The following is a 288,358-nucleotide window of genomic DNA, read 5'->3' on the forward strand; positions in this document are numbered from 1 at the left end:
GATTTATGGTGAAATAAAAAAAAACATGTTTTCCATAAGAAATACATTCAAAACGATGTTTTTCACACTTTTTATTTTGGGGCGACTTTTGGCTGTCTTTTTTTTAGTATTTCCAAGAAGTTCATGGTATCAATTTGTGGGAAATTTTATTCTCTTTCAGAATATTACCTTCCACTTTGGACGATTTCCTCACCATTTAAAAGTTATTTGCAAAAAAGCTAAGCAACCTCCGAATTTATAGTAATGTCAATTTGAGTTGGGGATATTTTTGTTAAACTTTGTACAACTAAATCTAGACTAACCATTGGAAAGCCTAATTCATGTAGATTTGGAAATAATTATGAAAGTTTGATTTTATTAAATATTTGTGGTGAAAAAGTAAAAATATCAAAAATACATAAAAAACTGCTTTTTCAAGTTTCTGTTTTCAATAAGTCATTTATTTAACCAAAATAAACATACACATGCATTATGTCATTTAACAAAACATACAGTTTCTTGACTTCAATAAGAAATAATAACTGTTTTTTTTTTTTTAACTTACACTAAGAATACCTATAATCAAACAAGTTTGATAGTTTTTTAGCCGTCAGCCAGGAACTTACGGACGCTGTAATAAGCTTTTTTTAAAGACAAGATTTTAGGGTTGTTTTAAATTTCAGATGGTTTGATACTGCTTTGAGGTGAGAGGGAAGATAGTTGAACATTTTTATTGCATTATATCGGAGATGGTTTCGAAAGAAGGAAGTGTGGTGTCTAGGAACTGGGAGGGTATTTGGGGATCTCAAACTATAATGATGGTCTGTTGGAGTGTTAAACTTGCCAGTGTTTTGGTGCAGAAAGGATAATGTCTTGTAGATGTAGAGACATGGGAATGTTAATATTTCGGATGATAGAAAAACTGGTTTACAAGTCTGACGTCTATTCATTGAAAAGATGGCTCTAATTGCCCTCTTTTGAAGGCGGAATAAAAACAGAGTTCTTTTGTTCTCACACCCCCAGAGGCAAGGCGTACACGATTCAATTTTATATTTTAGCCAGCTTTTGGCTGCCTTTATTAAGTATTTTCAAGAAATGCAGAGTAGTTATTTGTAGTAAATCTTATTCTCTATCAGAATATCACCTTCCACTTTGGTCGATTTCCTCACCATTTCAAAATTTTGCAAAAACGTAAAGCAACCTCCCAATTTATAGTGGTGAGAAAACACTGAATGTTGTTAAACTTTGTACAATTAAATCTACAGTTCTACTGAACCGATTTTATTAATTAATAGGTCATTGGAAAATCTAATTCATGTAGATTTGCAAATGATTATGAAAGTTAGATAAAATTTTTTTAAAGATTTACTAGGTGGAACCCATCAAAATCGACAGTTACTGTTGAGGTTGCAAGCAAGATCATTTGACTATAAATCGATGATAAATAACTCAATTTTTTAACAATTTGGGGTTTTCGTGATTTGGAAATGTGCTTTAGGTACGTCCGATCTTAATAATCAATAATTCAAATGAAAGCTGGTATTTCACTGAAGGTTCTTAGGTCAAAACCAACAGAATAACTTAATTAGAATTGAGTAAATATATCTATAACTAAATTCCCAATCAAATTTATGTTTTCTGATTGAGCGATATATACAGTATCTTTAACTTAACTTATTAAAACGATCAATATTTCAAGTGAAAGCCTTTGAATCATTTAAAGACCAAAACATATAAAATAACTGTAATAAAAATATAGTTACGTATCATTGATTGCAGATAAGTAGTAAAATGATTATAATTACCGTTGATTCGTGATTCAGCAGCAGTGTGCTTTAGGTAGAATTTTTAAGAACGGAATCTTAATAATCAATAGCTCAAATTAAAGCTGGTATTTTACTAAAGGTTTTTAGACCAAAACATAGCTTAGGGTAATGTAACTAGAACTGCTGGAATACATCTTTAATTGAAGTAAAAATATAAAAAAATATAATTTATATTATTTGTTGAGTAATACATTAATTTGATAAATTAATGACGATGCTTGATGACAAATATGTGCTTGCATAGCTTTATTTTAAGACCAAAATTACAAAAATCCCAAACGAAATCGAAAAGAAAAAACAAATTTAACTCCCATAAGAAATGTACAGGGGACGCATTTTGTACATAACTCGAAATATAAATGAAAATGAATGCCGATGCTTGATGGTAAATCTGTGTTGCGTCCATACCTTTAGTTTAAGGCCAAAATTATAAAAATTGGTCGGGTAGAAGAGCTAACCCAACTCGGAAAAGAAAACCAATAATTTTTATAGATGGAAAAAATTATTGGTTTACCAAGTACCGCATAATCTAATCATACGAAACGTGTGTTATTAATTAATTAAACAGCTTATTGTTATATTGTTATATTTTTTAATCAATTTTTCTTTGATTGAATGATTTTTTTAACAATTTGCACATGTGTTTAAAGGAGTGTGTTTCTTATGTTGTTATGTTCTTAATCTGTACCATTAATATTAGTGAGTAAAGTGGTGTATGGATTTCATAACCATTATTTTAATAGAGACCGTTGTATTTAACCCCAACGCTATTGCTAGTGATATAAATAAACTGGGAATTGAGATACCCAAAAACATGCTATGCAATACATGCTAGAGTACCGGTATAGCAAATTTAAGTGACATAACCTCTGTATCAACACACAGCTTAATGTAACCAACATACTCACCTTGTTCATGTGGAGACCATGTCCCGAGTAGTGGAATAAGGTTGTATTATAAAATTCTAACCCTCAATCGAATCTACCGACACACGCACACTGGCATGTCGCACGCATATGCACTCGCATCCGCACGCACTCACGAATAGCACGCTCACGCACAACTTACTCACGCACAAGCTTATATCACCAGCATGGACTTAAGCGCAACAAATCAACTGAACTGATAGCTTCCAAAATCATTCTCCTGAAACCGTATCTTCAATTGGAACGACACGCGGATAACCGCTTCAGTGGTGAACTGCATTGTTCGATAGGTTTTTCTAATAATAAGACAAACTAAGTAAACACATGTCCAACGGTTACAGCAATTTCGTGATCAAGACGTTTTGACAGCCTACAATAGTTGTCACTCAGCTGTGCTCAAATGATTTTACAATCTCTAACCCATACCATACCTTAATTAAAATTATATGCTCAGGATAACCAATTCAACAGTAAACTGCATTCATTTATCATAGGTTTTTATGTGTAATAATTTGCAAGTTGTAGTCATTTTTTACTCCCCCCCCCCTATAAATAGTATATGGAGAAAGTATTGTTTTCGTAAAAATTTTCGAGTTAGATTTTTGAGTGGGTATATCTATTTTGGGCCCCCTGAATCCAAAAAAAGTGGTTTTCGAAGTGATGTCTGTCCTTGTGTGTGTCTGTCCTGTATGTGTGGATGTGTACAGAACTTGACTTTGTATATAGGCATTAATCCAAGGTATCTCCATGTTTTTTAATTTTTTGGAAATTTTGATTTCTAATGGCGATTCCCCCATTAAACACACCATAAAATAACGGAAAATTAGATTTTCTCGAAAATGTCCAGAATGATTTTGGTAAACATTTAGTATGTTATAGTCCTTTATATTCTGAACAAAATTGTACCGGTACCATAGTCCCATTTCCATAAAAAATACAGTTCAAAATTCATTGTAACTTATGTTATTTTCCCATAAAATAACTAAACACGTAAGATTTGAGAAAAAAATCTGGTTTTGATCAAATTAGTGTGTTATGGTCCTTGTAATTAATTCTAAAAAAATAGTGGAACCCCCTATTGCCGTAAAAATTGCGATTTTCCCTAAAATATCATAGTTACTCCCACCGCTTACCCATGACAAAGGTTGTCAACAAGCTAATGGGAGAAAGTATGTGGTAACCATGTGGTCAATAAATTGTTGCTGATAGGTAAGTTTTTATTTATTTATTCCCAAGACATCCCAATCTGTTCTTTTTTTGTGAAGGAGCGATTCAATCTCTAGTCTTTTTTATATTGAATAACAATTACAGTACAGAAAAGAATAAATTAACATAGGCTACTTCGTATTATTTATGTTTTATTTTATTTTTTATTTTTATTTTATTTGCATTCCAACGGCAAAGACCATTACAAAAATGATTACGATACTTAAATCTTAAATTATAATTAAATATGCATTTATGTTCTAACTAGTGGCTTGTAGAGACATAAGTCCCTAAAATGCTCAATAATATAAAACAAATTATTCTAAACAAAGAAATATATTATCTATGTGTCAGAATAGATATCCCTGTATATATGCCATATCTTTTGTGTAAAAAACAGTTTGTTGTTTGTCTTTGTTGATGCTATTTTCAATAAATCATTCGAATCACTACATAGATTTAACTCTGCTAAAGCAAGGCCACAGTATAAAGGCAGCAAACATTTACCTAATTGGTTGTGAATAAATACTGGTTTATTATACTGGTAAATAGCTGGGTAGCTCGTTAATTATTTATTCAATGTGGTTATTTCTTGTTAAACACAAGTTTGAAAAGTTTCACAGTAAAATAATATATTTCCATATTCTATATAATGTAACTAAAAAGTCTTATTATAGGTAACGTTATCCCTGGTTTTTAGTACATTGCTGAACTTACTGGCAAATAAGTATAATCCAAATGTTAACATTGCGTACTGACTTGATGATAAATCACGATCAGCTGTATGAAGTAAACAAAAATTAGCAGAAAATGGCTTCTAATGCTATTCTTATGGAGAACATTTTACGTTATATCTCGTTTTCTGGTAACTTTATGGAAATTCTGCTATTTTTCCCGAGTCCCTGGGGTCAAGACCTTTAATTTAAGACCCCTCCCACTTTTCTGCGAATTACCAGACGTCCAAAATTTTCTGGTAAAGATTTTGTCTTACAGAATTATATATAAGGATGTTCTTAAGAACAATATTTTACCGAACGTTCAAAACGTCCAAAAATATTCCCATTCACAATCACAGGCGGTTCGCGCCAACTCCAACCAACGCCCACAACGCCAGCAGAACATATGATAGTCAGTCAGCTGACATTCCAAACTTCTGACATGATCGTTATTTTGCCAAGCATAGAGGTACAACCTAAAGTAGCAGACGAAAATCAATGTTTTTGTTTGGGCTTATATTTTAAACTGTCTGTGTTTAAGGTTAATTCATAACATACTATGATACTACCTAAACAATAAAAATATAATTTCAACCATAGATAAAACATACTCAACTTACGTTAAATTCAAACAAAAGAAATCTGTCTTCATCTAGGAATGCTTTTGTTGTTGTAAAAACAGACTTTTGGATTCGTCCTGAGTCTGAGCTGAGTGGTCTCAATACAAAGTCTAAAATTAATACATTCGGATAGATTACCCTTTTGCGTCGGTTGTAAATTATAATATTACTGCTTTCCAAGCCAGTCGCGTAATTTATTTTCATATTTTCATTAGGAACAGTTTCTATCTGCATTGCAGAAAATTCAAGTAAGTTAATTCCAAATTCCAACTTGTTGGTACTGCGGTTTATTGACATCCATGAGCCAATCAAATTACGGGAAAATGCAAAGAGGTAAGTCATTCTATTTTAGTGTATCATGCAATGACCTAGTAGCAATGTTGAGGTTTCCAATGAATTTTATGTTTCTATTTTGTTTGACAGCATAACATCATATTTTGATGTTAGTTTAGAGCAAGTGTTTCAGGTCAGTGTCTAAAAGTGGGATCTTTTCATAGTGTTTTGCTTACAAAAAGATAACACCTTTATGCAACAGTTTGGTAGCCTTTTAGGACTAGGATAACCCATATCTGGTAGACCTTGATAATGATATCAGACTGTCACACGCAATTATACATAGGATTTTTATTTTGATTATGTTTTAGTTTGAAGAAAGTGCATTGTGGCGCGGGTAATCCTAGCTGTGGTTCATAAGATGACCACAGGACTCCGTCACATCGCAACTGAACCTGCAAATCTTAATCAGAAACCCTTTACCGCCATGGATAGAAAGAGAAGCCCTCAACTGCGTAATAAGATGAAATCAGTGGCCGGTACTGCATCTGATTCGGTAAGTCACCAAGAACTCATTTGGTTTAGCTTAAAGTTTTTCATGGCCTGGGGTACTGAGGCCGGTATATAGGCATATTTGTTTTTTATCCGTTGGGGTACAATGCCCTGGCTTGATTAAGAGTTAACTCGCTCTTGGAAGGTTAAAAGACACCTAAGGTATCTCTTTAACACTGATACATAGGAATCTGTCTTTTGTCCATTTAAATTAATACATATAAGTTACCTATAGGATTCAACCTACAGGCTGCATTTTAGTAAGTATCTGACCTACAATCATTCAAATGAAAAATATCGATAGGCCTATATAGAATATTCGATATATTGATTATTTCATTTGGTTAATCTAACTAACCAAACTTGGTACCGTATATCGAATGAAATAATCGATAGGCTATATCGAAAGATATATTCATTTGAATGAGTGTAGGGCGGATACTAAAGTGCAGCCAACCTACAAAAGAAAATAACTTAACTTAGTAGAAAAGAAGCCAAGATTGCTTTGAGAATCCAACCTACAAAAGAAAATAACTTAACTTAGTAGAAAAGAAGCCAAGATTGCTTTGAGAATCTTGCAGAGTGAATTGACAAAAGGAGGCTTGGCACAAACATGTATTCAAATGTCTTTATGTATTTGAATAAGTTAGAACTAACTTAAGTCATAGACCTGTAGTAAAGTCTAGTTAACATGAATTAACTTAATGTGCTGGAGTCCAGTTCTAAATAGGTACAGTACCTATAGAACCTCGCTAACTTAATCAAATTACAGCTAGGAAAGACAATATATTTCGAATCATGGGAAGTTTGAGTTATATAGGTCAGAACAAATAAAATTTGAATAGGCTAATGGAGACGTCCTAGTTTTTAGTGTAGAGTTTGAATTATAAGGGTCAAAATAAATAAAGTTTGAACTATAGATGTACCTACTAGTTTATTTTTTAAAAGCTTACCGGTACCTAACAGAATACCGGTAACTTACTGTAGTTCAAACACATCTCTTGGTCAAAATACTGTAAATATCTATGTATTACCGTACCGGACATATTGAATAGGCTACTGTACACACAAAATAACATAATAGACTATAACTTAAAATAAAATAATATTTAAGCAAAACAAATTAATGGCAAAATTTAATTGTTATGCATTAGGTATTCAACAGTACTTTATTTACAAACATTGTTCATTCAGTATTAAAAAAGCCTGTAATTCTTTACTTTTAACGCTCTTTTGTATTGAATAGTCAATACTGTTTTCAATAGTTACAATACAATGGCTGAAAATATGTTATCACCAATATCACTCAATTGTTCAATAAAAGTGTGAATGGTTTTGAGTGCACGCCGCGCTTCCTTTATTGTAATGAAGTGAAGGTTGTCTCGTCTGCTCTAGTCTCATCGTCTGCACCTGACCCATCGCCATAACATCAATAAGAGCGTCAGTTAATGTTTCAATCAACAGGCATATTTTTTGTCCTAAATTTGAATTAGGCCTACAGAGGTTTACGGTAATGGAGTTTGAATTGTAGAGGTTGCCTCCAAATTTAGAGTCTAACAGTTCGAATTACGGCAACTAAATTTGAATTGTAGAGGCTCGAGTAAGTACAAATTTGAATTGTAGAGGCTGCATTAAGCGTAAAAATCACTTTGAATCATCAGTCAATTTTTTTTTCAAATTTTAGAGGTTTTCTGAGGGGAACAGACGATTAAAACTAATTATAGAGGTTTTAGATTTGTTGAGGTCCGAATTAGCGAAGTTCTACTGTATCAGGATAATCTGTTGTGATACATCTACACAGAGTAGTAAGATATATCTTACTTCTCCGTTGAAATCTCTTAGACCCTAGTCGTTAATGACGCTTGTAATATTAGCAACTAAGGCTACTGCAAACTGCGAGTAGCTTACGCAGCTTAGAATACTTTAGCCTATTACATAACAGAATAGATCCAGGAATATTGCAATACGGTAACCCAATATATTTTAATGTTTAACAGTTATAATAGCCTAAAGTTTATAAAAACAAGCCTAAGCCTACTGTACTTTTAGTAAGTTAGTTTTAAGTAGACCCACAAAATAAAACACTTTAATTCAAAACTACTTATTGTTAAAATAGTTCCCTTAAAACTAACTACTAGGCCTAAATTATAATCTCAATAGGCCCTATGCGAAAAGCTGCGTTTTCACAAACTAAAATGCATGAAGTGATAACAAATTTAAAATATTGGCATTTAAAACAAATTTATGAATCTGAGCACATTTTGGCTTTAGAGTTCACATGTGAATGTGAGATAATCAGAATCAAAATCAATAATCTTTATTCGGTCTGTATGTACATACATGAATAGAGTCAATACATTAATAAATAGGCTCCAAAAGTTTACAGAAATCTTTACATAGGCTATCTTAATTAATAATATTAGTTTTATAAAAAAAAAAAACTTTCATTTTCAATAGAAACAAATTTATACATTAAGAACAGTAAGCATAAGCAAAAATTCAAATATGAAAAAAGATATACGTTACAAACTGATAAATTTAAAACTAAGAAATGTAGGCATCCCACTTCATTCACTACAGAACACAGAAGAAAACACAAACAAAATAAACACTGGATATTTCAAGGCCACTGGCCCCTTTCTCAACATGGAGAGTCATATTAGATATTATGAATATTATATGAATATTGCTATATTATGAAATATCTAATATGACTCTCCATGTTGAGAAAGGGGCCAGTGGCCTCGAAATATCCAGTGTTCATTTTGTTTGTATTTTCTTCTGTGTTCTGTAGTGAATGAAGTGGGATGCCTACATTTCTTAAGGTAAGCCTGCTTATCCTATTCTTTCTCACACCTATTCTCAGGCAATTAGCCCTTTCTCTCCAAACCTAAATTTAAAACTAAGATTGTTTTTAGATTTATAGTGCAAACAGCCGTGGCACCTGAGGGATTAGGAGGCCCCAAGGGTCTCCATGGGTTCTCCTAATCCGTCAGGTGCCACGGCTGTTTGAACGGAGTATAAAAGGTGATTCAAATAAAAACTTTTTTAAAAAAAGCTAAATTTATGTTGGGGAATGTTAATTAATTGTAATTCTATTTATAGTATAGTAAATGTATATCTCTAAGAAAGATGTGATTGTGGAGCTGACTTCTTGACAAATTATGCACTTCAAAATATATTGGTCGTACACCGTTAGTATGTTTAAATTGCAAAACAAATTTTTACCGATGCGTCATGCTGTAGATTTAGCATTATTCGCAAAGATCTTTTTTGAAGTTTTAAGATTTTGTATTTAAGTTTTGCTTTGTAGTGCCCCCATAAATTGCCAGCCCGTAGGATAAATGTGAATGAATATGAGCATATAATATATTGATTTTAAGGTAACAAAATTACATAAAAATGACATCCTGTATAAAATATATAGTCCTGTAGAAATTGTAGTTACTTTTTGAACATGGGCATCCCAACTCAAATTATTATCAACCTCTATCCCTAAAAATTTGGTGACTTTATAGTAGGTATTTATTTCACTATTATTACTGGTTATACTTATGGTAGGTTTTTCTTGATAAGTTATGGTGTCATCAATAACCGGTCTTAATCCTTGGTTAGATTTAAAAGAATATCAGAAGAAAATTTAAAACATTTTCAAGCAATTAAGATGTTTAGTTAAGTTGATGACTTTTTCACTTTAAGGATAAAAAGAGCTAGATCTGCAATTTACAAAGCATGTTTTGAAAACAGCGTTTTTGCTACTGTCTGAAAAGAATAACTCCAACTCCCGTAGTAGCTATACCTAGGGTCCTTTTAAATCCATATGATTTAGATATTAATAACGTTTTGATATAAAGAACTTTCACTTAAATTTTTAATGTTTAAAATATTATTTAAATTGAAAACATTCCTTAGATTTTTAGTAGGTACAAGTACAAACCTTGGCAATGAAAAATAAACAGTTAAAATCTGTAGGTTGCTATTGAAAGGTAATCAAATATCCTCCTAATTAGACTAGGTAGTAGCCTACAACGTTAGCAAGGTTTCCTCAATGTGTTTTTCTTAACTAAATGTTGTCACTTGGCTACAGGCTACAAAGTCGTTACTGGATAACTTTAACATTCTCTGCCAACACTCTGTTTTCTTCCGTCTTGTGAACTCTGTTCCTTAATGTTGAAACCGGCCGATTCATCTAATAATGCTTTATGATTACTCTAATCACTCGGACTTTTATAAACAACATTTCATCTCTAATTAATGTGAGATTTCTCCGGTTCAATTAGTGTGTTTGTGACATTGATAACTCTGATAAAACATGACCTGATCAGAATGGTTGCTGGAAAAGGTTCTTTCTCTTTGAAAATGGTGGAGTCGGTGAGTTAATTGCATTACAAACTATATTTAGATCACTTATATTGCATTCAAATTTTTAAAATCTTAAATTTGCAATTCTTCGTATTGCACTCCTTTTATTGATTTTTTATCAAATAAAATGGTATTTCGATTCGAAAGTGAAGTAGGTCAAAAAAATAATATGCTTTTATTCAGTAGTCGCTTCTAAAAGGCATTACTAAAATATACCATGATTAATTTAGCGTAATAAGTAAATCAAGGGGATTCGTGCGTGTATTGCGCATTTTAATTGTGTTCAAAACTGGTTTCCAATGCAAAGCCAAATAATGCAGTTACCTTTTTTAATGTTCAAAGATTATGATTTGTGTTGTTTACTGTAAGAAAGTCATTAGGTGAATAAAATTACTGATTTACAATTATTAATCGAATTATTTTTCCTACAGTTACCGTACCTGACAAAGTTGGCTTCCTTGCACTGATTATAGTACGCCAAGTAGCTATTGATGCATTTACTTACTTTTGCCATACTTATTTTTTGCCACACTCTCCAGTATTCCAAACCAAACAACACAAAACAGTTTACTTTTACTAGACACGTCTACGCTTGTAAATAAGTTGGCAGCACTTAAAGATACTGCGGTACGACTACGATCAGCTGATGCAGTGTTTCTCATTTCGTTCAACGCTTTGGTTTAAACCTAACCTAAAAACGTGTTGTGTGTTTAAAAGACTTATTATTTCTATGCTTTATAGTAACTGTAGGAAAAATATAATATGTAACACAAGCGCAAATTGCCTTTTCTGCACTCGAGAAACTTTCCACATTTCTCTCATATGCCACACCTGCCACTTTACACACTAGTTATACAAATAACTATTTTAGATTCACACCATAAAGAGTTTTACTTACCTCATTCAGGTTACAATTTATCAAGAAAAGTAGCCTATTTAAAATCCTTTTTTATGAACTGTTTTGTCTCTTGTTTAAATTCTAACTATGTTAAACATTCAATTGAACTAATTTCACGATTCATCTACTCTACAATTCACATTTTAAACCTATATGAAGAAAGTTGGACAGCATCACTGGATCTTTGAAAGAGAAGTCTAGAAATAAATCAAACGCTATCCTGCGAGATCATAAACTTTAAAATGACCCATCAATATTAAAAATGGGTTTAGTAGGACGGCTGGAAAAGGCATGTGACAGAGAAAACTCTTTTAGCGAATTTCCCATATAGGGAATAAGCTATTACCGTAGGTCTAATGGTAAGATCTAGACCTGGGACTGATTTACTTTTTCGTTTTGAGGTCCCCAGAGGCCAAAAACACCATCATTTCAAATTTATATATTTATACAGTAGAACCCCAGTTAACCGAAATAAAGAGGGGAGAGCCATTTTGGATAACCAATTTTTCGGTCCAACCCATCATACAATTTTTCGGACCAGCAGAATCAGACTAAAGAAACGGGGGTTTATGGGGGGTTTTATGGGGTAAAATTGATTTTTCCCATTTTGACCCTAAAAACACAAACTTTCATAATTTCTCTCCAAACAGTTTAGTAGAGTTTAAAAAATAAACAATTTTGTATATTGAAGCATTGTTGTATGCCCAACGGGTACGGAGATAGTTTTAAAAATTGTAAATTTAAAATTACCATACGTTTAAACATTTCACATTAAAAAAAAAAACACACCTCAATATCTTCCCTGTAGCAGCAAACCTAAGTAATCACTAATATTAATTTGATTTAAATAGGAAATAAATCTGACAATTTTTAGGTAATATTATAGTAGAAATCCAGCCAGGTAATTGGAAATTTGCTTAGTCTGCAGGTTTGCTGCGGTGGGGGTATTTGTAATTAATATGTGTACATAGATAACAGCTACACCTTGGTAAACAGCAGAAGCAAACGCTACAACCAATAGAATAAGCCGTCATTGATATTGAAGATGGGTTTCTCTCTTTAAATAACTGTTGGGTTTTAAGTTTTTGGGTGTCACTAAAAAAAGTTAATTTGTGGTTTGATCAAATTTAATATGAACTATACTCTGTTTACAGCTTTTAAAAAATATAAGTGAATATACAAAAGAATATTTTTTTATAACTAAATTTGGAATCCAAGCAATGGATCTTTTGACCATCTTCCAAGGTTTACTGAAATCAGGGATCGCAAAAACAGTTGGATTGATATACATTTTGGGATTCTGATTTTGAAACACTCTTGATTTTGTTTCAGTTGATTCACCATTATTTGATCAATTGAATACATTCGGTTTAGCGTTTTCTAATATTATTTTTTAAATCTTTTTAATAACACAAGTAATATTAAATTTATTTTCCTACAGTTACCTAACAATGTACATGTTCTCTCACTGATTTGAGAAAGCAAAGTGGCCAATTCGCTCATCAGTGAGACAATGTTAACATTGTCTCACTCTAATTACTTTGTCTCACTCCAGATTTGCAACGTGAAGGCACGAAATAGTGAGCGCGTAACATGCAGGCAACGTCGTATGCGCGCAAAATACGTTGGCAGCACTGACTGTAAATCAGCTGGTCAGCTGTTGTACTGTTGTATTTGTCACTTCACATTAAATGTTATATTAAAAGTTCACTTCTGTGTAAAAATAGGTTATGTTTTTTCACAAATTTATTTGTTTTATGGTAACTGTAGGAAAAGAATAATGTGCAACTCGAGTTCAAAGTACAATTGCCTCACTCGAGAAACCATTCCTCACTCGCCTACGGCTCGTGAGTAAGGATTTCTCTCGAGTGAGTCAATTGCTCACTTTTCTCACTAGTTGCACAAATAACTATTTCTCCTAATTAGTGGTTTTGATCTATTAGCCAAACTAATAACTGTTAGGCCTACGCAATATTTTATTTAATAATTTCTTATGTACGTTTTGAAGTTGTACCTTAAGTGTTAACCAAAAATATTGCATTTTCATTTTCTTAAGAGAATGAGAAATCAAAGTAGTTATCATTTGCTATTAATAATAACAGTTTGATATTTTAATGAATCTAAAATATGATTATGCATTATTTTTTAAGGGTAAATAAAACTTATGATTACTTAAGATTGACATAAGTGGAACCTTGATTAAACTTCTCTTCATTGTTTTAATTTACTGATTCATGGTTTCATGTCAGTGTGACAGTAAAAATGACTTATCTCAACTGAAGACACGCCTTGAGATTTTATCTTTTGTTTTATGTGCAACATTTTCTTTTAGTAACAATCCAATAGTCAATGGTAATAGCTACTCATTGTTTCTGCAGCTAATGTAATCAACAGCTATGGTAGGTAACCTTTATCTAACTTTTGTAATATACAGCTATGGTAGTGTAATGAAATACAGTGTAATATGTGGCTGTGGTAGCAAATTAACAGATCACTTTGTTCTATCTTTCTCATGTAATATATTAAAGGGCAAAGACATGTGACCGATTTTGTTGTTCTTTGGCTTTGAAAGGAATAGAATTTAGCTTTCCTGAGAAGATTAGAGCCCAGGGGCTAATAGATACATAACAAAAGGTTACAAAACATAATCGAGTTTTTGTACTAGTGCAGGCCTTCTTTAGATAGTAGATTGAAGAGAACAAAAAATAGAACTTATGGCTCTTTTCCATCTATTCTCCAAAGAAGTCCTATATTATGACAAAATATCTGTAATTTTTAGCGAATTTCCCATATAGGGAATAAGCTAATACCGTAGTAATTGTGGTAAAATCTGGACCCGGGACCGATTTACTTTTTTGTTTTGAGGTCCCTAGATTCCAAAAACACCATCCGTTTAAATTCATATAAATGTATATATGTGTCCGTTAGCGCGAAAACTCGAGCAAAAATTATCCGATTTGGATGAAATTTGGTACAAACGTGTAAACCTACGTTTATTCGAACGAGTTCGCGAACCAGCATAATCTGACAATGGGAACAGGGGTTTACAGGAGGTTTTACGGGGTAAAAATTGATTTTCCCCATTTTTGACCCTAAAAACACAAAATATCTTAATTTCTCTTCAAACCATTTTGTTTTGCTTAAAAAAGAAATAATTTTGTATATTGAAGCGTTGTTGTATGCCTAACGGTTACGGAGATAATTAAAAAAATTGTAAATTAAAAATTCCCATGCTATTCTTATGGAGAATAAATGAACTGTTGTATTTTGCTTGTTTATGAACATATTTTGATTAAATTTGGAAAATGTTTTCATTTCATACTAAACTATTAACATTTCACAAAAAACAAAAAAAACACTCTTTTACCCTCCCTGTTGCAGCAAACATAAGTACTCGTTAAACCGATGCTATTTAAATGTGGAATAAATGTAATATTTTTAAGGAGATAATTAGTAAACCCAATCAGGCAAATGGAAATTCGCTTAGTCTGCAGGTTTGCTGCGCCGGGGGTATTCTCAGGTAGGATAGCTGAATTCCATCCCTTTACAGTTACGGCAGGTATACAGTTTAGGCAATTTATTTTTCTGCAGTAAATGCTATATCTACAGCTAGTAGACAATATTTTTGCAGCCAATGCATTTTACTGCTACGACTGTAGGCCTATATTTATTTAGGTGGATAGCATTTAAAGTAGGTAGGTTTTGCAGATTTTTTCATGATACTTGAAGTAGTCAAAATAGACTTAGCGTTCTTTAACATAGTTATAGTAAGGCTAATAAAAGTAGTTCTGTAGTTTGTAAAACATATTGTTCTGAGAAAATAACAGAATAAATTTAGTTGTTTGGATAGTGCAATTGTAAATATTTATCATCTTTCATTACATTAGAGAGACTATTGTGTGTTGTCAAAGAATTGAAAATGTCCTACATGTGATAGAAAAATAAATGAAAGTCTAGCAGCTGACGCTAACATTCTAGAATAGCTTTTGATATACAGTGGAACCTTGATAAGAAGACCCTTGATGACAAGTCGTTCTTGATAACAAGTGTCATTTTCTAATCCCCTTAAAATTATTTTACCCCTAATCACATGTTATTACAAACCTCGATAAGAATTTAACCTTGATAACAAGTCTTATTTCACAATCCCCATGAGAGTCCTTGTTTTAAAGGTTCTACTGTAGTACCATTACCATTTGCTTAACGCAACAGCTGTAAACATTCAGCATTTGTGACACAAATTCAGTATTTAAAATCAAATGACATACTACCATAGACTAACCAACACAAGTAGACTTCTCATCCCATTGTAAATTTTGAAGCACGTTTTTCGTGTCTAGTTCATGTACGTGACACAAAGGCGCTAGTGTCGATGAAACTTTGTTTCCATTATTTTAGGGTTAATTTCTTGATTTGTGCTTTACTGTTTGGTTATATAACTGGGGGACAAGTTATTGTTTATGATTAGATCGTATTATTTGTTTAAACGAGGTTTTAAATGGCTGTAATAACGGGAAACAAATTGTAAACAAAACACGACCTCTACATAAACCGTACATGAACTAACAATAAAATTGACTTCAGCTGTTCCATAAGGATGAGAAATCTACTAAGGGAGTATGTTTTATCTATGATACTACGTAGGGTTGATTTATTTATACTATTTGTAATACTATAATCATTGATACGTTAATTTATTCAGTAAGAGGATGACAGATGATTTAAATATACATGGTAAAATATTAGCTGTTCTAATTTAATTTTTATAGCAGTCCTTAAGATCTTAGGTTTGTTTTAGTGCAATATAATTTGTTCGGACTAACAGCTGGATGGATATAAAAAAATCTGTAGAACTATGAGGTAATTTTATTTAGTCTATGATTTTGTCCTTGATTATAGGAAATAAGTAAGATTAGTAGAAATGAGTAGATCACAGAGATAAGTAAGACCATAGATAAAACATACTTGTTAATTATAAAAATAGGCTGTACATTTATACAATTATACAACCTAAATACAATACAATTAAAATACCCTCGCCTCAGCAAACCTGCAGATTAAGCGAATTGCTATTTGCCTAATTTTATTATCACTAAAATATCCCCGTAAAAATGTCAGATTGATTCATTATTAAAATAACTTTAATTTCACAATTACATAGGTTTGCTGTTACAAGGAAGTTAATAGAGTGTTTTTTGGTGAGGCTGAAATAAATAAATTTTCCAAATTTGATCAAAATATTTTCATAAACAAACAAACTATAACAGACACAGAATGAAGTTAACTTTTGGCCCTTTTTCCCGTTACACTGTCATTTCTCTAACTATGTACTCTTCCAGTCCATATTACACTGAGTTTGTAGGAGTGATGCTGTATTACTATGATTTGAAATAAACCTATAAATTGCATTCTCTGTTTGTTTCAGGATGGAAGTGTTGAAAGTAACAGTCTCTCTGTTGATTCCAACAATGACCAGGTGTCAAAGATACCCCCGTCAAAAGAACCAGGTTTGTTCAGTGTTAACATTCAGATATTGGAGTTATTGCAGTAAGCTGCAGCTAAGGTTGTGTATTAGATGCTAATCTTGACCTGTGGCCTACTCTACTGGAATTAATAGAATCAGCTGATCTGAATTAACAGCTGTTATGCAACCTATATCATTGAGTTTGAAATGTGCATGTCTTCTAATTCTTCCTGTAAAATATGAAGTTTGTTTTGATGTTCCTATCACATATATTGTTATATTTGAGTATAGAACCAACGGATCGACAGTTATGAGTGGGCGTCAGCCATAGGCAAATTGTGATTATTTTAAAATTAAAAATTCCTGGTACTATTCAACAATTAAATAAAATCGCTACATTTTTCCTGGTTTTCTACAATTGTTGTAATTGAAAATTTAATAATTTGGAAGCTACAATACAGGCGAATAATTAATCTGTTATTTAAATTTAGTTGTTGTTGTTAAAATTAAAGTGGTTGATTTGGTTTTGGGGTTGCTTATAAATTAGGAGATTTTCCTGAAGTTTAGACTATCTCCCATGGACAATTTCCAACCCATGTTTTTTAAATTGTGCTCCTTTCTAAATTCCAATTACAAACACATTCATAATTTAAACAATTAGACACATACTTATATGTAACCAATATATTATGAATAGGCCTATGTTGCACAATTAAAAAGTGTCAATACGACTTACTTTAAAATATGAGTAGCCTATACTATTCATTCAGATACCAACTGTACTGATATAAAAACCTAGGCTACAATTTATTTTGACCAGGTAAGCCTACCGGTACTGACTCTAGTACTATAACTAATGTTTGTTTACCATTATGTAGAACCTTCCTTAACTCGTGGCTTGGGTACTTGGAAAACAAAGGATAGCTCTTAAAATAAACAGCAACGTTCAAGTTTTTTTTACCTAGATTTAATGCTTAGTTGACTGTTTTGACTGCATTCCAAATGCATACTAGGTTGTAGCTTACTCAGTTGTTCTCAGACAATTATCTCCTTTGCATTGTGTAACAGACTTATAAAACACATGACAGTCTTCTGTCTTTCTTACTTTCACGTCATATTGTTCTTCTTATTGTTTTGTCACTTCATTTGTCATAGCTAAATTCAAATGGTTGAATCACATAAAATTCTAAATAGAATTGAGTTTTTGGGATGAATAATATATTTTTGTCATCATTGTAGAGTGCACTGATAAGTGAGAAAAATGAATTGTAATGATGATCCTGATCCTTATAAAATAGTAGGTGCCTACCCTTTGCTGATTCTGTATAAGAGTTGTATTAATGTAAAACGAGTGCAAAGGGTTAAAAGACTTTGAATTGAAAAATAAATAACAGCAATTAAATTATACAGCTGATCAAAATGTAAACAACTAAGTTCTCCATAAGGATAACATGGGAACTTTCAAAGCCACTGGGGCAGAGCCCAAGGGACTTTTTCAAAAATGTAAGGCCAGTTTGCAAATCTACGCGACACGCTCTTTCCAATGAGACGTCAATGGATAAAATCGGTTAAGAAATGGCGGAGGAGTTCAACCGACAAAGTTTCATGTAGCGTATTAATTATATGTGTAACAGACTTATAAAACACATGACAGTCTTCTGTCTCTCTTACTTTCACGTCATATAGTTTTTCTTATGGTTTTGTCACTACATTTGTCATAGCTAAATTCAAATGGTTGAATCACATTCAAATTCTAAATAGAACTGAGTGTTTGGGATGAATAATATATTTTTGTCATTATTGTAGAGTGCACTGATAAGTGAGAAAAATAAATTGTAATCATGATCCTGATCCTTATAAAATAGTAGGTCCCTACCCTTTGCTGATTCTGTATAAGAAATGTATTAATGTAAAATTTTGAATTATTTACTTGATTAGATATTTAGTAAACACAACTTGTTTTTAAATAATAGAATATATGTGATACATTTGGCTACTTTTTGGCTGTGTCATAATTTTATGAGTTACAAAATTTAGATTAAACTTTTTAATTTCTGTTCTAAAATATTTAATGGATTTCCAATCAATATGCGTGAAAGATAATTTTCTCACTGAATACACTCTCAAGTAAATACCCCCGCCGCAGCAAACCTGCCGACTAAGCGAATTTCCATTTGTCTGAATTGATTTTCAGTTAAATATATTTAAATAACATTAGGTTTAACGAGTACCTAGGTTTGCTGCTACAAGGAAACTAATAAAGTGTGTTTTTGAGTAAAATATTGATAGCTTAGTACAAAATAAATAAATTTGCCAAGTTTGATCAAAATATATCCATAAACAAGCAAACTACAACATTTGACAATATTCTCCATAAGAATAACATGGGAATTTTAAATTTACAATTTTTTTAATTTTCTCCGTTACTAATAATCGAACAAAAATACTTTTATATACTAAATTATTTGTTTTTTTAAGCTCTTTAAAAAGGTTTAAAGAGAAATCGGGAAATTTTGTGTTTTGAGGGTCAAAAGTGAGAAAAACAAATTTTTACCTCATAAAACCCCCCGTAAAGCCCCGTTCCCATGGTCCGATCGTGCTGGTTCGCGAACTCATTCAAGTTTATCCCGCTTTACACCTTTAAACCAAATTTCATCAAAATCGGACACAAATTACTCAAGTTATCGCGTTCACGGACGTATATATATATATATAAGTCTATATACATATATATATATATATATATAAATTTGAACGAATGGTGTTTTTGGCCTCTGGGGACATCAAAATGAAAAAGTAAATCGGTCCCGGGTCTAGGTCTTACCGTGCCACCTACGGTAATAGCTACTTCCCTATAGGGAAATTCGCTAAAACAAGCTTACTCTTTCTTTATTATATAGTCCTATATTCATATCGATGTGTTAATTTTGACATGTAACAAGAGGTCGTCCTTGGGTTGAAACCTCGACCAAAAATATGTAATGTACAGACTTCTCTATTTTGACCAAACGCTGTAAATAAAACATGCGATTAGAATTTCTTCAATTTGTTTTGATTTTCTGTTTGTATTGCGTTGTTATTTCGTCACTAGCATGCAATCCTTAAGGTCCAAAATATTTTTATTTATTTTAAATTAATTTTTTGTGTTTATTTTTGAGTATTTAAATTTATGAAGGGATTCTGCACATCTACAGAAAAATATCTTTCCAACAGTATTCGTAGATTTTCCCTGTGATGCACATGAGCTGAGAAAAAAGGTTTTAAAGAAACATGCTTGCCTATTAATATATAGAGATAGGTACAGGTGTTTTTCAAAGTAAAAAAAGCAATTTTTAATTTAGGCAAAAGGTTTTATCTTTGGGTTTTTTCATATACTAGTGTACATACTGCTCGAATTCAAGCAATTGCAAAGTATTACAGAAATTATTTCAAAACGAATAACAGTCATATTTACAATGAGTTTAAAAGAGTCAACTCAAAGATTACCGGTCTGTAACTCATGGAAATACTCACGATGTACATAACAGTTCGATATAATCAACATTTCATGTAAATATTTTATCATGTTTCATAAGCTGATATTGGTTTTTAATGAAAATTAGTCAATTGTCAATTAATTGGTTTAAATTAATTTCTACCAACTATTTCTACCAATTATTTACTTGTTGGATGTATTTTATATCAAAAATAAACCAACATCCAAACCTATACACATTTTTAATACAACATAGATAATTGACTGTTTTCATATATGTTCTTCTTCTCACTTTTAATTTCTGACAACAGCTGGAGTTTCATAACAATGTTTGTTTCCCTTGTTAATCCCCTTAAATACGAAACTTTAAAGGCTCCCAGGGCCTAACTCTCTAATTATTTCCCTAAAAAGAAAGTTTCCTGCACAACTTCATGCTACGCTCTTTCCAATGACACCAAAAACATGTCAATCGGTTGAGTAGCTTCGGGGAAGCAAGACATTTGTGAAAACTGCAGCAAGTGTGTCTATATTTTTGGAATAGTATATAATTGATGTTTCTTAATTCAAAATAAAAATCGGCACCGTAGTGTTAGTTTAAGTTGCTTTGTTATGATTTGATGGATTTGGCACCCATCCTTCACTGTTATTTGCCTGGTGTATCAGTCACAAAGTAACATTAGATGAATCTTAGATATTAATGAAAATCTATATTTTTTCCTTCGTCCTTCACTTTCATTAAAATTTAAATAAGCCTTATCTGCATTTACCTTTAATTAAAGGACCAAAGTATTCTCATTGTGTCAATTTGCTTGTTTTATTATGCCACATTGAAAGCCATGCAAGAGTTAAATGAGTCTCTGTATGTTATGTTACGTTGTGTCAACTGTAAACCACTTTGTCGCCCACAACAGGTCTGCTCTAGCTTAATTAAATGTGTGTAGCTGTGACTGGATCATCATGTAACGAATCATATTATTTTGTAGGCTTAAAGTTTAAGACCCAGTAAAAAAATCTTTTACTGTCAGAAAACAATTTCCACCGTCCAGCACAGCTGAGGTAGCTAGGGAGATTGGCAAGAAGTACAACTTACTTATTTTAAAACATTTTTGTCAATCGTAAATAGTTACATCACCAAGATACTCCTGAATATTGTTATAGGTTTTATTGCAATCTCTTTGTCCTCGCTTTTAAAGACTTTTCTCATGTGAAAAATTCACACCTTGACCCCATTACAATTTTAAGCTTGTTTCTTTGGTTAAAAATCATTTACATATTAGTACAAAGTGTTGTTTTATTATTCTAAAGTTTATTTTGGTAGGTATTATAAATATTTATACAATCAAACATTGGATTATATGAGAAATTGTTGTAATATGAGTGTTTATTTACAGTTCTCAAGAGAATCAATAGAAGGGGCTCAGAGTGGGAGATTGTCGAAGGTCTGAAAGATGGACAGAGATTTGAAAAAAAGCCTGAAGTTTTCACTGGGTACTTGCACAAAAAACGGAAATGGCCCCTCAAAGGATGGCACAAGGTGGGATGAGAATTGTAAATTTATTTTTATCTGTGTTTTTACATTTCTTTCAAATCAAATCAAATAATTATTCACCTAGAAGTTAAATAGTTTAGTTTAAATGACCAATATATCCTGGTGGTAACTTCCACATTGGACATTTTCCAGAGGTACTTTGTCTTAGACAAAGGTATCCTTGTGTACGGAAAGAGCCCAGGAGACGTGGCGAGAGGCAAGATACACGGATCCGTGGATATCGGACTCTCTGTGATCTCCACCAAGAGCAAACGCAAACGGCTTGACATCGATGCTGAGGAATTCATACATCATCTCAAGGTATGAATAGAATCAGCTAACTTTCTCCTGTTGTTTTGTGTAAGGTTTGATTCATTGAAAGAAATCAAAACGAAAACAGGTATACATTGTTTTCTGGTTTTGGCTAGGAAATTGTTGAGAAAACTATTTTTATGTATTTGAACTTAGCTATAGGTTTAGTCATTACATGTTATTTCTACCTGATATCTTTTAACTACCGTACTGGAAAACTCCTCAATATTCCTGTTGGGTCTCTGATGTCCTTGGACACCCTCACGATAAGTGTGTTTAGTGGTAGTTGAGGGTGTGATATTAACTACATTCAATTTACTGCAAACTGTGGCCAGCAAAGACTACCAAACAAACTGGTTAACTGACAAATTGTGTCTTTTGATTTACATATCTGATTATGCCTAGACCTTACTGTGTTATAGCTAAACAAACCTTTTTTCGCTGCAGTAATGTTGCATAATGTAATATTTTACACAAAAAGTAACCCTAAAAATTGCTTGGTAAGGTCTACAAAAAACACCCGAAAACATGATTTTGGTATGGCAGTTACATTTTATTATAATAGATACAGGAGGTGTCATAATTGTATTTACATTGGACGTCATTTGAAGTGTTAGTTTCCTTTTTTTTACCTTTTTCGATGGAAATTCGATGGAAGCAGTAGAACTTGAAATTTTCTTCGTAAATACAAGTATTCTGAGCAGGATTATTGCATTGTTTAAAAACTTATGTTTTGCTTGTAAAAACCGAGACAGGCCAGAATAAAGATTTAAGTATATTTTAATATCTGTATAGCAGTTCTGGTATGCAAGTGACCAAGATCTCCAACAATGTTTGTGTACAGGCCAAGCAGTACGAAGTGTTCCAACAGTGGGTGCAGCAGCTGAAGCAGCACAGGCTGTATCGGCAACATCTGCTCACCTACGGGACAAGAGATGCTATACTGTCCGACGACAACAAGAACACTCCCAACAACGTCCACCGCACCAGTGAGTAGCATCGGACACTGAATTAGACATCTCATCTATATATTAGCTGTGATAGTTATTGTAACCAAACAGATGCTACAGTTTACAATTAGTCAAGGGCGGTCCTAGACATATATTTTGGGGGGGGGTCACCGGGGGGCCTGGGGGGTATGGAATACCCCCCAGCAAAGGAGGGGGGTCCGGAAAAAATTTGGAAATAACTTGCTAACATGAGTGGGTTTTAAGCTATTTTGAGGACCTAGTTTAATGTCTTCAAGCTTTTCAGTTTATTTAAAGGTCAAAGAAATTTCTAAAAATAAACTTGTATAATGTCATGTTTTTGCATTATTGAGACTTGTGGTTTTAATATCAAAGGAATACCGCAACATTACAACACATTCAAGCACTATTGATTTAAAACACCCTTTCAACTGGTGCCGATGTGCATGCTAAACAGAAAATGTCCAAAATCAGACCAAGATTTCGAACCAGAGAACTTATTTTATCTAAGAAGTGTTTAAGAACTTGCACCCAACACGACTGCATTATACCTGCCCAGTAAGCAACAGTTAACCTACACAAAGTACACTACCCAACTAACGTTGCCGTCGGCGTCCCGTCACTGCTACCATCTGAAGAATTGGTTCTCATTGCTCTAATTTTTTTCTACGCCAGTGCCAGTGGCATTTTACAAGGGGTCAATGTGATAATAAAGTTTTTGTGCAACGTTTTTGTGGTTGTGTGGGGAATTAAATCCGTCCCTTCCGCATAAGTCTAAGATACTACCATTTTGTTGTTGTTTTGTGGCTAGCAATATGCCAATTGGGTTGTGGTATTCTTAAATATGATATCAGGTGCTCTAAATATAAATACTATTTAATATTGAAAGTTTTGAAATTTGCTACGGTAATCATTGAATTACATTACTGTAATTATAAATTCCTAACGCTGAACTCTGATAAATTAATATTCAACTACCTTTCAAGCTTTGACTATTGACACAATTTCTTTTCTTTATCCAATACCCAATTCAAGTTTTCAATCATCTAGGTTAAAATGAATGATAACTTTAAATGCCGAAAAATTAAATAAGAAGAATGCGGCCGAACGTCGATCACCAGCATCGGACACTGCCGTTGCTGTATAGGCTGAAAGCGTCCGTCGTCTGCCGATCTTCCCTACTTTTCATAACGTACGAAAAATAGTCAGACTCGAACGATCCCGAGTTTTAGGTTAGAGTTTGTAATTAGAGTTTCGTTTGCCACAAGTGTTAAGAGTACAATGAATTTCAAATTGGTAGATCGATTTGCAATAACAATTGTTAAAGTTGCCCTGGTATAATAGTTTATGTAGGCTATATAAAAAATATTTTGGGGGGGTCATAACCCCCCTGACCCCCCCCCCCCCCGGGACCGCCCTTGCAATTAGTTTCCTTTCAATTTACTTGTCATAAAATGTGTATAAAATGTCTTGGTATTCAATACAAAGTACAGCAGAACTCCTATCGTAAGAGCACCTATTATTAGGATAGCATAAAAAATTAATAAAATCAACCTGAAAAATTAAGTTTATTGTTGTTTTTTATGATTTATGGCAATTAGTTATACATTATAATGTGTGCTTAATTGTATCCATCATTAGTTGAGTCCATTATTGTAGTGTCTTGTTATATAGATCGGGGATGATGAGTTCTGCCTATTGCCACTGTCTTGTGGTAAGAGGTGTTTTTTTTCCAGAAAAATCCAAATATTTTTATATTCCAAATGGGGTCCGCTGGTACCAATAGGTCCAGATAATTGGAGTAGGTCTACTTCTGTAGTAGAACGATGCTTTCTACTACTTCCTGATAAAAGCCTTTTTGTAGGGACAAAATATCAATTTAATTGTGTTTTGACCCTTTTGTATGGTAAATGTCTGGAACTCTTTTCATCTGTAAGATTTAAGTTGTGAATTCTTTCTTTTTTCCCCATTGCATCCCTAAGCCAAAAGCTCTTGACATACATGTATGCAGGATGGGTCGAGTTTATCAAATTTGGTAATGTGTGTAGAGCTGTCGCCAGAGGTGGGGAGGGAAGTGCCCCGCCTGGCCGCTTGGCTGCTAGAGGCCAACCCCCCGCTGGACATGGCGGCACGAGATCTCACCCAGGCTCAGCAGTCACTGGCTCAACTGGCGCGACTCGTCGAACAATTGGAGACATCATCACAAGCCGATACTGAGGTACCATTGCAGCGTGTTAACTGACTTGTTGTATTGGATTATATTTTGTCATTAAGGATTAGTAAAAACCAGTTTTCACATCGTTTCAAGATCCATAATATCATCTTGTTCTCAGGTAAAAAAGTACCTAAAACATTGATGACGGTACTGCAAAACCCAGCCAAAGCTGGTAAATTACCAAAGAAAAACCAAAATCTTTTGGTACTTTTATACCTGAAGGAGAGAATAAGATTGTAGATCCCAAACACTCTGAACACTGCGTTATTTACAATTTGTAGGCCAATTTAAAATTTGTGTAGTGCAAGTAATTTCTAGGTCAAATGAAAACTACTAAGTTTAGTAAGTTGAATATTCTCTAGAATTTTCCAAGTAAACAAATTAAAGCACTGTACTTGTTGGTTTGCATATTTCCACTATGCCTACTTTCAACACTTCTATTAAGACTATTAACTCTCCTTCATTTTTATTTTTTTCACAGAAAAAAAAATATTAAAATACATACAGAACCAAGGAACTTTCCTAAATTGCTTTTGTCAGTTACAATTTAACAATTTACTATAATCTAAAAAAAAACCAAATAACAATTTTTTATGTAAATTTTAAGTAGGCCTATCAGATATGCATTGAAACAAATGGAATCTGTTCTATATAATCTTACCAATAAACTGAAAAACTACAAATACTATACCTATTGTAAAAATACTTTTAGATCCTCTTGTATACAATAGTGAGGGATTCGATTGGTCTTTTCTTTTAGTCATTACAGTAGGACTATTTTAACCCCTATACTAGGGACCACGAGAGTCTGCAGTTGGCGGCAGCCAATAAAAAGACTGGACTAGTGCGACGTTGCAACATCACCCATTCCCTACTTTTTGACACTAATTAAAATATACTAAACAATATTTTCAAATCAGCTGTTGTTATTAGATTTTGCAATACCGTACTGTCCTCATTGGCTCCTTCAAAGTCACGTGGTAAATAGGCTTCTCCCTCAACTGCAGACTATCGTGGACCATACTGTAGTTCCTTATCAAATCATCTGAAATTTAAAATGATCATAAAAAAAGATCATCTGAGATTTAAAATGGTCTTCAAAATTCCAACGTATTAATACCATGAAATTAATAATAATAATTACTTGTTTCATACAGTAAATGGTCAAAGTCTGTTCATTTTTACTACCAGTAACACATTTACTATTCTATTAAATAATCTAGAACTATTTTTTAATGTCTCATAAGGTTTAAGTTTTTTTTTTTGTTTTGGTGCACAGTTATTTAGAGTGCCTTTGACGAGAAATTTCAACAGTTTCCGAGCAGAGGCGTGGCATAGGGTGTCGGGTGGGTTCAGGACCACCAAGCGTAAGGCATGCACTTCAGTTACGGGTGGACCCGGTAGTTTGGTTTTATGTACTACACACATTGACTATAGATACTGGAGAAGATGTTCCATTTACCTGGCTCAGCTGTGCATGAAGGGAATTTAGGTTAGGGCTGTTAAATTAATTCACTTAACTTTCAGAGCACTGGATATTTTCTCAGTCAGAGTATACAATAGTTGATTGGACAATAGACATTGATTGGACTCTCAGATGGTGATTCATTATGTATGTTCACGTTTACAGTTGAGGAAATTGGGTGTATTACTCACTTGTATACAGCTTGGATCTAATAAGCCGAGGCATTAAATGCTACATGGAGGAGAAAAGTAGTGTTGCTCACCATCCTGGTTTCTCCAAACCTGTCTAAGTTTTTAAAAGTAGTGACTCCAAAAAAGGATGCAAATTGTATCTCAGTACTTGCATAATCACAAATCACTCTCAGTGGGTATTTAACATAAACAGGGTCTTACTTTTTCAACAGTAACTGTCCATCCACTGCACTCATGGTACGTGTCACATTCCTATGAGTATCTTCTGAGCCACTGCCATGGTGGCTTTTCATTATTCTAGTTTCAACGTTGATCTTTACTATTTCCACTACCTAGCAGACATGACAACAAAAAATATTTTATTAAAAAAATGTGTTCCCAACAGGCACAGCCTATTGATGTATTTGGAATGTGTTTTTCAGTATATCAGCCCAATAAGACGGACGCGTTGCAGAAAGTCAACAGTCCCGGAAGGTCAAATAATTTATACCTGTGCCGCTAGGTCAAAAACTACAATGTTTGCAGTGTCTGTAGATCAAAAATCCCAGTAAGTCAAATAGTACAGTCCGGGCTAAAAACGTAGTCTATGTTAAAGCAATTGACTTATTGGGAATTTGACCTAATGCAACAGCAGTTTTAATATAACGAAATAAGATAAAATATAAGTTCAGTTTCGCTGAGTCAACAGTGCCGGAAGGTCAAAAGTATAATCTGTTAAAAAGAGCGATAGTCCTCTCGACGCATGACTTCAATAATTTCGTGTTTTGGTGTACTTAAAGTTGTGCTAAAATTTTGAAAATTGGCACAGAGCTTCTTGGTTAGTCCTACTCGATGACAGTTTTGTTGGAACTTTAATTATTTACCAATCTAATTAATAAAAATTGATATGTATGGTGAAATATTTTTAAATCGTGATTTCTAACATGAAAAAGTTAGCATGCGAGATTTTTATTTGTTTTTGGGTTAGAGATGTTTTGTCTGTGGCAAAGTTGTAGCTAAAAGTGCGATGCGTAAAATATATTTTTTTAAAAATTTTTTACAATAAGTGGTTCAATAGATAACTTTGGTTGAAGAGGACGGCAAATTTAGCATTTCGCAACGCATGGAAAGAACTACATCGTACGATGCGACTGCTGAGTGGACTTTTAATTTACAGTTCTAAGGACAAGAAAAAGATGAATATACAGATTACCAGTACATTCATATCTATATAAATAAAATTAGAGTTTTGTCTGTACATTGCTTAGAATAATGAACTTTTTGGTTATTTTTACATTTCATAGGTCAGAGAAACCGAATCAAACCTTATCTCAATTTCTGTCTGTCTGTCTGTCTGTCTGTCTGTCTGTCTATCTGTCATTCTCTTGGTAACGCTAAAATACGCACTTTATTACAACTACTCCTCAATAACTATAGCACTGTCCCGCCTGAAACTTATTTTCCAAATACTATACATATATGAGATGGTTTTAGACGTATTTCATCGAATATGAGACAGTTAGATATTTAACAGTAAACCCTTGAAAATCAAGTTTTTGTCGATTTTTGACGTGGAATTTCTGGAAGCCCATGTTAACCTTATGAGAAATGAAATTATTGAATCTTAACAGCTGTTTCAATTAAACAAGTTGGTTCTGTTCTGTGATGTTCAATAGCATTAAAGTTACAAGGATTACCAACAGGGTGCAGCACTAGCACTATTATTTCTTTTACATTTATGACAACAGCTAATTTGCAACCTGGAGGCGAGTGAGCGTAGCGAACGAGCTAACCTGAAGGCAAGTGAGCGTAGCGAACGAGCTAACCTGAAGGAAAGTGAGCGCAGCGAACGAGCTCCAACATACAGGTGAGTGAGCGTAGCGAACGAACTTCAACCAGGACGTGATTGAGCCATGCAAACGAGATCAGATAGTAAAAATAAAAGTAAGCCTACCGTTATAGGATCGACCGGCAGACACAGAGGTAATTTAACCTTTTATTGATTGTCATACCGATCCGGAACAACAAAAAACAACATAAAATGAAGCTATGTATAATAGTTTGGCCAGCATATCTTAAAATATGCAAACCAACTGCTGTTCTTTATATAAGAAGGTTTCAACTGAATATTATAAGATCCCCGTGCGTAGAACGGGTACACAGCTAGTTATATATAAAACATCTTTCTGTATTACCAGCTTACATTTTTCACTTACATTAATAAGAATACATCATAAACAGGGTGTTAAAAATAAGCGGAGAGATACTTTACCTAGTTAGTAATTCCTTGGGTCAAAATAAACAGAAAATGAAGGATAAGATTTTTTCCAAAATCGTTTCGTTAACCAGATATCCGCCATTTTGTATTTTTTACATACCGTATTTATCTTTACACTTTTTCAACCGATGTCTATGAAACTTGGTATGTATGTTAAGGTAGGAGAGACCCATGTTATAAAAAAAGATTCATCTCGATTCACCCTAAAATTTCTACATTTAACACTTAACTACAATATAATATACTTTACTACACCACAATATTTACGTATCACCATAAATCTTTAATAAAATAAAACGTTAACATTTTTAAAATTCAAAGTAAATCAATATAATCTTTCTTTTTTGAAAAATATAGTAAAAAAATAAGGCGAAAATAACGACAGGCGAGTTTCGATCTGGGTGTTTACGGTTTGAACCTAGGAGGATTTAACATTAATTAACATTAATGTTTAATCCCCCTAGGTTTGAACTAATTGAGAGGAATACATGAAACCGAAGGGGGGAAGTAGCAAAAAGTGCACTAGTACTTACTAGTGTCCAATTACAATTTGATGGATTTAACCAAAACCTTTTCTATTTCACTTATTTTCAGCTGTTAAATTTCAAACGATACGTTTTAGCTACATCATTAACATTATTATCATCATCATCGTTTGAGTTTGGGTTTGCGGCAATGTATTTTTATGTATAAACCCTTTAATTTGATACCTACCAAACTTGACCTCTGCTGCTATTAATTGACTGCTGTGTCTAAGGATTACGTCGGCCTTAAGTCACTAACAGGACAACAAGATCGCTCCACTCATCACACACTCATCTCCATTCATACTTGGCTTAAAATGCATACATTTGTATGGTCGCCATTTCAAAAACAAGTAAAATAGTATTACAATTATATAAGAATTTTGTCTTAGTCTTTGTGGTCCATCCCTCTTAAGGGATAAAAAAGTGATAATAACTTTTCAACCATACTGTATAACGCCAACACGAAATTTTTCCGTTGAACTCCTTCGCATTTCTTAGGCGATTTTGACCATTCATGTCTCATTAGAGAGAGCGTGTCACGTAAATTTGCAGACCAACCTTACATTTTTAAATCCCTTGGGCTCAGCCCCAGCGGCTCATGTTATGAACCCATGCTATGCCTATGAAGAACATATTGATTTATTTATATTAGGATCAGCCCAATTAATTGCTGTTATGCAATTCAAGGAAATAATGTAGGCTACATTATTAACATGTTACTGATTTGTTTGAAATACTATATTTACTATTTCAATTTGGGTTTGCTGGATAATTTAATCCATTTTACCAAACAATAAAAATTAATGGACAAAGTACTATACTTCATGAGCAATCATTGAAAGGACCGATTGAAGTCCTCATCAACCAAAAGAATGCCTACTAAAGCAAATAAAATTGAGACGAACATGTAATGCACAAAATCAGATGGTTCTTAAGTATGTGAAAAAATGTATCGCTATTCAAAAACAGACGGAAAACTTGTAAACATATTCGTGACAATGGGTGTAACCATGTTACATGGCTACATTATCAATGACAAACGTGGACAACCTTATACGAGTGTGAGTAAGTCCGAAAAACTCTAAAAAACAATAAGCAATAAATTGCAAGAACCGTTGCGCCGTTGCTTATATCATTGGGTATACACGTATCCACTGACTTGTATACTCAATGCTTATATCGAACTGTTATATGTACATCGTGAGTTGTTCCATTAGTTGTTCCATTTAGTTGTGTGTCCATTAGTATAATATTTTAGTTGACTCTTTTAAAGTCGGCGGAAATTGTGACTGTTATTACCCTTGAAATAATGTTTGTGTAGTACTTTGCAATCCTACCAATGCTTATAGAATCATACGATTACAATTTTCTGGTTAGAATATGTCGCATAGAGTGGTGACTACTGTATATTTTTGGTTTGCTTGTAAAACAAGATCAACAAAGATTTTCCATCGACTTAAACAATACGATACTCCCAAATTGTTCATTGCAATAACAAAATATCACACAGTTTGATGAATATTTGTGTGTAAACCACATACAGTACACCTGTATTCTATCTATTTTACCTTTTATTTTTCCAACACTTTATAGAAAATCACACATTACGTGATCGGTGAAGAAAGGCTGTATCCCATGTGTTTTATAGGTAAAGAAGACAAGGGCGGTCCTAGACATATATTTTGGGGGGGTCACCGGGGGCCTGGGGGGTATGGAATACCCCCCAAAAAGGAGGGGGGTCCTGGGGTTCCCCCCGGGAAAAATATATAAATAAATAAATATAGGCTATACAGGGTGATCAACTCAAGGAGGCCACCATTGGGATATCGGAAACGGTAAGAATTAGAGAAAACTCAAAATGGAAGACATTCCTTTATTTTTTGTGGCAGTTAAAAATATGATTTTAGTTTTTTGAAATTCAGCCACCATTTTCCAAAATGGCGGCCAATTTTGAAATTTCTTATCGAACCCTATATTTTATCATGTTTTCGGATAGAATAGGCAATTTAAAAACTTTTTTATCCTTGAAATTTTTTCGATAAACCCACTCGTCTAGGAGTTACCGCCTATGGAAAAATGACTTCCGGTGTACATATTACATCATGTAGCTCCTAAACAAGTAAGTTTATAGCAAAAATGCGAGGAGTAAAAAAGTCTTACAATTGCATCCACATTCAAAAAAGACCATAAAATTCATAAAAAATATGAATTATATTATTTAAGAAATGGCAGCAAACTTGAAAAGTGGAAAACTTTTTATTTTATAGTCTTTAAGGAATGTAGATGCAATTCTAAGACTAATTTACTTTTTGCAATTTTGCTCTAAACTTACTCGTTTAGGAGCTACATGATGTAAAATGTACACCGGAAGTCATTTTCCCATAGGCTGTACTCCTAAACGAGTGGGTTAATCGAAAAGGGTCAAGGCTAAAAAAGTTTTGAAATTGCATATTCTATCCGAAAACATGATAAAAAAACTAAAATCATATTTTTAACTGACACAAAAAATAAAGGAATGTTCCCCATTTAATGTTTTCTCTAATTCTTACCGTTTCCGATTTCTCAATGGTGGCCTCCTTGAGTTGATCACCCTGTATATATGAATTTGAACGGATGATGTTTTTGGCCTCTAGGGAGCTCAAAACGAAAAATGAAATCGGTCCCGGGTCCAGGTGTTACCATAAGTACTACGGTAATAGCTTATTCCCTATATGGGAAATTCTCCAAAAACCTAATAGTTATAAAGAACAATATTACATTCAACCAGCTGTTAGTTAAAACAAATTATATGGGACTAAAACAAATCGATGATTACAAAGATTCCTTTAAAAAATAATTTGAACATCCTTTTATTTTACTATGCATATTTAATTAATCTGCCATCCTCATACCTAAGAATTGAATGTATCAATGGTCAGCATTACACATAGTATAAACAAGTCAACTCTAATTATATCTTTAAATTTGTTTCCAAATGCTGAATTTGTGTCACAGATGGAATGTTTACAGCTGTTATGTTAAGCAAATTATATTGTACTAAAAGCTGGCTTAGAAGGTTAGCGTCGGCTGCTAGACTTTTTAAAAATAAAACTTAATTTCTAAAAAACTGGGACCCTTAATTATAATTATGGCTTTGACATTCCCTAGTTCTCAAAATTATCTTTCTTTCAACACAAAACTAATGAAAATCCATCGTCTGGTTGATTCAGAATCGTGAAAAAATCCCATTTACGTTTTAATAATATATATGATAGTTTGGACAGGTTTCAACCCTTCCGAGGCGTAATACATTTACACAGTTTATATGTAGACTACATTATAACTCATAAAATAGTTCTACAATTAAATGGATCTCCTTTTACAAACGTATATAATAACCAGAAATTTTCAGATCGTCCTTGCGTGTATTTTATGCCACAAATTTTGACGAAAGGCTTTTCATTACATAAACTATACCTATTTACAGTGTTGACCAAACAGTTGGCAAGAAGCATTAATAGATAAGCTATGTACCAAATATGATAATTTTAGCTCTATTCTAATTATGACAAAACACGAAGTAACTAAAAGCGAGTTTTGTTGGTGTAGTAAGCGTTGCAGGAGGTCTACTTTACACTGAATCGAATCGACGTTTTGTTTTATTGCTTTTGATCTTCCGGCACTGTTGACTCAGCGAAACTGAACTTGTATTTTACCTTATTTCGTTATATTAAAACTGCTGTTGCATTAGGTCAAATTCCCAATAAGTCAATTGCTTTAACATAGACTACGTTTTTAGCTCGGGCTGTACTATTTGACTTACTGGAACTTTTGATCTACAGACACTGCAAACATTGTAGTTTTTGACCTAGCGGCACAGGTATAAATTATTTGATCTTCCGGGACTGTTGACTTTCAGCAACATTCCCCAATAAGACAGTTTGAGTCACGTTTTATTTTGTTGAGTATAGTAGAAGTGTGGTATTTATCGAAAGACCCATCCACCACATGGTTGACTACTGCATTTGTTTTCTTTTCTACCTGTTTTGGTTTTGTGTGGTAATTATTTTGAACTAGATTCAGTGTATAGGATTCATAAATGATCTGAGCTTTTTTTATACAATGTAAAGTTTGTTTGGATTACTCAGTCAAACATTTTAGAGACAACAAATCTTAAAGAGTATTCATTGCTAATTTAGAATGGAATTGTAAAGTGATAAAGGAATGCATGGTCATACAGTTTAAAATTTATAATTTAATTAATTTTCTATTCATAAAACGATAACACTAACAAGTCAAATGGGCCTACTGGTACTTTAATTGATTGATGGTGAGTCAGGCAATGCAGTATTTCGTGTACTATTCTGTTCCATGTTTGTTAAAGGTTAAATATTGATTTTATATGAAGGAGGCATTTAAAATTTGTTTAAAATCTTTGGACAAGAGCTTGAATTAGTACAACATAATAAATACTAAAAAGTAAACGTTAAGTAAACATTTTGATGGGCCGTAGAAACAAAGATATTTCATTCAACTACGTGATCTTGGTAGATGTGCAGAGTTAAGTTTTGCAACTATATATGTGTAGTGTAAGCTATAAATAAGTTAGGAAGTGACTTGACTTCCCTGAAATACAAAACCAATTCCTCATTCATTGCCGGATCTCTGATTGTCCAAAGCAACAATATGAGTGATCTTAAAATTGACCTGTAGATGTCTCACTACAATTTTACATGTGCTATTTTATAATCGCTTCTGAGTTTAAAATAATGCTGTGTTTGTTTTGATTAAAAACCAATTTTAGTTCTTTGGTATTTTAGTCTTAGTATTTTAATTCAAATTAAAAGCCAAACTTACATAAACAACCAAAGTTCTACAAACATTTCAATCTAGTTGAAACTTGCATAAACAGTTTTTGCTGACTGAAAGGTATATGCTCTCATGAATGGCACTTATTTCAAAATTTATTACCTAAATAAATTGGTCTTATCTTTGAAAGGTTTTAAGTGTCACTGTTTTAATATTAAGAGTAGGCATGTTATTTAGTTATTATCCCCTATATGGAAGGTTTGTGATAAAGCATTCTGTCTCACAGATGAGTGCGTCCGACGGCCTCTCACCCAATGTCAAGAAAGACAGGCGCAAGTTTGGTTTGAGGAAGAAGAAGAGTGGGAAAGGCAGCTCTGTGGATCTTAATGCAGGTTCTAGTCCCAACAAGACCACTGTAGAAAATGAGTCGTCTTCTCCACTCTCGGTAAGTTGGGTTGGGAACTCGATGCAATTTGAATTTTCATCTATTCACATATTTGGCGTTGCTTGATGGGCCATTTTAAAAAGGTTATGAAAGGAATTCAAGAAATGTTTGGCTGATGTTAATTATTTACTTGCTAATATTTAAAAGACTAAAGATTTCTAACTTTTCTGTTAGTTAGGACAATCACAATTATGACACCAGACACAAAGACTAACTTACTCAACATACCCTAGAAACAAAAAATTTTCTTTAGACTGAATGAAAAATATAATGTGTAACGCGAGTGCTAAGTGTCTTTGCTGCACTCGAGAAACTTTCCACACTCACCTGTGGCTTGTGCGTAAACATTTCTGTCATGTGCAACAAACAGTGTTTCCACACGACCAAAAAAATAATCCCGCTTACTGGGTTGAGAAATCCCGTTTTATCCCGCATGATTTTTTTGGTACAATTCCTTGTATTAAACTTTACGTATCATTTTTATAAGTTGTTTAAACATCACTATTATATTTTGCTACAGTATTTAAACAATTTGAGTTAGTTTTTCTCTAAAATTGAGTAGAAAAAAATATAAATACTCGTCACAGCCGAAAATCCCGTTTTATCCCGCATCCCGTTTTAATCCCGCTCAAGGTCTAAAAATCCCGTTTTCGGGATAATAATCCCGCGAATGGAAACACTGGCAACAAAGTGCCACTTCGCAAACTAGCTACACAAATAACTCTTTCAGCTGGTTCTTCTAAAGTTAATTACAAACCATTCTTGTTCGTCTGGTTCTTGTTAATATTTTTGTTTTGTTATACTAACACTATTCATGTATATTGTGTATGTGTACTCAGATTCTGGTTCTGATTCTTAATAAGTATTCAATATATCAGATTTGATGATGATTGGTTTGGAATTTTTACTTACAAACTTAATTACTGACATTCTCGAATGGCGGAGTTGATCCAATGGTTAGAGCACAGTACTTCTGCTCGAGTTCTAATCTCATTAATCAGCAATGAATGACTGTGTGATGATGCCATCACCTGATGGTTTGTTCCACCTTTTTAGGAAAAAAATTTGAAAACATTATTTGTTTAGAAACATTTGGTCAATTAGGCCAGAATTTTGTATTTGAGCTCCAATCAATTACTACAACTACCACTACAATAAAAAAATTCCATGCAATAAAAAAAATAATACCTTTGTGTACATTTACTGTCTCTTTGTGCTAAAGGAAAAATGACTAAGCCATCCATAGTTCAACTTGTTCGTTCACTCGTTCGTCTTACATGACACACGTTTGTTTGATCCACAGACTTGTTCGTGCAGTGGTGGTCTCTCCATCTCAGCAGTAGGGGCAGTGCTTAGTAGCAGCAACCCCTCTCTGACCACGGCGGGGGTGGGGGTGACTCGGCCACAGTCACTCCCTGCCGGGGATCACTTGTTCCCTCCCCTTCCCCCCACCACTGGACTTCCTGCCATGCAGGCCCCTGACAACCAGCTGCATAGCGACTACCTCGTGCTGGCCAAAGAACGTGAGTTTTAATTAGTTTTATGGAATTTATTTAGCATAATAGATGTGTGATTAACCTAACTATTCCTAATTGTGATTGGGTAGTTAACAGAATTTGTGTTTACTTGATAATCTCGTGGACAATTTTTTGGCAATGTTGTGATTATCTCCCTGATCACAGCAATATTGTGCATTTTTGATGATTCATCTTTACAGACGCTCTCTGTGAACATGGTAATATTGCAAGATTTTTTTCCTAGAAAATTTCAAAATCATTCTATTCCCACTATGAAAACTGGACAAAGAAACATCTATGTTTTCATGCATTGACCCTAAAATTTTGAAATCAATGTGTATTAAAACAATCTTGGAGTAAATTAATAATTAATAATTTTTGGATGGCTCAGACTAAAATGGGTAGGATGGGTGATTTTTTTGTGAGTTGCACATAAAATCTGACATTTTGTTACTTTTTGCTTACCACTAATATGTCTCCTATATGTACAAAAATGTTCTTAAATAATTTTGATTTTTAAAAAACCTAAGATACTTTATTAATACTTATATTAATTCTTGATTTTGAAATGGCGACCATACGAATGTAAGTATTTTAATCCAAGTTTGAATGAAGTTGAGTGTAGAGGAAAACCATAACAGAAAATGCTCAATGGAATCAGTGAATAATCCACAGTCTTCAAAGTGTTATTGCAAACTTTGGTGTTGGTTGTTCCAGTCCACTCCAGTCTGAAGTCCGTCCTGTACACGCTCAGCACGGAGCGGGAGAGGTTGAAGAGTGCCCTGGAAGCTGAAGGCAGTGCAGGCAACAGCGGAGTTATTGCTACGCTGCGCAACACGCTGCACCAGACCATCCAGCAGAACAGCGAGCTGCGCGCACGACTCAACCGCATACACGAGAGCTCCGACCTGAGTGACCTCTCGGAAACTGTGAGTCCACAGCACCCGGCGCCAGTAGTGAGTCACTCGCACTTTGCTTCTAGCAATAAGTTAGGTTAAGAAATGTTACCCGTGACAAAATATTGTTGTAAAAAAATCCATAGTTCACAGTTATAGGTTAAGGATGTAACACAAAGCACAAGGATGTTGGTTTTAGAAACTGTTTGTAAGGGTCTTTGGGCTAGTTTTACAATGTTCAGGTCAAATATTTTGGCATGGATCTCGGGCCAAAATTTAGGGTAGGTACTTTGGAAAGTATGTTTTTAAAATATTATTTTAATTATAATACTGCATTAGCTTAAACAATATTGTACATTATCTCACGCAACCTCTTTTGCTGTCACGGCGGAATCGGGATCATCTTCCACGGTCAGTGAAAATGTGAACATTTACCACTGTCGCAGAGACATTATAATTGTCTTCTGCGATTTTAGCAAAATTGTCAATTTGTTATCGTATACCTTCGAAAATTAAAGCTCACACACATCTATGACCTGGCCTGAGCTTGGCCCAAAAACTATTACAGCTATAAATGCTCCCTCAGCCCAACTATTTACCCAACCCGAAAATATAGCAGATTTACTTTTTGGGTTGATGGCTTACTTCAGTAGACTCTATGCTTTCACAGAAACAATTATCACTTAATATATCATAAATTTTTTTACACATTTACCTCCTCTATTTCGCTTCTCTCACCATCTATATAATAAAGACAAAATTGAACACTTGTGTAGTTCAGAACTGGTTTTAGCAGCACAATCACATTAAAAGACTTGCTTTTGTAGATTTTATTCACCTACACACTTTATTATAGTTGCTTGCTTTGTTAGACTTATTCTTACACATCATGAGTATGTAAACTTTGAGTATGACAAATTTTTTTATTAAACTACAAAAAGACTACATACTGTTTTAGGGCCCCTTATATCTTCTAGATGATAATAATTTAAAATATTTTATCTTATAGATTAGGTATCATCTGTTTTTTTATGTAAAAAAAAGAAGAAAACTGATAAGATTTAAAAAAATTCAGATGAATGAGTCTACTGAATGTTCTATTAATTAAAATTTCATTTAATTTCTTAGTTTTCTTTCCATGATAGTTAATGTGTCGAGAAGAGGTTGTAGTTAACTTGTCCTTTGAATTGAGTAAACATAATAGTGACACATTATGTTAGCAGTTTTATCCAGCTACCTCTAAATTTTTAATAAAGTATTTTACCTTTAATTAAGGAATAAATGAATGATAATCATATTAATGTATAATATTGCTTATACAGTACATCACTGCCTAATTCCAGGTGTACGACTGCTTCCAAAAACCTCTGCATCAGTCGCTTTCGTACAGTTCCTCGTGTCTCAGCGCGTCAGAGTTCTTCGACGCAGAGAGTGGCGAGGGAGAAGGTGCTGGTGGGGAGGGTAGAGGAGGAGGAGGGGGAGGCAGTGATACGTCGTCTGAGGCCGGCTCTCTCACCAGTGAGGAGGGCAGTGTGAGCAGCGAGAACAGTGAGATGGGCGGCTCAGAGTACAACCCCATGCAGCCTTGTAAGTGTCGTGATTTAAGCAGTGATTATATATTATTTATTAAAGAGTGTTTGTCTTAGAAGGCTGCTAGTTCGGTTTGGAGAAAAATATGTAAAATTTTGTTAAGTTTAAAACTGGACCAAGTTGTAATTTTGATCATCGAGCTTTTAGAAATCAGAAATCAGAAAACATTTTTTACATTTTTTACATACTGTACATTTTTTAGTTAAGGGTTACAGTTAGTTCTAGATAAAAAATTAAGTAGGTGGTTTTGGTCAAAACCCAACTTGGTTTCCATTAATCTAAGGTTTGAATAAGTAAGGTGGTTTTAGCCGGTACGAAATACAAACATTGCCTACTCCTTTGTATACCCTCTTAAGATGGCAATTCGAGAATATGAAAGAACACCAGAGAACTGCAAAAATCAAGAATCGCACAATAAACCAGACATTACAGGAATAGTCAATTAGCCCTTACAGCTAATGGCAACTAAGGAACCTACAGTTTATAGTGGAATCCGAACCAAATTTTTGCCTTGGTATATAGGAATTGGTTTAATTATCAGGATAGTACTGTGGATAGTCGTAGTACTCACTCATGCAGACTTTAATCCACACCAGGGAGTATTGCATCCACAGTGCATGTCTATAAATATCCACAATTCGGACCTTCTATAGTCCTCGCCACCCTAACTTGAGGCAGCCCAAGGCCGCACGCCGTATATCTAGTGCGGCCTTGGGCTGCCTCAAGTTAAGGTGGCGAGGACTATAGTAGCTGGATTACAGGACGACGCCACCCGTCCCAGTCTAGCTTCTATTCGTTTAGCCTCTAGGACGACCCACAATGCCCTGGAATGACAAAGTAAAGGATGTTAGCTTAGTTTGGCTTCAGAAATGGAAGTAGACCAAAGAATGTTGAGGCAGTATGCTGGTGAGGCAATTAATAAACTTGATTTAAAATGGCCACAGGAGTAAGTGAAAGTGGGCAAGATGATTCTAGCCAGTAACACCAATGAACATTATTAACTAGCTAACTTCATTCAACACTCACTCAGAATTCATATTTAGACAAAAAACCCCACCCACAAGTGTTTGTTGCTCCCTAGTCATCGTTTGAATTAAATTAAGGATTTATACAAAGTGGACACGACAGGGTGAAATTTTGTAATGTAAGCCTATTTTTAAGTTGAACAAACTAACAGGTATTAATATTCACAATTAGAGAATCATAAGTCACTGTTAACATTTTCTGCTATTTTCCTTCACCGTGTATTAATTAAAAATATCCATCTTAATGGTGTTAATGATGTGTGCCTTAGAACTGTAAGAAATGCTAATAAACTTGGATTAGTCCCTAAACAAATAACACTGAAATTTTGGTAGACCATACTTATTTTATAGTATAGGCCTACATTGAGAAAAACAAAAAAAATTCAATGCCCAAAAACTTAAAATTGTTTACTCACAGTTGGATTGGAGATTTAGATCATCTGATTTTTTGTAAAACTAACATCATATGTTATTTAAACAAAAAAGGTTTTGTTTTCAAACCTGTTGTTGTCATAATTTGTTTACAAATATAAAGATCTTTTATAAAGTAACCTATGTTAATAATTTATTTGATAGGATTTTTAACTACAGTTATTTTCCTTGTGATTATTGTTTTTCTAAATGTGCTATCAAAGCCTTGTGGATTTTATTAGAAATATATATACTACAATTTTTGGAGTGCCAACCTTAGAAGGAGGTAGGTGTGAAGTAAGTTTTTAAACCTGAGCTTTTATTAAACAAAACTTTGGAATTATTTTACTTAATAAAATATTGTAACTAAACAATATTTCAAGTGTAAAATGTGTTATACATATTCTAAAATGCATATTACATAAATTAAATTAGTATGTTGCTTTGTAAGTTCAAGGGACCTTTGTACTATACCCCCAAATAATGACAACTGAGGCATTGGGTTCAAAATTATTGAGAAAATGTCACAAAGTAGCAAAATATTTAAAACAATGCGGTGGAAACATTGGTTTAGTTACTCATACTCTGTAGCTGTGCACTACTAACTTGTTTCAAAGCATTTTTTAGAAACAGTTTTAATTTAATTGACCAAATACATGGCACAATGAAACAAATCTCGTCCTAATAGGCTAATACTAAACACTTTCTTGTTTCATTTCAGATCTCTTAAAAATAAGTTTAAAGGAAATACCATAATTTGTAACTTCAAACAATTAGTTCAATTGACTTTTGAAATTTGGTTTAGAGATCTCTCGATTAATGAAATTTGCAGTATCTGTAGTTTTGCTGAGATTTGCAGTGCCAGAAGATAAGCAGGACTAAAATTAGCTAGTTAGACTTTGATAGTTTAAGTTTATATTTAGTAGTACTTAGGGGTGTGCGATGCATCGAAAATGCATCGAAATTTCGATTCGATTCGATTCGATGCATCGAATCGCGATTCGATTCAGTGGTGGTCAAAAAACGATTCGATTCATGAGGGAGTCAGTATCCATATACGAAAAACGCCTGCAGAAAGTCAATGCAATACCCGCAATACAGGAGCGCGTTGCGGTTGCGTTTCCTTTACGAAGGCGTTCTTATTTAATACATTCTTTGCATTAAATATAGCTTTAATTGTTTTATAATTTTTTTTTTTGACATTGCAAATGATGAGAGGTTTTGTTTTTTGTCTTAATGTAAGCAGTGTGAGACATGTTTTACTACTGTTTAAACCTTACCAAAACAAGATAGGCTACTCCAAAATCATTCTAAAAATAAGTCTGAAAAATTTTTACTTAATACTTAACTAGCAAGATTGATGTTTTAGTCTGATAAATTTGGTATTTTTGTTAGGGGTCTGTGGGTCCCCGAATTTTTCAGGTCAGGTCAAAGATTTGTTTAAAAAAAAGAATAATTTATTTCTAAAGAAACACTCTTATATTAGGCCTATTATATCTATTATTACAGAGGAATTAAAATGTTCAAATGAGAATTAAAGTTTAAGTTTGGCTCACGACCTTTAAGAATAAAGACACAACAGAGCAATTGCCGCACTGCCACTAGCCAGAGCCAGTCTAGTCGTCTACTGACAAGAGTGACAAGACAAAAGCCGTGACGCAACACTAACAGTGCAAAGAAAACAAAGTAAAAAAAAGACTATTTATACAGACATACTAGTTTAATCATTTATTCCATACCTAATTAAAAATATATTTTAGTATTTTACATAATATAAACAAAAGAAATATCTGATATAGTAAACAGATCTGTATCTTGGTTAGATGGGGTTTAAAAAATATATTTTTCTAAAATCCAATACAATATTTACAACTCACAAATTACAATGAATTAATTTCTTTGAAAATGATCTGTTATAGTTTTGTGTTTTTGAATAAAGAAATATATTTTTTTGTCTCTACTTCCTTGTTTCATCACTTGCATTTGTCAGCAATTGGAGCAACCGGGTGGTGTAAGAGGGGAGGAGGAGGGTCTATGACCTTGAATGCACACATCGTTGCCCGGGCCTGGCTGGTGAGAGTGGTTCATTGTTTTTGTTGACATACTACTACCCGTCCTTCAGAGAAAAAGACCCTGCTGTTCCAAAAACATTGAGGGTAGTTTAAAAACATTGACCTGTGTTGCTAAGGGCACTAGAAGTTAGCATTTAACTTTCTTATCTCTTGATTTAATATTATTTTAATCTTCTATATATATTATTTAAGTAAGAGTTACTTTTCGGGTACCTAATTAATTGTGATATTGTTTGGCTTTATTTTATGGATTTTTAATTCTTTTCATTCATTAGCTATCAAAATCAGTTGTTTTAGGATTTTAATCTCTTGCAGTAGGTCTATACTACTGTATGACATGATATGCATTTTTTAGTCCTTACTAATTATACCATAAACAATGTTTGTATGTTATTTACTGTTTTTGAGTTTTATAGGAAATTAGTTTACACAATATCTTTTCTTCAATGAGTTCTCCACTTGTCATGTTGCTTCTAGACTATTACTATTTTAGGCCCTATAAAAAATAATGCCTATGTAAAGCTGTAGGCCTACTGATGCCAATAATAGATAATTCTTTATTTATTATGATGTAACAAATAATGTAAGTGTGAGGTTATTATACTAAGGAGGTTAGGAGGCAGGGAATGAATGATACATGTTGCATGGTGGAAACATATTATTTTTATTTTCTTCTTGCTTGCAGTCCTGAAGCCGTTCCACAGGCCCTAAACTTGTGATATGTTAATTGATTTGTTAATGGTCTTTTTTATATTAAGTTCTATTCAAATTTGTTGTAATTTAGCTACCTATTTAGTTGTTTAAACAGTTATTAAAATGAGAATGAATGTCTTGATAAAAAAAATGATTCTCTTCTTTCTTGCAGTTGAGCCAATTCCAAGTAAAAATTATGAAATAGGCAAGTAAAGCAGCTCACTGGTATTTCCAGCAATACAGGTTATTCTAATATATGATTTAAAATAAATATTTGTTCACCTAAAATTCATATGTTAAGTATGAATAGGCCTAATACCACATCAACAAAAATTTGTCTTACACAAATGTGGTAAATTTTAATTTATTGTTAATCCACTCAATTGACAATTATGAATAGAAAAATACCGTATTGCTTCGAATCGAATTGCATCGAATCGAATCGAAAATCTTTTGAATCGAATCGTTGCTTCGAATCGAAAATTTTTTGCTGCTTCGCACACCCCTAGACTCTCCTTGTCCTAATTAATCCTAAGTTTCAAGTTAGATAGTTAAAATCAAACATTTTTCAGAGCAGAACCAAAATGAGGGTGAACAGATTGTTGCCGATATCCTCATGTCCATTATTTACTGTTCACTGCCTTCACCCTCGGAACTATATTGTGCTGAATCTTCCTCAGTGAAATCCCTTCCAGAATCTCCCTCAGGAACCCTTCTAGCCTTGCCAGGACCCTCTACCTCTCCTAGTCTCAGTGGTAAATGTAAAAGGAAATTCTTTAGGCGAAGTCGCCCTCTGAAAAATGTTCACATGGAAAGAAATAAGGAAGATTGTGAGTCGTACATCCAACTGTTTACTTTGTAGTGGCCATGTTAGGTCTGAATCAAACTGCTACTCTCTGGAAACCTTACTCCTTTTTAATAACATTTGATTATAAAAGAATACTAAACACAATATAGACGACCTAGTGTTGTCAATTGTCCTGCTGAAAATAGAAAACCATCAAAAAGCACTTAAATAAGGATGTAACATTTAAAATTCATCTCTAGGTTTTGAGGAGTTTTGTTAGGATCACAGTACCTGAATGAAAGAGTCCACTCTGGCAAAAGAAATGATTTATATTTAAATGATTGATTGAATAACTTCTTGATCAGCATTGTACGTGTTATTAAATTTACGGAAAGTAAATATAAGATATGTCTTATACAGGGAGCGGCAGAAATATCTGACGGTTTTCAAGCGAGTACCGTCCGGCAGCCAAGTGGAGGAGGGTGGTGGGGAGCGGCTCATTCTCAAGGCCAAGTGAGACAATTTTAGTCGCCATAGAGCAGTGGACCGGTATACATCGCGCGTTTGTCGTTGAGGCGTATTTTAAAAATGGCGATTTTGTTGTTGATAGCAACGTAAGTTTCGTAGGCATTTTAATGTGGCTCGTGGGAAACCTATCCCATCCCGAAACACAATCGGATACCTTTAGATCCACAGGATCAACTGCAAAACGTAGGCCTACAGGCCGTCCAAGGTCAGTGAGGACGCCGGAGAACGTGGAGCGAGTGCGACAAACTGTGCTAACGAGCCCGCATCGCCCGGCGCGTGGACAAGCTGCTGCTCATGGCATGTCTGAGCGCTCTACTCGACGAATTTTGCACTCAGACCTTCACTTTCACCCATATAAAGTAGCAATCGTCCAACAACTTCAGCAAAATTGGACGGCCTGTAGGCCTACGTTTTGCAGTTGATCCTGTGGATCTAAAGGTATCCGATTGTGTTTTGGGATGGGATAGGTTCCCCACGAGCCACATTAAAATGCCTACGAAACTTACGTTGCTATCAACAACAAAATCGCCATTTTTAAAATACGCCTCAACGACAAACGCGCGATGTATACCGGTCCACTGCTCAATGGCGACTAAAATTGTCTCACTTGGCCTTGAGAATGAGCCGCTCCCCACCACCCTCCTCCACTTGGCTGCCGGACGGTACTCGCTTGAAAACCGTCAGATATTTCTGCCGCTCCCTGTATCACTTAAAACATATATTTACGCTTATACTGTTACTCACAAGACGGTAAATATACAAAAAAGATGGTAAGTGGTGATCGATTTTGATAGGACACTCCAATCATCATCAGACCCAATAGGTGAATGTTTTTTGATAATATTAGAATGTTTTTTGCCTATTGGGTCTGATGATGATTGGAGTTTCCCATCAAAATCGATCACCACTTACCATCTTTTTTGTATAGTTACCGTCTTGTGAGTAACAGTATAAGAGTAAATAAATATTTTAAGTGTTAAAAGACGTATCTTTTATTTACTTTCCGTAAATGATTGATTGTCTGATGATCAGTGATGACTTGTACTAAGGGACTTTGGTCAAACTGCTACTCTTTGAAAACCTCTCTCCTGATAGATTACTTGTATGTTCAATTTTGATTAAAAGCTCATACTGTACGTGACATTATGTTTTTTAACTAGCCCAATAATAATAGAGAGGCCTACCGTTATTAGTGGATACATCTATCTACGAGCATTTATCACATAATTTTTACCTATTCCTTTTTACCTTCCTCCTTTTGCTCTTCTCTTTTTTATTGTCTTTTGTCAATTTAATGTTGTTTTATCAAATTGTGATGGAAACTTATCACAAGCATTGTGAAGTAAAGTGGGGAATTGTCAATTGTTACAGTGGACGTATGTAACAGTGGTGCTAACATGACAGGTCGTAGGACCAAACTGCCTGCGACACGACCCAACACCGAGGGCTTGTCTCTGTGGAACCTCCTGTGTAAAAACATCGGCAAGGATCTCTCTCAGGTGTCCATGCCTGTCGCGCTCAATGAACCTCTCAACATGCTGCAGGTCTGTGTTGTGCAAACTGTCCTAGAAACTGTTTATTTTATATAGGAAGTAAATACATCCCTAAGATTACGAGAGTATAGTTTACAACATCATCAAAGCTGAAACTGTTAGGTTATGTCTTTTGGTTTTCTTATCTACACTTGGTCGATGGGTGGCCCATCTTACTTGAACCCCAAATGGTCGGCTCAATCAGCGGTTTTAAAATTTGATTTTCTTTACTAGGCAAAAAGTATTACTTAATGACCAATATGTATTTACAATACCTGCCAGAAGTTCCAATTGTAACAATCGTTACATGCTGCGGGGTGCCATTTTCCACCCAGAAAGAAAGTTAAATCCCTACGAGTAACATTGATAATGGTTTACACACACAGCAAATTAGACAAGTTTGATTATCTTAAGACAATTGGCACATTAGAGAAGACATTACTCCGTCCACAAGTAGGAACAGACGAATGACTTACCTTTGGCCGAAACAACACAGGCAGATCTTACATTTCTGCCAACTTATCTGTTTGTCGTGTTTCAGAGGCTGTGTGAGGAGTTGGAGTACAGTGAGTTGCTAGACAAGGCCAGTGAGATGTCTGACCCTTACGACAGGATGGTGTACGTCGCGGCGTTTGCAGTCTCTAGCTACGGGTCCTCCTACTTCCGAGCAGGCTCCAAACCCTTCAACCCTCTACTGGGCGAGACCTACGAGTGCATCAGGGAAGACAAGGGCTTCAGATTTGTTGCTGAACAGGTGAATATTGCTATAATTGTGAAATGTGGGGTTTAAAATAAGTCGTGCTAAACTTGTTTTTGTAGAAAAGAGCACTTGACTTACGAATATATCAGGAGAATGTAATGGAAACACAACTAACTTACCCAAGAATGGAGTAGCAGACAGCTGATAGAACAGAATAAGTTTGCAACAAAATTAATTTAATATTTCACCTTTAAGACTTCTTGAACGGAGAGGGAAATGATGGAATAGCAATTACAAAACTGAAACGTCTAAAACTTTTTTTGGAAAGCTTAGTTGTGTGCTCATAACTTCTTCCTTAATGTAAATGTGTTAATGTTCTTCTTACTCGTCATGCAAAATGTAAAAATATTAGTGGCGAATTAATGGAGTTATTCCACAAACTACAGTTTAGTATAGTTTAACACATTTTTCTAAAACCATAATGAAACAATAAAATAACTGTTTGTACTGTAAAAAATGGAAAACCTACATGGGCTTTGGATGTCTTTGTGTAGGTATTGAAAGTAATATAAAAAAACAAAAACAAAAAAAAATCACATTAGGTTGTACCAATTGTACAATTGTGCTATAATTAGGCGTGGTCAGATTAGTTTGTAAAACGTCGAATCACTAAATAGTTATTACTAGATCTACAACCTAACAAAATTGTTAATTTCTCTGTGTTCTTTGTCTAAATTATTCATTGCTGTCATAATTGATTTTGACAAAACATTCTGTTCAGTTTGATGATTCTTTTGTGAATCAAGACTCTCTTAAAGGAGGTTAAAATGTTGTTCAGTATGAACTTGGTCCTTTTGTCATCGACTGTATATTGTTTATTGAATCTTTTTGTGATATCACTGGCTGGTATAGAGTGAATCACAAAGCGATTAATTTGTATCCCCCTACAGGTACAAGTGAAACTATTTATACCTTATGTGAGGTGGAATTGAATTAGAACAAATCAATTTTGTACTAATTAAAATGTGTTCGTGATATTTACTGGACGTTCAAGGCTTCACACTAAATATTTTACAATTTTGCAGGTGAGCCATCACCCGCCTGTCAGCGTCTGCTACGCGGAAAGTAGGAACTTTATCTTTTGGCAAGACGCCAGAATAAAAACTAAATTCTGGGGGAAGTCCATGGAATTCCAGCCAACAGGTAGGGTAAACTGTTTCTACACTTTTTTAATACTTTAATACCTTTCAATAAAATGAAGATAATCAATGAGTAGAGGTGTGCAGATATCCGAAAAATTGGGTCGAATTCGGTTCGGTTTGGATATCCGTATCCGAACCAAGCCCAAATTTGATATCCGACACTACCCGTTACATATCCGATTTTTTCAGATATATTTTGACGTTTTGGTATCACACGTTCTGATATCACGATTATCAGGCATTCACTTAAACATTGCCTTGCCATATAAATTGTTGGCATAAACATACAAGGTATACACTAAAACATTGCCTTGCCATATAAATTGTTGGCATAAACATACAAGGTATACACTAAAACATTGCCTTGCCATATAAATTGTTGGCATTTAAATACAAGGTACACACTAAGGCATTGCCTGACCATATAAATTGTTTGCATCAAGATATACGGTATACTTTTTTGTTAAGTTTGAGTAGGCTGGGAATTTAAAATTCAGTTTTTATAACCGAACCAAGATTATTGACTTAAAATATCAAAATTGTACAGTAAGTACTTATTAAGTACTTGAACGTCAAACTATCCGAATCCCGAAAATATCTGAATCCGAACCTCTAATTATCCGGTCCGATCCGAACCGAGCCTTAAATATCCGATCCGAACTGAAATTTCACTATCTATATACCTCTAACAATAAACAATGGATTTAAAAATTATAACAACAAACAATTTTGAAATTATGATCATTTTGTCAGAACAACTTTTTTAGTGTTGCATTGTTCCTGATATTGACACAGCTAGTCTCGTCTTTAATAACCTCTGATCGTCTGATTTTCTAAAATTATAAAAGAGTATATGTTGATGGTATTTGTTGATTATAGACTTAAATCTCAACATTTAGGATAAAAACTCTTAAAGTGTGGCACTCAGAACCGCTTCAGCAGGCACCCCCTAGTTTAAAAGAATTTAGACCCCCTGTAATTTATTTTTGACAAATTACAATCAAATCTCATCTTCTGAGTTTAAAGAATATTAAAAGAGAGAACATAAAATTTTAGACTTAATGTAAATGGTTACAAAAACTAAGAGTACAATAACATGAGGTAATCGTCACTGTGTAGGCTACGTCCATGTGAAGCTGATGAGGCCGGGGGGTGAAGGCTACGACCTGTACAAGTACAACAAGGTGACAACCTGTGTACACAACCTGTTCAACGCCCAGCGCTGGGTCGACCAGTACGGGGAACTCAAGATAACCTCTGGCAAGATCACTTGCAAACTCACATTTGTCAAGGTCAGTGACAACTGCTGTGTTTTGGAAATTAGTAGTATATTTTTGGATAAATCATATATGATGGCTGGTGAATACTTTTTTTCTTTCGGAAGAAATTAAAAGTTTTGTCTTGGAATGGTTCTCGGTCCCAACGACAAAATGTCAGTGATGTTATTACAAGATTGCATTTATGTTTTAATTCAGGTGTGTTCAGGGAATAGGGCTGCTGATATGTTAGAGTACTTAGAGTATTAATATACTTACTGAGTTTTGCTTTATCTACTACTTAAATACAAGATTTCAATATGGAAGATGTCTAGGCACCAGACAAGACCCCAATATTTCAGTTGGCATTAAATTTTCCCCAAAACACGTAAAGTTTTATAATGCATGCTCAATTTTATTACACAAGTTTATACACTAATAGCTTAGTACTAATTTAGAAAATCCCTGAACAATTCTTATTTTATTCTATAAACCAAATAAAAAAAAAATATATAAAACGGGCGATTCAAAAGTTGTACTATGGATTTTACCAAACCCATTTGTTAAAAGATGTTGAATAACTTCTCAAAAGGTTAGGGATATTTTGAAATATTAACACATTCACTACTAACTTACACAAAGCCATCTATTGTTTTTGATTTTCATTACAAGGACTATTAAATAATCTTGCATTAAAGTCCTGGAATTTAGTCACACTGTGCCTGTCCTGCTAATATTATTCAATGTTTACTTCTGAAATGTTATATGATTTTTGTCATAGTACTGCTTTAAGGCTTTACATTTAGTATTTCAAGTTTAAAACAAGCTTTTGTCATATCACCCATTCTATTACATATGTGACATATGGTGTTGGTGTGTTATGCAGGCGAGCTATTGGTCGGCCAAGAGGCACGAGATCCACGGGTCGGTGGTAGACGAAGACGAAGGCAAGGTGGTGAGGAACTTGTTTGGCAAGTGGAGTGAAGCGTTGTATTGTGGCGTCGCACCTACAGCCAAGTGTGTCTGGCGGCCAGGTCAGTGTCTCGAGTAGCTTTGCAACGGGGCACGAGTCTAACATAACAAAACATATACTTACAAGATGCTAAAAAACAGCTAGAATCACCCTCTTGTAGCGTTGTTCGTTGTGGAGAATGTAGAGTAACTGTGGTTTACTTATGGTGACAACAGGAGGTTTGTATTCATCCGACGTTCAATTGCCATATTACAAGGAGTGTGGCTACATATCGGCCAATAGTGTGTAGATATTCAACGATGTTCACTCATTTTATTTGAAATTTATAAAAACAACTGCTCAAATAGTAAACCATTTTGTTAGTTGGTGTCTCATTTCTGCAACCCAAAATGTATCAATACTGGTCATTCCTGTATTCCACTATCTTATCCCTTGCTTTACTTGATACAATTTAAGCACAGGTTGGACAACTTCCCAACCAGTACTAATACTCGGGTGGGGGGTTGTTAATGATATTAGATGTGTGATATTCGATTACACGTTTTGACACTCTTATGTTGTACCGTTTAATTTTAAGATAAAATTTTATTAATATATAGATAATCTTCTCCAACTAGTACAAACTGTAAAGTATCTTTTAAAGGTTTGTAAAAAACAGTATTTAAAATATATTGATAGTTGGTAATCTTCAAAATAAGTCTCTTGATTTCAATTCCATTTACTCCATTAATCCTCACTAGTTCATGAGCTCTAAAACCAAAAGATATTTTTTAGTTGCCTGAAGGGCCAAATTATAGAGCTATATGAAATAAAATGATTAACTAAAAAGATTACTTTCTGTACCCTCCATATTTCTGACATTAAATAGAGTTAAGTTTTAACCAAGACTTACCCACAACACAACGGAGAAAAGGTGCACTAATCAATCTCACATTATAATACAGTACATGAAACTTCTAACAAAATGAGATTGGGCCACATGGTCCGAGCCTTTTTATAACCTCTTTTGTGACGTATGCACTCTGACTTGGTTCGAACAAGGAACAGCAAATCAGAGGACTCATGGTGGTTACAGGCTTACAACATGATCAAAAAAACTGTTAGACCTCCTTCTTTACTTTTGAATAAATGACAAAATTTTAAAATTCAAAATTCATAAAATTGTTACAACGCTTCTACCTCCAAATTAGTACAATTTGTTAGTACCCTATTCTATGTATATATATTTTAAATGTGCTTGTGTTATTTGTTTTCATCACCTTCTGTTTCACAGGTGCAATGCCAGAGGACTACGAGCTTTACTATGGCTTTACAAGGTTCGCAATGGAGCTCAACGAGTTGAACCCTGACCATGCGAAATATCTGCCCAACACTGACACTAGGTTCCGTCCTGATCAAAGGTGAGAATGTTAATTGTTGTGAAAACTAGTAGAACAGACATATAACCATTGTGCACAAACCTTACTACAGTACGGTCCACGAGAGTCTGCAGTTGAGGGAGGAGCCTATTTACCACAGGACTTTGAAGGAGCCAATGAGGATAAAGCGGTGTTGCCAAATCTGATAACCAGCTGAATACCAGATGATTTGAAAATATTGTTTAGTATATTTTAATTAGTGTCGAGAATTAGTGAACGGGTGATGTTGCAACGTCGCGCTAGTCCAGTCTTGCTATTGGCTGCCGCCAACTGCATACTCTCGTGGTCCCTAGTATGGATGTGATACCAACCTAATGCATTGGTTGTTCACTTTGAGGAAATTGTAGCGGCATGCACAACTACAATAGAAGCAATAAAATCTATTACTACACTAGCTGTTGCAATAATGTAACTTGTTCTCCACAGACTCCTGGAAGAAGGTAATCTGAATGGAGCTGAAGCGATGAAGTTGCAGCTGGAGCAAGCGCAACGAGAGCGACGCAAGAGCTACGAGCAGTCGGGGGCCGCTCACGAACCTCGGTGGTTCACGTATGTGTTGTGAGTTATAGTCACTCTTACCCTGTGAAACACCCCCTGTCCAACATTAATGTGCAGTTAAGAGACCAGATGAATAATGTCAATGTTTCTCTATGTGATTTGAAAACAGAAAATGCTCTAAAATTTAACTACGAAAACACAATTATTTAGTAATAAATGATAATTGTGTGTAGATTTTGTCACAAGATAATAACCAATTAATTGACCATTGACCATGGTGTTAAAAACCTAACTGCACACTAATGTAAGACATTTATGGCAGAGTGCTCTTTGGGATATTTTTGGAGTTGATTAATACTTTGTTGAATAATTATTGAGGAGAAAGGAAGGATACACGACCAACCCACCTGAATAAAGAGTCAAAGGAGGTCAATAGAACACATCAAAAGTACACATTAAACTGTTATTTCGTCCCTTTCAGAGCTTCTTCAGAGGTAGAAAGTAGAATGGCAGTTACAGTTCTGGCACTGTTTTAAATGTCTGGCAGGCTTGCCAACACTTTTGTCTACACAAAAAATTATAAACTGTATATACACATATATATTTACACCATTGATTTTACTGTACTACTGTTGTTAGTTGTGTGGGTAAGGAATATTTTGGAAGGAATTTGGGTTTATCTTATGTTTAAGTTGGGTGGATTTTGTGAATTTTTAACAAATTGATAGGCCAATTCCAATCTTCTAAGCATGGAGCTATTGCATTGGTTCTTTGGTAGGGATTTTACAGCTTTTGTGGTGTAGCAACTGTCAAATTGGAGGTTGTGGTTTAGGGCATGTTGTGCTATGGGTTGTTCTTTGTTGGTTTTAACATCATGACTGTGTCCATGCATCCTTTTTCGTAAAGTTTCTGTTGTTAGGCCAATGTATTGGACAGGGCATTGGGTGCATTCCAATTGGTAAATCAGGTTTTCTGAGTTGCTGGTGAGGTGTCCTTTGATTTTGTATTGTCTATTGTGGAAAGAGCTGTAGAATGTTTCTGCTGGCTTGCGAATGTTGCAAGATTTGCACCTTTTCTCATTACAGGGGTAAGAGCTGGGGTTAGGTTTTTCTGAAGTGTCTGGTAGTTTGGGATGTACAAGTAAGTTGTTCAGATTTTGAGGGTTGTCTGTATACTTGAGATGGAGATTTTGGAGAAGATTCTTGGTTAGGCTCGATATATTATAAATATAGGCTATGTATATTTTAAATATCAAAGAAATCGATCACCACTTACCATCTTTTTTGTATATTTACCGTCTTGTGAGTAACAGTGTAAGCGTAAATATGTTTTAAGTGTTATAAGACGTTTCTTTTATTTTCTGCTGTATTGCCTTATGTTTTTTATGAAGTTAGAATCATGTAATAGTAGGGGTGTGCGATGCATCGAAAATGCATCGAAATTTCGATTCGATTCGATTCGATGCATCGAATCGCGATTCGATTCAGTGGTGGTCAAAAAACGATTCGATTCACGAGGGAGTCAGTATCCATATACGAAAAACGCCTGCAGAAAGTCAATGCAATACCCGCAATACAGGAGCGCGTTGCTGTTGCGTTTCCTTTACGAAGGCGTTCTTATTTAATACATTCTTTGCATTAAATAATATAGCTTTAATTGTTTTATATTTTTTTGTTTTGACATTGCAAATGATTAGAGGTTTGTTTTTTGTCTTGATGTAAGCAGTGTGTGAAATATTTTACTACTGTGAACCTAGCCAAAACAAGGTAGGTTACTCCAAAATCATTTTAAAAATAAGTCTGAAAAATTGTTACTTAATACTTAACTAGTAAGATTAATGTTATAGACTGATTCATTTGGTATTTTTGTTAGGTGTCTGCCGGTCCCCGTCCCCGAATTTTTGTTGGGGCAAAAGAAAAAAAAGAATAATTTATTTCCAAAGAAACACTCTTATATTATTATATCTATTATTACAGAGGAATTAAAATGTTCAAATGAGAATTAAAAATTAAGTTGGCTCACGACCTTTAAGAATAAAGACACAACAGAGCAATTGCCGCACTGCCACTAGCCAGAGCCAGGTCTAGTCGTCTACTGATAAGAGTAAGAAGACAAAAGCCGTGACGCAACACTAACAGTGCAAAGAAAACAAAGTCAAAAGAATAGAAAGACTATTTATCCAGACATACTAGTATAATCATTTATTGTTTATTCAATACCTAATTAAAAATATATTTTATTATTTTACATAATAAATTATAAACAAAAGAAATATCTGATATAGTGAACAGATCTGTATCTTGGTTAGATGGGGTTAAAAAAATATATTTCTAAGATCCAATAAATTACATTGAATTAATTTCTTTGAAAATAATCTCTAACAGTTTTGTGTTTTTGAATAAAGAAATATATTTCTTTGTCTCTACTCCCTTGTTTCATCACTTGCATTTTGTCAGCAATTGAAGCAACTGGGTGGTGTAAGAGGGGAGGGGGAGGGTCTATGACCTTGAATTCACACATCGTTGCCCGGGCCTGGCTGGTGAGACTGATTCATTGTTTTTGTTGACATACTACTACCCTTCCTTAAGAGAAAAAGGCCCTGCTGTTCCAAAAACATTGAGGGTAGTTTAAAAACATTGACCTGTGTTGCCAAGGGCACTAGGCTAGAAGATAGCATTTAACTTTCTTGTCTCTTGATTTAATATTATTTTAATCTTCTATATATTATTTAAGAGTTACTTTTCGGGTACCTAATTAGTTGTGATATTGTTTGGCTTTATTTTATGGATTTTTAATTCTTTTCATTCATTAGCTATCAAAATCAGTTGTTTTAGGATTTTAATCTCTTGCAGTAGGTCTATACTACTGTATGACATGATATGCATTTTTTAGTCCTTATTAATTATACCATAAACAATGTTTGTATGTTATTTACTGTTTTTGAGTTTTATAGGAAATTAGTTTACACAATATCTTTTCTTCAATGAGTTCTCCACTTGACATGTTGCTTCTAGCCTATTACTATTTTAGGCCCTATAAAAATAATGCCTAGGTAAAGCTGTAGGCCTACTGATGCCAATAATAATTCTTTATTTATGATGATGTAACAAATAATGTAAGTGTGAGGTTATTATACTAAGGAGGTTAGGAGGCAGGGAATGAATGATACATATTGCATGGTGGAAACATATTATTTTTATTTTCTTCTTGCTTGCAGTCCTGAAGCCGGTCCACAGGCCCTAAACTTGTGATATGTAAATTTATTTCTTAATGGTCTTTTTATATTAAGTTCCATTCAAATTTGTTGTAATTTAGCTACCGGCACCTATTTAGTTATTTAAACAGTTATTAAAATGAGAATGAATGTCTTGATAAAAAAAATATTTTCTTCTTTCTTGCAGTTGAGCCAATTCAAGTAAAAATTATGAAATAGGCAAGTAAAGCAGCTCACTGGCATTTCCAGCAGTTATTCTAATACATATGATTGAAAATAAATATTTTTTCACCTAAAATTCATATGTTAAGTATGAAATAGGCCTAATACCACATCAACAAAAATTTGTATTACACAAATGTGATACATTTTAATTATTGTTAATCCACTCAATTGACAATTATGAATAGAAAAATACCGTATTGCTTCGAATCGAGTTGCATCGAATCGAATCGAAAATCTTTTGAATCGAATCGTTGCTTCGAATCGAAAATTTTTTGCTGCTTCGCACACCCCTATGTAATAGTATATTACGTTACTAGTCCTGAAAATAAGTGTTTGCCGGACAAGTGTGGTCATTCCCGTGCGAGACGAAGTCGAGTAAGGGATTACCATACGAGTCCGGTAAACACATTTTGGACGAGTGTCTTACGGTAGTTTACGCCACACTACTAAATCTGTACAAATCCTTATATATTACCACCAACTAAAGGACTAAAAATCACTAGTCATAACCTCTAAGAGAGGTTATGTTTTTGTTTATAACTACTCATTGCCACCCAAATACAGTATAATCAGCTGATTGGTGTCCGGTAAAACTCATTACAGTACAGTAGTACGCAATGAAACCCCATTTGATTAAGCTGACAGCAAACCATTTGATTAAGCTGTTTTCTGGACTAAATCCTTGCGTGGGAAGTTCATCAAAATAGTGTAGTGTGGCGTAAAAACATTTCTTTTAGTTTGTCATTTAATTGTGTTTGTGGCATGTTTATGAGTCCATTGGGGCAACATGCGTTGAAATGTCAATTTGTGGCCTCCTCTGTGAAGTGAAATGCGCCTAAATACATGCAAGTGCTGTTAAAAGGACCTAGATTGTGAGAAACAACACTCAACTCATTTTCCAGCGTTCTTCTGAAGGCAGGTTGTAAACCAGCTTGTGGATTTCTTTCATATTTAGGCCTTACATGACGTTCTCTTTCTGCATTTCTTGTGTTAGTTGAATTCCTCGATACTCTTCCACGTCTTGCAGGTCCTTCCCTACCCTGATAAGTTACTTCATCACTCATTATAAAAACAAAAAAACTCCTGGATACTCTTTCACGTTTTGCAGGCCAATAAACCCCCCCCCCTGCCCTACCCTGTCTAGTTACTTCACTCATTATAAAAACGGAAAACCAAAAAAATTAAACAAATACATTTCATTTTGAAACATTATTTAACAACATTGACTTTCGGAATAAATGTAAACATTGCAAATAAATAAGTAACAGCTGATTAGAATGCAGACATTTTTCAGTCCCCATGCTTATCTTATGCTGGATATTTTACGTTATATCTCGTTTTCTGGTAACTTTATGGGAATTCTGGTATTTTTCCCGAGTCCCTGGGGTCAAGACCTTTAATTTAAGACCCCTCCCACTTTTCTGCGACTTACCAGACGTCCACAGTTTCCATTCTTACAGTTACCAGACGGTGCCATTCTAGTCCCCATGGCGGCCCCCTTAATCTGTAGGTAGTGCTTATCAAGAAACTGGAAATTGTTTTTTCCCAAATTAATTTAATCAGCTGCATGATAAAGGAAGTTGTAGGGAGTAAACCTTTAGGTCTGTTTTGTAGATACTGTTCTGATGTTGTTAGGCCATGGATATGGGGGATGTTGGTATAGAGGGAGGTTACATCTATCGTTGCAAGGAGTGTGCCATCTGGTAGAGATTGGGGTATACTGTTGAGTTTGATGAGGAAGTCATTAGAATCTTTTATGTATGAGGCTAGGTTTTGGACCAGTGGTTGTAAAAAAGAATCAACGCAAGAGGATATCCTCTCTGTTGGGGAGCCGCAGCCTGAGACTATGGGTCTACCGGGTGGGGGATCGTGCCTTTGTGGATTTTAGGTAGGATGTATATTTTGGGTGTGATGGGTTCTGTTGGAGTTAATAAACTTGCAGTTTTAGGGGAAATGTTGTTGGATTTATTTGGAGCCTTTTAGTTGTTGGAGCCTTTGTCTGCTGGGAGGATCATGATCGATTGATTTGATTTCAGGGTTGAGATGGCTTTTCTTTCATCAGCTGTTAGGTTGTGTTGGGCAGTGGAAGTCAGCTTATCCTCAAAAGATGGGTCTGACACATCTAGTTCAAATTCTGCCCTTACTTGAAGGGCATGTATGAGTCTTAATGAAATTATATATATAATGTTACTTCACCCAAGGAACAACAAATACCTAACTAAATTAACAGACAGATCACATAAAATTAAATTAATGTTGGATAAAGTTATTTTGTAAAATGCAATATCCATTGGTGTTATTAGTGTATTTCTATACTTATGTCATTTAAAAGAATCCAAATATGTAAATTGATACTTTCAGTTATAGTTTTACTTTACGATTTTACTACACCATAAAAATTACAGGTCTTGTCCATATCGGGAATTAGAAATGTTGGATGAGTGAGTTATTAAAAAAAATGTTTAACATTATCCTTGTATGCTGAATGGCAGGAGCTTAGTTAGCCTAATTCCAAAAGCTTATCAATGTTGCCAAAGTCCACTGTCAGATATAGTGTGTGCTTGCTAAACTGCGTTGTTGCATTTTAAAGTGTCGTAATTAAAAACAGAATTTAAAAAAAATACTCCATATCCCCTAAGTTAAGCAAGTGTTTCTAACTTGTTAAGGTTGTTAACACGTTCGCTGCGGGCCATCAAATGGCAGGCGTAGCCCCAGTGCGGCGCAGCCCGCAGCGTCGAACAAACCCGATTGCCGGGTGTTTGGCTCTCATATTTCGGTATGACGAATAGCAAATAACGTGCGGTGATGTCCTGTTTTATAACAAGAGTCGACGTAGTTCGCTAAACTCTCACATATAGCAGCACTGCTTGGAACGTAGCCGGCCCCATCGTATTGCCAATTGGAGGGAGAAAGACGGGACAACAAGTTGATTTTTAAGTTTGCCAGACGGGGATTTTATAGAGAAATTTTACTACCAACCTACAACACAACAAAAAGCAAGTCACCCACTACACGCTAACGTGGAATAGGTCTGCCTTCGCTTCGACCGACGCTAGAGCAAAAACCATGATATACGAAAGGCATTGCCGAGCGTATCCGATCGGTTACGGCAGCGTCTGAACAGCGCTCGGCCCATATCCGATCGGATACGCCCGCAGTGAACGTGTTAAAGCTTTGCTATGATTAACAATTAATACTTAGTTAGTTAGTGTTAGATTTAACTGTATTATATAGGAAAACAAAAAAGTTATCATGCATGTGTAGGATAAAAAATAGTCTGATGAAATATTAAAAATTAATCCCACTTGAAAGTAAATTTTACTGACAACACTTTTTTCAAGGATCATAAACAGACAACTCAGTAGATTGGTGCTTTGCTCAAAACTCACTGCCTTTTAAAAATGTCTAAAATGGCTTCCTAGCTTTGAGATGTATGTAGGTTTGTACTTACCAATTATATGTTTTTGGCTGAAGTGTATAACACTGATGAATTCAATAAGACAATAAACCTCAAGGTACCAATAGGGGAAATACCGTTCACAAGTTTAGATTTGGCATGTATTATTAGATCAGCTTCACAGTAAGCTACTTTAAAAATCTTGTTATTGAAAAAACACTTTTAGCACATCTTTAAGCATGACATCAACTTTGACTGTGAACACTGAAATATACATCCTGTCAGTACGGACCAGCTTGAGCCGATCACCTACCTCAACAATACGGACGTGCGAACACAAAACAAAATCTTAACCTCCTAGCAAAAATGCTCTTTGCAACAGGAATACTGCAGTGGACTTAAACTTCGCAGGGTTAACTTCATCTGTTACTGATCAGTTACCACGCACATGATTGAAGCATGTGTCTAACCTTTTTAAATGTTTACTTTTGTGTTATTTAAATTTGACGATTGTCATGTGAAGAAAAATAAAAAAAAACATCCTTGTGCCACCTGATTATGAAGGTGCATGACGGAACTAGTTGCTTTTACAATTTAAATTGATAGCCTTTTGGCAGTTATTTAAACAGTTTTAAATATTATTTGGCAATCAAAAGCCTGTTAATTTGTTTTAATTAAGTTTAAGTGTCAAGATTACAACTACTCCTAATATGATAACATTGATAACTGATGCCAAATCGTTTATTGACAGGAAAAGCGCGACAGACAATGGCGAGGAGACGTGGGAGTTCAACCACAAGTACTGGGAGGTTCGCAAGAGTCCGGGATTTGTCAACATGAACATAGAGCCACTGTGGTGACTGCTCTCTCTTCTAGTGACTACGCTTGTAAAATATGTTCCAGTATTGTTAGGATGTAAATAAATATGCGTAAAACATGTTATAGATTACAAATTCTTTTTCATCTGTCTTCAATCAGCAGTATTGTAAATGAACTCACATATCTTTTCTGTAATTACATAAATGTTTTCACGGTAGCTGCACTGTTTACGAGATATTTTGCCTTAATGTTTGAAGAAGGAGTTGGAAATATTTCATAAATATACCCAGCTCGGTTTGGTTCTCGTCCCCGCCCGGTGATGGTATCAACTAGTAAAGTTTGGCTCAAGATTACGTATTGGTGTGGTTTCTGGGCTATTAGTAGTATTCATTGAAAGTCATGTGTGTGTTTTTGTTTAGAAAAAAATTTCTTAAAAAATATTTGATCAGTTTAGTAGTTTCTATTAAGTGCAATGATTCATATTGGGGGTTCGAACATATCCTGAAGAAAATAAAAATTTGTAAATTAAACTAGTTAAATCCTTCATTCAATTTACCTGATTTCTCAGTTAAAAATTGGCGCAACCATGAAGTTTATTTCATATAGACTTGTAAATAATGGTCTAAAAACAATGTGAAAATGAAACATTGGAGAAATAATTGGAAATCAGGTTAAGAAATTACAGTATTTTACAATTTTTTATTATTTTATCCATGGAGGACAATCATAAATAATTAGCATAGAAAACAGCATATATAATCCTTGAAATTGCTCTTCTTTAATCATAATCACGTGAAAAAGATAGGATTTGATTATTTAGATTAGATATATTACAGTAAATGTAGTTTAATTTACACCATGCAACAATGTGAATTAATTGATCCACTTTCTAAATCCCTAAAAAGTTGACAGAGGATTGTTAAATTGTATATATCTTGTGAGAGTTAGATTTAGGAAACTTCTTGTCTTCTTTGGCTTGTGAATGTGTGCTATTCATAGCAGACAGCTTCTAATAGAATAACTAATTGTAATGTAATACGACACTTTTGGTATATATCAATTTATGGTTTTTGTATACTTTGAAAGAAAAAAAACGACTGCAATTGGCTTGCTTTTTTATGCTAATCTACCTAAAAATAAAAATACACAAAGAACTTCACCCTTATTTAGTTTTTTTAATGGCTTTTACTTCAACTGGAACAATACTTAACTAATGTTTTAAATGTGATATTCTTAAACGTTAGGCCTATTTTCTTGTAAATATTTGTGTTTTGATAATCATTTGCTTTTTGTCGTTGTGTTCACAAAACAGCTTTGTGAGACTGTAATTTTGGTGTTCATGAAATTTGTGCTTTGTATTATACTTTCAAACTGCTTAAACCTTAGGTTAATCATAATTACGCCTAAGTATAATTTTATAGTTCGTTTTGTCAAAAGAAATTCTGTTGTTTGTAGCAACAGAATTTCAACCAAAATTAAACACATTCTAGTCCTTTTAAAAATTGGTAACTTACTGTGACTTTTTTATTCTTGTTGTATGTTCTAAAGTTTTTTTTTATATCTGTTATGGTGCTTTAGTATTAAGTGTGAAAAAGTTATTGTTAATATTGAAAACTAAATTTGTTCATGTATGGTAAGCTGTTAAATTTATTTTTACAGATAAATTCTGTCATCAAATATATATATAAAGATGTTTCACCATCTAAAAAAATGTATAGATTATAAAACCAACCAGAGCTTAACTGCTAAAATTAGTCTTTTTCTATTTACTCAAATTTCTGTCTTCCTTCATTTTTTTACTCTTAAAGACATACATGTTAGAATATTAATTAATTGATATTTAATTTGTTTGTCTCTTACATTTTCTCTTATTCATGACACTCATTTCATGACATCTAAGATAGCCCAGCATGATAATTATAACAAAGACGTTTTCGTTGAAAATCACACATACCTAGTTTTTAAGTTATTTATCGTCCAACTTAAATAGTTCATTTAGTGAACAAAATCTTGTAACAAACCAAATAGTTAATCAACAAAGCATTTTTGAATAGGTTTTCTAAAGACAATTTTTTAAATAATTGGCTCCAAAGCTTTTCCATTATGATGGAGTCCTCTGTAAATACAACACTAGATTCAGGCTCAATATTTTTTCTTCGAGAGTTTGTAATATTTCATTGTATTTATTGTGTATATTAATTTTATAAACTTTTTTATCACTTAATGCCATGCTTAAATTAAATTAGTGGCCATTTATATGAACATATTAGTATGTTTTATGTTGTTAATATATTAATTAATTGATCCTTGTAATCTAATAAAATAATGAATATATTCTCTATAAGTTAAGTAACACTCTAAAAGAAGTTGTTGATGTTATATATTAAAAACCTATTAGGTTCGCTTTAAGTGTAAGTTTGTCAGTTTCAACCAGAAAACTTTTGAGTTTTTAAAGATACAAATAAAACGAGAATTCCGTCTGAAGAATTGATTGCTTTGTGCATACAATGTGTTACTAAATCAGCCCCACCTGTCAGGAATGTTGTGTTAAACATATACAAAAAGTTCCTAAAAATTCTTTTATGTCAATAGAACTCGGCCTTGGTTGTAGATATTTTAGTAAGGAGTTTTTTTTTTCAGGCATGTTTCTTGTACATGGACGGTAGGAAAGAAATTATTGATTTAATTGTGTCAGAGTTTATCGCAGTATTTAATACTCGCTTGTTACATAAAGGAAATATACACATCCCGCGGATAATGCCTGTACAACGTTGAAACTAATTTACTAAACATGTTAAATATATTCTTCAAGCAGGATTGATCAATCCAAGCCTATCTTAGATTGCTTTCATACATGTTTTAAGTGTTTTGTCAACTAAAAAGTAAAAACAAAATAGGCTATTCAACAAACAAATTTCATGTTAAACAGTACACTCAATTAACTTTTGTGTTTCTATCTCAAATTCCCCTTGTACTGTAAAATGAAGGGCCTAACAAGGTGTGAAGATTACAGTCGGTAAAGCCTTCCTTCAAAATGAAAAAAACAGTAGGTAATTCACATTACTTTCAAAGAAAGATTTTCTACCGACTATTACACTTGCAATATATTATAATTCAATCATAAGGCTAAAAAATATACGAATTTCTTTGGAACTTGTAATTGAGTGTACTCAACAAAATTTTCTTAATAGCTCAATTATAGACTTTATATTTAGCAAAAGAGATTTTTGTAACCACAATCAATGATCTGGTTGATATAACAGTCCAGTCAAAAAAGGTTTAACCTCCGAAAAAATCTGAACGTTTTGAAACTTTGCAAACTTATTTCTAGGTACCTAGGGAAGATTATATCAAATGTCCCCATAAATATAAGACGAGCTCTATCGGCAATTAGCAGAAACAGGGCTTTTTGGTTTTTGGCAAAAATCTCTATAACCGTTGGTCGGAGTTAAAAGTGGCCACATATGAAATGAAAGTTCATTAAATATTAAACAAAAATGTCATTTACTTTTTTTTATTCCTAATGGTTACAGAGTCATAGGGCTTTAAATTATGGCGTTTTTTCTTAAACTGTTGGGGTGCGAACACTGGTGCAAAGTTAAGTACAGACAGTTTGAGAAAGAAAAAAAAAACGCCATAATTTACCACCTTATAACTCGGTAACCATTAGGTAAAATTAAAGTGTAAATTTCATTTTTGTAGAAAATTTAATGGGCTTTCATTTGCTATGTAGCCACTTTTAACCCCGACTAACAGTTCTCGAGATTCGGTTCTTGAGATTTAGATTTTAGCTAAAAACAAAAAAAGTTGCCCAGTTTTTGCTAATTGCCGCTAGAGCTCGCCTCATATGTATGGGAACTTTTGGTATAATATTCCCTAGGTACCTAGAAATATTTGTGCAAAGTTTCAAAACTTTCAGATTTTTTCAGAGGTTGGGTCATTAATTTATATATTTTGACTGGACTGTAAAATATAAATTCTTTTTCTTCCAGCAGTGTTATCCACAAGGTTTTACATTTTTCTTGCTTGATTGTACGTACAGCAGGAGACTACTTCCAAAGCATAAGTCACTTGTCCGTACTTTAGTAATTTTATTGCTTGTTATTTTTTCTCTAACTTAAAGGTTTAGGGGCTGGATTGAAAATATATGTAAAAACTTGATACAGTTTGTTTTATTTTCCTTATAACAATTTTTGCACTGTGGTTTCAGTTTGGATTTATTTCGGAATGATAGATAGCCTACATTTTGTTAGGTAAAAAATAGAACAAGGGAAGGAATGAGGTTAACATATATATTTGTCTGCCGCCCTGGAGAATACTCAAGATCATTGGCATTATTCATATTTTGTAATATAATCTCTAAGGGTGGCAGACCGATATATCCGTCGACCTTACGTTTTTTTAGCCCAAGATATAACTTATTTGTCAAATAAAATTGTATTATCTTCATAACTTTTGTACAGTAATTAGTTCACCTCTAAGGAATAGTTATTTGTGCAACTAGTGAGAAAAGTGAGCAATTGACTCACTCGAGAGAAATCCTTACTCACGAGCCGTAGGCGAGTGAGGAATGGTTTCTCGAGTGAGGCAATTGTACTTTGAACTCGAGTTGCACATTATACTTTTCCTACAGTTACCATAAAACAAATAAATTGGTGAAGAAACATAACCTATTTTTACACAGAAGTGAACTTTTAATATAACATTTAATGTGCAGTGACAAATACAACAGTATAACAGCTGACCAGCTGATTTACAGCCAGTGCTGCCAACGTATTTCGCGCGCATCCGACGTTGCCTGCATGTTACGCGCTCACTATTTCGTGCCTTCACATTGCAATTCTGGAGTGAGACAACGTTAACATTGTCTCACTGATGAGCGAAATGGCCACTTTGCTTTCTCAAATCAGTGAGAGAACATGTACATTGTTAGGTAACTGTAGGGAAAATCTATTAATAACCCATGAATTACTTAATGCAAATTAAATACAAAACATAACCAACCAGTTTTTAAATTTTGGCAAAAAATAATTAAGCTCCAGTCCTTTATTTAATTTAGCCATGGAAGGGTTAAAATGAACTTACACCTTTATCAAAAAAGATAAAAGTATTTATTTGTTAGCTGAGACAGAAAAAGATTGAATATTGGATCTTATTTACAGCATATATTATTTAAGTTTATAACAAATTGCAGCTAACCTATAACACATTTTTACATTTTTGTTGTTGGATGATACATATTCATAATAAATGCATTTAATTTGGTAATGGAAGATTTGATTTAGTTGGAGATCTGTAGGAACAAACGCAGCATGTAAAAGTAATTTTGGAGTCAACAACAAAGATTATTTTCAAATACAAACCAGGGATCTCCAACATGAATAGGTCACCAAAATAAACATCCTATACTAAAAATATAATTGTAAACACACACAAAAATACTTAAATGACAGTACAAACAAATTATTGCCAAGGAATAGACCAACAGTTGGACAGCCCTGATTTAGGCTTATATCATATTATAATTGATTAATGATTTAGTTTTACTCGTAGACTCATAAAATACTTAGAAAACAAAAATAAGACGTAAACAATGTATATAACACGTACCCTAAAAGAAAATGCTCAACTATACATAATAAAACAGTGAAGTATATGTCAATTCCCTTGGTAATTCAGATTTCATTGAAGCTATGTGGATAGCAAAAATTATTCTTTTACAAAAAAAGCAACTGGCTGCGATGCTGATTTTGCCATGACAGGAAATTACATTTACTCAACACTACACGTGGCATACAAATGTCTCTTGGGGACATGTCAGACAAAATTACATTTCATGCATCTTACGAATGTGATATGCAGTTACCAAGTTATGAAATGTGGACAACATTAATTCACAAAGAACACGTCTAGATCCTAGATGAGCACCTGAGTTCAGCATTACATACTATGGAATTTAAATTGAATGCAGAGGTGAATCTCTCAGCCAGTGCTCGATTTGAGGGGGAATGTAGTCTGGTACCTCTCTTTAAGGATAAAAATATTGGCGTAAATAGGTAGGTACTAATTGCGTTAAATAGGTTACAGTTCCGGCACCTCAATTGTTTACAAATTGAGCACTGCTCTCACCTATTCATAACAGATAAAAAACGTTATCATTCCTAGTGTAAAACTGATACAAAAGCATGATTGTAATTTCTACGAGGTTTTTAAGCAACCCGTGTTATTTACTCATGTATAAAAGACAGTTTAGTTGGCTTTTGATGAGAGAGATCTCTGAAACTGAATATTATTATAGACTTTGACACAACATAGTACATACTTTGAAGCAAAGGTGGAGGTTAAATTATGTTATATTATTTAATTGGACTTTTCCAACATGTCTTGTGTTTTAAACTACATGTTTCTGGAGGTGGATAAACTCCTCCCACCAAGTGAAAATATACTAATGCTACATTGGAAATTTGGAAATTGACCCTCAAAAGGTGTTCAGTCACAAAAACTTGCTGAAAAAACAACTATTTACAACATATATATATAACAATAAAAAGATCAAGTAGGTAAAAGTAAGTAAGTAGGCAAAAGTAGAAAAATATAAACACACTGAAAAGAAGAACTGTTAATATATTGCTTTACTTACAACCTTACAGCTAAACAAAGACACAATCAAAACACTAAACTGACGCTACACTCCGCCACCAAGCTAGCCGGCCAGAAACCAGGTAACAACTTCACATCACAGAGGCAAGGCCAGTAATGTAGCATTAGTATACTTTCACTTGATAACAGGAGGAGTTTAATTTTGAATTAACATGCAACCTTCAGTTTACTAAGCAAGTTCAGCAACCCAATAAACTACTAACAAATTCCTCCTCATATACTAGGTCTATCGATAAATTAAGAAATGCTTAAATAAAACATAGTAAAATCCATTAGTAATTGGCATTTGAACCTAGGAGCCTGAAACTTAAGACCTGCACTTAACCTGTAGACCAGCCACACTACGTGCAGATAATTACCTTTGGAAAACAAATGGCAGCTTCACACACAATTGTAGCTACTTGATAAGTACATGTTTTATACTTCTAAGGAAGCATGTTCACTTTTAATGAAGTTGTGGCAACAAGCAACAAATGCAATTGACATGACATTTGTTGAGTAGGCTTAGTGAGAAATACACATTGTGTAGAAAAAGAATAGAAACACAAATAGTTAACACTATTGTGATCCAGCCTAACAATAACCAACTCTGCCACAGTAATCAAGCTTGATTGGTGAAATGGTTTCAACAATTGATTAATCAACTTGTAGTTATTTCTATTCCATTCTAAAAGTTTAGGTAATTAATTATACATTTAAATATGTATTTAAACTGTTTGTTACTTCACTAAAACTGAAAAGTATTATAAATCTTAAAACATGCGTTGTAACCATTAACCAATACCTGTTGCATCATCACAATTGAGGCAGTTATTCAAACGAAGGTAAACTACGTTCCATGAGTTAAAACATTTAACGATTTAACACAACCTGAAGGGAACAGTATAATGCAATCAAGATTTTGTAAGATTTCAAAACAAATATAATAATATATTATAGATTGATATTGTAATTCTATAAAATGACGTTACATACTACAGAATGTTTCACTTAACTAACATAAGTGTTAACTCTAACAAACCAACTTGTTTGGCAAGTTTAAAAGAAACTATGGGGTTGGAAATGCACATATTATTTTTATAAATAGACTAGAGTGCAGGAGTAGCCAACTGTACAAGTCAACACTATTAACAATAAAGTTTTAATTGCTTTTAGCAATAAAGAAAGATGGAAGTTAACTTTTTAAGATTTATGAAATTTACACTTGCAAATCATACTCTTCAGGATCGTATTATACAATTTTTCAAAATAATTTAGAGTACTAGTTGCATACAAATATTTTTTATATCTGTTTACTTCATCATCTTTCACTATATACATTAACAGCAGTACTAAAGGAAAGTTCGACAGTGGTTTCAGGAGAAACTGCTAAGTCTCCTGTGATTTATTACAGTTGCTGGCAAGACAAGTGTTTACCGCTAGGGCTGGGACTGTGGCGGGTAGGAGATCTCTCTCAGGCACGGATAATCGACAAACTCACGGCCGTAGTAGAGGATTGTCGCACCCGTGGCAGTGATCATAGAGCCCCAGAACAGCAAACATAACAGAGTGCCTGTACTGTATTCTAAAACCAGAAAGATCCTAGTTTTAGGATGTAAAGAATCACAGTACAACTTAACCTCATATCACCCTTATACTCTTTCACATTCACAACATTTATTTTGTTTATTCACCACCATTTAAAATGTTGGTACTTTTTGGTCCCACCTTCACATCCTAGGATGTTAGGCTCTAACTTGGAATCATTTTACACATTACTGTACTTCAGGCTAGGCCTAGATGGTCGTAGCATTATCGCTTGGATAAAATCCATTAGTGACTGGCGGGATTTGAACCTGGGGCCTCAGAGAAAAAAGACCTGCCCTTTCCACTGGCCAGCTTGCTCCCTACCTTATACCACATATTACTGCAATATTATTTTATATTCCAATGACTTAGTATTTTTTCACTCCCAGTAACATTTAAAATTAGGTAGATACTTTATAGTAATTTATTCTTCTAGAACTTCCAGTATATTTCAATTATTGATTGGTAATGACTGGGCAGTGTGCTACACCAGCAGCCAAATTAAAAGAAGCAAAAACAGTCAAGAAAATTTATCTGTCACAAGATGTTAAACACATTGGACAGTTTATTATGTAAAAACAATAAGTATTATCTTTGTCTATTAATACAACGTATTATTCAGGTTTTAGAAAGAGAGTGGGTTTTTTTTCCAAATGAGTCAAACTAATAGATTAGGTACCGTACCTAAACTATAGACAAATAGAATAAATATAGACTGTCAAAGGAAGGTTCCGGCACCCACCACTAGGGTTTGCCGTGTAGTTACGGCGCACACCGCTGCAGGCTGGGAGCGCAGGAGCCGTATGCGACCAGCTGACGCTGCAGCAGTGTGCGCCGTAACTACACGGCAAACCTAGCGGTGGACGCCAAAACTTCTGCTAACCACAGCACAGCAGACAGTCTATATTTATTCTATTTGCCTATGCCTAAACTAACCTAGTTCCATCGCAGGCCTAATGCTGAATTAACAGAAAAGGACCAATCAGAACAGTTTATATCATTAAGTCTATGTATTGTGATCTTAAACTCAAAAGGAATCAAAAGTGTTAAAATTTTAATCAAGTATCAACTCGCTATTTATTTTCATTTACATTACAAACTATTTAACATATTATTATTTGACTATACCTTAAAATATATATCAACATATTAACATATTATTATTTGACTATACCTTAAAATATAATATTTTAAGGTACAGTCAAATAATAATATGTTGAATTATGCCATTTTTAAGACATTTTCAGAAAACCAACATTGTTTCTTTTGCATTCTGACCCGTTGCAAGGCACGGGTATAGCTGCTAGTGTTGAATAAATGAGAGCAAGTTAAAAATAGCCATTGTAGAGAGCCAGGCTCATGCATCAATAACCATAAAACTATCATTTTGTAGACAAAATTTGTATTATAAAAATACATGGACACATGTTACACTATTAACAAGATAAGCATATAATTTACCTGTCGGAGTGATTACATTTGCGAAGAACATTGCAACAGCAACGCAGAAAATCATTGGGAACTGTAAAAGAAAACGAAAAGATAAAAGAAATAGAAATATTTTTATGAGATTTAAATATGCCTAATTTGTACTAGTGGGCCACTAGGGCTGATACATTTTTAAGTTGACAATAAATAGTGTTTAAATAACTTTTCTATATGCAATTTTTACATTTTTTGCGATCCTGCAACAAAAATAGCCCTTTCCAATTTGGGTTGTTGGGCGCAAGTAGTTCTTTGAAGCCCTTAAGTAATAATGGAGCCAAGGACATCCGAAATAGATGATTGTATCTTCTTAATTTGTGAAATCCCAGGGATTTAAATATTTCATTACCGTGTTTTGATTGACATTATGTTTAATTTATTTTAATGTTTGTTTCATCTTAAATTTCTTACAACCATAACATGGCAAACCATATATATATATAAGCTTTTATATGCTTAATTATTATAGAAAATAAAAGTTTAATACAAAAATTAATTAACTACCCTGAAAAACGCACAGTGTGGCCAAAATATAGTTAATCAAACAAGCTAAAAGTATTTTTTTTCAACCCCTTATTTACCTCTAGTAATCAAGAGCTGTAAATAGAGTCACTCGGCCCTTGTGATGAGTTATACTACATTTTCTATTCTTATCCAAGGTTTTTGCAAGACATCACATTCTAGATTCTAATTAAGTAAATAAGCTAATCCGAAGCTAGAGTTTGGTATGAAATACAGATACTGACTGTTATATACTTCCATCCTCTGTTGACTGTCAGAGGACACTGAACAGTGACACATTCCTTGGAGCTGACCTGGTAGTAGCCCAGAAACACGTCAATAGAGTCCTGCAAAACAACTCATCTTTAGGAAAAACTTTGACTTACAATATTGTCAAGCTTGAACCGTTATAGTTATGCATATGAAGAACATTGTGAGTTGATATAGTGCTCGTCTAGTAATTAGAAGGTCAACGGTTAAATTTTTGTTGCATACCAGACTTGGCCGAAACAGGATTTGAGCTCTTGATCAACAGTGATGCCTTCTGGACTGAAACATGAAGCCTTTGATTTTTCGGCTATTAATTAGACATAATGCTCAACCGAACTGACGACACTGGTCATGAAAAAGCCTAAGCTTAGTTCTAAAATGGACTCCCAGTTTGCAGCACTCATTTAAAGCTTTCAGCAATTTTTCGGATCTGTACTACAGCAGTCCCTAAACTTTTTAATCTGGCGACCCACCGACACATTGGAACTTACACAGCTAGCAGTCACGTTAAACTGTGAATTTCTGAAAATATTTTAATGTACAGCTGTGGCCCTTGCTACCCACTCAGTACTGTTATTATACTGCATTATGATCACTAGACATTTCTGATTATGAAATAATGAGTCCCGGTAAAAATAAAAAATAAACATTTCTAATGTTTGGTCTCTTCCTTCGACTCACTAAAATTGCTCTCGTAACCCACCAGTAGGTTGTAACCCATAGTTTGGGAACCGCTGCTGTACTATCATAGACAGGTGTAAGTGGAAGTTTGGTTATGTTTCTTGTGCGTCCGTTTGATATGTAAACTAATCTCAACAAGTTTTACAAATTTGAAAAAACAAAAAATTTTCTTTATCAATGAATAAGAAGATAATTATCAGCAATGCAAGAGAAAAATCCACACCTCGACCACAATTTAATACACACAGCCATGGGCTTATAGGCGATGCCACTCTCATGACCGCTTGAAGAGCGAGATGTAGTAGAGCACACGACTTTGGTCCCTGAGGTCCCAGGTTCAAATCCCACCAGATTACCAATGGATTTATTTGATGCAAGGAATAATTCTACTACGCCTAGATTTAGACTAAAAAGGTGTGAAAAACGACCCCAGGCTAGAGCCTACCATCCTAGGACAAAAAAACACTCTAATGACCCGATTGATGTAGAGAGGAGGTTTGTACCTTACCTCTGCAAACACCGTCTCTGACCACTACAAGCTCAACTAACCGGTCACTTAAATCTAATTAATAAATTGACAACCTTAGAACACAACAGTCAAAGCAAAACTTCATCTCACCTGTCTGAAACCGTCCATGAAGTTATTCTTGTAATACCGTGTGACAGAGTTGCTGAGGTCTTGCAGAGCGCCGAGGTAAGTTCGTTTCCCAGTTCGGGTAAAGTCAGTTTTGAGCGCGCCCGTGCCACTGTACTGAGTACTGATCACATCCGCGTTGTCTGCCCAGACGTTCTTGAATAGCCATTCAAACTGGTCCTGCTTCTCCACCGTCTGACCAGGCCGCAGGATTGCCAACCTCTGGAACAGGAAATAAGTTTGGGATTTTTGTGAAAAAGAGTAGAGTTCAGGTATCTTATTTTTGGGGAAATTATAGTCCAGCAGCTAATAGATTAGGTCAAAAACATAGCCCAGATATGTTGTCATATCATAGGACTTCTCCAGCAAAAGATAAAAACAAAAACAGTTTCAAGCCCAAATATTGAGTATTCTTGAGTGTTGCTGACTGTGGTCATAACAGAAAAAAGTCTAGTCACTGATTCCATTACAACATAATTTGAATGCAAAAAGACGTTCTCTGTATTTAAACGTTACGTTCTCTGTTTTGATCTAATACAATAGGCCTTCTGATATTTTAAGAAGAATTTTGTCAAATAGCGAGAAGTATAAAATATATAATGAGAGAAAACAATAATAAGTTTGGCATGGTTGAATTAATAAACAATGTTAATTAATGGAATAAAAGTAACAGAAAGGACCAATCACTTTACCTGCAGTACAGTGGTCAAGCTGCGTCGGGCGAGCATGCTCTGAACGACGTTAGTGCGGTCCAGACAGTCTATGCAGTTTGTCCGGAACACGCCTGTCTGTTGTGACGAAAGCGTGCCGTCACGCAGCAGTAGGAAATAGCCAAACTCATCCTGCTCGTGAGCCAAACGGTCAATCAAGACAGCCAGCCGATCCCACCGCATCTTGCGGCACTCGTGGTGGAAATCAAACGACTCGTATCTGAAGGAAAAACTATCATTAAATAAATAATTCATTCTTAACTGTCACATAAAGTTTTGAATCATAGCATAGCTAAAAAAACAGATGACATTGTTAAGATTATAACGTAAAATATACAACAATATGTCTTATGCAATAAAATAGTTTTAAACAAGTAAGAAAAATTTGTAAAACAATGAAAGTAAAAAATGAGTCTCTATGAATTAGTCATGATAGATTTGTAGCAAGTTAATATATTAAGGAGATGTTCTGGAAGTACATCATATAACGTGCATCTATGAATTAAGTACGGTAAGAGTATAAGTTTAAGTCAAATAAGAACTTTGTGCTCCCCAACTGGGCGAGGACACAGAAAAGATTGATGAGGTTCTTTAAATCTATTGCAGAAAATAATATTATACCCACTAATGACTATTGAAACAAAACTCATACCATTTACACACCCTTTTGTATCCCAAAAAACTTTGATACTTTGGTTGTTTAAGTTTAAAGTAACATCACCCACCTTATTTCTGGGTTTGCAACTCTGTTAACCATATTTTTGTAAGCCTCTTCAATTTCTCCTTCACTACCTCGATGGTCCACCTGAAAAATTGGTATTTACTGTTAGGAACTAAAGAAAAGCAACATTACAAAATCATCACACAGCAAAAGATCGTCAACACATCTATGGAAATTACGATTTTTGCCAGAAAGGATGTGTTCATTTTCAAACTTGTTTAGAGAGATTTCGGCTAAAATTCCGGATAGGAGGGATCCCATTGCTAGACCTTCATGCTGAATGTAGTAATCGCCATTATCCATAGATAACGGGAGAGGAGCGAGGACACCTCAGTCATGACCACACATCTACCTGTGCCACGTCGTAGTGTCCTGTACGGGCCAGTTACCAATATTTGTACAATGTCCATCCGTGTTTAATGTTTATGTGTGTGTTTTTGTGTTTACCGACGATCTCAATTTTAGTGAAATGATATTTTTAACAGCCTGATAATGGGATTTGTATCCCAAAACCGGTCGCCTAAGACGACAATAGGATCACTGATGGACAGGTAATATAAACCATTTAATTCAAAGATTTTAGTAGAAAATGCAGATACAAGCGGCGGTATCAACTTACATTTAATCAAAACACTAACACAGGTACTCATTGATATACACTATTCTGGTTTGTGCTATTTTGCAACAAAGCTATTTTTTTAACCAAAATTTAGTTGTATGCATATACAATTCTATATTCTATATTGGGTAAAAATTAAAATTACTTTACTTCAAACGGTTCATTCATTAACAATGTCAAAATAATGAATCTAAAAAGCTTAGAAAAGGATTAGAAAAGGATGCAAAATGACAGCTGAAATCTATAAATGGTCCTCACTTCATGTTCCCCTTATGTGGCACTGAGATTATACAAAGCAGTAGCACATAACTACAACAATAATTACAAAAAAACTACAGACAAATAGGGTACTCACAAGATTGACAAGTACTTGACGCTCATAGTCCATGATTTGAGCCTCAAAATGTTTTATGAAGGCCTCCGTATGATTTTCCGTCCCTATCAAAGTTGGTCTTGGTTTATATTTGAGGTTTGGTAGCTGCTGCCAATACAGAGGGATTGAACCTCGCGTCTGTAAACAAGACATTGCCAGAGGGATTAGGAGCTAACTTTACTACATTGGTGCTTGAAAATGACAAGTTGTAAACAAACTTATACCGTTTCAAGTGAATGTTTCTGAAAAATATAAATATTTTTACCTTGCTTTAAAACACTGACAAATTAAGAAAACCACTCTGAATTCCCAACCTGATAAAAGAGAAAGGATTATAGTACATGAGTCACAAATAGTATATTTCTTGAAAATAATTATTTATTATTGTATTTCAGAACAGTCGGGATTTCTAGAAGTATTCCACAATCTATCTTTTTTTCTGTACTTCTATAATTCATAGTTTTCTCACAACCTTAGGATATGGAAAATATTTCTAACTGTAGACATACATTGCTGAACAAACTCACTACCTCTCTACTTAAGAATTAAATATCCTAAGTTAGATGGTCAGGGGAAATTGAAAACACTCTAAAGGCTTACCTGAACAAATGAACTTCTATCCCCAGATGATTCGACGATCTGCTCTGTTTCTACAAAGTTGGCAACATTGCCGTTCTTGTCAATGCCGCGCATAAACAGACGAGTTCCGGCTCTATGACAGCTACGGCGCGAAACGATGCTCCAGGTAAATGGTTTACCGTTGATTGAACATGAATTGATTGAGATGACTAAATATGGTTAAGGGAAAATTTAATTTTTCAATGTGGCAGTAAACTAAACTAACCCTAGGCCTAGAGGGTATAAGTAGTATCAAAAAGATGAAATACATTGGTGATTAACCAATGGGGGAGTCCATATTTGAACCCAGGACCTCGGGAACCAAAGTCCCACACTCTACCACTAGACCAGCTAGCTCCCCATTAACTAACCTTGATGACCCAAAGGTAAGTTAGTTTTAATAAGTCAAATCTTGGTCTTTGAAATACAACTGTTTTTTTGAACACATGAAAATACTAGCATACGTTTCAGATGAGTTGCAAATCTTCTGAGCAAGCTAGAACTCAACTTAATATGATTGCTCGATTGCTGCAATGCATCTAAAACATCAAGCAATGTTTTAGCCAAGGTTCTAAAAGTTTGGTCATCTCTAAAGACCAAAATTGAACAGTGCAATTGGACGCTTCTAATTCATTTTACTAGGTACAGCAAAAGAAAAAGGAAATACATTATATTTTGATGTCGTCAAAGTGATAGTAGACAAATGGTTCAAATCCAACATTTTCCAACAATATATGGGAATTTCCTTACTATCAAAAAAGAATAATGGAAATAGTAAAGGATACACCCATGCATGATGGGGAGTAGAAACTTGTCCAGGCTTGGATTCTCCGGGAGTTGTCGTAACAGATGGCCGTTCCACAGAAACCTTGGGTCTGCTCTACTGTGAAGTGGCATCTGTAAAACACACAACACTTTGTAAATAGGGATCTTCTCAATCAACATTTTAGGTGTTGACAAATTAGCAATACAACTAAACTAGTATTGTAAAAAAAATGTTTAAGTTAAAATACAAGTCAGTATTTAGATTTTTAAGTCAGTCTCTGAATGGACCTGATTATAACCGGTGTGATAACAATAGGCTATATTTAAATTAAATATTAAAATAAATTACACAAGTATAAAATGATACCAAATATGGATCCTTAAAATTTTTACTGTTACTAAACTGTTTAAAGCTTGAAAATTAAGATTACAGCTTGTTGGTTACATCATACAACACGTTTGAAAGGTGAAATTAGGAGAAAAATACTTTTACTGTCAATATGTAGGTAAACTCATAGGCTACTTCCCTGGAACAAATATATATTTCCCTACAGTTACATAACAAAGTGGGCTTCCTTACACTGATTATATAGCACCCCAAGTAGCTAATTACTGCTTTTACTTATTTTGACACACTCATATTTTTGACGCTCTTTTTTTCCCACTCCAGTATTCCCACCAAACAACACAAAACTGTGTGCTTTTATTAGGGACATAATAGTTGGTAACACAAAAAGATACTACGCATCGATCAGCTGTTAAGCGTTTCCCAATTTATTCAACACTTGGATCTAACCTAACCTAAAAAGTGTTGTATAGTGTTTGAAAGACAATATTTATATGCTTTATAGTTACTGTACCTATGAGAGAAATGTTTACTCGAGTGCAACAAAGGCACTTTGCACTCGTGTTACACATTATATTTTTCATACAATGAATAGTCAATGAATAAATTCATTCAATGAATAATTCATTGTAAGACAAATATAATGTGTGACGAAAGCGCAAAGTGCCTTTGCTGCACTCGAGTAAACATTTCTCTCATGTGCAGCAAAGGGCCACTTTGCACACTAGTTTCACAAATAACTATTGTATATTTATTATATAAGTTATTGGTGAACAAATATTCTTAGATTGATAAATAAACGTGGCTATGATTTTTTTGGAAGCAGTAAAATGTACTATTTGACCGCTTAATTTGTCATAAGATTACATTCTCAACAGTGTGGTTATAGAAATTATTTCACTTTTACAAAAGAGGAGTTCAATTCCAGGCGTTATCTAGCATGACCTTGGTTATTGAACATCTGAACTCCAGATAACCTTCAGATATGAATCAATCCTAATTACCATTGTTTTCTGAGGACAGCTTTAGAAAATTATCTATTTGAATCCTGTGCATTAAAAACACAATTAACAAATTGTGTTCTTAACAACAGTTAAGAATCCCAGTGCATTTTAACTACATTAAGTTAAAGTTATAATATCCCACATCAAATACACACACAAAGAAATAATTAAAAAAAAAATCAAAATAGTCAATGAACAACATTAATTTTAGAAATCAAGTTTAACCCAAATGACCAATACTGTGTAAACATATTTGAGGTATCAGTGACAATTAACCTATCTGGGCTGACACACAAGTAGTTCAAATTCTGTCACTGTATGCAATACTAGCTGTACCCGCGGGCTTTGCCCCGTTCAACTTCACAAGTGAGCTCGTTCGCATGGCTCAATCACGTCCTAGTTGATGTTCGTTCGCTACGCTCACTCACCTTTAGGTTGGAGCTCGTTCGCTCCGCTCACTTACCTTCAGGTTAGCTCGTTCGCTACGCTCACTCGCTTCCAGGTTGAAGTTCGTTCGCTACGCTCACTCACCTTTTGGTTGCAAATTGGCTGTAGTCATAAATTTAAAAAAATAATAGTGCTGCACCCTGTTGGTAATCCTTGTAACTTTAATGCTATTGAACATCATAGAACAGAACCAACTTGTTTAATTGAAACAGCTGTTAAGAAATTCCTTTTAAATATGAAAATCATAAGATTAACATGGGAAACTCCAGAGCCACTGGGGCGGAGCCCGAAACTCCGATCAGAATAAAAACTACTTAGTTTTCCTATTTAATGCCCAAAGAATCGGTGTACCGAATTTCAGCCTCCTAGGTAAATGGGAAGTGGGAGAATTAGTGATGAGTGAGTGAGTCAGTCAGTCAGTCAGTCAGTGAGGGCTTTGCCTTTTATACAGTGTGTAAATTAAGTATGGAAACAAATCTGTATTTTTAAAACCGAAATAGATAGAAATATTCTATTTGTGGCAATAATAGTTAACAAAGATTCCGCAATTTTTCACATGAAAAATATTTTTTTACCCCCCTAACAGGGTAGGTGGTAGGGGGTGACTTATTTTTTTCAAATAGCAACCCCTATTGAGTGACCCCTCATTTTGAAGGGTTTGTCAAAAGAAACACAATGACGAAAATCCGAGGTGAATATCTCACTCCTAGCTAACATGGCGGATATTCCAAAATGGGCTTTTTTTACAAAAATTAAATTTTTCATTACCCACCATTTAGGCTAGGGGTGAAATATCTACCTCGGGTTTGCGTAATTCTTTTTCTTTTAACAAACCCTTCAAAATGAGGGGTCACTCAATAGGGGTTGTTGTTCAAAAAAATAAGTCACTCCCACCCCCTACCCTGTTAAAGGGGTTGAAAAAATATTGTTGATTAAAAAAATTGCGGAACCTATGTCAACAATCAATTCCACAAACAGAATATTTCTATCTATTTCGGTTTTAAAAATACAGATTTCTTTCCATTATTTGTGAAATTGGTGCTTTTCACGTACAATAAATCAAATTTTGGAATATCCGCCATTTGGGCTAGGAGTGAGATATTCACCTCGGATTTGCGTCATTGTGTTTCTTTTGACAAACTCTTCAAAATGAGGGGTCACTCAATAGGGGTTGCTATTTGAAAAAAATAAGTCACCCCCTTCCACCTACCCTGTTAGGGGGGTAAAAAAATATTTTTCATGTGAAAAATTGCGGAATCTTTGTTAACTATTATTGCCACAAATAGAATATTTCTATCTATTTCGGTTTTAAAAATACAGATTTGTTTCCATACTTAATTTACACACTGTATATTTAGATGACAACAGGACAGATTTATATTTAAACTAGCTGACCTGGCAAACGTGTTGCCGTGTAAAGGATTTCTAGTTAATATTTTTGTAGTCAAATTACAAAACAAATTATATACGGTCGTCTGTATCTGCACACAAAAGTCATAGCATCCTGGAAGTATTCTAGAATGTGACGTGGACTGCCTATGTATGATGGTGATAAAATAATATGGTTACCGATTTCAGCAGTTTTGGGGTTGCTCGCAATAGCGTCTTGCAAGTGAATGTACTCTTCAGGTAATTATTATTATTACCAGCTGATAAACTGTTTAATTAAATTACAATCTCCTTTTAGCCAATTTCCCATATAGGGAATGAATAAGCTATTACCGTAGTACTCATGGTAAGACCTGGACACAGGACCGATTTACTTTTTTTTGAGGTCCCTAGAAGCCAAAAACACCATTTGTTCAAATTCATATATATATAAATGTGTCCGTTAGCACGTTAACTTAAGCAAAAAGGATCCGATTTTGATGAAATTCGGTATAAACGTGTAAACCTACATTTATTCTAACGAGATTGCGAACCGGCATGATTGGACTATGGGAACGGGGGTTAATGGGGGGTTTTATGGGATAAAAATAGGTTTTTCCCATTTTATACCCTAAAAACACAAAATTACAAAATTTCTTTCCAACCCATTTTGTAGAGCTTAAAAAAACAAATAATTTAGTATATTGAAAAGTTATTGTGCGCCTAATGGTTACGGAGAAAATTCCAACAAATTTTTAATTTAAAATTCCCATGCTATTCTTATGGAGAATAAGTCAACTGGTGTAGTTTGCTTGTTTATGAACATATTTTGATCGAATTTGGAAAATACATTAATTTCTTACTAAACTATTAACATTTTACAAAAAAAACTTTTTTACCCTCCCTGTTGCAGCAAATCTAAGTAGGCTACTCGTTAAAGTATACCTTTAGCAATTCGGGAGTGTCCCTGAACGCCAGGTAGAATCACGCACACACACTCAGTCCTCACATACACAAGGACTGGGGATTAATAAGACTGGCCACATTCTGTCCCGCGCTCTGTTAATTAGTCACAAGTGGCATTTCCTTTATCAAATGTAAAAATTGTTAACTTAAAGATTGAACTTAAAAAAACTTAGTTAGCAGTAATTGATTTTGCTCATCAACACGAGAAAATAGATACCAAACACAAAGTAGCAGTGGGAATACTGTACCAAGAAATACAAATGAATAAACCATATTGTCATACTATTTACTAAGTATACATTATTTACATGTTTATAGGCACGATTATAATACAAAAATATTAACAGATGCCAAAGTCAAATAATTACTTGTTAATTTTATACGCTGTATGTACATAATTTTAGTTTATAAATGGTAAATAAGGTAAGTTACAAAACCGTGTGGAAATAAATCAGTAAATAATTTGTAACATTCTGTGAAGACGATTTAATAAAATACATACATTAAAACCGACATTTACAGATAAAAACGATGATAAAAGTGTGAAAATAAACAATGGGTTAATTGGTAACATTGTATTATGACTATACCTGGTTATAAATACACGAAAACTAATATTTACAAATGCAAATAAACAACTATAGTGAAAGCCTTAAAACAAAAATGGATTAATATGGTAACATTGTCGTACTATAACTGGTTAAAAAAAAAAAAAAATACACGAAAACTAATATTTACAAATGCAAATAAACAACTATGGAGGAAGTGTTAAAAAATAATGGAACAACAGGTCATCGGCGACCTGAAATATATTGCAGTTATGTTTTGTGAAGTAATATTTAAGTAAATTATGGGTTGTTTGGTATCATTTTATTGTAATTTTCAGGGGAATTAAAATGTGTTAACCGTTTCTATTTAAAATTACAACTTTAAAAAGAGACATTTTTATTACATGCGGTATCTAAAAAAAGTAATTGGCGGCCGGTTTAGGGTGGCGAGGGTTGGTCCTAATCCTCTCTGCTCGTAAGGGTAAGTGTGCGTACGTGTGAAGGGAACTGACCTGGCGTCCAGGGACATTGCCAAATTGCTAAGACTATAATTCTATTTAAATAGGAAATAAGTGGGATATTTTTAAGGAGGCATTTTAGTGTAAATCAAATCAGGCTATTGGAAATATGCTTAGTCTACAGGTTTGCTGCGGCAGGGGGAATTTAAATACATTTCAGGTATGTTTGTACATAACTGTTGTTAACAGCTGTTTAACTTTGATAAAAGCAATGGCAACCTTTTATAGAGAGCCCTAGTATAGAAATTTTATGAAGAATTGTCTACATTCCATCGTTATACCTACTGAATATACACACAAGATTCCATAATAATTGGACAAGTATTTTTGAAGGAGTTTCTGACAAACACTGAGACACGAGAAGTTATAAGTCTGTGATTGACAAAAAACTTAATACTTTTCAATGAAATGGCGACCATACAAAGTAGGTATTTTAAGCCAAGTATGAATGGAGATGAGTGTAAACAAGGTTGTGTAATCTGTTTTATTTAGTGGTACCCTACTTTAATCAATTTTTCTTAAGCCACCTTTATCCTACTCTACACTGCATCATTTGCTTACATAGGTTTATGTGCTCAACATAGACAATCAATAACTCCTTTTCAAATGGGCAACTAAACTTTACTCTATCTCAATTTTTTGTTAAGCACACTAATTTTAAAAAGAAGATAAAAAATTGTACAATACCTTGAGAAATTCAGGAGAAGTATTGTGAAGACGTTGTTGGGAGTGAGTGAGGTCGTAAGTGTATGAGAAGAAGAAGTAAGGAGTAGCCAGCACTGACTCCACCATGGAAATGTACACTTTGTTCATTTGTTCCTAAAACAATATGAGGAACATATTCAGTAGGCCTAAGCTAAATTTTTATAGATGTTTAAGTACGGTAAACTATTTCATCATCTTTTAATGCTTCTACTAAAAATAAGGCTTTTGAGAGACCTTGCTGACAAAAATCCATTCCTGAGACTGTGATTAGGCCTACTAGGATGTGTTAAAGTCACACAGTTAGGCCTATAGTTGAACCATTGACCTTGGATACTGTAAGCATTTTCATCAATATATCGCACACTATCAAAGTACAGTAATTAGATATATCAATACGGATTGAAGCTAAATCATCCATACTTTATACTGTAGGCTTAAAAATGATGTATTGCCAATTTCAAGTGTTTTAAAGAGGGTTAGTCAATGGGTCTGACAAAAAAAGGCCTAACCCAGAACTCTCACTGAACCATGAAAAACGTTGCATTTGAATCTGCTAGAGTCTACATCTCATCTATGAGCACTGTTGTCGTCGCTGGTGGACTAGGAGTGGGGGCGGTAGAAGAGAGAACTAATGTCACTACACTGTTGCTATCAGTTGATCATAATTCAAATGAACCTAAAGTATACTTTTATAAAATCACAGCGACAGCAGCGCACCTACACTCTAGGGAAGAAACTAACATAGCATATTAAAAAAATATGTTTTCATTGGCTCAATGGGGCTTCTGTGTAAGGTCTCTATTCTGTGATCTGACTCTTGTCATCATATAGATAAATAAACACTATATATTTTCCTACCTTTTTTAAGGCGTAGCTATAATGCATCTCCAGTGTTGGTTGCTGTTTTACACAGCCAGAGGATAAACCATGAGTAGGCCCTAATATGTCCAAAAATAGGGTATATCTTCTCTCTTAAAACAAAAACTAACCTGAGTATCCGTCAGATGAGTCAAGGTCCGCTGAAAGCATATTAGTTCTGCCGAGTCTAGTTTCCAAATCTCTTGTCCTGCGATAGTGCCAACCCGAGACTTCCCAGTGACAACAACGAGGTAGGGTCCAGCCAGTAGGGATATTACACCTAACACACCATAAATGTGCTTTGGCGAAGCACCAGTGGGAATTTGGCCTGTATTGTCTGAAAAATAGCGGTTAAAGAAAGATTAGATCCTTACGACGCTGACACGCCAGGGTAAAAGCAGACAAAGATGGCCTATGGCTATGGCAATTAGCCAGGAAATCAGACTAGATTCTGCCAAGCTTTTAGGATTTCATATTGATTCAAAATTAAGTTGGTTAATTAATTCACATTGAGAAGGTTTGCAAAAAGTTATCAAGAGTAGATTGCTTATTATGGAAATTTAAAAAAAATTATTAACCAAGAATATTTGAGACTATCGTATTTTGGCTTGTTTCAGTCCCACATACTCTTATGCCATTCTAGTTTGGGGACATTCCCCTCATGTAGCTGATATTCTGTCGATTCAAAAAAAGGCAGAACGTAATATTGCTAATTCTAGATCCCTAGCTCATTGTAAACCTCTTTTCATAGAGTTAAAAATTCCAACATTATTTAATTTGTACATTAATCAAGTATTACTCTACACCAAGTCAAACTTGCAATCTTTCCCCCTTAAATCTGACACTCATGAGTACTAGGGGTGGAGGTAAGCTCAGCATGAAGCCTCAAAGACTGGCTTAAACAGGTGACTCCTTCAAAATCAACTCAATTTGCTTTTCTAATAAACTACCTGACAGTGCAAAATTAGTTGATTATAATATTTTTTAAGAGAATTTATAATTTAGTTTTTTACAGCCTAAGTGACTTTATCAAGTACAATTTTGATGTTAAATTTTAATTAAAATAAGTAATTAGACTATGCCTAATTGTATTTTAGGTAATATTTTGATGTAGGTATCAGAAATTTGATTGTATTAAGATGATTATTTTGTATTGTATGTATTGTATGACGTGTCCTATTTCTTTGTAAAAAGATCAATGGAATAAATTATTCTTATTCTTTCTATGTTTCCACATAGGCTACTAAGTAATAGGCCTATATAAAAATATACATTTCTATATTAATTGTATTTATAAAAAATACATGACATTTAGAAACTCTAGAGATTGTCCTGGTATAGTTTTGATTAGGCCTACTGTAGAATTGTTTGGCTTCATTACAACATCAAGGGGTTGCATTGGATCTTTGTTTCTTCATTTTTTATGCTTCGTGACATTGAACCTTACCATAGAAATCTGTTTTGGTACTACAAAATGCAGATTTTCATTTTCTCAACTGCTACTGCCTTTTTACAGGTGTGTAACATTTTTCATATTATTTTTGTTTCAGTTTTATTTTCAGATACTTGGTGGAGTATTTTCAGATACTTTCAGAAAGTATGGTGGAGTTTTTTTGTCTAATTATAATGATATTACGGGCCTCCACCTATTTTGATGACGACCTATTTTTGTATTATTTGAGACCCAACGTAACCTATAGGTTACATAGGGTTTTCATAAAAATATTCAAAATTAAAAAATCTGTTTTTAGTACTTTTTAACCTAAAGTTTAAAATTTGTAATAAAAAAGATTTAAGGATAACCCTTGGGTCTGAAAAAAAGAGTTGGTTATTTTTGGGAACTAGCACAAATTTATTGCTAGGGCATAATGAGTTTATTTTACCTTGAACAGTGACATCATGAGACACTCTGTCAATTACAATTAATTTGGTGTTTGGTGAGACGGGCTCAATAAATATTCTATCTCCTGTCACATATCTAGAAAAACAAACAAGCATCATTAGTAATGTACGGTAATGTAGTGTCATACTTTGTGCAATACAGCATTATTAATTTAAATCTAAATACATATAACACAAAGTTTGGTTGGTAGCATAATTGAAAATAACTCTTGTGAAAGGATCCGTTACAAAATTTACAGGCAAGTTCAAGTTAATCATAGACAAAAAGAATTTAATATAGACCCTCAGCCGGGCTGCTGTTACCATAGGTTCAGGCGCACACTGCTGGGGGCACAATGTAGTTGCGGCGTACACGCTACGTAACTACACGGCGCTCCCAGCGGTGTGTGCCAGAACCTATGGTAACCGCAGCACAGCTGACATTCAATATATTTAATTCTTTTTGTCTATGGTTTAATTTGCCATCACTTTATTAATAAAATCATTGAAGGAAGTGCCTTAGGCTTACAGCCCTATTGTGCATGTGGTTTCATAAGGATATTTGTTTCTCAATCATAATATTTTTGTTCTATTGAGCACATAGCTAATTTACTGATGGAAGCTAAGTTGGCAGAAGACATTGAATTAGATCAGCAATGTAGCTGTTTGAAAGCATAACAACAATCAAGTATAACAACAATCAGCAATGTTCGAAAGAGACGTAAGCTGGGATGGTGGATATCTTTGTGACAGATATCTTGCTCCTAAAACCAATGTATTAGAATGGGTAAATTGATATTATAGGTTCAGTCCTCAACCCAGATTGGTAATTCTGAGCAATTACTTGGTCAACCCCAATTTTTTTCATATTTTACTACGGTCATAAGGATGTTCTCAGAAAGCAAGAAACATATAATTCAAGCCCCGCAAGGTTAAGTTAGGTTAGGTTAGGTTATTAATTAACCGGCCAAACTTGTAACCAGAGTGCAGGATGCTTTTGAATCTTCAGACAAGTTGTCATTGACACTTTGCGACCTGAGCAAAGCATTCAATTGTATCTCCCACAAAATCCTAATTGACAAACTCAAACGTTATGGTGTGGGTGGCGTCGCCCTACACACATTAAAATCCTATCTTGGAAATAGAAGGCAAGTGGTTTCTTTGAGTGGTGCAAAATCCCAGGCCATGACTGTAGCCTATGGAGTCTCCCAAGGTTCGATTAAGGGGCCGGTACTGTTCCTTGTTGCCATAAATGACCTTGAGTTAAATGGTATGGCCCTTAGATTTGCGGATGACACTACCATTTTCTCGTCTGGTGCAAATCCTACTCTTGCAATTGAGACAGCTGACATCCAATTTGAGGAAGCGAAACACTGGTTTGCGTTCAACAAATTAAAACTGAACGAAGACAAGACGCAGAGACTTACTTGTACTCTAAGTCACCACGTACAAGATGTACCCAACGTAAATCTTCTTGGTTTTGCAATTGATCCAAAACTTGCTTGGGATAAACACATTCAATCAGTTGGTAAAAGACTGTCCAGGGTGATCCATCTACTTCGGAAGTTGACTAGGCTTGTCAGTAAACCTTATTTGATTATAGTGTACCACACTCTGTTCCATAGTATTTTAAGCTATGGTCTCCTTCTCTGGGGCCATGCACCTTCATGTCATGAAATTCTCAAATTGCAGAAGAAAGCAGTAAGTATTTTAACTTCTAGTAAAATAAATTACCATTGCAAACCTCTGATTGTCAGCACTGGTATTTTAACTATTGTCAGTCATTACATTTTTTTGTCAGCCGACCATGTGAAGGCAAACCTACATAAATTCCCTACAAGAAATACTGTTCATAGCCATGGTACAAGACATCGCTCCATGTTACCTGGACATACCTTTCTGCCGGCTGTCTAAAACCAAAAACTCTTTCCCAACGCTTGTCCTGAAGATTTACAACAACCTGCCTACGTCAATCAAAAACCAAGGGGAAACGGCCTTTCGTACAGCCCTGAAAAACTTGTTGAGGGAGAAACCATACTACAGCCTACAAGACTATTTTAATGAGAAACTTTAAGTCAAGTCAATAAGCCTGCGGCAAAATCATCCACCACCAAAGTACTTTTAATATAGGCTAGTTCATACTTCAATCTATGGAAGTTTTTATGTATATAGTGTAAATAGAAAATTGACGCAACCTATCCGGCTCTGCTGGTCTCGGTCAAGGAGGAGGTAATTAAACATAACGGTTCTGTCACAATTGGCCTTAGATGTATGTGAAACTAAAAAAACATACCGGTAATTCTATTCCAACTCAACAGTTAAACGTGTGTTTTTCTTCATTTAACGTCATCGACCCACATTGTGGGCACACTTGAGGTACCTAGGGTACGTTGCAAAACGCTGTGTTCGTACAAAAAACGTGTTAACTTTCCCTGATCTTCACTTAAAACCGTGAAACTAAGTAACGTGTTCTCTCACACCCGTCACATAGAAAAGGATTATCGGAGGAACCACTAGCCATAGCCATAACGGTACTGTCACAACTGGCCTTCCGCGCGTGTCCCGCAAGCCACTGTTATCGCTTGGACTTTGAACCTTCTTATCGCCCGACAACCTGTGCGATGGCCTTGCGGGACTTGAATTATATGTTCCTTGCTTTCTGAGAACATCCTGATGGCCATAGTAAAATATGAAAAAATTGGGGTTGACCAAGTAATTGCTCAGAATTACCCCCAGAATATTTGCTAAGCCAGAGGATTATGTACCAGTAGCTTGGAGGATTGAAACAAACGGCTCTACGAATAACTTATGAGATTGATCAGGACTTGATATTCAGTCTTGTTACAAATATTCAAATCATTCACTTTCAAGAATATTGTGAATTACAGTTAGGGTGGCAGTGTGATCATGGGCTAACTTATATAGCAAACCTTTTTGTTGTTACGAATGGAAGAAGTGTTTGGTAGATACATCTCTCAATACCAGATTCCTAATCCAGAAATATCCTAAACTTACAAAATGGTTCTTCACTAGGCTAGCCTAGGTAATTAAAAGGACTAGATTTAATTTCAGAAGTTAGGACTTGAATTTAATTACTCTTGGTGTCAGCAGATGGAACTAGAAAATACTAGAAAATATACATTAGTTGTGTAGGCCTATTAGGCCTAAAACAAAACTGTTAACCTAAACTTACAATTGCATGTCATCATAAACGGCTTGCATCTTGATAATAATCTAAATTTGCAATAAGAACAATTTTCAATGAAAATCTGTATTTACTCTGAAGAAACAAAATTTTGCCACTGATTATTTAAAATCCAAAAACTAACAAACATTTGTGTAAAATTAAATTGATACTAGAATTTTATATGAATTTTCGGTAGATTGAAGGTGCAGAACCAGAAAGTAGTGTTGCGATGCAGATCAGACAGCAGACAGCGTTGAGGAAAATGACAGTTCTTCAGTGTAGCCAACATAACACAATTAATTGAAGAGTCTAATTCTTCAACTAAAGCATCGAGTGTGGTTTACTATTTTCTGTTTCTACAAGAGGTTCTACCCGCGGATTCACGGGTGTACAATTCAGAAGCCACAATTTAATTAATTTCGACTTAATATTTGATGTAAAGAGCCAAAGTTCAAGAAATTCTCATCAGAAGGAATGTTAAAAAACAGCGGGACCTTCATACCTTACGTCCTGAGGCACGGCCACCTCTGACTACAGGCCGCGGCCTGGTAGAATTGGCAACGTCGCAAGTTGTGTTGTCTAGCGCCTGACGTCCCATAAGATAACAAGGCCGACAGGTGACACCAGCTCATTATTTTGCGTTTTATTCATTAAAATTAAAAATTATTGACATAAATTTATTGAAAGATTAAAAATAAAACATAAGATTTAAAACAAAAACAATATTTAGGCCTAAATAGAAAATCAATTTTTGTACCCTTAAAGTGGAGTCAATATTGTCATAGTCCAGTAACCAAGCTTTCGTTAATACACAAATACCATTAGCTGCTACCAAAATAAACAGCTGTTACAACACCACTTGCAACGTTGCCAGTTCGAAAGCCGCGGCCTGGTGTTAAAGGTGGCCGTGCCTGAGGTGGCCGACGTGGGTACGGTTCGGCCAAAAATGTTGTGCACGCGGACGGGTGGCTACTATCCGAATTAAAACATACAGGTACCGGTTATTGGCAGTGCTGACAAAAATGTTTTAACAAAAGTACCCCCGCCGACTACCCCCGCCGACCCCCTCGCCTGAAACCCAACCACATCTTGTCGCGCGCATAGAGACTTTGGCCGAACAGTCCGATTGACGTTTTAGAATTGACAACGCCGTAAGTAAGTGTTGTATGGTGTTGTTAAGTGCCATACGTCCCATTATCAATGTGCGTATTTTAACCCAAATATGAGTGAAGGATGAGTTAGGATGAGTGGCACGATCTTGTAGTCTTGTTAGTGACTAAGGCCGACATGTTCCTTAGACACAGCTGTTAATTAATAGCCCATACAGCTAATGCCAACTAAGGGACCTACAATTTAGAGTGGAATCCGAACCACATTTTTTCCTTGGTATATTTAACGAATTGGTCTAATTTTCAGGATAGTACTGATGTAGCGTAATCAAAAGGTTATTGTAGAAATAATAAAGTGGACTGTATATGGGTTATTAATTTAATTTTGACAACAGAAAATAATGGACTTTTGGTATAATTTTTAACACTGAACTATAGTTATGTTACCACTTTGACGTTATTAAGGTCTTGAAAGAAGATCTGGTCGAATGTTGTCTCTAGTTGAGAAGATATGTTTCATGAATGTCCAAATGTTCTCACGGTACACAGAATTTAGTCAAATTAAAAAAAGGTTTATTTGATGAACACAAAAGGAAAAGGTAAATGAAATAAGTCAAAATAAAAGGAGAGAGAAATGAATTATGTAACACAAAGAAACGATATTACAAGAGAGAGAAATTGCACTTTTTGAACCAGAATGTTTACCTTGGAATGTTTACATTTTCAAATTTTTTTATTATTGTATTGTTGTTGACATGTGGGGATTATGCTCATATGGTCAGCTGGCCTTTTACTGAACATACCGGCCTCCATAAAACGATAGTTTTATAACAAATGAACACAAAATTGTGTAAAAAACGGAGCACTGAAGAATATTCTGAATATTATTTACAGCTATTTACAGGTCTTTCTAAGTTGTATGGCTTAGTTTTGAGGGAGAGGGAACACTTTAACAACTGGTCTAGTAAGGTAACCGTGTTGAGTCTTCAGATCAACAACCCTGACTTGTCCATCTGTGCCAGGATGCAACTGTGTGACACGGGCAAGGGGCCAGGACAAAGGAGGCGATGAAGAGTGGATCAAGACTAGATCTCCAACTTTTATGTTTTCTGTCTTATGAGTCCACTTGGATCGTTGCTGGAGTGTATGAAGGTACTCTAGTTGCCAGCGCTTCCAAATCCTTTGGTGGAGAGCTTGTACTAGATGCCATCTTTTGAGCCGAGTTAGTGGAATATCAGCATGGTCTTCTTCTGGAATTGATGCCAGCGGAGATCCTATGAGGAAATGTCCTGGAGTTAGTGCTGAACAGTCATTAGGGTCGTTAGATAATGGCGTCAAAGGACGGGAATTGAGGATTGCCTCTATTTGTGTAGTCAGAGTCATGAATTCTAGGAGAGTAAGAATGTGTTCACCCATGACACGGCGCAGATGGTATTTGACACTTTTCACTGCTGCTTCCCATAGACCACCTTGATGGGGCGAAGCAGGAGGATTGAAATGGAAATTTATTTTCCTGGATGAAGTGAAATGCAATAGTTGTTCTTCAGATTCCTTAAAGCGCAGGGTGTTTTTGATTGTTCGACGCAGTGCAGAATCGGCGCCTACGAAGTTCGTGCCACAGTCGGAATAGATATCTTTACAGAATCCTCTTCGGGAGATGAATCGTGTGAGTGCAGCGATGAATCCCTCAGTTGTTAAATCTTCTACAACTTCTAAGTGCACTGCCTTTGTCACAAAACAAACAAAAACACAGATGTAGGTTTTGATATGACACATTCCGCGGAGATTGACAACTTTCATGTCAAAAGGGCCACAATAGTCAACGCCACTGGTAGTGAATGGTCGAGCTGGAGTTACTCTTGCGGTAGGAAGATCTCCCATGAGTGGAGTGATGTTCTTTAGTTTCACTTTGAAACATTTTACACATTTATGAATACGTGTCCGTATGACTCGACGAGCCGAAAGAATCCAATAGTTTTGGCAAAGGATTGCTTGGGTCAGTTGTGGTCCGGAATGTAAGTGAGTAGTGTGGACAAAGTCTATGAGAAGATCAACGATATGGTGCTTCTTTGGAAGTACTATTGGGTGTTTGACGTTGAATTTCAGCGATAGCTTCTTAAGCCGGCCTCCCAAACGAATTATGCCGGAAGCATCCAGAAAAGGGTCTAAACGTTGAAGATTAGAGGTACTGGGTTTGTTTTTGTGAAGTAGAGTCAATTCGTTCGTAAAACATGTAGCTTGTACACACTTGATGATCGTACGCTCTGAGTTCTTAAGTTCAGAGACGGTGAGATGCCCATGTCTTCGGTCAGAGCTACGTGCATTGTGGATAAACCGCAAGACATAGCTTGTTACTCTAAGTAGTTTAGACCACGATGAGTACTTGGAGAGAAGATCCCATTCTGGAGGTTGGGTTGAAACTAGGACATTTAGAGGAGTTGTTTTACATTCTTGAGTGTCTTGCAAGTTGATGGGAACGAAGCGATTAGATGGCCAATGATCATCTGAAAGAGTTAACCATAGAGGGCCATTCCACCATAGAGGATGATCAATGAGTTGAGCGGGAAGCAAACCACGTGACAATCAGCGGGGTTGTCTGTTGAGGGAACGTAGCGCCAGGAGTGAGAGGGGATCAATTCTTGGACTTGAGCAACTCTGATGGCAACATACGTTTTAAGTCGATATGAGGGGGTGTGTAACCAAGTGAGGGTTACTGATGAATCACACCACAATGTAGTTTGAGAAAGGTCAATCTTTTCTTTGAAAATTGTACAACAGTAAGTTGTGAGTTTACTGAGTTTTGCAAGTAAGTGTGCACCACATAGTTCCAAGCGGGGTAGAGTAACACGTTTCAAAGGAGCTACACGTGTTTTTGCGAGAATCTGACGAGTGATGATTTCTCCAGTTGAAAACTCACAGCGGAAGTATAAGACTGCTGAGTATCTTACTTCGGAGGCATCTGAAAATCCATGGAGTTGTAAGGAACATGTGGTAGTGAAATGGAACGAGCGAGGGATCTTAATACTTGAAAGGAGAGAGGTTTCATCAACGAAAATGTGCCATTTTTCGGCGAGTTCATTTGGAAGAGTGTCATCCCATTGGATACCCTGTGACCAGAGTATTTGCATGAGGGTTTTTGCCCACATGGTCACGGGTGACAAAAATCCGGTAGGGTCGAAAATGCGTGCTATATAATGCTCAGCACTGATCGTTTTGTAGGAGGACCATCAGGGATACTTAAGTTGTAAGTGAAACAATCTGAAATGGGTGACCAATGTAGTCCAAGAATGGCAAAATGAGGGTGATTAGTGGCTTCCAAAAAGACTGGTGCTTCTAGATGATCTTGAGGCAAATCTTGGAGTATTTCTGGGCAATTGGATGTCCATTTTCTTAGCTCAAAACCACCACGTGCAAGAAGTTCAATCAGCTGATCTCGTAGTTCTTTCGCTTCGTTGAGAGTATGAGCTCCACAGATGACGTCATCCACATACGTATTATCCCGTAGAACTTTGGCTGCTGCTGGGAAGGACCCTCCTTCGTCGTCAGCAAGTTGATGTAACGTTCTGATGGCATGGAAAGGTGAACTGCTTAGACCTAACTGTCGTTAATTTGTATGTGGAGATTTCTCGAATAAGTCCTCCGTCAAGGCCAGGGGTACTTGTCGGCTCCATTCGCATTTCTTTTGAGCAGATGTCACACTTGAATTTCTTCAAACACGATTTTACCCCGTATCCGGCAAAGTAACTGTGAAAACAAAACATGTGTACAATTATTTAATGTTCTCTATATTTTTATACGACCAGAAATGTAATGTTTCACAGTGTCATGTAAAGCTGCGTGCCCACTGGGTCGGTACGGGATTTTCCCAAAAGTTAAAAACATTGAATCAAATAAGCTTGCGCTCACTGTGTCAACACGGCCGTCAACGGCGTTCCGCATCTTCGGCATGTCCGATAGAAAGTCTGGAGCTACGAACTCCAGTACACTTCCGTGACGGTGGATCCGTCCGACCGATCCAGTGTTACACACCCCGCACACATGATACACCCAGTAGCCTAATCAATAATAAAAAAAACAGTATTATTAATATATGTTTTATATTTGAAATATGCTTTTGTTATTGATATCACCATCAAATTATTGATGTAAATGTGAAGTGAATAAGTTTAGTTTAGTTTGCATTCTGTAAACTGTCAACTAAATGGTTTTTGTTTTTAACTTTGAAGGATTGATTCTTATGTTGTTGTAATATAGTTAATACAGTTTAGTTAGATATTGTCCTATGTATATAATTTATTTATTTATTTATCTAAACATCCTCAAATGCCCGTCCCCATTGTCCGAAAACACTGTGTGGTGACCTAAAGACATCGAGTGTAACAATGTATCGTATGTCCTATGTTTAATTACCTTACTGAACACACCTCCAGAGTTCGTTGGTTGTCGGAAGTGACAGAGGACAAACAGTCGATAGCTTCATCATCGCTTATCTCACTGTCGTCAAAACTAATGTCACCATCATAAACCATGGTGGAAGGAAAAAATCATAAACAACCCCATCCACTCCAGGCAACGGTGTAAGCGTTCCAGCACTCTATCCACCCACATGTCACCGAGGCCGATGACGGCAATCTGTATCGTTCCGATAATGGTGTTCCCTCAGCCAATCAGAAGCCTATACAAATGACACTGTTGGCAAAATTAATCCTGAAATAAAAACTCCGCTGTCGGTCGGTTGTCTGGGGCTGGTTCGCTCTGGTTGTCTGTCTGTCGTCCTCGGCGAACGGCGTTGTCCTTGTTTGTTGCTGTTGCTGCTGCTTGTGTTTTGCATTTGATCATTTCATTTCTATTTTCATACTAACTTAGTTAGTTGTCAATAAGTTACGTCGTTTTTTCAACGAAGCCTAATTGTAACCTAGTTAATATTTTAATCGAATTCTTTTTTGTACATAATGTCAGAAGAACCTTTACCCTCTGGGTGGGAAAAAAGGATGAGCCGGTCTACTGGTGTGTTTAAAAATGAACTATTAGGATAAATTAGCATATTTTATCATGGTTTGAATGTAGAATGAAAGATATGTTACTAATTTGACTGAGGTTACAAATTTTGGTCAACAATTTAGGCCTATCTTTTCAATTCCAAGGCCTAGGCCTTTATTTATTTAGGCTAGCCTATTCTGATGGAAACACTTTTTTAAAGGTTTTAGGCCTAGTTCGGGTACAGTTTCTTAACTGGGCTATGCCTGGCCTAATATCGATTGAAACTATTGAATTGAAAATATCGATTGATAATCAATATTTTTAACTTTATCAATTATTAAACTAAACCATTATAATAACCTAACCTAACTTAACTAACCAAACTTGCTGATATTGGAAAAAAATCTAATGAAGGTTCATTAATCAAATGGGTACACTTCCATATCTGTTGGCACAAAAAACCGAATGAAAATATCGATTGATGTATCGATTATTCGATATACAGTATATCGTTTGGTTAGTTAGGTAAGGTTAACCTAAACAAATTACCCAAATTAAACAATCGACTACCTAATCAATATTACTCATTCGGTTGTTTATGCCAACAGATATGGAAGTATATTTGCAATCGTTATTAGCATTTAGCCCAGTTAGGGTACACTTCCATATCTGTTGGCACAAACAACCGAATGAGTAATATCGATCGATAAATCGTTTGGTTAGTTAGGTAGGGTTAACCTAACCTAACTAACCAAACGATATATCGAATTAAACAATCAATAATCAATATTACTCATTTGGTTGTTTGTGCCAACAGATATGGAAGTGTACCCCCAGTTAAAAAACTGTACCTTTAACTTAGTTTGAACTTAATTTATTAGTCATGTAACAAGTACTCTTAAGCTACCGTTGGCTCAAGAATACCTTGAAGTCTAGTCTGACTTAGACCGATCGCAGCTGGTTCCAAGTTTGTGTACATTCGGCTTCTCCATCTGGGATCGTGGTGTAACGAACTGCAAGATGAGTCAGACTCAACTCTTAACAGAATGAGTCAATCGTCTCGCTTTTGGTCAAGGGTGTTAATTTTGTGAGTCAGCCTACACCCCACTTCACTTGGTCACTTGGTTTCAGCCTAGCCTAAGTAATAACTTATAATGTTTTAGTCGAGTCAACAGTTATAGCTAAGTCATACCATGTATCCGGATAGAGTGACTAGGGCATTTCAGATTTACTCATGTCCGTCTTGACAAAGATGGTTTAACTTAGCTTACTCAAGTTGAATTCAAACTGACTTGATTTTGTTCTCAATTGGAGTTTACATCAGCAATAGCTGTTTTCCTATGATATGATTGATTGTCCATGGAAAGTAAATAAAGATACGTCTTGTGGTTAACCTTACCATCTTTTGTATATTTACCGTCTTGTGAGTAACAGTATAAGCGTAAATATATGTTTTTAAGTGTTAAGACGTATCTTTATTTACTTTCCGTAAATTTAATAACACGTACAATGCTGATCAAGAAGTTATTTTTTTTATTGTTCATGTCAGTGTAAACCTACTTAAGTACTGTAAGGCTTAGTAGGCTCAAATTGTTGCAGTGCTTAACTTATTACCCGAGTAACCTTACTTACCTCTTACCCTCAATGAGGACTGGAGACGTAAACTCATTTAAGTAAATAGAAATTTTTTATTTAAGGTTGTCTAATAAAGTCAACCTAGATACCTAGGCCTATATCAGATTTCTGTAGGACGTAGCCTAGGCCGATTTCTTCGGAAGTAAAGAGGGAAAGCTTCTATAGGCCTACACAGAAAAAAATGTAAATGTATTTATCGAAGTTAAATCTCCATTCAGTAGAACATCGCTAATCCGACCTCGGATAGTCCAACTCTTGTTTTAATCCAACCGTGTTATCACCTATCAATTACAATGTTATCGCGGCAATATTGTAACCATTCCCCATGGTCCTGTGAACATGAGTTAATCACTGTCTCCTGCAATCACGGAAATATTCTCCGCGATTACAGAAACATCATTGTCTTTATTGGTGATCATGGAAAATAATAAAATGTCTCCCGCAATCACGGAAGCATTACCATCATCTTCCGCTATCACGACAAAATCCTGAATAACTCCTGCGGTAACATAAATATCATTATCATCTTCTGCAATCCCATAAAAATTCTATATGAATCCCGCCGCGGACTTGGAAAACGCCCCTTTTGTCTTCGGCAATCGTGGCGCCTCCTTAATAACTCCTATGGTTAACATGTAAACATTGTTAAGTTTATCGTCTCCCTTAATTGTGGCAAAATACCTACTGAATTTCCACGGTCTTGTGAATACTATTATCGCCTTCAAATTAGGCTACGGAAAAATTCTATGTCCATCCTGCGAATTTGGAAAGCATTCTCAGTGTGTCCACCAGTCAGGAATTCCGGGAAATTTAGGTTTAAGTCGAGGATTTTGAAAGGTAGGGAAAAGTCCTGAAAAAGGAATGAATTTCAGTTGAAGGCCTGGAATAATCTAACCCTTGAAAATTAGAGATGAGCGGATCCCAAAATTATAAAAAAAAATTCTGGATCGTGTATTCCCGATCATTGGGATGGGATTACATTTTAAGGGTGTGCGATGCATCGAAATTCTGATTTGTTTCAGTGATTATCAAAATATCAATTCCATTCATGGGAAATCAGTATCCATATACATTATTGAATCTATCGATATACGGTATTGAATCAGTATCTAGATACGTCTGGTTGATTTATACGACATGATTATTGCACTTGTACCTGAAGTAAATATGTTTTAAACAATCATGCTCTGTGTTTAAATGCATACAAAAATTTCTTGAACATTGATCATTGATTCATCGATTTTTGCAAACTTCCCAATAGCGAACTAGAAAAAACCTACGGTACAGTTTATTTTCACGCCGTCACTGTGACCACATGGTTTACAAGCTAGAATTGCTCCCAAACTTTACTGTATTCATCAGGCATCACTACTTATTACTTGCATAGCGGTATGTTTGGTTGTGAAGAGCTTGTGAGGGAAGATAAAATAGGTGAAAGTGAACTATAGTCTTAGAGCAACCAAAGTGAATGCAGTCTCTGAAACTTCACGATCTGATCATCAACATGAAGAGGTTTAAAACCAAGGAAGAGGGGAAAATGAAAATCCCCACAGTGGATCGAAGGCTGGAAGACAAAGAGTCACTGATACATCTGTGAATGTGGTGGGGATACATATTTTCATCAGTCAACACATTTCCAACAAAATCATCAACGTCTAGTTACCAAAAAATTGCATTCATTGAAGTATTTAATACCAAACAAGTCCCTTAAAGTAGAAAAATAAAAAAAACTATAAAAAACTGCAATCGGCCGATTATTACATAGGCCTATTGAAAATCCTTTTGTAGTCTTTGTACACTTTCAAGCCAAACAATCCAACATATAACGAAGACCTACATAAAACATGCACTTTTAGAAGTTATTACATTTCAATAATAACAAAAATATTCTTCAACTGATTGTTGTTTCATTCAACTTGGCAGTACTTTTAATAAATGAATTGGTAAAAAGTAATTAGACAACGCTGTTTTTCTATGCACATGGAATTATTTTGTATGGGGGTTGAAAAGAAAAAAGTGTCAGGTTCAGATAGGGATTTTACAAAAAATACATGCATAAAAGTAACCTATAATTTACTAATGTATCTGTAAAGTATCTATAAAAATAAAAGTAGTTGTTTCTCAAATATGATCTTTGCTTTGCCTGAGGAACATGATTTCCACGAAACTTTAACTGAGATGGTATTAGATTCTTTTTAAAATTTCATTGCCAGATTTGATAGACTTTTTTGCTAAACATATTCAATAAAAATTAGAGCAACCGTTCTGTAATAAAGCGTCTTCGTAGCGTTGTCTATGAAGTAGCAACATACTTCTGTCTGTATAAAACCTCACAGTATGACTTGACAACAAATTTTGTGTGATCAGCACAATAAAATCAAACTTGTAGTGTTCCTGTTAAAAATACTTACCTAGTTAAAAATACTTCCTGTTAGAAGTATACTTATATTATGGTAATCAAACCAATTTAAGGAAATGAAGAGGGATGAAGACGGCCACTGAAAGGGGTAAAATGCATAATCTGGTGGTGGTAATGAAGATACTGTCATTGATAAAAATATACTCCCTTGTGTTGCTTAGTCTATGATACTGTACTGAAACATATGTGAATATTAAATACCCTCGCCGCAGCAAACCTGCAGACTAAGCGAATTTCCATTTCCCTGAATGGATTTACACTAAAATGTCTCCTTAAAAATATCACATTTATTCCCTACTAGCTGTAACCCGCGGGCTTTGCCCCGTTTAATTTTTCTAAATTTTCAAGATTATCTCGTTCGCATGGCTCAATCACGTCCTGGTTGAAGTTTGTTCGCTACGCTCACTCACCTTTAGGTCGGAGCTCGTTTGCTGCGCTCACTTGCCTTCAGGTTAGCTCGTTCGCTACGCTACCTCGCCTCCAGGTTGAAGTTTGTTCGCTACGCTCACTCACCTTTTGGTTGCAAATTAGCTGTTGTCATAAATGTAAAAGAAATAATAGTGCTGCACCCTGTTGGTAATCCTTGTAACTTTAATGCTATTGAACATCATAGAACAGAACCATCTTGTTTAATTGAAACAGCTGTAAAGATTCAATAATTCCATTTCTCATAAGGTTAACATGGGAAACTCCAGAGCCACTGGGGCGGAGCCCGAAAGGATTTTTGAAATAAGAATATGCCTATATGTTAATCGGGAATGTGAGCTATCATCATGCCAAATTTCAGCCCAATTCGACCAGTATTTTTTGCGTTCACTTGTCACAAACATACATCCATACATCCATACATCCAAACTTTCTCATTTATAATATTAGTAGGATTTAAATAGAATCAGTTTAAAACATACTTAGGTTTGCTGCAACAGGGAGGGTAAAAGTGTTTTTTATGTAAAATGTTAATAGTTAGTAAGAAATAAAAACATTTTCCAAATTTGGGCAAAATATGTTTATAAACAAGCAAACTACAACAGTTTACTTATTCTCCATAAGAATAACATGGGAATTTTAAATTTACAATTTTTTGGAATTTTCTCCGTAACCATTAGGCGCATTATAACGCTTCAATATACTAAATTATTTGTTTTTTTAAGCTCTACAAAATAGTTTCGAAAGAAATTGCAAAATTTTATGTTTTTTGGGTCAAAAATGGGAAAAACCCATTTTTACCCCATAAAAGCCCCCATAAACCCCGGTTCCCATGGTCCGATCATGCTGGTTCGCGAACTCGTTCGAATAAACGTAGGTTTACACGTTTGTACCAAATTTCATCAAAATCGGATCATTTTTGCTCGAGTTATCGCGCTAACGGACACATATATATATAAATATATATATATATATATAAATATATATATGAATTTGAACGGATGGTGTTTTTGACCTCTAGGGACCTCAAAACGAAAAAAAAAATCGGTCCCGGGTCCAGGTCTTACCGTGAGTACTACGGTAATAGCTTATTCCCTATATGGGAAATTCGCTAAAAAGGAATCTGCCCCATTCAATCTTGGAAGTACGGTACACAATGTTTAATAAAAATTAGGTTATTTTTTTTTTATCCAAACATTTTATCATGGCTATGGATCTCATCAGTTAGTAAAATGTAAATTGTTGTAAATGTTTAATTTGGTGAGTACAATTTTTCACACAAAGTTAATAAAGGCTTGTCCAGAAAGTAAGTACCATTAAAAAATACCCCCGCCGCAGCAAACCTGCTGACTAAGCGAATTTCCATTCGTCTGAATTGATTTTCAGTTAAATATATTTTAATAACATTAGGTTTAACGAGTACCTAGGTTTGCTGCTACAAGGAAACTAACTTAAGTGTGTTTTTGAGTATAATATTGATAGCTTAGTAGAAAATAAATAAATTTGCCAAGTTTGATCAAAATATATTCATAAACAAGCAAACTACAACATTTGACAATATTCTCCATAAGAATAACATGGGAATTTTGAATTTACAATTTTTTAAATTTTCTCCGTTACTAATAATCGAACAAAAATACTTTTATATACTAAATTATTTGTTTTTTTAAGCTCTTTAAAAAGGTCTAAAGAGAAATTGGGAAATTTTGTGTTTTGAGGGTCAAAAGTGAGAAAAACCAATTTTTACCCCATAAAACCCCCCGTAAAGCCCCGTTCCCATGGTCCAATCGTGCTGGTTCGCGAACTCATTCAAGTTTATCCCGCTTTACACCTTTAAACCAAATTTCATCAAAATCGGACAAAAATTACTCAAGTTATCGCGTTCACGGACGTATATATATATATATATATATAAATCTATATATATATATATATATATATATACATATATAAAAATTTGAACGAATAGTGTTTTTGGCCTCTGGGGACATCAAAATGAAAAAGTAAATCGGTCTCGGGCCTAGGTCTTACCGTGCCACCTACGGTAATAGCTACTTCCCTATAGGGAAATTCGCTAAAAAGCACAAAATCTATTTCTACAAGAAAGAGGATATTCGACATAGTTTCCACTATTGTTTAGACGTTTGTCGTAGCGAGGAATCAACTTTTCTAAACCCCCTTCACAGAAAAATGCCGCCATTGAAGAGAAATATTGCCGTAAGCATTTTCGAAACCCAACGGGAACGTATCTTGTGATAATTCAAGCCACAATATCATGCAAAAGAGATTTTGAAATTTGTGGGAATTCATCAGAAAACATTCTTATTTTTCATTTACTTTTTCAACCAATTCCTGACTCAGCTGCCCGCTGCGAGCCTCATCATGAACATTGGTTCCCCCATCATTGAATTGCCGAACTCATTTTCTTAACATTCCATCACTGATAACTTTTTCTTCTGTTCAAAAATCGTATTACAGAACGCACTTCACAGTCCGCGGGATCAGAAATTGTTTCAAAAATTTTGAGTGCACACTAACTAATGTAAACACAACTCAATTTTTCCCTCATTGTGTCAGCTGTTCAACAATAAACCAAGGATACTATTGCACATGCCCGTAACATCGTTGTTAGAGCTGTGCCAGCGGTAGAACGAAACGGTACTTACTTTCTGGACAAGCCTTGTAGTTTTTTTAGTAATCAGAAAAAAACAAATTATTGCAATTTTGTTTGTAGTGAAAGTGAAGCAATCCTCAGAATACATCCCAAATACACAAAAAAAAACTGAAGAAATCAATTACGGTACTTCAAAAATGTCCAGCTCAAAGTATGAGAATATGACATAAACTATAAACTAAGTGTCCAAACATTGTATATATAATCAATATATCTTGTTAAGGCCTATTAGCTTGAACTTTAGTGAAAATTTTCATTGTAAAGGTGTATAGCCACTGACTATTGGATACTGAAGTAGACATCCCTTGGACAGAGATTAGTAATTTAGATCAGCGAAATCTGTCGGTGGCTCACACCAACTGTGACAATTTTTATTTAAAAACTGGCGACAACTTAAAAATGGGATGGAATGTCTAGTTGTATCAATAGCCAAAGGTTATGCTAAAAGAAAAGGTGGGGAGTTTATTTTTTTGTAACAAAATTAATTGTTTCAAGTTTAGTAGAAAAGACCATTTGAACAAGATGTTGAAGACATTGTGTACCACCTTTTGCTACCATTAGACTCCGTACTAGATAGCTTGATAGCATTTTATCTAGTTTGATAAAATCAGTCCACAATATACTTCACATTGCTATGCAAATCTAAGAAAACATTTACTAGGTTTTAAATAAAAGAGTTGAAAGACCCATTTCCTAGATTAATTGATATCCAGTGTCTAGACATACTTTTTATCAGAGCCTTTTATAGGTGCTGCACAGGGCCCCGCGCTTTGGGCCAAAAAACACATAAATTATTTAATTAAGTCTTGGCAAATATCTTTGGATATTCCCCAATAATCACCATTAGTCAAATTTTTGCAATGTTAGGAAAATAATTCATAAATAAAAACACTTTTTAAAATACCACGTTTTTAATTGCACTAAAAATTATTAAATAATTTATTCTCTCCACATATAGATCGTCTAGACAATTTGTTATTGTAAATATGTTGTAGCTATGAAAATACATGTAAGATTTAAAATAAAAACGTAGGTGGGGCACATGCAATAGTTGATTTACAAATCGGAAATATAGATGTAAATCATACAAACTGGATGTACTGTGTGAATGTTTGTTTCCTATCAATAGCCACCCCCTCTTTATTATTATCTATTGAATGCGCCCCACGGCATTGTAAGGGGGAGAACTTAGTAGTGAGAGACCCTGCTCTGAATCATAACACCTTAAGCTTCTTACACTGTATTATGACTTATCTATTGATAAGAATCAAAAATATTTCTGACAACCTTCAATGCTGTTACAGGCCAGCATTACTACCTGAATGTTTACACAAAGGAATCACAATGGGACAGGCCTGAGAAGCCTGCTGAGCCGGTGTCCAGCAGTGGTCCAGACCAGGTACAGTGTAGTCATCTGTTGGTCAAACACGTCAACTCAAGACGTCCGTCCTCCTGGCGAGAGGACAACATCACACGGTCTCCCGAAGAGGCACTGCAGCAAGTCAAATGTGAGTTTAGTAGCATTTCTCCTGGCCATGCAACTTGTACTTAGATTTTAGTATTACACTATTAACAACAGTGAATTTTAGTACTGGGCTTTGCAACCAGTTCAGAGAAGGTGTAGATATCTAACCAATAAACAATAGCGAGTCCTCACTGCTTTCAGTCACATCTTGTCAAATAATAAAAATACTAATCTCACTAACAAGATAGATCAGTCTGTTGACTGTCAGAGTTTACAAATAATAAAATCTCCCCTAAATTACAGTAAAAACTCGTATGCTTACGAATCATCCTGTTTCTCTTTTGTTTTAAAAAAAGGAACCTAATATAAACTGGTGTACCAATGATAGTGACTGACTAAGTTCTAAACAATCAGGTTTTTTCTGATAATTGAAATAATTGATAGGATGCCTAGATAAAAATTTATTCTTACATTTGCAGCATACAGAGAGCAAATAGTAAGCGGACGAGCGTCATTTGCCGAGCTAGCCCAGAAGTACTCGGACTGCAGTTCTGCCAAGCGCGGAGGTGATCTGGGACCCTTTGGTCATGGCGCCATGCAGAAGCCCTTTGAACAGGCGGCTTTTGCTCTGAAAATCGGCGAACTCAGTGAACCTGTCCACACTGACTCCGGTGTACATATCATCCTTCGAACAGCTTAGACCAATAGTGCAATTTCCATTCTAAAGACTCTTAAGTATTATCTCATTTCAAAATAAAATATGGATATCAGTCGCAAATATTTTGAAACTAGTCTGCTCTTCCTTTTATCTGTTGCTCGTGGCGTGTGTTGTAATATCGATTAATAGTTTTTACAAGCTTAAATAATACGTTTTGGGTACATATCCAGTACTTTCATGCATGAAATTTAACAAATGTAGCTGGTTTTTGTTAAGAATATATATTTTTTTAAACTTTTCAGGTTTTAGACTTTCTTAGCTATTTTGTATGATATAGATTGTGTTTTTTGCATGACATTCGAAATGCCAGTCTGTTCTTGAAAACAAATTTTGTTTAGAAACTATGTTATAATATTTTATATTTTTTAGATTTTTTAATATTTTGCTATTTAAATATTTTTACTTTTAAAAGTTTCTGTGTAAGCTGTATAAATAGACATTATATCAACTTTATGAGCTTGATACTTAATAAAAATAATACATAATATTAAAACAGTTGGTTTGATGTAAACTAGTGTATAGGTATTAGAATCATCGCTTACCTCCTTTATTTATTGCCTGATAAATTTATAACATTTTTTTTGAATTTGTAAATAACCTATTGAACACCAATTTGTCGTCTTGTACGAGTTAAAGTGCACATGTCCCAAGAAATGTTCTTATTATGTGTGCTTCCATTTTGTTATTTATAAAGCACAAGCATAAGAATAGTTTGAGTTACATATACAAATAGACATATTTATTGAGAAAGAAGAAGCAGTTTTATTTTTTAAATACTATGTTAATAATTGTTTTACAGATGAGCATTAGGTACGGTATGTTTTAAAAAATTGGATAATGTTTTTAAAACTTTATCCGTTTATCCATTTAAGAGGTTTCTTATAAATATAGTGATCAACATTTCAGATTAAAAAAGAATTTCATCAATGTTTGTTATTTAACTTTTGTGTCCTGTCCTTGTTATTTTGTTCAATCAACATAATTACTTAGCAACCCATAAGACCCATGTAAAAAAATTGTGACTTTCAGTTTTATTTTTCCACGTAATTAGATTTTTGTTGGCAGTTCTAACTGCAGTAAACACGTTTTTAGGCCAGAAATAAACTATTTACAACATATGAAGAAAATCGTCAAAGTTGTTTTCGAGATCTTTGTGTAAGCAAGTATTCAAGCAAACATTGCTCATATTAGAGTATAGGATAGGATATGGCTCTGATCAAGCACACTGCTTAGTGGCAGTATTGGAATTGGACATAGTTTTTACATGTCAGAATTAAAATGTTTCAGATGCTACAGGGTGTTATGGTGACGTTCTAATCATTAAACTTACCTACGGTAATTTTGTTTACCGTCGGAGAGAAAAAATAATATGCACTGGTCTATTAGACTACTATGTTTATCTGTAGATGATACATGGGTTAACTAGACTAATGACAACACTTCCCCCCTCCACCTTCCAACTAAGAGTGACAGAATTAACACCCGTGGCAGGACAAGCATGTGTAACCAATAATCAGTCTTTAATTTATTGTTGGTTAACAGAAAATAATATGACAATGTAAATATAATTTTACACTATTATATTCACACTTTAAACAATGTTACAGTTAATTGAGAGCACCAGATTCTTACTACCAATAAAAAATAGCTTATTCCCTATATGGGAAATTCGCTAATATCACAAATATCTTACATTAAAATAATATTGAAAACTAGGTACTGGTATTTACATATGAATAGTAGTACAGTAATTTCAATTTCCAAGAGAAGTGGAAAATCGTTAAAAGGAATAATATGCCAGGTTGAAGAAATAATCTTTTTATATCTTGTAAAATTTATTTTGCATATTTTTCTTTGTAGTTAATTTTGTTTTGAAAACGCTAACACTTTCAAGGACAACTAACGCTTACTTCAGTTTTTTCTGTGGTTTGATGAAATAATCGAATTAGAACAATCTACCTGGAGGTAAATATTGTTTTGTTGTTTAGTGAACAAGTGCATCATTGGTGATGCGTCTGAGGTAACACAAAAAGAGAAGAGAACTAAGAAATGACCCCTGAGGTACTCTAAATCTGAGTTGACTGGGGTGGACACAGGATGTCAGGATGTTTAGTTGAACACAGGAAGCCATAAATAACAATAACAATAGCTTGAGTGAGAAAAAGTTAGTTGGCTAATATCAAAGAAAACATACTACTATTGTATGTTTTCTGTGCTAAGATTTCCCAGACTTACATACCTCTTGTTATAAATTGCACCGTTTGAGCTTAGTTTTTCTCGGCTTAACAACGTGACACAACTCTGTATCATTAGTATTATTTATTTACTATTGGCTATTTTTTTTTTAAACTCATAACAAACATAGAGTAGGATGTGAATAGTTGACACACACGTATATTCGTTCTCAATAGAAAAATGTCAAATGACACTCCCTTGCCCATTTCCTTGATATATTTATTGGATAATATGGCCCCAAATACTAAGTTAGTTCTTCTAATTACTAATGGTAAGTTTCTTTTAATGGATTTTCAGTATTTATTAGATAGTTGGTTAGTACTCCTCTACAGTATTATTACTACTCTAAGCTTTTAACTTATCAATAACAAATCCTTATAATTACCACCAACTAAAGGAGTAAAGGACTAACAATCACTTCTCATAACCACTAAGAGAGTCTATGTTTTTTATTATAACCACTCATTGCCAATATAATCAGCTGGGTGGTGTCGGTAAAAACTCATTACAGTACAGGAATACGTAATGAAACCTTATTTGATTAAGCTGGTGACAAACAGCTGTTTTCTGTACTAAATTCTTAGGTGGGAAGTTCGTTGAAACAGTTTTATGTGGCGTAAAAATGGTTAAACAGTCATAATTGTAAAATTACAACAATGGTCTCAACTACAATAATCCTCTGGACCAAACTGCATGAGAGGCTTGAATTAGAAGGTGAATTTGAACTTTGAAAGTGAGTACTTTACAGAGAAGTGCGTGTGGTGCAGTAGCTAGCAGTGAGGATGTCCTTGTTGTATACAGGAAGGAGGGCCAGGAGAGGATTGATTGATTGCATGCTGAGGGGTCTCAATGTCAAACACATTATACAACAATGACACTGCCAAACAACATTGCATGTTCCCAACTCTAAATAACAATAGATGAAACAAACTACTGCAAACAACATTATTTTTGTTTTGTAGCTTGGACCATGGTCAGAAGACATTCGATTCTATTGCAGTTGTTGTATCCAGTTTTAGAATAAAGAAATTAATATGAATTGAGCGTACAACCAGAGCTTGCTACTGTCAAGTATGATTCATGTAAAATACCAAAACAAACTGAAAGGACATCTTCACTATAAACCACGATTACTAGAAAAATACCGGTATGGATCATAAACATAAACAAAATGACGTTGTTGGCCCGAATCCTATACTAATAGCATTGAACATATGATTTGGCAGTTCCATTTAAGCAATGTTAAATAATGTTTATTTTCGGGCCAAAAACGTCATTTGTTTATGTTAATGATCCATACCGGTATTTTTCTAGTAATCATGCTATAAACTATAGCATGTTTTATTCCTCATCAAAGTATCAAAAACTTAGAAAATATAATTTTGAAGGAAGCACACTCTGAAACCTAGCACACAATATACCTAAGCGGCTGACAGAGTGTGCTACTATGAGTCACTGGTCCCGTTATATACACTAACATTTTAATGTACATACTTTTCCAAACCCTTGAGAGGTATCCTCCAAAAAGTGTAACAAGTGTGCTTATCATCTCTCCTTTGGCTAAGGAGAGAGTTATCAATGTGGGCTTATAGCTTGAGGGAGGATATACAGACTGTCCCAAAAGTCCCGGACCGGTTTAATATTTTCCAAACGACAACAGATAAATCAATAAGATTTGGTACATCAACACCACACCTAAAAATCTACTTTTTTAAGGAAATGTCGAATTTCTGTCACATCATGGGAACGTCCCGCAAGGAGTCAGAAGGAAATCTTAAATAGAAGCATAGGTTGACATGTACATCAAATTAAAGGTCTTTACTAGCAGAATATATTGCTGCAAATTTGAACTCAAACGGACAACCAAGTCAAGAATGACAGTGGTTCAAATCAAAGATTCATTTAATTTGCATTTGGGGGCACAGCCCTAGGAATCGGAAAAAAATTGTTAACGTAAGCATAGGTCGATATGCACATCAAATTAAAGGTCTTCACTAGTAGATTACAATGCCGTAAATTCAAGCTCAAAAGAACGCCTGAGTAAAAAATGGCAGTCGTTCAAAGATTCAAAATGGCAGGTTCAGGAAATCTTTGAACGGCCGCCATTTTGTAACGGGTGGTCCTTTTGAGGCGCGGTTTCCGGCATTGAACTCTGCTATCTAAGCCCTTTAAACTGATGTGCATATTAACCTATGCTTCGATTTAAGATTTCCTTCTGACTCCTTGTGGGACGTCCCCATGATATGACAGAAAATTGATAGTTCCTTAAAAAAGTAGATTTTTAAGTCTGGTGTTGATGTGCAAAATATTATTGATTTATCTGTTGTCGTTTGGAAAATATCAAACCGGTCCGGGACTTTTGGGACAGTCTGTATATATTTCCTTGTAGAATGGTGTGCTTCAGAATAATTTGAAGCAATTGTCCTAGATTCAATAAGCAGAAAATTATTACGACTGCAACTAATGACACTGTCAGTGCTATGAGAAGTAGAAAACTTATGGCAACCCTAACAATTTATTCTGGCACTGAATACACTGATTAAGATTCACTGAAAGCACTTGAGTGTAGTTTATAGTGTTGCCTTGCTTGAGTGGACTACTACATTGACTGCTAGATGATCACTCAATCTCATTGTAAATTCTGAAGGTTATTTTTATCTTAATTAATTTGAATTTAATTTATGGTTAATTGACTTTTCAGTTTCAATTCAACATCAATTTAACTGATATTGTAGGTATCAACGTTCGTATTCCTTACTACTTTATTATATTCTAGCACCTTGACTAGAATATATTAACACAAGAACAGTTAGTCCACTGGTCACCTTACTTTTGCAACTGATTTGACTTACAATGAGCACTAACACTATCCATGTGCATATAAATATGTTCACACTTTGTACTTAGTGTGTGATAAATAGCTGACACATTAGCAGCTAGTAAATCAGAAGGTGTTCACGTGGCTCAGGAACCACATACTCTCTTTAGTAAAATCAACTTATTTTACAATCGGTCTATACCAACTTATTTTATCCATACGGTACCTACTTAAGTTTTTGTGTTCAATTAGATATAAGAATTTTGAATATATATGGTGTGACCTTTAGAAATTATTGAACCAGGTAATTTTAGTTAGCATCCACAAGTTACATCACTAAAACCATAGACAAAACTAAAACTAAAATCCTTTTGGGCTCCGCCCCAGTAGCTGAGTAGTTCCCCATGTTAACCTTATGAGTATTCATATTTAAAAGTAATTAAGAATTTAGTCAGCTGTTTCATCTAAACTTAATCAAGTTGGTTCTACGATATGCAATAGCATTAATAAGTTATAAGGTTTCCCAACAGGCAGCGCTATTTTTTTGGCATTATTTTATAGTAACAGCTAATGTGAACTAAGCAGCAACAAAACGCTGTGATACACAATGAGAACTGTCAAAAGTATGATTGTTTACAGTTATGTTTTAATTTAACAAATAATTTGTGATATTGTGCCAATGTTTGAAAATTTTTTTCTATATTGTTTGTGTGTAGTGGTAGAGCATTATGGCTAAGGTAGATGTGTTATACTATAGCATACCGTAAATTTAAAGAAGCAAATTCTATAAAACTGTGTCCTCCCCCATCGCAAACGCAAAGCTTGGGATTAACTTCAATAAGCATTTTATATTTTATGCCAATCCCGTACAAAGGACGGGTACTCTGCTAGTAAGTTAATAATAAGCTGGTAAAATAACAATTAGATACTGGTAATTAAAGCATATAATAGTTTGAACATGTATTGTATAATTGATTTGATTAGATAGTTTTAAACAGTTTTACAAATGATACTTAGAGTATAAAACAAATATTGAAAGTGCCAGGGTATAATCCATCAGTTCCTCCTTGACAGTTTACTTTTTGTCGAGGCGATGGAACTTTTTGTTACATAATATGATTTAAAATTCGTATCTTCATCACATATTAAGTTAAATACCATAAAGTGATATCAGAATGAAAATAGTTGATAAAAACATAATTACATTGTTTTTAAATTTTAAAATCAGAGTCCTTCAACTCTTCTAAAATTTGAATCCTGTGTTTACAAGGCTTATGTTTACCTATGTGTGTTTTATTATTGACAATATTAGGGTTTTATCTTGGTGATCTATGAATATTCTAATGGAAAAATCGTTCCTTTGTTATCTTAGTGTAGATTTTGTGATTTTTCTTTGCTCTTTGGAAGGAGGATGAACAATTGTTTAAATAATAATTCTTAAGTAGATTGTTTTATTTTCTTGAGATTTTTATATTTTACAAGAAAAATGTTAAAAAAAAACAAAATGCCAGGAACTAACCTTGAAATTGCCTTCAGCTGATCCACAAGTTTGATAAATCCTCAAGTGATTATTTATGTATAATCTATGACAATAATAGTATTCAGTGTACATGGTAAAGTAAACTGTTCAACTTTTTTTTATATCTGTGTAAAGAGGCAAGCAGAGTGAACTAGGGATACATTATGCAAGGGAATAATTAGGTTGTTTTTGTATACCTTAACTGGATGTTGTTGCCAGAACAAGCTGTGTTTAATTTGCATAACAAACTGGAACAATTAGAATGACTAAGAGTAAACAAGAGTTAGTTGGTTTGAACTCGTTATGTACAAGAAGCAATTTTGTAAATGTATGGTTGTACTTTTATTAAATACTAGCTGGCCCGACAGACGTTGTACTGTCCTAATGTGGTATAATGCTAAAAGCTCGTTCATTTTCAAGGTGAGCTCGTTCGCTACGCTCACTCACCTTTAAGAGAGAGCTCGTTCGCTGCGCTCACTTGCCTTCAGCTTAGCTCGTACGCTACGCTAACTCGCCTCCAGGTTGAAGTTCGTTCGCTACGCTCACTCACCTTTTGGTTGGAAATTAGCTGTTGTCATAAATTAAAAAAAATTATAGGGCTGCACCCTGTTGTTAAACCTATTAACCTTTAAATGTATTGAGCATCACAGAATCAAATTGATTAGTTAAATTAGAGCTGTTAAGATTCTTTAATTCCATTTAAATATGAGTACTCATAAGGTTTACATGGGAAACTCCAGAGCCACTGGGGCGGAGCCCTTTAGACGGATCTGCACCAAACTTCACACAAACCATCCTTGAATAATGCTTAATAAAGCCTGAAAGTTTCATTACAATCTGTCGAGCGGTTTCGGAGTCCATAAAGGACAAACAAACAAACATACATACAAAAAAACATACATTGGATTTTAGATTTTATATATATAGATTTCACATATGGTAGGTGTAAAATGGTGTGAGATTACCTGGGTGCTGGATTTTTATTTCAGGATTAGTTTTGCCAACAGTGTCATGTGGAGGCTTCTGATTGGCTGTGGGAATATCATTAACCAAACTTTGGTTAACGATACAATAATACAATATATTGCCTCCGTGGTCTAGTGGGTAGCGTGTCGGGCTGATAAACTGAAAGTAACGGGTTCGAATCCCGCTGTTAGCACTAATTTTATGTCTACAATTTTTTCATTATCAGCAAGTTTGGTTGGTTTGGTTAGGTTATGACAGTTTAATTTTATAATTAAAACATTATAAAATTAAATTTAAACCATTTTTATAGTTTTATTAATTTTATAAACAGAACTATTTTTTCAATTAAACCTTCATTCGATTTCTATTTTTTCATTATCAGCAAGTTTGGTTAGGTTATGACAAGCAGTTAAATTTTATATAAAAAAAAAAAAAATTAAAATTGTATTTGAGGCATTTATAATTTTATTTTATGAACAGAACTATTTTTTCGATTATTAAACCTTATTCATTCGATTTTTTCATTATCAGCAAGTTTGGTTAGGTTATGACAGTTTAATTTTATAATTAAAACATAATAAATTGAATTTGAGGCATATATACCTAATTATTGTATTTTATGAACAGAACTATTTTTTTGATTAGTAAACCTTCATTATAGTCAATCAGAAGCCTCCAAATGACACTGTTGGCAAAATTAATCCTGTAATAAAAATAGTGCTAACTGGGTAGCTGTAATACTGACTCTAATCAGCTGTTTCTTTATTCACTGGTTAAAAACAAAATTGTCAAGGACATTCAGGGTTTTTTATTTTGTAGGTGGGAGGAAGCAGAGGCGGCCCTACATATAGGCGAACAAGGCGGTGCCTGCTTTTCAGGGGCCCCGCACAGTTGTATTTCAGGTATTAAGAGAGGCTCGCTGTTGAACTTCGCCTTGGGCCTCTCAATCTCTAAGGCCGCCACAGGGAGGAACTATAGATAGTGATGATAGCTCTGATCCAAATTGCGTAGCATTATCAAAGAAATGCAATACAGCTAGCACAGACATTATAAATTATGATATAATATTTTACAACTTATTGTAAAGCAGTTTTACTTATAAACGTGGAGAGCTGGTGATAATGTTCTTTTGGAGGGTTGTTCTAATCAGAACATGTGATGCATTATCATAGCATGAAGTGTAAGCACACACCTCTCTATTGATAAAGTTGTAAAGAGCTGGTAATCCTCTTCAATACTCAATTGAGTCTTTAATTCTCTTCTAGAACAAACTGTGATAAAAGTTATGTGATGTCCTACAATGTCTGAACAATATAAATGTAAATGAATTACAACTTTTACTGCTCTGCTGTGTCTGTAAATCAGTGTAATTGATCAGTGTATACTCAGTGTACTTTGATGCCATGCTGAACAGTCGTGTGGGGACAAAGTTCCAGTAGGGAAATATCTCTTTTAGAATTAAATTGAATGTTGAAGGTTGTATCAACCAAATTAGATAACATTCCCTGTTTAGTCTACAGGGATGAAATTTGGAACCAAAGATCCAAACTAAAAGGTATTGAGTACTGTGTGGATTTTTACTAGGTACCTTTGAAGCAGTTCCAAAAGTAACAATCAAGTTACATGTTTCGGCGAGATAACATTGTCATTGAAAACACATCAGTTCAGGAAAAATATTTTATAAAATTTTGACACTTTTTTCAAGATGGTGGCCAAAAAACATATTTTGCGCCACAGTATTGATGTATATTTTTAGTATGTTGATTAGAAGCATACTACCTACCATTCACAGCAAAAATCATTTATGTTGCAATTAATTCCACCTTAAGCTATATTTTCAATTATTTCTACTGCACTAGTAGCATGGTTTTAGAATAAAAAAATTTAGTCAATTTGGGCCTCCTACGACAAGAGTGTTCGGAAATCAGTTTTCTTCTTTCCTTAAATAGTGAAATTGAAATACTTATAAAGTTTACAGACTCTCGGAGAGGTACCAACTGAGAAAAAAGTGCCGATAGTTATTTGCTAATAACATTTCAGAGACATTTGAATGAAACTTACAATGATAGATTGACACTTTGATACACAGATTAAGCAGCTTTCAGATAACATTATGTGCACAGTTACTAAGTTTAACACTTCATTTATTCAAAGGACTCTGGTGCCACTTCATTTATGAAGTAAAAAGATTTGAGGAGATACCTTGAAAACTGAAAAATTTAACTACGTGAATTTTGAAAGTAGCCTTTTCTTGATATAATTCATTCACACAAGTAATAATACTATTTATAGTGTGACACAGCACATGTAGGTATATATTTACTTAATTTATTACATTATTTAGTAGTATAATGGTAGTATTCAATAAAAATTATAAATTTTACAGATCATAACATATTATATTTATATTAAGTGTCATAAAATCAAACATTTCAAGTTCCTTTATAAATTTCATGTATTGTTTGATGTCTTTTTTACCCTCAGAAATAAGTTTCCATTAGTTTTTGTATAAGAATAAAAATCCGTAAACATTATACTGGGTGGCGCATAAAGAACGCATGGATTTGAGTTGAGTGGTGAGAGCGATAGGAGCGTAGTGGAGGGACTGGGCCTGGTTGTTTTGTAGGTTAGGGTGTCCAGTTTTAGTAGCAATGGTGCAGAGGTCCGTGGTACATCGGATTTTTGCGGTAGAACATTTATTCAAAAGTAATTAAATCTGTTAAAACTGTTCAACGGCTTTTCTGCACAAAGTTCAATGTTCCGCGAGTCCTGAAAAAAGTACGGTAAGGCCCAAAAATAACGAAAGTTACACCAAACGTTAAGTTTCAAATCGTGCAGTGGTTTTTGATGCAATTCTTTTGGGTCTTCTGCTGCCAAATAGTGCCAGTTTTGCTTATTGACATAACTATCCAAATGAAACTGCGCTCCATCATTAACATCACACACAAAACGCCATCAGTGGCAAGAACATCAACCATTCTCTCAAAACAGTTTCCATTTTCGTAATCACGTTCATAAATCTTCTGTTCGATCATAATTTTGTAAGGATGAAATTTTAACTCGTCTTTCAGGTTGCCCTGCAACGAGCGTCAAGACAAGCACACAGTTGGAGCGCATCGCCTAGTGTAACAGACGCCCTTACTCTGTCGACATTTTGTGGAGTTCGCGCCGTGCAAGGACAACCAAACCACTTCTGCTTCATAACTGATTCAATTGTGCGAAAAGGAGCTATCCAACAAAGTATTGTGTTGCGATGGGGTTTTGTTTTGAACCATTGAACTATGCACGGAGAAGCCATTGAACAGTTGTATAAGATTCATTATTTTTTAATAAATGTTCTACAGCAAAAACGCGATGCGTCAGGTTGATTGCACCATTACTACTAAAACTGGACGCCCTAACCTACAAAACAACCAGGCCCAGTCCCTCCACGGACGCTTTTATTGCTCTTACCACTCAACTCAAATCCATGCGTTCTTTATGCGCCACCCTGTATAAAGATAATTTATCTAAAAAATATATTATATCCTTCTTGATCAAACTGCTAAACACAAAGGATAACAAAATAAAAATATAGGCTAAACTGAAGAAAAAATTAACTTATTAAAATAACAATATTTTTGATCTTGATCAATTAGAGAATGAGTATAAATGATTTCTTAGAATTTATATTGATATCTATAAGTATAAAAGAGGATGTTTGTATATATATTTGGCAGTGATAAACTCAGACACCGCTGAACCGATTGCCACGAAACTTGGTACATACGTGTAGAATTTCATGGAATAGGTTTATATACTTATAAAAACATTAAACTATAAATAACCAAGGCTGTCTTTATTTATTTAGGGTCAACCACCTTCATTGTTGTTTTTCTTCCAAATAGATTGTAGGGGTTAACTGTGATACAGTATACGATATTAAATCCTGCGTTGTCCCTATAAAACATTTCATGTGAATCCTCTTCTCGAGTCCAATAAATTATTTTCAGACCTTAAAAAATATAAAATTATAAAATCGGTCAATTTATTTACCAACCACAATTAACATTACATATTACACATAATGTACATTATGTGACATAATTATGTTGTCTGGATGGAACAATAGCTTACCTATTAAAAGAAACATTGAAGACTTAAAAAAATGTTCAAGGAAGAAAATATTCTAGTTCTTGTGATTGCAGAAATGTATTATTTAGTAAAATAGTAGGTAGATAACATGAGGAATAAAGATAAACATGATTTATGAACAACTATAAACCTTTTGTGTTGTTTTGGAAGCTTAAAGATACTAACCTAAACCTATAACTACCGGTACATAGTTAGTTTAAGTTGTGTTTCTCCTTTTAAGAATTTCTCTGTCCAGGCAAAACTTTAGTCTGAGTAGTTGATTGGATAAAGAGCTCGCCTTCAAAACTCAAGTTTGCTAGTATGATCCCAAGTGCCAAAGCGGAGTTGACTCATTGGTCATTGGAATTGGGATTAATGATACTTAAAAATACCAAGATTCCCTTACAAAAAAAATTTAAAAATATATAGCCTACAAAAATCTTTTTTTAAGCAAAAATGGAATTTAAAATTTTTAGGTGTCGTTTTAATATTATGATGTCTCATAAAAAAATATTCATATTTATTTAACAAACCTATTTCAGTGATTCCAAATTTTGCTTAAATTGTATGGCCATTGGCTTATGCTCACTAAATTAAGATTGGTGTACACAATTGACAATGAAACCAATTCAAAAAGTAGGTAATAAAAATTCTAACCTAAAAAAACTAACTGTTTAACCTATTGCTAAATTTTGTATCATTCATTCCTATTTACAGTATAGTAATGCTGGTACTCGGGTAAGAGGAAAACTACAACTACAAAGCATACAGAGTACAAGATGGATGATCGATTCTCGGAGTTGTTAACATTGTTAGTAGCAGACGAGCTGTTAAAGCTGTTAACAATGCAGTGATAAGACACAGGTGTTATCACTAGTGGGTCGTGACTGATAACAAATACACGTGGTCGGCCTACCTGGTCACGTGATTGTAACAATCATGAGTCACGTGATTGCAACAATGTAACAGAAATGCCTTTGTCGCACATACGCTCACATCGTGTGAAATCATTGCTGTGGAAAGTGAAATGATAAAACTTACTATATTAGTCATGGTCCAGTAAAAGGTATTTGGAAGTGAAAAGTTTATAGGAATATAAGATGTAATACGATATAAGAAAAATAATCTTTAAAAATCTACAAACGTACGAAACGTCCATAAGAAATGTATGGGGGAGAGTTTTTGTTTGAATATATCTTCAAAACGAAAAAAATATATTTAATGGATTTCGGCATTGAAATCAGCGTGAAAATCTAGTTTATAATAATGTGTCACAACGCTATCATTACATAAAAAAATCATTTATATTTTGGCGACCAAAAACGCGTTCCCTATCGAAATGAAGGACTAACACCCAATAAATATCGATGGTGGTCTCAAGTCAATTTCTCAAAAAAACGTCCATAACAAATTCATGTGGTAATTTTTTTATTTGTCTAATGTTGGGAATAGCTACAATTAATTTGTAGTCGTGATTTTAGGGGGTTTCCAGTGCATCGATTTTGCCCAACTTTTAGTATAACTTGTAGTATTTCAAACATGCACACCCAACACTACAAAATAAAGCCATGACACATTTTCTTGCAATTTACTAACGACCCATGTGTCTGTTTTTTGTTTGCTTAGACTATAAAGATTTTTTTTGTATTTTCTCATATTTGCCGAAATAGATTTGTTGGACAACTTCAGATTCGTGTTCAGCACCACCAAATATATAAAGTGAGCTCTAAATAACAATTACCTGTAAACTTTCCACTTCAAACCCTTTTTAAACCCCATTTGACTGGACTATCATCCTTATGGATCGGCTGAGAACAATTCTAAGGCCAGTAAGATTATTGAGGGGGCTTATTTCCTTTTAGAAGTGCACTGAAATAAAATCGTGATACCATGATAAATTAAAGCATAGACTGAAAATGCTCCCTAACATATCAGTCGTCCTTATGGATCTGCTGGAGACAATAAATTGTCTCGGTCCTGTTTTTGTAGCGACGTTAGCGGACGTTATTGTACGTTGTATGTTTTGTTATTTAACCATTTAAAAACTACGTATTTTGGATTTTTTGAAAGTTTAGTTTAAGTTTTACTGTGACCCTAAAGTTTTTTTTTTCAAAATATCGAATTAACAATAATGTTTTAATGGCTAGTTTGTATTTTAGGGAAACAAGTCCTCTTGTTAATAATACAGGAGAAGCAAGTTAACTCAATGATTGACACACCATCTCGTTTGTTTCCTGGTTATTGTGTCGAAGATTCCTCTGTTATCACAAATTGTTATACTTTCTTCTTGTGATATATTCTAGGACTATTTTTCATATACATTTTGGCTGTTTTACTATCTATTTTTAAAGTCTGTGCCCAGTCATTGCTTTTAGTACAGTAGCTTATTATTTAGGACGACTTTCTTATGTTCCTAGTTAAAACTATTTACCATTGTTGCGAATTAATTGTAACCACTCATTTACGTGAATGTGTGATTGTCACCAAGTTAAGTGCATGACACTCAAAGTAGTGAAGGCACGAGGCGACGGACGGTGGAGTGATAAGAAGTGGTATCTGCGATGCGCGCGCATTCTATCGGCGACCAGCTGTTCTGTACATGTATGTAGGGGATTGCTTGCAGTCGATCTGAAGACACGGTACGACAACATACCTCACAGCTGATCAAAACAGGTAGGATCCCATCACTTAACATGCAAATACGATATAGTTCTATGTGACAAAGTTATTTGAATTTGTTCTGTATATGAATCTCTCTCTGGGATGCGGTGTCAAAACTTGTAATTTTACCACTTTTTATTTTTATCAATTAGATTATAGGAGTGTCGTCGTTATGTGCGATTAGGTTGGTCAATGATAAAGATTTTAGATTATTTTACTTATATTCGTAGTCATGGGTCAAATTGATTTAAAACTTTGATTTAAAATAAATGAAAACTAAAAATATATCCGATTTTTTACTATAATAGGTTCACTGAATATCCATTTTAGTTTATGAAATCTATTAATTATTCTATTATTTTGCCATATTCAGTTAAAATAATATATTGATCCCCAAGGAATACTGAACTACAATTTAACTTCAGTAGTATTATCACAGAGAGTAGCCATATTCGTGTCTGTGGTATTATTACTTTCTAGGCATTACATAAATATTCTTAAAAAAGTACTAAATTTCTAATTTACGATGAGATTTAAATTTTGAAGGGCCATACGACAAAAAACACTTACCATCGGTTCTGACAATAATTAATTGCTGTTGCGGCCAATAGATTTGTTGTTACCTATTTTTAATTTTCGATTTTGAGCAGCATCAAAGAGTTTGGAAGGTATACAATCGCGATCACGATCATTGGCATTCACGATTGCCTGTCTTCAAAACAATCACTAAGCGATCAAAATGTCAAAATAAACATTTCATCGACTTTGGATTAGCGCATGCGTGTGCTCTCAGAGTTGCATTCCAAAATAGTTGTCTGGATTTAGCTGGAGTCGCTAACTATACAAAACTTCCTCTTAAGTCGATCGTGGATCGACACTAAATGGGTGGATCAATGTTTGGTTGACAGCTCGCGATTTGACGATTGAAGTATAGATATATTCCACTATTTCCATCATGTAAAGCATTTTGTATTTCGTGAGATTTGGATTGTACTAGACTTTTGCTTCCGGAGAATAAGTAAGTACAGTAGGCTCAAAATAATCGCAAACAAGTTTAATAGTTATCAATTAAATATTGAGGCATGTTAACCTGTTTTGGTAACTGACTCATGGTTTTTCTTTGTTTAGAACACGCAATTTGATCGATGGTTTAATGTAAGACATGGAAGTGGAATATTGTCTGTGGCATTCAACTTGCTTATTTTACAAAGTAATTTAGCCAATCAACGTTTTATTGAGCCAGTTTCTACGTGACTTGTGTACTTTACATTCAGTGAACTATTGAAGATAGCTTTTCACACCATAATCGAGAAAAAAGCTGGTGCGATTTTGAAAATGGTACTTAATGGTAGTTTGGTAAAATGGTAGTTTTTTATGGTTAGAAACTCAGCTGTTTCCAATCGTTGGGTTTTTTAATGGTCCCACTTAAAAGAAACAGCTGATCTCAGTCAGTAAAAAATATACTTTAAAAAATAAAAATAAATAAGGCACTCACCTTTAATTCATTGTAGTTTTCTAAATACACCTTTAAAATAGGCTAGTTGCATTTTAATCTAGTACTAGTGATACAAAGATAATCCTTTTCGTATATTACAATATTTACAATTTGATTAACTGGAATTTTGGAGATTAAATAGGATCTTCCGACAAACAAACCAACGCTATTCAATGTAAACTTTCAAAGAAGAAATTGTTGTCATCATAGGTAGAAGAGAGAGTTGTTGAGTTTAGACTGATAATTGCCAGACGGGTTTAAACAAAGGTCCTTTCCTGTTTGGTTACTCCCAGAATAACCTGAGGAACAAATCCTATCTACCAAAGGTTATTTCTTCGAGGCGGGCAAGACTCAGTTATAATTGACTAGTGTACAATGTTTAATAACAAACAAGAATCCATATATAAATGTGAACGTGCCCATGAACTTTTGAGAAGTCACACCCCCATAAACCATATAGGCTACTTAAAATGTTCGTCATGACGAGAAACCTTGCGCAAAACTATCCATTATTTCATCCCTTTCTAAAGGGAACTTTCCATCTTTCCATGTACCTAATGTTAAAAATACCTCAGCTGTACTTATTTGTTTGTTATTTTTTCAATTTATTACCTTATTAGAACCAGGTGTGATTATTTGTTCGTATTACTTCATTCTGTAGTAACTTATTATTAGCTAGTTTATAATAAAAGTTAGCTTTTGTTTCCCTTGTCTGTGTTATAACTCACTAACCAACTACGGCTATTATTGTTATTGAAAAGAAGGAAATTTACTTTAGTTTAAGGGGAAATACCACACAGTGTTTATGAGTACGTACGCAATTAGAGTTAATTTTTGTTATTATTAGTTAGGTTGATATGTCAGTATCTTTTTTTACTGTACTAAAAGTGTTGTTTCGCTTTTCTTCACATCGTCTGGACGTTTACCAATGCTATAATAGTTACGTGCCAAAAAGGTTTATTTTCTTTCTGTTATCTGACCAAGTGCAGAACCATGGACCCCTCTTTAACAAAATTATTGATCGCATTTGCCTGTTTTAAGCCTGTTTTCTTGTTAACCAACTACTGGATAACAAACCTTCTTCTCAAACCAACTACTGGATAACAATAAGTTAATCCATTTACATTTTTTTGTAAAACGTAGACCTAAACTCGTATTGCTAAGGATGTTTTTTTTAGTAGCATAAATTATCAATCCTCACAACTAAACAAAGCATATTCAAATGAATTGTTTACCCTGATGAACAATTTGTATCTAGCACCTCTTAAGACATTGGCGCCAGCCAAATGTTACACCCCCCTTATTTATAACTAAGGAGTCATTCTTCCTTAACTGTTGGTCAATTGTCATTTTATATGCAAAGACCAACTCAAAGCGGTAGTGACAACGGGTCGCTGCGTCGTTGTATTGTTGATGTGAATGTTGTATGACAACACGCATATGTATGAATCATTAAGCCTAACCAACTCTATGTGGTCATGTTGTCGATAAGACACATAATGCATACGAACATTGTTTGTCATTGTCTTAAGAACTTTAAGTAGTTTTCTTGATTGTGAATTCGGAAGCATGTTTTGTTGTGATTCATTTGCGGTTCTCTTAAGTGCAATGCTGGCTAAATGTTTCTCAACTATTTTAGGACACATTTTACTATTTTGTAGTAAAATGAGAGTATGAGCAATATAGTATTCAAATAAAACGTTCGATTCGGTTTTACTATTTTACGTGCTAAAATCATGCAAAAATACGCTAATATTGTGCTAAAATAATTGAAATAACAAGATAAGATTGAGCTTCTACTGGTACCTCAGATATTGATTTAACAAGAATACAACAATGCAAACAGCTGTGTAGTAATATCAATGTAAATACAACGGACGCGTTGCAGAAAGTCAACAGTCCCAGAAGGTCAAATAATTTATACCTGTGCCGCTAGGTCAAAAACTACAATGTTTGCAGTGTCTGTAGATCAAAAATCCCAGTAAGTCAAATAGTACAGTCCGGGCTAAAAACGTAGTCTATGTTAATGCAATTGACTTATTGGGAATTTGACCTAATGCAACAGCAGTTTTAATATAACGAAATAAGATAAAATATAAGTTCAGTTTCGCTGAGTCAACAGTGCCGGAAGGTCAAAAGTATAATCTGTTAAAAACAACGATAGTCCTCTCGACGCATGACTTCAATAATTTCGTGTTTTGGTGTACTTAAAGCTGTGCTAAAATTTTGAAATTTGGCACAGAGCTTCTTGGTTAGTCCTACTCGATGACTATTTTGTTGGAACTTTAAACTATTTACCGATCTAATTAATAAAAATTGATTTGTACGGTGAAATAGTTTTAAATCGTGGTTTCTAACATGAAAAAGTTAGCATGCGAGATTTTTTGTTTGTTTTTGGGTTAGAGAGGTTTTGTTTGTGGCAAAGTTGTAGCCAAAAGTGTGATGCGTAAAATATATTTCTTTGAATTTTTTACAATCAGTGGTTCAGTAGATAACTTGGGTTGAAGAGGACGGCAAATTTAGCATTTCGCAACGCATGGAAAGAACTACATCGTACGATGCGACTGCTGAGTGGACTTTTAATTTATAGTTAAGGACAAGAAAAAGATGAATATACAGATCACCAGTACATTCATATTATTTATAAAACATCTTTCTTTATTACCAGCTTACATTTTTCACTTATAAGAATACATAATAAACTACAATATAATATACTTTACTACACCACAATATTTACTTATCACCATAAATCTTTAACAAAATAAAACGTTAACATTTTTAAAATCCAAAGTAAATCAATATAATATTTCTTTTTTGAAAAATATATTTTAAAAAAAGGCGATGGTAAAATAACGACAGGCGAGTTTCGATCTGGGTGTTTCAGGTTTGAATCTAGGAGGATTTAACATTAATTAACATTAATGTTTAATCCTCCTAGGTTTGAACTGATTGAGAGGAATACATGAAACCGAAGGGGGGATAGGTAGCAACAAGTTCACTAGTATTTACTAGTGTCCAATTACAATTTGATGGATTTAACCAAAACCTTTTCTATTTCACTTATTTTCAGCTGTTAAATTTCAAACTATACGTTTTAGCGACTTATCATCATCATCGTTTGAGTTTGGGTTTGCGGCAATGTATTTTTATGAATAAAACCTTTAATTTGATACCAAACTTGACCTCTGCTGCTATTAATTGACTGTATGCACTATTAATTAACAGCTGTGTCTAAGGATTATGTCGGCCTTAGTCACAAACAGGACAACAACATCGCTCCACTCACCCCACACTCATCTCCATTCATACTTGGCTTAAAATGCATCCATTTGTATGGTCACCATTTCAAAGCAACATGGCTACATTATCGATCATAGATATAATAACCATTATGAATTAGCATTATTCGGTGTAGAGTTTGAGACCATTGTCTTTAAATTTCAACACAAAAAAAGTTTTGTTAATAAATAGTTTAGTTTGTTCGTATTTTTCCGCCTACAGCCCACTCATCACACTCATCTCCATTCATACTTGGCTTAAAATGCATACATTTGTATGGTCGCCATTTCAAAAACAGGTAAAATAGTATTAAAATTATATAAGAATTTTGTCTTAGTCTTTGTGGTCCACCCCCCTTAAGGGATAAAAAAGTGATAATAGCTTAAGACAGTAGATATTTATGGCTATTATTGATATACCAAGTCTCACTACTTTATCTATATTGTTAAAAAAAATATAGCCAATCCAGGACTTTTCAACCATACTGTAACGCCAACACGAAATTTTTCCGTTGAACTCTTCCGCATTTCTTAGGCGATTTTGACCATTCATGTCTCATTAGAAAGAGCGTGTCACGTACATTTGCAAACCAACATTACGTTTTAAAATCCCTTGGGCTCAGACCCAGTGGCTCTTAAAGAACCCATGTTATGCCTATGAAGAACATATTGATTTATTTATATAAGGATCAGCTCAATTAATTGCTGTTATGCAATTCAAGGAAATAATGTAGGCTACATTATTAACATGTTACTGATTTTTTTGAAATACTATATTTACTATTTCTATTTGGGTTTGCTGGATAATTTAATCCATTTTACCAAACAATAAAAATTAATTAAGTAATATATTTCATGAGCAAAGGACCTATTGAAGTCCTCATCAACCAAAAGAATGCCTACTAAAGCAAATAAAATTGAGACGAACATGTAATGCACGAAATCAGGTGGTTCTTAAGTATGTGAAAAAATGTATCGCTATTCAAAAACAGTCGGAAAACTTGTAAACATATTCGTGACAACGGGTGTAACATGTCTACATTATCATTGACAAATGTGGACAACCTTATACGAGTGTGAGTAAGTCCGAAACAACTCTAAAAAACAATAAACAATAAATTGCAAGAACCGTTGCTTATATCATTTTCAGATAGAATAGGCAATTTAAAAACTTTTTTATCCTTGACATTTTTTCGATAAACCCACTCGTTTAGGAGTTACAGCATATGGAAAAATGACTTCCGGTGTACATTTTACATCATGTAGCTCCTAAACAAGTAAGTTTATAGCTAAAATGCGAAGAGTAAAAAAGTCTTACAATTGCATCCACATTCCAAAAAGACCATAAAATTCATTAAAAATATGAATTATATTACTGTATTAAAAAAATGGCGGCAAACTTGAAAAGTGGAAAACTTGTTGTTTTTTAGTCTTTAAGGAATGTAGATGCAATTCTAAGACTAATTTACTTTTTACAATTTTGCTCTAAACTTACTCGTTTAGGAGCTACATGATGTAAAATGTACACCGGAAGTCATTTTTCCATAGGCTGTACTCCTAAACGAGTGGGTTTATCAAAATAATGTCAAGGCTAAAAAAGTTTTTAAATTGCATATTCTATCCAAAAACATGATCAAAAAACTAAAATCACATTTTTAACTGCCACAAAAAATAAAGGAATGTCCCCCATTTAAAGTTTTCTCTAATTCTTACCGTTTCCGATTTCCCAATGGTGGCCTCCTTGAGTTGATCACCCTGTATATATGAATTTGAACGGATGGTGTTTTTGGCCTCTAGGGACCTCAAAACGAAAAATTTAATCGGTCCCGGGCCCAGGTGTTACCATAAGTACTACGGTAATAGCTTATTCCCTATATGGGAAATTCGCCAAAAACCTAATAGTTATATAGAACAATATTACATTCAACCAGCTGTTAGTTAAAACAAATTATATGGGACTAAAACAAATCAATGAGAACAAAGATTCCTTTAAAAAATCACTTGAACATACTACAATTTTACTATGCATATTTAATTAATCTGCCATCCTCATACCTAAGAATTGAATGTATCAATGGTCAGCATTACACATAGAATAAATAGGTCAACTCTAAATATGTCTTTAAATTTGTTTCCAAATGCTGAATTTGTGTCACAAATGCTGAATGTATACAGCTGTTATGTTAAGCAAATTATATTGTACTAAAAGCTAGCTTAAGGTTAGCGTCGGCTGCTAGACTTAAAAAAAATTAAAACTTAATTTCTAAAAAACTGGGACCCTTAATTATAATTATGGCTTTTTACATTCCCTAGTTCTCAAAATTATCTTTCTTTCAACACAAAAATAATGAAAATCCGTCGACTGGTTGATTCAGAATGTGAAAAACCCCCATTTACGTTTTAATAATATATATGATAGTTTGGACAGGTTTCAACCCTTCCGAGGCGTAATACATTTACACAGTTAATGTGTAGACTACATTATAACTCATAAAATAGTTCTAAAATTAAATGGGTCTCCTTTTACAAACGTATATAATAACCAGAAATTTTCAGATCGTCCTTGCGTGTATTTCATGCCACAAATTTTGACGAAAGGCTTTTCATTACATAAACTATACCTATTTACAGTGTTGACCAAACAGTTGGCAAGAAGCATTAATAGATAAGCTATGTACCAAATATGATAATTTTAGCTCTATTCTAATTATGACAAAACACGAAGTAACTAAAAGCGAGTTTTGTTGGTGTAGTAAGCGTTGCGGGAGGTCTACTTTACACTGAATCGACGTTCACTTTTATTGCTTTTGATCTTCCGGCACTGTTGACTCGGCGAAACTGAACTTGTATTTTACCGTATTTCGTTATATTAAAACTGCTGTTGCATTAGGTCAAATTCCCAATAAGTCAATTGCTTTAACATAGACCACGTTTTTAGCTCGGACTGTATTATTTGACTTACTGGGACTTTTGATCTACAGACACTGCAAACATTGTAGTTTTTGACCTAGCGGCACAGGTATAAATTAATTGATCTTCCGGGACTGTTGACTTCCAGCAACATTCCCAATACAACACTGAGATAGAAATAATGGGAATGTTGCTGGAAGTCAACAGTCCCGGAAGATCAAATAATTTATACCTGTGCCGCTAGGTCAAAAACTACAATGTTTGCAGTGTCTGTAGATCAAAAGTCCCAGTAAGTCAAATAATACAGTCCGAGCTAAAAACGTGGTCTATGTTAAAGCAATTGACTTATTGGGAATTTGACCTAATGCAACAGCAGTTTTAATATAACGAAATACGGTAAAATACAAGTTCAGTTTCGCTGAGTCAACAGTGTCGGAAGATCAAAAGCAATAAAAGTGAACGTCGATTCAGTGTAAAGTAGACCTCCTGCAACGCTTATTACACCAACAAAACTCGCTTTTAGTTACTTCGTGTTTTGTCATAATTAGAATAGAGCTAAAATTATCATATTTGGTACATAGCTTCTATTAATGCTTCTTGCCAAATGTTTGGTCAACACTGTAAATAGGTATAGCCTTTCGTCAAAATTTGTGGCATAAAATACCCGCAAGGACGATCTGAAAATTTCTGGTTATTATATACGTTTGTAAAAGGAGATCCATTTAATTGTAGAACTATTTTATGAGTTATAATGTAGTCTACATATAAACTGTGTAAATGTATTACGCCTCGGAAGGGTTGAAACCTGTCCAAACTATCATATATATTATTAAAACGTAAATGGGGTTTTTTCACGATTCTGAATCAACCAGACGATGGATTTTCATTAGTTTTGTGTTGAAAGAAAGACAATTTTGAGAACTAGGGAATTTCAAAGCTATAATTTAAAATTAGTGTCCCAGTTTTTTATAAATTAAGTTTTAGTTTTTAAAAAGTCTAGCAGCCGATGCTAACCTTCTCCAATAAGTCAATGCTTCTAGCTAGCTTTTAGTACAATATAATTTGCTTAACATAACAGCTGTAACATTCAGCATTTGTGACACAAATTCAGCATTTGGAAGAAAATTCAAATACATACTTATGGTTGGCTTATTTATACTATGTGTAATGCTGACCATTGATACATTTAATTCTTCGGTACGAGGATGGCAGATTAATTAAATATGCGTAGTAAAATACAGTAGTAGGATGTTCAAATTATTTTTTTAAAGTATTCTTTGTAATCATCGATTTGTTTTAGTCCAATATAATTTGTTTTAACTAGCAGCTGGTTGAATGTGCTATGTATACTTATAAAAGGCAAAGCCCTCACTGACACACTCACTCTCACTCACTCATCATCACTAATTCTCCCACTTCCCATTTACCTAGGAGGCTGAAATTCGATACTGTACACCGATTCTTTGGGAATTAAATAGGAAAACTGAGTAATTTTTATTATGATAGGGCATTCGAGCTTCGCCCCAGTGGCTAGTTTCCCATGTTAACCTTATGATTTTTCATATTTAAAAGGAATTAATGAATCTTAACAGCTGTGTCAATTAAACAATTTATGACAACAGCTAATTTGCAACCAAAAGGTGAGTGAGCGTAGCGAATGACCTTCAACCTAAAGGTGAGTGAGCGTAGCGAACTAACTTCAACCAGGACGTGATTGAGCCATGCGAACGAGCTCATCTTGAAAATTAATAAGTTAAACGGGGCAAAGCCAGTGGGTACAGCTAGTTATTCTACAGAACTATTAGGTTTTTAGCGGATTTCTCATATAGGGAATAAGCTATTACCGTAGTACTCATGGTAACACCTGGACCCGGGACCGATTTAATTTTTCGTTTTGAGGTCCCTAGAGGCCAAAAACACGATCCGTTCAAATTCATATATACAGGGTGATCAACTCAAGGAGGCCACCATTGGGTATCGGAAATGGTAAGTATTAGAGAAAACATTAAATGGGGGAGAAAACATTACATTCCTTTATTTTGTGTGGCAGTTAAAAATATGAATTTAGTTTTTTTGAAATCCAGCTGCCATTTTCCAAAATGGCGGCCAACTTTTGAAATTTATTCTGGAACATCCATATTTTATCATGCTTTCGGATATAATATGCAATTTAAAATTTTTTTTATCCTTGATACTTTTTCGGTAAACCCACTCGTTTAGGAGTTACAGCCTATGGAAAAATGACTTCCGGTGTACATTTTACATCATGTAGCTCCTAAACGAGTAAGTTTAGAGCAAAATTGCAAAAAGTAAATTAGTCATAGAATTACATCTACATTCCATAAAGACTATAAAATAAACAGTTTTCCACTTTTCAAGTTTGCCGCCCTTTTAGAAAATGACCGCCATTATTGAAATAATATAATTAATATTTAAAAAAAAATTAGGCTATGGTCTTTTTGGAATGTGGATGCAATTTTAAGACTTTTTTACTCCTTACATTTTCGCTATAAACCTATTTAGGCGCTACATGATGTAAAATGTACACCGGAAGTCATTTTACCATAGGCTGTAACTCCTAAACGATTGGGTTTATCGAAAAAATGTCAAGGGTAAAATTTGTTTTAAATTGCATATTCTATCCTAAAACATGATCAAATATAGGGTGTTTCACAAGAAATTTCAAAGTTGGCCGCCATTTTGGAAAATTGCGGCTGAATTTCAAAATACCAAAATCATATTTTTAACTGCCACAGAAAATAAAGGAATGTTCCCCATTTAAAGTTTTCTCTAATTCTTTTGACTGGATAGGAAATATGCTGTCAACTCTTATTATGCAGTTGGAACATATTTTGTTACATACTTCTATCTCTCGGAAACGGACAGCTGGATTGCAATATTTTAATATAGTTTAGGTTTCCAAACTCAAAACCAAGTACCTAATTAAAAATTGCCTATAATCCAGTGTTGTTGTAATATAACGTTTTAAAAGTTTTTCTTTTCAGTGATATATACATGTAAAGGTTAAACTATTTATTCTTGCGATAAACCGTTCTTGTATGAAAAAACATTTGTACAAATCTTAAATCAACAGGTTAACTTGAGTTATTTATTCATTGATTTCGCTGTTTCAACGATTACCTCATCCATTGTTGGTGACTGAAATACAATAATTTAATTAAATTGTGGAAACTAAGTCCCGAAATGGTAATAAATAATGAAGAAACCCATATTTAACGGATATTTTTCAAGGTGGCTTGGTTTGGTTAAACTGGTCAAATAATTTAGTTTAAATGTTCTTTTATATTACTATTTATAGGCTTAGATAAAATGGTGAAGTTTTTTACTGCCTGAACATTTTGAGTTTTATAAAGAAAATTGGACACCTTATTTTGTGAAACGTGATATTATGGGCAATTCTCATTCAAAAACGTACTGTTTTTCTTAATAAATTTACCATCCATTATTACCATCTATCTATCTATCTATATATATAATACGCTAAGCCGATTTTTGTAAACATAACTCCTCCCTCATTTTTAGACCGATTTTGATAATTAAAGTGTCAAAAGAATGGCCCTGATCTGTAGTTATGCAAAGTGTTTTTATTTTTTGGAAATCTTTATTAGTTCGGGCTGGATCTTCCATCACAGTTGGGTTTTCTCCTATAAGATTAACATGGGAGAATCTAAATATTTAATTGTAAACTTTGTCTCCACTAATTTAAGAGAACGACTGGGCGTAGAAACTTAGTAGTGGTGTCCAAAGAAATGTCTTGGTCTGTAGATGAGTTATCAAAAGAAAAACGAAGTAAATTGCCTTAGGGCTCTGCCCCAGAAGCCTTTGAAAGATACCTCCACAGATTTGTTTACATTTTGGCCATGGTGGTGGTAATACTTTTTAATTAATCAGCTGTTCATTTTTAATAGTATTTTAAACAACACACATTTATTGAGAGTTACTGAATTGTCCAAAAGGAAGTATTTGCAATGTTATTTTCTTGAACTCTGAGAGAGCCTTTGAATGTTATTAAGCTAACGAAAAAGCGTTGTGCATGTTTACTAGCGCTACTCAGCAACAAAAATAATTTAATTTATCTCTAAAAAACATATTCTTAAAGTGCACTGAGCAGCAGTCTAAAAAATACTATGTAACTTTCTCATATAGTTACAAAATGTTTAAACTCGCATTGTGATATTAATTTATGAATCGGTTTATATTTCTCCAACAGTTATTCATCTGCAGAAGAAGTTCAGTGTGCTCTTATCGTGTCTAATAACATCAAAACACAAAAACCTTGCCTAAAATGGTACCTATCTTAACACATTATTTGTAGTGGCCTATATTACGGACTGTGGCCCACTGGGTTGGTAACATCATTGAAAGTAACACGATATTTTGGCTGGAAGAGTAAATACTATTTAAGCAGCTACTGTCATGACAGAAAGGTCATATTTCTTTTAAACTAGATCACATTATCCTTAATAAGTTGATTAACAATGCATGTAAACGTCAATATTTACGTAACAGCCAATTTACAGTATGTTTTTCTCTTTGGAAATGCCATATTGCTATTTGATTTGCATTATTTGTTGCCAATGAAGCCACACGACCATGTATGCATTTTAAGCCAAGTATGAATGGAGATGAGTGTGTGATGAGTGGAGCGATCTTGTTGTCTTGTTAGGGACTAAGGCCGACATAATCCTTAGACACAGCTGTTAATTAATAGTCCATACAGTCAATTGATAGCAGCAGAGGTCAAGTTTGGTATCAAATTAAAGGTTTTATTCATAAAAATGCATTGCCGCAAACCCAAACTCAAACGATGATGATGATAATAACGTTAATGATGTCGCAAAAACGTATCGTTTGAAATTTAACAGCTGAAAATAAGTTAAACAGAAAAGGTTTTGGTTAAATCCATCAAATTGTAACTGGACACTAGTAAATACTAGTGCACTTGTTGCTACCTTCCCCCTTCGGTTTCATGTATTCCTCTCAATCAGTTCAAACCTAGGAGGATTAAACATTAATGTTACCTAATTAATGTTAAATCCTCCTAGATACAAACCTGAAACACCCAGATCGAAACTCGCCTGTCGTTATTTTACCATCGCTTTTTTAAAAATATATTTTTCAAAAAAGAAATATTATATTGATTTACTTTGGATTTTAAAAATGTTAACGTTTTATTTTGTTAAAGATTTATGGTGATACGTAAATATTGTGGTGTAGTAAAGTATATTATATTGTAGTTAAGTGTTAAATTTTGAAATTTTAGGGTGAATCGAGATGAATTTTTTTTTATAACATGGGTCTCTCCTACCTTAACATACATACCAAGTTTCATAAACATCGGTAGGAAAAGTGCAAAGATAAATATTTGTATGTAAAAAATACAAAATGGTGGATATCTGGTTAACGAAACGATTTCGGAAAAAAATGTTATCCTTGATTTTCTGTTTATTTTGACCCAAGGAAATACTAGGTAAAGTATCTCCCCGCTTATTTTTAACACCCTGTTTATGGTGTATTCTTATAAGTGAAAAATGTAAGCTGGTAATACAGAAAGATGTTTTATAAATAATATGAATGTACTGGTGATCTGTATATTCATCTTTTTCTTGTTCTTAGAACTGTAAATTAAAAGTCAACTCAGCAGTCGCATCGTACGATGTAGTTCTTTCCATGCGTTGCGAAATGCTAAATTTGCCGTCCTCTTCAACCCAAGTTCTATTGAACCACTGATTGTAAAAAATTCAAAAACATATCTATTTTACGCATCACACTTTTGGCTACAACTTTGCCACAGACAAAACCTCTCTAACCCAAAAACAAACAAAAATCTCGCATGCTAACTTTTTCATGTTAGAGATCACGATTTAAAACTATTTCACCATACATATAAATTTTTATTAATTAGATCGGTAAATAGTTTAAAGTTCCAACAAAACAGTCATCGAGTAGGACTAACCAAGAAGCTCTGTGCCAATTTTCAAAATTTTAGCACAACTTTAAGTACACCAAAACACGAAATTATTGAAGTCATGCGTCGAGAGGACTATCGTTGTTTTTAACAGATTATACTTTTGACCTTCCGGCACTGTTGACTCAGCGAAACTGAACTTATATTTTATCTTATTTCGTTATATTAAAACTGCTGTTGCATTAGGTCAAATTCCCAATAAGTCAATTGCTTTAACATAGACCACGTTTTTAGCTCGGACTGTACTATTTGACTTACTGGGATTTTTGATCTACAGACACTGCAAACATTGTAGTTTTTGACCTAGCGGCACAGGTATAAATTATTTGACCTTCCGGGACTGTTGACTTTCTGCAACGCGTCCGAAATAATAGCGATAATTTAATAATCAAGAATCAAGTTTTATCTGTACATAAACGAAATTTCAAAATTATTAGCGAATTTCCCTATAGGGAAGTAGCTATTACCGTAGGTCTCATGGTAAGACTTAGGCCCGGGACCGATTTACTTTTTCATTTTAATGTCCCCAGAGGCCAAAAACACCATTCGTTCAAATTTTTATATATGTATATATATATAGGTATATATATATATATAGATTTATATATATATATATATATATGTGTCCGTGAACACGATAACTTGAGTAATTTTTATCCGATTTTGATGAAATTTGGTTTGAAGGTGTAAGGCGGGATAAACTTGAATGAGTTCGCGATCCAGCATGATCGGACCATGGGAACAGGGTTTTATGGGGTAAAAATTGGTTTTTCTCACTTTTTACCCTCAAAATACAAAATTTCCCAATTTTTCTCTAAACCGTCTTAAAGAGCTTAAAAAAACAAACAATTCAGTATATCAAAGTGTTTTTGTACGGTTATTGGTTACGGAGAAAACTAAAAAAATTGTAAATTTCAAATTCCCATGTTATTCTTATGGAGAATATTGTACAATGTTGTAGTTTGCTTGTTTATGGATATATTTTGATCAAACTTGGTAAATTTATTTATTTTATAGTAAGCTATCAATATTTTACTAAAAACACACTACTTTATTAGTTTCCTTGTAGCAGCAAACCTAGGTACTCGTTAAACCTAATGTTATTTAAATAGATCAATTGAAAATCAATTCGGCCAAATGGAAATTCGCTTAGACGGCAGGTTTGCTGCGGCGGGGGTATTATTTACAAAATGGTTCACATAAATTCAACTTGGTATGTGAATCAGGGCTGAGAAATCACCCAAGCATTGCATTTGTTTAGATTTTATTTGCTACATAATAATTTCGGAGGAATAAAATATCTGAAGGTTGGAAGACATCGATATGCGTCTCGCGGTTTACGAAGGTCGACTTCTCTCTTCCATAAAATAATCAGCTGTTCAACGCCAGTCATCAGCCATCGTATTTTTTGTTGAGAATAAAAACTTGAAGAGAGCACATGGGGTTTCTCGCTGATTAATGTTTTGAGCTATAAATATATTTCGAGAAAGCAGATGTGTAAAGTTTCATAAAAATTCCAACAAAAAAGAGCCTGTAATTACAATATAGTTGGTACACAATCGTAAGGATTGAGAGCTCAAAATATCGTATTTTTAAACCTAAAACTGAATATATCTGTTAAATATTTTTACTTAGCCCGATAAAAAGTCCATTCCAACTGAAACATTATTTAGGTTTACATAACCACTCAGCTACCCAGCAATTCAATATTATTATCTGAGAAGGGGCACTCGACACGAATCTAGTTTGAAGTGTGTGTGTTTGTACTATTTATAAGAAAACTATTGTGAATGGGAGCTTTAACCTATTATCTTATCTTACTACCTTTGTTAAATTGTGTACTGTAGTAGTAATATCGGATCAAATTAAAATTACACGTTTTGTAAACTCAATACGACGGAACATAGTCATGAAGTTTTGGCATCTCACTCTCTAGTTTACACTCCCTACACTCCCTGTGTTTATATTCGACTTAAAATAGGTACAAAAGTTCATAGCTGTCTTAGGAAATAACATAGTCTGTCGTCTGTTTTATAACATTGCACTAATCTACTAATCAATCGCGAAATACAAGATCACGCTATTACGTAGTAGTGTGTGTAGTGTGTGGTCTGAGAGTGTGAGCGGGTCATCAGTATGTAGATTATAATAGCATATATGAAGTAATATCTATGATAATAGTTTATAAAGATATGATTGCCACGAGTCTGTCCCAAGACAGCTGAGCAAAAATCTCCCGCCAATTGGAACCAAGCCAGTAGTCGACGTGACTGACTCAACTTACTGACAAGGCCTTCATGAAAAGTGATAAGATGATTGAATAAAATCATAACATATTTCGTTCGTACATTTTCATGGATTTTGTATGGGAAATTCTGAAATTTAATGAAGAAAGATTGTGATTTTGCCTCACATTACAAGTGATGGTAGGCGGTGTATTGGAATGGACAAACTCTCTTGAGTCTTGACATATCTAAGAGAGCAGTTCTATAGCTGAGTAGCTACATGGTTATGAACCATCATGTTGCTGGTTCTGGTTCGATACTGAGCAAAGTAATTACTTGTTCATGGTTCGAAAATGTAATCAGCTGTCCTTGATGACTGGGACTTGGGACTAAATGTTCCTAAAACCAGCTGATCTTTCTATCTTAGTCGGTAACAAAACTAAACAAACATGAGGCATTTTGCTCATCCCACACGCATATTCATTTCATTTTGGTTTAAATGCGCATCAGTTGCTTCCTGAACTCGAATAGTGTTGATACTGTTAGTGATTTACACGAAATAGCGGTTTGATGTAACTTGTAAGCACATGTAATCCTAATTTTTCTCCTAATCTCACTATCCAAATGTTTACAGCTTGTTAAAATTGCTGTTCACTGTTAACTGTTAACATTGTTGCTATAAAATGCATTTAAACATGCACAATATGATATGTTCCAACCAATATTGGTACTTGTGCTTTAAAACCCCACAACAAAATGACGGTTGTAACAACCAAACTAATACACTTACTTTATACTTTTCAATGAAAAGTAATGAAAGTAATTTGTTCGTTAGGCTATATTTTAATTTAAAGGTACAAAGAAATGTTGAATTTGTAGGTAAAACCAATACAGTAGCCAAGTTACATATTACATGCTATAGCCTAGTTAATCAAATATTATCAATGTTACCGAAAATAGGATACATCCTCAAAATTTGCCACGGGTCATTGGACTGATGTCACTATCGCTTTCCGGGTGAAAAACGAGATGACTTTTAAACTTAGATTATTTCATTTTGGTTCTGCAAGCAAGTATAATGTTAACAGACGCACCAAATACAGCGACCCTTGAAGACAACATCAGCAAATAAAGTATTAGAATATGATCAATAATAAACTAACGTTCCATTGACGTTTGTATTATGTTTATTCGTGATAACAACTCATACGTTAAGACATATTTCCATCGCTCAGTTAAAATATTGGAGTGAATATAAAAACAGTGTATACAGTGGAATAAACAGTTTTTTAAGACAGTGTCGAATTTTTGATTCTCCGAGAATATTTTTGTTATAACTATAATTAAAAATATAGTTCTTCCCGGATTTGAAAGATCAAAACTTAAATGTTTGGAATTTGTGGGATTAAAAAAAATTGATTTGCAAAAAAGCTAGAAAAGCGAAAAAATCTTGCTAATTTTTGTTTTGGATGCAGCTTTTCGATTAATTAATCAATAACGTTAGTTAAAGTGTCTAATATAGTAATGTGTATATTAAATTCCAACGTCTGAACTCTTTGAAACAAATATTTCAATAATTTTTCTTTGCATTCTCAACATTAAATTTGGGGACGGCCCTGCCATAGCATTGAATAGCGTTAAATAGCATTATGTAATGAATAATTCAAAATGAAACGTATATGCTTTTCACTTGAAACATGTTTTACTAAATAATTACGCCGTGAATAGTTAAGATCGCGTGCAACTGTGTGAGTAGGCCTAAGTTGGTTCTAAAGTGGTTGGGAGACATTTGAAGTAGGATTTTCACTCCAAATCACTTTGATCAGCAAGTCTCTTTGAGTTTTGAGAGTTCTAGAAGCTTGTGTTATCGATAAAAATTTAAAACTGCATAACTTGTTTTTCTGATAAAATGTACATCATTATAATGGTTGGTCATTAAAGGTATTTTAAAGATCGTTTAAGTCACAGCTCGTACTAAAAATAAAAACCCTGTTATGGGTAAGATATGACCATAGCACGATAAAGATGAGTTATAGTTTATGGATAGGCTATAACCATAGATTAAAAGAATTAGACATGGTAAAGTTTCATAAAAATTCCAACAAAAAAGAGCCTGTAGTTACAATACACTGTAGTTGGTACACAATCGTAAGGATTGAGAGCTCAATATATCGTATTTTTAAACCTAAAACTGAATATATTATATATATCATGTCTCTACTCCTTTTATCAATGCTATAACGAGCAAGCACTTAGTCGAGCCAAATTTAAGAGAGGTTCGCATTATATTATTTATTTATTTTTTCTTTTGAGATATAAAATATTATCACTGAGAAAAATTGAAAAAAGCTATGTACAGTATCTGAGTCGATATTGAGATAGTCAGATGGCCTCCGGACCAATCTTGAGTAAGTGAGTCGATATTGAGATAGTCAGATGGCCTCCGGACCAATCTTGAGTAAGTGAGTCGATATTGAGATAGTCAGATGGCCACCGGATCAATCTTGAGTAAGTGAGTCGATATTGAGATAGTCAGATGGCCACCGGATCAATCTTGAGTAAGTGAGTCGATATTGAGATAGTCAGATGGCCACCGGATCAATCTTGAGTAAGTGAGTCGATATTGAGATTGTCAGATGGCCACCGGATCAATCTTGAGTAAGTGAGTCGATATTGAGATAGTCAGATGGCCACCGGATCAATCTTGAGTAAGTGAGTCGATATTGAGATAGTCAGATGGCCACCGGATCAATCTTGAGTAAGTGAGTCGATATTGAGATAGTCAGATGGCCACCGGATCAATCTTGAGTAAGTGAGTCGATATTGAGATAGTCAGATGGCCACCGGATCAATCTTGAGTAAGTGAGTCGATATTGAGATAGTCAGATGGCCACCGGATCAATCTTGAGCAAGGTCAGAAGCTCAGTGATGTCTTGAAACTGAGCATGATGAATTTTCCTTGTTTTAGAGACATCGGATCTTAGAAGGCACCAAAGTCATCATTAATTCATATAATTTAACACTCGTCCTTATCCACTTGGTTGGTTTGGTGTGTTATAGATCTAATAAAATCTAATCTAATAAGCTGATGAACTAACAATCTAATAAATAGCTCATAAGCTGAGTGGTGGAGTTTCTGAGGTAATTGACGTATCTTGTATTTATTATTTTTTGGTGATACATAAGCATAGGTAATAGCTATTTACATTACAAGTGTAGTAAGAGCGTTTTTACCTGACCCGACAATATACATGGGGTTACGTACAATATTTTTCATTATCCATTTCACTCATCGTCTAAAAACGTTCATTGTAAAACGTTTTACAAACAAAAGCTAGGTTATGAAAATACTTTAAAGCATAACAATAACATTCAAGCGCACAGCTGATTTCTAGCGTTGAACGTCGATGCCTCCATAGAGGTATATTTTTTTAAGTTAAGCACTCAATGTTATTTAAATGGGTTTCATTACATCACCGAGTGAGTTTTTTTCAACTTTACATCACTCGAGAAGTAAGGAAGTTGTATACATCACATCACGCTTGGGATAGGGAGGTTTAACATGGCGGGTTAGGTAAAAGTAATATAGACACTCTACTACTCGTTTAATCTGTGGTATAAGGCAGTAGGTAGGCTAGTTTGTTTACTGTATTTGAAACTGGAACCAGCTGTCCTTGACCAAGGGATTTTGATAAATGTTCCTGACTTACCGATAAACTTACTGATAAACAGCTGGTCTTAGTCAGTAACAAGGCTACACTCATCACTTACTTATATTCTGCCGAAATACGAAGCTATAACAAAAGTCACTGTACAAATTATGAGTATTTTAAATTCAAACTACAAAAAGATCACAGAGTCGTAACCATTCTTAACAAATGTTTAATCTATGCCTATACGCAGCCAAACACTTCTTGGCGATACTTATTTGATATGCTACTTTAAGACTTGAATGTTGATTGTTTTTGTTTCTACCTGGAACAACTTGTTTGGAAAGTTACCTAACTCGTGGGCGGCGGTAATTTGTTGCTGGCTCGGATCCCAAAATTACGCCGGCGCCCATCCGTGCCAAAGAATGTTAAAGCGTTACAGGGATAAGTGAAGTGTCCAATGGTTCACATAAACGGGTGCCTGCTGGGAGGTATTTTTCAGGGCGCGAAATCTTATGTTGTTTCGGTGGAAAAGGCCATTCCACTAAAATAATTTTGATATAAAACTATTTTCCGGCTACTAGTATCCAAACGCCGAAATTTAAGCTTAACGCAGTTAACAATGTAAGTTCTCAATACAGATTGTAAGTTAACAATCTCTATAACCGTTGTGGAGCTTCAACGTTCAACATTAATACACACAAGGGTAGTAATGAAACAATACGTTAACAATAAATTATGTAGGCCTAAGTGCAAAAATATCTGCTTCTGCTTTCGAACAGATTTTAATGTAGGCAAATCTGCGATGGCGATTGATAAACACGTGCGATCTTTTTTGGTTCTAAGTTAGTTTTTTGTCCCTCTTGCGAGGATGCGAGCGCCTGTGTGGTTTAGTTTTAAGACTATTCATCAAAACTTGTGTATCGAAAGACTTAATCCAGAATCTCCTTCACTGTCGTGTTCGTTGAGTACATGTTCTACAAGGTAAATATAAAGATGTTTGTTAGTATTTAATTTTACAATACAAGTACTCACTATATTGAGATGATGAAAAATATTTATTCTACAATAAATTGTGATTAAACTGCTTTACTAACTTCACTCGAAAGTAACTTTTCATTCATTGATTTAGTAAATGAAATAAGGTATCGTTTTTTAAAAAAATGCATAAATAAATGTCACAGTCATATTATGTGTCAACCGAATAACAATATTTTGAGATTGAAAACATTGTCACTGCTCAGCTCATTTAGTTAGGGTTAGCCCATTATACATACAGGTTTTAAGCGTTTATTGTTTACTGATGTTGCAGTACACATTAAGTGGGGGAGCGATCTAGTCTAGTGGTTAGAGTGCGGGACTTTGGTCCCAGGGGTCCCGGGTTCAAATCCCGTAAAATCACCAATGGATTTAAACTAAGGGATAATGCGCAACCCCTAGGTCTAGCCTGAAGTAATGTAACAACAATCCTGGGCTCGTGCCTAGCGAGGACAAAAAAGTACACATGAAGTAAAGTGTAACAGAGGAGATTATATTACTTGCACTCAATGGCAACTCTTTGTTGTAGTCTCAACCAGACACTCTGTTGAATTCTCAAGTTTCTCCTTCGGTCTTCATTGTCGAGGTAAATGCACAGCAACCGACGCGTGACACGGAAATATTAAACCACTTTTGGTTTTGTGGCGCCAACGATAAACAAATCGCTTTATTATTTAGAATACATCTATGACACTTATGTGTATTTTAAAGCCAAGATATAAGGACTATATTGAATGAATGAGATGACAGCTTTGTTACTGTAAGAGATGGTTCTTTAACCAGAATCGTTGATTGAAAGTCCACTGATCCATTATCCAACCAAAACAGATTTTGGCTTTTCTCAGGATCGAACAGGCAATCAGCTGATAGCTACGTGAGTATTTTATATCCACTGAGTTTGCAATTCAGCCATATCAAAAGATTACCCCACAAAAAGTATTATATCAAAAGCCATAGTAGTAGCCAAAATAGAGGATTCTTCAGGATCCAAAATTCATGTTACTGCTCGTTTACAATAAGTTCACAAAATATTGTTTCATTCTAATCCAATTGCTGGAAAATTCGGTTATTAAGGTATATTTTGACCATATTTAATGGTTCGGGTCCCACCAGTGCTCGAACTGTTTGTATTCTGTAAGTCAGGTCAGTGACCGAACTTTCTTGGCCCCCGGCGACGCAACGATCGTGTTGAAATCATCCCAACTTGACGCATTAACCTATATTCTCCAACTCATGGCAACCTAGTTTTGTCAGTCTATATATACTTAGATAGTCAAGGTTAACATAGCTACAACACTAGGTTTAGGATTTAATTGAGTGTTTTAAAATTAGATTTAAAAATCTGTCTGTTTGTATTATGCCCATAAATTTGTGTTCCCAAAAATGTTACAAACTATTTGTGCTGTTATTCCCACAAATAGGTAATGAGGTATTGATCCACAGGTAAAACCGATGTGTGTTTGATCAAATGCATGATTGAACAGAGGTGACATTCATGTAAACATAGGCTAAGTAACGTGAGGCCGTTTGTTATAATTTTCAATAGTTTTGTGATTTGATTTCTGGTAACACAAAGTGGTAACAATTAACCTAATTTTCACTTATTGTTGGAAAATTGTGTTTGTTCAAATCTAGACGCGTGGTTCGCTGAATTTAGCCAGTGATAACGGTGATGCTAACTAATTTAAATGCGCAATACAGTAATCGTAATTTATTTATTTTATTAACTAATTTTGATACAGCTATGAATAAAGATTTTCTCAAACAATACGACAGTGATTATTTATTGTTAACGATTTCATGTATGTTAGATTGGGAGAAATTACTCTAGAAACGACATCTTTTTACAGTTGGGACGTATTACTTCAAAATATATCAAATGTGTAGGATTAGACTATGACGAACTTCGATTACAAGTTACTATTAGATAACAAATTTTTGTAGAATGGGATCAGGACGAATTACTTGATAAGGTAATTTTTGTACCAACTATCAATATTCATGAGTATTTACGCATAGGATACAGTTGATAAAGACATAATTCTATAGAGCTTAGTAGCTTAGATCCCTCTTTTAAAAGTAAGAATTTTTATGTAGCGGTAACATTGATAAGTGAGTCATAGAGCTGTTTTAGATTGATAAGATACCACATTGTTATCTATGTAGCCAGGTGATTGCCCACAATCGTAAACAGGCTGGGCTTGATATGTTCCATGTAGCCTCCTCGTGATAGTTAATTTCCGTAGCGTGTCGCGACTCCGACATGACTGGCACATAAATTGTTGTTCGCAACTTCACCATCAGCACTGCTGGCAGCGTATATTATTTCACAGACAAATAAGATGTATAGATAACTGGAATAATGCAATTTTTCTGTCTACGATCCTTCAAACCTCCCATACTTTGAAACGCAGCTGTAACAATCTAGATCTATTTAGCAATTAATTGGGCCAAATCTGCTTGTTTACACAAAGGCCATGAAATGTCTTACCCATAATATTTTTACTACTGACTTGTAGCTAGCTACCGGGACCAGGATAGACGGAAAGGTTTGGGCAGGTGAATGGTTATAGTGTTCGTGACGTATAGCAAATGGTCACCAGTTCCCTTCTAAAAAATTCAGCAGCTATTCTTTGGTTAGAAACTCAAACTGGGCCCAGTTGTCTTGATCATTGGACTTTTGACGAATTACCCTGGCTAAAATATTGTTTTAGTCCCTAACAAAGCTACATGACGCATCTCACTTCATTCTGCAGTCATCCTTCATGTATATTTGGATACATAGCTTTGATCTCCTGTCACAATCTAATGAAAATTATAATGATAATAAAGGTCGCCAGACTAACGTTGACTCAACAGAATAAATGCAAATTTTACATCGTCCCGACCTCCTTTCCTAGGTCTCGAAACCTGCCTTATCAAAAAATATCAAACGCATCTTTAAGGGTGAAACATTTGTAATATTTTTATATAACCGTAGTTAAAATCACTAATGGATTCTTGTAGTAATTTTTGAGTGGGACGTATGCGCCATAATTTATCAATCTAAAACCCAGTGAATACATGAGTCAACTAAAATATTTGCCCAGCCGATTTTTACCCGGCCGGGCGAAATTGGGTAGTGTGAAATTAGCGTGTAACAATCTTGGCCTGTCAAATCCCAAACCAGCAGTAAAGTTTGGGATGGGTTGTCGTCAGGCTTCCCAGTGTTGTCAGGGAGGTTGTTTGTCGGAGTCCAGCTGATTACTCCCTCCTCCCACCAGCTGATTGTTTGATAACCTCAATTGCCTCTTTCAAGAGTCTCCCGTCGCAAGATTGCGTGCAAGGTACAGAACAGTTTTAAATATATTACGTTGGCTCGCTTTGAAAAAGTCGTCCCTATGTACGAAGTTTTACAATAATAGCAATTTACGCTCTTTCAGAAGTCTACCGCAATTGGATAGCGTGTAAGTTATAAAACAGATACTGTATTTTCACATTGGTTCTCTTTGTAAATTAGTTTGTCAACATTCACTGTCCTTGATTTGAAGAAACAACTTACGTTCTGAGTGATGTTCTGAATTAAAGATGTACAAACTCCGGTTTTACGAAAAACCAAAGGAAAAGTGAACTTTAGTGTCCACATCAGTGGCATTTTGAATTAAATTAAAGCCTCGCCCTACACCTGGCTCAGCTGTGTGTGAGTTCGGCAATGAACGAAAGAGATCATATTGCAACATCTGGTTTTATACTTTTACACAATTTTGCTGATCATTCCTAGAAACGTATAAACCAAGATCATTGACTATAGGATTCTGAAGTATACCAACTGTTTTTTTTTTTGTATAAAAAAAACTCAATTGAGTGAGCCAGTCACTGAATGCGTTAGTGGGTCAGTGTCTAAAATTATATTTTCTACCTTAATTTTAGTTGTTGATATAGTTGATGGGTCAGTTGCTATCCTTCTGTTTGATTGGGTAAAAGTTCAAGTATTCGATAGGAATCTGTAAGCTACACAACCGTCGTCTTAAACCAACTTCAAAGATTTTTATTGTAAAACTAGTGACAACGTTAACATGGGGATGGAATGTCTAGTTGTATCAATAACCAAAGCCAAGATGCAATAGAAAATATTTTTTATATTGTTTATTAGATTGAATTACGATAGAAAAAGAAAATGCGATCTTGTAAGGTGATATTGGGTCAGTTAAATGGTCAATAGTTGAGGTCAGGGTCTTGCCCGAACACAATATCAGACTTATGTAACGGTCAAGTCGGTTGAATTGATTACAGATTAGACTCAAGTGTATTAAGACAACATAACTTCTTCGAATAGTTATTTTGTAAAGTATAATGAAGTAGGACATGTACATTAATACTTTAACTTTGTATTTTGACTTATAGTTGAGGAATCTATCAACGATTTTGCATATGTTGGGAAGAATCTATGAAAGTGATGGGACGTCTCATTTATGAGAAATTTACCATATAAACACTTTGACTAAAGTTTTGACATTGACATATATACAGATTGACTAGTGTGTATGTAGTCCATGGACGTATCAAACAGACTTCCAAAAATAGCTATAGCTCAATTGCAGATTTGTCATGTTTTAGGTCTAGTAAATTTATGAGTAGTTGACTCAGGTTAATGTGAAGCACATTTTGTAACCTTTTGCTTTTCGTTATCCTACTTCAAAGAGAATTTTAATTATTTTGGTAAAAATAAAGAGGAATTCTTTTTAGCCCACTCTTAACAACATGAAACAAGCACACAACAAAAATTCAGATATTGGGCACCTCAAGAATAATTTGCGAATTCAGCACGACTGGAGAGATGAATTATTAGCGCGAGGAGAACAATTTCGCATGAATGTATAACGTAGTGTTAGCCCATTATTATCTTTTAGTCCAGAATTAACTGTGGTTGGTGGTTGGTGTTAGGCTGACAAAGTTTAGCATGTTGCATGTCATGACCTCAGGTTGGTGGCCGAGCGTCACGCGACGAAACATCAATGGTAGACCTCATGTACAACTGGCAACTTGGAAACATTGATTGTAACCAACAATATTGATTGTTGGAGGAATATGATTGAGGATGTTGCGATAGGCTTGTTAAATATCCATTGAATTGTACAACCATTGACTTGGGCTGGTGCAGTAAGTTATCTTCTCATCCTATTGTTGTAAAGTCTGAAGCATGGATTAAACATATATTCCCTTGTAGATTTATCATTCTTGTTGATTGGCACTAGCCAGGGAATGGTTTTCACATTATTTCAGGCTAGACCTAGGGGTTGCGGTTGCGGCATCATCACTTAGATTAAAATCCATTGGTGATTTGACGGGATTTGAACCCGGGACTTAATAGCATTTATTTTAGAAAAATATTGGATTAAAGTGCTAGCTCCGCTCAATATTGCAAGCAAACAACTGCATTGTACACCTAGTATGTTTCTCTACTGATTATTTATCCAACATGACTCTACATTACCACTTAATTTGCGATATTTTGTTTGGAAGCACCTCAGGGTTTTAATTTTACTACCCGAATGTAGCCCCAACTTGGACACAATAGGATTCGTGAACAAAATTGGTGGTCTCCGTTCAAACCTCACTTATGGGCACGCTAGATATAAAATGTCCCTGAGGTTAAAACCCTGGTTTCAGGACTTTTCTGCTCAAAATATCTATTCAAGAATTCAGGTTTGCCATAAACATTTTGAGCGTTATTTTCTGGAAAGGAAATTGTGACTGAAGGAAATACCACTCGAAAACCTGCATGAATACTGTACACGAATTGAGCGTTTTTTTATGAACTTAGATCTTGTAGTTCTTTCACAATTGTTTCAATGTGTTGATAATATTTCGCATTGCCGAGCAAGAGATTAGGTCCCACCTTGCGTGTTTCACTCAAACTCAACTAGGTTTGAAATTTATTTAAAACCCTTTTTGAGGAAACTGTCTAACTTTTGTACAGCGTGAATGTAGAATGATTTAATTTGGATTATTGTAGAACAGTGTTTTGTGCAACGTTATGCTTGCTTTCGTGCGGTGAAGCTGTAGATTGAGGATATTACACTAGTTTATCACCGGTAACTGAATTTGGCAGAATTTTGTGAATTTTGTGTTTGGTGTAGAATCGGTTATGAACACCTTATGGCTTAAAAAAAAAAACTACAATGTAACAATTAAATGTGGTTTTTGAACATAGTGTTTGCTGTGTTTAGTTATTGAGGTCGTTCAACTGATGAAAGAACGGATTTAGCAGATGATGCGAGCGAAGATTGGTTACATCAGCCTCTTATCAGCCAGGGTTAACTAGCCTTAAGGTCTTTGTAACCCTCTTTCATTAAGGAATAAGAATTACGGCACATAAGAAATATACCTATAATACTTGTGAAATAATGAAAAATTTTAAATAGTTCAATTGTTTTATTACATTAACCCAAAAATACTTTTGACACTAATGGGACATGGTAATTACTTTATTAAATTAAAGTTGTTTTGTCTCCGAAATAAAACTTAAGTTTTGCAAAATACCAAAACACAAGATACTGCAAATGAAATTAAAAACAAATACACCATGTTTTATGGGCTTTTATGTTTGTGACGGTATTTTCACTGCTGTAGGGGAAATTATAAGGCTAAACTAATACATTTTTTCATAAACATCTCGTCTGTTTTTTTGTTTTTTTTTTTACAAGGACAGTAGACCTAATAATTGAGCATTTAAAAATGTTTACAATACAATACAGCTAAGCACTTTTGCGAGCTATATGTCGTTATGTATCTTCTATGATGCAAATATTATGACCGAACCAGCCAACGAAGCACAAGGGCAATTTAATAACACCTTAGGCAGAAATATAGATTAACGTATTGATCTGGCGATTAAGTTGTGTTTTTAAAAGAGCGAAGAAGTTTTCATCATAGCACGCAAATGAAAGTCACGTATATTATTTACGATTCCTTTCCGTCAAACATCGTTAAGCGATTCAATCAATACACAAGAGCGACAGAAGAGAGGGTAGGCCTACACAGTACACACGCAGGTCCTTCACAGGATTGTCAAACGAGGGAGAGTTACAGACTGACAACTTTCATGTTTCGATCTTGACGGAAAGGTAAATTAATAATGGATGCAGGATGTTAGGTAGAGCACACTTTTTTTGCTATTTTATTGCTTTTGTATTTATGGCCAGTAATGTATTTCGATGTGTTGACTGTCCTAGAGCATGTCAGAATGTTATATGATGAGTAAACTTTTAGAAACCCGTACAAGCGGTTTTTACGATATGTACGTACATGTTTCTTACTTTTTAATAAAGGGAGTAGCGTTACAAAAAGGTATTTAAACAAATAAACTAAATTTGTTTTGTCAAAATATGCGCGATTGGTGTTGAAAGTGAGGAGGCAAATTTTATACGAAACTGTTATTAATGTTTGTTTTAAACTTAAACTTGACTAGTGTATCACTACGCACCCGACTATAGAGTAGTAATCTTCGAAACGTTAGTAGTGTAGTGTATAACATATGGATTGCGAATACTGTAAAGACTAAATGTATCTATATACAGATAAACGTGTACGGAAATAAAGACATTGTTTTTAAGGTTGTCTTCTTCTTAATGTGTTAATAACAATTTTATTATCCGGTCCTCCTACTGTCCAGAGTTTTCAAAGCTGGCATGTCCAAGACGATTTGATTATAATGGAGTGTTTAGAGATCCCATGACGACGGTCATTATATTGTTGATGTTGAAGGTAATTTCCCTGACGAGAGTGGCTGTTTTGCTGTTAAACTCCTACAAACAAATTTTGCGTGAGGAAGATCTTGCACGCGAAATAGATTAGCACAGGAATGTGATGATTGATTTCCCTGTTTTGAATAACACTTTTTAAGCACATGTTATTGCTTATTTCAATTGGTAAAGTTAAAGTTTTACACACCATAGTTTGAGGAAAATTTAATTTCATATGTTTGACAGAAAGGGTCATGTTTCCTTCTGGAACATTCATTTTGTTCATTTTGGAACATCTCATAGGGGTTATCAGTAGAGGCAATATACGGGTTTAACGCCACTTTAGGCACGTTTTCCCCATAAGAATAACATGGTGAGCTTTTTTTGACCACTTTTTTAAAAATCCAGCTCTCGGCCTATACAAGCCTATATAAATGTTCAATACCATTGTATAATACTATTAAAATTTCAAATCCACATCCATTCTCAAAATCATCAACTTGACAGTGCGAGGTTTGTACGCGAACTCGGGCGTGCTCCCGGCTCATGGCGCGCTCCCTTGGACATCCTTAGTGGAAATCCATGAATTCTGGCTACTTGGGAACCCAAGCCATTTGACATATAATAAATCACCTTTTCTCCTAATAACCTTTTCTATCAAATACATGTCTTTATACTTGGGTTTTAACAACTCCTCTGTATAGAAGCCTCCCCTGATTATATTACCATTTTCATCTTTCAAGATATAAGTCACGGGCTTTGTATTCTTTACTTCTGCTATTGTAAATAGCTCCCCTGTCCAATTTGGGGTATATCCTTTACTAAAAACATGTTTATACTTGGAAAGTCTCACACTATCACCTACCTTATATCTTGCCTTTTTAACTTGCACTACTTTAGAAGTCAACCTCTCATGCACATATTTACTGTTCTTAATATTCACTTGGTTAGGCTTCATTCCTATAGATCTATGCACCTTATTATTATATTTTCGAATTAACTTTGGAAGTAAATCCAACCATTTATAACTCCCCTGAGCACTAAATTCTCTATATAACCAATTCTTTAAAGTTCTCTGAAACCTCTCTACAATTGCAGCCTTAGTTGTAGAAAATGTGTGATAGTGATTAATATTTAATTTTTTCATTAGTTTGCTAAAATATTGATTAAAAAATTCTTTTCCATTGTCGGATTGAATGTTTTTAACCCCCTTGGGTAGAATGGTTTTAATGGCTTCTGTAACCACCAACCCTGTCTTATTTTTTAGCGGAGCAGAATAAGCTTTTTTAGAAAATGTATCTATTAAAGTTAAAATATATTTATTGCCAGAATTCTCTCTAGCATAGTTTTGCATATCAATTAAATCTATTTGTACAGTTTCGTTCATACCTAATACTTTAAAAGACCTTATAATGAAATTCTTTCTTGCAGGCTTATGAAGTTCGTATGCAATTTCATTCATTTTTTATAACATCATTCTTTCCTTGTACTGTAAATATATTACCATTAGCCCCAATCAATAGATTATCTTCCATTCTTTTAAATACATAGTTTTCTGGTATATATGGTCTATTATCTATATACTTAAATCCGCTCAAAGATGTAGGGTCGGCAACTAATAAATCAGGATTGTATTCCATCAAATTAAATTATCTTCCTGCATATACAAATTTTGATCCGTCATAATACATAGCTTGTGACATTAAACAAATATCATCTAAATATTCCCCCATTGGTAGATTTCTTATATATTGTTTTTTGGCATCCCAACATTTTTCTTTTTTATCAAAAGTTATAGTCTGTTCTTTTGTAACACAGTCAGTGTCATCAATGGCAGGTTTAACACATACTAACCTTTTATTATTAAAATCCCAATAGCCTGCTTCCATTTTTGGAACTTGTGAAACATTCACAGCATCTTTACTATCTGTACCTTCCATTAAATCGCTAAGTTTCTGTTTCTTAGCATTCCAAACACCATTCTCTGATTCTAAAAATTCATAATTATTATCGTCTTGTACAAATTTACCATCTTCTTTTCGTATTAAAGTCTGTTGTAAAGTGGGCACATCATCTAAACTTTCACCCTTTTCCACATTAGTAATTTTCCGTTTCTTAGCATTCCAAACACCATTCTCTGATTCTAAAAATTCATAATTATTATTGTCTTGTACAAATGTACCACCGTCTTTACGTATTAAAGTCTGTTGTAAAGTGGGCACATCATCTAAACTTTCACCCTTTTCCACATTAGTAATTTTCTGTTTTTTAGCATTCCAATTTTTATTCTTAGATTCTAAAAACTCATATTTAGTTTTACCTTGTAAAAAGACATCACCTTTTCTAGTTAATGTCTGCCCCAAAGTTGATACATCATCTACAATCTCCCCATCTTTAACATTACCAATTTTACGGTTTAAACAATTCCAACTATCGTCTTTTAAATTTAAAGTAGGTTCATGACTAGCCCTGGGTTCTGCAGGCTTATTATATGGATTATATAAACGATAAAATTTATCTATAAACATATTTTTATTTAATAAATAATACCACTTTCTCTCAATTCCTCAATAATGGAATCTATTTCATTATCCACTCCTGAGTTACCGGCTTGGCGACTTAGCCAAAGAAGTCTTAACCTATCTACAAGCTCATTAGGATCATCCCAATAAATATAGTCTATTTTATTACCAGTCACTTGTCTCAAACCTTCACCAACAGATTTAAATAGAGGTTTAATTATATTAAGATATTTAGTATGTCTATTACTTTAAATTGGTGCACCATCTTTGTAACTCTTTAAATGTCCATTTGTAGCTTCCAAAATTTCTTTATAATTTTGCAAATCAGCCGGAGTATAATCCTCAGGTTCTTTTAAAGTTAACAACTGCCACAAGCCTCTTGTCCCCTTGTAAGTCTTATTTGCAACTGTAACATCATCATTGGCAATATCAACTTCCTTATTTCCAATAAAAAATTTATTTGCTTCTCGTCTAATACCATATGTAGTGTCTGTCATACTACTTTTACTGAGGTAATTTCCTAAATAGTCTGATGCTAAAAGACCAAAATCTAATTTCTGTGGGGTGGATGGTTGTAATGGTTGTAATCTTGGTATCATTGATATTCTAGATGGAGTCATTGGGAGAATCTCCATTCGAGGTCTCTCTGTTTTGGCGATTTTTCTTAATTCTTGTAATGGCTCTATTAAAGGTTGGAATGTTTGGAACCTCTCTTCAGCCTCTAGAAACTTGCCACGTTTTAAAGCTCTATATTTCTCTCGTATTTGATTTGCAGAGTCAACCAATTCTTGTTGAATGTTTTTCATCTTTTATTTACATTTTATTTATCTCATTTGACAAAGGATTATACTCAAACACTTTATCGTGTATTATCAAACAATATGCAGATGTATTTGCTGGCACATTTTCTGCAGTTTCAATCTCTAATTTAATATCAACAATTCCTTCCTTCACTGTTTCGTTCTGTCTAGAACAGTCTATTACAATTAGTGGATATTTCTTCATAAACTCAGCCCTACTAATCATAGGATCTGGGATAGTATTATAGTAAGTCTCTCTAAACCTCATAAACATCTCATAAGCTTTAGAGACATCTCCATTTTCAAAGTCGAGATTTAAATCACTATAAGGATAATATTCAGAGTTTAGAAATACTTTGAGATTTTTTAATTTACAGTGATCAAATTCATCAGTTCTTTTTCGTGCACTATTATCCCTAGCTGTTTGGAAACCAAATATAATATACCTAGGCTTCTCCAAACTTGAAGATGTCTTTACTGACCATGTATGTCTTGTGGTATTGGGATATGATGGAAGTTCATGCAGCTCTAAACTTCTAAATGCAATTTGCAAATTTTTATTTTGCAATAACATCTTTTGTAATTGTAACTTCTCCCCATCTGATGGTATTACATGTGGCATAACCCATTGAATTGAGTTAAGTGTAATTTTGGGAATCATATCAGCAGTGCCACTGGCTGGAGCACTAGTGGTTGTTAATATACAATTTAAATCATTTTTGGATCTTTTCAATACCAATTCTTGTTTGACATTTACTAATACCTTATTAAAATCCTCGAATACACCCATTAACAGCTCTAATGGCAAACATGTACTAAACTTGCCACCTTTATGGAACTCTTTTAAATTTGTGTCAGAATCAAATGCTACATTTGACAATTTAGTTGTTTTATTGTAAGAGCTCAATATTTTCATGAGACTAGAAATTCCTGGGTTTCTTACAATGTCCATTTCTTTACCTGCGACTTCGTATCTAATTTCATCAAATAAGAACGCAAATGCATTATTTATAAAATGACCTTTATCATGATTCTCAATTTCTCCCTTAATATACATATAACTTCTACATGGGAGAGTTAGCAAATCTTGATTATTAATACATATTCGAATTTCATCAGAATTATTTATTGCTAAAGTGTTGTGGGGAACATAGGAGTGATTTGTAATTTTAACCACACTATCGTCGAATTGGGATTTCCCTGTAACGTCTAGAAAATCTTCCATTTTTATTAATAGAAAATTTTAACTTTAGTCCTATTGACTTTAGGAACCTAGCATTTTGTACACTTATAGATAAATTCTTATAAATTCTCATATCTTTTTTATATGACAAGTAATTGTAGTTTCTTCTCCATTGAAGTCAATTGCCTTGTCATGCTGATCGGCAAATGTAATACTGACAACATCTAAACTTCTCTTATTTACAGGAAAATATATAATATTTCTTGGAACTTCAATAATTTTGTAGCCAGGAGGAGCTTCTGGATAAAAGCTATGTATGGTGTGTGATTTGTTGCCATTTAAATAGGACCCGTTTGCAATATTACATTTTACTCTAATCACATTTACATTATTAATGTTTATTTTATTTGTAGATTCAAACTGAACACCAGGAGTAGAAATACCTTTAAATCCCAATAAAACAGACCCTAAACATGGTTTTGTAAAATCAAACACGTGGCTAGAAAGTAATGTCGCTTTCATAGTTTTATTATTAGCTGTAAAGTCTGGGATTTGCTTTTGAATTTCCTTTGCAAGCTCAACCACCTCATATGTTCCTTCAGAAATTTCTATTGTAACTGGAGCATTGTGGTCATAATAGAAAACATCATCACCTTCTCCAATGGTTAATTTGTTGCCTTTAAGTTGATTTAATTTTGGAATAAGCCCTTTGAATAAAAGTTTGGATTTAGTATTAATTAATGCTTCTCCATTTTTATCTATTATAACTTTAAGTTTACCATTTAATAACTGGTTTAAATCATCAACTGAGATCTCTCCCTTTGGTAATGTTTTTTCTCTACTTTGTAATATGTTAAAGTATTTAGAGGTTTTTTAACATTAAATATAGAATTATAACTTTGAAAATCTACTAATCCAATTACATAATCATCATTTAATTCTATGGGAGGAAAGAACACTGACTTTAGCTCTGGCTCTGTACCCGAAAATGTACACCAAACAAAAAAATGTGTAAATGTGTGTGTGTGTGTGGTGTTGTAAAAATGAATCCATTTTTATAAAGAAATATTTTTTATGAATGATAAACATAAAATTCCACAAATGGAACTATTTAAATCTTGTATTTGATCGGTTGTATAGAAGATTTTATATCCCTCAAAATATTTAATTACTTCTTTTGGAGGTTGGATTCCAAATGGGTCAAAATAAATTACAATATCTTTATTTTTACGATATGCTGTCCAATGTGTACCAGATGAGCTATCTAAATTAACTATTCCGCACTCTTTTACTCTTGGTTTTAGATTTTTTAGCTCGTTTTTTAGGTACACCCCCCTGAAGTGAGGCATGTCTTTTGCGGCCTCTAACAGCTGGTAGTTGTCCATCTTTTTTATTAAATTTTAATCCCATTCCCATTTTTGCTTTTGCCTTCATCAAATTTGTCACGGCATAAGCAGCTGCTCTTTCAGCAAGATTTGCGTCCTTGGCCGTTACTCTAGTCCAAGCTAAGTCTGCTAATCTCATGTCTGCTTTGTTCCGAGCAGCGGTATCAGGATTATTCATGTAGAATATGTCATGCTCTTTACAATAAGAGTCTAGTTTATTTTTTGGAGGTACATTTTTAGCTAAATTCTCACGTACATTCGTCCCAGGTCCACAGTACTGATAAGATGGTATGTGAAGTGGAAATGGAAGGTTATTTATAAGAGTATTCAATAACCCTCGACCCCTGTAAGGTTTTAAGAATAAACCTTTCCCCTTTTTACATGTTTTCTTATTATCATTTTTTACCATTTTTATTATATAAAAAATGTCTTTTATTCAACAAAAACACAAATTTAGAATAGTACATACTAAGGAAAATATACCAAAGAAGTTGGGTCTATTTCCTACCAATATTAGATGTGTTATTTGTGGTCCAAGTGGAAGTGGGAAGACGGTTGTAATTTATAACTTAATTGTAAGAAAGGAAGGATTAAAATTTACAAACTTATATTTAATATCTAAATCTTTAGAACAAGAAAAATATAAAAAAATAATTGAAATATTTAGTTTGTGTGATGAAGTGAAATTACACACGTTTACTGACTGTGAAATCACACCAAATGATGTAAAATCACAGTCAGTTGTTGTATTTGATGACATAAATAGTCCAAATATTACACAATTTTTCTCAATGGGTCGACATAAAAATATTAACTGTTTTTACTTGTGTCAATCTTACAGCAAAGTACACAAACATTTACGTGATAATGTAAATTTCCTTATATTATTTAAACAAGATGATTTAAATTTAAAACATGTATATAACAATCATGTTGGTAATGACTTTTCATTTAACCAATTTAAACATCTCTGTCATCAATGTTGGGATAAAACTAAATATGGCTTTTTCGTAATAGACAAAAAAAGGTCAAAGAATAATGGCAAATATAGATTTATGTTTGACCAATTCTATCAAGAGGATGGTAAGGGTAAATAAATAAAAGACTGGAGTTTTTTAACATTTGTATTTATTATATATCTACACATACAATTCATGTTTGATCAATTTTATAATGACCAAGAGCAAGAGTATTGATGCCATCTTCCAGAATAAACCTCTTGTCATCGTCAAAGGATAGTACTTTCTTGTTCATGGTCAAGGTTTGAAGATGATGATTTGTAGATTTAATTCTTGTCACATTCTCATAGTAATCTTGTCCAGTTGCAAGACAGTTCAAATAATGTTGATGTCTAAGGAGATGTTTAACTGTAGCACCATCAGCTCCTTTAGCTTTCTTCACCTCTAAAGCTTGTTTGTCTTCTTCATATAACCATTTTAGAGGAATGTAAGAATATAACTTTGGTCTTAAACCACAATATTCATACATAATATGACCATCTAATTCATCTTTAAACTTGCCAGTGACTTTTTTATTTTTATCAGAGTATAAGAAATGGTCTTTACTATATCCAGAGGTATCAAAATAGTGCAAGTCATTTCCTTGTAAAAATCCTGTGTAACAATAGAATACATTAAAGAATCTGTATCTGTCATTAGAAATCTTTTATTCTTAAATTTTGACATATAATTATAGTGGAAATCATACATTATTACTTTACTAATATCTAAAATGGTCATTCCCAAATATATCGGTTTATTAAACTTTACAACTAATTTATTGAGCGGAGCGAGCGAAGCGAGCGAAGCTCTTATACGTCGACTCTTATGCATTTCGTAATACGCAAACTCCTTCTAGACGGCTGAATCAATCGTTTTCAAATTTTGCATGGTGATAAAGACCATATCGGTGAGTGCCAACATCTATATGGCGTTAAAAAAGTCTCTCAGGAATCCGCCCCACTGGGTCTCAAAGTTTCAATGTAATCCTTATGGAAGCAGTATTTGACACATAAACAAAGACATATGATCAGCTGTTGACTTTTGAATGCAGTAGATAAAGAAATAGCTGATAGCATTATTCCACAGATATTAGAACAGAAACGGTATGGATATAATCAAATGACGACACTCGCTTGAGGTCCGTGACGTAGGAAGTGTCGAAGGAAGTAGTAAAGGTGAGCAGTCTGGAGTGTGGAAACTGTTTATGACGATTAGATAAAGGTATCTGCAATCCTGAAATTCTGAAAGGAAGGGAGGAAAACAGGTCCGTGACGTAGGAAGTGGTGAAGGAAGTAGTCAAGGCGAGCTGTCCAGGGTGTGGGAACTGTTTATGACGATTAGATTAAGGTATCTGCAATCCTAAAATGCTATTGGAAGGGAAGGAAACAGGTCCGCGACGTAGTAAGTGGTGAAGGAAGTAGTAAAGGCAAGCTGTTCGAAGTGTGGGATCTGTTATGACCATTAGATTAAGGTATTTGTAATCCTAAAATGCTATGGGAATGGAGGAAATCAGGCCCGCGACGTAGGAAGTAGGGAAGGAAGTAGTCAAGGCGAGCTGTCCGGAGTGTTGGATCTGTTTATGACCAATTGATTAAGGTATCTGCAATCCAATTACGCTAAGGAAAGGGAGGGAAACGGGTCCGTGACGTAGAACGTGGTGAAGGAAGTAGTAAAGGTGAGCAGTCTGGAGTGTGGAAACTGTTTATGACGATTAGATAAAGGTATCTGCAATCCTGAAATTCTATAGGAAGGGAGGAAAACAGGTCCTCAACTTAGTAAGTGGTGAAGGAAGTAGTAAATGCAAGCTGTTCGAAGTGTGGGATGTGTTATTACCAATAGATTAAGGTATCTGCAATCCAATGACGCTAAGGAAAGGGAGGGAAACGGGTCCGTGACGTAGGAAGTGGTGAAGGAAGTAGTAAAGGTGAGCAGTCTGGTGTGTGGGAACTGTTTATGACGATTAGATTAAGGTATCTGCAATCCTAAAATGATATGGGAAGGGAGGAAATCAGGCCCGCGACATAGGAAGTAGGGAAGGAAATAGTCAAGGTGAGCTGTCCGGAGTGTGGGATCTGTTTATGACCAATAGATTAAGGTATCTGCAATCCAATGATGCTAAGGAAAGGGAGGGAAACAGGTCCGCGACGTAGGAAGTGGTGAAGGAAGTAGTCAAGGCGAGCTGTCTAGAGTGTGGGAACTGTTTATGACGATTAGGTTAAGGTATCTGCAATCCAATAATGCTAAGGAAAGGGAGGGAAACAGGTCCGTGACGTAGGAAGTGGTGAAGGAAGTAGTCAAGGCGAGCTGTCTGGAGTGTGGGAACTGTTTATGACGATTAGATTAAGGTATCTGCAATCCAATAATGCTAAGGAAAGGGAGGGAAACAGGTCCGTGACGTAGGAAGTGGTGAAGGAAGTCTGTCTGTCTGTCTGGAGTGTGGGAACTGTTTATGACGATTAGATTAAGGGATCTGCAATCCTAAAATGTTATTGGAGGGGAGGAAAACAGGTCCGAGAAGTAGGAAGTGGGGAAGGAAGTAGTCAAGCCGAGCTGTCTGGAGTGTGGGAACTGTTTATGACGATTAGATTAAGGAATCTACAATCTTAAAATGCTATGGGAAGAGAGGGAAACAGTTCCGTGACTTAGGAAGAGGTGATGGAAGTAGTAAGGTGAGCAGTGTGGAGTGTGGGACCTGGAAACCTTTTGTAGCAGTTAGATTAATGTATCTGCAATGCTGAAATGCTATGAGAAGGAATGGAAGCATGCCCACGACATAGGATATAGTGAAAGAAGTAGTAAAGGCTAGTATTGCGGAGTGTGGGGCATGTTTGTGGCAATTAGATTAACGTATCTAAAATACTAAAATGCTATGGAAAGTGATGAAAACAGGTCCACGACGTAAAAAGTGGCTTAGGAAGTAGTAAAGTATAAGCATAGTGTGAGAACCGTCTATGGCAGTTAGATTAATGTATCTTCAATCCTAAAATGCTACGAGAAGTGAAGGAAATAGGCCCCACGACGTAGGAAGGGGTGAAGGAAGTAGTAAAGGCTGGCAGTGCAGAGTGGGGGACCTTTTGGGCAGTTAGATAAATGTATCTGTAATACTTAAATGCTATGAGAAGGGATGGAAACAGGTCTATGACGTAGGAAATGGTGAAGGAAGTAGTAAGGCTAGCAGGGCAGAGTGAGGAAACTGTATGTGGCAATTACATTAAAGTCAATCTATATATTTGACATTGTAAAAATACATTTGTTTTACTGAGTATATTAAGATAGTTGGCTGGTTAGTTATGTTTTAGTAGTTATGAAGGTCTCAGATTTGAGAGAATGCCAAATATTTTGTGTTTTCGCTTATATAATCACCATCACATGAAGTCCTCTTATGCAGTTACTGAATCAGCCAAAATGGTAGAATCCGAAACTGTAAGGGTTGATTTCTAGATTATCACGAGCTGGAACTGTAACACCCTATTTGAGAAAAAGCTAATGACCATCCCAGAGGTTTTAAACTTTAAATGTAAATGGAGGCCTCCGAAAAGGCCTAAAATGACATCTCTGTGTTTTTACTCCCCATTCACTACAAAACAATGTGTAGCCAAACTAATTACCCTATTATTTATGTCCACACAAATGTTGTATTCACTTAAAACTGTAGGTTAAAATTATTATGAAGCACTAATCGATACATATTTTCGATACATGCAATCGTTTACAATCGAAATTTACAACTGAGTTGACAACAGCTGATTTTTACTCCATAGAGGCTAAAAACGATTTTTACTCCCTAAAGAGTAAAAATGCTACTTTAGACCCGCAACGCATACCTTAAAACGACTATTTTTATTGCAGTATGACAAAAACAATATAATATGAACCCTTGATGACTCCGCTCAATTTTGTGGATGCCTCTGCGAACGCTACCTAGTTTAAATGTATAGCATGTAAATTGTTATCAAACTTTTTGCTAAAATCAAACCTTGGATTAGTGACATATTTTGTTAATAGTGACTCATCCTTGAGATATATATCACGAAACTTGCGTTGGTTCATGATTGTTCGACCAAAGAGACTATTATTTAGCAATTTGTAAAAGTCTTTTTCAAAATCATTTTTAGCCCATTTTCGTTTTTCAATATTAAAATTAATATAGGGTGCAAGCCATTTTGATTGCCTAAATTTTAAAATTCTATGGTATTTTGTAACAACCAAACCTAATTCCTCATATTTTTGTAATGCTTTATAATGTAAAATATATTTAGTTTGGTCATTTAAATTAGGTATTAATTTGCCATTCATTTTCTCAGGTGCTAATGGATAGTCATTATGTAAATCATGTAAGCTTTTATCATATTTTAAATCAACTTCTAAAATGTATCCAAACTCATCATTTTGATTATATTTGTAGTCTATCTCATTAGTCCAACGGAATTCGTCCACAGGCAGTGGCTCGCACATAGCTGTGGAGTATAGCGAGTTACAATCTAAATATATTAAATACACACTCTCTTGATTGGGATCATAATGTTCGCCCATATATCTATTATTGGCTTTAGCGTAACGTGTAGAAATCATACTGACTCCTCCTCTGATTGCACTTTCTATGAACAAATGCATGTCAATATCTTGAAATAATTGTAATTTTATACCAGTCATTCTAAGACAGGCCTCCCATGTAAGTCCTGGAAGTGAATACATATGTACGGGGTCAAGTTTATAATCCTTTAAACACAGGTCTCTAAATGTCTCAAACACATCAGCCAACAGCAATACATCTGTTTTAAGATATAAATCATGATATTCTTGTAAATTATTTATATTAAAATGGGACCATACATTTTTAGCATGTTCATATTCATTGGGAGAGATATGTTCTTTAGTAAGAGTACTGTAAAATGCTTCTTTTGGAGGTAGAGACTCTGCAAACTTATCTGGTCCCGTCATATATTCATAGGGATATACGCCTTTACGTTGTAGTAGTGGATTTTGTATGAATCTAAATGTGTTTAAATTGGAAGCCAATTTATATAATGGAAGGGACAGAAAGTTGTATGAATCTAAAAATACTAAATCATCTACAGAGAATGATATATATTTTTCCATATCTTTAGCTATACAATTTAATTTACGTTTATTAAACTTTCCCAAATGTTGCATTATTAAATGTCCATCATAATTTTTTAAGTTATGGAAGAATATTGGGATTTTCTTTGTTACTTTATAGTTTAAATTACAATCATTGTGGGCAGCTCCACGGTAGTGGCCATTTGAATGACAATGATCTCTCACCCTATCAAAATATAGGGGCTTTTCACAAATGTGACAATGTGTTGAGTTTTGGAAAGATGCCTCTTGTTCAGGAGTCATTACAAGAGGAATATATATCGCCATTTGACTTTTAATGAAGTCATAAGTCTCAAATAACCTTTTGAAAAACATGTCCATAACATTTTCGCCACTATACAACTCTTCAGAAATAATTGTAGAATCTTTTACTACAACAAATGCAAATCCAGATGGAGTATGGTTGTTAGAGTTTATAAAGCATTCAAAATCTGCATAAATCACAAATGGGGCTTTAAGTTGATATTTATAATTTTTAAATTGTAATGTATCTTGTTTTGACATTTCCACTCGTTGGGCATTAAAGTTTTTACAATATGTTATGTGACGTTCTAATTTATCATTAGTATAAAAATGTTGTAAACACAACTTGCAAAAATGCTTCTTATTATTATCTTTTGTAGAGTGGAACATTAACCTATTAAAATCACGAATTAAACAGTAATGTGATTTACGACCTTGTTGTAATAATAATAAATCTACATGAGTATCACTATTTAGTTTGGTTGTTCTTAATGGATATATGAATTTCTGGTCTTCAACCCCAAATACATTAACACTTATATTATTTTGTCTTTCAAATTTATCTATATCAGATATTTTTACGGGATACTTTATGTTTGTCATATTTAACTGACTTTCATGGGGTAGATAATTAGAGACTCTATTAGCATGTTCATTAGAGTTCTGTGGATATAAAGCTGCTAAAATTGACCAAAGGAAGCATTTATTATCAACATTTTTTATATTTAAAACTGCATGTTTCGATTTAATACTCTCTGGTGTGGGAATGTATGACTTTGGAGTTAATGGCTTATACTTGTAAACATGCAACTGCCAATATTTAGTACGGTCATATATCCATCCACTGCCCTGAGATTGGTATTTGTGCATGGAAGCGTCAATCTTTAAAAGAGCATTTTCAATTTGGGGTATTAAATCTCTTTTCTCAATAGTTAAGGTGGTAAGGCTTCTAAAATCTGCAATACATTCTTTTTCATTAACTAATTGTCCATTTTGATCCAGTGAATATTTTATAAATTTAATTCTCCTTACTAAAGTCCATTTTATCGGCAGAGGACAAGACTGAAGATTATTTTTAAGTTCATTTCTAATCGATTCACCAACAAATTCAATCATTGTATATGGACAATTATTACAAGAATTGACATGTCTTTTAAAATGACCAACCACATTTTTCTTACAAAAATTACAATTCTTATGACTTTGTAATATATGCGATTTTAGAACCACATTATCATCACAGATTAAATCACATACCTTGCACAGTTTCACCTTCATTTGATGTACTAGCTTGTAGTGGCGGACCAAATTGCTCTTCTTGGAGAGCGAGGCAGCGCAGTGTTGACAGGTCGGCATCACGCACGAGATGGGGATTCCCCAGTCGCATGACCGCTTCACTTGGCCCTTGTGGCAGTGCCCGTAAAACTATCTAAAAACGCTTATATCTCGAAAACGGCTTGAGATACGGCAAAACGGTTGAAATTCTGGCAAACGTAGTGGGTGTCAACTTTTGATTATAAACAATATTACAACATAAAAAAATCAAAAAGTAAGAAAAAAATTTAACATTATTTTATATGGGTACAAATAAAATTTACCATGAAAAATCGTCTAAGTCCGTAAAACTATCTAAAAACGCTTATATCTCGAAAACGGCTTGAGATACGGCAAAACGGTTGAAATTCTGGCAAACGTAGTGGGTGTCAACTTTTGATTATAAACAATATTACAACATAAAAAAATCAAAAAGTAAGAAAAAAATTTAACATTATTTTATATGGGTAGCATGCATTTTATATGGGGGAGCGTGTCCAAGTTCGCGTACAAACCTCGCACTGTCAAGTTGATGATTTTGAGAATGGATGTGGATTTGAAATTTTAATAGTATTATACAATGGTATTGAACATTTATATAGGCTTGTATAGGCCGCGAGCTGGATTTTTAAAAAAGTGGTCAAAAAAAGCTCACCATGTTATTCTTATGGGGAAAACGTGCCTAAAGTGGCGTTAAACCCGTATATTGCCTCTACTGTTATCATGTGGAAAAAATAATAAAAGTAGGATTTATTTAATTACCGAACTTAATAGTCTCTGGAAGGAATAAAGCCATATGTTAAACAAGTAGTGAAACAAGCAGATCATGTCGGAGGGTGAGGCAATTGAGGTAATCAATCAGCTGAGCTGGTGGGAGAAGGGGCAATCAGTCGACAGAACAAACAACCTCCCTGACAACACTGGGAAGCCTGACAACAACTCGTCCCAACTCTGTCGGTGATAGGTATTCGAAATGCCAGAAGTAAGGTTCGAACTTGGTTGAAGTTTCTGTTTATATTTTACTTTTAAACAGTATGCCAGTAGGGATCCATTTGAAGAGGGTACAAGGATCTGTTAAAATTAGAGAACAGAAAAAGATGACGAAATGTTCAAGCAGAATACTATTTTACAAAACTTAAACTTAATGTACAACCCGTCGATCATGCAAGAAAGACTGATGCTTTAGGTTTTCTAAGTAGGTAATATCAAGAGTGTCTGTATTTTAAGAAACAAATTTTTAGTTTTCGGCGAATATTTTGTAACACCTACAAAATTAGTCAAGACCAAGACCATTTAGATCACGATTACAAGAACAGAAACGCCATGGATCATAAACAAAAGAAATAGTATTACGTTACTAGACCCGGTAAGTGGGGTTTCAATTTTTAATCAATAATTAGTTTTTAGGTTCCAGATTATCATACAATAAATGACATTAAACAAATAATAAATTTCATATAGTTCTCATCTGCGATAATGTTTAAACAAAAATCCCCCAAAAATATTCTTCTTATACGAACTCTATGATAACTTTGACCTTCTGTGTGGCGGGCCCATTGGGAATTTTGCAAAATCGCTTCTCATTGTCTGCCTACGCTATGAGAGGAATATGTATGCAAAATCTCATGCTTCTGGCTGTTATGGTTGGGCCTGTGCGTTGATCGGGATTTCGCATTTATATATAGAGGTTATTATTATTATTTACATACTTCCAATAGCTCCATATAGGCTTAAAACTTAGCAGGCTACAGTAGGGCTTAGCAGTAAGGTTGAATACAAAACTGAATATTCCTATACAGTATGTTAATCGAAACAGAGTCGAATCCAACATCCAACGAATCAGAAATCATTAATATCGGTCCAGCCATCCTTGAGTAAGACTTTTATATATTTACATGATTCGGGTCATTTACGTTTGTTTATGTTTTTGATCCATACCGTTTCTGCTCTAAATATTCGTGATACTTATGTACTTCCTGATTGTTAGTTAAAAGGTCTTGTGTAAAACGACAAACCTGTTTGCCTTGACAACTTGATAGGGTTCACTTTCCTTCTCTTAACAAAGCTTTCTTACAAGGCAGTACAAGGCCTATTGTCTGACAGTTTGAACATAACACAGAAGTAGGTAGAGTTGTAGATACTGTAGTCTGTGTTTATAACCAATGTTACAAGGTTATCTACCGCTTAGTTCATCTGTTCACTTTTGGCCGAGCTATTTAGTTGTTTGATAGTAACATCAGTTTAATTGTGTCCAATTTAAAATGTTTCTCAATGGAAACCAAAAAGTATTTATGGGTAAATATGTGACTAAAAATATATTTAGACTTGAATATTAGGTTAGCGTATGGTCTAACATATCATGTTTATTCTTGAAATGTTTCGCATCTATTGCGTTATAAAATTACGTTGAAAAACAACAATGCGTAGGTTCAGTATACTTTCATTGTTGCTTAAATATTTTGCTTAGACACGTTTGACAGGTTAAATGGATAAAGGGTGTGAACACTGTTACTATTGTTAGAAAATGTTACCATAAAGGTTTGTGTTTCGCTCTAGTGGGAAGTAAACACAAAATAATCTTTACTGTGTTAATTACCTGAATTTTTGTATGGAAAGCCACCGAGGAAAATAATCGAAAATGTTTACCAGGTAAAACAAATACACTAATTTCTCTTCTAAAATCATTTTGCTCAACAATAATACTAACACATGGTTTGTATTTGTTTTTCAACTCCAAATTTACATATTTAATTAACAACCTAACACAAACCATCACAATTAGTATGCAACCGCATTTGTTATAAATGTGGGTAAGGAAACGTAAAACAATGTTATATTTTCAAACAGGCTGCCAGTTGCCATGTACACTATCACCATAGATAAGAATACACAAGTGTATAGTAGGTACCTATCTAATCTAATGCTAACACTGCCATGGGATTATCATAATGCACATGGTTTACCTAAGCTATATATACAGATTGTTTATTTTGAATATGGCATAACTCACCTTCACTAAAAGTGTATAATTATATATCTAATGAGCTCCTCTCATAATATGTAATTACAGTAATTAGTTTATTTAATCTTACGACTAAACACTAAGTTTTTCTATAAAGTGTAAAGTATTCTAAAATTAAAATATTATAAACTTTAAGAGTTTTAATTTATGTTTCATTTCCACTATATTTAAATGATAAAGTGTATTACATTGAGTTAATACATCTATCTCTAGTCAGTCAGCTTAATTGTATTTTTTTTAGCCTACGTTTATATTAAGCTCAAAGAAATTTAATAGCTACTGATGATATTTTGCTAACATTTGTTCTGAGGTAGATTATAGACAGGGGAGTTGAGTCAGAGTCAATTTGATTACCAGTAAAGTTTAGTAGCTTCTTGATGGTTCAAAACTGAACCCTGTCCTTGATCATAACTTGAGTGTGGCTAAATAAGTAATTGGTATTTTTCAGTAGCAAAGTCACACAACATCCCACTTTATTCTACTCCAGTCCTTCACTCAATTTCTGGCAGAAACATGTGTAGCCTTGTCACTGTTATGATAAAGAATGCAGCCAGTTATATCCTGAAAAAATTAATAAGCTATAGTAGACTTCCCATGGTTCAAAGCTGGACCCATCTGTCCTTCAAGATTGACAAACTATCTCTATAAATGCTTCAGTCATCCTTAATTACTGAACAACTCAAACTTTTAATTCTGCTTAGTTGTTGAAGGCTACATAATAGTGAATACACTGCTGTCATAATGAAATTATAAATCTCTCAATCATATAAGTACATAAAATATGTACTGGTAGCATAAATTCCCTGTCTTAAAGTACAACAGCTGTAAACAAGATGTAATAAGCTACTCATTTAGTTGATTGTATCTGCATTTGAGTCGGTGGTATAGGCAGTGTTAACCCGAAGCCTAAGACACAAATTATTTTAATTTGCAAATTAAACCTAAACATCTTTTGATGCTTTAAAGTAAAATCTTGGCACAAGTTATCTTTGTGAACAACGAAGAAAGCGAGAGTTTGCCCTTTGAAAAAATATGTAATTGCTGCTATCTTTTTGATAAACCAGCACTTAGTCTTGTGAGTCTGATTCTCAGCCACAAAAATGAATAAAGGGGTCAGAAGTCACACGAAAAATAACTGGATGCTTGCTTTGCAAGATTAGCAAGATCAGAGGTCACAGTTAATCAATACAGTTCAAACTCACAGTCAAAATTATCTCATTCTTGGAAATTCGTTTTACTACAGTGAAACTGAGTAAAATACTCAAAATACATTAAAAATAAATGTAATGTTGTATAAATTCCATTAAAAACTGTCTTCCTAGGATTTTAAAGAATGTTAGCTTTACTTGTATTTCAAACCTAAAACTAGTAAAATTTATCTCAAACTTATTGTCAGTACCTAGTAAACTGTTGTAATAGGCTATATTAATTTGAACGATGGTGTTTTTGGCCTCTGGGGACCTTAAAACGAAAAAGTAAATCGGTCCCGGATCTAGGTCTTACCATGAGACCTGCGGTAATAGCTTATTCCCTATATGGGAAATTTGCCAAAAAAATCCGATCTTCAAAAATACGGATTAATTTATTTTGATTAAAATTTAGTACCTATGGTCTTTATGATGAAAAAATGGTTAAACCCTCATTGATGTAAAAATTAAGGTTTTAAAGTTATTGCAACTTTTGTGATTTTCCCAATATCATAGTTACTCCCACTGCTTACCCTTAATAAAGGTGGTTGAAAAGCTTAAGTAATAGAAGAAAGTATGCCGTGTCAGATTGCTGAAACCATTTATTTTAAAACAACGTAGGCTTATAAGAACATAATTACTTCGATAAGACAAATAAAAACCAACTTATAGTGTACTATTTTCAGGTGAATATGGTTGCAAAGGTTTTTTTTAACTAGAGTGAGATTATCTGTGTTTCTTTGTTACTGACTAAGATCAGATGTCTCCACATCCAGAACAATTTTTTTAAAGTTCATTGATCGAGATCGGACTGAGTTAGAACCATGCAAGCATATACAGTAAGTAATTTTTCAAAGGTTATAAATTTCTTGTAACATGAAGCAACAACACAGTAGGAATATCCATAGTGCCACTAAAACTGTTTTATTAGGTACTCTAACAAATGACTGACGTAATTTTAACAAAGCACATGAAACATATAGCCTAATTTGCTCTTTAACTCTAAGTGGTCCACTTTACTTGTGGTGGTGTGGTCACTTCACACATCTAACGGGCCTGTAAACACCACTTCAAACACTTTAACTGCTCTTTTAGGAAAAAGAAACTTAAAAAAAAATATTGTGAGCTGATTATGATCAGAACAAGTTCTCAAGTGTGGTAGGAAGTACAAATAACACTGAAATGATGTGTGTTGTGTGTAGCCAAGACAACACTTGGTGTAGCTTATATCCTAATGTTTATTACAAAAATTTTATTTTAACTGGAACTTTAAACATCCTAATTGTTTAAATACTATTTTATATAGTTTATTAAGTAACAGATTTCGAAATAAAAATAATTCATACCTGATGAAGCAAAGCATTAGATGGAAAATGTGCTAAAAGTAAAAGTAAATATGACAAGAAGGCTTACTGTTACAGTGAAGAATTACTGTTATTTATATGTTTGACAAAGAGCTTAATATCAACAAACTGTTGTGTAAGTCAGTGACATTCCTTAGACACCAATATAAAAACATGTTATACTGTAACTGTGTTAATATTAAGTAACAAACACAATTATTCCAAAGTATATCTGAAGCTAAATGCTGTGTTTTACATGTTTCAGTAGCCACTGTCATTCTCGTAAACATTGCTAATGCAATTTTTGTCCACTTTGGACTTCGATTAAAATGATTAGATTTTTTTTAACGCGTAGCAAGGATTAGGGTAACGGAGACAACATACTATAATTCATCTACCAAAATAACCACACAAAAACTACTATTAAGTTTTAGTTTCATTAGTTTTTTTTTTATTTGTTGGATGATTTTAGATCATGTGTGATAAGACTAACTGTAATATTAAATATTCTAGATGAAACAATAATGCACCTATCAGCATTTATCGTCTTTATAATCAATATCCAATCGTCAATGTAGGATTGATATTTACAGTATATCTGTTCGTAGATATATAGTACTGAATATATGTACAATATTTTTAGGATATTGCATCTAAACATTATGTAAATATCTACTTTTATATCTATTACATATCTATAGAATATCTTAACAGATATTTTACAGATTTCTTAGATAAGATATTTTAAAAATATATTTAATTACATTTTGAGATCTTTAGACATATTTCAACCACTTTGAATATTCAATGGATATCTGGTGCTGTTAGGGGATAAACTTAATTGCTGCTTTAATAGCATTAAAACTTGACATAAATCTTATGCAAAACTTAATCTTTATTTTTATGGACTTTCAGTTGCTAATTAGCATTATTCCACCCAAAGAAACTGAGTTATTGATTGGTTTAATTAATTACATTTTAATTAACATGATATAGAGATTAGCATTTTTATCAGATTGTGATCTCATCAATGATGGTCTTCATCTATATCTCAATCACAATGAAGACATTATATTAACAGCTGCAATCAGATATTTATGATTCTGAGTTGCATGGTGAGGAAAAATCAACCAAGAACCAATCTGACAAGATTCGATTGAAAACCGGTTCTTTTCACTGTCCAAATGCAAGCAACCTGCTTGAAACACATTTATTTTTTACTAGAACTACTTTCCTTTAATGAAAGATAGACTTGATTTAAGAGATCTTTTGTTTTCCATCAAGATTATTAAAAGGTATGATTATTATTTAGAACCATTTTATCATCTGCAAACACTTAATATTTATGTGGTTAAACTTGTGGACAAAGTTTAGAAACAGAGTTATTATATTATAAGAATTCATTATTTAAGTGACCATTTTTTTTTTATTTAGTAAGATATCAAATAATGCTTTGCTATTTTAATTTGTTATTCATCGTATCTTAAATGTAAAATTTTGATTTGATCATCCGATCCCTCATTGCTGTTTATATTCTTTGTTATCATATAATATCCAACATAAAATGATATTCCCCATTATAAATTTCATTATTGTTGTGATAATGGTTTTTATTGAGAAAAAAAACTCAAAATTATGTTTAGCATAGATATTGAATTAAATCCATGTTCCAGTAAATGTGTATGCTGATTTCATCAACTTCATTTCTGTTGAATGTGTATGATGAAATTACATCAGTCTGTTAAATTTTATAAAATTATCTAATCATTAAAAATGTTAGCAAAGAATGTTTGAATTGTTACTGTGGCCATATAGACAAATTAATACATGTTTTCTGTTAGCTTTAGGATTAAAATTATTTTTATAGTTCTCTAGGCGTTTGAATGAATACCTGTGAGTTACTTTATACTGTTATTTTTAACAGTACTTATAGATTCAATCATGCCAACTATAGGAAAAAATCACCTAGATCTTGTAACATCCATAAAAGAAAACAATGCCGATTGAAAAATTAAAAAAAATTACCAGTAGCAACACCAATGTTTTTTATATATTGTCAATGTTTTCATTAGTCAGCAACGAGCAACTCTTGGAATGTTTTATTCACATGTATCTTATTGTTACATAGCTAAAAACATTAGGGGCAACAAAAATGTTTTTTTCTCTCACACTATTGGACAAAATTTTAACTTATAGCTAATATTAAACCAGAAATCTGTTCTCAAAACATCAACAAATCATCAAGGTCATGGAAAAGATATGGGACAGGCTAAACTTCCTAAACAGAATATGTTCTAAACCCATCTAATTTATGATCAACTAACATAGCATAGATAAGATATGGGACCTTTAAACTGATAAGGCCTGGTCATGTTTTGTTGTGGGTGGAATGTAGTGGGGATTTAGTGATAAAAGATGATAGTATTAAACTACAGTAGACCTAGGACTTGTGCCAGATCAAACTTAGCCTTGGCCCACAGAGGAGAGATTCCATGGTCAGAACTTCTGTATAAAGTTGTGAGTCAGGTTTTCATCTTTTATGTATTTTGTTCTCACTTTGTGTGTCTTTGTTGTTGTTTCTTGATGTAAAGCTATATAGACATAGACATTCTTTATTCCACAGAACATTTCATATATACATGTAATAACATTAGAATATGAGCATTGTCAAAATTAACTCTATACAAAAGATTAAACATTGAAACCAAACTTAAAACCAAACAGAGAAATAGATTCCAAATTAAAGCGGTGTAAAAAATCTTCAATGGAATAAGAAGCTTTGTCAATGAGTAAATTATTAATTGTCTTTTTACATCTAATTAAAGTCAAATATTTTTGTTTAGAAAATTATCACATAATGTATTGCTATTTCATATTGAATGTTGAATTATAATAAACATCTTATTAACTACTTAAATCCAATTTTAAAATAAAATATTATAACTGTAAAATTTAGTCTTAAGTGTGCTGATTTAAATTACTGATTTCTGTGGTTCATAAGCATGGACAAAAAGAATAATTAAATATAGACTGTCAGCCATGCTGTGGTTACCATAGTTTCTGGGGAACACCGCTGGGAGTGCCGTGTAATTACGTAGCGCATACGCCGTAACTTCATGGCGCTCCCAGCGGTGTGCGCCAGAACCTATGGTAACCGGGCGGCTGACGGTCTACATTTAATTCTCTTTGTCTATGATATAAGTTACCAAGCAAGTCAAACTAAAAGTACAATTTATAGGAGCTACAGCTTCTTTTATGTCACATCAAACATCATTGTATTGACAACTATAGAATTTTACAGAGTTTTACAGTAGCACACTCACTGTGAAAGGATCACTCAACTGATCTCTTAGAGGAAAAAATAAGCTACAGATAGTCCATAGGTGGGGTATTATTTCTCCTTCAGTATCCAAAGAGTATGTTCTGTCGGCTCAATTATACCCTTATAGATTGTTGTCAGTGGAAGTTTTTACTCATGTGTCCAACGTATAAGCCATTGCAGCTCCAAGAGATTGATTGTTCCCAGTTGGGATAGTCGTAAATTTCAGTTTGGGAATGCTTGCCATTACCCCGGGATAAAGAGTGTTGCAAAGCAGAGTGGGGACGCCGTTCCCACAAGTTCCCGCTCTACGGCACCACTGATTGTTCCTGCCTCTGTGATTAAAAATAAGGCCATTCAAATATTAGGTTGTAGCTACATCTGTCTCATCTACATTTTTCTTTTTCTTTCAAAAAGTTATACCATCGTCTGACTTTTAGTCTGTCTGTTGCAGAGTGAATCACCATGTCGCTATTAGCGGAATCACCGAATGCCAAGCTGAACAAGACTGTTCTGGACAAGTTCCTCTCTCTGCCACAGCCCGACAACAAGGTTCAGGCGGAATACATCTGGATTGATGGAACCGGAGAGTCCCTCAGAGCTAAAACAAGGACTCTGGACTTTACACCCAAGAGTTTGTCAGGTGAGAAGTGATGGGAGTAGTGAATCATTAACTATAAGACACTTTTTAAAATATATTCATTATTTTTTTAGATTTAATGGGGTGATAGCTTCACTGAATAAGATCAGTAACTGGGTCTTTAACCAGGAAAAACTATCAAAAACACATGATCAAGCTGGGCCTAGTTAGTTTTCAACCATCAAAAACCTATTGACTTTTTACAGGGTTGAATTGACCCCCTGATTACTAGTTGAGCACTACTTAGCTACCCAGCTACAAGTGCCCATCGCAATAGACTACTATTCTGTGTGATTATCCAGAGATAGTGAAGTACTCTGACATAAGTGTCACATATGGGCAAACCAGTAGTGAGTTTAGTGATAAGATTGTGTCTAAAAGCAGCATTGTCAGCCTTATCAGCCCTAAAAGCTACCATGAGCAGGTGCAAAATATGTTCACAAATAAGTTCTTAACATTATATTTTACACCATAAAATTTCCAAAATGTATTTTTAGTGTGTCTCTTATCTCTAAACAAAAATGGAAATGTTGTATGCAGTGGTGTAGTTAGATGATGTTCCCATACTTTGATTTTTCAAAAAATCTTATACAATAGAACCTCGATAACAATTACCTGGTAAGACCCCTCGATAACGTAGTTATCAAATTCCCTTGAATTTATTTTACCTCTAATCACATGCCAACCTCGATAAGAAGGCAACCATTTAAAATCCCCATGAGAGTCTTGTTATCAAGATTCTACTGTCTATCAATAGACAATGTGTTTTTTTCTGAGTTGATGGTGAGGATTATCGCATTGGAAAATTTACTACTTCACCATTGGTTGTATGCCTTCCGTATTTCTATATTTTTGTAAGGGACCAATCTGAACTCTGTTCTCATTATGACTTTGACGTCTTGTCATAGAAATCATTGGACAGTTTGTTATAGTCAAGTTGTATAACGGTACAACAAAATAGGGATAGCACAAGTCAAGTACTGTATGGTAAAGCAGCAAATTTAAATCCGCTTTTATAAAAATACCTGCAAGATAATATCACATCATATAACATATTTGTCTTCTTCGAGCTTATTAGTTCTCTAGTTGTTTATAAGATGTATAAACAAGATACTTTTCTGCTTACCGGGACCAGATTTTTCTTACCAGACAGCTTGGAAAATATCAAACAAAACTATCAACATTGCCAAGAAATATAACAATATACAACTGAGTTCATTAAAAACTAAATACTGTGTTTATTTTTCTCAACACTATAAGAGCACAGCTTAACATGGTGACAAACAAATGCTTAGTATTCTGACCCCATAAGAATGTGATCGCAAGCCAAGACTATTGTAAACAGCTAGACTGATACTGATGTTTGTTGTTAGTGGGTGAGTCAGAGTGTATTGTCTACTCAATAATGTATTCCAAGCCCTTCACCTAGAAATGTGACCTTCAAAATGTAAACAACATTTACAGAGGTGGTTTGATCACTCAGAGTAACAGGGTTTTGCAAATTCAGTTCTCTTCATAAATAATTTAATGAAGAAAATAAATATTTTTAGTTCTGTAAAACAATTGTTATAATTCACCCCATTGGGGTATTGTAAGTTGAAGAGACAGGAGCATGGGCATGGTTTATGGAGAGGTTATGTATTAATTTACACCAGCATTAGTTGTCAAAAAGCATTTTGGACTTGTAAGGAAAAGAGATTGTGCTTTGACAAAATATTTAATCCAGAAGTGTAGGCAAAGCTAAAGGCCTAAAGGCAAAGCTGGTGTATTTTGAAGAGTACGGAGTTTTGATCCGAAGGACCAAATCCTGCCAATCATCAAATGGATTTAAATATTTTATCTATGTGATAACGACTCTCTTGGATAGCCTGAAGGATGTGTAAACGGTTCCAGGCTGGAGCCTAGCATCCTCGTTTGTATATAAACTGTTGTAATGTCATTGTGATGATGTGGAGTAGTATGAGTGTATAAATGAAGATACCTGGGCCCTATTTATCTTTCTCTAACCACTACCAAATCACGCACATTTCCTGTCGTTACCCAACTCTATTGCATGGAAACTATCTAACTCGTCAAAGTGCACAATATTACCTTAGCTGCCTATCACAGCCAGCTTTTATGTTCTTTAATATATCTAATTATAATATAGTGAACAGAGAAATTTATATATATATATCTGGACTTATTCTAATTCGTAAAAAAAGTAACTAGATTTACCAAATGTGAATTCTAAATTTGTGAAATTGATTGCCAGACCACGACCATTTGAGAACCTAATAAATTACATAATTAAATTAAAATAAGTTTGCCCTGCCCTACACCCTTCCCCAACCCCTATATCTATTAGCTAGACATCTTATGCTACAACTACTTATCCGGTCAAGTTGTACAGCTCCAGGCGGTCGACACACACACTGTTCTACTCTCATCGCGCGTGCTTGCCGGGCCGACTGCGCGTGCCACCGTGTCACGTGACTTGCGCTACCTATTGTCTTGTAGCGAGTCGCTACATCATGTTCTATTACTTTCTTCTTTGTCACCCTGTAGTGAAGGGAAAATCAACTAGTAAGTTTCTAAATGTGTAATTTTGTTTCAGAACTACCAATCTGGAACTACGATGGCAGTTCTTGTTATCAGTCGGAAGGCAGCAACTCCGACACATACCTCTACCCCGTAGCCATGTACAAAGATCCCTTCCGCCGAGGAAACAACATCCTGGTCCTCTGTGAAACATACAAGTACAACAAGAAACCCACAGGTAAAATATAAAAAAATGCAAACATTCCTGACTACAGCAATTAAGGCGTATTTATACATTCAAAAATAATAAATACATTTATTAATTTTCTAAAGGCCAAAGATTTATTAGTCTTGAAGGGAAACCAGAGTATAGTTCTTTAAGGAACGAGCTGGTTTAGACCTCGGGAATAGACGAAAACTTGTAAATTTTCACTCTGTCTGTCCATACAGAGACTAATCATCGCCTCACTTGTGCTGAAGTGATGAAGAAGGCTGCAGATCAGAAACCATGGTTTGGCATTGAACAAGAGTACACATTACTGGACATGGAGGGAAGACCTTTTGGCTGGCCTAAGAATGGTTTTCCAGGCCCACAGGTAGGCTAAATGTTAAAAATAAAATCAATACTCTTAAGGTACGTTAAACAGCACCATTTTGAATTCAATGTGGGAAAACCCTGAAGTAATAAATTTACTAAGCCTTTTAAGAGTTTTGACAGTACTTTTAATACTTTCTTATTAAATGGCTACCATACAAGTAGGTATTTTAAGCCAAGTATGAATGGAGATGAGTGTAGGATGAGTGGCGCGATCTTGTAGTCTTGTTAGTGACTAAGGCCGACATTCGTTAGGCGCAGCTGTAGCTCTCGACCGTTTTAAGTTCGAGACAAAACTATCTCGAGCCGCAGTCTAATATGTGACCAAAAAAGTGGGTTTATCCTCAACCACTAGAAAGAGATACTGGTTCGTCAAAGCCTTGAAAAGATTTATGTGCATCCTCAAGAAAAAGTAAATACCAGCTTTGGAACACCTTTTTGTAAATCAGGGCATCATTTGTATGAAGTTTTTTTTTACTGATGCATGGTTATCTCTGTCTGGTTGAGATGGGTAATCATGATAAACATTTGAGAAACTATTGTCAGAAGAAAATTTCAATATGAGTTGGTCACTGTGTAAAAGCTACAATATCCACTTTGGTGGCAGACTCTGTTAAAGTCCAACATCAAGAAAAAAATTGGTTCTCAATTTTATTTCAAAGTGTGATGGAAAAACAGAGCTATAATTGTTTTTTAAGCGTGTCAAGTAGTATGTCAAAGTAAAAAAAATATTGAAATAAAATGAATTAGGTTATTTTTAATTATTGGAATTGTAATATTGTTCTGGATAAAACAGCTGATCTTATTAACAATGCAGGTTATAATTTGGTTGTAATATGCCTTAGTAGTGTATTAATCTCACAATATTCCCTTCCACTGCACATGAAAACTATCAGGTAAAAAGCTTTACATAGGTACTTTGCAACTGGCTTGTAATCATAACTAGTGTACCACACTATGCTAGGTGGCTGAGTGTTTAAAGTGTTCGCCTGACCATACGGCCGGATTTCCCAATAGGCCGGGCTTATCCATTATCCATAGTCTAAAAGTAACAGTGCTCATTAATCTATAACCTAAATACAATTTTAAAATGTAGGAGTTGTCTCAAACATTACAGCTCTTGAATTGATTGATGATACACATCAATGCTGTCAATTAAGTGCTAATCAGTGGGCCTGGTGGATGTATGATCCGAATAAGATTATATCAACCATAATTTATTGGCTTATTCATTCTTTTATAACAATTGAGTGATCAGATTTTTTAGGTTTCAAAATAAAAACAATAAATTTTATGAATATATCACAAATAAATTTATTAAGAAAAATTAATTTTAGTGAGCACAGTTTGGTCAGTTATGTTTTGTTGTATGGAGGAGTTTCCTATAAAAAAAATTATAAAATGTTATTATTACCCATGACAGATTTATTTTAGTAAGAGATTTCTTTTAGTAGATTTCTGATTTCTGATTATAAATTACCGGTAGTGTTTTAAGCTTTTCAGTTAGTTTTCATACATTTTATCCCAGATTGTAAGCATCGCAGTGAAAATCTACGCACACTGTTGGAAAGATATTTTTCTGTAGATTTGCACAGTCCCATTATAAATTAAAATAGGCAAAAAAATAAGCACATGACATAAATTTGATTAATTTGAAATAAAAAAAAAATTAACATGGGCCTTATGGGTTGCTATGCTGTGTCAAAATAAAAACGAAATATAAACAGAAAATCAAAACAAATTGAAGAAATTCCAATCACATGTTTTATTTAGAGTGTGGGGTGAAAATAGAGAAGCCTGAACATTACATATTTTTGGTTGAGTTTTCAACCACTTGACGACCTCTAGTTACAGATGAAACTAAGTTTAATTAACTAATATTGTGGAATGAATTATCTTGTTGAGCCCCACCCTTGACTTTCCACATAAGTTGCCACCCTTCTAATGATTTATGGTTAGTCCCTTGAGGGAATGTGACTTTACACTCCACGGTATGACTTACTCCACACAATACTAGCAATGATGATTAACTATTAATTCTCAGGAATCTAACTTAACTAGTGTCCCTGTTGCTCGAATTCGAGCAATTGCTAAGTATTCCAGGTGTTATTTTTAAACGAATAACAGTCATACTTTCTGATGAATTACAAAGATTCGACTCAAAGATTATGGAAATACTCACGATGTACATAACAGATTATATAATTTTATCAAGGCTCTCTCAATTTTTTCCATTGTAATATTTGTGCCAACCCAAATTAAAATGGTAAATATCTCAATTCAACCAAGTTAGTAAATGTTTGTAGCAAACTTATTGACTGTTTACAATTAACATGTTTTCTTCTTCTCACTTTTAATTTCTGTCAACAGCTGGAGTTTCATAACAATTTTTTCCCCATGTTAATCTTATGGAGAAATACGAAACTTTAAAGGGCCCCAGGGCCTAACTCTCTAATTATTTCCATAAAAAATAAAGTTCCATAAAGTAAATTTTATATACACATACAATTCCATTATGTCAAAAGGAAGGAAGGTTGCAAGCCCTAAGATGGATGAAAGCGGACATGAATGCTTATTGTCAATCGCCAACATTTCCTGTTAGCTTGGTTACACATATAAAACAATATTATCTCCAACAAATAGCTAGCAGCCATTGGCAGCAATGCAGATACTACTTTACCGGCTTGGCGGGGTATGCCAGTATCGGATTAAGACATTAACCATTTTCAACCCACAAGCAAAGAATTACAAAGCTGAAAACTCCTTTTAGTAAAATACAGGGAATAGGCCAAAATTTAACTTTAACAACAGTGTAAACTTTAATCACTACCTACTACCATTAAACAAATTTAAAATACGACAATTAATCATCTATCTGCTGCAGGGTCCCTACTACTGCGGTGTTGGAGCTGACAAAGTTTACGCACGAGACATCGTAGAAGCTCACTACCGAGCTTGCCTCTACGCAGGAATCACCATCTCTGGGATCAACGCTGAGGTCATGCCTTCACAGGTACACTGTCTTGTCGAATATGTGATTCAAAACATGATCAGATTGCCAATAAGAGATACTGTATTCAAAAGTTTGAACATAGTTGAATGAGCCCACTCGTAGAGTGTGCTGATGTTAAAGTTTGATTTTCTGCGTTAAGTTTTTTGCACTACATCATTTGATGTGAAATAAAACATCCAATAAGTAACATAACTAAATAAGCTTCAATAAACAACAAAATTAGAAATCCGAAATTCAACAAAATAAATTCAAAAAGGGCAATATGGCAGTGTGCTGTTCTTGTTCAGGAAGTGTGTGATGTGAAATTGTGGTACAAGTTTAAATCAATACTAGGGGCCCATAGCAGCAATTGCTGCCATTCGCCTCTGTTGTAATTTGGCCTTTTCCCTTTTTAACCATTCCCTATGCTGTGCACCATTCCTAAAAACTCTCCTTTGTAGTTGCAGTCTTCCCCTAACACGATACATTCCACCATTCTAACTACAAGTCAAGTCAAGTCAAATAAATCTTTATTCAAACATACAACAATGTGTACATGAATGCGTCTTAATCTTAAACTATAACTAATACTAAAACCATTTTCCTGATCCATTTTATTTTTTTTACATATTTACATGTTTATTTACATATTTGAACATAGTGCAGTAAATTCTTCAAAATTATAAAACTCTCCACTAATTAGAAAATTCTTAAGCCTTTTTTTGAACTTATTTCCGTTTTCCTCATTTCTGATGCTACAAGGGAGGGAATGAAAAAATTTAACCCCAATATAATCTGGGCTTTCTTTAAATTTTTCTTTTTTATGCTTTTTAATTATAAAATTGTGTTTGTGTCTAGTATTGTAAGTATGTACATCTTGCTGTCTTTGCAGTTGCGACTCCCGGCTTTTAACATATAATATAGTCTTATATATGTAGAGGCTGTAAACTGTAAAGAATTCTAATTCTTTGAAACGATTTTTACATGATTCATTTTCATTTAAATTAAGGATGCACCTTATGGCCTCTTTTTGTAAATGTAAAATTTCATTTAAGTTATATTTATTCGTTCCACCATAAATTTCAATGCCATAAGCAATATGGGAGTGTATATTTGAATAATAAACCACACGCAAAATTTCTTTACTGCAAAGGGGATATAGTCGTCTTAAAGTAAAAATACCGGAGCTAATTTTATTACATATTTTATTGACATGTGAGGTCCACTTTAGTGTACTGTCCAAGGTTAGACCTAAAAATTTGGTTTCACATGCAAAATTTTCAAATATCTTTTTGCCAGACTTTTTACATTCAAATTTGATAAAGGTTGTTTTGTTTTCATTAAGTAAAAGGTTTTTTTCATTTAGGTAATCTCCAATTATTTTGAGCGAATCTTTCATTTTTATTTCAAGAAGTTCAATATTCTTTTCATGTATAGACATACTTATGTCATCTGCATACAAGCAGAGGGCATTGTTTTCTACCCGTTCAGATAAATGTTTTAGCATCCCTCCCAAGTAGCACAGGAACAGGAATGGACCCAACACAGATCCCTGAGGAACAGAATACTTAACTTCCCTAACATTAGATCTAACATTGTACATCTTATTTCCATCTAAATACCCAATGTTAACAAACTGTTGGCGGCCCTCTAAATAAGATTTTATCCAGTCCAGTTCTTTACCACTAATTCCATATGCTCTGAGTTTTTGCAGTATAACTTTAAATGATTCACGCTATCAAAAGCCTTAGACATATCTAAAAAGGCGCCAACAACATAATTGTCCTCATCCAACTTATGTAATACATTTTCAATATAAGAAATTAGAGCTGTAGTAGTAGATTTATTTTTTCTATATCCATGCTGTTCTTGATCTAATAAGTGGTTATTTTCAAAATAATCTACTAGTTGAAAAAGTAAACTTTTTTCAAATAGCTTTGATAGAGCAGGTTGAATTGCCAATGGTCTATAGTTTTGCGGATCTTTTTTATCACCTTTTTTATATACTGGAATTATTTTTGATATTTTTAGTTGAGCGGGAAAAACGCCTGTTATTAGTGATGTATTAATCACATGTAAAAGTGGCTTTAACAAAACAGATTTTGATTCTTTAATAATTTTGATTGGAATTTCATCATAACCGGATGACCATTTTGGTTTTATTGAAAACAAACGACACTGCATTACCATTCTAACCATAAACCGGAACACTAAAATCAATAAACAAACAAATACGCAATGTTTTCATCAGCTGTTATATTTAAAACAGCTTATAGAAACACTGTAGCAGTACTTCCATTAGAAAATGACTGGATCTTAATTTGTACTCTAAATCTGGCTACAGCTTTACAGCTTTAACATTGAAATGGAATGTCTGATCTAGTGTGTATTTTTATTAATGTTCGTAGCCAACAGTGGAAGTTAATAGTGGCTCAATAATTAGTGTTATTTTCAAATACCATTGATTTTGTGAATGCCTAATCTCATGTTACTGCAAACCTCAATAAGACATCTACCTTGGTAACGTGTATTTAATTAACCCCAAAAGAGACCTGTTATCGAGAATCAACTGTACCCATAAATCCAATGTTGCAGATTAAACTGAATATAACACTATTGTACTGTTTCAGTGGGAGTTCCAAGTAGGTCCATGTGAAGGTATTTCCATTGGAGACGAGCTGTGGGTAGCTCGGTATTTGTTGCACCGTGTTGCGGAAGAGTTTGGCGTCTGTGTTACTCTCGACCCCAAGCCCATGCCTGGTGACTGGAACGGAGCCGGAGCTCATTGCAACTTCAGCACAGCTTCAATGAGAGTAGACAATGGAATCATGTGAGTTTAGATTGGTTTTTGAACATTTTAAAGTATTTTATTTCACATGAAGGTCATTGGAACAATCCTGAGGAAATTCAGTGGCTTTTGGATGGTTCGAAACTGCACACAAATAATGTCTTAAAAATTAGAATTGTAATAAATTCTCCTGGCTGAAGAAACAGCTGATATTAGTCAGTAACAAAGCTACAAATAAGGCATCTTACTCATCCCATACTCATATTCCATTCTTTTTTGTGTGAACGTAAGCCTTGGTTTTGTCTCCGTCTTAAAATTATAGCACTATTTTAAGTGATAAAGAGACAGCTAATTATTTACAAATTGTAACAAACATGATCTTTAAAAGGATATGGATAAACTATTGATTAAGTTCAAGAAGATCTCAACAACTGCTTTTTAGCCTAACCACTGAGGATGCCATTTCAAAGTAGGGGTGAAACGTCTGGCAACAGTGTTTTAGTGACGACGTGGTTGAAAAACACCACCATGAACTCTCATTTCACTGGCCGCAAAAGCATACGAATTGGCATCTTTCCATAGGAACTGAAAATTAATTGTTCATATTCACAAGGTAACTTCATATTTTTACGTTTGTAGAGAGATTGAGAAGGCCATTGACAAGCTGTCCAAGCAACACATTCGTCACATCCAGGCCTACGATCCCAAGGGAGGGAAGGACAACGAGAGACGACTCACTGGCAAACACGAGACATCATCCATCCATGACTTCTCTGCAGGTACTGTATCTGTAGAGATCACCACAACATCCACATGTTCCTAATAGTTCATTAGTGTTCATTCAGGTGTTTATCGAAACTCAAAAAGTAAATCGTTTACATGCTTGATTATGGTTATAAAAAAAGGCTGAGTTGGCAAGATTGTTGACTAAGTTCTTTAAATTTGCTTGTATAATTTTGTGACTAATAAAATACCAAGCAAACTTAATTATTAGCTGTCTTGTAAAGTTGTGTGATTCCTGGATGTTACACACTTATTGAGCGGTGAGAAAAGAAAAAGGAATGTATAGTGTTTATATCGAAGGCATTATTAGTGAAGGTAGACGACAAATGTCAGACTATCTTGTGACCTTTGTAATTAGCTTTTTAACAGTAGGCCTATTGCAAATATATCTAGACCTTACTGGTAATTTGCAAGTATTTCATCAGCAACTTTTGTCTACAGGTGTCGCGAATCGTGGCGCCAGCATCCGCATTCCCCGAGGTTGTGCTGAAGAGAAGAAAGGTTACTTGGAAGACCGACGTCCCTCATCTAACTGTGATCCCTACAAAGTAGCGGAAACCATCGTTCGCACCTGTTGCCTGGACGAGTAAACTAGGCCATATTCCAGCTGTATTATAAGCAACAAAGTGCATTATCTACGTTTGACGTTTGCTATCATTGTATTATGTATTTTTAATGGATATTAACAGATTATATAAGTAATTTTTTAAAGTAAATGGTTATTTTTATATAAGTCTTCTTGTTGGGACATGTTTCAATTCCTGACATTGTTTAATAATGTACAAATGACAAATTAATATATTAAACCATTTGTTATATAAACATTTGTTATGTTTGTTTTTTTAAACAACCTCAATGAATGGCTGGGTTGTGTAATAGGAATAGGTGGTTTGCTTGTTGTAAGGTACGAGGGTCGTTTTTTAAGGTAAGGGTCATTTTTGTGTACAGCTCTGTTTTTCACAAGTTAACTGCAACAAGGCTCCTTGCTGCTTACTGGCATAATTTGTGAACAGAATGACATTTGCAGCTCTGTAGCTGACGTGTACGCTTCACTGTTTAAATTTTTTTTTCATTTTTGAATCCCCAACATTTGAGAAAAGGTCAATAATACGTTTATGAGCACAAGAGACAAATCCGATGCTGACATTTAACACCAGATGGCTGAAGTTTATGACCGTGACGCAACGATAGTGAGGAAAGAGCAGAAATAGGCTAGGGAGTTTTTGGTGGGTACCCTTCTAGTTCTAATTAATGGAACTATAATTACTGTTAAGAATCAAACGTAAGGCTTGTGTTGTTTCCTCCTCGGCTATCTTAGTTCATGGTGTTGGGACCGCTCACCTTTGTCAGGAAAAACACAGATCGCTTCCCAATATAGGTTCTTTGGGTATAGCAGAGTGAGAATGCTGTTCCCACCCCACTACACCACTGTTCTCAATGTTAAGTAATGTGATCGTTTTTCATAGCGCACCAATTATGCCTCTTTGGTATAAAAGATTATACATCACCAGGCTTTGCCACTTTGACTTATATGACAGTTGATGCATTGGTTTGAACCAAAAGATAGGAAAATGGTACAGTATAATAAACAGTCACAGAGACTACTTTACTATTTTCATAATATCACTAACCTATCTTGCTTATGTCAATACCTCTTTAAATTGAAACTGCTCTACATTTAAATTGGATATGTTGCTAGTGGTTGGTGTCTCAAACTTCAGTGCAGAGGTTCCAATTCCCATATCACAAAGTTTAAGGGATTTGAACTGTTAACTCTTTTGAAAACTTTTACTCTCTACAAAACACTATTAAAAGCTGTAAAAGTGTATTTATACTGGAAAAAAATCACAGGTGAAGAAGAGCAGCTATTAGTCCAAAAAATTATAATAATTTATTGTGTTACAAATTAGTAAGTAGAAGAACAAAAATAAAGTTAAAAAGATAGTAACGAGTTAGCTTAAACGTAAAGGATGAGTGAGTAGGTTACGCCTTCATTGCAGCTTTGACCTGCTCCTGTTGAAACTGTTGCTGTAACTTGCCCAACTTTTCCCTGTGGGTCTCCTGTTTGCTGTCTAATGCATTGATCGTGTCCTCTATCCTCTTCCTAAAACAAGCGTGGGTTCATCATTCAAAGTTGTTTAACACTAATACCGAAACCCCGATCTGACAGGCCCACGGGAATTTTCACAAACGCATGTTTTCAACACTGTTCACTTGGGAGATTCCATTCCCCCAATACCTTCCCCCCTTTTCCTCCCCTACCAATTGATGTATTGTTTGTTCATTTCGCAAGGGTGCCGTGACCTTGGCAGGTTATCTGTTCATAACATGCCCTTCTCAGAAGCCCAGCTTTAGTGTATTTTAAAGCTCACAGGCCGAGGGTTTCGGTTTGTGTGTTTCTAAGCGGGGTCCATTATTTTTCAAATGGGGTCTCACAGACCGGGGGTTTCGGTTAACATCAGCCTAGATAGGGTTTCGGTATTAGTGTTAAACATTTCGACCATATATTTAAATTTGAACTCTTGGGTAAACTATATCGGCGTAAGGCTTAGTCAAGTTGTATTGACGAAAGAAAGAAAGTTTAAATAATCATATATACAGTAGTTTTTAAGTTAAGTTTTTTAAGTTGGCTGATAAAACAAGTTTGCATATTTGAAAAAAATAACTGCATCATCATTTTACGAGTTGGCGATATTCTGAGAACATAAAAATATCTTTCAATACTTTTTCATAGTTCTTCGCCTATAGGCCTCCCTATGGTAACTGTAAACATAAGACGATTTCAAAGAACTTCAAGCAGAAGTCAACCTTTCAAAATATATGTCTTCATAAAATTAAACTTGTAAACAATATCAGAGAATACTTTACGTAGGCCTACATACATTGTTAATATCACTAAGCTAACTTGCTTGTATCAATGACTCTTTAAATTCAAACCGTATTCCTTTATCTTATTATGTCTTGTGACTAAAAAATGAAATTCAAGGAGAGTAATTGAAATAGGCCTAATGAAATACAAAAATAATGTACAGTTGAACCTCCTTTGTACGAACCTCGATAAAACAAATTCCTCAATAAGACAAATTTTGTTTAATCCCCTTGACACTTTCATATAGGTCAATGCTAAAAACACCTCTATACAACGTAGTAATTAAGTTAAAAACCTCCATAAGACGAATTTGTTTGTGACATGGGCTAGGACTGATTAACCTCTATACAACAAATATTCTTAGCACAAAACCTCTACAAGACGAACGTGACCTCTATAAGACGAATTTATCATAATCTTAACCTCCATAGTACGTAGATTTCAAAACCAACAGAAGCTTGTCTCAACATGAAACCCCACCCATCCCTCCTCCTTCCTCAGTCATTGTTTGGAAAAACCTTGGAGTGAGGAGAAACCTCTATAAGAAGAATAACAGCAGCATTAAACCTCGATAAAACGACCCTCTTTATTAAGAATACCTCTATAGTACAAATTTTTCCCGTACCCCTTGAAATTCGTCATATAGAGGTTCAACTGTAATGATCTGGATCTCCCATGTATACCGTAGGCTTACATGAAAGAATGATATAGCTTATATACTGAATAGTTGAGCGAATTATCACATTGCACCACCCTGCAGTAGGCCTATACAAAATATTTTTCTAACACCTTGAATAGCAATAACCTTATTTAAACTTAGATTTTCGAATGAATCAGGCATCCCATGTGAATGGAGCAGCTGTACCACGGAAATGATGTAGGCCTAATCTTCGTTACCTGATTGCAGCAAAACCATGCAGCACCCCCCCCCCCCCCGCACCACGGGCACCCCCCCACCCATCCCTCCTCCTTCCTCAGTCATTGTTTGGAAAAACCTTGGAGTGAGGAGAAACCTCTATAAGAAGAATAACAGCAGCATTAAACCTCGATAAAACGACCCTCTTTATTAAGAATACCTCTATAGTACAAATTTTTCCCGTACCCCTTGAAATTCGTCATATAGAGGTTCAACTGTAATGATCTGGATCTCCCATGTATACCGTAGGCTTACATGAAAGAATGATATAGCTTATATACTGAATAGTTGAGCGAATTATCACATTGCACCACCCTGCAGTAGGCCTATACAAAATATTTTTCTAACACCTTGAATAGCAATAACCTTATTTAAACTTAGATTTTCGAATGAATCAGGCATCCCATGTGAATGGAGCAGCTGTACCACGGAAATGATGTAGGCCTAATCTTCGTTACCTGATTGCAGCAAAACCATGCAGCACCCCCCCCCCCGCACCACGGGTGGTTATTTAAACACCACTGCTGTCAATACTAACTGTCTTTTGATAACTTTTTAACTAAGTCAAACTTATTGTAAACTAAAGCACATCTTGCACATTAACTATCACAGTAATTTCAACTAAGGTAGGAAACTAAGGTACATACTGTTGCGCTTGCGCAATCTTTGGGACTCATTAAAATACGTCTATTAGGCCTAAATAAAAATTATGCTTCATCTGGTCCAATAGATGGGATGTCTACTTCAGTATCAACGTCAATGATATTACTTACAACTTAAACGCCTATTATCTTGATGCAAAGCACCAGAAGTTTTAGCAAAGAAATGTGAAGTATAGCAGCATTTTTACAAATAAGTTACATTTTTGTCATAGTAAACCGTTTGGTAATTTTTGTAATTTTTTTGCATAGCTTACAAATGAATTTAGGTACATAATTTTGTAATCTACAACCAGTTTAAAATAAATTTTACAAATTACTTACAGTTCTCCACTAATGTAGTCCATACGCTTGGCAACGTTCTGCTTAGCCTCGTCCAAGTCTTGCTTCACCAGCACTGGGCCGATCAGTTTGTACACTTCTCCATCAGGTTTCATCAGGTCGAGCTCCTATAACACATAGAAAAACACTATACAGTACACCCAATTTCATTGACACAACAAAGCATGAGAGGTTTTTAATGGTAAAAATGAAAAATCTACTTTCTAGGTTAGTTATTAAAGTCAGTTAACGTAATCATTTTTAACTGTTTGTCAAATTAAAGTTTTGGTTATTGTTTTACTTTTAGATTAATCTGCTGTTATTTCATTTACAAAGTTTCATGCAAAACACCCAAGAGCAGTCATGCTGATAAAACTCCCCTCATGATGAGGTTGGTCTTCAGAAGTTTTAATAATGGCACAGGACATAAACTAAAAGTCAAATTTTAAAATTATCTCAGGCCAAAAGATTAAATATAAGGCATGCGGTGCCAGTGAAAAATAAGTCACAAAAGTTACTTTTCTAATTTTTTGTAGTCAGTCTTCTGGCTATATATTTATTTGGACAGCTTTTACATAGTTGGAAAATTTAGTAAAAAATTCTAACGTTACAAGTTATTAGTTAGCCCCCTGAAAAGTAACTACGAGTTATTAGTTAGTTAGATAAAAAAGTAACTGATAGAAGTTATTTACTTAGTTACGGTAGTTAAAAAACTAACTGATAGAAAATAAAGTTAGTATTCAGAGAAGTTTGGTGTTTGTTGGGCAGTTGTTTTAAAGGATTTCATATGAAATGAAATAATGGCATAATCTTGGTAACTACCCTAATTGTGTTTATTAATAACTAAACATTGTCTCATTACCTGAATGACTTTTTAAAACTATTACTTAACTATCACCTAAATATAACAAGTTAATTTAAAAAAGAAACACTTAAAAAGCTTAAAGCATGCACCCTCAACTTCCATATTGGATTAACTGCCTTGCGGCTTCTTCCAGGGAAAGTAAGTAAAATTAAATGCAGACATACCGGTACTGTTTTAGTTACCAACACAGGTTAATGTTTTCAAATGTAAGTCAATGTTTTTGAAAATTTGCAGTGTCTTTTCCTCTGCAGGCAAGATGTAAACAAACCATAAAATCGCTGTCACTGGCCAGACCTGAGCCCAACAAGGTCATAGACCCTCCCCTCTTACCCTGGTTGCAATACAGCCAATTGGAGACAAAATTGTGTTACAAAACATGAAAGTAGAGTCAACAAATATATTTCTTTGTTCAAAAACATAAAACTGTTACAGATTATTTTCAAAGAAATTAATTCACAGTAGTTTGTGTCTTGTAAATATTATATTTGATCTTGAAGACTTAATCTTCTTCGTATTTACTTAAGTGTAATTGTGTTCAAATAAATGTTTTATTCATTGTGATTCCTGTCAAATACAAAATTCAGTTTGGTATGTTAAATGTTATAGAAACATGTTAATTACCATAATTTAATACTGTATTGTATTTCCATACTCTTTCCCATTTAATACTTTGCGGATTAACCTTGACAATTTTAACTATCCGAGAAGGCTCAACACTACTTTTTCCCGGTTAATCGGGACTTGAGTATCACAGGTAGAGGTTGCTACCACAGAAATAAATGACTTCACACTTGTCAGAGAATGAAAATCAACTGAAGACTATGATTTGAGATGACAAACCACCAAACAAACATTCCCCCTTCCTACCCCTTGGTAGTTGCAGTGTCGTTATTGGCTGCCACCAAGAGATGCTTCAAATTAAGTTCCAAGATGAAGTGCCTAATAACTTAACAACAATAATCAGATCCAGTCTAGGTCAATTGCAAATGATACTTTTACCAAATAATAGGAACTTAAAAATAGGCTATCAGGTTTTTAAAACTTACCGTTTTCACTACCATATTCTCATTGAGTTGTCCATCAAGTGTCTGACGCTGACTAATTGCCTTGTGATACTCTGAAATAGTTAAATTAGTATCAATTTAATAAATATTTAAGTTACCATAAGCCCTAAGTTAGATTACTCTTGAAAAATATGTTAATTGAATTTGTAAGGCTTGAAAAAACAAACAGTAATTTAAAGTAATAGCCTTTGCTAAAAGTTTACCTCAAAACATTAGTGTTAAAGAGTTCCTTCTATTAAGGATGATTTAGTACAGTTCCAAAACCTACGATTACGCTGTGCACTTGGCAATCAAACACCTTCCGGCCACACAAGTGTAGCACTCGTGGGATATAGAAGGGTGCAATTAACTTTTGAGACATATTTTGTAATTGGTGAATACAGTTTGACAGTGAGTTAAATGTTACAGATTTTAAAATTAAGGAAACAATGGTTAACTTGTGTATTTACTGGCAATTCCTATGATGTAATGTGATCGGTGACAATTTTTTAAGTTGCGCCTCTGGTCCTGTGCAATAAAATGTTTCAAGGAACAGGAAATGATTCTCAGTCCCCATTTCCCAAACTATAGTTAGGGCCATCAAGGAATAGTGAAAATCTCTAATAAACACATGAAATTAAAACGTAGGCCTGGTTCTGGTTTATTGCCTTACACTGTCTTCTATATCTGGGCAGTATAGGTTAACTACTCGAAAGATACTTTATGATAGACACAAAGAAATATAAGTAAAACCTCACTTAGAATTGTATAGATAGTGTAAGAAAGGGTAGGTATATTTAACCCTGAACCCACAGTGCTCATCTATGCCGACACTCTTTTCACATTACACTTAGTCGAATGTAATGAACAGAATTGAGCTGTAGCATGAACATGAATTTAAAAAATTCTTTTCCTAGCTGACGTGAGCTAGGTGAAGACCAGTAGGCCTAGGGCTGACCTTCTATGAATAATGAAGAAGTGCTAATAATGAAGAAGATGGATAGGTGAGTAGACTTGGAGTTTGTGGACCGGAGGATAAAGAGAGGAGAGAAGACCACAGTTTGAGTGTTCACACCAAATACTCAACCAAGTGTAATGTGAACAGAGTGTCCGTCGGTATGGATGAGCACCGTAAGTTTAGAGTTAATACCATTTCTTACAATATACACACAATCGATAATCAAACGCCAAACATTGCTCCCTTTGACAAAAGCCTATTGACTAGGAATCTCCTTTCCCCTCACATATCAGCTCTAACTAAGTGGGAGTGTGTGGAGAACATTTTACACCTCAATGGGGCCTTTTCAATTCAAAAGTAACACCAAAATAGCAGTAAATAAATAGTTTTTATTTGCATAACAAGTAGGGATGAGCATCGATAGGTCAATGTTTTTTTCTCAATTTTTCATCTGTTTTTTGTACTCTCCAGTATGGTAGGTAATGGAAAACATCAATATCTCAATAGGCTATTTAAAAAACTCAATACTCAAAAACACCGATGTTTGACAAAACATCGATATAACCAAAACATCGTTGAGTACCGGTGACCTACCATCGATGTAAAAAACATCAAACTAGTGATGCGCGATTACGAGATGTTTGAACAATCGAAATGTTCCTTCTCGAGAGGTTTGTACAATCAAGATGTTTCTCTCGTTTGTTGCATTCGTTAAGCCTAAACGTCTGTTCGCATCCGTCTACATTTCATGAGAGTTGTTACGAGAATGTTAGTTCTTTTTCTAGATTACTATCCCTCGAGGAGACACGTCACCAGTAAAACAGGAGCAGGCGCATGGGGAGCTATTCCGCAACACTAAATAGCATAAATTTTACCCATTTTACTTGATGTTATAACGAAATATTATAGCCTATGTAAATGTTGAATAACCTAATTAGAAACCTAATTTCTTTGTTAATAAAATTAGGTAATATTTGTTTAACTTAATATGAGTAATATTTCAAATAAACAATTTGAGCAATTTTCTAGGAAAAGGTATCATTGTCGGTGTTACAAAAGTGGGCGCAAGCAGAGTTTTGTTCTGCAATAATGCAGTTATACATATACATGCAAACAAAATATATTTGATAATAATTATAAATGAAATAATACTAATTTAAACATGTTTCTAATTTCGTATGTATAAAATATACACACAGTTTGTCAGGAGCAAATGAGGAAATAAACTCTGCACTAAAGACTTGCGTGATAGGGTGCAAGCGGAGTAAACCTGCGCAAACTGACACCGCATCACTGAATTGCGACTGACAACAAAATGAGGAGGAATTCGGGGGTAAAAATAGCTAAGGGGCATTCCCGGGATGAGGTGCGTGAAGTGTAGAGCCGGACACGACTGCCGACACCCATTATGCATAGCCTATTTATATTACCTAACAAAAACTTCAAGTGCGGACGAAAAATCCGCAAGCGCCCGCTCGAGGGTTAAAGAATAGTAGACTATTATCGTTCAACGATAATAGTATGTCAACTTGAATATTTGATGCACAACATTACTGGCATATGAATAAGCACTTACTTCACTCCGTCATGGCAACAGAAATGGAAAATTATTTTAAATTAATGGGTAATGGTAAATAAGAGGTACTGTTAACATAACATTTATGAGAACCTCCTGTCTCGTTATAAACATTTCGATTTAAATAGCCTACAATCACTTTGTTTGTAAAATATATCGTCTTGTCAAGTTTTTATTGAGTGGTAAAGTCACTATTCCGTAGATAAAATTATATCCGTAAACCTTCCTTGGTTTGAAGTAAGATAGGCCTATGCCACTTATTGGAGGTCTATCCCCGGCAGATACAATAGAAATTAGGTGATAATAAATGACGATGCCGCGCACTTAACAAAACAATTGCCGTGGACATCTCAAAAGACTCTCGGTATGGACTTCTTGCCTCTCGGTTCTCTAGACAAATGCGAGATACGAGAGAAGAGAACCAGAAGCCGTGCTGAAACGAAACAATCGTCACAAACATCTTGTTAAACCCACTCGTTAAGAACCTATCACCTCTCGGTTCTCTAGCCGAATGCAAGATACGAGAGGAGAGAAGCTTGCTGAAACGAAACAATGGTCATGAACGTCTTGATAAAACCTCTCGGTAAGAACCTCTCGCCAAGCAAAATACAATCGAAACGTCTCGAGAGGTTCAAACAATCGAAACGTTTCAATTGTAACATCTCGCATTCATGCATCACTACATCGAACATAAGATAGAAAAACTTGATGTTTCGAATACATCAACACTCATCCATAAAAAACTAGCATTTGTCGGACAGCTGAATCACCAATAGTTCAATAGTCAATGAAAATATTAAATGTAGGACTAGGACGTAGGCTTAACTTAAGTGCAACCCTTAATACCTACTATATTCAGGCTTAGGTACCTATTATTAACCTCAAACTTACCTTTTTGAGCTGACTTCAAACTGTCAAGCTCAGTTTGAAGCTTTTTCTGCAGTTCTTCCATATTAATGCTGAAGAATCGTAAAATAAAAATCAATCAATCAATCAATATATCAACCGGGAATATATTGGTAACTAAGTAACGTTTCTATAGGCTAAGTAGAAAATGTAAGTTCAGTCAGTAATCCTTACATTAAAAATTAAAACCTGAGAAAAGTAAAAACCTAACCTTACTCTTGCACCTTTAACTGCTATGGAATGGAGTAATAACGCAGAGAGTAAGAATACAATTTACTAGTAGTATTGAATAAACCCACAGCCGCCTTTAATGGTGGCCGTGACATAGCTCGTTGTTTCGTTGTTTATAATTTTTTGTTCATGATACTGTAATAATAACCTATTTTTAGAGTTATTATATTTGTGAGTGTGTATACTTAAAAGAATTAATGTTGTCAAGGAAATTGCACAATATTCAATAGGGAAACACAGGATAGGACTATTATCGTTAATGCAATTTTACAGAGTTGAGAGTAATCCCTTAACATGCTGGGATTTATCATGTGCTTCCCGTGATGAACCAGAGGAACCCGTTCCCGTTGTCACTAGGCTTTGAAATCTCTGTACAACACGGTCCGTTAGCTCCAGGCCACGGCGTTCGAAGTGGCAACATTTTCAGTAGTGATGATCAACAATATGAATAACACGCAAACAAACGAGAGAGCGTCACCTGTCTGCCATGTTAGTTTATAGGACGTCTGGCGATAAACAACACTACTTGTGACGTTGCCAATTCTAACAGGCCACGGCATGTAGTTAAAGGTGACCTTGGTAGGTACTGTCATAGATAAAACATACTCCCTTAGTAGATTTCTCATCCTTATGGAACAGCTGAAGACAATTTTATTGTTAGTTCATGTACGGTTTATGTAGAGGTCGTGTTTTGTTTACAATTTGTTTCCCGTTATTACAACCATTTAAAACCTCGTTTAACCAAATAATACGATCTAATCATAAACAATAACTTGTCCCCTAGTTATATAACCAAACAGTAAAGCACAAATCAAGAAATTAACCTTAAAATAATGGAAACAAAGTTTCATCGACACTAGCGCCTTTGTGTCACGTACATGAACTAGACACGAAAAACGTGCTTCAAAAGTTACAATGTGATGAGAAGTCTACTTGTGTTGGTTAGTCTATGGTACTGTTCATTAGTCAGACGACAAGGACTTAAATATGCGTCTACGGTCTGGCCGCCCTATGAAATCGACAGTCATATTGAGCTGGTAGAATTGGCAACTGTCATTAAATTAATTATTAAATAATTATACTGAGATCATAAAAGGTTGTGTATTTCCGTTTTAACAAAACACTCAATCAAAATATCAAACAATAACACAAAACATATGCTGAACAATTACCATATGTTATTAACATATTAACTACTACTGTCATCCCTCCTTCACAAGTCAAAATTATTTGGTTTTCTTCTAATCCTTTCCCCTCGTCTTACAACAGGAGCTGAGTCATTGTTTTGTAATTCTGACCTGGACGATTGACCTTTATTCACATCATGGGAGATTCTGAATGACTTGTCTCTTCTTAGGAACCATGAGTTTCTTCGGTATTCTCGTCCATCACCAGTCTGGATTTAGTACGATCGAGGTTCAGGACCAACTTGAACAATCTTTGCTCTCAGCCAACACTTTGGTTTGAATCTGAAAAGCACTGGTTCATCGAGTTGAAACTGATCAGGCTCTGTCTTCCTCATATCACCGTATAGCTTCTCTCGTCTTTTAATTTTTTCTAGCTGTTTTGAAACATTCTTTATGACCATCGGAATAAGGTGGTTGGTCGTAGATGGAAGTAGAGTCTTTGTCCTCCTACTCATCAGCCGCTGAACTGGGGAACCTAGGTTACCTCTTGGTGTGTTACGGTGATGAAGAAGTGCAAGATAAATATCGGACTGTTCTTCTTGACACTTGAAAATTAAGTTTTTTCCTTCTTGGACATACCTCTCCGCTAGCCCGTTGGATCTTGGAAAATGAGGAGATGAAATTCTATGATTAAATTTCTATTCGGATACGAATTTAGTAAATTCCATAGAAGCGAAACATGGTCCTCCATCAGTTCTTAGTTCATCTGGAATACCATGAGTTGCAAAGTACTTTTTTAGGTGTGTAATAACAGTGATGCTACTTTTGTTCCTAAGATTTTCACACTCAAAATATCCTGAGTAACTATCAGCAACTACTAAGAAGTCTTTACCTCCACATTCAAAAACATCAGCTCCGATGAACTGCCATGGCCTCACTGGTACTGTTTCTTGAAGGATCACATCTTGAGGTTTATCTCGTTGATATTTGCTGCATACATTGCACCTTGCTACATATTGTTCAATATCTTTTTCCATATTAATCCAATATACATAGTCACGTGCTGTATTAATTGAACTTTGAACACATTTGTGAGGACGGTGAATATTCTGTAACACTTCAAGTTTCATTTCATCAGGTATAATCAAACGGCTTCCTTTAAACAAAAGACCATCATAGCAACTTAGTTCTTCTCGGAAAGTGAAATATTTTACTAATTCCTTGTCAACAGTGCTTCTTTCTTCGGGCCATCCATTCAAGATCATCTCCTTCAATTTAGAAAGCTCTGTGCATTTTCCAACACTAGTTCTGAGTCGAGAAACTGTATCAGAAGACACAGTTTAAAATGCTCAAATACTTCATTAGATTTACCAACAAAAAACTTATCAAATCGTTGAACAACTTCATCCAATTCAATATCTTCATCATCAATGAAACCAAAACTGTTATATATATCTATAACATCTGGGCCTAAACTAGACATAAATGATGCTACCTGTACTGCATTTGATCTCCTATCAAGGCCAGAAGCTGTGTAGTACCAGTTCCACTGTTGCTTCCATTTCTTCCAAGAAGGAGCCATCTGAGTACTTGAAACCACAAGACATTTTGGTGGTTTTACATTATTATCCTTGTCTTCTGTATGGTTTGAATGTATATCATCATCTTCCTTAAACGCATACCTTTTATTTCTATTCCGTGTGGGTTTCGGCACCATGTCATTAAATTAATTATTAAATAATTATACTGAGATCATAAAAGGTTGTGTATTTCCATTTTAACAAAACACTCAATCAAAATATCAAACAATAACACAAAACATATGCTGAACAATTACCATATGTTATTAACATATTAACTACTACTGTCAGCAACGTCACAAGTAATGTTAACAACTGTGTTAATAGGCTGTGTTAGATTAATTAATGGGCTGTGTTAATAATGTCAGGCGTCAGACGTCCCATTAGACATGGCAGACAGGTGACAACAGCTCATTAATTCGCGGATTATTAATTTAATTTAAAATTAAGAAAATAAATGCATTAGAATATTGAAAATGAAACATATAGAATCGAAAATCAAAACTAGATATAAATTGAAAATGAGTTTCTGTACATTTGAAGTGGAGTCAATATTTTGATAGCCCATAGTAAACCAAGCTTTTTTATTCCCAAAAATAAATATACACAAATACAATAGCTGCATCCACAAAACTACTTGCGACGTTGCAACTTCGAAAGCCGCGGCCTGGAGTTAAGGGGGGGGGGGGTCGATTAGCCCTATCTTACTCATGTTAAAAGTTCAAATTTTCGGTAGCCCGTTTCCTCAGTAACTAGTAATAGTATCAGGATATTTTTTTATAGTTTTGATAGTTGGTAGTTTCCTGAAGTTTTTACGAAGGGATTTTTTTTTTATTTAAATGTTAGCAGTTTTTTTTTTGCAAAAAGTTTTTAAAAAACCAGCGTTTTTTGTATACAGAATAACTCTTTTTCTAAATCAACATTTTAAAATCAGACCGTTAGATTTGTTCATTTTAGAATTACCTATCAAACAAAAAAGATTCCTCAAGATAACTGTAGTAGTTCCTGAGATAATGGTTCCGAAGTGCAAAGTTTACAAACTTACGGGAATCCGCATTTAATAAAGCGCTTAAATTTATTTAATTATTTTTTAATGTCAGGTTATTGCGTGTCCTCCTCTTCTAATAGGAAAAAGTTGCAAAACAGGTATTGTTTGCCATTCACAAATCCATGTAAACTCAATAATGCCGTCAACTTCCACCCAAGCCGGACACCGTTTATTTATTGTGGGCCTCTCCCGCCAGCTAAGCCACACATTATTGAGCTTAGTCAGGATCACACACGTACGGGATTCGAACCCGCGCGTGTAGGATGACCGCAACGCTGCACTCATCACTCCGCCAGTGCTACGCTTTTGCCATCTCTGCTGAGCTATCATGCCACCATAAATAATCATAAATAAATATCATAAATTGAAAATGAGTTTCTGTACATTTTAAGTGGAGTAAATATTTTTGTATAGCCCAGTTAACCAAGCTTTCGTATTCTCAAAAATAAAATCAAACAAATACAAGCTGCCTCCAAACCAAACAGCTGTCACAACACTACTTGCGATGTTGCATCTTCGAAAGCCGTGGCGGAGCAAAGCGTTTGAAGTCGGAGTTAAACTAGTGGGGCCTTGATTTAAAGGTGCCCGTGGCTTAAATGATATTCATTACTTATTGTCTTTCTTTGTTATAAATTGATTGTTATTTATTAGTCGTTTGTCAGTATAACTGTTTTGTATTTTTTTAATGGCTCTGCCATTGGTATGTATCAATAAAAAATATAATAACTAAATAAATAATAAACATAACATAGGCATGTAATTATATAATTTCTATGAGTTTGTGATATAATGATTTGGTAATCTTACAATTTTTATTTTTAAAGTCCTCTATACAATAAAAAAAGTCTAACCACTTAATTTTTGGGAAATTATAGGCTTTTATAAACAATCACAATCGGACCATGCAGCTTTTTCATACTCTATAGTCTATACCAACAATACCAAAACCAAACCAACACTGAGAACAGGAACAGCCAACAGAGTGACAGAGAGCCCGCGACTCCGGTTTTTTCTAGTGGGGCCTTGCTCCGATTGGCGCGATTGCCGGGAAAGAAGAAGACAAGAAAGAAAGAATTCAAAGTTGTTGTTGTTGTTGTTAAATGTTATTGATACTGATACTCTTGCTACTCGTTTGTTGTAAGATAAAATATCTTAGGTTCGTTATGGTAAGAGGTAGGAGTATTGTGATTATGAAATAGTGCGAACATACTGTGTTTATTTTCATATATTTTTCATCATCTTACAGATACAAATAGGTAAGTTACTAACACTGACCTTCACTGTTTCACTTGAGTTTTTCTCAGTAGACTACTTGGCTAGGTTAGGCATTTAAGTTAGGCCTACATCAATATATGCCTAATTTAATGTATTTTAATTTTCTGATAGGCCTGAGAGTTGAATAATAATCCAATTTTGTAATCCGTGGCGTGAATTCTGTAATCTATGTGTTGCAGAGTTGAAATGTTTTGTATGACTACAAGTCTGAGGAATGTTTAACAAGTAAGCTATCCTAGGCTAGTTGATGTCAGGTAGGTGTATAAGCTACCAGTAGTCTAGGTGTTTAAAATAGGCCTACTATGATGAAGGGCTGCACTTTACTTTACGTCCAATACTCATCAGAATGAAAAATTTTGATTATTCGATGTATCGATTAATTCATTTGGTTAGTTATGTAATGTTCCTAGCTAACCAAACTTAATATATCGAATGAAATAATCGATATATTCATTCGAATGAGTGTAGGAAAAATGTGTGTAAAATAAAGTGCAGCCGGATGAAGTCAAGATAACTTAATATATCTTACACACCAACCAGTATACACTTATATATACTTAAGTACAAGTACAAGTACAAGTACTTAAGTATGTACTTATGTACTTAAGTATATACTTATATCACTTACAGTATTTTATGAACTTGTGCTAGGTATTATTTTTTTTACAAATTTTTGGTTTATTTGGCTAAATTAGGCAATTTTAAGCAAGTTTTTCCTCTGGCTTTCTTGGAGCGGACACTACCTTGAAATCCTTTTAAGGTTGGCTAAAATATTGACAGGATGGCCAAAACACATTTCACATATAACTTAAGTTATTGTCCATTCTAGCATTATGTTCATTTTAGCAGGTCATGTAAGTTAAGTTAGGTAATTCAATCTAAACAGGCCTAAGTGTTGTATCAAACCAAACTAAACTTGAAACCTACCCAACTCAACCTAACCAAACTTACTTAGGCCTATATAACATTGGCAAATTCTATTTGGTGTCAGAAAAGGCATGTAAGTAGCCTATAGTAGGTCGTTCTTAACGTAAATTCAAGACTGCATTAAGTTAAGTCCTTTAAGTAGGCCTAATTCTAGTGTCAATACGTCAATTTACATTTCGATACTTAGGATGGCTAATTACAGAATATTTGTGTGAAGGTACGGTAGGTAGGTTAGGCTTTGAAGGTAGGTTAGATTAGGTAAGTTAACCCAACTTCCTGGACTGTAGGGGGATATATCCGCTATCATTTAGTGCAAAGCAGACGGTAGGCGGATATATCCACCAATTAGGCCTATTAATAATAATAATAAAAAGGTATTTATTTATCAAGCGTTTTTCAGATACAATAATTTGCTTTCCAAAACAACTCTTGTCCTTAATAGGACCTGAATAAACTATACATAAAAATTAACTATAAAACAACACTCAATAAACTTAAGTTAACTCAAAAAATTATAAAACATAATTTACAACATCAACATCAAACGTCAGTCTAGAATCGTATGCAGACGTAAACTGCCGAGTGGCAGGCCGTCTCACCGTCTTCCCCGCGAAGTGCATTGTGGGTATGTGGAGAGTATGGGTGGGGGAGCCCGGCATGGCCGCCGGGTCATCGCCCGAACTCGCAGCCGTTATCCCGCACTTTACTCAAAAATGCGTTATTGTAATGACTATTGCGCTACCACAAATTAATACGATTAAACTTCTGCAATTACTTATTGTATTTTCAAGGCTCTGCTCTAATGTAATATCACTAGGGCATTTATAGCAGTCCAATATGCAGGTATTTAGATGCTTTCATTAAAATTACAAAAGCTTATAAGCCTTTTAAATTTACAGTATTCATTTACAGTATGCCTATAAATACTATAATTTGAGTGAAATTTGGAAATTTCAAGTGTAATGCCCTAGCTGAATGTTAGGTATGGATTTTTTTTTCCTATTTTGCATTTTTTTAACCCGTCATAGATACCTAAAGTTTTTCAGTACCTATAGCATAAAAAAAAAATTCTTCAACCCACCTTACTGTACAGGTTTATAACAGGATTTCTGTTATGCGTTTACTCGCTTAAATGTCATGCTCTTGGTCCCGACAATCAAGTTTCTACTGTAGTTGTTATACTCCCATAGTAAAATAGATATTTTGAAGATTTTATTTGTTCGTCAACAAAGACAAAGATCATTGAAGGATAGAATCGAGTGGATTAAGCGATAGCTCTGTCACTGACTAAGATCAATGGTTCTTTAGCTGATATGACCATTGTTGGTAATGATCATATATGTTCTTTATTTTTATTGTTATTGTTGTTTATTAATGTTTTGATTAAGTATGTCATGAGTTGTGATGAAGATTAATTTTATGATATTACAATATTAAATTGGTTTGATATCAAATTTGTGTTACCGGTACTTTATATATGTAGAGATATCAACAACCTCATTTATTAAAAACTCAGTGATCAAGAGCAACTGGAACAACTGGCTCCAGTTCCAAATCATCAAAAAGCTACTGCCTTTTCTCAGGTTGATCCGGCAACCTTCTGACCAATAGTCCACTGTATCCACCAGACTTCACAGCTATTTGAATCCATAAGCCCAGTATTTTATAGCCAAAAAGTTACAATTTCACTTAGATTTTTAACAGTGTTAATGTTTTTGATAATTTAGTAACTGACTGTTTAAACCTTTCCAACCAAATTATGCCACATGCAGCTAAACTCCTCATGAGTTGTACGTACACCAATCCTGACTAAGATAGAATTCAAATCCTTAATGTAGGCTACAGTGCTAGACCTTAAATTGCTCCAATTGATCACACTAGCCTCTGAGTCATATAATTCTAAATTTGAATTCCAGATGTTGCAGCACATCGTCAAATATATAGCTTTTATTAAAATTCATTGTGTAGCCCCTGAACTGTTGATAAGACTAATATTTAAGGTACATACCTTTACGTCCACAGTTCATGAATGTATGGTCAAACCCACTACATTGTCAAGACATCCTTCAAGAACGTTTCGTCCATTGTAGACTTGTCAAAAAACATTTAAAATAAATACACATAAAACACGATACATTGTACGAAACATTTAACACTTAGTAGGCCACGTTCTTGAAGGATCACTTGACAATGCCTATGTATAGGCGAAACATGTAGTGGGTTTGACCATAAATTTATGAACTGTGGACGTAAAGGTATGTACCTTAAATATTAGTAATATAGCTTTTGGCTGTTCAATATGGTTTGTCTTTGCACTCAAAGGGTTAATTACTTGGCAAACACTAATTAATTGTTATCAGTTATCAGGCCAAAGAGAGAGCTTTAAATTTACGTCCTTGCTTGGGGTTTGATTAAGCCCGATGTTGTTAGGTTTTTCTGGTCAGATTTTATTGCCTGACACATTGTAATAGTTAAAAATATAAGTGAACTTGTACTGTTTATATATCAAACCGTACAAATTTCATTATCCGTGTTATGAAACCAAGCACGTAAAATGCTGATCACAAAGTTATTCAGACTACAAAAATTACCACAAAAGTATTTAATATTTAGTAAGGTCATGAGTAAGTAGGGCTTAATATAATAAATAACACAATATTTAAAACATAAAATAAACTTTATAAATGTATATAAACATATTGAGTAGTAAGGCTCTTCGATTAGTTTAAAATATGTGTTGAATAGGATTTTTCAAATGTAACACATTGGAATGTAAAAACCTACCCGATTTGAATTAGAATAATCAATATTTAAAATTGTGTTGTTTTTTTTTTAAATGAAAACTTGTAGTGCTTGTTAGGTGAAACTTGAAATCATTGGTAGGTCCTTGTTGTATAAAGTAAAGGTTAGAACCACATTGTCCAAGCTATAAGTATTTTAAATTTTATAAACATTTACAAATCTCTGTTACAAACCCTCCTCTAGAACTTGTTAATTTAGGCCTAAATTTAATATTGCGTACGCTTTGTCTAAATCAGTGAAAATTAATCATCCAGATTTTTCATGAGACTAAGTAGAAGTAAATGAATAAATTATTCTTGGCCTTGATTATGATTACTCTTAGTTAATTAAGTCTCCAAATAGACTGTCAACTTAGCCTATTTTGGACAAAAATAATGTGATCTTTTGTGGTGATAAATCCTACAAGTACGAATACATTGTCAACAACAAACACCATTGTATAAGTATAAGATATTACCCTGTCCGTGATTAGTGTAAAAAACTATTTATCTCCTGGTGAGACAAAATAAGGTTAATGCAAGCATCAATTGGTTTCTTAAAATTCTATACAGTCATTCAATTAAGTATGTTTGATTCTGGGCTTAGCCGTTGCCGAGACAAATGGAGGCAATGTATCCTTTAAATGCTAACACTCCTCTACACTTGATATGGACGAGGAATCTGACGGCCCAATCCATTCTTGGACGATTCTTGTCTGCAAACATTGCCTCCATGGCTTCAACTGGTAAAAGATCTGCAAACAAGAAATACAAATGATTAATAGATTATGTCTTAACTCATTCTACCAAAAGTAAAATAAGAATAAGAAAAATATCAATTTAAAATATAATTTTCTTAAAAACTTATCACTAATTATAAATATAGGGTATTCTAATGAAAAAAAGTACACTGAATGTGCTTATCTATATTATTAAAAGAATTTGTTTGATTTTTGTGTGCAGCAAATCGACCCCTAAATATTTATTAGTATAAGCATATTGGGTATCAATTTAAAGCTCTTATCCTCTAGAAGTGCCTTTTGTGGGTTTGGGTGATATCTCGTGGAAGCCCTTTGTCCAACAGGCTTTTACAATTTCAGAGTTTGTGCTGAATTCTGTTGTCAATCATCTGAACTGTTTCAAGTTTACATTTGTTTACATTATAGCAGTTGGCAATAATACAATTTTGTTTACATCCATACAAAAATGGGGTTATCTGTTTAGTAGTTGGCGATGTTTCAGTGAATTCAAGTAAATATCGTAATGCTGTTTTTTTATATAAAATGTAAAGAAGAAAATGACTTACGTTGGATTTCGTGTTGTGATAGGATTTTGTGTCTCCTTCCATAGTATGTTTTAGGGAATTTAAGTAAAATATTGTAATGTTATTTGTTTAAAATGTAAAAAGATTTTGTGTTTTTCATATGTATGTTTCATTAGAATTTGTAATTTTACTAAGATGCCTCGAAGAGATCGTGCATGCAATGAAAATAATAGGGCACGCAATGCAAACAGGGATAAGAAGTCATGAAGTGACGCAGGATGCTAGTAAAACATAAATTCATTAAAGATACAGGTATGTCTGCAGTTTGCAATAATACGATAAAGTGAAGAAGTTACGTGAGAGTACATCGTCCAGTTGTGAAATTGAGTTTAAGAGCTTCTAAGAAATGTGTGTAAAATTGGAATTTCATAGTCATGTACAATCCTCCAGTAGTTTTAAGAATCTATTATGAAAATATTAATAAATGTCTGGACTCTTAAGAATAAGAACACTTTTTCAATGTTAGCATATAAATAATTTAGGTACGGTAATCATAGTGTATACTTCGTTAACCATTTTTTAGTTTATTCTGAAAGAGCCAGATGAAATATTTAGAAGTGATAAAACAAGCCCATGGGGCGTAGCCCAAGGGAAATATGAAAATTAAATTATATAATATTGCATTGTCATCCATTTGTGAGCTATGTTTCAAGTTTCAAGTCTCTAGCTCATCGGGAACTTAGTATAAAATTGATTGCAAAATTTGTACCGGACAAGAAAGCGAGCTAATAAAAACGTTTTAAAAAGGGGAAACAAAACCCACATTTAACTTCTACCATTAAAAGTTATACATCATGACAGTATACTGTAGGTCAGTTAGCCTATGTTGTATATTTATCTCTAGTAGTGGATATTAGAAAACTATTGTTTATTTATATGATTATGTAAAAACAATATTTAAACACAGCAATGTCCCTACATACTCATGATTCCCCAGGAGCAGTCCGAATTTCTCAACCCACTAAATATTTAATTACATACCTAGGTAGTGTCCCCATCTCAACTGGTAATAATAAAAACAAATATTACCACACAAGTTCCACATAACCCTACACTGATGTTAATTATGACTCCAAGAACTATGGCATAATACAGAACTTAGTAGCTTTAATGGTTACACAGTAAGTCTGCTAGTAGCACTTGCAGAAGTTGCAATTGGGACTTGTGAGTCAGCTGCATACTTGACGACCAGAGCGCTAACTAGTAGCCAAGTTAGTCTATTGTCAGCGCATACACTAAACATTTTAAGTTATAGAAAAAGTACATTATGGGTTTTTTTCAATAAGTAAAATCCATATATTTCAATGTCATAATGTTTGTAAATGGAGTACAGTAAATGAGAAATACAAGATAAATGTACTATATTACTTCTTAATTTTTATTTTTGCGTCCTTTATTCTAATAACTTTGGAACCCTGCCTGTACACATTACTCTGACTTAATGTGTGGGACTTAACTGTAATACCAACTCACGTAGTTAAAGTTTTAAGTTAAGTCACATAGACATAACTAACCCCTCAAGGAACCTATAAAGTTAGACTTGGATAATATACCATCTTATTTATTAAATCTATCCACATGCAACCGTGTTCAATCAATTCTACTAACCTACGAGCGGTATGATTCGAGTAAAGTTGTGATGCTAATCTACTGATGACAGAATACAACGCAAGCTATACCCTACAGGCTGACAGTATGTAGCCCTTAGCAGCAATCACTCCGCGACAGCAATGAAGCGTGAGGTAGCGAGAAATCCATCTGTAGTTGAAGCTTGGCAAGTCAGACCCCTGGCCTAAAGCTGCATGCAATTTTTTGGGTGGCAAAAACTCTGCAAATGAAGACAGTGCATAAAAAAAAGAAGCTGTGCATTAAGTTTGGAAATAGTGGGATGGAGAAGGTGAACAAAATACTCAAGGGGTACAAAGAGCAAGAAGGGTAGGAAAAACTAGTTAAAGGAACTGCATGAAGTATTGCTCTATCAAAAAGGTGCTTAATATATATACACGTGGATCACTAAACTCTGTTGTAAGTAGGTAGCAAACCCAAAGAAATACATAATAAAACACATAGGCCTAATAAGGAAAAAAATAATCTTCTATATATTAATAAGCAAGCATGTTTCTTTAAAACCTTTTTTCTCAGCTTGTGTGCATTGCAGGGAAATCTATGCATAATGTTGGAAAGATATTTTCCTGTAGATGTGCAGAATCCCTTTACAAATTAAAATAGGCTAAAAAATAAGTACAACAATTGATTAAAAATTAAAAAAAATCAAATGGGCATTATGGGTTGCCATGCTGGTGGCGAAATAACGACATATAAAAATAAAATCAAAACAAATGTAAGAAATTCCAATCAAATGTTTTATTTACAGTGTGGGGTGGAAATAAAGAATTCTGTACATTACATAATTTTGGTCGAGTTTTCGACCACTGGACGACCTCAGTACCTACTAATTATTACAAAACAAAATGTGAACAAGTTGAGCTTTTCATTAAAAATACAAAATTGGTTATGGCTTCCTAATCTTAGGGAAAGATTTAAAATTATAAAACAATTGTTAAATCAGCCTGTTCCTTTATTTTATAACATGTTTAAGTAAAAGGTAAAATGTATCACAAAATAAATAGAAAATTGGATCACAAAATAAAAAAATGGCAGCAGTAGAAACTGATTTTAAAAATGTAAAGCAAATTAATCAACAGGCCAACATGTATTTAATATGGTAAATCTACATAAAAGTGGTGATCGATTTCGATTGGACGCTACAATCATCATCAGACCCAATTAGGCGTCTTGTGAGTAACAGTATAAGCATAAATATATGTTTTAAATGTATTTAATGTCACAGGTTTTTTAAAAACTCAAATAAATTTGAATGAAATAACAATTAAAAATAATTTATTAACCATCAGAATAATAAACTTTTGCAAAATTATCATAATATAAGTAGCTTAATACCGGGTGTACAACACTGACATGCTATAATGCTTCAACATCAACAACAAATGTTTACAAATTTACTGAGGACAACTACTGACTTAACAGAAGAGCTATATGATGTGCAAAGAAAGTATGAATGAGTAACCAAGTTTTACACAAAAAAAAAACAAGTTAAGTTTACCAAAGAGTAAACAGTTTCAATCGGGATGTTTATTTGAAAAGAACATACATTGGGTTGCTTAGCAAAATTACCTAACGGGTCGTTGTGTGTTAGAAGCTGGATATCATTCTCCTTGCAAAATTCTTGAAGTGCTGGTGGTACGACACAACAACTGGCTAGGTTTATCTGTACGATGCTTGGCTTGGTCTAGAAATAAAAATTCAGTGATTATATTTATTTGCATACTTTATGTCTTACAGAGGGTAAATTTATAAGTGTAGGCCTCCAGTGTGATCAAAGTACCTTTGTTGCACTTCTGACACTCAAGACTATTCTGAGTGGAAATAATTCCTTCGCAGGCAGTAAAATCATTTAGCACATTCATTAATTCAAAACGGTACTTTGGTATTATCTGGAGGCCACTTATTTTAGAGGGACTTTTTACCGGAGATCAAAAATAACTACATAATTGGAAAGAAGATACTTTAATTGACATTACTGTCCAAATTTTACATGATTATGATTTGCAGCCTTTGATTTCTGCCTCCCAGAAGGCAGCAATGTCAGCGAGGATTGAGTTGAATGTGTCCGTGTCGCCGCCGCTATACTCCGCCAAGTAGGTATACAGCGTGCTGCGGCAGTTATGTTAGTTTGGGTTATCATAAATATGTTTGTAGCACTTCCTCGTTTTGTTATGAATCGAACTATACCCTAGATGAGTCATACTTTCGCCCGCCAAATGCCCCAGATACATGCGGTAGGTGATGCGCACGCTCCGGTCAACGACCTGGCCTTGGTCTACTTGGAGGGGATTTGGCGTGCAAAAGTATGACTCATCTGGTATTGTTCGATTCATAACGAAACAAGGAAAGTCCTACAATCATATTTATGATAACCCAATCTAACATAACCGCCGCAGCGCGCTGTATAAGGGTGGCCTCCGGATAGTTCCAAAGTACCAACTATACTAAAAAACTATCTAAATATGTAATTTATAAGACCATATGAGGAATACAGTAGAATTTCTTGTGTCCCGCCACACCTGGATGAAGCCTAGGCTGCTCAATGGTTAGGCTAGATAAACAAACCAATTGTGAAAAAGCGAAAAAGGCAATTTAACCCCGAATAAAATTATATACTTTTACAGTTCCGTTAATAATGGCTTGAATATTATTTTAGCTCATTTGTTGACAAAAATAACTATAAATATTTTAAAAGGCTACTATTCATTACTGACTCCACTGGATCTGACTTGTTGCATACACAGTATAAGAGATGACGTTAGATATTTTGTAAATAGATTTATTACGCTCTACCAGAAACAAATGGAAGTAAACAAAAAGTACTGAAAAAAGTCAGAGGTAAAATTTTTTGTTGAGAACGGTCAGAAATACATTACATTTTTATATAATTCCAAGTATCGGCTGGTTAACCCGAGAGTTATGTAGGGCTATAATGTAGTTATTGCAGTTTCAACCCCAAAAGCCAAGATAAATATCCTTGTTGGGGCCAAACTGATAAACCTTTTCTATTAAGAACACTACCTACCTAATGATTTGTATCCAAGAGGGTAAGAATAGTAGCCTATGTTGTATTGTCCATTTATTCCTATTCTATTCCACAAAATCTTTTAACCTCAAGCTGTGATAAGAAACTATAGCCAAATCTAGACCTTCGGGTGATGATTGCATCGTTGAAAGCGTAAGGTTAGAGGACAACGTTTCGGATGCGTAGCTATCAATCTTCAGGACAAACTTCTGTACTGAAGTTGAAACAACTATTCAGTTGAATAGTTTGAATAGCTTATCATAAAGATTAAGAAGCAAAAGCATTTGATTTGATAGTGAAACCCCCAGAGTGAATGGCCCTAAGCCATTCATCGATTACTTCACCTCGGCAGAGTTGTAAAGAGTGACAAACAAGTCAGTGTCCACATCACTGAGGCCGATACGACTGACACGTCCACTCTGTACGTTTGTCTCCAGGACCTTCCACAAATGTTGGATCTCTGAAAGGCGAGTACTCGCGTTGCCCGATGTGTTGGCGTAAGCCAGAACCACAGAGTCTATGTTCTCTGTCTCCAATGACTGAAACACTACGCAATCACACTTAGTGTCAAACATGTTGATGGTTAAAGTATCGTATGAAAATGTTATCCTTTTATCTGAGTTTCTACATGAAGCCTATTAGGGTGATAAATGAACCCCAAGTTTCAAAATAAACCTTATCGTGAGGTATGATTTTTTTCAGTGTGTTTGAGAAATAAATATGCCAAATTAAACTTTTTGATTGACATCATTTTTGCATTTAATTTAGCTAACTTACCTAATTGTTTTGTATGGGGAAATCTTAGTAATGAAACATAATTATTATTTACCATTTTACAAATCTTTTACACTGCTTAAAAATGTGCAGGTCACGTTTATTGTACAGTAAGCTACTTAAAAGATGTTCTTTTCATGTTTTTAGATTATCTATTTTAGAATTCTTAATTTGTCACAAGTCAGCCTGATGGGAACAACGGACTATTTAACTTAAAATCCATAGGCCTACTTTTATTTAAAGGTTTATCTTCACTGTATTCAAGTTCATTTGTGTTTTTATTGTATTTGTTACTAAATTACTGTGAATTTCATTATGGAATAATTGTGACCTGTGTACTGTGTATCCGATTTGAATGGAGAAAAAAACATTCTATTCTATTCTTCATCATGTAACAACAATTTTACCACTTCTACACATGACATGTATAATGCACATTGTGCAATTTTGTTAAAATTTGTATCTCTGCCTGGGCTATGATAGCATTTGAAATTTTATCAAAATTTCAATGTATTGTAATCTAAATGCTAATTTGATGACACTAGACTTACTCTCGCATTCTAGCACCTTACACCTACATATGCCTTTGTACTCGCACACAAGTTGTAGGCCTACTTTTCTTCTTGTAACTTATAGTCTAGATGTTAGGGGTTTTGATTATTTTAGTTTAGTTTGGCTAAGGTCTTGTCCTGTTGTGTCTAATACGAAAAGAAGTCCACTGTAATAGTTAGGTGTGCAGGCTAGCCTACGAGGTTATTCTACTCACACTTGTCTATTGCTTCTTGAAGTGCTTCCTGTTTGTCACTGGTAATAAACACTTTTACACTTGTTCGAAGCTCCTTACTGTCAACGCCAGGTGGATTTGAGACTTTGACTGTTTCATCATTGATCTTAACTTCTAGATCGGGGCCAATGACATCACTTGGAGGCTTCCAATCTTTTAAAGCAATTTTCAAACTCTCAACCAACTAAAACGGATAGGCTAATTAAAACTTCATGTTAATAATGTTCCATTTATAAACTTATAAATTCAGAGTTTTCCGACAGAAACAGTCTTTTCAGCTCAGGGTTGTTGGGCAGTCCCTTAGCTTAATATAATAAGTTATTTAGAAGAAAATCCCAACGTTAAAGAATTTATTTGAAATGTTTCTTTTCCCTAGTGCTTATTTACACCATAGATTTGTTGTAAGAGAACCCAATCCCTGATCTTCCTACTATCAAACGTCGACAGCCTTCACGATTAACTAACTGGAAGGGTAATGACAAATGGCATTTAATCTTGCGTGGAATCAAACCAGCAACCTTCAGATTGGAAGGGGAAAAATTGGACTTGGCTACCCAGATAATTTTGTACAGAAGATACAATATCACACTCTAATTTTAGGCTGGCACCGTGCCATGTAGGCCTATACCATAAAGACATCGTACGATTTATAACTTTATTGCTATTTGTTCATTAAAAATGTTCAGGAGATGAACAAACCTTTAACAAAACAGCTGTTTCTGACTAAGATCACATATTTAGTGTGGCCTTGACCTACATTACGTTCCGATATGTAATAGCTTCCTAATTATCATATTAGCATTTTGTAGCTTGAATTTAAAGTAACTTAGCGGAAAAGTTACAGATGGGAGGCCTACAGTTTCTTAACTTGGCTAACTTACCCTAATATCGATTGAAAATATTGATTCGATTACTGAAGTAAACCTTTAGCAACTTAATGCAGTATACATAATTAAATTGGGCTACCTACCTCTTCTGATGAGTTTTGTCCAGCATTCTTCTTCACCTCATTTAAATTTAAAATGTTGCCAGTATGCACGCAAACCTTGCTCACTGACTCTGGAATATTCACCATCATTGATGAGTTTTTTCCTTTGAGGATTGTTATCACTTCCCTATAAACTTGTTATCTAGCTTTACTAGATTAATATGTCTCAAGGTTAAGATAAGTTTGGTGTAACTTAAGTTCTCAAGTACTGTACTGTCAACCCAAATTATAACCTATACCTTTTAGATTGCACCACCTACAACAAACAACTTTAATAAGAGAAAGATTGAGGTTATGTTATCTTTACTTTTATAAACTTACGCCAGCTGTTACCTCCTACCTTCCATCCCACCAATCCTAATCCTTCCTTAATTAGATGTTGGATCCGTTTTGCAAATTGGGATCGTGAAGACAGTTAGCTAAGCTAAAGCTAGTTCAGCTCTAAAGAAAGTTAAAGTTTGATACTGTTTATACAATTAAAAATTATAATTTTCATTATTTCGATATAATGACAACATTTAATATTTCATTAGTTGACTTGCGTTCCGCAACATTAGTATAAAAGTGCGCAAGTATTACTTGAAAGTTTTTAGAAACTTTTCAATCCAATCCAATTATGTTGCAGTACAAAAACGATGGCTGAAAATGTAGTGGAGTGACTCAGACAGAACTCAGACTAGACTGCTGACTGCTGCCAATGACCGTGACCGTGCGTGCTGTCAAATTATTTCGTCTGCCTTTTTTCGCTTTGTTACTTGTACTTCTGTTCTGTTTCTAACCCTAACCAAACTAACAAAACAATATAGTGAACCACTGCAATTAAGTATTCAGCTCTAACCTTGGAAAAGTTTGAGTTGAATGAAAGAGAAAACTTCTTGTCTAGTTTGGCTGTGCTGACAAGGCAGTTTTGAAACCCTCTTTTTTCTTTTGAGGTGAAACAAATTGCAAGCCTTCAAGTTATAATGGCCATTGATTACATAAGTTTTGCATACGCCGCTTCAGTTGCTGCCGGTGGAATCATAGGATATGTCAAAGCAGGTAACTTTGCATACCCTACTATTTTTGGTACTCTTTGTATCACCGATCACTCCAGATTAGGTAGGTCATAACTCATAAGCTACCAAACATTCAAATGCAAGTTATGCATTTTAACGGCTTTCCCTAGGCCTATAGGGAAGTACAGTAGCTATTAAACAAGACCTGGCCCAGGACCGATTTACTTTTTCATTTTGAATCACCCAGAGGCCAAAAACACCATTCTTCAAATTTGTATATAATAGCCTATGTAGGTAAGTTATATATAGGCTAACATTATACAAACAGATGTATACAAACATTTGAACAATAATGGTGTTTTTGGCCTCTGGGGACATAAAAATGAAAAAGTAAATCGGTCCCGGGCTTAGGTCTTACCATGAGACCTACAGTAATAGCTACTTCCCTATAGGGAAATTCGCTAAAACCTGGTGAGGTCGGTATGACCGAAGAGTACCCTATTTTTAGGTCTAGACTTACATTAGTGGATCACTTCGGGAAACCCCCTTAATACACCATTGCTGAAAGACATATAAGTCAACCAGTGTTTTTTTCCCAATTTTTTTAATGTTAAAAACTTTAATACAGGAAAAGCTGTCCATCCCCCTCAAATTGTGGTGTAGGCCTACCTGGGACTCAAATTCACCCTCTTGCACCAAAGTTTGAGACCCTAACCACAAGGCCATTAACACAACCAATTAAACCATTACAACTTTTATTTATTAATTTTAAGTTAGTTGCTTTTATTTTACATTTCAACGTACAGCTCCATTTTGATATTGGTAGGTACAAACTTATGATCTAGACTTACTTACAACTAGTACAATACAATGGTTGATAGTAGCCTAAATTGAATGAAATTAGCAACATGATGGATTGCTGTCCTATTATTTTTTTTAAACACTACTGTACAAAGAGTTTATCAACATACAGTATATAACATGCACATGTCTCTAAAAATGCTAATTATTTTCAGATTTAAAATAGGTATGTTATCCAACTATATACTTGATGTCAAACTTAAGCGTTATTTCTTTCCTCCTAGGGAGTATACCGTCACTGGGAGCTGGCTTGTTGTTTGGAAGTGTCTTAGGTTTTGGAGCTTACCAGACATCCCAAAACCCCAACAACTACTATACTCTATTAGGTACCAGCACGGTGCTTGGTGGAGTGATGGGTGCTAGGTTCTACAACTCTGGAAGGTTTATGCCTGCAGGACTTATCACAGTTCTTAGGTATGTATTCGTTACAAAACATATAAATAAATCCACGTATCATTTAAATGAACTTTTTTGTCTCGATAAATGACTAAAATAACTATCAGTGATCCAAGAATGCCAGGATGTAATACCGGTATTTAAAATTTCACACTGTACCTATTTCTCAAGTACAACACAATGAACTTATATGCTTAGGCTACTTGGTAGCTCATTAGAATGTATCATCATTTAATGAAATAATCCTGAATGGAAAGAGTTGATTTTTGTTAATTTATTCAGACATTTGACAGCAGTTTATAGAATACAATTTTATAATAGTATAGATTACTAAACATACATCTACTGTCTGTGAAAACAAAAGCTAAGTTTAGATTTTATCACTGTAAATTACACCGATATTTGCATAGTTAACAATACTTGCAGCAGTTTACTGCTTTGTAAAAAAATCAGAATACAGTAGACTCCCTTTAATCTGGACTACTCGGTACCGAGGCTAGTCCAGATAGAGGGGTTTCAATTTAAACAGTCATCCCAAATAGCTTATTTTACTTAAATTTGGGATATCAGTGTATCATTGACTGTGATTTTATTCAGACACATGATCACTGGTCTCAAATCTTTCCCTTGAGAAAAGTTGTTTCAATACCGCCCACTTCCTGCCAATTTAGTTAAAGATATGTCATTTCCGTCGAGTGTAATCACGGTTAAAAGATGTGGGGATAAGAGAAAGTCTACTGTACATTATTTAAGTTTTTTTCTGTAAAAGGTTGTTTCATTATAAATAAGTTGTGCACCAAATTTGCCTATCTAAATAATTGATTTTTCTTTTCATTTCAAATTTCGTTACTCTAAGCCTGTTTAAATTATTTTGTCAAACAATTAAAATCAACATTATATCAATTAAATAGGCTCTAAAGAAAAACTAGTCAAATGTTCTGATTTAATTCATGTTTTCAGTGTAATGATGATTTGCCGACTTGGAGTCAGGGCTCTGGGCCTTAACGCCATGGACAATTTCACACGAGACAAGTAAATTACTACACTCAAGTCCAAGGTTTGTCTGGTCTCTCAGTAAATGCAATTCAGCAAAGAAATAAAAGTGGGTAATGGTATAAGACTGAGAATCCTCTGCCTGCTATAAACTTGTTTTCATATTAATGAAGTGAAGGAGACTTTAAACACCTAAGTTGTATGAAATACTGAGTGTTGCAAATTATCATTGTTTATGTAGTTTATTGATAATGTTGAGTAGTCGATAATGTAGCAAACACTGTTAACCAGTATTTGTACACCCTTCACATGTTAATTTAAATCTGAATTTATATTTTTTGTTGTATGAGTTTATGAATTGAGCTTTATTGCAATATAGTCTGCCAACATTTGTATTGTTCTAATGTATTCATTTTTTTATAAAGATAAATAAAACAATTTGTACTATCTGCAGTCTTTCAAATGCTACTTCCTGTTAAGAGTCTCTTACAAAAAGGTAAAACATGTCATGAGTGACCCCACACTGCCCGCCTGTCCACACAAACTTCCCCCTCGGGCCATACCTTCATAATGCAAATAGTCTGAGAGTGATGAAACTCTTAACTCAAAACTCTATTTCACGGTTCCATTGATACGGTAGATATTTCAGCGAATTTCCCTGTGGGAAGTAGCCATTACTGTTTTTATTATGTTTGTAATCAATTGCAATATTTGGAATTTTATACTAGTAATATGTACAATTATTTTGTGTAGGTATTGTCACTATCAGTTAAAGTATCTTGTATGCTTTGAGAAATAAATTTTTACTTGTTTGCTATCAACCTTCAGTGTGATTACAGTAGAACTCCAATAATCAGAATCAATTTGGACCGTAACACATTTGGATAATCAACAATTTGAATTGGGGATTTTTACACAATGATTTGGGATATTTTATTGAAAATAGGCTGAGACGACCTGAGCTCTTATTATTACAATCCTCATAACGGGTCTGCGATAATTTTGTGATGAAAAAATCAAATTTTCCCCGTGATTATGATTACAAGTATTACAACAACTATGATTTTCCGTGACCATGGGAAACGATGATTCTACAAGATCGCGAAAGATATTCAAGATTGAGCCGCAATCTCGGGAAAAGGGATGACAATTCCGTGACCCCGGGAGATGACGATGATGTCTACAAGACCGCTGAGGATATTCAAGATTTTTCTGCAATTACGGAAGTCAATGATGATGTCTCCATGACCATGGGAGACGATGATGATTTCTGCAAGACCGCAAAAGGTGTGCAAGATTTTGTTGTTATCGTGAAATATAGTGATGATTTTTCGTGACGGCGGGAGATGATGTACCTCCAAATTTTTTATTTTTATTTTGCTGCGATCACGGCCTTTGCCTTCTTTAAAATGATTCTTATTACTGTATTGTGACTTTTTTTTTCATTCTTTCTGCAAGTTCTTTTGTACTAGATAGTTCATGTATATGTTATCTTTTATCCATTTGCCAACTGACTTTTTAAATATATATTTGAGCAAAACGATACTATAATAAATAAAAAATCACCAAATTATCTTCTGAGTTAAATGTTATTTTGCTTAGTCCTCAATGCAATTGGCTCAGACATATTAGTCCAGTCAAGGAATGAGGTGTAGAGTGCGTGAGCAGGTAACTAAGCGATTCCTTCAGAAACTTGTTCAGGGGGCTTAGGGTGTTAACATACCAAAAGTCCTGACTCCTAGGTGGTGAGCCAGGGGGTGGAGGGGGGGAAAAAGGTACGCATTTTGGGGTTTTTTGATTATATCTCGAAAACTATCAACTTTTTGTATACTATAGTAAATTATAAAATTGAAGAAGATTACATTTTCTACAAGAAAAGTATATAATGTGTTTATTTTGGTTCAACAGATTACGAGTTATAACTTATTTAATTGATATCTTATTAAAATCTCCTTCCATAAGAAATACATGTAAATTAGTATGCGAAATGGGGCGAATCCTATCCGCCCAAAGGAAATATAACTGATATTCTGGAAATCTTGACAAAATTTCCAGTAATTTGACACTTTAATCATTAAAATTGATCCAAAATTAAGGCGAGGGCGAGGTAACAAAATGTCGAGTTTTGGTGTTTTTTTATTGGAAATATAAAAAAACCTTAAATCATCCCATTTTTAAACGCTCACCCTCGCTTTAATTTTTGACAAAATTTCATGATTTAAGTGTCAAATTACTGGAAATTTTGTCAAGGTTTCCAGAATATCAGTTATATTTCCTTTGGGCGGATAGGATTCGCCCCATTTCGCATACTAATTTACATGTATTTCTTATGGAAGGAGTATTTTAATAAGATATCAATTAAATAAGTTATAACTCGTAATCTGTTGAACCAAAATAAACACATTATATACTTTTCTTGTAGAAAATTTAATCTTCTTCAATTTTATAATTTACTATAGTATACAAAAAGTTGATAGTTTTCGAGATATAATCAAAAAACCCAAAATGCGTACCTTTTTCCCCCCCTCCACCCACTGGCTCACCACCTAGGAGTCAGGACTTTTGGTATGTTAACACCCTAAGCCCCCTGAACAAGTTTCTGAAGGAATCGCTTAGTTACCTGCTCACGCACTGTACACCTACTTTTGGATCATTCATTGACTGGACTATATGTCTTTATTGATAATAAATTTTAATTTTAAATTGGTCAAAACTCATGGTAATCAAATATTAAAACTTATTCCTACTTTAATCTTTTATGTAAACAAGTTTTTAATAAATGAAAAACCTATCGGGATTAGAAATAACAAAACCGTGATAAGAAATAAATAACTTTACCGTTTGATGTTGTATCAGTGAATTGAATCTGCTGTATTGTTGCATTAGATAGTAACTTACAGTCTGTATGATAGTTAAGTTTGTAGATAAAAGTTTGAGTAGCCATGACTGAGGCTACATACAAATTAGATTATCTCAGTATTGGGTATGCAGCTTTTGTGTTTGTTGAAGGTGCTTTGGGATATGTAAAGGCAAGTAAGTGAAACCGAGTAATTGAGTTGGTTCATTAATAATCATAGATTCATATTTTTCCTAAAAAAATCTTTTTTGTACCTATTTAAGCAGAGTATAACCTTAATATTTTGATTTAAATATGTAGCACTCTGTAGACTTGTGTTTAATATTGGTTTTACTGAGATAATTGAAACTCTGGTATGTCCAGCACAGCATGTAGCCTACTTTGAAAAATGTAAAATTTTGCCAAAAGTATCTATAAATGCTGCATTAATTTGTATCCATCAACATTTACATTGATAACTCTACTTGCCACTACTCAGGGCTCTTGTGGCATTGGAAAATATTCGTTTATTTGGACACACAAAAGTAAACCTTAGAAACTTAAGTTTCATTTAACTAAAACCGAAGGTCTTGATATTTTGAGAACTAATGAAGTGGAACCTTGAAAGCGTTTTTGTTTTACACAAAGTTTAGATTGTCTGTAATAATTAATAAATCAAACAACAGCCACGTTTTGTTTTTTTTTTCACTGCCACTAGTGTGAAATTAAAATGTTAACAATGGAAAAGTGAAGTTAACTATCTTTTTTGGATTTGGCCGACGTAAACAAACAACGATTTGTTGTTGTTTCATAAACTGATTCAATTTGCAAAATCTAAAACTGTACAATCAACATAAAATTTAACTTTAAATTGAAGGCTTTAAAAAAAATGCTATGAGTTACTAACCTACTAACTACAATAAAGAAATATCCAATGTCTGTTTTAATTAAGAAAATAATTTGTTTTGTAGTGTACTAAAAAAATTAACGTTCAAAACACGAGTGAAAGTATAGTCTTTACATATTCTCGACCACATTTAAAGTGCTCGATAAATCTTGAACTTCTAATATATGGTCTCGCATATGTAATGACCCACTTTCTACTCTTGTTATGAAATTTACTATTTTACCACCCACTGAATTATTTAATAACATAACTATTTTTATTAACACCTGTTAACCCAGGAATAAACTTTAATAGGGGTACTAACAATACAGATTTAACAATTTTAATTTAACTACAACTAGTTGTTACCCATGGGTTTCACCCAAGGCCCCACTAGAAAAACAGGCCATGCTGCAGCCCGAGCAGTGCAACGCTAAAATCTTACCGTTAAAATCTGACAAACAGCTTATTTACCTAGAACATATGTGATATGGCAGTGAATTTATCAACAAATCTATCCACTAATGTGACGTCATGGATCCTGCAGCATGGCCTGTTTTTCTAGTGGGGCCTTGCTTCACCCCGTTTGACTTCATAAGTATTAATAAAACTATTGATTGGTTAAGTTAAGCTGAAATGAACAAAACAATACAGTACCGTAATACAAACAAATAAAATAATTACACCTGATTTTAATAAGGTAATAAATTAAACGAATAACAAACAAGTAAGTACAGCCGGAGCTGAGATAAATAAATTTTAATCAAAATTGTTAGAGCTGTTTTTAAAATATAATTTTTACTTTTTAATGGGGAAATGACAAGAATAAATCAAAATTTCAAATGAACGTTTGGTTGTGGGTTTCATGCTGATTAGATTGGGTGAGGTTCATAATGTCCAAATTTCACAATCTCCAACGTCTAAAATATTAAATAAACAGTGCGTTTCATAACCTCCAAATTTCATAAACTCCAAAACTATAACTTTCAAGTAATCGCCGATTCACAATGTCCAAATTTCACAAACTCCAACGTTTAAATCAAATAAACAGAGCGGTTCATAACCTCCAAGTTTCATAAGCTCCAACGATACAGTCTCTGCCAGAAGTCGCTGCAGAGGTTGCCGTGGTTCGGTATGTAGGCGCTACACGTTCTACTGTTGTAGCGGCGCAACACGAAGTATCTTTGTTGCTCCGTAATTGCTTTCTTAAGAGATTGATTTGCACATTGTGTGCTAACACATATTTGAGTCACACATCTGAGTTAAAATGTACGTATAATCAGTAGTTGAGCGCTGGCGAACGGTGCCTGCTATCTGACTGTGGCAACCACTAGAGAGACTTCTGGCCCAGACTGTACCGTTGGAGGTTATGAAATTTGGACATTATGAACCGCTCTGTTTATTTAATATTTAAACGTTGGAGTTTGTGAAACTTGGACATTGTGAAACAGTGATTATTTGAATGTTATAGATTTGGAGCTTATGAAATTTGGAGGTTATGAACCGCTCTGTTTATTTAATATTTTAAGCGTTGGAGTTTGTGAAATTTGGAGTTTGTGAAACGCTCCCATTAGATTTGGGTCTACTGATGATGACTAAATTTTTCTCTCTTCTTTTAGAAAAGATTTTCTACTTTACGCTCAACTAATTTATACTGCCAGAGGACAAGCAGTAGTTTTTAAAGTGGACAAAAAAAGAAGAAACAAATAGTAAACAAAAATATATATGCTATATATAAACCACCCAAACTTTTAGAACTAACCTTAAAGCTTTAGAACCTTTATTTTATGATCTATAAGAATGTCAGGTCCTAGGAAGCATGTTCATATTGTTAGTTCTATCTGGTTCATGTACAGTTAGATGGCATATTTTTGTTTAAAATTTGTTTCTTACTATTTTAGAACTATTTCAACCAGATAAAGCAATCTAATTGTAGACACAAGCTCGTATTCTGGTTTTGTAATAAAAAAAATAGGGCGACAAGCATAAAATTGACCCTAAATTTCATTATTACAAGAGATAAAAATATTTCACTGACACCAACACTCAATCTCACCATTATGAAACACACATAAAAAACAGGCTACAGATTTATCATAGGGTGCAAAATGTATTATTGTTGTATTCAAAGTCAATTGTTTGAGATTGATTACAACCCAGCAATAGAGTTTAAATACATTTATTAACTGATAAAACTGTTGAATCACCCTTAAACATACGCCTGCTTAGCCTTAGACAAACTTGACGTTGTTATGACACAGGTAATTTTTACCTACTTATAGTACATCACTCTTTTTGTATATTAGGTAGCGTCCCATCTCTTCAGTTCAGTGGATTGTTGGGGGTGGGGGTGTACCAGGCGGCACACAACCCCCGCCACTGGCTGACCCCTCTACTCACTAATTATGCCTTGGCGGGGGCTATGGGCAAACGCTTCATGCGCTCCAGTAAAATGTATCCTGCTGGATATATCACATTGTTCAGGTACTGGAGTGATATATCTTCATCTAGTATACTACATGTAAATATGGTGGAATTATTCATGCCAATTTGCTAAATATTATTGAGCTTAGTAGTGGTTTTGATTTTTATCAAACCATTTTTGTGCTCTCATTCTCCGATGGAGTGTATTTTGTCAACTGCTTTACTGTATTAAATTTTGTAATCTATATATTAATTTGAAACAGTTTTTCTTTGTCATAGCTATTTTGAGAGAACGGCTGGGTGTAGAAACTCGGTAGAGGTGTCTAAAGAAAGGTCTTGGTCTGTAGATGAGCCATCAAAAGAGAAACATGGTGAATTCCCTTGGGGCTCTGCCCCAGTGGCCTTTAAATTCCTATCCCATGTTATTCTTATGGAGGAAAACGGGGTTTTTGTCATAGCTAATTTGAGAGAACGGCTGGGCGTAGAAACTTTGTAGGGGTATCTAAAGAAAGGTCTTGGTCTGTAGATGAGCCATCAAAAGAGGAACGAGGTAAATTCCCTTGGGGCTCTGCCCCAGAAGCCTTTAAAGTTGCCGCTTCAGATTTGTTTACATTACGACCATATGCATAATACTTTTTAATGAAACAGCTGTTAATATTTAAATTGTGATTTATTGAATTTGTCAAAATGAAGTACAGTAGCCTATTTGCAATGGGTTTTTCTGATTTTAAATTGGATTTTCTTCTGCATCGATTCATGTTTTGCAATATAATGTTCTATTACCAAATCAGTGGAAAATCCTAATATCACAGTAACTCTTAAAATTATTCCTTTTGGAGTTAACTTATATCTATTGTATGGGTTGGTTTCTGCCTTTTTTACCACTTCTTGGTGATTGTACGTAGGTGATATTTGTTTAATATTGCATCTGTAGACGAAACTTGGGTTGGTGTAATTATTACAATGGAAAAGAGCGAGAAATCCTGGCCAATTTGATATAGGCTAAAAATAAAACTGAATGAACACTGTTCTACATTTCTTGAGCAATCATCAAAATAATCAATTTGCAAACAATGTAAACATAGAAAAAGTCATAGAACACAACCAAGAAGAAAAAATAGAAATAATTTTTTTTTTCATTTATAATCGTTGTCATAGACAACCTAATGCGGCTATGAGAGGGAACAATTTTTAGAAAACACTAAAAAACAAGATAAGCTTTTTGAAAAAAGATAAGATATTTACAAAAGATATTGATTATATCTAACTGTTGTGTAGTTCGTGAGTATTTCCATAATCTTTGAGTCGCCTGTAATGCTTCGCAATTGCTCGAATTCGAGCAACAGGTACACTAGTCTTCATTATATTGAATTTTAGCCTCCTGATAACATTTAAATACGAAATAATTAGTGTAAATACCTGCATTTATGTGATCAATGTGTTGCTAAATTGCAAACCAGTTTCAACTCGCAAAGGAGTCATCGTTGGGCCAGTACTGATGTCTTCTTGCTTCATTCGATGGTTGTCAATTCATACGGTAATAAATAAATTCATTTAACACATAATGTCTAGGCATAACCTTATGTCTAGACATTATGTGTTAACCCCCGCCCGATCACGTCGTGTCCCGTTACCATTCTACAGTAGTATTACTCCTCTTTTTTAACCCTAAATGTTCGTTTTTATGTACGTGTGCGTGTTAAATGTATTTATTTATTATGAATTGACGACCTTCAAATGAAGCAAGAAGGCATCGGTACTAGCCTGACGATGACTCCTTTGTGAGTCGAAACCGGTTGCAATTTAGCAACACGTTGATCATATAAATGCAGGTATTTACACCAATTAATTATTTAGTTTGTAAATCTGCGTTAGGCCTACTATCACTATTATGTGATGAACTCAAGTAGTATCCATTAATAACGTAATTAGTGATCAAATAAATGTAGATTTTGGAATTATTCAAGGTTCTACAATAGGGCCTTTACTATTTTTAATTTACATAAATAACATAGATAAAATTGATATTTCTGGAAAAATATTTTTGTTTGCAGATCAAAGTCAAAGTCAAAATAAACTTTATTCGTATGAATACATTGCAGCATCAGAATAGAGTCACATATAACTAAAAATCCCATACTTTCATGCTATATAGCTAAAATACAATATATTTAAAACTATATATAAAACCCAGGCAACCAGTAGTGGAGCCCTCACTTAAGGAAACTCCGAAAAAGAATAGAGAGCTTTATTAACAAGATATTCTTTCAGCAATTTTTTAAATTTATTGCAATTTTGCTCATTTCTAATTAAATTTGGCAACTGAGTAAAAAATTTGGTGCCCATATATTTAGTTTTGTTTTTATAAAAATGCAGATTATGTTTTTCAAAAATAATTTTATTTCGGGTATCATAATGATGCTTGGATTCAAAAAATATATCACTTTCATGTTCTTTGACATACTTTATTGTTTCTAAGACATAAAGACTGTAAACTGTCAAAATTTTAAGATCTTTAAATAAGTTTTCGACACTCTCTGTGCTTTTTAAACCTAACATGATTCGTATTGCTTTTTTTTGTTTTATCAGAATTTTGTCCAAATTATATATTGAGGTAGCTCCATATATACAAATTCCGTATGCCAGATGAGAGTGTATTAAAGAATAATATATTGTTTTCAGCACTGTAAGGTCAGATATTTTTGACATTTGCCACAGTGCATATATTCCTAATGACATCTTTTTCACTACACTATCAACATGATCATTCCAAGATAGATGTCGGTCAATGAAAAGTCCTAAAAATTTTGTCTGATTTGCTTTATTTATTATGTTATTGCCAACTTTGATTTTTGGATCCAGAGCTATTTTATTTTGTTTTGTGGAGAAACTTACTATCATTGGTTTGCTTGTATTTAATAGAAGGTTATTTTGATTTAAAAAATTTTGAATACTCATTAAGTCCAAATTGGCTGAGAGCTCAATATCAGAACTGGAATTTCCTTTGACAATTAAATTAGCATCATCTGCATATAGTGACATCGAACTGAAGCTGGTACTCTTAGGCAGACCATCCAGGTAACACAAAAAAAGTAATGGACCCAGGATGGATCCCTGAGGTACTCATACTTAATAACCTGAGCATCACAGACATAGCTTCTTAAATAATTACAATAATTACCATAATCTAGATATTTCATTTCAACAAACTGATGCCTATTACATAAATAAGAGGAAAACCAAGCACACTCTTTTCCTTGAATACCCAGTGATTTTAATCTTTCAATTAAAACAGGGTGTGACACACTGTCAAAAGCACGGGAGAGGTCAAGGAAAATACCCACCACCCTTTCACCCTTATCAACTGCATCAATTATGTTTTCAATAAATTCAACTGCAGCAGTTATTGTGGACTTCCCTTGCCGAAAACCATGCTGCTCTTTATCTAACAAATTATTCGATTCTAAAAAGTTTACTAACTGATTGTATACTATCTTTTCAAATATTTTTGAAAAGGATGATAGCAATGAAACAGGTCTATAACAAGTTATATCTTTACGGTCACCTTTTTTAAAAATAGGGATAACTTTTGAAATTTTTAATTTCAAAAGATTTCAGATGACACAGCGGTAATCTTTAGGGCACGTACTTGGGAAGAGGTTTTTAATATTGCATCATCAGAATTACAAATATTAAAAAGATGGTTCTCAGAAAACATTTTAACAATGAATGTCAGTAAAACAAAATGTTTGCCTATCGCACTTTGTCCCGCTAGCGAGCCGCCCGCCGAACTCAGACTAACCTTGCACTCATGTGGCACCGCAGGCAGCGATTGCAACTGCCAAATTATTGAAACTGTGTCGCAGTATAAATACCTGGGCATTATAATGGATTCTAAATTGAAATGGAAAAGTCATATACATTTTTTAAAAACAAAACTTAGAAAAATGATTTATGGTTTTTACCAATTAGGTCAAATTTTACGACATGAAGAAATTAAAAGAATTTATTACGCCTACGTTCAATCTCATCTGCAGTATGGTTTAATAGCTTGGGGAGGGGCTTATTCATCAGTAATTGAACCTTTGTTCGTAATTCAAAAATCAATAATTAGAGCTGCGTTAAGAAAACCGAGACGTTATTCTACTGATCATCTGTTCAAAGAATCCCAGTTTTTATCAATAAGGCAGCTATATGTTAAAGATTTATTAGCTTATTCATACATTCATTTAGACCTTATAGCCTCGCCAGTAGTTCATAACTATCATACCAGAAACTCAGTGATGATAGGATTACGGGTCCCAAGAGTTCTCAAATCAATCAATTTAACAAATTCCTTTTACATTGCTAATTGCTTGTTGCGTAATATTCCTCCAGAAATTAGGGACCTGCGAGTGTCACTGAGTGTATATAAGAGGGTTATCGCTAATTGGCTGATGGAGATAGGCCTTGACAATACAGAGTCGCTTATCAGCCCAGAATATCTCGTTTAGACCTAACCATCTGATAACTGGACTATCTATTGTACCTTCCACAGCACTCTTACTTGACTGAATCCACGCCTCAGTAAAAAATTTGGTTTGAAAGAAAAAAGTTATGCTTTAGTCGGATGTATTGCAAACAATGTGCACCCCTTGTTATTGATTGCACGTTGCATATGGTTTTTTAGGTCATTTTATAACTGTTGTAGTATTAATTGTATATTGTTATTTTACCAAGTTATTGTTAGTTCTTTTTTTATGTGTATTGTGAAGTGTGAAGAACTTTTATTTTGACAGCAGACAGCTAAGGACTCTATCACGCACAGGTCATTGTGACCCATGTGATATTTTTATTTTTTTGTATTTATTGCTGCAAAACAGTGTGTAATAAATAAAGAATTTTCTCTCTCTCTCTCTCTCTCTCTCTCTCTCTCTCTATGTTAGAAATGTGGTTGGGTTGGATATTATATTACTTTCATAAAGTGATCCACATCGAAGATTGTGTTTATCTCTTCCCCAGTTTTGATTTTTCAAGCAAATTTGCCAATGCAAATTTTGAAATGTCAACTTTGTATTCTTAGTCCGCTACAGTTAATTAGGTATTACGCCTTAGTAACAAGTGATGTAAAACAATTATAACCAAAATATTTGTATTAAAATATTGTTTTTTGTATGACTTAAAAATTCAAGAAAATAAACCATAATGTACATGTTGAAAGGCTGTAACTGAATTGTTATTTTGCATCATCCAGAAATTTAAAACATTTAAAAATTTGAGGCTTGTCTGTTGGTTAAGGTCTCCTCCAGCTTCCATTTTGTGGCATAGCCTTCTCATAGCGAGCTACTATAGTTCAAAGCTGAGACCAACACCGTGTTCTTTACGTTATCCACTACAATTCTAGCAGGTTCCCACCCTTATGTAATGATTAGTGTTATCAGTACTAGCTGAAAATAATACAAAGGGAAATCAACACTCGTCGGCCAATGTTTTGTGATTAGATTACTGTGGTTTAAGGCATCATCTGTTCTATCAAGTCCATTGCCAGTTTTTACAGACAGGTTGATGAAGTCATATGTTTTGACACAGACAAGTTGAATAAGGGGTCGACGGTTTAACGGGTGATCGTAACATTTGTACGATTTTCCTCCTCGCTTGAGAGTGGGAACCGACTATATTAGTAGTAGACAAGTAATGAATGTGGTTTTGGGTCTCAGATTTGAACTAGTTTGCTTGAATGCGACAGGAGCTGGATTAGTTTTTCACACAACTCTCTTATAACAAATTTCCTGGATTGAAAATTTTTTTAAACCTTGCGTTGAGATCTTGAAATGCAATTAGGCCTAAGTTAATGTTATGAAATGAAATTATTTTCTATTCAGGCAAACTTAGAACAAGATCTACAGTTAGGGTAACATTTAAAGGTAACATGTAAACAATCTTCACTCTCCAACTCTTGGCAACACTGTAGGGCCGGGCGCACACCTGATGCGGCACAGCGCGACGTTTTGCCTTAAGGCGCCTTATACGACTAGTTTTCTATTATTTCAAATGGGGGTGCCGCACACATCATCGGGCACGGCAAGGCAAGTCAAAACAGCACCGTACGGCGCTTTGTTCTGCCTTTTCAATTTTCGTCTTTCAGGCAAAAAGCTTGAGGCAAAACAATGTGCGCATGCGCGAGGATCGACACCACGTTCAGCGCAGTGACAGCCCCTGTCGTCGAAATCTGTGCACTTCCAACGATTAGTAATTATGAATTTTTTCCGGATATGCTCTTAGTTCTGCAATGAATGGTTTCATGTCCTTTTTTGGTTGATGGGATGCACCAACGATTCTCTGTTAGGGAGATCATCCATTACATTCATTAGGTACCATCATTGACTATATAAACACAACAGTCAATGGTACCATATAGCAGCGATGGCAGCAGCCTCTTCTTCGCCTTCTGCATCCATTCTCACAAAATGTGTAGTACAAAGTGTCACAAAATGTACAAACAACCTCATAACACACAGTATCTCACTTTAAGAAACCATAGGATCGACCATGTGGGTGCTCAAGTCGCCTTGTTGTGCCATGCCGTATGCATCTCAAATCTCCATCGGGCACGGCAAGGCGAGGCAAAGACGTCTCGCCTCGCCTTGCCGTGCCGTGCTGTATCAGGTGTGCGGCCGGCCTAGTAACAACAGCTGGTGTAATTGTGATTGTACCTGTGAATTGAGTTAATCATGTATTCTTGTTCGTAAAATGAAAATTTACCCTTTTTTGGACCTGAAATATATAATCATTTTTAGCCATTTGTCTCTGTTACAGTTCTATCCTTGTGGTGCGGTTTCTAGTTCGAGCACTGATGAATATCTTTTAAAGTTTAAACCAAGCTACAAATTTTGTACAAAAATAAATGTTAGTGAACCAAAGCCTTTTCTTCAATATTCCTCTCTACCCTAATTATTACACAGGTATTTTTACTTAGCTAAAAGTAACCAGTAGGTAACACAAGATAGAGCACTTAAGTAATCGGCAAAGCATAAAGGAATTTGAAATCTTAGTTGAAACAGGTGATAAGACAATATTCTGGTGTAACATTGTTCAGTGTATTGGTGTAAATTTAATACTTTGTTTTGTGTTAAACCTATTAATGGTTAAACTTATTAACACGTTCGCTACTGCAATAGTACAAATTTTTCATTCACATGGACCAGCAACGCACATATTCGACGGCCGGTTTCCACTCATAGACTGCCGTCGCATATATGCCACATATATAAGTCACATTAAAATAGATTGACGACGCATATTTGCGTCGGGGTTCTAATGTTATTAAAATGCTTATATCTTTGTAACGGTCTATTTGAAGGCACTGAATTCCCTGCAGTGGTCTACAGAGATGTCTGACGCACAACTGCGTCGCTTGGTCTGTGGATATGATGATTGGTGACGTCATATGATAGTTGGAAAAACTGGTCTTTACTTTTCTGCATCACTGTATGTATGTATGCAGTATTTATGCTGCATTATCCTCTGTAGCTTTTATATTTGTTCAGTTATAAACTTTTCTAGAATTATCTGTGTTTTTTTACTTACTTTTACCTCAAAACACAAACAAAAATGAACTGTCGCATATATGCGACTTTTGGTCTATTTCAAGAAAACTATGATAATTTTCACTAGGTATTGACTTTGCTGTAGACCGGGCGTCGCAAATATGCGACGACAAAAGGTTATAACAAATACAAAAAAACAAGAATAAATTATTTACAAACACGGTTGTAGCACATTACTATGTTAATGATCACTGTTTTACAGGTTTTCACCTGTGGTTTGTGTGTACTGTTAACCAAGTGACAGCCGGTCTATGTCTAAGATTCAAATGTATACCTCGGTCTGTGGCAATGACCGCGGCGTCGCACATATGCGAAGCTCAGTAGCGAACGTGTTAATGCCTGTAATAGTATATTTCGTACCTAGGGCCGAAAATTATGTTTTACCGGCTCAAGATAGATTTTTACTGAACGATTGAGAGCTACAAAACCATTTTGGCCTGGTACGAATGCTATTTATCACCACAATATACCATATTACCACTATTCACCACAATTATAATGCACACTAACAGTCAACACAACTATAACTTTAAGGTTATGTGAAATATTTTGTGGAATTAGCAAAAATAACAATAAATAGTTGCCTATGCAGCGGTGACAATAAAACAAGTCAATTGCAATTTATATAGATACTGCTTGTGTATTTCATATACATTAATCTAGAAATCAGAAAATCTTGATGTTTTAACCCTTCACGGATGGGTGACAGATATATCCGCCTAAGTCTTTGTCGATAAAGGACGGGTGGCGGATATATCCGCTTATGGTTTTAGATATTCCAGACGGGAAGCGGATATATCTGCCTTCTCTTCAGACAGACTGGCAGGTGCTTGAGCAGTAACCTGATGTTTCGCAGTACCAAGGTGCTACTTTCCTGCGCTCTCCATGGCTGCCCTCTCCCCCGCACTCCCAAATCTCTCCGCTCCTATCCTCTCCCGCACACCACCCACCTCTCCTATGCTCCCCCCTCGACTTTCACGCTCAACACTACGTTGTCTTTATTTATTGTTTAGATATTGTTCTTTATTTATTGCCTAACGTTGTCATGGTCATATCTTCAAAGAGGGGTGGCGGATATATTCGCTGCTTTTCTACTCATCCGCAGACGGGTAGCAGATATATCCGCATAGTTAAAAACGAGAAAACATTATTTTGACAGAATGAAGTGTTCCATTGTGTTTATTTAATGTATATTTGTATAACAAAACACAAATAAGGAAAATTAATTTAATTGATTATTAATTGTGTTTTTATTTTAATATCACTTCAATTATCAAATGACAGACCTCCTTGTTTTTGGACTTCAGATAGTTAAAACAGTTATTCGAAAAACAGATGATTTTGTTTTTTTCTGTCTAGAATTTTAGTGTTGCTAACTGAATCGTAACATATAATGTGTGGTTTTTCATTCAGGCTGCTATGGCGTTAATACGTCCCCATCTGAGGAGTCTGTAGGTGAGGGAGTCATATACACAAACTATAAACCATATTAGAGGGTTAATAAATAGCAGTAAAAACCTTTAGAGGTTGTAAATATTACAAGTTCTGATAGGGATGCAACTGGGTGTATTTTTACGCAAATATAAATTATGAATAGGTGTTGAATGCAGTAAGATGTCTTGTGTAGTGCTGTTTTGGACTAAGATGAGCTCTGTATCTATGTACCATGTATGTCAGGACCATGTATTAAAATCTTAATGATCAGGAATAGCTGGTCCCACTAAGGAACCTTTAATAAGCTACTGACTTCTCAGGATCAAACTGGTAATTGATTACTATAGTTTGGCCGCTTAGAAAGCGACCTCCTCCAGCATTGGTTTAGCATTAGCGCGCAGGTCGTTTTCTAAGCGGCCGAACTATAGAACCAAAGATTACACATGTTATGTTTAATCTTTGCTAGTACCAATCAAGACAGGTATTAAGGCACTATAACCACTCATCTAACCAGCTTTAATTTCTTCTCTTTGGTACATGGCATATGTAAATATTTATGTTTATATGCATATGTAAATATTTAATGCCACTGGTGTTGATGGACACATAAAAAAGTAAAATTATGATAACATACCATGACTATAGCTTTGACTATTGATACAACTAGACACCCCATGCCCATGATAAAGTATTTGCCAGTTTTTAAATAAAAATCATCGTAGTTGAGCCACTGATAGATTGTGCTGTTATAAATTACTGATTTCTGTCCAATCCCTATTAACTCTTTTACCAAGTCAAACTGATGGATACAATCTTATTGTGAGCTACAGCAACTGGATTATGACCCATTATCTATGTCAGTAACAAAAAATAAGGCATAAACTAGAATTTTAGACACTGGGGCATCCTGTGACTTGCTCACACAACGATGATCTTTTTTAATAAAAATTGGCAACAGCTGATATAGATGGGATGTCTACTTCAGTATACAATAGTCGATGATTTTGTACTAGTACATTCACAAAATTTATGTGGTTTTAGGGGAAGCGATTCCATCCCCTCCAAGAAATAACAGCCAGCCAACAGCTGATCAGTTGATGTATACGTTAAGCTATAAAAGTTGTGGGGAAACATATGAAACATTTCCCTTAAACCGCCTAAATGTTGTGAACCAACTATGACTTAAATTCCCCACATTGCATCTCTGCATTTGCTATGAGTATTTGATAATATTGTCAGTTTCTGTGTTACAGTGAGTTGTGATGGCTGTGGAAGGAGTGTACAAATACCTACAGTCAACTAACAGGCCCTACAGTGCTAATGACATTGTACAGAACATGCACAAAGAGTTTGGCAAGACAGCTGTACAGAAGGCTTTGGACGATCTGGTTACTCAACAGAGGATTTATGAGAAGGTTATATTATTTATTTAATGGTACCTTAGACTATTAATTAATAACTTACCCCCACCTCAACAAACCTGAAGGCTATTAAACGAATTTCCATTTCCCTGATTATTGGATTTTGGCAAAAATATCTTGCTTTTTGTTATTTCAGTTACTTAACACCTCGTTTAAGCAAATAAAATGATCTAATCATACAATAGCTCTTCCCCTGGTTATAAAAACATAACATTAACAAAAATTCAAAATAACAATTGAAAAAAATAACCCTAAAGTAATATAAACAAAATTGTTATCAATTATCAATTGTCAACATTAGCGCTTAGTGTCACCTACATGAACTATACATGAAAAACAAGCTTATGATTTTACAATGGTATGAGAAGTCTGCTTGTGTTGGTTATTCTATGGTGATACCAAACTTAAATTGTTACAACCAATGCAACATATATACATGTTTATGCAACCAATACATGTTTATATAAATTTTAAATTATATTTTTTACAGGCTTACGGTAAACAGAAGATATACTGTGTAAAACAACCAGAAGATGATGGCCAGGACAATGATCTTGCAGTATTGGAAGCCGAGGTATTATTTTACCTACAAATTTAGTTTAATGAAAAATCTTCAGTCTTTCAATGAAATGTAAATTTTAAGAGAACGGAGGACAGATCAGAGACCAATCAGTATTACCAAGTACTTCCAAAAGCCCTGTGATAAACTTTTTAAAACCGAGGGTAAAAATGCTAGATCAACATTCAAATGGGAATATGGACTATGTAGTATTATAATAGGCCTTGTCTGGGTATGTACGTTGACTTTCTGCAATATTTTGCCAATTTTGTTCAGTAATTTACTCATTTTTAAGAAAGCCAAATGGAAATCCAACAGATAGGCTATATTAAAAAATTATGCAGCGAAAACTTAAGCATTGTATTACCTTATCACAGACAGAATACATTTTTGTATATTTGTGTTTTGGATACTGTACAGCATATTACATCTTAAATCCATTCCTTGTTTTTTTTATTGATTTACTCATTGTTGCAGACTGAAAAAGTTACTCAGAATTACAAGAATGTGGAACAAGAAGCCAAAGAAGCTGAGAACAGTTTGCGGGAGTTACTAGGAGCTCCGACAACTGCTGAAGCGAAAGAGCAGTTGGCAAAATTGGAAGAGAAAGTAGAGACTTTGCGAACAAAATTGGCAAAACTGTCAGAGAACACAGTGCTTGTATCTCCTGGTGAAAGAACCAAAATTAAAACGGAACATGAGAAGTTGTTAAAGGAATATCGGAAAAGAAAGAGGACATGTATGGACATTATCAATGCAATCATGGAGGGATATCCTAAGTCGAAGAAAGCTTTGATGGAAGAAGTTGGAATGGAAACGGACGAGGATGTTAAAATGCCAACAATACAGAGTTATTAAACCCTTGTGATAACATCTTTTTGTTGATGTTTGCTAAAAAAATAGTGATTGTTACATGTATTTATTTCAAAATATTTCCAGTATTGTTAGCTTTGTCATAGTGTTGTTAATGAATGAGAATTGATTTAAGTTGCATTAAATAAGTTTTTCTAAATTAAATGCACTGTTTAAAACCGGTTATAGAGTGTTCCTCATATCTCATTCTGTTTCCAATTTAGAATAGAATATAATAGAATAGACTTTATTTCCAAAAATGCTACAGATAATTACAGTTTTGATTTACAACAGTTAAAAATGTACAACTAATACGAAGAGTATAATCATAGATAAAACATACTCCCTTAGTAGATTTCTCATCCTTATGGAACAGCTGAAGACAATTTTATTGTTAGTTCATGTACGGTTTATGTAGAGGTCGTGTTTTGTTTACAATTTGTTTCCCGTTATTACAGCCATTTAAAACCTCGTTTAACCAAATAATATGATCTAATCATAAAGAATAACTTGTCCCCTAGTTATATAACCAAACAGTAAAGCAGAAATCAAGAAATTACCCCTGAAATAATTGAAACAAAGTTTCATCGACACTAGCGCCTTTGTGTCACGTACATGAACTAGACACGAAAAACGTGCTTCAAAATTTACAATGGGATGAGAAGTCTACTTGTGTTGGTTAGTCTATGGTATAATTAACATTATATTATATTACTAGCATCCTGGAAATATAGGACCTCTAAAGGAAAGCCTGTATAGAGGTTCCATCATTTAAAATTAACATCGTAATAATGAGTCAGAGCGAAAGTACTAACATATTAATAAACATGAAACACAGTGTACCAATAATATTTCTAAATAGAACGCCACAACACAATAACACTTTTTCAATTTTTAATTAAATAACAACATTTCTGTCCATATTATAATTATATAAAAAAAATAAAATATGCTTGGATTTTTAGAAGAAAATCGATATTTTCATTGAATAAAAGCCATATTTTCAATCGTTTAGAAAACAAACTTAAACTTTTGCATTGTGTCAATACTTCAGGGATAACATTAAACATTTTTGGACCTAAGAATTTGTAAAAAATACTGAATTAGGTTTGGGTACTACTACTTTTTGCTTACCTCTTAATTTGTCCTTGAACAAGTTATGTATTATAGGTTCTCACCACTTATAACATAGAAAATTCTTAACACCTTAAAAACAAACATATATTTAAGAGGAAGGATTTTAAAATTAACAAATAATGGACAAGATGGTTCCATCTTGCCCTTACTTTTAATCATTCTGACAAAATGTTTTTGCAGTTTGAACACAGATTTCAAGTTGGTTTCATACGCCCCTCCCCAGCAGAATAAACCATAGTCAATTCTGCTATGTACCATAGAGAGAAATATAGCATTCTTAAAACATTTTCTGGACATAAATTTCTTAGGAAATAAAAATATCTGAAATAGCTATTTAATTTATTCTTTAACTGCTCTATGTGACATTTCCAATTTAATTCTTGATCCAAGATTAAACCCAAATATTTGATCTTTTTTGTTTGTTCTACCGTGGCACACACAGAACACTGTGAATTATTACAAAGACAATCAACATATTTGTAACAAATAGAACTTAAAAATCTCTTTTCAAATTTTAAACTAAAATTTTTAAATTTTGTTTTTTCAGGGCTTAACAGCATTTGGTTTTTAGTAAACCACCATTTTAGGGCATTCAAATCCGAATTTATTGCTTCTTCTACATCTCTCCAATTGTCTTTTATGTAGCATAATGCAGTGTCGTCAGCGAAGGATGCTAGTTTACCTTTCAAATAAGCATTACAAAGATCATTGATATAAATTAAAAATAATATTGGACCCAATACAGAGCCCTGGGGTACACCATATTCAATATAACCTTTTTCACTTAAAGTATTATTAATTTTAACAAACTGTGTTCGCTGTGTTAAATAACTTTTGAACCACGAATAGGCTACCCCTCTTATACCACAATTAAACAGTTTTCCAAAAGAATTTTATGATTAACTGTTTTAAAAGCCTTTTTGATGTCAAGAAACATTCCAGTGACTTTTTGACCTGCATTTATCCCATTGTAAACACAATCCATAATTGCTGTCTTATTGCGAGATTGTCCAGTAACACTATTTACAGTTCTCCAATTTTTTTTAGAATCCCCATTACAATTTTTAAAAACACCATCATAATATGCTTTTTTTAAATTTCTGATTTCAACAACTAATTTATTTCTGAATGTTTTAAAATATTGTTTCAGTTTATAGGATGTTTTCTAACTTTGTCATATATTTTATTTTTAACTTTAGTATACAAATATAATGATTCATGAAAACTAAAGTTAAAAATAAAATCTATGACAAAGTTAGAAAACATCCTAATAATATTAAACTGAAACAATATTTTAAAACAATTGGTTTATATGATTGATGTTTAATTGACTCTTACCCATTCCATTGATGTAAACATCTTTAAAATTCTGTCTGTTTAAAGTTATGTATTACCATTGACTAATTAGTCAAAGGTATTACCTACATAAGATAAGAACATTGACTTGGGATTTGAGAAAGAATTTTGGGACGATAGTGGGCAGGTTCTAGCCCACCAGAAAAATTCCAAAGGTGACACATACTCAAATTTAGAATATTTTGAGATAAAGCACTCTGATACAAGAGATTTGTGTACTACCTGGTATCACTAATAATTAAGCTCTTCCCTTTTGCAGGTTTTGAAGCACTAAATCATTTATCATAGATGTGTACTGACTTTACTACACTTCTTAATTTGACATAATTTCTTGTTACATAATGTTGCTCGAATTTGAGCAATTGCAAAGTATTTCAGAAGTGATTTCAAAACGAAAAACGCAATATTTACAATGAGTTTAAGATTACCCGTGTGAAACTCATTTAAATACTCATGATTTACGCAAATATTTCAAATTTTTTTTTTTTTTTTTTTTTTATTATAACAGTTTGATATAATCAACATTTCCTGTAAATATTTTATCATATTTCAAATCTAATATTGCTTTATAGTGTTTTCTACTAACATTTCCTGACTTATAGCCGCATAAGGTTGTCCATGTTTATCTTCGTTAATGTAGCCTGCATGGTACCACCCTTGTCGCCAGCTGTAAGTTTACATAAATTTCAGTCATTTTTTTAACAAAGATAAAATTTGTTCTCATTACTTTCAGGACTTCCTGCATAGCCCGTCTGTCACAATTTTATTTGTTCAATTTGCGTTCTTTTGGTTAGTTGCAATAACGTTAATTACGTTTATTACCTGAAAAAATGCAGAATAAATAAAGGCCTGTTGTTCAGTTGGTTTTTGTTTCCCTTAAGTATGTGAATGATAGTTAAATCCTTCAATGAAAAGATTAGTAAGGGTTTCTTGGATATACTGGATATAGTCATAGGCTATTCTTCTAAAATCACTTGTCTTTTATAGAAACATAGAGTAAATGTCCTTGACGTACCAGATTTATTTAGCCTTGGTTTTCCTCTGCAATGATCACAAAGCTAAATCCATGTTTCCTACTAAGAATGTTGTAGCACTTCGGCTAACAACTACGTTCATCGTTTGTATGAATCTTCATCTTGTATGTGTTCTTCATTATATAGGCTAATAAGGATACAGTAGTAAATTCTTTAAAAAAACATTATCTCGATTTCTTCTACTTGGTGGCGTTCTCTGACTTGTTATATTTCCATAGTTTGCAAATCCGTTCTTACAATGATTTTCAAGAAATACAGCACTGTGTCAATTCACTTATTTGGATGATATATCAAATTGTCCAAGCTTTCTCACTTTTTTCCATTGTGTACGCAAACACAAATTCAAAGGTTCTAGTAATCGTGGTAAAATCTATATAATTAATATGCAAACACGAAATTTGTTGGTTGAACTCCTCCGCCATTTCTTAACCAATTTTATCCATTGACGTCTCATTGGAAAGAGCGTCTAACGTAGATTTGCAAACTGACCTTACATTTTTTTTTAAGTCCCTTAGGCTCTGTCCCAGTGGCTTTTAAAGTTCCTATGTAATCCTTATGAAGAACATATTTGTTTACATTATGATCAGTTGGATATTTAATTGATGTTAACATTTGAGCTGCAATTCAAAAAAGTGTGTCCAACAAAAATTACATCTTTAAAAATTAAATCATCATTGAATGAACTAATTTTCAAATATTGGAAACATAAAACGCCACCAAGTAGAAGAAATAGAGATGATATTTTTTTAAGAATTTATCATCGTTATTAGCCTATATAATGAAGAACACCTACAAGATTCAGATTCCTACAAACGATGATGAACGAGAACGAGGATGTTCATGGGCGCCCGCAGGATTTTTTACAGAGGAATGCAATATATAGGTCTAACAAACATCAGGAGGTTCCGGCTCTTCCCCGGGAAAATTTCTGAAAATATAGTGTTTTAAAATGTATTTTTACGCTATTTGGTAACCCATAGAACCAACCAAAATAAAGCTAGGTGGCGTTCGCAGAGGCATCCACAAAATTGAGCGGCGTCATCAAGGGTTCATATTATATTGTTTTTGTCATACTGCAGTAAAAACAGTAATTTTTAATGCATGCGTTGCGGGTCTAAAGTAGCATTTTTAATATTTAGGGAGTAAAAATAGTTTTCAGCCTCTATGGAGTAAAAATCAGCTGTTGTCAACTCAGTTGTAAATTTCGATTGTAAACGATTGCATGTATAGAAAATATGTATCGATTCATGCTTTGTAATCATTTTAACATACAGTCTACAGTCTCTTCCCTTAGAATTTTGGTATTGCAGATACATTCCCAAACTCAACACTGCTCACCTTTACTACTTTCTTCACCACACCCTACATCAAAGACCTGTTTCCCTCTCTTCCCATAGCATTTTAGGATTGCAGATACATTAATGTAATTGCCAAAGACAGTTCCCACACTCTGCACTGCTAGCCTTACTACTTCCTTCACCATTTACTACGTCATAGACCTGTTTCCTTCCCTTCTCATAGCATTTTAGTATTGAGGATACATTAATCTAACTGCCACAGACGGATCTCACACTATGCTGATGCTCATACTTTACTACTTCTTAAGCCACTTCCTACGTCGTGGACCTGTATTCATCACTTTCCATTGCATTTTAGTATTTTAGATGTAAAACAGTTTCCACACTCCAGACTACTCGCCTTTACTACTTTCTTCACCACTTCCTACGTCGCGGACCTGTTTTCCTCTCTTCCCATAGAATTTTAGGAATGTAGATACCTTAATCTAATCATCATAAACAGTTTCCACACTCCAGACTGCTTACCTTTACTACTTCCTTCACCACTTCATACATCGCGGACCTGTTTCCTTCCCTTCCAATAGCATTTTAGGATTGCAGATACCTTAATCTAATCATCATAAATAGTTCCCACACTCCATAGAATTTTAGGAATGCAGATTCCTTAATCTAGTCGTCAAAAACAGTTTCCAAACTCCAGACACTGCTCGCCTTTACTACTTCCTTCACCACTCCTACATCGTGGACCTGTTTTCCTCTCTTGCCATAGAATTTTAGGAATGCAGATACCTTAATATAATCGTCATAAACAGTTTCCACACTCCAGACTGCTCGCCTTTACTACTTCCTTCACCACTTCCTACGTCGCGTACCTGTTTTCCTCCCTTACCATGGAATTTTAGGAATGCAGATACCTTAATCAAATTGTCATAAACAGTTTCCACACTCCAGCGACTGCTCGCCTTTACTACTTCCTTTACCACTCCTACATCGCGGACCTGTTTCCATCCCTTCCCATGGAATTTTAGGAATGCAGATACCTTAATCTAACCGTCATAAACAGTTTCCACACTCCAGACTGCTCGCCTTTACTACTTCCTTCACCACTTCCTACGTCGCGGACCTGTTTTCCTCCATTTCCATAGAATTTTAGGAATGCAGATACCTTAATCTAATCATCATAAATAGTTCCCACACTCCGGACAGCTCGCTTTGACTACTTCCTTCACCACTTCCCACGTTGCGTTTCCTTCCCTATGTTGTTCCTATGTTGAGGGCTTGATTCCATCCCTTCTCATAAGATTTACTGCATTGCAGATACATTTATCTAACTGCCAAAAACTGTTTCCAGTTCCCACACTCCACACTGCTCACCTAATTGTCATAAACAGTTTCCACACTCCAGCGACTGCTCGCCTTTACTACTTCCTTTACCACTCCTACATCGCGGACCTGTTTCCATCCCTTCCCATGGAATTTTAGGAATGCAGATACCTTAATCTAACCGTCATAAACAGTTTCCACACTCCAGACTGCTCGCGTTTACTACTTCCTTCACCTCTTCCTACGTCACGGACCTGTTTTCCTCCCTTCCTATAGCATTTTACGATTGCAGATACCTTAATCTAATCGTCATAAACAGTTCCCACACTCCGGACAGCTGGCCTTGATTACTTCTTTCACCAATTCCTACATCGCGGACCTGTTTTCCTCCCTTCCCATAGCATTTTAGGATTGTAGATACTTTAATATAATCACCATAAACAGTTTCCACACTCCGGACAGCTCGCATTGACTACTTCCTTCACCACTTCCTACGTCTCGGACCAGTTTTCCTCCCTTCCTATAGCATTTTAGGATTGCAGATACGTTAATATAATCGTCATAAACAGTTCCTACACACCGGACAGCTCCCCTTGACTACTTCCTTCACCACTTCACACATCGCGGACCTGTTTTCCTCCTTTCCCATAGCATTTTAGGATTGCACATAACTTAATCTAATCGTCAAAAACAGTTTCCATAGTCTGGACTGCTTGCCTTTCCAACTTCCTTCACCACTTCCTACGTCACAGACCTGTTTCCCTCCCTTCCCATTGCAGAATAGGATTGCAAATACCATTCAAATACCTTATAAACAGACCCCACACCCCGAACAGATCGCCATTACTACTTCCTTCACCACTTCCTACGTTGCGGACCTGTTTCCTTCCCTTTCAATAACATTTAAGGATTGCAGACCTCAAGCTAGTGTCGTCATTTGATTATGATCCATACCGTTTCTGTTCTAATATCTGTGGAATAATGCTATCAGCTATTTCTTTATCTACTGCATTCAAAAGTCAACAGCTGATCATATTTCTTTGTTTATGTGTCAAATACTGCTTCCTTAAGGATTACATTTAAACTTTGAGACCCAGTGGGGCGGATCCCTGAGAGACTTTTTAACGCCATATAGATGTTGGCACTCACCGATATGGGCTTTATCACCATGCAAAATTTGAAAACAATTGATTCAGCCGTCTAGGAGGAGTTTGCGTATTACGAAATGCATAAGAGTCAACGTATAAGAGCTTCGCTCGCTCCGCTCAAAAAAACAGGCCGTAATGCACGTCAAGCATGACGACACCATAGAAGACGGCAATGACGTAATGTTTAATATTTTTGTGACAAAGGGTATTTCTTTATTTATTTTCCAAGGGAAGATTAAAACAAGCAGCTGATCACAAACGGTAAACTACGTCATTGCCGTCTTCTATCGTGACGTCATGCTTCACGAAGAGTCGACGTATAAGAGCTTCGCTCGCTCCGCTCAAAGCCATACCATACCGTACCATTGTGGAAGGAAAATACATATAGGTGTGCTATTCATTCCCAACATTAAAATAAGAAATTATATGGCGAGTCAAGTACGGTGTATGCTGACGTCACCCAGATTGCAAACAAAAAAATCAGCTAATATGTATTTTACCATATAAATATATGTTTGTTTTTATCTTCCTAAATGGTAAAATGGTGATTGCAATCTGAGTGACATCAGCATATACCGTACCTGACTCGCCATATAATTTCTTATTTTATGAAGCTATCTATATATATAAAAGGCAAAGCCCTCACTGACTGACTGACTCACTCACTCATCACTAATTCTCCCACTTCCCACTTACCTAGGAGGCTGAAATTTGGTACACTGATTCTTTAGGCATTAAATAGGAAAACTAAGTGGTTTTTATTCTGATCGGACTCTCGGGCTCCGCCCCAGTGGCTCTAGAGTTTCCCATGTTAACCTAATGAGTACTCATATTTAAATGGAATTAATAAATCATAACAGCTGTTTCAATTTAACAAGTTGGTTCTGTTCTGTGATATTCAATAGCATTAAAGTTACAAGGATTACCAACAGAGTGCAGCACTATTATTTTTTTAATTTATGATTTATGACAACAGCTAATTTGCAACCAAAAGGTGAGTGAGCGTAGCGAACGAACTTCAACCAGGACGTGCGAGCGCAGCGAACGAGCTCCAACCTAAAGGTGAGTGAGCGTAGCGAACGAACTTCAACCAGGACGTGATTAGCCATGCGAACGAGCTCACATATGAAGTAAAACGGGGCAAAGCCCGCGGGTACAGCTAGTGTATTATAAAATTGACAAGACGTATTTTGTAATAATTACTTACGGGTCAATAAAATGTCTTTTATTGTCTTATATGGATTTGCTTTAACTCTTCATGGCACGCCCACAAAGCATGTGGGTCTGAACCGTTTTCCCAAAAAGCGTTTAAATCAAATATATAACCTATCACTTTCTTTCATCTCCTTTAAAAAAAAATTCCAACGGCTCCGGCGTAGACAAGGATAAGGAACGGATACTGTTCAAAAGATTTCAGGTGGTCCATAAAATATCCTTATGTGCTTACGATTGAAGACTTTTAAACCAAAATGAACAACGCAAAATGTAACATAATAATAATATATTATAAACAATGGCATGGCGTGTCCACACATTAACTGATCAAGTATTAACTTGAGGAGTATGTTTAATCTATGGTATAAATTATAGTTGGTTGTATGTATAAATTCACACAAAAATATATTGGTGTCTGGAATGGCTTATAGTGCGTTTTTTTGTTTTCATGTATCACACCTCCTAATTTGTTTACTTGTCTTGTTCAAAGCAAATATGATTTAAATTACATTTAAATACCGTTGTGCAGCCAACAACCCAACCGAATTAATTTGCGTGGTGGCAGTACTGTTATAGATGAAAATATTATAGTCTTTTTTGCATTGCTCTTCCCTTGCCAGTTGCCACTCCCCACCCCCCACCACCCTTCCATTCCCTTCCGGTTCTTTGTAGCAGAAACTGCCACACTTACTGGAACAGCGCTGATCAATTTCAGTGTTTTGAGATTGATTAACTCGACCAGTAAGATCTAAAAATGGTAAGTTTATATTTTAAATTCGCCACTAGTTATTTTGCGTTGGGTTTTATTTATTGTACATAGGCCTACTTACTGTGAAGTCTTTATCTATGTTAGTAGACTGAGTTGAGGTTAGGGTTCCCATGTGCTACACACGTTATTACTGTAGATTCAAGATTTATTTCGGCCATTAAGTTGTTTACAATAGGCTTTGTCTTACATAAAATATTAATTAAAAAATAATATTTCAGTCTTTTCCTGAAAAAATAAAACATAAAAAATAATCCACTGCAAACCAAACAACGGCACCAAAAATCATCACACAGCCAACCATGCAAAATAATTGTCAAACAAACATACCTTTCAGTAGATGTACATGACTTATAAGGTATTTAAGTTTTGTGCAGCCTTCATGGCATCAAAAAAATTATCAAATTTGTAATATGGGTTCAACTCAAGCCAATTTTTTACAATGTAGAGGCCTACAACAATATTGAATCTCTAAATTAAATGCTTATGTAAGTTAAATAGGGGATTTACTTTGTTATTTTCTAAAACCCTACTAACCGTGGAATAATACAGAGGTAATCTACATAACAACAAAACATTTGCCCATCACTTGAAAAAATACCACACCAAATAGGCCTAGACCAAAATTTACCGGTACAATTAGATGGTTAATTTACCGAAACAATTATATCAATGAGTACATTGAACAACATTCATACACACGCACATGCCAGCTCACGGGTAGACGTCCCTATTTGTTGTCATTACAACCAAATGAAAATATCGATCTATAGCCTATATCGAACAAAACAATCGAATAATTAATATTTTCATTCGGTTGTTTTGACAACAGATACGGAAGTCTACCCCAGCTTACTTCGTGAAAACATAAGTTAGCTAAAACCCGATGAGACAGAAGAACCCTGATGATTCCCTGATCTACGTATGGTGGTAAAGACATTGAGGGTAATAAGGTAGACCTATGACAGTGCCAAGGGACCAGACTAAGCTTAAAACTAGTCCTAATTTATAAATAAAAAGGCAACCATCCCGCTAGTGGTGCTTAGTAAAATTCCAGGGAGGGAAGAAGCCTCAAGTTTCCAAATTATTTTTATTTTAAGAAATAAATTTCTGTGACTAGGCTATTTAAAAATCTACAAATTATTACACTACACTGCAGTCATACTCAATTCAGTACCTAGGCCTATATTAACCTTGTATTAACAAAACATAGCAAGTTTTACATGGGCCTAGATACAAAATAACTCAATTCAAAAAACGTCTTAAAGTTCTAATTACCAAATTCATAATGACATTTTATGACTCCAAAAAATTTGAATAAGTATTACTGTATTTCAAATTCAATTTACTTTACAAACCGTGGTAGCAGTGTAAAATGTTAGGTATATAAAATGAATTAAATAAATTATTTTATAAAAAAATAATGAAATCGTAATGTATTTAGAAGTTGATATTGGACGCGCTCTACCTCAGCTCGTATTTCTCAGTTCGATGTTGCTTAATGCGATTATCCTATACCATTGCACTGGACAGCGCCATGTAGAGCGCTTTCAAGTCTTTTAAATCTGTGTGATTACATCGTTATCCTTAAACCTTGTAAGTTACTTAGTAAACTAACTGCAGATTATTGTTTTTTAGAACACATGCAAAACCACAAAGAAGTTAAATTAAGTATTAAATTAACATGCTTATGGGATGACCACGGGCTTTCAGCTCTGGTATGTTGTGCCGGTGATGTAGGCCTACTTGTGGCGAGCACTGTGCGGTCAATCCTATCGCTTACCTGTTCTTCCTCTACCAAAAGATGGCTACATGATGGCTTGGGGGTGCCAGTGTGCAAATGCATAGCATCATCATAACTCAACACTTCAGCTCAAATCTTTACATTGTCGCCAAAGGTCATTGATTAAACACGATGAATAAATGTGGATCAAGTAGGCCTAGTGAACCCTGAAAACTCTTGTTATCTGACAAATGTTTCCCATTCATAGCCGCATCAGGTGGCCCATAATAACGATTATAAATTCTAAAAAAACATTATTTCTATTTCTTCTACTTGGTGGTGTTCTATTACTTTCCTATGGTTTTATAGTTTGCAAATCTTCACTTTCAATGATTGCTCTAGAAATGCAGTAGCCTACAGTGTTAATTCAGTTTTCTTTTTATTACCTATATCAAATTGTCCAGGCTTTCTCGATTTTCCCATTGTAATATTTACAATTACAATTCAAATAGTAAACATTTCATTTCAACCAAATCAGTAGGCTAAATGTTTGTAGCGCCGGCACACGTTTCCTTAAATTGCAACTAAAATACCGTATTAGGCTAAATGAATAAATTTATCTTTATTGTCACATAAACGTTTTACAGTTTACATAGCTTAAGCTACAAAAACAGATGACATTGTCAATATAATCATAATGCATCATAATCTATTATATTATTAAAGTGATACAATCTAATTTTATGTAATCGGTTAAGGCCATTTACCAAATAAAAATATAGGCATATGGCATATCAAAATGAAGCTTAGAGGGTGTAGATTTGCCGAAAAGTATTCATTGATATGGAAAAACTCCCTAAGGGCTCTGCCCCACAGACAATTTCTCGAACTTGGGCCCTTTAAATGAAATATGAAGTCAAAGTTGATTAAATTAATTTAGTGGTGGTTTCTGTTCACCCGTGAGTTCGCGGGTAGAACCTCTTGTAAGTACCTAAAATACTAAAAATAAACAAAGATTCTTAGAAATAATTATTTGGGTTATTTTATAAAACATGATATTTACTAATTTAAAAAATTACCATCATTCAAAAAATTCATCAATACTGTAATATATTTTGTTTAGGCTACAAGAAATGAGGCAAGGCTGCTTTTAAAAGGTGTGTTGTTTTAAATCTTTATATTTTGGTTGCAGTTGATAAAAAATTTCTTTCCCATATATTTTGGTGTTTTTCCTTTTAATTTTAATCGGCGAATTGGAAACTGAAAATCTTTTTTGAAACGGGTGTTATATGGATGGTCAAAATTCTCCGCACATTACAATTTTTCAAAATTTGACTGTGCTAAGGATTTAAAAATGATTAAACTTGGTACAGTCATTACGGTATATTAAGTTCTTTAAAAATTGGTCTACATGAATGTTTCCAATGCAGTGTAACTGTTATTAACCGTGTTTTTAACCTTTATTAACACAGCAATTAAATTATCCAGCTGATCATGATGTAAACAAATTTGTTCTTTATAAGGATAACATGGGAAGCCACCGAGGCAGAGCCCAAGGGACCTATCAAAAATGTAAGGCCAGTTTGAAAATCTACACACCTAGACAAACATTTTGTATAAAATTTGGGGTTAAATCTTAAAACTAAACAAAAAAGCCTTATTGTTCACAAAGTTTCATGTAGCATATTAATAATATAGAAGATAGATATGTTTATTAAATTTTTTGGCCAATTAGGTTAGGACGTATTTAGCCTAGTTTGGATTAGTGAGATGCTGGTGTAGTTTTTTGACTTGGGATAAATTAGTCTACTTATAAAATTAATTTGGCCTCTATGAGTAGCCTATATCATATCTCAATATAGTTTGTTAATTGTTGAAGTTTTATGTGATTTCAGAGTACTTTCACCAAGGACCCAGAAAAGCCTCAGGCTGAGCCTGCACATGTCCATAGGATCCGTATCACTCTCACCTCCAAGAACATGAAGAGCTTGGAGAAAGGTAAAAGCACTTTTACAAATTTGGGAGGATAAAATCCAAATCTGTGAATGAGTTGGAGATAGCCTAGTTCTGGTTTTCGTGAAATTTGTCCACTTATGAATAGTCCTGTGAAATTTTGATATGACTGATACGCACTGTATTAATTCCAGTTTGTTATCTTACATTACTGGGCCGAAACAGTGCAACAACAATTCAGCAATGAGTTCAACACCAAGTTCAAAGTGATTGAACTTGTTAATCATTGTTGAAACATCAAATTTGGACATACTGTATCTATATTATAATGCGAGTAACATTTGTGCACAATAATTTCAAAAACGGCTCCTACAATTTCCTCTAAATTAAATATATATTAGTTATATTTTATATCTACCGGTAATGTATATATAAATTAAATATGTTAGGAATATCTTAGTTTCAGGCTAAAAACAATATCCATGCTAGCCACTGTTCTGGGAAAATTTATTTTTGGTTAAAAACTTTAAATGAAATGTTAATATTTTTAACATTGCTCTTATGGAAGGCTAGGTAGCCAAGAAAGCTTGACAAAAATGTAAATTTTGTAACATATGCCTATACAACAAATCATCTTCAGTACATTGGAAAATTATTAAATAGGGGACAAAAGAAAAAGGACACTCTTGTGAATACGATTTATCATTGGTTATTTAATACACGTGGGGCGTTTTATTAAGCCCTGGAATAATTACTACTGTTCAAAACCGTATAATATTTTACCGTAAAAGATGCACTAATGCTAAACCAAGAGTATTGAGGAAAACCCAGTTGGAGTCCCAAATTAATAGTTAAATTTTAACATGATTGTTTAATTTAGACATACCTATTTTAAATGTAATTATAAAAACTAACCTCTTCAAAACTTGTATAGGCCTTAAATATGGTCTAGACTCTAGAGCATGAAATTTGTTGTCTTGCAAACCCTTAAGTTCAGCCTTTGAAACTACACTATACAGCAGAAAACCACAACTTAGAAATTTGGAGTGATATTTGCAGTTTTAGCGAATTTCCCTATAGGGAAGTAGCTATTACCGTAGGTCTCATGGTAAGACTTAGGCCCGGGACCGATTTACTTTTTCATTTTAATGTCCCCAGAGGCCAAAAACACCATTCGTTCAAATTTTTATATAGGCCTATGTATATATATATATATATATAGATATATATATATATATCTAATATATAAAATTCTCGTGTCACAGTGTTTGTCTGCAAACTCCTCCGGAACGACTTCACCGATCGTTATGAAATTTGGTGTGTAAATTCTGTAGGTATGCGAATCGGACGTAAACTATTTCCCGTTTCGAAATTCTTAAAAGGGCTCCGCCCCAGTGGCTCTGGAGTTTCCCATGTTAACCTTATGAGAAATGGAATTAATGAATCTTAACAGCTGTTTCAATTAAACAAGTTGGTTCTGTTCTATGATGTTCAATAGCATTAAAGTTACAAGGATTACCAACAGGGTGCAGCACTATTATTTCTTTTACATTTATGACAACAGCTAATTTGCAACCAAAAGGTGAGTGAGCGTAGCGAACGAACTTCAACCTGGAGGCGAGTTAGCGTAGCGAACGAGCTAACCTGAAGGCAAGTGAGCGCAGCGAACGAGCTCCAACCCAAAGGTGAGTGAGCGTAGCGAACGAACTTCAACCTGGAGGCGAGTTAGCGTAGCGAACGAGCTAACCTGAAGGCAAGTGAGCGCAGCGAACGAGCTCCAACCTAAAGGTGAGTGAGCGTAGCGAACGAGCTCCAACCCAAAGGTGAGTGAGCGTAGCGAACGAACTTCAACCAGGACGTGATTGAGCGATGCGAACGAGATCATCTTGAAAATTAAACGTAACGGTACTTTCTTTCCATCGGTCTGTCTTAGGGGAAACCTATAACTTAGGCGATACGAAGTTCGCCGGGTCAGCTAGTATATATATAGATTTATATATATATGTGTCCGTGAACACGATAACTTGAGTAATTTTTATCCGATTTTGATGAAATTTGGTTTGAAGGTGTAAGGCGGGATAAACTTGAATGAGTTCGCGATCCAGCATGATCGGACTATGGGAACAGGGTTTTATGGGGGGTTTTATGGGGTAAAAATTGGTTTTTCTCACTTCTTACCCTCAAAACACAAAATTTCCCAATTTTTCTCTAAACCTTCTTAAAGAGCTTAAAAAAACAAACAATTCAGTATATCAAAGTGTTTTTGTACGGTTATTGGTTACGGAGAAAACTAAAAAAATGGTAAATTTAAAATTCCCATGTTATTCTTATGGAGAATATTGTAAAATGTTGTAGTTTGCTTGTTTATGGATATATTTTGATCAAACTTGGCAAATTTATTTATTTTATAGTAAGCTATAAATATTTTACTAAAAACACACTACTTTATTAGTTTCCTTGTAGCAGCAAACCTAGGTACTCGTTAAACCTAATGTTATTTAAATAGATCAATTGAAAATCAATTCGGCCAAATGGAAATTCGCTTAGACGGCAGGTTTGCTGCGGCGGGGGTATTTACTAACTATTTTGCAGTTATTATGTTTTTTAACATAAACACTATGTTTTACACTTTAACTTATTTCTAAGAGTATATTCGTCGGGGTAATTCATTAGTTTTGACTAAAAATAATATTTTCTTTGGCCTAGAACAAAACTGTACGACCACAACAGTTCTAAGTGTGTGGCGTCTAACGAAGTCAATTGATAGGTGGAGAAATCCCAATGTCAAATATAGGTCAATAAACTATATGAGATCAACATCAAGTCTTATAGAAGGGCTCAGCTTTATAAAATGGCAATACTGTAATGACATTATTTTTAAATGCAGTTAACGTATCCTACAAATTAAACACTACGAGCAATGCTCGGTTCCCTGGTACTACTTATAATATGTTTAAATTTGAGTGGATATAACCGTTTTTGGTCCCCCTGAACCCAAAAAAGTGGTTTTCGAAGTGATGTCTGTGTGTGTACGCGTGTGTCTGTCTGCATGTTTGAATGCTACATGTGTATAAAGCTACAGACCACTAGTCTAAAATTTGCACTAGTCACTTAGACTACACACCTGTAGTCAGATTTTGATAAAATTTCATAGGTATGTAGACTAATTCATCATATCTCAGGGGTTTTAAATTTGTTAAGTTTTAATGGGGGTTTTTCATAAAGCCCATAAAAAAGCGGAAAAATAAAGTTTTCTTTAAAATGGCCTGAACAATTTTGATAAAAATTTAGTTTGTTAGGCCTATATATTCCTTTAAATTCTGGACAAAATGGTACAACTTCCATTCCTGTACAAATTACAATTCAAAAGATATTGTAGGCCTACCACATACTGCTATTATAGCACCGAATGTAAACAACTAACTAACTAACAGCTATTTCCATTCCACAAACCTCCCATTCCAAGTGTTTATCCCCCCTAGAACTTGGATTCCCCCAAACCACCACCATATGAATTATAAACAACTTTTCTGATTTCCCCTATAAAATATACTTCTAGTTACTCCCACCGCTTACCCATGGTAAAGATTGTTGACAAGCTAATATGGGAGAAAATATGTGTCAGATTTGATTGCTAATACAATTTTTTTATTAAACAAACAGACAAGCAATAGTTTGTAATTAGAGATCGTTTAGTTTTGCTAATGCTTGGCTATTATTGAATTAATAACAAGAAACATATTGTAAACAAAAACACGACCCTTGCTGCACTGGTTGGAATCAAGATTAATGCGGTCTTCAGCATATCCCAACTGTAAGGATGAGCATCATTGAACATCAAGGGGATTGAACCTGTAATCTTTTATGGGATTATTTTAAATCTATGCTTCAAACTACCTTTGATAAACCATATTGTTTTTATTTGGTCTTCAATTATTATTATCACATTTTTTTAGTTGAGGCTTCAATTGCAGAAGCTATAATATGGAAAACTCTTGTACCGTCTGGTTTCCTGATGGTCAGTTTATTTTGTTATTTTTTTATGCCTACACCAGTAACATTTTCAGTCAAAGAAACTTAACACTTTTAAGGGAAATCAGTCTAAAATTAAAATGATGATGGTATACCAAAAAATGATCCCGTCGTAACATCAAAGTCCAAGATGATGTACTAAGCTAGGCTAACATTATTTCCTTAATAAACCCACCGTCTGTATATTGGTATTCTCACTTCAAGTTACACTGTGTATTGGTTGATTATAAATCTCGCTCTGTGTGCAGTGTGTGCTGATCTGATCAGTGGAGCTAAGAGGGAGAAACTGCGTGTGAAGGGACCAGTGCGTATGCCGACCAAGATCCTGCGTATCACCACACGTAAGACTCCCTGCGGTGAAGGTTCCAAGACCTGGGACAGATTCCAGATGAGGGTACACAAGCGGGTCATCGACCTTCAGAGTCCCTCGGAGATCGTCAAGCAAATCACTTCCATCAGCATCGAGCCCGGTGTAGAGGTGGAGGTTACCATTGCTGACTCGTAAACCACTCGTTTGTACAATTGACTGAATAAACTCTGGTTTTATACATTGATTATATTATTGTTTGCTACCACCTAATTGTATTTGATGAATCTGGGTTGTGCTGGCTCAGCCATTAGTTTATTTGCTCTAAGATGGGCCTTTATTGGGCCAAAGATGGTAAACAGTAAAAAATATCTTCTTTTTAAAAATTTTTGCTTGGACGTGTCTTAGTCTTCTATTTTTATTTCAAGGAACAAAGTATGACTTTACCATAGATCTGCCTTAGTTTGTACGGTACCACAAATGTCTGGTACTTACATTTGGTCAAAAACCATAACATATTGTTTGCCCTGACTTAACACAGTAGGCCTACAGAAAACCAAAAACAAATGTGCAAGTGCTAAGGTTGAATATTTAACCACATACAGTTTAGAAGCATTATTTTTAAATCTTGTTTATGAAAATTAATTGAAAAAAAAAGTGTCTGTAATTGAGAATGCAATAACAAGTGGGTGAATGAATAGTAATGAATTTAAAATTTGACCTACTTGAAGCATTTCTAAGACATTTTAAGGTGAATGTAGAACTATACCAGAAGTGACGTGTTGGTCATGCTAGGCTGATGAGGATGTGTATATTAATAATAACTCATACAGTTCTATAAAACTTATTTTATTAAGTAAAAAATTGGTAAATTCACACAAATCACAAAAGGTTTGGTAACATATTTCATTACTTATTAAAAAATGCCACTTTCAATGAATGATTCATTTATATGACGGTATTGACTGACAAACTGACACATGTTATATTGTAGCTCGTCATAATAATAACTTATTTGTTTTTTGACTTGTAAACCATTTCTGAATAGCTTTCAAAAGCTGTTATTGAAGATTGAATAAGCAACTTTGGTTGTAATAATTAATTTTTCCTTTAGAATCAGTTGAACAAATTTTAAATTGCTGGCCCTGAGGAAATATACTGAATCAAAACTATGAATATAACTTAAGTACTAAACTTATAAGTACAGTCGAGAGTCGAAAATCCGAAACGTCAAAAATCCAAACCGCTCCTGAGGGTTTTAAAATATTGAATTAGCACAGAGTCAACGGATGTTTTATTTACAATTTCGTGGGCCAAGCAGTCAGCGCCTGGCAGGGAAATGAGTGAACGCGAGGATCCAGTCCGTCTTTTGTTTGTTTCCAATGTATAAACTCTACATATTTTTTCAAGGAACGAATTACAGTAATGTAACGAAAAACTCTATTTTTAATACTGTAGGCTTAATTATGTGTCTATTAGGCATTTCTTGGCTATGTTTGAAAATCTGAACAAATCGGTAATCTAAACTACCTGTGGTCCATAGGCTATTGGTTAGGATTTTTTACTACTGTATTATTGTAATGAAGAATCCACCATATTTTTCACATTATTAAGTTCAAAGAGCACAATCATTGAGTTCACAAACATTCTTGCGCTTTTCACATGTCTCGTAAAGGTTAAAGTCAAAAACATTTCAATACAATAATTTGCTAAAACTACTTTCAAATTGAGACCTATTATTGAGAATATTATTGAACTTATATCACAGTAGGTATAGAAAGTGATTGTTGAGGTTAATTACAATTACAAATACAAGGTTCAGGTGTGATGCAGATCACTAGTCGACCTGCAGTTTACGGAAGGATCCTGCCATCCCAGTTATCTGCTGGTCCTCGAACTCTGTGATAAACTTTGCCTTCTTGTTGACAGAGATGGTCATTTTGTCTAAAGCCATCACTCGTTCCCTCTTGCTCTCTAGGAACTTCTTGAAGTCCGCTATAACATACAGATCATTAAAAATTATTCACATTGACTTGGGAACATTAGAGATGAGCATCAATGCAAACCCCTCACTGGTTTTTGATATACCTAATATTGACGCCAGTGGGATTTTTACAGGAGAGGACAATGTGCAGTGTATAAAATAACGCAAGTGAACTCCATGCATACTCGAAGAAGATGAATTAGATCAGAAGAGGAAGGTAGACAAATCTAGACTAAGATGTTTTATATGTGATAAGAGGAAATTTGACCACAAGGAGAAACCAGAAGAGGTGAAGAGAGAGAGATGGTTGATGGTAAAGGTGGATGAATTGTGAAGGAATACAGATACTTAATCCACACAGGCCTGGGAATAATTGGAAAGGAAGAGGATATTTTTGTAGTAGTGAAAGAGAGGGAAATTACTTAAGCAGAAATAATTATGTTATGTAGTAGAAGCCCTTGTATATGTTCAGTGCAAGAAATGGGTGAAACAGGTCGAAGAAATACATAAGGAACAACAAGGGGAAACACCAATTTGTAAACTAAATATTTTTTTTAATACTTAAGAAAATTATTGAAGACATGATGATTTTGTTAGTAAACTACTTGCACACCATAGTAACCATGCTCAAGCACTGGATATTTGGAAGCGGTCATTAATCCCAAAGGAGCAAGTTATTTCGATATCTGGAAAAGAGGTTGTTCTCAGTGGTGTAGTTATAAATTTTCCAGTACGGGAACGCACACCATGGTCTTGGAACATGGATCGCCGATTAATATATTGGATTTTTCGAATGTGCAGAGTAGGAACGCCGTTCTCGTCCCACTACACCAATGGTTTTTCTGTATTTCAAACATTAGCCTATATGACTTCAGAATTCTCTTTGACACTTACCAATCATATCAGAAAGAGGAACGACTCCTCCGTACTCCTTCGGAAGAATCTTTGGATCCACTGCTTTCTGGAGACTTTCTATGTCTTTATGTAACTAAAACACAAATCCAAATTGATTATGTTCGTAGGCAGAATAGTCACAAAGAGAAAAACTTATCTAAATGAAAAGTGAAGGGAGTGATCGTATAAAACTCTTACACTTATATAGATAAAGGAATGTTTGAATATTTTCCAAATAACATCTAAAATTTAAGAAATTAATTACTAAAAAGTTGTGTAAATCATGACTTACCATGACTCTGTTTTTGAGCTTGTCATTTAGTAGAGCTGTGAAGAAGTCAAACACTTTGTTGGCGTAAGGCGGGACATTGATGAAATGTGTTGACTTGTGTCTCATTGGTGTTGAGTTCTGAGAAGATGGATAATTTTTAATATAAATCAACAAGTGATCTGATTTTTATTATGTAAATGAATTATTGATAAATTTTTATTCATTTAAGGGGACCTTTATTGATAATAACGGATGAGGTGCACAAGCACTCTTCATGCTCGTCACATATTTATTTTCCTATGTTCAAATTTATTTGTCAGTGGGTTTGGCAAAAACTCACTTATTGCTATGATTTAAAATACCAAACACAACAATTAATTTTTTACCTACAAGTAGCCGTTTCAGTTCAGTTCTTGTTCTTAGAATTGAAAAGTTTCTCATAACAGCATTGTTAACTTACATAACAGCATAGTTTTACATTACAACACGGGTAACGGACGAATGAGGTAGTGATGAAATACTATCGATAGTATCGATAGTTTGTTACTATTGATAGTTTGCCGATAGTGAAACTATCGGTACCTTAACTATCGATAGTTTATCAAGCTGAATTATTGCTGTTTTATTGGAATTTTATCCATATCAATGACATAAATTAATAATATTGTAAACAATATGATCATAGTACAACTCTACGATGATTATAGGGTTTCTTTGAAGTGATAATTATTGATATATTATCATCTGGGTTTTATCCATAACTTGCTGCCCATCAATGCCAGGCACCAGCCACAACCACAACTGACGCCAAAGGCACCAGGCAGGGAGGCATGCACTAAAGCCCAAGTTAGTGGACACATTGATTATTGGAAAAGCCAACATGTGGTTGTTAAAAGTTTAGGTGCCATCAATGTGATTTAATCAGCTGTGCTCTCTGGTTTTAATGAACTCCAACCCTAGTTTAATATGTTTTTTTTATATTTAGCTAACATGTCTTTTAAGGGTTTTCACATTTTTAACATTTTTCCAAATGTGTAACTTATTTAACAGTTTATGATTATAAAAGATTTTATTTTGATCCAAAAAATATATATAATATTTATATGGTAGGGCCTATTAAAATATATTTGGTATTATTCGAATTTAAGATTGCAGTTTTTTTAATCATCTAAAACTAAAAAATCGCAAATTTATCATTAAAAAATACTATCGATAGTACTATCGATAATATCGATAGTTTTAAAATAAATATCGAAAACTATCGATAGTCCGACTATCGATAGTATTTCATCACTAGAATGAGGTTCAAGGATTGAGACAGAAGAAGAAAAATTGTAATGCTTCGAACTTCAACTAAACTAAGCTGTTTACCAGTTTAATTTTCAATGATTGGTGCAGTTAGTTATTGGTACAATGAGTCATTGTATCAATGTCAATGGCAATGAGAGGTTAAAAACAAAAACATCTCTTAGAACTCTTATTAGAAGTTTTGAGTAGTGATTATTAGTAATTAAAAACAGGTCGTAGGTAAAGTAGTGTTAACAACTCGCGAAAATAGTGTTAACTACACTCGTAGAAGTTTTTAAGGCACTCGCCATGGCTTGTACCTTAAATTTTCTATTTATGTCGTTAACACTATTTTTACGCGATCGTTGTGTAAACTACAACTATAAATCTATTTAAAAAATACCCCCGCCGCAGCAAACCTGCCGTCTAAGCGAATTTCCATTTGGCCGAATTGATTTTCAATTGATCTATTTAAATAACATTAGGTTTAACGAGTACCTAGGTTTGCTGCTACAAGGAAACTAATAAAGTAGTGTGTTTTTAGTAAAATATTTATAGCTTACTATAAAATAAATAAATTTGCCAAGTTTGATCAAAATATATCCATAAACAAGCAAACTACAACATTTTACAATATTCTCCATAAGAATAACATGGGAATTTTAAATTTACCATTTTTTTAGTTTTCTCCGTAACCAATAACCGTACAAAAACACTTTGATATACTGAATTGTTTGTTTTTTTAAGCTCTTTAAGAAGGTTTAGAGAAAAATTGGGAAATTTTGTGTTTTGAGGGTAAGAAGTGAGAAAAACCAATTTTTACCCCATAAAACCCCCCATAAAACCCTGTTCCCATAGTCCGATCATGCTGGATCGCGAACTCATTCAAGTTTATCCCGCCTTACACCTTCAAACCAAATTTCATCAAAATCGGATAAAAATTACTCAAGTTATCGTGTTCACGGACACATATATATATAAATCTATATATATATATATATATATATATCTATATATATATATATCTATATATATATATATACATATATAAAAATTTGAACGAATGGTGTTTTTGGCCTCTGGGGACATTAAAATGAAAAAGTAAATCGGTCCCGGGCCTAAGTCTTACCATGAGACCTACGGTAATAGCTACTTCCCTATAGGGAAATTCGCTAAAATAAAAAATAAAATAACATTTAACAGGAGTTAGGCGGTGATGGGTTGGTTTTACCCATTCAATTCTAAATTTGCATGACAATTGGAAACTTCATTGTGGATACAGTAGTAGCCTCCGGATTGCCAAATAATATTAAAAAGGTTGAAATACCTGCTATCAAGTAATCCATTTAATTGCATTTGCAACTAGTTTTCGGCTCCTATGTGGAGTCATCTTCAGGTGGTACAAGGTACAAGGACTTCTTCTTTTTCACATGAAGAGTGTCATATTTAACACACAAAAATAAATAAACATTTACACACGACACAAAATACGTTTACGGACACAAAACATTTACTGATCAGTTACGACAACAGACAACGCTAACCCGGCGGAGTTTAAGTCCGCAAACTCTGGAGTCTGGACTTAAACTCCGCTGGGTTAGCGTCGCCTGTTGTCGTAACTGATTAGTAAATGTTTTGTGTCCATAAACCTGTTTTGTGTCGTGTGTAAATGTTTATTTATTTTTACGTGTTAAATTATTTGTTAAATTGACTAATTTTGAACGAATATAAAATTCATATTTTTACAAAACATTTCTTCTCAGACTGTCAGTTACTTACACACTACACAGCAAGTACCTGTATACATCGCAGCATGTTACGAATGTCGTTGAGTGACCAGAGGCTGATGTGTCCCATTGTTAGGCCAGACTCGTCATTCACATGGCTATAACCTGCCAAAGAATATAAATAATTTGTGTTATTATTCAAACATTGAAGGTTAATGTTACCTGTTTCTGTCAGAAAGATTTATTAAATAAGTAACTTCATTAAATCTTGAACCTTAGCGTTTAATATTGATCCAACCATTAAATTTTATCATTATTTCCCTGCTTCCAAGTTTATAAAAACATATTTTTGGTAACAAATACACAATACCGGTAAGGGTAAGTATTAAAGTTTCAAAATGACTAAAATGAGGAGCAACTCAAAGAGTACACATCCTGCCAAATGTATCCAAGCTTTTCACAGTGTGATTCCGAATGATTTTCAGATGGGCCTCCACGCACCATAGCTTGCGATACACAGATAAACTCCTCCTCATGAGTCACACACCAGGCACCTAACTTTGATAGTCTTGGACCTAGAGAAACTGCTGGGAGTAGTGATAACCAGTTCCACTACTGTGCACTTAGCTGGTTCAGCTGCAAGAGCTCCAGGACAAGTTTGGCATACGACAACCTTACCAAGTTCTTCCCAGCAGCTGAATACAGTGATCTCGTGTGGCTGAACAGCAGTACTCATACTAAGAGTGGATGCACATTATAGGAATGTTATAGGAAAATGAGAACAGTAAGTGGCACCTTCAATATTCATACTCTTCCCCTGAATTCCAGTAAGTCATGTAGGTACCTTATCTTTGAGATATGTTTTGAAGAGCCATTAGGAAGTGTAGTTGATTTCGACCAAGGTTAACAGAAAACTAGATTTGGTTTTATAATGTGACCAATCGTTCTGCTAGTTGTTTTGGCATTTTTAGTCAAGTTTTAAGAAATTATAAGTCTATTTGCCAAATAGTTAACTACAGTAATACGTTTTACCACAGAGAGCTAAAGTTCAGAGGATAGAAGATACTGTACATTTAATGTTACACTTAAGTGGTGTCTAGCGCTAGTTGCTGCTGTCTAGAGCAAAATACAACACTGCCCCCCTCACCCACATATGTACTACATCGCTCACGGTAGAGAAAGACCCTGTGCTCTATCTATAGGCAAGAATTTCCACAGGTTCTTCCCTTGCACGTCACAAGTATAATATCCGGCACAACATACTAGAGCTGAAAGAGCACAAGGGTCCCATAAGCGTGTTTCCTTTGTACCTTACTTCTCTGTGGTGTTACTGAATGCTGCATGGTTGCACTGGATGGTTGTAAAATACCACTTTATGCCACTTTACTGGATGGTACATTACCACTTTAAGTCATCACCTGTGATCTGGTTCTCTTCTTCGTCCATAAGACTCTCCACGACAATGCTGTGTACTCGGGCCATGTGAGCCGAGGTGTACTTGTACGGGTCAAACTTTACTGCACAAGAGAAAAGCACCTTCCTTCCTTGTCTATCTCTCTCAGGGAGAGCTACGAGGTACCTAGACACAGTGGGAAGTTGAATAGTAAGACATTAATGAAATATTTTTGTTTTATATAAGACCTTTGACTAGAACCAGGCATACCATTCCCAAGTTAAAGTTGTTGCCAGTTTCAGGATACAAAAAAAGTTTAATTGAGTCCCTACTGCGAGTGCTGTTGTCAACTAATTTTTCTTGTTCTATAAAACCAAATTATTTGCGACTCTTTCTAGAGAGAGTATATTCTGATACTACTTCTATACAGTATACTACTCTCTTCAAAAACCAATAGGTACTAGAACAAAATATATCAGTGTTATGTTTTATTACCTTCTCGTGTGCCTATATTAAGTGTGGACACTAATTTTCTTTGTAAGCTAGCTAGCTATTTTATTTTTGTCAAACAAAATTGTCGTTCTTGCTCTAGGTATGCATGCAGTACGAACAATTCGCTCACACTCACCCACTGTTCAGGATGTCTTGTACTTCTGGGTCCAGGACGTCCAGCCTCTGGAACCACTGAGGGTAGAGTTGTCTGACAATCAGGTATTTCTCCAACATCTCCTGAGCCATGGGGAGGCAGAACTTCTTGGTGCGCAGGAATCTCAACAGAAATGCTGAATCTGAAAGTTATATAGGAGATTTAGCCTATATGATACCTAGACGAAGATGAGTGAAGGAGAGTTGAATGGAGGAGATGACAGCTGTGTGTTACTGACTAAGATCAGCTGGTCCTTTTGTCAGGATAATGATTAAGAAAAGCTATAAATTCAGTTTCAAACCATCAAAAGCTACAGTCTTTTCCAGGATTGAACCAGAAACCTTCTGATTACCAAGTGGGCACTATATTGACCATCCAGCTATAGAATATCAAACACTAACAAGGGAACCTGTGTGCAAATTGCACTAGTTACAGGAGGGTTCAAAACTCAACATTCTCTTACAATATAAATCAATTTTATAATAGATACTGTATAATTTAATCTAAATGTAACAAATATTCTATAAAACAGGTTGCAAATGTACCTGCCCACCATCACACCTCAAAGAACTGACACACCACGCTAAAAGAATCGGAAAAAGTTGCACATTAAAAAAATCCCCATCTGTTAGTCGTCTTTAGATTTACTTTTAGCAGATCAAATTCACCTCTAAATATTTCTTCCACACCCTACTTGGAGTTTTTATCTTACCTTTCCTACAGCACTGTATCTCTGGGTGCATGTCTATCCAGCTCCTCATTTGGGTGATGGCGTGAGATCGTGTAGCTTCATCCTCTCGTAACTCCTGTTGTGCGAGTGTTTGCATCTCAGAACTCAGGGTACACTGGTAGGTGTCTTCTTCTCCATTTTCATAACCACACCCCATCTATCAACAGAGATATTTAGATTAGCCCAGTCAATAAAGATATAAATAAGGCAGATGTAATTTGGGAAAGCTGGATTTTTCTATGCTGAGACCATGTTGAGGTGAGTATTTTCCCAAAAGTCCCCACTCCTCCCCATAGTGCTTTCCTCTCACCCCCCCCCTTTTTAGATAGATTTACAGTCTCTTAGAAAATTTGCTATAACTCAAAAACGGGTAAGGATAACAATGCGATATTTTGTTAACCCTTTTTGCGATAGGATCATCATAAAAAATGATTTTTTACGGATTAATTTTATGAATCTTTTCCTTGTAGATTTTTATATGATTTAGTAGGCTACATGTTAACACCTCTTAAAAAACAGCAATGTCGCGGTTTTTTATTGGAGCGAGTCATGTTCATTTTTCATGTAAACCACTGCCGCATCGTGGGAGGACGCTGGGGAGGGAATAGGGAGGCGACCAGCTAATGGCACAGTGACGCAACTCTCCCGCCAAAACCGGTTGTGGTTAAGCAACTTGCAACTAGATCGCGCCTGCGTGTCGGTGACGAAACTGCCGCAGACGCTTGACCTCGGCCTCGGCCAGGGGTAACGATCCATCGGCTGCAGGATATTTATTATAAAAGTGGTGCTAATTTTGGTTTTTGTTTACGGATCAAAGAATAATACTTGATGTCCAAATACATCAATAGTATGTCAACTAATTGATCCCACCATAGATTAAACACAAAACACGTTCCTTTATAGGTTTACAATACTGTCGACTTTAAATGTAGGCCCTACCGGTATGCTTCCAATTGGAATAGGTATATTATCTGTGATACTTTATGTTTGTAGAATGTGGAGTACCTTGGTAGCAGCAGCTTGTAGGCTTCATGAACAAAATTGATGCGTTTGAATCAAAGAGTAACTGATCCATGCCTAATATGCCTATTATAAATTACTACACAACTAGTCCAAATTTCGTCTACAAAGGGTTCTCACATAGCCTGATTAATATAATAGAAATTTTCTTATAATAATGGTTAGGGAAAGTTGGCGGGAAACGAACCAAATTCATGACTCAGAAAGCAAAACACTTCCTGTATATGGAAAGTGCTTTCATCTCAACTCACCGACCGCGACCAGTTGTGGTTTGATCACGTGATTGTGTGTTTTTTTATAAAAATATATGACTTACTGGGCCTTCCATCAAAATATAGTACTGCAAAATATCACACAACATGACAAAACATAATATGGCATGTTTAATATACGACCAAATCTTCAGAAAATACAGTAAGGATAAAAGGTAAAACTATAGCAATATCGCCTGAATTACGCGATTTCTGTGTTCTGTAACAACTTTGATCTAAACTTGTGTAAATGGCTTCTTTAGGGCAACTGCTACATTTACTTACTTTTGCCGAACTCGTTTTACTTTTGCCGCACTCCAGTATTCCAACTAAACAACACTAAACGGCGTGCTTTTATTAGGCACGTTATTCATGTACGCTTGAAAATAAGCTGGCAATACTTAAAGATATTACGATCAGCTGGTGCAATGTTTCCCAGTTTCCCATTTCGTTCAACGCTTGAATTTAAACTAACCTAAAAACATGGTGTATAGTGTTTGAAAGACTGATTATATTCTTTATAGTAACTGTAGAAAAAATATAATGTGTAACACGAGCGCAAAGTTCCTTTGGTGCACTCGCCTCAAACTTTCCACACTCGCCTGTGGCTCGTGCGTAAACATTTCTCTGGTGTGCAGCAAAGCGCCACTTCGCACACCATAGTTACACAGATGACTATGTCACTCTGTTTCAACAAAGTGTAAGTTTGTTAATATAGTCAAAATCGTCGTAGATTTGTAGCATATACTATACGTCTTTACTTCACAATGGATCATTGTGACTTTGACTAACTAATGTACAGAGAAATCGCGATCAATGACTACACAGTTACCATCGTTATGAAAAGAACAAATTTCACGGGATGACCATCTGTATACGGTGAAAGTAATCTTGTTATCTCGAACCATGGACTTTCCCGTATTTCTGACTCGTCACGTGGGTTCTGAAACAGTTGTTTGGGATAAGGAAGCATGACTTTAAATAGTGCAAGTAGACTTCTCATTCCTCATCCTATCGTAAAATCTGCTGCAGTCTTGTATGTGTGTTTTTATTGTTTTATGCTGATGACATTTGAATGCACTGCTGTCAAAGTGTCAAATGAATATTTCCTATATTTTGGGGTCGATTTTATCAGTTGTAATTTACTCTTTGCTTATGATAATTGAGGACAGTTTTTTTATTTAGTGATTTATCTAGCCAAACCCTTTTTATCCTTAAAGATGATACATCTATTATAAGAGAGTGAGAGTATGTTTAAAGCTGCAGCCAGTTTTAGAAAAAAAAATAATGCGCAGTAGTTTTTATTCTAACAAATCCTTCGATAGAGCCTACACAAATGTAGAGCACGGTACTCATCTGAGGTACACATTTTATTCAGAAATTCTTAAAAATAGTTTTAAAGTGATAAAACGTTGCTAAAAATGGTGTACGAATGCGTAATTCTGATGTCAGTTTGACTTTGGAATGCCCAGAAGAGCTTGTTGGTATTGCAAGAACCAACATTGCCTTAGCCTTGGCCTCGGGCTAGCGAATCAACAAAAGCCTCTCTGAAAACGTGATTGCTACGACCATCGCATCCAGCGGAAGTCTTTTGACAGTTTCAGTTAAGGTGCTAAAGGCAAAGAATGTTAAAAGAGCCATTGGGCTTGACAAATTGCAAAAAAAGTCAAAGTGACACAAGTACGATTAAAAGTTGAAAGTATAGTTTAGTAGAGCCTTGGTAAAAAAGATTCTCATATGTATTATACAAGACTTGTAAAAAGGTTGACTTTTTATCGAGGTTTGCAATATGTGATTAGGGGTAAAACAATTTCAAGGTGATTTTAAAATACCCTTGTTATAAAGGGTAACTTGTTATCGAGATTCTAACTTTATTGGTCGATTTAGTTTATGCTTGTAAAAAGCGCCTAAAACGTGGAAATAGAATTTGGATGAGCTGATAGTGAAATTGAAATATTTAATTTTTAGTAGGTATTTCTTATTTATTTGTGTGTAGCCCTACATGGATATGGAATGTCTCATCCTATGCATAATAAAACGTTTTGATCTTGGCACAGTAACTCATAGCTTCCGGCGGCCGAGGGCACGTGACCGTGATCGGAAGCGCTCTTTGCCATTTTAGTGGTCTATGACTTCAATGACATTCAAGTTAGTATTGTTAGTATGCAGTGTAAGGTTTGTTATTGGCTCCGTCAGAAGCGAAGATCGCCTGATTGGAAAACACGTCAAGCCAAGGCGGAAGATGAATTATACATTCATATATTTTTGCAGGTTTTATTTAGAAGATGGTCCTAAATGGCCGAGAAAATATTAACTCTTAATTGTGATTAAATTTTATAATACCTACAAATCAAAGTTTCTTATGCATTAAAAATTGTAAAATAAATTTCTAGGGATTGTAAATTAGGACTAAAGTACTGGAGGCCTAGAATAAAACATGTAATAACCACCATGTGTATAACCATATGTATATATACAACCATATATGTTATATAAACAAACATTAAATAGATATCTCAGGAGAGGGGAAATATATCTGCGTTGAAGGAATCTCTCTTTTAAAGTGCTCGCCTAGTAACTAAATATTTTGATATACACAATAGGTAAAATCCATGGAAAATTCTTAGTTTTTTTGATTGTATGGCCTATGTGTTAAAGTGGACCCAGCTGTCCTTGATAATTGCGGTTTTAATACATGGTTTTGGCTAAAGAATCACAACTAGGGATGAGTAAGAAAGCCACATTATTTATCTCACACTACAATTCAACACTCATCATTCACTAATATTTAGGATAAAATATACAACATTGTGTCCCTGACCTAATACAATGATCAAATCGACTATATCTATATATATAAAATCCAATGTATGTTTGTATTAGTGTATGTTTGTTTGTTTGTCCTTTATGGACTCCGAAACCGCTGACAGGTTAAGTGTAAGAAAGGGCCACGTGGCCCTAACTTTTGCCTGTATAAATAAATAATATTTCATTTCATATTTCATTTAATTTCAAACCGCTCGACAGATTGTAATGAAACTTTCAGGCATTATTAAGCATTATTCAAGGATGGTTTGTGTGAAGTTTGGTGCAGATCCGTCAAAAGGGCTCCGCCCCAGTGGCTCTGGAGTTTCCCATGTTAACCTTATGAGTACTCATATTAAAATGGAATTAAAGAATCTTAACAGCTGGTTCAACACTAAGCAATTGTATTCTGTGATGTTCAATAGCATTAAAACGTTAATAAGTTTACCAACAGGGTGCAGCACGATTATTTTTTTAAAAATTTATGACAACAGCTGATTTGCAACCAAAAGGTGAGTGAGCGTAGCGTACGAACTTCAACCTGGAGGCGAGTTAGCGTAGCGATCGAGCTAACCTGAAGGCAAGTGAGCGCAGCGAACGAGCTCCAACCTGAAGGTGAGTGAGCATAGCGAACGAACTTCAACCAGGATCTTGAAAATGAACAAGCATTTGACATAAAACCACATTAGGACAGGACGACGTCTGTCGGGCCAGCTAGTAACTTATAAAATTGGATTTCGCGTCGATCAACATTATTCAACGCAAATTTATTCAACAAATTTAATCAACGTAAATTTTACTTTCCAGCAAACAATAGAGGAATCGACTGAAATCCTGGCTTCGGTATTCTGACGCAACTCGAAAATCACAAGGAAACATTGCTTCACTCAGCATTACTATGTTCGATGGCGCAATTGAGGACCAAGGTTCTTTATGAACTTTATAACTGATATAACTTCAATTCACTTGAATTTACATTTAAAGTGTTGTAAAGGTGTTGTGTTGTTGTGTAAATAGTTTTACGCCACTCTACACTATTTTGACTAACTTCCCATGCAAGGTTTTAGTCCAGAAAACAGCTGTTTGCCGCCAGCTTAATCAAATGGGGTTTCATTGCGTACTACTGTACTGTAATGAGTTTTACCGGACACCAATCAGCTGATTATACTTTATTTAGATGGTTGGTGGAAATATATAAGGATTTGTACAGATTCAGTAGTATGGCGAAATAGTATATTACGTTACTAGTCCTGAAAATAAGTGTTTACCGGACGAGTGTGGTCGTTCCCGTGCGAGACGAAGTCGAGTACGGGATTACCATACGAGTCCGGTACACATATTTTGGACGAGTTACGTACGATAGTTTACGCCATACTAATAAATCTGTACAAATCCTTATATATTTCCACCAACTTAAGGACTAAAAATCACTAGTCATAACCTCTAAGAGAGGTTATGTTTTTGTTTATAACCATTCATTGCTACCTAAATACAGTATAATCAGCTGATTGGTGTCCGGTAAAACTCATTGCAGAACAGTAGCACGCAATGAAACCCCATTTGAATAAGCTGGCGGCAAACAGCTGTTTTCTGGACTAAATGCTTGCGTGGGAAGTTCGTCAAAATAATGTAGTGAGGCGTAATAGTATATTTCGTACCTAGGGCCGAAAATGAGGTTTTGCCGGCTCGAGATAGTTTTTAAGTTCGAGACGAAGTCGAGAACTTAAATCGATCGAGAGCCGCAAAACCATTTCGGTCCGTGGTACGAACGCTATTTTTCACCACACTATACCCTATTACCACTATTCACCACAATAATAATGCACACTGATAGTCAACACAACTACAACTTTAAGGTTATGTGAAGAAATAATTTGAGGAATCAGCAAAAATAAAAATATATAGTTGCTAGGCAACGGTGACAATAACACAATTCTATTGAAATGCTATGGATTTTTCACCACACTATGATGTTTTTAGCTGTATTACATACGTTAATTGGTGGCTGAAAGTTACGTTTTGCTGGCCATGCCAGCTGTCGCCAATTTGGGGACCGAGCAGGTTTTTACAGGCCGGGGCCGCAAAATCAGCTGTCCGCTTACTTACTTCGAACATGAATGCGTTTTAAATACACAATCAAAATCCATAGCATTGCAATATAGAATTGTGTTATTGTCACCGTTGCCTAGCAACTATTTATTTATATTTTTGCTGATTCCTCAAATTATTTCTTAACCTTAAAGTTGTAGTTGTGTTGACTATCAGTGTGCATTATTATAGTGGTGAATAGTGGTAATAGGGTATAGTGTGGTGAAAAATAGCGTTCGTACCACGGACCGAAATGGTTTTGCAGCTCTCGATCGATTTAAGTTCTCGACTTCGTCTCGAACTTAAAAACTATCTCGAGCCGGCAAAACCTCATTTTCGGCCCTTGGTACGAAATATACTATTGATTATGTATTTAAAATGCATTCATGTTTTAAGTAAGTAAGCGGACAGCTGATTTTGCGGCCCCGGCCTGTAAAAACCTGCTCGGTCCCCAAATTATGGACAGCTGGCATCGCCAGCAAAACCTAACTTTCGGCCACCAATTAACGTATGTAATACAGCCAAAAACATGATAGTGTGGTGAAAACTATCGTACGTAACTCGTCCAAAATGTGTGTACCGGACTCGTATGGTAATCCCGTACTCGACTTCGTCTCGCACGGGAACGACCACACTCGTCCGGTAAACACACTTATTTTCAGGACTAGTAATGTAATATACTATAATAGTCATAATAGTTATTGCCTGACAAATAACTATTACTTAGCAATACAACAAGCAATAGGTAATGAACTATGTACGAGAAACAACACGCCGAAAACTTAGGTAATATACCGTTCTAAATAAATAACTCTTCCTTATACATTTAACATCCTTTTGGAATAGCTAAAGAAATACTATTTGTAGGTATATTTTAGTTTTAGATAGCGTTTTCTTGTTTCCTACACTTGTTTTGATTTTATCATATAAACACTATTTTATCTTAACATAACGATTTATTTGTATTCCCCTTTGCCCAAAGAGATAAAAAATTTAAATATTTCAAAAAATTAAGAGCATAATTCCTGATATCAGCTAATACAAGCGTGAGCAACATGAAACTCGCGTAAGCACGGACTTCAGATCTCTAATTAGGATAAGTATTCTACTTGCACTATTTAAATGCACTCGCACCATTTCAAAAAGCGTTAAGTTGTCCAAAAAAGCGCCAAGTTAACGCAGAACTGTCAACTGTCAGTATTGAGGTGTAAATGTCAATGAACGGAGACAACACACGTAACCGCCGAAACACGAGAAAGCTGCGAGACTTATATCAGAAGACACAAGACGTTTAACTGGGCCTGTCCGTTACTTAATAGGCGAACAACCGATCAGCTGATTCAACAATCAACAACATGTTGGGAGTTGGGAGTCTACTTCTAACACATAGCAGTGAGTGTTTGTAAAACTCCTCAATTGAAATTATCCAGGAATTCTGCTTTGATTGGCTGTTGAATTATAGATGTCTAAGTACGTCGGACTATTTGAAGAATGTGGAACGATAACATTGATTACTGTAAACAGACTACAACATGCCAGGTGTTGTTCAACAAATGTACGGAAACCTTTTAATCACTTTATTATTTCATTAACAGTATCGTACATATACACAATATATTGCAATGTGATTATATGTATTTTTATTTAGTGTATAAGGAAGTGGGTGATCAGTGTGGCTTTAATAATGACCAAGATCGGCTGTTTCTTAGGAAGGACACAATTTATTGAGACAATTGGGTGCAGTTTTGATCCATCACAAATATAATGAGCGTTTGAATTTTTCGCTTATAAATCAAAGTACGCATATATGTATTAATATCCTAAATGTTGTTAGTGTTGGTAACTGTCTTGTTGGTAATTATAATTGCCTTTTTCACTGCTGGGGACGTCCAGTAATATCACAACACGTAAGCATAGGTTGGAGTGAATTGTTAGCGTTAACCCCTCTTTAATTGCCCTTGAGGTAGGCAATGGTGGGTTTTATCACGCTTTTCTCGTCGTCATACCATCGAAGAATGACTCCTTACGATTCTCCGTAGGATTTCTTATTTGTTCATTAGACATCGTGATTGGGTATGGGCATAGACAATAGATTTCTTTTTGTCTATGGTATGGGTGACACCACGAAAAACAAACGTAAACATAATATATCTTTCTATAACATGAGTAAAGTTTGCACACAATGATTTCAAAAATGGATTTTACGATTTTCTCCAATTTGTTAGAAATATCTTAGTTTTAGGCTAAAAACAATATCCACGATAGCCACTGTTCTGGGAAAATTTATATTAAATGATATAATTTAAAAACAATTATATTAAAAACTTATATTAAATTATATAACCATACCAATGTCACTACATGCAGTTCGTCGATCGACGTGTTGGTATCTGATCAACAATGTCAATCAATTGTCATCGACATGCAGACAATATTTGGTGAATAATATACGCTATTGTGTGAGTAATTGGATGAATTAGAACAAGCTGACGTTTTCTGAAATGACCCACGTTATACATGAGTATGAGAGTATTTTAAAAATAGTGTCAAAGGGACGTAATGTTAATTATTTGACAGACGCGTGTCCAGGGAAAGCTCGTGAGTTACCTGTAGGACATTCTGGCCAAGGACACAATCCCAGCACTGGCGGCGACACAACATTGCAAAACTTAAAATAAGATAAAGGTCAACTGGCTTACGGGTCATCGTTGTTTGTCTCTGGTAAAAAACTATCGGCAAAGTGAAAGCTAAGTGTTTGTTTGCATTATGATAATGACTGGGGAAAACATGTGTACAACATATTAATAGCTAACTGTGAACGATCTGACGTAAAGCAAGTTGTCTTCTAACCTATTGTTAAATCTGAAGCTTTGTTTGATGGATTTATTTTTGGTGAATTTCACATGCTCTAGTGTAAAATAAACATTTTTCTCTTATTATAGAACAGATTTTACGTTTTATGTTTTACTCTCATGTTTTTAATACCCACGACAAGTTAATGAAAATTCAAACCTTTATTTAGCGGGAAAAGTTTAGCGATAAATTTCTGAAATAACAAGAACTATATGGTCGCAACTTACTTTAGGGCCCTACATAACAAAGAAACAGTCCTTAATTGTGTTAAGAATCTAGGGAGGATCAAACCAAATCACTTTATTGAGCTAACACATTGATCTGTCTTTTCATTGCATCTTAAAAGGAATTGCGATAATTCTATGTTGAATTATGCTTACCCTTTTTAACGCCTAGCTTGATGTTATATGTTCAATTATATTAGTACAGTACAAGCTGTACCCGCGGGCTTTGCCCCGTTTAAATTCATATGTGAGCTCGTTCGCATGGCTCAATCACGTCCTGGGGCCCATTTCATAATAAACTACAAGTTACAAGTTACAACTTGTAACTTGTAATTTCCATTAGATTTGCATTGGGCGATCAGCTGATTTACTAATAATATTAGTTTGTACTTTATTATGAAATGGGCCCCTGGTTGAAGTTCGTTCGCTACGCTCACTCACCTTTAGGTTGGAGCTCGTTCGCTGCGCTCACACGTCCTGGTTGAAGTTCGTTCGCTACGCTTACTCACCTTTACGGTTGGAGCTCGTTCGCTACGCTAACTCGCCTCCGAGTTGAAGTTCGTTCGCTACGCTCACTCACCTTTTGGTTGCAAATTAGCTGTTGTCATAAATAAAAAAAAAAAATAATAGTGCTGCACTCTGTTGGTAATCCTTGTAACTTTAATGCTATATTGAACATCACAGAACAGAACCCACTTGTTTAATTGAAACAGCTGTTATGATTCATTAACTCCATTTAAATATGAGTACTCATTAGGTTAACATGGGAAATTCCAGAGCCACTGGGGCGGAGCCCGAAAGTCCGATTAGAATAAAAACCACTTAGTTTTCCTATTTAATGCCTAAATAATCAGTGTACCAAATTTCAGCCTCCTAGGTAAGTGGGAAGTGGGAGAATTAGTGATGAGTGAGTGAGTGAGTCAGTCAGTCAGTGAGGGCTTTGCCTTTTATATATATAGATTTATAACGCTGTAGCTTTTTGGCAATCTTGTTACATCGGATCATGCTATATACAGAGCGTCGCGTAACTCTCTGGACCAATGTATATAGCGTTATTGCTTAGATCAAGACAAACACATTTTCAACATAGGAACATGGGTCTGTGGTGCCTAGGTTTCCGTCTGTCTGTATTTATGTGTTTTTTTTTTTTTTTTTTTTAAACTAATAACTACTAAACGGTTTGAAATACATCGTTGAGGTTTAAAAAAATGTCTATCTTATTAAGAACAATCTTAGTTTAAAATCATACTAAACAATCATTAACCGTTTAAAAATGGCAGCCATTTAAAATATTTTATGCAAAATTTCACGAAAACCGTTAACTTTACAAACAAATTGCAAGTAAATTTTATGTAGTTTTCAATGATACCTTATTTGTTAAGATTGGATAAATAATAACAGAGAAAAATATCTTCTTTTCCAAATGCTTGACCACTTTTTCTCTATTTAAACAATGCTAATACTCCTTTTGACATTGTCTAAATATCTTTACAATAATCTGTTATACGTCAATCAGGTGTTTTAAAACACAACAGCTGATTCAATAATTTGTTTTTGTTATTTATAAGTAGGCCTATAACTTGTTGTTTGTTATAAGTAACATAATTCTTTCTTTAAATAAATTGAAAAAATGTTGATAATGTTAAAATTTTTTGTAATTATTAAATACAATTGAACAATACCTTATGGTACTTTTTTATCTACAAGAGGCCTCCTTTACTTACAACAAGGAAGATTCTTTACTTATCACGAACAACAAGTTATACTTATAAATAACAAAAACAAATTATTGAATCAGCTGTTATGTTTTAAAACACCTGATTGACGTATAAAAGATTATTGTAAAGATATTTAGACAATGTGAAAGGAGTATTAGCATTGTTTAAATGGAGAAAAAGTGGTCATGCATTTGGAAAAGAAGACATTTCTCTGTTATTATTTATCCAATCAATTTTAAACAGAGATTGGTCTTAATAAGATAGCCATTTTTGAAAAATCTCAACGCTGTATCTCAAACAGTTTAGTAGTTATTATTATTTTTTTTTTGTAAAAAAACACATAAATACAGACAGACGGAAAACTAGGCACCACAGACCTATGGTAAAATGTATTTGTCTTGAAAGCAATAACGCTATATACATGTGTCCAGAGAGTTACGGGACACCCTGTATATGAAATGTGTAAAATATTGACATAGACTGAGGGAGCATGTTAAATTTATGGTAGGTTGATATCCAATTTATTATTCACTCTTATGTGTAATAGATCCATAGGCATATACAGGGTGTTCAAAAAAGCTGGAGACATATTTTACCTGGCGATTCCTTGGGTGAAAATAAAGAGAAAATCACGTATAACATTTTTTTTCAAAATCTCTTTGTTAACCAGATATCCACCATTTTGTATTTTTTACATAAACATTTTTATCTTTGTACAGTACTTTTTCAACCAATCTTTATAAAACTTGGTATGAATGTTAAGGTAGAAGAGACCCATGTAAAAAAAATAATCTTGATTCAAATTAAAATTTCAAAATGGCGGCCATTTTAGTTTTTTAAACTTAAATTACTAAAAAACTGCTGATTTTATGAAAAACGTCTTGAACACTTTTATGTAGCATTTTTAATTCCCTATCAAACGATACCAAGTTCCAAAAAAAAGATCTAATAAGAAATAGCTTATATATTAAGATTTTTAGTTGTAAAATGGGGGCAAACCTGACTAGTTTCTTCCTTATTCTACCCCATTATATGCCTTATTCTTACATTTTAGCGAATTTCCCATATAGGGAATAAGCTATTACCGTAGTACTCATGGTAAGACCTGGACGCGGGACCGATTTTTTTTTTCGTTTTGAGGTCCCTAGAGGCCTAAAACACCATCCGTTCAAATTCATATATATATATATATTTATATATATATATATATATATATATGTGTGTCCGTCAGCACGATAACTCGAGCAAAAATGATCCGATTTTGATGAAATTTGGTACAAACGTGTAAACGTACGTTTATTCGAACGAGTTCGCGATCCATTATGATCGGACCATGGGAACGGGGGTTTACGGGGGGTTTTATGGGGTAAAAATAGGGTTTTCTCATTTTTTACCCAAAAAACATAAAATTTAGCAATTTCTTTCCAAAACATTTTGTAGAGCTTAAAAAAACAAATAATTTAGTATATTGAAGCGTTATTATGCGCCTAATGGTTACGGAGAAAATTCAAAAAAATTGTAATTTTAAAATTCCCATGTTATTCTTATTGAGAATAAGTAAACTGTTGTAGTTTTCTTGTTTGTGAACATATTTTGATCAAATTTGGAAAATGTTTTCATTTCTTACTAACTATTCACATTTTACACAAAAAAAACAGTTTTACCCTCCCTGATGCAGCAAACCTAAGTACTTGTTAAACTAATTCTATTTAAATCAAGAATAAATGTTATATTTTTAAGTAGACATTTCAGTGTAAATCCAATCAGTCAAATGGAAATTCGCTTAGTCTGCAGGTTTGCTGCGGCGGGGGTATTATTTGTTTTTTACGTCTTCCGAACCTTATATTTTTTCTCGGTCATTTGAACAATCTGCTTCACCCAAACGCCGAAAAATTGGCAGACTAACTGTAAAATTATAGTTATTCAATTTTATTTTATTTACAGTAAATATTCAGTGTACTCATTCAATTTCTACTGTCATAGTTTATAACGTATCGTACACAATGCAACTGACACCGACATAGTAAGGGATATTCCTCAATGAGATATCACAATAACACAACACAATCTGTTGAGCGCTCAGCTACAATACATTTTTTTAGGTCTAACTTGGAAACTTTATAAACTGTCCAACTTTGAACTTTTTTCATTTTTTAACCAACCAGGGGCCCTCGCATTGCGGGTTCTACGGGGACATCATCAAAACCACCAACTTTTCAAAAAATAAGTTAAATTAAGTTACAAATTGTACAATTTGTAATTTTAATCATATTCAGTTTGTGATTACGAAAAACCGATTTAACGCTAGCGAAAGCTTCCTGAGAAATACATGCGTGGGTAGGACGATTTAATTACTGTAATTTTCATAATCTAATTATGCAATAATTTTACCTTCATAATTGTTTTATCCATTGAATATGCAATATTTTAGGATATGCAATTCTATAATCATTATTAATAGAAGGTTTGTAGTAGCATTAAATAAGCTATTTTTTTATAATTAACGGCATAGATTGTGTTGCCGTCTCGATATGAACAGTTTTGTCTATAAACTATCCAATGTTTACTGAACAGTTGAATTAAATTATGTTAAATGTCCATTGTCCACATTCCACATTATACGTGTAACACTTTTTAGTCTGCACATTTGACTATGTACTAGGTGTTATAATATTTACAACTCATTTTAATTGACCAGGATTGCGTTTTATAACAAATAATGGTTAAACAGACCTGGTCGTGTATAACTTATTCTAACGACACGTCATGAAAAGGATCCTTTTGTTAGCCTGATGATGGCGAAGTTTTAAAAACCGCCGACACTAATGCAGTACAGTAGTTTTAAATTAAACAACTTGTGATAGATTGTCTGACCATATATGTTTAACCATTATTTGCCGTTATAATTTCAATTACAGTGGAACCTTGATTACACACTTTTTGAGCACACTAGAACATCATGAAGTATATAAGAGAACTAAGTCCCGTTACAAAAAACTCATAATTTAAAACTGATTTTCAAAGCTAATTATTTTGAAATGGATTACAGTAGGTGTTTACCTTCAGCCAAGGTGGTACAAAATCCTATGCGGTCGCGCACGTCTGCTCCCGGTCGCTGCTGAAAGCGAAAGTGAAGAAGTGAAGACTTTGACTTTCCCACTGACCGACACCCAGACTCATTGTTGTGTGGACCAATGAGATAGCAGTTCCCCCCCCCTCCCCTCCCCAACACCTACCAGGTCCTTTGTGTGGTGTGTAGTCGCACATTTTTATGGTTTCATAATTTATGTACAATAGGAATATGTTAAATTTTGAAATCGAAAAAAATGAAAGAAAATTAAAGAAGGCGTTGTGAAATGTAATTCATAAAGAAACAAAAATAGTAAAGTAGAATATTCAACGAATAATAGATCAATAAAAACTGTATTAATTGTGGTTTATAATCCAGACACTTCAACACTTTCAAAACAATGACCATTCTTAGACAAAATAGACACTTATCACCTATTATGATTTTATTTTGCATTCACTAGTGTACAAATTGAGACCCTACAGAAAAAACAATAAAAGAGAAAATTTTGAAGTTGAACTGGAACTAATGTAAAAAAACTCCTTGCTTTAACAAATAAACAAAATATGTATGCTTGTAGCTTGGTTGCAAAATCATTGAAGGCATTTTTCTAAGCCCTTAATTGAGGTGATTATTTGTTATGCCAGGGGGTTTAAAGTATAATCGTATGCCTCCTGGTCCCTTTCGCTGAGGCAGTAAGTAACCATCCCCTATATCTCTTATTCATACCGCAATTATTTTATACATACCCCTTTCTTTCTATGACCAAAGCAACTGGTGAAAATATAAGGATAATCTGTTATCATATGTAATCAATCTAATGACACTTCCATGACACGAAGTGGCCCAGTAGCCTACTGGGCGTATCAATTTGCCCACTTTTTTCAACTAAGTTGAACGAACTATGTCAAGGCTAAGCATAAATCGCATAAAGTAACGATAATACATGTATTTAGAGAGTTTACGCTTTTATCTGGGCAAGTTTTGCATCTACTTAAGTTGATGTGTAATTATTGTTCAATGTACATTCAAAGAATAACCATGATTACTGATATATTAGTCAAGATTGAAAATATCATATGACATTATCAGCAATATACACGTAGAAGATTATATCACATATGAATGTACAACTAGAGTTCTTTGAGAAACGATCGAGGCCATAAACACAACTTTACGGAGTACTTGTTGCAATTTCTTCCAATATAATACAGTACTAGTGTACATGTTGCTCGAAATCGAACAATTGCAAAGTTAACAGGAGTTGATTGAAAACGAATAACAGTCATAATTTTCAATCAGTTTAAAAGAATCAGCTCAAAGATTATGTAACTAATCGAAATAGGTACTCACGATGTTCATAACAGTTCAATATAATCAAATTTTTTGTAAATATTTAACATTTTTCAAATGCTTATCTCGTTTTTTAGCATTTCCAAAAACGTGTCCCACTCATAGCCGCATTAGGTTGTCCATGTTTATCTTCGTCATTGATAATGTAGCCTGCATGGCCACCCATTGTCGCCAGTACGTTTACAAATTTCAGTTACTTTTTAAATAGCGATAACATTTGATTTCCTGCATAGCCTGCATTTTGGTTAGTTGCTGTAATAACGTAAATTATATTTACAGAGGGTGGCCAAATTATTAGACTAGACGTATGTACTGTAGTTTAATGCATTTTTGACTTAACTTTGAATTTGGTTGGAAAACATGTATAAACTAAAATAAAACTGCCTAATTTGGTATGGACTACAGTATAAAATCAATTTATATTATGCTTGAATGTTTTTGTATTGATTCTGATGTCATTTGCAGCATTGAATCAGCTGTTGTTTCTTTTACTGTAAAAGAAACAACAGCTGATTCAATGCTGCCAATACCATCAGAATCAATACAAAAACAAAACAAAACCATTCAAGCATAATATAAATTGATTTTACACTGTAGTCCACACCAAATTAGGCAGTTTTATTTTAGTTTATACATGTTTTCTAACAAAAAAAATGCATTAAATTACAGTACATACGTCTAGTCTAATAATTTGGCCACCCTCCCTTCCCTGGGAAAATGCAAAGTTTAAAGACCTGATGTTGTATATTCAAATAGTTAAATAGTTAAATTTAAATAGTAAAATTTCAACCAAATAATTAAATTTTGGAAAACATGCGTTTCCTTGATTTGCAAAATAAATATCAACAGCGATTAAATTATTCAGCTGATCATAATATAAACGAATATATTCTTCAAGGATAACTTAGGAACTTCAAAAGCCATTGGGGAAGAGCCCAAGGGACTTGTTCAAAAATGTAAGGTCAGTTTGCAAATCTACGCGACACGCTCTTTCCAATGAGACGAGAATGGTCAAAATCGGGTTTCAAATTCAAATTCAAATCCGTTTATTCAGCTAAAATTTACAAACAATTTCTTGCATTAGCTAAGTCAGAAAAAAAGTACAACTCAAGGCTTACAAATAATATTTACAAATATGCTTACCATCTATTTACAAAAACTAATTGAGCTTATCATTCTTTATTACAGGTTGAAAAAAACTCCTTGACACTGTAACATGAGAAGCTAATGAGATCATTTTTTAAACGTTTCCTAAACTTTGAATGGTTTGATTCCAACTTCAGGGACTGGGATAGGTTATTGTGTTTAAAAATGGCGGAGGAGTTCAAAGGACAAATTTAGTGTTGGCGTATTAATTACTAGCTGTGTGCCCGTTCTACACACGGGGATCTTATATCGTAGTCAGCTGAAACCTTCTTACATTAAGAACAGCAGTTGGTTTGCGTATTTTCAGATAAGGTAAACGCACCATTAGCTGACAGTATAAGAAACTATACGCACTTAATATTCCGTGGTTTTGAATAAATAGGAACTAAAGAGATATTACGGATTTTATGTGATTCTAAATTTAGTGTAGTTTTCAAATTTGTCATACAAAAAGGGGGTTTAAAAAAAATATTTTATAACATTTTTCAACTTAATTCAACCTTTGTACGTGTTCCAGTGGCTGACAGTGAAAAAAGTGCTTGAACCAGTTAGTAGCTGACTGTCAGTTGTCCCAGTAGCTGACACTGTAACTATAAATGTACTATATGCTATATAGCTGCTAAACCTAAGGGTTTTATAATTTCTAAGACGAATAAAATCTAACTTAATAATCTTCTAATATATAAAATTCTCGTGTCACAGTGTTTGTCTGCAAACTCCTCCGGAACGACTTCACCGATCGTTATGAAATTTGGTGTGTAAATTCTGTAGGTATGCGAATCGGACGTAAACTATTTCCCGTTTCGAAATTCTTAAAAGGGCTCCGCCCCAGTGGCTCTGGAGTTTCCCATGTTAACCTTATGAGAAATGGAATTAATGAATCTTAACAGCTGTTTCAATTAAACAAGTTGGTTCTGTTCTATGATGTTCAATAGCATTAAAGTTACAAGGATTACCAACAGGGTGCAGCACTATTATTTCTTTTACATTTATGACAACAGCTAATTTGCAACCAAAAGGTGAGTGAGCGTAGCGAACGAACTTCAACCTGGAGGCGAGTTAGCGTAGCGAACGAGCTAACCTGAAGGCAAGTGAGCGCAGCGAACGAGCTCCAACCTAAAGGTGAGTGAGCGTAGCGAACGAGCTCCAACCCAAAGGTGAGTGAGCGTAGCGAACGAACTTCAATCTGGAGGCGAGTTAGCGTAGCGAACGAGCTAACCTGAAGGCAAGTGAGCGCAGCGAACGAGCTCCAACCTAAAGGTGAGTGAGCGTAGCGAACGAGCTCCAACCCAAAGGTGAGTGAGCGTAGCGAACGAACTTCAACCAGGACGTGATTGAGCGATGCGAACGAGATAATCTTGAAAATTAAACGTAACGGTACTTTCTTTCCATCGGTCTGTCTTAGGGGAAACCTATAACTTAGGCGATACGAAGTTCGACGGGTCAGCTAGTTAAATTATAAAATCATGTAAAACGTTACATTTATTTTACATGTTTTAAAATAAAAATATTAACATTAAAAATATATATATATTTTATATATATTTAAAAATATAAATTTTTAAAGATAATTTGGCTTATTAATTAAAAATTAAAATGTGTGAAATAGCATGCAAATTTCGATGGGTAAAACCAATTTAATATTGTGCAAGTAGCAAATATCCCCTGTCAGCTAGTGGAACTTGTATGGCTTTTGTGTACCAAAGCCTGACATTGATATAATTTTAAATCCAAAACCCCTAACACCCCAATTTTATCATGAAATTGTCAACAAAGGTATAATTGATAAAAATAATGAGCCTCATCTTTAATACTATTTAGGAAATTTAGCGAAATGACAAAAAACCAAACTTATCTTCTTAACAATTTTATTAAGGGAATCGACTAAATGTGATGTGTACAGACAGGGTCGCTTTCAAACCACCACCGTTCAGCGAGTATGGGCTAAATTTCACTGATTTGTATGTAAACAAATCAAGAATAAACATATGTTCTTCTAACAATGCAATCATGTGTACATATTTTTAAGAGACCACATTACAATGTAAAGAAACTCAAACTGTCAGCTACTGGTGCATTTACCTTAAATGTCACCCGGATCGTGTTGGTCCATATGTTAAATCCAATGATTAAGCTAAAAAATGCTTTATAGATCTATGAGGTATAGCCCGAAGGTAGGCCTATAATTGAAAGTTACTTTCCACAATGGTTACTTTAAATGTGTCTGTTATGTAAATGTAGTAAAAAGTAAATAGTAGCTAGTAGCATTGACTTTACGATACCAGTGTGGAGATATCATCTACACGAACTAGCTGTAAGCAATACTTTTCCATGAATGAAACATAGTTCATTGAACCACATGTGAAAATTGTAATTTCTTTCACAGTTTTTTATATTATGTTGTGTAAGTAATATAATAGATTATAATAGATGCTACAGTTTAGAATAATTTATCATTTCAGTTTAACTTGGTTTAACATTTGGCGTACCCTATTTTACATAAATTATTAATTGAAAGCAGCACATTCATTTACAGTGGTCTCGATAAAACTTCGAATATATTATTGTAAAGCTAGATAACTTCACATAAGAATCTACTCACAACCACATTTTGTTGCGACAATGTATAACCAGTATTGTTCAAATATGGTTTCGTAGAAGGTAAATAAAACACAAATTATTTTTTAGATTCTTTTATTTTAAAGCATAAGATAAAATAAAGCGACTAGTAACAATAATCCAAATTATAAGAAAGGTTTTTATGCATGCTTTGTTTTCTCTGTTGGCTAAAGAAGGGAGGGTAAAATGCACTATTGTTTAGAATGCTTTACAGAAGTTGGTGAATTTGGATTTACAGGACTGCTTAAGGTTAGTAGAGATGTATTGTTTTGGCTTAATGAATTAACTATTCACTATTGTAAGTCGAATAATCAACTAGGAGGCCTGTTCAATTAAGGAGGTTGATGATATAATTGCAGAGGCTAAAAGCAGGAGGCTTCGCTGGACGGGCCACATCATTATAAGAGAGGTAACAAGCACATTATATCAAATATGGAAAAGTGATTCACTGGAGAGAAGACCACCAGGGAGACCGAAGAAACACTGGACGGATGAAGTAAAGAAAAATATGGTCAGGATGGAAGTCAATGAAGATACCGCAATAGACAGGACGACGTGGAGGCAGTGTGTTGGTGAGGCCAAATACCACAATTGGGGTACAAATGCCCATGGGAGTAAGTAAGTCGAATAATCATCCGTAGTAGTTCAGTAATCACTAATCACTTGTGTAAAAGTATAAAATGCCTATGTAAAAGTATAAGCCTATGATTCCTTACTGAATGTGAACGTTTTAAGAACGGTACATCATTTATAAAAAGATCAGTTAAATTAATTGATGAAAGGGAATAAAGTGAAATGCAAGCAAAACCAACCCGAAAAACGTATGAATTTTGAAGTAAACATCCGATCTATATGAACCACGATGAACGATCGTAAGTTCTTGATCGGATATGAACGATCCGGTAGAAGATTGGAGAGACAGTGAAAGAGTTTGTGCTATCTTAAATTGATTCCGTTCCCGCCCTTAGTATTATTTTAAATGTGATAGGTTGATTTGACATAACAGGATGATGCAATATTTCACACCATGTTTAGTGTGGATTTGGTTAAAATGTTGACGGATTCGGAAAAAGTCCTTATAGTATATATACAGCAGTACTTTACATCAGTGGCCTACGCTCATTTTATTGAAAATCTGGCTACAATTACAACTCAATAGTGATAGGAATGGCATGATTTACACAACCCTCCATGTTTGAAAGTTTAACTGATTTGAATTGTGTAATTAATCCATTAATTATCGAACACCAACATGATTGATTGATTAATGATGGTGGTCGTCCGCGGGTTGTTTGATCCAGTAACCGTGAGGGGCGAAGTGCTCATGATGGCCGTGGTGCTCGTCTGGTCCTCGGTACACCTTGATCTGCACTCTACCGTGATGGTCTGCAATCATGTGTAAAAAAAAATAGTTATTTGTATAACTAGTGGGCAAAGTGTCACTTTGCTGCACACGAGAGCAATGTTTACGAATGATCTCGAGTGCAGTAAAGGCCTTTTGCACTCGTGTTAAACATTATATTTTTCCTACAGTCACTATAAAGCATAAAAATAATTAGTCTTTCAAACACTATACAACACGTTTTTAGGTTCAGCTGGCAACACAAATAGGTGCCCTAGAGAGAGTAGTACCCGGTCCGTATCACTCGGCAAGAAATGTGCTCCGCGACTTGAGAATATAGTTCCGTATGTTTTTGTAATTTGAAGTGGTTTCCGTGCCTAAAAAATGCTTTAAAGGCATTTTCTTGTTTATTAAGATCGTAGGAATGTTTTAAAAACGTTTAAAATAAAAGTCCAGAAAGTTCAGAAAAACCGAAATTATAAACACGAAATGACTGGTTAAATCGTAGTTATAATAGTCAATCAGCTGCTCATAGTATTATTATGTTTAAGTGTTGCCAACCTATTTCCAAGCGTACACGGATTACGTGCATAATAGAACCACGCTGTTTTGTGTTGTTTCGTTGGAATCCTGATGTGCGCCAAAGTATAAACCGTACGACAAAGTATAAATGTGCAGCAATTAGCAGCTTTCTGTACTATAAACAGTACAAGGAAGCCAACTTTGTCGGGTGACTGTAGGAAAAATACATTTCACACCGAGGGATAAAAGTTCTATTTCGCAAACAGCGTTTTAAAAAGGACGAGAACTTGCAAGACGTGTTTGTACGTGGTATAGACGGTATTATGTCACCTTTATAATGAAAACAAAACTATTCAATAACGAAGTAAGAAATTATTATTTTTTGCTTGAAATACATATTAATACTTTGTCCGTCTACAAAGGACTTCACAAAAACTGACATACTGGGCTACATTAATGGTCTCTGAGATGGTTGCGAGCTTCAGTCCAATAAATATGCAGTTTTTACATTTGAATGTAATGTTTAACTCTGTGATTTTCAAACTCTGTACATTTCTTTCGAGAAAATTAGTTCAAACGTAAATATTTTTCGACATATTCCTATGTGTTCCATATGGTTCCATCCATTGGCAGATAGACTTGCAGTTCTATAAAACCCTTAGAGCTGACGCAACGAATGATTAAAAAACAAACCGTGTTCACTTTTGTAATTAAAATAGTACGTTTCATACTTAAGAATCTTATAAATGTAAACAACACAAGCTCTAACCTCCATGTGGTCACTATCTTTATTATATTGCTATTTGTAATGCACTTTAACATTTACAAAAATACAAATGAAATGTGGAGTCATCATCAAATTGACGCCAATTTTGATTGTAATTTAATCTTTTGCTAGCTGTAAAAGTTACTTTCAGGATTTATGCCTATGATGACTTTGGCGATAGGGTAGTGATGTCCGCAGTCGTACACAGAGTACTAATGAGTGACGCGCAGATACATCGTGCCTCATACTCATGACGTCACAAGTTAAAGGAAAAACACCTGACGTGTGAAGGGAGTAAATAACAGTTAGAGGTCGCGACAAAGTTATTGGTTAGCGAAACCAGCGTTAATAGTTTGTTAATATAATTCGGAAGTCCCTGGTTGTAGATTGTGTGGAATTGGTCCTCGAAAACCCCCTATTATACTATCTAAATCGAACCAAAAGTGATCACAGTTATCTACCTACTGTCTGTGTGGGATTTTTACTAAAAACGTAATGACTAAAGACCCATCTGGGGAAAACTTGAAACTTAGCATGATTAGGCCTACTTAGTATTGTTATTAATAATACTTCCATTTAATGCAGTTTGTAGTTATAAAAAAAAGATTGCAACTAAGTTTTACAATAATAAAATATTATATGAACATAAAATTCCGTTCGAAAGAAGAAAACAAAATACGATATCACTTTAGCGAGGCAAAAATCGCAAACGCTAATGATAGGACAGTATGATGGCAAAATAAAATTATATGTTATGTTAGATGAATTTCTAAGAACTAAGGTAATCTTGGGGTAGGGTTCCTTAAAGGTAAAAGCATTGACAATGTTGGTAAACGGTAAAAGTGTGTCCCAGCTTCACTCAGCTAAAATATGGCAACCTTACCTAGTAAAACACCTCTGTGTATGAATAAAACAATAAAACATAAACATTATTAGATACGACACAGAAAAGAACTCTTAACACATTCAATGAAACTCCACTCGTCCGAAAAGCATTCATGATCTAGTCACATGAATCTTCCTTCTAATGTGTCGTCAATATAGACAAGACAAACTTACGTCCTGAAGCTGCTGTTTCCAAGTCCTGTGCAAGGTATTTCCTAGGGGCTGCATCTGTCAGGACCAACATACATAGCGCTAGGCACCAACACAGCGTCTATACAAGAAAAATATATGGTTGGTTGTTATTACACTGCATTAAGTTTGTATCTATCTAATACAGAACTACTGAAATTTTAAGAAAATCTTATAAAATATTATGGTCTGGGTAAGCTTCCAGCTACCACGGCCAAAGTAGGTTGTTGGATTTTGATATTTGAGAAAAACCCTCATCGTTTATCCAGTGAAAATATTGACCGATGTAACCTACAATTCATCTGAAGAGCGTTCGTTTTTCGAAAATATGTTTCAATTTTTAAATACTATCCATACAAATACATTTAATTAACCGGTTAAAAACAATAAACCAGAAGATAAGTTTTCGTGATAAAAGCGTGCGTAAATTTCCACGATAATTGATTCAACTAATGAATGCTATAAAAACCTAGAGGATTCTACCTATCGATGTTTCAAAGTTACCTTGTTGAGCTTAGAAAAAATATTTTCTCGATAAACTTCTGTGGGACCAGTCATTCAGTTGCATTTGTATTGTCCAGTGTACGTTTTATTTATTTGATAAGTCACAGTATAACAAGAAATCAAACTGAAAACAGACGCAAGCAACTCATTAACAGACAAAGCTCAACTTACACACTAACTACATGTTTGGTAGATTAAATATACTATTAATAATTATTATATAACCGTTAAATCATAAAGTGTCTACAAACTCACACGCACAGGAAGCATTGCGCTGCCACTGCTTGCTTGATTTTAATCTTTGGAGATGTGATCGATTGGTTATATAGATCTGAAAGGCCGTGGAAAATCGATTCTGTGTGTCTTTGTGGTGAGATGATGGTCGTTGTTTCGCTTTCTTCCGAAACAAAACATCGGGAGAGCGAAACAACGGCGGAACGGTGGTTACGCAACTTGAGCATAAACTAACCGAACCGCTGACCACCGGCAAATTAGTGTCCGGTGACATTCAAACATTTTCACTGCAAACGTCATAAAAAGGTTACAGTATAAGAAGTGTTTGGAATTTTATTTTTTTTTGTATTCACAGTTTAACCAATTAGCTGGACTAATAATATTTGCAATGACGAATAGAAGGGTATTCTATGGGTCACTGGTTCGATCCCAAAAGAAGACAACATTTTTTAAGGTTTTAAACTGGACTCTACCGTCCTTGATAATTGGGATTCTAGTAAATACAAATGATCTTGCCTAAAGGAAAGCTTAGTCAATAACAAAGCCACACAGGGTCTCTCTCCATTCTTCACTTACCCTGCGTTCATATTTAACGTTCGTAAATAAAGTGTACCTTGCCTTGCAGCCAGGGGCGTCAAAGTGTACCTTGCCTTGCTGCCAGGGGCGTCAAAGTGTACCTTGCCTTGCAGTTAGGGGCGTCAAAGTGTACCTTGCCTTGCAGCCAGGGGCGTCAAAGTGTACCTTGCCTTGCAGCCAGGGGCGTCAAAGTGTACCTTGCCTTGCAGTTAGGGGCGTCAAAGTGTACCTTGCCTTGCAGCCAGGGGCGTCAAAGTGTACCTTGCCTTGCAGCCAGGGGTGTCAAAGTGTACCTTGCCTTGCAGCCAGGGGCGTCAAAGTGTACCTTGCCTTGCAGTTAGGGGCGTCAAAGTGTACCTTGCCTTGCAGCCAGGGGCGTCAAAGTGTACCTTGCCTTGCAGCCAGGGGTGTCAAAGTGTACCTTGCCTTGCAGCCAGGGGTGTCAAAGTGTACCTTGCCTTGCAGCCAGGGGTGTCAAAGTGTACCTTGCCTTGCAGTTAGGGGCGTCAAAGTGTACCTTGCCTTGCAGCCAGGGGTGTCAAAGTGTACCTTGCCTTGCAGCCAGGGGTGTCAAAGTGTACCTTGCCTTGCAGCCAGGGGTGTCAAAGTGTACCAAAGTTTTTTTGTTTGATGGCAAAACTACATGCTAAGACATTTCTAACGACACATTGAACATGGTAATCGGTAGCACCACCACTCCGAAACAATTATGACAAAAATTTTATTGTTGCCGCCATTTGGAATGTACATGCCACAAACATTTACTTGGACCATATTTCAGATTAATTTATATCAGTAATAAGAAACTTAAATTCCTAGTATTAAACTTTTTTAAATCACTTAGCAAAATGTTCGTCATTAATTTGCACACTACCAAAAGATCGATTTCACCCAAGCTTCCCCTCTGAATTATAGTTCGTTGGACAAACTTAGGATCCACCGACCAACCTCGCTGGTACTGGTCATTGACCATACTTGGTTTATATTGAAACGTTGGTACTCATCTTCATAGCGAGAACTTATTTCATTCTCGTCGATTTTATAAAAACATAGTTACCTCCGGTATTTGACATGTTAAACACCCATTATTTATCATACATTCTTTACCTTTGTAACACTATTTAGAGTGGTAGAGGTTTATTTCATATACTTTTGTCTTAGACGTGTTAAAGTATTCAATCTACGTTATCGACACATAGTTTAAACAAAATCGGCTAGATCGCGTTGCTGAAGAAAGTGGAGTTACAGTACAGTGCAATTAAGCGTGCAATTGAACCATTCTCATCATGGATACAACCAATAATTATTTGGAACGGTGTCTGGTGTAACTGCGTTTAAATCTATAAACCCATGTTGTTATTTTGTTTTCGTTTAGTATATTTGTTATTCACTAGTATACATGTTGCTCGAAATCGAGCAATTGCAAAGAAGTAAAGTAGTTATTTAAAACAAATAACTTATTTAAAAACGAATAAAAGTCATAATTTCCGAAGAGTTTAAAAGACAATACTCATAGATTACGTAGCCTACCTAACAGTTCCATATAATCAACATTTCTTTTTCTTGTAAATATTTTATCATTTAGGCCTATCAAAAGCTGATCTGGGTTTTTGTGTGTTCTGCACATCTTTTACACTCATACAGTAGCCGCATTAGGTTGTCCATGTTGATCTTTTTCAATGATAATGTAGTCTGCATGTTACTACCCATTGTCGGTAGTACGTTTAAAATTTCAGCCATTTTTTATAGCGATAACATTTTGTTTACATTACTTAAAACTGCCTGATTTTCTGCATAACCTCTCTGTCACAATTTTATTTTCTTCAATTGGCATTAATTTGGCTCGTTATTGCTATAACGTAAGTTGTATTTACCTGAAAAATGCGGAATTGAAAGGCCTAATGCTGTTCAGATGGTTTTTTGTTTCCCTTTAATGTAAATAATAATGTGAATAATGCGAATCCTTCAATGAAAGTTTTATTAACGTTTCTTAGATGTAGTTCTTTTAAAATCACTTGACCTTTATGAAAACATTTATTTAATGTCCTTGCCGTACCAGTTTAATTCAGCCTTAGAGGGGTTTCCTTTGCCAATCATAATTAAGTGAAGTCCATGTTTCCTACAAAATAGTAGCACTTCGGCTAACATCCTTGTTCATTGTTTGTGGAAATCTTCATATTGTAGGTGTTCTTCATTATATAGGATATAAAGGATGATAACGATAGTGACTGTTTTTAAAAAATCTCAATTTTTGTACTTGGTGGCGTTCTATGACTTTCCTATGTTACGTGGTTAACAAATTGGTTCTTTCAATGATTGCTCAAGGAATACAGTACCCTGTCAATTAATTTATCTTATTTGGTCAAATATATCAAACTGCCCAGGCTTTCTCGATTTTTTTACATTGTAATACTGTACGAATGTAAATTAAAATAGTAAATCAGCAAATGTACCCAATGCGAAACGCGTTAAATTGAAAAATAAATAACAGCAATTGAATTAGCCTACACTACACAGCTGATCAAAATGTAAACAATTATGTACTCCATAAGGATAACATGGGAACTTTCAAAGCCACTTGGGCAGAAAAAATGTAAGGCCAGTTTTCAAATCTACGCGACACGCTCTTTCCTTTCCAATGAGACGTCAATGGATAAAACCGGTTAAGAATTGGCGGAGGAGTTCAACCGATTCTGTAACACTTTGTTGTCTAGTATTGATAGGAAACTCTTCATTGTGAACCAAACTTAGTTAACAGATTGAAACAAAATATAAATTCCAGCTTTGCTCTGGAAGTGTTAAGTCCTGCATTCTGTGGTTAACCTTAAAAACTATTTCAAACTACGTCCATATGTTATTGGTAAACAAAGGGAAATGAGTTTAATCAAATGTCAACAGATAGCGCCGCCTTCCAAACTATAGCCCTTAATTGTACTTAAGTGGTGCCCTTTCTAAATATTCTGAGACGTATTTGCACATCTACGTGAAAATACCTTTAATTTGACACCTCAAACTTTAAAATCCATCAAGCCGTTATTGAGTTATGACTGTGAAAAGAAAACTGCTTGCGTATTAATATACCCCTGCCGCAGCAAACCTGCCGACTAAGCGAATTTCCATTTGTCTTAATTGATTTTCAATTAAATATATTTTAATAACATTAGGTTTAACGAGTACCTAGGTTTGCTGCTACAAGGAAACTAATAAAGTGTGTTTTTTTGTAAAATATTTATAGCTTAGTACAAAATAAATAAATTTGATCAAAATACAAAATATATCCATAAACAAGCAAACTATAACATTTTACAATATTCTCCATAAGAATAACATGGGAATTTTAAATTTACAATTTTTTAATTTTCTCCGTTACTATTAACCGAACAAAAATACTTTTATATACTAAATTAATTGTTTTTTTAAGCTCTTTAAAAAGGTCTAAAGAGAAATTGGGAAATTTTGTGTTTTGAGGGTCAAAAGTGAGAAAAACCAATTTTTACCCCATAAAACCCCCCGTAAAGCCCCGTTCTCATGGTCCGATCATGCTGGTTCGCAAACTCATTCAAGTTTATCCCGCTTTACACCTTTAAACCAAATTTCATCAAAATCGGACAAAAATTACTCAAGTTATCGCGTTCACGGACGTATATATATATATATATATATATAAGTCTATATATATATATACATATATAAAAATTGGAACGAATGGTGTTTTTGGCCTCTGGGGACATCAAAATGAAAAAGTAAATCGGTCCCGGGACTAGGTCTTACCATAGACTAACCAACACAAGGGAGTATGTTTTATCTATGGTCTTACCGTGCCACGTACGGTAATAGCTACTTCCCTATAGGGAAATTCGCTAATATAGAAAGACTTGCGTATTAATAAAGTATTAATATACTTTACAATACCATCTGTACTGATTTTGATTAGTAATATATATAGATTAGTTAGTTGGAAAATCTCAGTAATATAGTTGGGAAATCCTTGTAGGCCTAATATAGTTTGGGAAATTCTAGTATAATATAGTTGGGAAATTCGTGCAATACAGTTGGGAAATCCGCGTAAAATAGTTAGGAAATGCAAAGTGTCTCCCCCACCAATATTTTTTTTCGTGCGACGCCCCTGCTTGCAGCTTTGGTGGAGTAATTAATTAACGGTAATATATTGTGCAGTTTGGTTTATCTGTGGCATATTTAAAATATGTACAGTCGAAGAATACTTGTTTATTTATTTACTTGGTACATACTGTTAAGCAAACACCATTTTGCAATTGTATGTAAGTCGTAAGTCAGTCTTTGCCTTGCCTTAATTTTATATTATAATTTAGCGGAGCAAAGCAAAGCTCTTTGGGATCAACTTCAACGCAATCTTTATAACACTTAATCTCAATAACGACTGAACATAATTAAGCCAAACTTACCAATGTTGTTTTGTAAAATGTTTGGATGGTTTAGACGTAACCAATTTCTATTTTTGATAATGCCTATATAATTTTAAAGTAACTCAAAGTTTTTAAATTTTAGAATTTGTCTTATGGGTTGCCATGATGGTTACAAAATAACGAACGACGTAAATGTAAACAAAACAAAGAATCATTAGCATATGTTAAAATCAAGCCACGACCTAAACACAGTACAAAGGAAAAAAAATCGGATGATGACAACTGATAAAATGCCACATATAAAGTCTTAAGTTTACATTTAAATCCCAATTTGATAACGACCACTGATCGAATAGGTACAAACATACTTTCTTAGGTACAGTATTAAACAGATTTGATTTTCGTAGCTAAATAAATAATAACATTTTATCTTAAAAAAAATCGTCGGTGAATCACATTCATGGATCCATCTCATAAATGGCAAACTTAAACAGGTTGACGTAGGAAGTTGTGAAGGAAGTAGAGTAAAGGCTGACAATGCGGAGTGTGGGGACGCTTTATGGCAGTTACATGTATTTGCAATACTAAAATATTATGGGAAGGGAGGGAAACAGGTCCATGACGTAGGAAATGGCGAAGGAAGTAGTAAATGTGAACAGTCCGGAGTGTGGGAACCGTAAGATTGTACCTTCAATTTGAGACATCAACTATGAAAATCGGTCGGGTAGAAGAGCCAAACGAACCCGGAAAAGAATACCAAATTTAACTCCCATAAGAAATACATGGGGAGAAAATTTCGTTTACGTATATGCCGAGTGGAATTGTAGATAAATGTATGCCGATGCTTCATGGGGAATCTTTGCGTGGATACCTTCAATTTAAGACCTCAAATGAAGTAATATACTTAATCTATGCCTCAATCATGAAAATCGGTCGGGTAGAAAAGCCAAATGAACCCGGAAAAGAAAAACCAAATTTCCCTTAAGAAATATATGGAGAGCGAATTACGTTTACGTTTAAGCCGAGTGGGACTGTAGATAAATATATGTCGATGCTTGATGGGAAATCTGTGCGTGCATACCTCCAATTTGAGACCTCAATTATGAAAATCGGTCGGATAGAAGAGCCAAACGAACCCGGAAAAGAAAAACCAAATTTAACTCCCATAAGAAATATGTGGAGAGCGTATTTCGTTTACGTATAAGCCGAGCGGGACTGTAGATAAATATCTGCAGATGCTTGATGTGAAATCTGTGCGTGCATATACCTTCAGTTTGAGACCTCAATTAATTATGAAAATCGGTCGGGTAGAAGAGCCAAACGAACCCGGAAAAGAAAATCAAATTTAACTCCCATAAGAAGGACATGGGGAGCAAATTTAGTTTACGTTTAGGCCGAGTGGAACTGTTGATAAATATGTGTCGATGCTTGATGTGATATCTGTGCGTGCATACCTTCAATTTTGTACCTCAATCATGAAAATGTGACGGGTAGAAGAGCCAAGCAAACTCGTAAAAGAAAATCCATTTGTTCAAAATCATATACTAATTCACAAACCAATTCATCGCTAATATAGGGGTTACTAAAATTATTACATAATGTTTCCCTAAGTAAGCCTAGAACAAGCCTTCAAACACAAATTCACCTGTTAATTTAGTTGGATGGACTCAAAGCAAACATGTTTATTTTATTATTTAAAATGGAACTGTCAATAAAAGTCCAAACAAGATGTTAAGACTACTAGGTGGCGTTCGCAGAGACATCCACAAAATTGAGCGGAGTCATCAAGGGTTTATATTATATTGTTTTGGTCATACTGCAGTAATACTAGTCGTTTTTAATGCATGCGTTGCGGGTCTAAAGTAGCAATTTTACTCTTTAGGAATTAAAAGAAGTTTTTATCCTCTATGGAGTAAAAATTGTTGTTATCCTCTATGGAGTAAAAATCAGCTGTTGTCAACTCAGTTGTAAATTTCTATTATAAACGATTGCATGTATCGAAATATGTATCGATTCGCGCTTCGAAATTATTTTAACCTACAGTCTACAGTCTCGTCCCAAAGCGTTTTAGCTTTGCAGATACATTAATCCATTCCCACACTCAACACGCTCACCTTTACTACTTCCTTCACCACCCCCTACGTCGTGGACATATTTCCCTCTCTTCCCATAACATTTTAGGATTGCAGATATATTAATGTAATTGCCAAAGACAGTTCCCACACTCTGCACTGCAAGCCTTACCACTTACTTCACCATTTCCTACGTCATAGACTTGTTTCCTTCCCTTCTCATAGCATTTTTGGATTAAAGATACATCAACCTAACTACCACAGACGGTTTTCACACTATGCTCATACTTTACTACTTTCCAAGCCATTTTCTACATCGTGGGCCTGTTTTCATCACTTTCCATAGCAATTTAGTATTTTAGATACGTTAATCTAATTGCCACAAACATTCCCCACACTCCGCACTGCTAGCCTTTACTACTTCTTCCACCATTTTCTATGTCGTGGGGATGCTTCCATCCCTTCTCATAGCATTTCAGCATTGCAGATACATTAATTTAACTGCTACAAACGGTTTCCAGTTCCCATACTCCACACTGCTCACCTTACTAATTCCTTCACCACTTCATACGTCTCGGACCTTTTCTCTCCCTTCCCATAGAATTTTATGATTGCAGATACCTTAATCTAATTGTCATAAACAGTTCCTATACTCCGGACATCTAGCCTTGACTACTTCCTTCATCACTTCCTACGTCGCGGACCCGTTATCCTCCCTTCCCATAGCATTTTATGATTGCAGATATCTTCATCTAATCGTCATTAACAGTTCCCACACTCCGGACTGCTCGCCTTTACTACTTCCTTCACCACTTCCTACGTGACGGACCTGTTTCCCTCCCTTCCCATAGCATTTTATGATTGCAGATACCTTAATCTAATCGTCATAAACAGTTCCAACACTCGAGACTTCTCGCCTTTTCTACTTCCTTCGCCACTTCCTACGCCACGGACCTGTTTCCCTCCCTTTCCGTAGCATTTTATGATTGCAGATACCTTAATCTAATCGTTATAAACAGTTCCCACACTCCGGACAGCTTGCCTTGACTACTTCCTTCATCACTTCCTACGTCGCGGACCCGTTATCCTCCCTTCCCATAGCATTTTATGATTTCAGATATCTTCATCTAATCGTCATAAACAGTTCCCATACTCCGGACTCCTCGCCTTTACTACATCCTTCACCACTTCCTACGTGACGGACCTGTTTCCCTCCCTTCCCATAGCATCATAGGATTGCAAATACCTTAATATAATGGTCATAAGCAGTTCCCACACTCCGGACAGCTTGCCTTGACTACTTCCTTCATCACTTCCTACGTCGCGGACCCGTTTTGCTCCCTTCCCATAGCATTTTATGATTGCAGATACCTCAATCTAATTGTCGTAAACAGTTCCTACACTCCGGACAGATTGCCTTGACTACTTCCTTCATCACTTCCTACGTCGCGGACCCGTTACTCTCCCTTCCCATAGCATTTTATGATTGCAGATATCTTCATCTAATCGTCATAAACAGTTCCTACACTCCGGACTCCTCGCCTTTACTACATCCTTCACCACTTCCCACGTGACGGACCTGTTTCCCTCCCTTCCCATAGCATCATAGGATTGCAGATACCTTAATATAATGGTCATAAGCAGTTCCCACCCTCCGGACAGCTTGCCTTGACTACTTCCTTCATCACTTCCTACGTCGCGGACCCGTTTTCCTCCCTTTCCATAGCATTTTATGATTGCAGATACCTTAATCTAATCGTCATAAACAGTTCCAACAATCCGGACTGCTCGCCTTTACTACTTCCTTCGCCACTTCCTACGTGACGGACCTGGTTCCCTCCCTTTCCGTAGCATTTTATGATTGCAGATACCTTAATCTAATCGTTATAAACAGTTCCCACACTCCGGACAGCTTGCCTTGACTACTTCCTTCATCACTTCCTACGTCGCGGACCCGTTATCCTCCTTTCCCATAGCATTTTATGATTTCAGATATCTTCATCTAATCGTCATAAACAGTTCCCATACTCCGAACTCCTCGCCTTTACTACATCCTTCAACACTTCCTACGTGACGGACCTGTTTCCCTCCCTTCCCATAGCATCATAGGATTGCAAATACCTTAATATAATGGTTATAAGCAGTTCCCACACTCGGAAGAGCTTGCCTTGACTACTTCCTTCATCACTTCCTACGTCGCGGACCCGTTTTGCTCCCTTCCCATAGCATTTTTACTTCCTTCGCCACTTCCTACGCCACGGAACTGTTTCCCTCCCTTTCCATAGAACTTTATGATTGCAGATACCTCAATCTAATTGTCGTAAACAGTTCCTACACTCCGGACAGCTTGCCTTGACTACTTCCTTCATCACTTCCTACGTCGCGGACCCGTTTTGCTCCCTTCCCATAGCATTTTATGATTGCAGATACCTCAATCTAATTGTTGAAACAGTTCCTACACTCCGGACAGATTGCCTTGACTACTTCCTTCATCACTTCCTACGTCGCGGACCCGTTATTCTCCCTTCCTATAGCATTTTATGATTGCAGATATCTTCATCTAATCGTCATAAACAGTTCCTACACTCCGGACTCCTCGCCTTTACTACATCCTTCACCACTTCCCACGTGACGGACCTGTTTCCCTCCCTTGCCATAGCATCATAGGATTGCAGATACCTTAATATAATGGTCATAAGCAGTTCCCACACTCCGGACAGCTTGCCTTGACTACTTCCTTCATAACTTCCTACGTCGCGGACCCGTGTTCCTCCCTTTCCATAGCATTTTATGATTGCAGATACCTTAATCTAATCGTCATAAACAGTTCCAACAATCCGGACTGCTCGCCTTTACTACTTCCTTCGCCACTTCCTACGCCACGGTCCTGGTTCCCTCCCTTTCCGTAGCATTTTATGATTGCAGATACCTTAATCTAATCGTTATAAACAGTTCCCACACTCCGGACAGCTTGCCTTGGCTACTTCCTTCATCACTTCCTACGTCGCGGACCCGTTATCCTCCCTTCCCATAGCATTTTATGATTTCAGATATCTTCATCTAATCGTCATAAACAGTTCCCATACTCCGAACTCCTCGCCTTTACTACATCCTTCACCACTTCCTACGTGACGGACCTGTTTCCCTCCCTTCCCATAGCATCATAGGATTGCAAATACCTTAATATAATGGTTATAAGCAGTTCCCACACTCGGAAGAGCTTGCCTTGACTACTTCCTTCATCACTTCCTACGTCGCGGACCCGTTTTGCTCCCTTCCCATAGCATTTTTACTTCCTTCGCCACTTCCTACGCCACGGAACTGTTTCCCTCCCTTTCCATAGAACTTTATGATTGCAGATACCTCAATCTAATTGTCGTAAACAGTTCCTACACTCCGGACAGCTTGCCTTGACTACTTCCTTCATCACTTCCTACGTCGTGGACCCGTTATCCTTACTTCCCATAGCATTTTAGGATTGCAGATATCTTCATCTAATCATCATAAAGAGTTCCCACACTCCGGACTGCTCGCATTTACTACTTCCTTCACCACTTCCTACGTGACGGACATGTTTCCCTCCCTTCCCATAGCATCATAGGATTGCAAATACCTTAATATAATGGTCATAAGCAGTTCCCACACTCCGGACAGCTTGCCTTGACTACTTCCTTCATCACTTCCTACGTCGCGGACCCGTTTTGCTCCCTTCCCATAGCATTTTATGATAGCAAATACCTTAATCTAATCGTCATAAACAGTTCCAACACTCCGGACTGCTCGCCTTACTACTTCCTTCGCCACTTCCTACGCCACGGACCTGTTTCTCTCCCTTCCCATAGCATCATAGGATTGCAAATACCTTAATATAATGGTCATAAGCAGTTCCCACACTCCAGACAGCTTGCCTTGACTACTCCCTTTATCACTTCCTACGTCGCGGACCCGTTTTCCTATCTTCCTTTATAATTTTTGGAATGCAGATACCTTAAATCTAATCTTCATAAACAGTTTCCACACTCCAGACTTTTCACCTTTAGTACTTTCTTTAACACTTCCTACGTCACGGACCTCAAGCTAGTGTCGTCATTTGATTATTTTATGATCCATACCACCGTTTATGTTCTAATATCTGTGGAATAATGCTAGCAGCTATTTATTTATCTACTGCATTCAAAAGTCAACAGCTGATCATATGTCTTTGTTTATGTGTCAAATACTGCTTCCATAAGGATTACATTGAAACTTTGAGACCCAGTGGGGCGGATTCCTGAGAGTTATTTTTAACGCCATATAGATGTTGGCACTCACCGATATGGTCTTTATCACCATCCAAAATTTGAAAACGATTGATTCAGCCGTCTAGGAGGAGTTTGCGTATTACGAAATGCATAAAAGTCGACGTATAAGAGCTTCGCTCGCTTCGCTCGCTCCGCTCAATTAGTATACGATTCAGGCTAGTGTCGTCATTTGATTACCTATATTATTTATGATCCATACCGTTTCTGTTCTAATATCAGTGGAATAATGCTATCAGCTATTTCTTGATCTACAGCATTCAAAAGTCAAGAGCTGATCTTATGCCTGTTGTTTATGTGTCAAATACTGCTTCCATGAGGATTACATTGAAACTTTGAGGGCCCGTGGGGCGGATTCCTAAGAGATTTGTTTGACGCTATATA

The 288,358-nt window shown here is 34.7% G+C and overlaps 12 protein-coding genes across 18 annotated transcripts; 7 read left to right on the plus strand and 5 right to left on the minus strand.

Moving 5' to 3' along the window:
• The first annotated feature begins 5,334 nt into the window (after positions 1-5,334).
• On the plus strand, positions 5,335-63,907 carry LOC128996059 (oxysterol-binding protein-related protein 3-like). 6 transcript variants are annotated; one of them, XM_054421212.1, is made up of 21 exons: positions 5,335-5,606; positions 5,918-6,102; positions 16,784-16,865; positions 21,689-21,831; positions 21,979-22,146; positions 22,982-23,126; positions 25,154-25,323; positions 26,600-26,692; positions 34,835-34,993; positions 36,297-36,516; positions 37,228-37,439; positions 38,750-38,993; positions 45,884-46,056; positions 46,586-46,798; positions 47,830-47,947; positions 49,066-49,238; positions 50,089-50,236; positions 51,449-51,575; positions 52,020-52,142; positions 57,936-57,971; positions 59,679-63,907. In XM_054421212.1, the coding sequence occupies exons 2-21, from the start codon at positions 5,968-5,970 to the stop codon at positions 59,785-59,787; spliced, it is 2,991 nt and encodes a 996-aa protein (XP_054277187.1). In that variant the 5' UTR covers positions 5,335-5,606; positions 5,918-5,967; the 3' UTR covers positions 59,788-63,907. The 6 variants fall into 6 exon arrangements, with proteins under 6 accessions (XP_054277187.1, XP_054277185.1, XP_054277189.1 ...); XM_054421210.1 differs by having other exon boundaries at positions 5,336-5,606; positions 37,228-37,466; XM_054421211.1 differs by lacking the exon at positions 5,335-5,606 and adding an exon at positions 5,625-5,739 and having other exon boundaries at positions 37,228-37,466.
• Positions 63,908-64,841: 934 nt separating this feature from the next.
• Positions 64,842-87,394, minus strand: LOC128994601 (phosphatidylinositol-3-phosphatase SAC1). Its single transcript, XM_054419262.1, has 13 exons — positions 87,184-87,394; positions 83,993-84,087; positions 82,241-82,446; positions 81,234-81,365; positions 75,370-75,481; positions 74,567-74,754; positions 73,949-74,104; positions 72,979-73,058; positions 72,236-72,473; positions 71,529-71,765; positions 70,204-70,305; positions 69,434-69,494; positions 64,842-67,970 (listed from the first exon to the last, which is right to left on the minus strand). The coding sequence occupies exons 1-13, from the start codon at positions 87,210-87,212 to the stop codon at positions 67,825-67,827; spliced, it is 1,782 nt and encodes a 593-aa protein (XP_054275237.1). The 5' UTR covers positions 87,213-87,394; the 3' UTR covers positions 64,842-67,824.
• Positions 87,395-89,210: 1,816 nt separating this feature from the next.
• LOC128995609 (uncharacterized) lies at positions 89,211-90,167 on the minus strand. Its single transcript, XM_054420627.1, has one exon. The coding sequence runs from the start codon at positions 90,165-90,167 to the stop codon at positions 89,211-89,213; it is 957 nt and encodes a 318-aa protein (XP_054276602.1).
• A 2,907-nt stretch (positions 90,168-93,074) lies between these two features.
• LOC128995896 (putative peptidyl-prolyl cis-trans isomerase dodo) lies at positions 93,075-102,663 on the plus strand. The gene is made up of 3 exons (XM_054420933.1): positions 93,075-93,293; positions 101,725-101,928; positions 102,365-102,663. The coding sequence occupies exons 1-3, from the start codon at positions 93,239-93,241 to the stop codon at positions 102,583-102,585; spliced, it is 480 nt and encodes a 159-aa protein (XP_054276908.1). The 5' UTR covers positions 93,075-93,238; the 3' UTR covers positions 102,586-102,663.
• Positions 102,664-116,795: 14,132 nt separating this feature from the next.
• On the plus strand, positions 116,796-178,809 carry LOC128994613 (glutamine synthetase 2 cytoplasmic). The gene is made up of 8 exons (XM_054419279.1): positions 116,796-116,927; positions 168,122-168,310; positions 170,904-171,065; positions 171,278-171,423; positions 174,307-174,435; positions 177,045-177,244; positions 177,842-177,981; positions 178,427-178,809. The coding sequence occupies exons 2-8, from the start codon at positions 168,133-168,135 to the stop codon at positions 178,573-178,575; spliced, it is 1,104 nt and encodes a 367-aa protein (XP_054275254.1). The 5' UTR covers positions 116,796-116,927; positions 168,122-168,132; the 3' UTR covers positions 178,576-178,809.
• A 1,044-nt stretch (positions 178,810-179,853) lies between these two features.
• On the minus strand, positions 179,854-188,272 carry LOC128995217 (prefoldin subunit 6). The gene is made up of 4 exons (XM_054420156.1): positions 188,084-188,272; positions 184,662-184,732; positions 182,754-182,878; positions 179,854-180,089 (listed from the first exon to the last, which is right to left on the minus strand). The coding sequence occupies exons 1-4, from the start codon at positions 188,142-188,144 to the stop codon at positions 179,969-179,971; spliced, it is 378 nt and encodes a 125-aa protein (XP_054276131.1). The 5' UTR covers positions 188,145-188,272; the 3' UTR covers positions 179,854-179,968.
• Positions 188,273-193,197: 4,925 nt separating this feature from the next.
• On the plus strand, positions 193,198-226,965 carry LOC128994401 (homologous-pairing protein 2 homolog). The gene is made up of 4 exons (XM_054418950.1): positions 193,198-193,340; positions 225,252-225,413; positions 225,910-225,993; positions 226,456-226,965. The coding sequence occupies exons 2-4, from the start codon at positions 225,261-225,263 to the stop codon at positions 226,834-226,836; spliced, it is 618 nt and encodes a 205-aa protein (XP_054274925.1). The 5' UTR covers positions 193,198-193,340; positions 225,252-225,260; the 3' UTR covers positions 226,837-226,965.
• LOC128994400 (glutamate--cysteine ligase regulatory subunit) lies at positions 196,945-205,936 on the minus strand. Of its 2 annotated transcripts, XR_008490890.1 has the most exons (6): positions 205,570-205,936; positions 204,582-204,783; positions 203,386-203,588; positions 201,586-201,700; positions 199,999-200,218; positions 197,682-197,821 (listed from the first exon to the last, which is right to left on the minus strand). XR_008490890.1 is itself a non-coding variant. In XM_054418949.1 (5 exons), exons 1-5 carry the CDS (start codon positions 205,675-205,677, stop codon positions 197,670-197,672), a joined length of 780 nt encoding a protein of 259 aa, XP_054274924.1. In that variant the 5' UTR covers positions 205,678-205,936; the 3' UTR covers positions 196,945-197,669. The 2 variants fall into 2 exon arrangements, 1 of the variants encoding a protein (XP_054274924.1); XM_054418949.1 differs by lacking the exon at positions 199,999-200,218 and having other exon boundaries at positions 196,945-197,821.
• Positions 206,341-209,281, plus strand: LOC128994402 (transmembrane protein 14C-like). The gene is made up of 3 exons (XM_054418951.1): positions 206,341-206,625; positions 207,668-207,857; positions 208,800-209,281. The coding sequence occupies exons 1-3, from the start codon at positions 206,550-206,552 to the stop codon at positions 208,873-208,875; spliced, it is 342 nt and encodes a 113-aa protein (XP_054274926.1). The 5' UTR covers positions 206,341-206,549; the 3' UTR covers positions 208,876-209,281.
• Positions 211,775-223,577, plus strand: LOC128995610 (transmembrane protein 14C-like). Its single transcript, XM_054420628.1, has 3 exons — positions 211,775-211,865; positions 214,861-215,038; positions 223,421-223,577. The coding sequence occupies exons 1-3, from the start codon at positions 211,775-211,777 to the stop codon at positions 223,575-223,577; spliced, it is 426 nt and encodes a 141-aa protein (XP_054276603.1).
• A 9,010-nt stretch (positions 226,966-235,975) lies between the features above and the next one.
• On the plus strand, positions 235,976-244,369 carry LOC128994475 (40S ribosomal protein S20). Its single transcript, XM_054419051.1, has 3 exons — positions 235,976-236,098; positions 239,726-239,828; positions 244,064-244,369. Exons 1-3 carry the CDS (start codon positions 236,096-236,098, stop codon positions 244,318-244,320), a joined length of 363 nt encoding a protein of 120 aa, XP_054275026.1. The 5' UTR covers positions 235,976-236,095; the 3' UTR covers positions 244,321-244,369.
• Positions 244,370-244,960: 591 nt separating this feature from the next.
• LOC128994382 (clavesin-2) lies at positions 244,961-267,171 on the minus strand. Its single transcript, XM_054418918.1, has 8 exons — positions 267,074-267,171; positions 253,037-253,211; positions 252,307-252,466; positions 251,704-251,864; positions 250,356-250,450; positions 247,293-247,409; positions 247,001-247,094; positions 244,961-246,117 (listed from the first exon to the last, which is right to left on the minus strand). The coding sequence occupies exons 2-8, from the start codon at positions 253,209-253,211 to the stop codon at positions 245,960-245,962; spliced, it is 960 nt and encodes a 319-aa protein (XP_054274893.1). The 5' UTR covers positions 267,074-267,171; the 3' UTR covers positions 244,961-245,959.
• Positions 267,172-288,358: the final 21,187 nt, after the last annotated feature.

The sequence above is a fragment of the Macrosteles quadrilineatus genome, unplaced genomic scaffold, assembly GCF_028750875.1.
Source record: "Macrosteles quadrilineatus isolate MER2022 unplaced genomic scaffold, UCM_ALF_1.0 Scaffold_5__1_contigs__length_97177068, whole genome shotgun sequence".
Classification (NCBI taxonomy): domain Eukaryota; kingdom Metazoa; phylum Arthropoda; class Insecta; order Hemiptera; family Cicadellidae; genus Macrosteles; species Macrosteles quadrilineatus.

Excerpts from the sequence above, each read along its gene's own strand:
- LOC128994401 (XM_054418950.1), top strand. The coding sequence starts at position 225,261 with ATGGCTGTGGAAGGAGTGTACAAATACCTACAGTCAACTAACAGGCCC. Across the intron at positions 225,414-225,909 it reads AACAGAGGATTTATGAGAAG|GCTTACGGTAAACAGAAGAT; the intron begins GTTATATTATTT and ends TATTTTTTACAG. Across the intron at positions 225,994-226,455 it reads TTGCAGTATTGGAAGCCGAG|ACTGAAAAAGTTACTCAGAA; the intron begins GTATTATTTTAC and ends TCATTGTTGCAG.
- LOC128995609 (XM_054420627.1), bottom strand. The coding sequence starts at position 90,167 with ATGGGAGATCTTCCTACCGCAAGAGTAACTCCAGCTCGACCATTCACT.
- LOC128996059 (XM_054421210.1), top strand. The coding sequence starts at position 5,968 with ATGACCACAGGACTCCGTCACATCGCAACTGAACCTGCAAATCTTAAT. Across the intron at positions 21,832-21,978 it reads CCCTCAAAGGATGGCACAAG|AGGTACTTTGTCTTAGACAA; the intron begins GTGGGATGAGAA and ends GACATTTTCCAG. Across the intron at positions 25,324-26,599 it reads CATCACAAGCCGATACTGAG|TTATTTAGAGTGCCTTTGAC; the intron begins GTACCATTGCAG and ends TTTGGTGCACAG.
- LOC128995610 (XM_054420628.1), top strand. The coding sequence starts at position 211,775 with ATGACTGAGGCTACATACAAATTAGATTATCTCAGTATTGGGTATGCA. Across the intron at positions 211,866-214,860 it reads TTTGGGATATGTAAAGGCAA|GTAGCGTCCCATCTCTTCAG; the intron begins GTAAGTGAAACC and ends TTTGTATATTAG. Across the intron at positions 215,039-223,420 it reads GGATATATCACATTGTTCAG|TACCAAGGTGCTACTTTCCT; the intron begins GTACTGGAGTGA and ends GATGTTTCGCAG.
- LOC128994400 (XM_054418949.1), bottom strand. The coding sequence starts at position 205,677 with ATGATGGTGAATATTCCAGAGTCAGTGAGCAAGGTTTGCGTGCATACT. Across the intron at positions 201,701-203,385 it reads CTCTTTACAACTCTGCCGAG|ACCAAGCCAAGCATCGTACA; the intron begins GTGAAGTAATCG and ends TTTTATTTCTAG. Across the intron at positions 197,822-201,585 it reads AACACACAACGACCCGTTAG|ATCTTTTACCAGTTGAAGCC; the intron begins GTAATTTTGCTA and ends TCTTGTTTGCAG.
- LOC128994613 (XM_054419279.1), top strand. The coding sequence starts at position 168,133 with ATGTCGCTATTAGCGGAATCACCGAATGCCAAGCTGAACAAGACTGTT. Across the intron at positions 171,066-171,277 it reads GTACAACAAGAAACCCACAG|AGACTAATCATCGCCTCACT; the intron begins GTAAAATATAAA and ends CTGTCCATACAG. Across the intron at positions 174,436-177,044 it reads CTGAGGTCATGCCTTCACAG|TGGGAGTTCCAAGTAGGTCC; the intron begins GTACACTGTCTT and ends GTACTGTTTCAG.
- LOC128994382 (XM_054418918.1), bottom strand. The coding sequence starts at position 253,211 with ATGGGGTGTGGTTATGAAAATGGAGAAGAAGACACCTACCAGTGTACC. Across the intron at positions 252,467-253,036 it reads GATACAGTGCTGTAGGAAAG|ATTCAGCATTTCTGTTGAGA; the intron begins GTAAGATAAAAA and ends TATAACTTTCAG. Across the intron at positions 247,095-247,292 it reads AGCTCAAAAACAGAGTCATG|TTACATAAAGACATAGAAAG; the intron begins GTAAGTCATGAT and ends TTTGTGTTTTAG.
- LOC128995896 (XM_054420933.1), top strand. The coding sequence starts at position 93,239 with ATGTCAGAAGAACCTTTACCCTCTGGGTGGGAAAAAAGGATGAGCCGG. Across the intron at positions 93,294-101,724 it reads AAGGATGAGCCGGTCTACTG|GCCAGCATTACTACCTGAAT; the intron begins GTGTGTTTAAAA and ends ATGCTGTTACAG. Across the intron at positions 101,929-102,364 it reads GGCACTGCAGCAAGTCAAAT|CATACAGAGAGCAAATAGTA; the intron begins GTGAGTTTAGTA and ends TTACATTTGCAG.
- LOC128994402 (XM_054418951.1), top strand. The coding sequence starts at position 206,550 with ATGGCCATTGATTACATAAGTTTTGCATACGCCGCTTCAGTTGCTGCC. Across the intron at positions 206,626-207,667 it reads CATAGGATATGTCAAAGCAG|GGAGTATACCGTCACTGGGA; the intron begins GTAACTTTGCAT and ends CTTTCCTCCTAG. Across the intron at positions 207,858-208,799 it reads GGACTTATCACAGTTCTTAG|TGTAATGATGATTTGCCGAC; the intron begins GTATGTATTCGT and ends TCATGTTTTCAG.
- LOC128995217 (XM_054420156.1), bottom strand. The coding sequence starts at position 188,144 with ATGGAAGAACTGCAGAAAAAGCTTCAAACTGAGCTTGACAGTTTGAAG. Across the intron at positions 182,879-184,661 it reads AGAATATGGTAGTGAAAACG|GAGCTCGACCTGATGAAACC; the intron begins GTAAGTTTTAAA and ends TATGTGTTATAG. Across the intron at positions 180,090-182,753 it reads GACTACATTAGTGGAGAACT|GAAGAGGATAGAGGACACGA; the intron begins GTAAGTAATTTG and ends CGCTTGTTTTAG.
- LOC128994475 (XM_054419051.1), top strand. Across the intron at positions 239,829-244,063 it reads CATGAAGAGCTTGGAGAAAG|TGTGTGCTGATCTGATCAGT; the intron begins GTAAAAGCACTT and ends CTCTGTGTGCAG.
- LOC128994601 (XM_054419262.1), bottom strand. The coding sequence starts at position 87,212 with ATGCAAGCCGTTTATGATGACATGCAATT. Across the intron at positions 73,059-73,948 it reads GTCAAGTACTTGTCAATCTT|GTGGACCATCGAGGTAGTGA; the intron begins GTGAGTACCCTA and ends CCAATTTTTCAG. Across the intron at positions 72,474-72,978 it reads GTTGCAAACCCAGAAATAAG|ATACGAGTCGTTTGATTTCC; the intron begins GTGGGTGATGTT and ends TTTTTCCTTCAG.